The sequence below is a fragment of the Aulonocara sp. 'chitande type north' Nkhata Bay genome, linkage group LG4 (assembly GCF_057382095.1).
Source record: "Aulonocara sp. 'chitande type north' Nkhata Bay isolate Kocher_YH1m ecotype deep benthic linkage group LG4, A_spYH_male_GT1.1, whole genome shotgun sequence".
Lineage (NCBI taxonomy): Eukaryota > Metazoa > Chordata > Actinopteri > Cichliformes > Cichlidae > Aulonocara > Aulonocara sp. 'chitande type north' Nkhata Bay.
The window spans coordinates 29,463,851-29,740,102 of record NC_141347.1 but is presented as its reverse complement, the minus strand read 5'-3'; the positions used below and the strand labels follow the sequence as shown (position 1 = coordinate 29,740,102).

Genomic DNA, 276,252 nt, shown 5'->3' with positions numbered 1-276,252 from the left:
ATAAAGACAAAATAGAGGCCAGAAAGGACCACAGTGGGGAAAAACAAGCAACAGCTGAAGGTGCAGCAAAAATAACCTAGTGAAACACCTCAGGAAACTATTTTTTGTGGCATCCACAAGTTTTAGACTTTTTAATTTACTTATTATTTCTTTCTTTATTTTGCTGTGGACCTGACTGTGTATTTGCCTCTGTAAGTCAAATTTCTTGTTTGGACTTGAGTGCTGACACAGATGGTTGGGGTTATGTTAAAAACACCCAGATGGTATTTGAAAATATATGAGTCATATTTCAGTTGCTGTGGTACAGTATGGAGCTGCGTTTACCATTAATGTGACAGTGAAGGAAGCCTCACAATGTCAAGCAAAACAGGTTTTCAAAAAACACTTTTTTTCCCCCCTAAAACTTTTCTGTCTAGTTTTATCCCTGGAATAAAATATGCTTCGTGTGTTATTTCCCCTAATGTATGAAGACAGTCAAAGAAACTCTTAACTAAGAAAACTATCTCATGGGTCTTAGATTTCTTGGCAATGAAGCAGTCTTTCTAAAAGACACCCTTTTGATTTGCTTCGTATTTAATTGTCCTTGTGTATGTATGTGTGATTATTTGTGTGTGTGTGTGTTGTGTTTGTCCTCATTTGCTTCTGTTTGTCAGAGTCTAAAGCCACATGGGTGCGTTTTTTGGATTGCACCTCCAAACATTTCATTGACACTCACAGCAGCAGTCAGTGCATTGATTTCCCATTGGCTGATGCCAGTTGAGTTTACAGAAGGAGGTGGCTGAGGTAAAATGTCTGCTGTCTTTCTTTTTTTATATGCAGAAGTCACACGGTTTTTAGTTTCTTATTAAGAAGATAGTAATAAAGGATCTTTGCAAGGTAGCACTACAAATGTAGCAATTTTAATTTCAACAGCAATATAAGATCACAGAAATGGTCATAAATAGAATTGATTTGTTCTGTCTTTAAAAAAAAAAGTATTATTGATTTGTTTACTTCTGCTTACTTCCATAGGTATGTAGAGGTTGTGCTGTAAACCTATAAGCTCCTGTGGCATCTCCAGCGCACCCTTTTACTGATGATGTGTACTTCAGCCATCAAGTGCTTTGCTCACTCTTTTCCTATCCTGTCACTTTCTGCTATTTCCCCTGCCACTGTTCATAAAGCTGTTGCCTGAATATATCCTTAGGGTGATATTGGTATCATCACTCCGTACTCCCTGCTGTTCTGAGCTTTGTATTGTCTTGTGGGCAGTGAGAGCCAGAGCCTTGACACCAACTTTAAATGCTGTACATGTTTAATTCCATTTCCAAAACAAATGTGGGGATGCTGTGAGGGATATTTGTCAATCAAATCAAACACAATGCCAAACATTTCTCTGGATAATTTGCAACCCTATATATTTTCATTAAATATTTAACTATTAAATGCCAGAACAAATTCAGAGGCATTTGATTTTAATTGATTGTGCTACACTAGAGAGAACACTGGTTTTCACATTGATTTGACTACAGTCCAAGATTGTTTGGAGAGGCAGAGCAGCTATGTGCTTGCATGTATAACCCCAATTCTGAAAAAAATTGGGATGCTATGTAAAATATAAATAAGAATGGATTTGAGAAAACTCGAAAACTCATATTTTATTCACAGTAGAAAAACTTTTAAATGTTAAATGTTTATAACGGTTTTAAACCATAATATGAAAAATATTAGCTTAGTTTGAAATTGTGGCAACATGTTTACCATAGTATAGTGTGGAGCAGGGAAATTATTTTACTGCTATTGTTAAATAATCATCATTATTACCATTGCATTAATAATATAATCTGCAGTATGATCATTGCTTTGACAATGTAACAGATAGCTTTAAGATGGCCTTAAGATGTTTATGATGATGTTAATTTTGTATTTCAGATGCAGTTATAACTATTGTGTACACAATGCATATCTGTGCTTATTTGAGTTGATGTTCAGGTTCTTTAAAGGTCTTAAGCTTCACTGACGTGACTGTTCAGGTGATACATGCTGAGGGAAAACTAGAACATAGAAGGAATTGCAATACATGCTTACAAAACACTTATATATCAGGTCATTTTATATTAATTTATACCCTTTTATTCTAACAACAAATATGTGGGAAATGAGGAGACCGGCTGCTGGACTTTTAGAAGAGGAATGTTACCCAATTCTTATCTGATATATGATTCTAGCTGCTCAACAGTCCTGGGTCCTGCTTTTCATTTCAAGATCCACCAAATGTTTTTAGTTAATGAAAGGTCTTCATATCAGGCAAGCCAGTTCAGCACCCAGACTCTTTTGCTATAGAGACATCTATTACATGTTGTAACAGAAGCAATATGTGGTTTGGCATTATGCTGCTGAAATAAGCAAGTCCTTCCCTGAAAAAGGCAATATCTGTATGGGAACATCTGTTCTAGAGCTCCTGTATATACCTTACTTTCAATATATGAAAGCTGCCAGTCACTAATGTACCCCCCTTACAATCAGAGAGATGGACTTGCTAGTCTCTCTCCTCTTGGAAAGGGTCCATATTTTCCAAAAAGAATTTCAAGTACGAATTCATCTAACCATAAAGCATTTTTTTCATTTGCACAGTTTGTTTTAAATGAGCTTTGCTATAGATGCTGAGATTTTCAAGGTCTTCACAATTTTACTTTAAAGAACACAATTCTGACATTAGCTGTTGTCGTTTTTGCAGACAGTGAACAGAGATGGGGAGTAACGCGTTAATCCGATTACTATTTTCAAGTAACGAGTAAAGTAAGGGATTACTATTGCAAAAAAGTTTTGGATTACTGTTACTTTCCTGTAAGCGTGCTGCGTTACTAAACCATGATTTTGTTTGTGAGAGTGTCTCTTGACAATGACGTACGAGCGTGCGACGTCCGTGGCAGCACCAGATGTGTGTAGATCAACAATGGATAATGTGGAGGGCGGGAGAGAGTACGACCGTGCAGCGTTTAAAGCTTGGAAGTACTGACATTACTTTGGGTTTGATTCCGTAAAAGGTGACAAAAACATTAGTGTCCGCAGTACACTCGGGATAGGAAGAAAACTTCTTTCTACAGCGAAAAATTTCACTTCAAATCTGAATGTGAAATTCACAGAGAAACTCCTGGATCTCCCCACTGACATTACTCTGCAGTACCGGGCAAACCTCCACTGCCCCCACTCCTGCTAAACAGATTAAAACAGATTTAAGAGCGACAGGATTTAGTGCCGCTGAATCTTTGATTTTATTTATTTTTTGCTTTGTTTTACCTGCATCTATTGGAAACAGTGAGTGTAAACACAAAACATATTTTATATACTGGAATATGCAGAAAATAAGTTTAAACGTTAAACAAAGTCAGAGAATGTTGCGTGTATTAACAATAAAATATTAAAACTAATAAAACAAGTTTTAAAAAGAGACTTTTTCATTTAATTCAACTTTATATGATGGATTATGCAGAAAAAATAGAATTGGGCTGAAAGGTCTATTGTTTTATTATGTATTCAGGTTGTGCATCATTAAAAAGTAACTAAGTAATAAGTAACTAATTACTTTTTAAAATATGTAATCAGTAAACTAATGGGATTACTTTCTTGGAGAAGCAATCAGTAACTAATTACTATTTTTAAGTAACTTAACCAACACTGCTCATGAATCCCAACTTGTCATTACTTTAGAGCAACGGCCTCTTTGAGACCTGTTGCCGATTGTCATATTAATTGGAAAATGTTCCTCCAGCTGTTTCTTTGTAGCTCTACTTACTTTTTCAGCCCTTGTGGGATTCCAGCATCCCAACTTTTGCCAGTATCAGAGTTGTATCTTTAAGCATTGTTTCTTGCTTTGGTAATTACAAAATGTTTTCAGAAAGGTTAGGATGCGGTTTCAACATTCATACCTAAAGTAGAGAGATTTTTATTATGGCCTCTAATGGTCCAAATTTGGGGGCATAGTGGCCAAAAGGCAAAAGTGTGGCCTAGCACTTTTGGGATTTGGTTTCAGTGTTGGTGTTTATACCCTCAGAGCATGGCTAATCCTCAGAGGCCATCATTGTGTACTCAATCATCTTCTCACATGAAGCACCAAGCCTGCTGGACATGCATGCCTAGTTGGTCCCATGACAACATTTTTCTTTGATCTGTGCCTGGTAGTTCGATGAAAAGCAATGAAAGAGAACAGACTTTCTCTTTCCATCTATTTCTTTACCCCAGAGCTTGCTGTTACCACTTGAAGACCTCACACTTGTTTTAAATAGTAAGAAGACGACGAGAGCAAAAAAAAAAAAAAATTTGAGATTTGATAGTTTTTTTTCCTCTTTTTTTGAGATGTTATTTATATCTACATTCCCCCCCCCCCCCCCATGGTAGAATACAGCTGACCGGATCTTTGAGGGTGCATGAAAAAATTTGGTTTTGAAGTTTAAGTGTTTGTGACAAACCTGTCTGATCACACAGCACCTTTCTTTATAACAGTCTCTGATTCCTCCTCATACTGAGCTGGCAAAGCAAGTCTAGCAGATAGCTGCATCTAGGGCTTATGTATATAGACAGGTAGATGGACTGGTAGTGGGAAAGGAGTACTGTAACCACAGAGATGGAATGATGAGGTCAGTCATGGCATCTGGTAACCTAGTACCATACCAGAGGCTGAATATGGCCAGACATGAAGGATCTTTATTGTCAGAGAAGGAGCCACTCTGCTGTCCATGCTCGCTTAGAAGAATTAATCTTTCAGTTCTATGAATACACTCAGTCTTCTTATGTCATTCATCATCAGTCTTTGTCCACCTACCTGTCCTCTTTGACCGCTTCTCATCTTAATCATTAGCAAAATTTGGGCTTCAAACTTGCAGACAGTATACCTCTGACAATTTCTTCAGTATTTCATTGTGTTCTTCTGAAACTCTTAACTGTGAAACCTTTAGCTGACATATAGAACTGGGTTATATCTTAAAAGGCTTAGAGTGAATAGGCAAACTCTTGTGAGGCTACACTAAAGTCCCATGTCTCTTTAAAGAAATAAACATGCTAACATGCTTACAAATAAACTAAAAGTATGTATGTATATTTACTACAGACCTGTTCCTAATTACAAAGTAGTGGAGGCTGATGATTTTCTTTGTTTTAGGTATTACATATTTAGATGAGAATTTCTGAAGTGATGGGATATTATTACTGCAAATAGTCCAAATTTCATGGAGCTCCACCTACAAATAAAATTGCACAGTATCAGAGGGCCATGTATAAACCATGAGTTTACACACTTTTTTGCCACTTTATCTGTGTTGATATCAGTTAAATTTTTTATGTGCTGGTAGTGTTGAAGGAGTAGTCAGACAATCAGATATTTATATTCATATGATAGGAGTGGATTGACTCACCAACAGACTTGCACTGACATCCACAGACCAGTACCAGTTTTGTTACATTTTGAGTTTACTACTTTCTGCTGGCCAATATCATAAGTCTTTCAGTTCATGGAAGATTTGCTGTCAGATCTAAGTGGGGTTTCACAAATAAAGTTTAAAAACTTATTTAGATGGTCAGAATCAGTTGATGAGTTTGAAAAAGTGCAGCTTGTCCCTGTTGTTTGGTTTCTTTTCACACTGAGAAAACTCCAAACAAAATCCAAGCGGAACAAAATGCACCACTGCAAACCACATTGAGGACATTTAGCCTGCTTATTGGATACATGTGTCTGCTGTAGGAGCAACGCTCCGGGTAAATGGATAACATGGAAAATTTACTATCAGCAACGGCTAATTGCTACAGTTTGTGTACTCTGCTGCATCACAGACTGCAAAGGCTACAGGAAGGCATTGAAACCAGACTAAGCCCACATTCTCCAAAGGGTATTGGCATGATTGGTTTGTTCCGCACCTGAGTGCGATTACCGTGTTCACATCTGCACAAACAAGCAGCCTCAAGGGGGAATACGAACCAGAGTTTGATTTAAATGGACTAACCGGCACAGGTGTGAAAATACTCTAAGTAACTGCTGGGCACAGGAAGTGATGAATTTTGAATAACCAGGCCCAGCAGCTGCAATTTTTTTTTCTGTTAAAACACATAGAAGTCATCAGTACAAGAACTCAATAGGTGATATTACCCGCGGTAACCACAGAAACTGAAAAGCCCACGGAAAGCTGCATTACAAAAGGGGGAGAAAAACACATCAGCGAACTAAACACATTTGTTATTTATGTGAAGCTAATCATTGTTAGATCCTTGAGCAATGGCCACTTTGTGTCGGTGATTCAAATGAAAATGTAAAAAAAAAAAAAAAAAGTTGTTACTCTCATGGAATATGGTTTCCACTTTCATTGGGCATGCAGTCGTGCAGTGAGTTTGTCCTATATCCTTGCTCTACAGTCTCAGGGAGGCAGGGAAATAAAAGTGAATTTGATTTCAGACAGGTGTTTCACTCAAGAACCTCCAAGGGGCCTCTCCTGACAGTGGTACTTCAAAACCCTTTGTAAAAAGTGAGGTGGGGCTGTCACCAGCAAGTCCCTACTGATGTGTCACGGAAGTACAGCATTTTAAGAATTCATGTGTTTGTATGCACATTTTGTATTGCCTATTTTCTACTTCCTGGGATATGAGTAACCTTCCTAATCAGCAAGTTCATCTTTGCAGAAGGTAGTGGATTAATTCTCAATCTGTTATTATTTTTCCCTGATGGTTTTATAACTTTAATTCTCAGTAGGAGTTCCCAAGCCTGTGCACAGCTATCGTTGATGTTGGATTTTAAAGATACTCTGGCCCCGGAAATTTATAGAGACACCATCTTTCAGCCTACTCAAATTCTTTCAGAACATTTGGCCCTTTTCTGGTTTTTATGATTGCATTTTGATTTGTTGGTTTGATAGATAGGCTTTTGGTGCCAGCCAGCCTCATTTCAACCTTTTCTGACTGACTCTTTGCAGAAATTAATCACCAACACCGTACTTATGATATTATTAATAAATCAGTAATAGACAGTTAATTCTTACATGGTAGACAGGATATCATGCTGATTTCTTCTGTATTCCAGTGAGTCATTTCTCTGGCTGCAAGGTAGCGACTGTCTTGGTCTTGTTTTAACAGGATTTCTCTCTCTCTCTTTTTTACTCATTCAAAATTACACTTGGTTCTAACAATTACCAAGACAAATAGATCTTCATTCTTTTATCAGTTCCTTTTGAATTGCTCTTACATTTCAACACACAACTTTGACTTCAGTCAACAGATTAGTCCCCAACCCATTTATTCTTCTCTCATTTTATGTTTTTATACATTTTCCTCTCACTCTGTCTTCTCTTCCATTTTCACACATCAAAAGAGCTTGATGCCTTGACAGGACGGGCCCTAGAAACTTGCTGCCTCCCTCCAGACCTTCCAGTCTCTGCTCCCTCATTGAACTGTTATCTGCTCCGTTTCTGGGATTTTCCATGGCAACCAGGCGCCAGCGAGCGTGTGAGTGAAAAGAGTGAGGTCTCCAGTGGAAGAAGTATCTTGTCTCAGACAGCTGTCTGCTAAAAAGACAAAGAAAAGAGGGGAAAAAAACAACAAAAAGAAAAAGGAAAGTTTGGGAAAGTTGTTTTCCTCCCGTTAGCATGAACAACAACCTAAGTGGATGTATTTTACCACACAGTGAGCTACAGTTCAATTAAACCCTTTGACCAATCTCAATCCTTGACCTCGTGTGTCTCTGTCATGCTTTTTTATTAAAAAACAAACAAACTGTATTGCTTACTTACTTTTAGTGCTCTGGTGACAAACACATTACAATAGTGCTCTCTTCTTGATCGGTTCCTAAGCAACCTGTTCACTTGATGCAGGCTGCAACTGCTGACTGACAGTCCTTAAAGTTTCATCCATGGGACCCCCTCAGTGGAAGTAACCCACATTTCTCTCTATTTTAAGATTAATGTCAGATGTAAGGTCTTACCAAAACATATGGGCCTCTCCACTCAACATGTATCAAATGCAGACTGATTTCCCTGGAAAGTCAACATGAACACTTGATTTCTCACACTAGAGCCTCTCTTTACAATCCTTAGCCTCTCCTCTCCAGGTTCTTCACTTGGATGTGGAGCGACAAGACAACTTTAAACTCAGGTTATGTCTGTGTCTTCCATAGGATTACACTAGATTCCCAGTGGTTTTAAACAGTCACACTCTGCCACTCAAAGCCAGACATTTTCGTTTGGAGCGTTTATTAAAGGAGCTTGGGAGTCTGTGGTGACAAGTGAAGCGTTTTGTGGAAACGGAATGAGGGATGGAGAAGAACAGAACTCTGCAACAAGGGTTTTCCTTTTTAAAAGTTTCGGTCTCAAGACTTTCACAGCCTTTGTCACTCTGTTTAGAAATACAGTCACAAACATAGCCCAGGGACATAGTGACCCTGAGGACTTGGAAGCAACAAAGAGTCAGAGGCAATCTGTGAGTGGCGATAGCCACAATTCTGTATGACGGTTTTCCTATTAAGTTTACTGTTTGTGGGGTGAAGTGAGCCTTCACCAACCTTAGTGCATGTAAAACCTGATGAGAGTGCTCTTTGTTTTCTTTTCCTAATAAAAAGGGAGTAGAACATGGATCAGAGTGAAAACATAATCTGGGAGAAAGAGAAGCAATCTGATTTGGTATGTAAGATGTCCTGTCATGGTAAAAAGAAAAGAGACTCTCTGTCAATTCTAAGGTTTCACATTTATGGACATAATAGAATAACTAGTCATTACTAAGTGCATCCCACGATTCAGTAGTTTGTAGAGCCACCTTTCACAGAAGTAGCTTTAAGTACTTGTTTTGTGTCTGTGTGTCTAATGTCTCACATTATTTTGGCCCACTCTTCTTCACGTCATAGCTTCAGTTCAGTGAGGCATGCACACATTCATTTATGCACACTTCTCTTGAGGTGCCATAACAGCATTTCAATCATGTGGAGGTCTGGACTTTGGCTCAGTCATTGTAGCACCATGATTCTTTTCTTTTTCAGCCATTCTGCTGTAGACTTCCTGCTGTGCCTGTGATCTTTGTCCTGTTTCATCACCTGGGTTTTTGCCAAGTTTAAGATAGTTTCAGACACATGACCTCATATTGCTGTGAAATACTTATACAAAGGAGTTCATGGTCAACTCAGCGAGTCCAAGGTGTCCAGATCCAATGGCTGCAGAACAAACCCAAATCATTACCCCTTCACCATCTGCTTGAGAGATTTGGTATGAAGTGTTTGTGCTGATCTTCTTTCTTTGTTTTTTTCCCCCAACCATGGCGCTGTACATTATGGCACGGCATTTCCACTTTCGCCTTATCTCGGGGCAATCGTGGCTCAAGAGTTGGGAGTTCGCCTTGTAATCGGAAGGTTGCCGTTCGAGTCCCGGCTCAGACAGTCTCGGTCGTTGTGTCCTTGGGCAAGACACTTCACCCGTTGCCTACTGGTGGTGGTCAGAGGACCCGGTGGCGCCAGTGTCCGGCAGCCTCGCCTCTGTCAGTGCGCCCCAGGGTGGCTGTGGCTACAATGTAGCTTGCCATCACCAGTGTGTGTGAATGGGTGGATGACAGGTTGTGTGAAGCACTTTGGGGTCCTTAGGGACTAGTAAAGCGCTATACAAATACAGACCATTTACCATTTAATTTCTTCCAGAACTCTTTTTTTTTTTTTCTGATGCAACTTTGCAAATCTATGTCAGGAACCATTCTATACGAGCTATATTTGTTCAGACGTTTTTTCTAAATGCATTGTCATGAACTTTATCATTCAGCATGTTAATGCAGGGCTTGTAGAGTCTGACTTGGAGCTCTGAGGGTTATTTTATTGCAGTTTCTCTGAACATTGGACAGTGTTATTTTGACTGGAAGACTGGCTCTGTTTTCCGCTTGTGAATAATCTTTGCCATTGTAGAATAATGGCCAACAAATGATTTGGAAATGGCCTGATTACCCCTCCCAGCTAAGATAAGATAAGATAAGATAGCCTTTATTAGTCCCAGAGATGGGAAACTCACAATGTTACAGCAGCAAAGGAGACAGGGCAGGAATAAATATATAGATGCCGCATACCCGAGAGTAATAATATTATGAATGTATGTACATATACATATATATGCTAAATATGTGTATATATGATACAACAATGCACTATACTAGTAGCAGCAGAATGAAATATTTAACAGTGGAGCGGTTGGCTGTTAATAGTAATAGATTGATAAGTTCTTGTGAAAGATTATTGCTGATATTGTTCCTTTTTGTTGCCGTGTTAACACACTTGAAAATATTAATTTCAGCTGATTTAAGGACTTGAGAGTTATATAGCAGTTTTCAAAATAGCGACCCTCCCAGTGTAGACATTCCTTAAAATGTCATCAAAGATTTTGTGCACAATAAAAATACAGCATTCAGTATGAAAGTGCAGTAAAAGAAGGTACAATAAAAGCACCACAAGTGTAAAAAAAACACACTATGTAAAATGCATAAACCTATAGTCTGCATTTTTATTGCTACCGTTTGGAATCTCAGAATGACAGTTTAACAATTTGTGCTTCTGACTTCCACTAAAAAGTAAGCAACACCCCTTCTTTTCTCCCTTTACCAGTCGTTACTTCTATATCTAGTCAGTGTTTGTAACAACAAGCTTGCAGTGAAATCCCATGTGAAAAGCAGCATTTATCATCCTGCAAGAATAGAACAAAGACTGGAAGAAGCAGAGCAACATCTTTTTCCACCATCAATGTAATCTACCCTGCGATGCTTGTGAAAACAGAGAAACGCTCTCTTGCAAACTGCCTCCTCTGTCAGTTTTACTGTGTTTATCTACTCCTTCTGTCACTCTCATCTGCAAAATAGTTGGTGAGACTATGGATCCAGTTCATGACAATCCATCATTTAAGACAAGTATACACAGTAATCTATTTTAAACAGCAGGGTATGACACTGATGATGCATGGCAGAAGAGGCTGTACAGAATACACACTTATGCATATTGATAATCAATTTTCTTCATTTTAACCACTGCAGGAAAAAATAAAAGTTTCCGGGTGCCACTCTGTGCCATGTTCTTTGAACTTAGTAAATGCACACTGATTTTCTGTATTGCCATTACTCACTATTTAGAGTACTGGGATTGACCAAAATAAATGAAGCAAATATGCCGAAAGTCTTATTGTGTATTGATCTGTCAAAGCTAGACAGGTGTTTTAGTTACACAGACAAACAGAGCTGCTGCAGAAGAAAAAATAATCTAATTGCACCACAGCAACTTTAATGTGTGGAGCTACACAGCTACAGTATATAACACAGACGAAAGCAGTGTATTCATGTGTTTGTGGCAGAATATAGGGAGATAAAACAAGAGGTGTGATGACAGAGTGACAGTATTTTCTTCCGTGTAGCCTTCCCTAAGCATTTTTATTTATGTTTTTGTTGAGTTGTTAAGCAAGTGGAAAATATTACCATGGCAACATGGAAACTGTCCAATGACATGGCACAGCAGTCCTTGATGTGGCCCATGGCATTTCAAAATTTTAAACATCTGTGTCCTGCAACACTTCATCTGGTGAAAATGGAAAATTTGGTTAGCAACTTTCTTTTAAAAAATTAGTCTAAATAATTAACAAGTCATCAACAGGTAGCTTCTACTTCCTGTGTCCTGCAATTTCTCCATACTCAAATGTGCCTTTTTTCCCCAGCTGGTTCCCACCAGTATCCCATCATCACACTCCCATTCTTATGTTCTCAGTGACTGTAATGAATTCCATGTATGTAATGAAGACCATTCTTTTGAGATATGTGTAGGCTTTCTTCTTGCTTCCAGCTCCCATTGCTACAATTTCAATCTTCCTGCCAGTTTGATGGGGCTGCCAGGTGCTTCTAGCTAAACCATATGTCCTTTGACACTCTGTTTTGGGGATGGGGGAAACGTGGAGAAAGGGGGGTTAAAGAGGAGACTATCTGGAACTACCTCTGAGAAAAACTCTCCCTAAAACTCAGTTGGCTGACATGTGACAAAAACACAGGCCACCAAAACAAAACTCCAGTTCTAATTCCTCTTTGCGCTAGGCCTGAGAGAGCTATAGATAGAGGGATGGCAGGGAGCTCTTCACTGTTTCCCCGTGGGGTCGGAAAAACAGATCCTGTTTCAGTGAGCCAGTTGGCTTGGTGTGGCGCAGTGACCGCATCGCCATCTTCGGCTCAGTCTGTCAGTCAGTCACAGTCTGCTGGTCTGCAGCTCCAGTGGTCAGGCAGGAGTTCATTCTTTTCTGGTGTCTTTGTCTGAATGTTTTTCTGAGGGCCAGACAATCCTTTCAACTCTGAAACCTCAGTCTCTGCCTCGTCTCTGTCTCCGATCCAGGGCTGTGATTCTGCGCTGAACTGGTCACACCATCGTTCAAGCGGCTCCTCCTGCCTACAGGTAAGGCCTGTAAGCCTAGTGATAGTTCTGCTTGCACAAAGGCATAGTTACATGTATACACACACACACAGCAGATTTTTAAAATCACTTACAATGTCTCTGCAACAGAGACATAGCATAAACAACAGCTAAATGCCCCCAGAGAAGAAGCTGCTTTTGGCTGCTCCCTTATCTGTATTCTCTCCAGTGCAAAAACCAGTACGACACAACATACATTTTTATACTGAAACTCCAATGTGAGATTCTGTGTGTATGTGCTGAGCCTTTTGTCATTTTGCCGCACTAGACGGACGTTTTCCCAGAAGTCCATGGAACCCAGCAGTGACCTGAAGTTACCAAGTCTCTGGGATGTATTGTGGCAGACTTTAAATGTGAGGAAGAGAAACTCTCATCACCCATCACCTCTGTGAGATGAAAGGCCCCAAAAGCAGCCAGCCACCCTGCTGGACACAGCTCAGCTGTTATAAGAAGTGTCTGACAGAAGTGGCAGGTACTTGACCTTCTCTCTAGCTTTTTTCTCTCTCACTCTTTCTCTCTTCTTCTCTTTTCTCACACTCTCTTTCTCTGTGTCACTGCTTTGCCACAGGCTGACCACTCACGCCTCCCCGCCTCGTCGGTGTTGTCAGAGAGCTAACAATCCCAGCCTGCTGTGCTACACCTGCATTTATTTGTTTATTCCCACTGACTTCTAATAAGTACTCCTCATGAGTCCTTGTGGTGGCGCTGATCTTGACGCTGTGCAGTCCTACTTTCTCCACCTTATTACTACAGGGGTCTCATGGCTCAGGGAAATTTATTGGTGAGTTAATGTCAATAGTTGGTCCAAGAAATTAGAGGATGGACGCGTTTCTGCTCAATTCACAAGTAAAAGAAAGCACTGGGGATTCGAGTTGTATAAGCATGGTTTGTGTTACTCAAGTGGAGTTAGATGAAGAGTACAATAGCATCCACAGACTAAATCAGGGGAGAATTACAGTGGCAAACATTGCGGGTTACCTACTGTATTCTGAGCCTAGATCTGCATGTCTGGGTGGGGAGGGCAGTTGAATTTTTAACAACCTTGATGCACATTTCCATTTCTCCTGCAGACAGTGTCCCATGTATTCATCTCTCCTAACAATGGCGAAATGTCAGCATACTTTCAGGCTGGTCTAAATTAAACATTCATCCCCTTTGAGTATACAGCTATAGAGCTGTTCTTGCCATCCCCTCCCACACTCTTTCTTTCTATTTTCATATATAAGGGTTCGTCCAAATGTGGAACGAGAACAAGACACTTTCTCTCATTTTAGGCCAGATGGTCAGTATGTAGCGTTTAAATTATTTTAAGTTTGCTAATATGCTAAATAACACTTCTCTGGCTGACTTTCATGGTCACATCCCAAAAGTCCCAAGCCTTTATATGTGCAATGGCCAAGAAAGTTGAAGACAAGACTTAAGATGGGGAGTGGGATATTTTATTAATGGGAACTATTAATATTCCATCGCAGGGGGATGATGGCGTGTTTCTTTTTGCAGAAGCATAATGAATAACTGAGCGCCTCCATGGTACCCGATTCGTAGGCATGAATATTCAGGCTCTGGCGATGTATCATGGGAGTGTTGGGAGCCTCTTCTCTACCCTATAGTGGATCACACCCAAGCTCTTTGTCTCACCTCTCTACTCCTACTTTTATTTCTTTCCATGCACATTCAGCCAATGTCACTAAGGCCAGCAGCATCTTGAGACCGGCGACTATAGATCTAATGCTTGGCTCTCAATAACAACCGTCCACAGAGGCTGGATTGATTGATTACACTACTGTGGCTTTGTGTGGGTTTTTAATTGATTGATTTATAGTGGGCCTATGATTGATTATGAGTAGTCAGCAGTGGGTTGGAGTTGGGCTGTCAGGAGGACACAGGGTGAGAGGTGAGCTCTTGTGGCCCCTGTGATATGTTTGTTCTTTTATCCAAGAATCCCACTTTTGTGTGTAACACTTGGTAGAGCCACATTTTGTCCTTACCTCGGTCACCTCTCTGGAGCTCTTTTCTCCCTAATTTCAGTGAATGCGCGCCTGTGTTCACATGTGGTGTTGCCTGGAGCTCTGTATGTCCTGTTCTTGCCAACAAAATGTTCAGTAATGTCAAGTTTGTGGTATTCAGCAGGTACAACAAAGACCTCCTTATAAACCTCAAAGAACTAACTCTCACAGTGCCTGTGTAGGAAAATAAAAAGAGATCAAGCATAAAAAGGAGAAGGGAAAGGGAAAGATAGAGAATCACATGACAGTGCAGAGGGAAAAAAGAAAGTATTACCCCGCTCTTAACATCCCATTCAGATATAACGCTGAGGAAAGAAAAACTATGAAGGACCAGAAGAAAGAATCAATTTGGTAACATAGATCAGGAAGGGGAGACAGTTAAATGCAATGGCAAACAAACATTTCGACAGTAGACATCCCATTCTCAAATGATACACTGTCCCAGTGGGCCAATAAATAACAAAAATCTATGCTTATTTCCACTCGTAAAATCAGGCCGGCCGAGATTAGGGGCGGTTAGTGTGCTACCACCAAGACACAAAGCCTGAATGTATCAGTCATTTCTTCAAGTTTCATTAAAGTCTGATCAGTGTTGTCTCAGGATGTGTAACAGATAAACAGATGAATGAATTAACAATAAGACAAACAGAGAACAAATGGATGAACAAACAAAGCGCAAACAAATACACCAAGAACAACAAAGAAGCAAAGAAACAATTCAGTGAACAAAAAAATGAAATAAATGGACTAAAGACTCTTGCATGGAAATGGGAAATGCACATGGGTATCAGTCATTGTCTTTTTGTCTTTAAACTCCCAATGCAGAATAAAAAGTATGGGACAAGCATCTTGGCAGCTGAAGGCTTTGTTTAATCACACATTAAATTAGCAATGAAACAATGACATGCATTTATTGTGTCATTGCAATTTTAGAAGTGTACAACAACAACTCTGATTACATTGTGACTAGTTAGTGCATGTTAGTTTGATCATTTCCTCAGTGTCTGTGTGTATTTTAGTATTCTAGAGTGGGGGAAAAATCAATTTTGATATACATTACTGTACAAAATTACTGTCGAAAAGATGTTATTAACTGTGGTGAGCTTGCTATTAATATTACTGGAGAATGGCTTTGTGTGTTCTTATTACACTTGTGGCTGAGACTGCTGTGATTTGAAACTGAGCTAATATCTTTAAGTCAAGCGATCTAACAGCACAAAGATGCTAGGCAGCTATTAGGTAGCTATTAGAGGCAGATATTAAAGGGAATCTGTGCGCAGCATCGGCCTGGACAGTGTAAGATTCTTCACCAAGAAAGAACATTATTCCTGATCCTAGAAACCTATGCCTTTGCAATGCCTCAGAGAAGCTTGCTGATCGTTGCTCACATACATCCAAATATGCAATATCTTTTCTTTTAGTTGAAGGTAATATGCAGTAATCTAACACTGCTACTGCTAATCCTTTTTTTCAGACAAAGGGTTACAGCACAGAAAAGAAACAAGAAGAACCCATCCTCTTGTTATCCTGATGCAATTAGAGCCCATGAGTGGCCCTCAAATGCCAGTTAAAGTCTGGAGGATGTCATCCGAACTTTGTTATGGCTCCCTGTGTCAGGTCAGTGATTATGGCTATCCTGACTTCTATTTGAAGACTGAATACAGTCTGCTTTCAAGAGGAAGAAGGAGAGGTATTACCCATAGAGCTGGAAGTTGTGCGCACTGCGATGCCTTGGCACTCTTCTTTGGTGTGGAAGTAAACTGCAGATGCTTAATTTGGAACATACACCCAAAACTTCTTAAAGTCTTTTTAAAACACTGGCTTCAGGCTCAAAAAGTTGTTTAAGGACCTGGTGGAGGGAGAAGAGCAAAGGACCTTTTGGCTTTAGCCCTGAAGTTAGCACAGGCAGACAATCCTGCTGCTTTACCAAGAAGAAAACATAATTGAAAGATGCTTCCCAGATGGCAATGCTGGTTGCTGGGACTGTCTAGGAGGTAGGAATACATGTGGCTGCATCACTGTAAAGCGTGCCCTTTATTAATTAACACAAATACCAGACAGGTAGTCAAATGGTCCTTTCACCTATTTCATTCTTTTGCACTTTGAAATGTCAGCATAGAATCTTTTCACTTGACCTTGTTTGCACTTTTTCCACATTAAATTAAAGATCTAAAAGTAAACATTTAATGCCTTTACTTCACTGATCTTATTCTTTTTGAGACACTTACCATGTTAACCCTGTTTTGCCATGTAATTTTTTTTCAAATTCTGTTTATTAAAACAAATTTTAAAAATCCATATCAATTTGCATAGATATGTTCAGTTTATTTATATATATGCAAATAAAAGCATATACGGTGGTTAAGGCTAAAAGGCTAAAAACATACGCAGTATGAGTAAATCCATAGGTAACTCTGTTAACCTATGCGTATCGCTTACTGATGCATCACAATAGCTATTATAATGTACTTAAAACTGATATTTGTGAATATGCTGTTAACTGGAGCCACCAGAGGACAAAGACTGATTTCGGAGAAGCTTACATATGATGTGCTTTTGACTGAAAATTGTCTGGCAGAGGTCAAACAAGTTCACAGCCACTCCCTCTCACATTTCCTGATGCTGTCTCCTTCCTGGACAGCCCAGAAAGAGAGATGTGTGACTGAGTCACATATCACAGCCATCTGTCAGCCAAACATTGCCAGATGTGGCTGATGATATTAAAAGTGGCAACACTCAATATATCAAAATTCCTATGCTCAACAGCAGGGCAGGTCAAAGATCATATAAAATAAGGCGCCCTTTCATTAAAACCAAGTTTTTGGGTCTTTTTATAACAGACAGGAATAAGTAAATATGCATTCATTCTATGACAGTAACTTGTACTTTCTAAATATGGGTTCCTGCTGGCCAGGCAGATGACATGACTTACTGCAGAACAGCGTGGCATCATGCCTTGAAGAGTAAACCTGAAGATGGAGGGCACATCGGTATGGTTTCCACTGACTGGATGCTATTAAAATCCCTGCAAATGTGGCTTTAAATATGAGAGTTCGATAGTTTTTTTTTTTTTTTTTGGGATAAAGGCCCTTTTTTTTCTTGCTAAAGCACAACAATAAGTGCAATGCAGTAGGTCTGCCATCGACTGTCTATTCACCCCAAGAACACTTGCTGTCTTAGCTCACAGGTACAACAGGACAAAGTACAAAAGGGCTTACTGAAGTGGAAGATACACTATAATAAAACTTTATTCGAAGCACTTGCTTCAGCCAGTTATTTTGCTGCAGTGGATAGAAACATACAGATCAGGAACTTCAGTCAAACTTAACATCTAATATCTGATTTAGGAAAAATATCACCTGAGTGATCCAATGAGCAAAAAGTAAAAAAAAAAAAAAATCAATAGGAAATAAAACTGTCTGTTTTGCTTAAACAAAACAGACAGACAGAACCACATTTTATCCCACTCCTGTCACAAATTCCCAAAACTAAGTCAAACATTTGTTCTTATTCATCAAAATTAGTTAAAAAATGTAAAACCTGATTTTTTTTTTTTACTTCAATTGCAGCGTCAGAGTTTCAGAAGTTGATGTCAGCAGCACATATGCATAGATCCAACCTGTACACTTCTTGCCCCTTACTACCAGTTCTCTGTTAATATGATGTCATAGCCTATTTGATTTGTTATAGTAATTTTATTGGTAAAACACTTTTAAAATACAGGAAGTGCTTCACAGTTTGGATAAAAACACATTAAAATTAAGTGTAGAGGCTTGTGTAAATACATCAATGCATCATATTAAAAGCTGTCTAAAAAGGAGTTCATGAACATGAGAGTGACACCGAGTGATGCTTCCCAGTGACCAGAACTGATTAGGCTGATGGACTCAGTGGTGGGATTTTTTAATAGGGGAAATTTATTGTGCAGCAAATTTTAAAAAGAATTGTGTGTGTTTTAAGAGCAAATCATATTAAACGTAAAGCAGGGTGTTCCTAAACATTGGTTGATTAATAACAGATTAGAGATGCAATAATTAATAATGTTGTTCATGTAGGTTGGCATTTCTCATACTGAAAGCCTGATTGAACAAAATAAAATAATAAGTTCTCATGACCAGCTGTGTGTGCTTGGCTTTATCAGGTGATAGAAGTTACGGCCTGGCTGATGACAGCCCTGACCAACACTTGGTCCTTCTTGTGTGCAATTTGCACTCTGTCACCAAGATTATTAAGGGAGATATTAAAATTCACATCAACACCGTCAGTATGGAGCCTTGGGTATGTTATCTGATGGATATGTTGCTTAAATTAAAGCAGTATCTATGATCATAGTCTCTTATTAATTTCCTTGGTCAGTGCTCTGACTTCAAATTGTAGTTAAAAAAAATTGTGAACCTATTTCATCTAACTTTAGGTTCTTTCTTCATTTTTAACAACTTGTGCCTTTTCTCTGTTGGCAGTTACAGTAGAAGTAGATATATATTATAATTAAGTATTTGTTGAAGTATACTGTGTAAAAAAGCACAAACAAAACAGACAAAAAAACAACTTCCTGTACTCAAAAGTGTTAAGGTTGCAGAATTGGGATCCAAATGCATTGCTTCCAAAAGCAGACAGACGTAATAAAAAAAGCAATTGTGGATTTAGTTAATGCAAGGCCAAAATACAAGCTAAACAATATCAAACCTGAAGCACATATGAAGATGACACACTCTGGCAAATAATAATAAGAGAACCAAGCAATCAGGGAATGAAAGACAGGAAGCTAAATGTTCAGAGGACACAACAGAAAACTTAACCTTCAAAGTAAAAAAAAGAAAAGAAAACTAATTCAAGAGAATGACGCAGGCCTCAAAAAAGACTGAACAAGTCTGGGACAATAAGAATATGACAAAAACTCCTTTTAACTAATAAAAATATACTTGAACCAAAACAGAGACTCATTACTTGAATACAGAAACACAGGAAACGAAGACTTTATGTTTCAGGAATTAAGACCTTGAAATGTATACACTGAAAAAGAAATTAAACAATGAATCATAAACCCAACCTAGCGTTAACAAAAGAAAAGAAAAAAGACTAAGAGCATAAGGATAACAGTGAAAACAAACTCAAAACCCTTAATAACCAAAACCCCAACACTCCAGATCCCACAGACCATGACACAAAAGTAAGCAAGAGCGCATAGAGTATCAAGTTAGTGCCCAACACTGCTCATAGGTACTTTTGGGCCAAACTTGTCTTAAAAATTTAAGTCAAGTGTGATTGAAGCTTGTGGTGTTTTTAGGTGTTGTTTTGACCTGTAGAGCAGGAGGTGCATCTGGCTTTGGCTTTGGACAGTCTGTAGGTTCCCTGTGGGGCCCAGCAGCAGAAGCAGTAACGGAGTGAATGTTACTAACCCTTTCTACTTTCATTAGAGACAGAAACTAGAGGATTACTGTCAGGGGCAAGGCTAATGACTGTCATGCCCGCAGAAAGCCGATTTACTGAAACCGTGGCAGGAAGGCGTGAAGCCAAAATCTCCCACTAAGTCCCAGTGTGAGGGGCCTTAATAAAGGAGAGACTCTGCTCTATCGCCAGCTTTCTTCAGTGAAAAGTTGTAAAAATCACAAAAAAGTGTATGTAATACATGCATCCCCCCAAGTTTACCACCAGCATTAATCAACTAGTAAAAACAATGGCAAATGAAAGTACACAGAAAATTGCAAATATAGTTACCGAAATGATGACATTCCCTTACAGATCCATAAACCGACCATAAAACTCTCTTTTGCAGGCAAATCTATTTTTGAGGAATTTGTAATTCCTTCTTATTTTCAAACTGGGAGCATGCAGAAATAAATAGTCCCATCGTTGGCACTAACTCATAAGACTGGAATCACTAAAGAGTGTGGTGAAATGATTAAGTGGGACAATACAGACAATGAATCTTCCGTCTCACAATAACAATACAGTGCAATGCATGTGTTTAAATGTTAATGCTCTTTGAGGCTCTGCACAACTGCTTGACGATATTCGTTTTTCCAACGTAAGAGTTTGGTTCTGGAAATAGAAGCATTTTATTTAACTAGAGCATCGTCAGTTAAAACTCTGTTGATGTGATGCTAAAAAGGGGGATTGCACAAGAAAGTGTTTTTGTAACATATTAAAAAGCAATGCAAAGTGGGAAATTCAGCACTCAAAGCAATAAGCGCTGTCCCAATTGCTAAGACACGTTTATATTCAACAACACCGTAGGGAGACTTTTCAGTGATATTTAAGAATATCGAATCTGAGGAACTTCCTAACATACATACTGCTACTTCTCATATTTAAACAGATTCCATTTTCCGTTACCTTTCTCCACCTAAATAGCATGCACATACACACAGGCTCGCAAACACACATGCCTAGGCATTGATTTGGCTGCTTCAGGGGCAAGGGAGAGCACTCATCGAGAAGTTCGGACAATTGATCTCTGGAGGGCATGAGATACAGGGCCCGCTTTCTTCTCTCCTTTCTCAGTCGAGTCTTTCACTATCTCTCACACACACTCTTCATCTCTCGACTACTGGACATGTTTCCTCTGAATGTGCATTCTCTGGATTACAGCGAAGTCGAGGAGTAGCGAGGGAGATCATTGCTTTACTGAGTGTTTGGGTGAGATACTGTGGGTATAGCTTCTCAACTCACAGTTGAAACTCAAAGTTGAGATCGCAAACCCAGAGGTAAAAAACCACAAAAACTAGCAAAGATTTTTATACTGTTTCACTCTGTTGCATCAAAATCAGGCTTTTTATACTATTGCTCAGAGGTGTTGTTCACATGTCAGTAGTGCATCTATATGTTCAAACAGTCACTGTCCATTTAAGCCTGGACCAATTACCTACTGCATGTCCCTCAAAGTTCCACTTCCACTGACTGTGTAATCTCCAAACACTCGCCAATTGGTTGGGGAATACACATTTTTCTATAGTGACTAGAGGTTGCTATGGAAATGTGGATTGCCAGTTAGTATTTTGGCCTGCGTCACTGAACCTACATACAGACTGGAAGCACTGTGGTGACCAAACATCAGGTGAAGGTGAAATAATCGTTGGTAATAGGACGTGGGCAGGAGCCAAGAAACTTTAATTCAGCTTCAAGCCAAGCAATGGGACTACCGATAAGAACACATGATACTGCTGATTTAGATATGATGTGAAATGGACATCAAAGATAACCTGAGAAAAAGGCGATGTAGGATTTTAAAATTAATACCATGGGTGCGTTTACTAAAAATCGTGGACCGCAAGGTTAAGGCCAAGGGTCGCAGTTCCTGAAAATCACCCAGCATTTTTCAAATTTATTCCACAGGTGCATGTACGAGGAGGCTGAGGGGTAGCACTGGTGGACGTCAGCATTTTCAACCCCCAGTACTCTGTCCTTCTCTATACATGTGTTTTCTTTTTTGTTTGCAGCATAGTGTTTAGTGTAGCCAACACTGACTTGCATGACATCACTTGAGAATGTTTATTAGATTTTGCACAGCTTACCCTGGAACCATTAAAAAATTTATACCACTTTCATTGCCTCATTTGAAGTAATATTGAAGGCATAAAAGGAACATAATTAAAATCAGAAATATTTGTCAACATGCATCATACAATAGCTACACAAACCAGCGTACGGAGTTCCTCATGTTCAACACAAATGGCAATTTTAAGCAGTCAGATGAACGTACTCTGTAACATATTATCTCAACCATAATGATGTAATACAGATGCAATACATACTAGTGATTCAGTTTTCTAGTGAAACAAAGGCACTAACCATGTAAGCTAAAGTTAAATATGTTCGAACCATTTTCTTAAACTCCAACATATCACAATTTAGGAAATGAAATACTTTTTTTTTTTCCAGCATCAGGAAGTCCAGCTGTACACTAACAGTTACACTTTATTCGCTTGGTCACCATAAGTAAAATGACTGGCTTTTTTGTTGTGTTTCTTTTTTTTCCCCCCTACTATTTTAAAAACTGTATATCACAAGCTGGAAAGTCTTTGTGACCATCTGATGTCTGACTGCATTTTCTCTGAAATCTCTGTATATTTGCAAAGAAAGTCTGGCGAAGGATTAGGGAAGAACAGCAAACTGCCAAAATCTGCACAGCCTGTCAGAGTTTGGAAAAGAATGAGACAGGAGAGGGAAAAAAATGTCAAGAAGGAGACTGCAAATGAGGCTTGTTTCAATAAGAAGATCGATGGGGATGAAGAAAAGATGTTGTGTGCATCGATGATAAGTGTCCATGGGCAAACACGAGGGGTGCCTATAGAAGTGGGATATATGGGTATGTTGGGAGGGAAGTTGAGCAGTGAAGATGGTGTGAGAGAAATGATGGCGAAAGTGTGGCCCACGAGAGGCTGCAGATAAACAACAGTTTTTGACTACATTTCCAGTGTTTGTGTGACTTGAAAACCATTTTTCTAATAAAGAAAAGACCGTTTCATGATTATAGAAAAGACTACATGAGAAGAGACTCGGTAAGAAAGCGGTAAACAGCATCCAACAACACTTTTTAATTGCCGACTTGGATTTTGCTAAAATTCTGCTTTATCTCTTTGTATTGTATTTTTTGACTTATGTGTAGCCTTGATGATGATCATTCATGGCTTCTGTATTAAGTGGGAAATCTCTATGGGTTTGGTAATTATTTTAGGCTGTTGCCCTTTGTGTTATTCAGTTTCCTGGTCTGGACCTTTTGGGGGGAGATGTGATTGTTGAGGACAGCCCTTCAGCAGTTGTGCATGTCACAGGGTCTTGTGGGGGATACACTTTTCACCACGAGACCCATCATGGCAAACCAGCCCAAACAAACAGAGTTGCTCTGTTTATGATAATCTTCTTGTAGTAGTATGTTATTTATTTGTACATTCTCCTCTACGTTCGGCTTGTACCGCACGCTGCCTAGCTGTGTGCATATATTGAAGTGAATCCTTGTAAAGAAGAAAAACCTAGGTATTTCCCAGCCTTGATGTCAGCTGCGTTACTCAGCTTCTTTTTCTCAGTGTTGGCAGCTCATATGTTGTGAAACCACTGACCCTGAGCTTATGGATGAGCCACCAAAGAGCTTTCCCTCATCTAGTCATGATGCCATTAGTCAGTGGTAGCCTCTGAAAATTGAAAAATGATGTAACAGCGGCTTAGTGTATATCCATGTCACCTGTTTTGGTACCATTTGATTTGGTATTGTAATGACTGCAACTCTTTGAGCCTACGTTGTTCAGGAATGTGCCGCACAGTGTATGTGAGGACGTTGCAAGCTGTGGAACAAAGGCATATTGATTTTTAAAGAAGCAGTGCAGATATGCAGACATTTCTTGATAGGTGTCACTGTATGTTTATCAGATACCACTTCACTGATGTGTTCACAGTGACAGTAGGACAGATCAGTTGCAAGTGTGGAATATTTTTTGTTATTATTTTTGAAAGCTGATGGCAATAGGAGGAGATCTCTCCAGTGTTTCCCACCGCTTGCCATCCTGTGTTAAAAATAGTCATACAAACGGTGACACTGAGCCATCATGGCATGTCATTTTTGTCATCATCTCTGTGCTGAGAAATGGCTGGAACACATGTGACAACCCGTCAATTGAGAGGGGAGAGATAGTCACGATTGTCCACCTGGCTCATGTGTTTGTGTTGGGTTAATTTTCAAAGAATACACATGTAGGCTCTAATCATGCTGAAATAACATTAATTACTTAATGCATTGGCTCTGAGTCATTTTCAGGGTTCATATTTTACTTTTCTTCCCTGGTGCAAAAATAAGGTCTAGGAGTAACCTCTTCTTGTGGCTTTTAATTCCAGTGACAAGACCCTCTTGCCAATGTCAAAAAGTGATGATTTGGAGATGATAACATGTAAACACCTTAAAAGTTTTGTAGTTCTTCACCATTTTTGGAATTGGCCATTCTCCAAAACTAAAACCATTGTAACAAATATAACACAGTGTGAAGAGGTACCAACACCATCCTTTCGGATAGTGTTTACTGAATGAAGATGGAGAAAGCACTAGGCACTAACAAGTCCCTAACCCAAAGGTGCTCTCCTCTCCATCTTGTGCTAGCAGTGGGGCTCTTGAGCATGTTGTTCACACACAGGCACATCCATCTTCTTTTTATCCCAAATTACTTGCCGTCTTTGATTCTCACTCCCCGTGTAAATGAAGTGGGTGTGAGAGGGCGGGAAAGTGGTGGGCTGATGGATCTTATTAAAGGTGTTGCATTGATAATCAGTGGAGAGACAACAAGATATGGGTTGAGCAAGGAGGAGAAAGAGAGAGGCAAGAAAGGGGGGGGGGGGAGATAACAAAAGATATGTCTCTGTTCACAGTGGCAACATGCCCTTGAGAGGACGGAGACAGAAAAGCCAAAGAAAGACAGAGAGAGCATGGGAAAAGAGATGGAGGAGACTGTTGAGCTGTCACAGATGTAGCCGTTATGTCACTTTGGTTTATCTCCATCAGTGCATCTGACTGACCAGGGAGGCAATTTCACATGTTTGAGCTGAGTGAAACTCCATGTTTACGAAGGGATAAACGTTTGTAGGACTCTCTCTCCCTATCCTTCCATCCATTCCGTTTCCTGGCCCTGCTCTAGACCTCCATTTAGAAAGTGAGAAATTACACATCTTTATTTATAAATCATGGAACTCCCATATCTTCCACTTGGTAACAATAACTGCACAATTCATTTGCCTTTTTCTGGAGGCACTCTGTCTGCTACGGTGTGAGTGTTGTTTTTTTCCATATGATAATGTGTTTTTTCTCAGTTTGATTTGTTTATATTGAACTGTGAACATACAGTGCGCAACATTACCGAAACACCAGTCTGATCTTTTCCTAACATTGTTCCTATTCAGTGCAACTGCAGGTCATGCCTTACAGAGTTCTTGCAATGAACAGAATATCACTTTGACAGGAGACCTCAGGGGATGCTATCCTGTCTCTCAGTCGGATTATTTCCACCTGCTACGATGTGTGGCCTGGAGGACATGCTATTATGATATTTTCTTTTTAAAAGAAGGCATATGTTTGACTGTAATACATACAATCAGATCTTGTTCTGTTTATATCCAATGGTGGGCTAGGTTTGGATACAGCTGCAACAGTATTTGTTGCATTTCTGTATTTAAAGGGAAGTGATATATAATTTTTAAAAAACACCTGGATTATACAGGCAAAACTCAGACCTTCAAGCATTTATCTGGCCTGTCTATCGGTTTAGGTTCTCAGTAAAGCCATTGTCAGGAAATGTTGAAATTTTAAGGCTTTAAAAGTAAGTATGATTATGCCACAGAAAGTTACAGAGTCAAGGACCATTTTCATGTTATTTCATGTCAGTTTTATGTCAGGATAATTTCCTGTATGGTTTAGATGTTTTTTATAGATATTTAGAAATTTTCCATTTATATGTCATGTTCAGGCAAGCAATACAGGATATATAAAAGAGTTAGAAATATGTCAACGAGCAAAAGAATTACACATTAGTTTTGAATGTATTTAATTTTCTAAAATGTCCTTATTCTGCCAATAGTTATCATGTTCAGACTTTTGAAACTTGAGATCTCTTCAGCATAAACTAAACGGCTAAATCACTTTTTAACTCACCTACAGCTGGTGGAGGATTTTGTATGCACAAGATTAATGTTTGGGCTTTTTTAAAATTATAATTACAATTACACTTAAGCATTGCAACAAACTGCATATGCCTTGTTCTGGTTATTGATTGGGATTTTATTGCCTTATTCTTTATGACCACCCTTCTTATCTCATTATGTTGTAGGTAAACTAAGTTTGCCAAGCTTGGAAGTCAAAGTCGAGGTGATGTGGGATGAGAAAGGAAAGAGAAGTGTTTGGGGCTTGTACAGAAGGTATTATACACACACTGGTACACTGCATGCTAGAGAAAACACACTGAGCCTGTGAGCTTGACTTTATTAGATTCAAGCTTAAAGTATTGTCAGTTTCGGCTGGAAAGCTGACTTTACGTAATCGCACAGCCTGAGACAGCCAAGCAACCCAAGGATGCACGAAAAGACACACACACACACACGTATATGTGTGTGTGTGTGTGTGTGTGTGTGTGTGTATATATATATATATATATATATATATATATATATATAATATATATTTCTTATACTGTGAGGTGTGAAAACTGAAAGTAGGCTAAATTGAATTGTTTATTATTAGAAGAATTTAACTTTTCTAGCTTCAGTGTAAAAGAAGAACAAACTGCTTACAGAACTTTTAAATGAATTAAATTAAATGAAAAAAAAATAAAATGACAAATCTGTTAGATGTGTTGACAACAAAAACCGTGTCTGTGGAAAACAATTTTTAAACTTTATGAAAATAACTCAAGAGTTATTATTCACTTTTGTTTGTCATTGTTTTTATTTTTTAATTATTGCTTGCTTTAAGCAGCAAATTAACTTGCTTGTGGCCAATGCACTGCTAAGTGACCTGGAGCTGGCAGAGGAGCTGAATATCTTCTTTGCCCGCTTTGAGACCAGGGTACCGGAGGTATTGGAGCCACAGCAGCAACACGCCACCCATAGCAGCACCACCCTCACCCTGGAAGAGCACGAGGTGAGGCGCATGCTGCAGGCTGTTAACCCGAGGAAGGCGGCGGGTCCTGATGGTGTGCCAGGTCGAATATTGAGGGATTGTGCAGGACAGCTGGCTGGGATCTTCACCAGGATTTTCAACAAATCCCTCTCACAGGCGACTGTCCCACTCTGCCTGAAGTCCTCCACCATAGTCCCCTTGCCTAAGAAGCCCCACATCACCGGCCTGAATGACTACAGACCGGTGGCACTCACCCCAGTGGTAATGAAATGCTTTGAGAAGCTGGTCCGCAGACACATCACAGCAGCCCTGCCCCGCAGCCTGGATCCACACCAGTTTGCCTACAGAGCAAACCGATCCACGGAAGACGCTGTAGCCACAGCACTCCATGCTGCATTAACTCACCTGGAAGAGCATGGTAGCTATGTGCGGATGCTCTTCGTGGATTACTGCTCAGCTTTTAACACCATCCTTCCACACAAACTGGTGGCCAAGCTACAAGACCTGGGGCTTCCATACAGCACCTGCATGTGGATCAATAGCTTCCTCTCGGGCCGTAGACAGAGAGTCAGAGTTGGCCATCACACATCCTCAGCCCTGAGTCTCAGCACTGGCTCACCCCAGGGCTGTGTGCTCAGTCCACTGCTCTACTCTCTCTACACACACGACTGCACTCCTCGCCACCACAGCAACATCTTTGTGAAATTTGCAGATGACACCACAGTGGTGGGGCTCATTTCCAAGGGAGACGAGTCTACGTACAGAGACGAGGTGGAGCAGCTGACGTCATGGTGTAAGGCCAATAACCTCCTCCTCAACACTTCAAAAACCAAAGAACTCATAATAGACTTCAGAAGGAAAAAGGCAGAGATCCAACCACTATTCATAAATGGGGACTGTGTAGAAAGGGTGGCAAGCTTCCGCTTCCTGGGAGTCAATATAGAGGAGAACCTTTCCTGGAGTGTGAACACCTCCGAGCTGCTGAAAAAGGCCCAACAGAGACTGTACTTCCTGAGAATTCTCAGGAGGAATAACATCACACAGAGACTGCTGGTGTCCTTCTACAGAGCCACCATTGAGAGTGTTCTAACTTACTGCATATGCATCTGGTACACTAGCTGCACAGGGGCTCAGAGGATAGCACTCCAAGGGATCATTAACACCGCCCAAAAGATCACTGGCTGCCCTCTCCCCACACTGGAAGTTCTACACAACGCCCACTGTTTTAAAAAGGCCCAAAACATCATAAAAGACACCTCACATCCTGGCCACTCCCTGTTCGAACTGTTGCCCTCAGGCAGACGGTACAGGGCAATCAGAGCAAGGACTAATAGACTCAAACACAGCTGTTATCCAACTGCAATAACACATCTGAATACTACAAAAAAATGTCCATCACGCCACTCTTGTGTTAATCTATGCACGGTCTGAAGCATGTGTGTGGGAATGTATGTGAATGTTTTACTGTTATATCTTATTAGTATTTTAAGTATTCTATCTATTTTATTTATTGAATTTTATTGTTTTATTTATATTTTGATATTGCTAGGGATGATGCAATGATCGGGGACCATTCTTAATTTCGTTGTTCTCATGACAATGACAATAAAGTTTCTGATTCTGAAGAGATTACAGTAATTTCACCTATTTCTATGTGACCAAGTTGAGTTGTAAAACGAAACCTTGTAAAACCTCAATATTCACAAGGTCTGAGTACTGAGCAGCTCCCATTAGCAAATCAAAGTCATTTGCTGATGGTAACTGTCAAATTTCAGCTGTTTATTTTTCTCACTACTCTTACTAGCACCAATATCTTTTGCAGCTTTAATGATATAGAGGAATAAAGGCAACACAGATACAGAGAGAAAGCAGAATATCTGTGTCAAACAGCATGAGATACTTCTGAATTCTGTCCTATCCATAGACAGCAGAAAACATTGACATGCCTCCCGTGACGTTTGGAAGAATCCAGTTGAGTGTTTTTGTTGTTGCCACCTTGGTGTTTTGAACTCAATCTGACAAAAAAGGGGTGGATCTGACTGTGAACCCACATGCTCATTGGCTAAGGACATGTCATTTACCAGCACCGAGCCAATGATCATACTGTGCATAATCTTTCTTTTCTGAAACAGCCTAACTTTTTATTCACTATGACACAAAATGAGTGATGGAGACCATGAATGTGGCAAGAAAGTGTTTACAGAGGTCAAGTCAGAGAGCAGTTTTCCTGTAGACTTCTATATTGTTGGAAGGTTTAGGGTTTTTTTTGCCACCACCCCCACAGAGATTGTCCCCTGGTGGCCATTTAAAAGAATGCAGGCTTAAGGTCCTACCATGTATTATACTGTTTATGGTCCTGTCAGAGAGCAGGCTGGTAAAATGAACTAACATTGAATCATTAGAAATGATTTCGTCATTCCATTAATTCGACTTTTAAGTTGGGCTGGCTCAGATTCGTTCAGCATACGCTAGCCCTATCTCTTCTTTTCATCCCAGTTTTGTTAAATGTCACATTTCTCAATTTGTCATTAGTCAGAGTTCAGTGTGGAGTGACACTGACTGACAGCCAAGTCACGCTGTGGCAAACGATCAGTGATGGATTTGACTGAACCAGCTCAAAGGGTTGTTTAAAAAAAAAAAGCATGATTTTATTATTACTTGTTTTCATCCGTTGCTGAAAATAGTGAAATTATCATCGAAATACAGTTTGTTTAAATGTCATCGTCTGCTGGCAGGGACCCTACGATGTAATAAAAAAATTAAAAATTAAAAAAAAAATAAAAAAAAAAGCAGGGTAGCAAAACTAGAACTTTCCTCACCCTGAGAATTGAGAAATGGGGATGCTTTTACTTCCCTTGTTTTATTTATTAGTTAATCACAGTGACTTGGTGATGGTGCTTTATGAAAAGTAAAAAGTATAAGTAATGTGTAATTTTTCCTGGGGTTCATCCTCTGAAATCTATGATATCTCTGCAAAAATGTGTGAGTTACAGTTAGTCAGATTAATGAGAGATTTCAGAGATTTGTTGTTTGTGTATTTTTCTTTTCTTTTTTTTTTAGGGTCACAGACAGAGATATGTCTGGTCTGTTAATTTACCAGAAAACAGTAAAAGTATATTAAAACAAGAGATGTGAGAGAACATAAGGGTCAGTGTGGATGATGCAGTTACGATGCGTAAGTACAACAGAGCCAAGAACTGAGCGAAATGCATAGAGGAGGAAGAGGACAAGGCTTAAAAATTTCCCCCACATCGCGTGCCTTTGGGTTATATCTCAAGTGCACCAATGAAACAATGTTTTCTCACAATAAATTACACATGAAATTGCTGGATCATAATATATTTGCAGACTACATATAAATGTCATTAGGTATTTAACTGTGTGTCTCTTTGAATGTTCCTATCTGCGCCTCTGTTATGCTGCCTCCTTGTCTCTCTCTGTCTTTCAGAGGTTTTTTTTGTTTTAATTCGTTTCTCTGGAGGGGATTAGAATAGCAGCAGTCATGAGGGAGTTGTTACCTGGATTAAACTTGATTGGTTGCTTTCTTGATTGTTGATGATAGTAACATAAAACAGTAATCCACTGGATAATGATGATTCTCTCGAGATGGTAACATGGAATTAGAATCACCAGGAGCCTATGTTTTCTAACTACCAACTAAATTAAAAATCTAATTTTCATAGCTTTGTTTTATTGCTTCTCCCATTTCTAAATCTTTATAGAAAAACAGATACTGCTAAGTATTAGTACTAGACTAAGATAATAAGCTGTCTGCGCTGTATGGGTTTATTTAATGATCTGAGTGAGAGCTATTTTAAGCTTAAATACCGGACATTAGCAAAGTAAATTGCAATGACACTATAGCTGACTGAAAACACAAACTGTCAGCTATAACTTTTGAAGTATTTTTCTTGTCAGTGAAAAGGTGTTGTACTTGTCAAGCAGCATAAATGGATGTTGTGCATTTTCTCTGGTGACACAGGTTTTAGCAAAAGATGCTCTTTTTGGATACAATCTGGCGCGATACAGCAGATACAGTATATATATTTAAGTTGAATACTGAGCCTTGTGAAATTATGTGATGTTGATAGTCATGGATGTCTTTTAGTTCATTTGGGTGGAAATGTGTAGGCCGGTTGAACATGCTTATTGAATGTTATTCCAGCTGCACCTCGGCGTCTCCCCAAGTCGCCCATTAACTGAAATGTGTGAGCAAATGCATTTGACTGTGCTGAGTGTGACTTTGCTGAGTGTGACGGAGTTTTCTTTTCAGAGGAGGAAAACGGCGCCTCTTGAATCATTGGAGCGTGATGCATCTGTATGGCAGCAAGTTGGGCCTCTGCACTCGTGCAAATGCTGTGACACCCTGCTCTGCAAATGTCAGTCCCATCCAATTAAATGGTTGAGTGATGCCATTGCCCACAAGGGGATCCCGCCGATGAAGTTCTTTGTTTGTTATCGGCTTTGTTTCCCGTTTTTCACTTTCACAGACAAGAATGTTGTTCATAGATGCCCCTGCAATACATTCTGAGAGAGGGAAGACCCGTGAGCTGTTACAGTGCCATGTTTCATGCAGAAGTACCCTCATGCTCTGTCTGTGATTCTCTTGGGTCATGTCTGTGCTTGTTATTCATTTGCAAGCAGTTTGGACCACCTACACATTGGCTATATTTACAACAATGTCAGTCTGTAGTCTGCAGTTAACTTCACTTTGATTATTGGTTGCTCTCCTTGTCAAGCACTTACATTATCTGTCTAGGCTCAAGATATTCATGTGAATGTTCAAGAGCAACCAACAGTAAGCAGTGGTCTCTGCTGAGTGATGATAGATTCATAAAAAATCCACACAAAGCTCAGTTATTGTCATTATAATGCTATAATGCTGTTCTGTCTGCGGCAGAAAACAGCACAGTTTTATGTTTCCTTGGAGATTGAGCTAAAAATTAGCTTAACATTTGCCACCACACTGTCTCGTGGTATATGAATACAAGGGGAGTCTCATACTTGTTTTAATTTTAACATGTTTTATATAAAAGAATCCCATAATGATGAGCCAGGCCAATATAGTCATCTAAGAGGACATACTTTACTGTAATGTTCACAGAGAAAAATTCCTTAACATGACTATAAGCCATACTGTTTGTTCTTGGCTGTCTATCAGAGCATGGAAGGGTTATTGGCTGACTTTTGCTCATATAAATCCTGCTTCAGCAGCCACAGTCATTTCCACATATTAATTAAGCCAACTTGCAAACCTACTGCTAGTAGTAGCTGTGCCAATTTGCCACTCTTACAACAAGAAGATAACGCGGAGGAGAAGTGTGCAGGCATTTGCTGTCTTTTAGGAGGGAAGGTCTTAACCGGTGAATTTGGATCTCGAGGCATATTCTCCAGATGCTAGGCCAGTCCCACCCTTTTCTGTTGGATGTGTGTTTCACACTCTTACTAAAGTCATTAGCCAAAGCCTTTTACACTTTGGCACCAAGACATTTTTCAGGAAAGGGATTTAAGAGCTCTGTTGAACTGTTTCCTTAACTGGGCTTGGTTTGCTCACCATGTTTTTTTCCTGTTGAGCTTATGCTAAAAAAAAATGATTCAGATAGTGATTAAAAAAAAAGGACAGACCTTATAGGACTGTAATTCCCTAAAAGGAATTTGATGTTCATTCCACCATGTTAACAGTGACACTCTCCAAAGGCAGCACATGTGAAAGGTTGGACACTACATTACAGGGAAATGTTTTGTGTGAGGGGCTTCTGTATGGGTCAGTGGGTACTGCCAAGAAAATATTCAGAATCTGACATTTGTTCAGGGCTTGTCTTCAATCTGCTGTAAATATTTTCTTTGCCAATGAAGTTAAGTCACATTTGTGACTTATAAGAATTATAATTCTCTCCAAACACATTCGAAATGATTAGTTAACTCTACAAGCATATTGAATTCCTCCTGAAAAACTGATGATTACATACTGAGGGTATTATGAGAGCTATTTTGGGAGAATGTGCGCAGTGAGTTGGCAGTGGTAGACATTAAGTGGTCTAAAACTAGATTTTTCAGCCTGGCTTATTAAATGTTTGCTAATTGACAGTGCAAAGGTCATGATGTTCTTGGCTTGAAAATGCTCAAATACCTCGGGACAATTTAGCTGTCTACTATTTCTATGTTTAAGCTAATTGAGAAATCCAGTACATTCTTTTTCTTTTAGCTTCTGTGCAGTACCAATATATTAGAGAAAAGAAAGTGGACATTTTATAAAGATTAAAGGACATGTAAGTTATTAAATGCAACAGCTGCTTAATATGGAACATTGAATTAGTTTTATATGTCAGACATAAGTTACAAAAGTTAAATAGTAAAAATCTCATCATTATGTACATGTTTAGAGTCCACATTAGCAAAACTCCAAAACACTTTTTAAAAATTCACAGCACTATGTTTACAATATCATAACAAATTAAGACATGTATTATATTTTGTGACTCCTCTAACAACTGCAAGGAAACTACATTAGTTCTGACTTTAAGATTAAAAAGCAATGACTTGTACAACAAGCTCAAGTAGACAAATGCAGCAAGTCCCTGAGGGGTTAAGAAGTGTCCATCAACTGTCTGTCTGCGCCTCAGCCTCAAGCTTTTCCTATCCTCTATCAACTCGCCTCCCTTCAAAGTGTCAAGTCAGTAAAAAGTTTCTTTAGACAGTGGAGACTCTACTGAGTGCAGCTATAGCCTAAGGAAGATTTATTAAATTGTAGTCTTTTTTTCTCAAAATTGAAAGTGACAGAAGGAAAAAAAGAAAACAAATTTAACGATCAAAACGATTTGTTACGAGTTTTGTTTGTCTATGGATGTCTGACAGCTGATAAGGAAACGTTGAAGCATTGACGGGAATAAATAAGTTCCAAATGATGAGGAATAGTTTTTGTATATTCATACTGAACACTTAGAGTTTTGTGTATATATAACATACATACACCGACAAGGAGATTATGGCATTGATGGAATACAACTCTGACAGCAGACACAATGTGGTAGGTTATACCTTTAGGTATATAAATATTTGAACAGAGACAACTTTAAAAAAAAAAAATTTTGGTTCTGTTTGTTACCACAATGAATTTTAAATGAAACAACTCAGATACAGTTGAAGTGCAGACTTTCAACTTTAATTCAGTGGGTTGAACAAAAAAGGCTGCATTAAATGTGGGGAACTGAAACATTTTTAACACAATCCCTTCATTTCAGGGGCTCAAAAGTAATTGGACAAAATAAATAACTGAAAATAGATTGTTCATTTCTAATACTTGGTTTAAACCCTTTGGTGGCAATGAAGGCCCGAGGTCTTGTTCTCATGTACATCACCAGATGCTGGGTTTCCTCTTTAATGTTCAACCAGGCCTTTCAGTTGCTTTATGTTCGTGGGTCTTTCTGTCTGAAGTCTAGTCTTCAACACATGCTCTTCTGGGTATTCCACTTCTTTGCTTTAAAAAACTCCTGGGTTGCTTTGACTATATGTTTTGGGTCATTGTTCATCTATATTATGAAATGTTGGCCAATCATTTTCATTGCATTTAGCTGGATTTGAGCAGACGGTATCTCTCTGAACACCTCACAATTCAATCAGCTGCTTCTGTCCTGTGTCACATCATCAAAAAACACTAGTGTCCCAGTACCACTGCTAGCCTTGCATGCCCAAGCCTTTACACTTCCTCCACTGTGTTTTACAGATGATGTGGTATGCTTTGAATCATGAGCTGATATACGCCTTCTCCATACTTTTTTCTTGCCATCATTATGGTAGCGGTTGATCTTGGTTTAATCTGTCTGTGCTGTCTTTTTTAGATGTTTTATTTTGTTGTTTGTTTTTTAGCAAAGTCCAATCTGTTCTTTCTATTCTTGAGGCTTATTAGTGGCTTGCACCTTGCAGTGGACACTCTGTACTTATTTTCATGCAGTCTTCTCTTCATGGTAGACTTGCATTTCAATACGCCTACTTCCTGGAGAGTGTTGTTCACTTGGTTGACTGTTGTAAAGGGGTTTGTCCTTACCCTGGAAATGATTCTGCGTTCATCCACCTCTGTTGTCTTCCATGGATGTCCAAGTCTTTCTGCATTACTGAGTTCATCAGTGCTTTCTTTCTTCCTCAGGATGTACAAAACTTTAGATTTTGCCACTACTAATATTGTAGCAATTTTTTTAATTTTTTTTTTCTGTTTTCACAGCTTAAGGATGGTTTGTATCACCTGCATGGAGCAAAACTTTCCAAATACAAGCACCACATCTCAAATCAACTCCCGGGATACTGATAGTGGACTTCCGGAGGTGCAGAGAAGTACACACCCCCATCACCATCAACGGCGCTGCTGTGGAGAGAGTGAGCAGCTTCCGCTTCCTTGGTGTACATCTGGCTGAGGATCTTACGTGGTCAGTACACATAAACAAAACAGTAAAGAAGGCACAACAGCGCCTCTTCTTTCTCAGGAGACTGAAAAGATTTGGCATGAGCCCTCGCATCCTCAGGACCTTCTATCGCTGTGCCATTGAGAGCATCCTCACTGGATGCATCATCACCTGGTATGGCAACAGCACCGCCTACAACCGCAAAGCTCTCCAGAGAGTAGTGCGGTGCTCTGGACGGATAATTGGAGGTGAGCTTCCCTCCCTCCAGGACATCTACAGGAAGCGGTGCCTGAGGAAAGCGGGGAGGATCATCAAGGACTCCAATCACCCCAGCCATAAACTGTTCAGACTACTTCCATCAGGAAGGAGGTTCTGCAGCATCCGGTCCCGCACCAGCAGACTGAGAGACAGCTTTTTCCATCAGGCCATCAGACTGCTGAACACTTCATAGACACCTCACCTTCACTACTGGAACTTCAACATTATGCACACAAGAATTTCACTCACATGTACTGTACCAGTGTACCTGCACATGTGATGTGACAATAAAAGTGATTTGATTTGAATAAAAGTGCTTTCAGTCTACCACTGCAGCCTTTTCCTCCTTGTCATCCCCCTCTGTGTCTGGTTGGTTGGAAAATAGCTGCATTTTCATCTGAAACTTGTAGTCCCAGATGTTCCAATCACTTCAATGGTCACAAGTGTCCAGAATCATTCTTCTAAAAGCACTTGTGAAAAAAATGGATTGCTCTCAGGAGCTCGGTGAATTCCAGTGTGGTACTGTGATAGAATGCCACCTGTGCAACGAGTCCAGTTTTGAAATTCCTTGCTACTAAATATTCCACAGTAAACTGTTGGTGGTACTGGTAACAATAGCAACTCGGCCACGACATGGTCGGTCATATAAAATCAGAGAGCGGGTCAGCGGATGCAGAGGTGCAGAAATCACCAGCTTTTTGCAGAGTCAATCACTACAGATCTCTAAACTTCATGTGGCTTTCAGATTAGCTCAAGAACAGCTCATACATGGGTGACATCAAGCTGTATGCCAGAAGTGAGAGAGACATCTACTCACGGATCCATCTCACCAGGATCTACATTAAGGACATTAGGATGTAGTGTGGTCGAATGGTTGCAAATAGAGGTGAAGTGAGCTGAATGAATGGAACTACCAGTCAGAATAGCAGAAATGCAGAAACACGGGACAACTGCAAGTACCTGGTTATTCCACACGCCAGCAGCAACTATGATAAAGATGTGAAAGGTCAGCCATAGCCAAGTACCTCTAAAAGACGGGGGCTGAGAACCTAGTAATAAGATCCAAGCTATAAATATGTGTGGGTGTTTGAGTGTGAGTGTGCATTTACATCCAAGAGCACTCTAACATTTTGCTATCATATTTTAGTTGAAAATATTTTTTTTCTCCATGTTATTTGATAATTATTTGATATAAATGAACATAATTCTTTGCAGTGCCTCTTAAGATTATCAAGGTTTGTATTAGTGAGTTTTGTAAGAGTCCAGATATTTCATTTTCTGAAATTACACAGAGCATAAGAAGGCCCATCTCTTTACCTAAGTTAAAATAAACCTAGAGGCTCAAGGCCCATTATTCTCTATTTTCTTTGGTCTCATCTGAAACATCAATAGATTTAAGCTGACGACATTGGATATTATTAGTTTAGAAATTTCAGTACTTTGTAGTAAGTTGGATTGAGTAAATTGGGATTGGGTGGGATGTGGTATAGCATGGGAAAAAAAATCTAATCTAAGCTGTAAGAGTGAGTAGAATCTTTTTTCGCTTCAATTCATCTTTATCTGCATGGATTTATGCAGCTGTCCCAGCAATTTGCCGGTCTTTATGCTACACCCTGTTATCAGACTTCAAAGACCATGCTGTGTTGCTTATCAAAGTGTTCAGGGTCTATAAAAGCTTATCGTGGTGGGACATCACTTCTGACACCAACAATGTGTGTTTAGGGTGAGATTGGGCTTTTGATTTTAACTAAACCCGTAGCTGATACAGCGCTGATGATGCTTGTTTGTTGTTTTGCAAAACTGATCAAATGTGTCTCAGAATCAAATTGCCATGAGGGAGTATAAGTTATTACTAGTTCTCCTTTGTGATATTTTCTAAGACTGACCAAGAAATATCTCACTTATAGTTTTGTAAATAAATATTAAACTATATCAGTGTGACAGCCTTGCATGTAAGGGTGACGGAATAACTTTACTCTAAGAGCTGTTTGCTACAATAAATATAATATTGGGTGTTGGGACCATTACTGGTATAAGATAAGTAGTAGTAGAAGTATCCCTACTACCTGAAGAAGAAGCCTCAGATATAATGTACAGCCAGTTAGACTATTTCATTGATTTTTGCTGCCCTTTTACTGAAGCAAAGAAAAATATGAAAAGGTCTGAGGTTTACCAGTACTTAGTAACAGCTAAGGTGTGGTTTATGTAGGGAAATGGAAAAGAAGCCTCTCAAAAGAGGCTTAGAAGCACATCAGGACCTCAATGCTGCCCTGTACCACCGCAATTGTGTGATTATTTAAAGACAAAACTACCCAAATGCAAAACCAAATCTTTATTACAGAGGTTTAAGCCGCAAACAGGAGGTCAAAACAAATGAAACAACATGTAGACATGTAGTAGGAAAAAGGAAAAAGAACAATAGGAAAAGACAAAATTGCAAAAACAAAGGAAAGAATTGCCAAGAGGAAGACTGAGGTAAAATTGTTAGTCCTTGCTGAAACAATCAAGAACTAAATCATTTTGTGCGACAAATACATTTTTCTATTTGACTCTTGTGTATAGTTTGTCTTTATGAATCTCAACCTTGAAGCTGTGCCTGTAATTTACACAAGCTCTCATGGAGCTTGAATGAAGGGAAGCTACGCATCAGCTTCTTCAGTTTGCCATTTTTGTTTCTCAGATATGGCCGTTTTAACACGCTGGGCAAAGGGTGATTTCAACTTGGAAGAACAAGACAGTGAGAGAAAAGCTAGAAGACAGAGCAGAGGGAGATTGATTGGGAGACATACCTTGGCTAATGGAAAAGCCTTCGGATGAGACTGTAATCTGGTTAAAATGTCAGACTGCTTTCAGCCGGGGAGCCTGACGTTTTCCCAATTAAGCAGAGGTGCAAAGGCAGCTTTTCCCTAATTGTTTAACATGTAGTCCAGTGGCCGAATGGCACAACTTACACAGGTATTCAGGAGATCGCCATGTGGTGATTGACATAGCCAGCCCTCTGTGATGTCTACTCCATGAACCTCATCAGCCTTCAGGTCAGCACCTGCACAACAAAAGAAGGGCTTGTGGCTCGGCTTAGAATGAAGAGCTTCAGAGGGATAATGAAGCTGTTATCAATAGTGGTGGTTATCAGACATGAGTAGTTTTGAAGGACTTCATTTATCTTCATTATTAGTCTAAATATGTCATTCAGATATTTGCACCTCCCTCTCTGTTGACCATTCAGAATAATTCAAATAAAGAACAAGGGAACTGCTTTCCCTCTTCTTTTTACTGCCTTTTTTCAAGTCCTGCAATATGTCCAGTTTTACTGAGCTACTGCCATAGATCCTGCAGGGCTCTCAGAAGTGAAACATCCAATTTTGGCCAGTCTTGTGTTTGCAGCAGTCCTGCGCTGGAGTGGCTGATCAGTGCTGAGTTTCACTGTGTTTGGCCAGCTTAATGAAACCTTGATTTCCCAAACTCCCTTTCTGTATGTTTCTTCTCTCATCACTCTGCTCAGAGTCTCTGTGCCTCTGACAGTGCCAGGAGCTGCCATTTGGTTTTGTTTGTAGAGTGCTCATAGCCAACTGAATCAACAAGCTGACTGATTAAAATGAAAATGGGCCCTCACTCTTGGCCCTCTATTTCTGTCTTCTGTTTTCTCTCTGCTCAGCTGTGGGGGCCTTGCTATATACATTTTCCTCTCATGAATAACAGTGATAAACCTCAATATCTACCACTGCCACTTGAAATAAAAAGTTAATGAAACATAAGAATTGTTTGGATGTCAGACTGTGGAAGATGGTGTGTTTCTGGAGAGTTCCAGCACTTCAGGCAATATTTAACTACAGAAAATGCTGACTCAAACATGCAGAAATCTCCTCTTTACCGTTGGTAATGCAATAATAGAACTAGTCAGCATTGTTGGATTTTAGGTTATTCATTAAATGTCAAATATGAGAAGCTTGTTTATGAAGTAATCTATCCTGCTATTTTTTTCTATTTAGGAATTTTGTAGTGATTAAAAAGGTGTGTTAAAATTAAAGTTGATTTAACATAGCGGGGCATCTGAGATGTTGTTATCGCTGCCTCTGCAGAAAAATAACTTACTGGAACTTTATATATAGTATGTCGGACTTGTACACGTGCTCAGCTGCACTGAAAATAGGTAAATTGGCCTTACCTATGTGAAAATGCTTATTTATGATGTTAGGAAAGCAGGTTTTTTTTTTTCAATGATTGCACTTTTATGAATTGAAGCTTCCCTTTTGGAAAAATATGACAGTGGCATATCACCAACTGCTGTGATGCTGCTTTTGAAGTGACAATTGGCTAAGTCTGTTGGAATACGTAAAAAGACTGCCACTGGCCAAGCTAGAGCACTCGATGAGGGATGTCAGACTTTTAGACACACCAGAGAAGACACACAAACTGTGGTCAGCACAAGTGCTACAAAGCAAAAGGGAACATTTGCATTTCATGGCAGATTAGATGTATGTACTCCAGTGGTTTTAACTGACTGTCTTTAAATACTCAACTCTGAGAAGCACAGAGCAAGTTGTTAGGAGACTTGAAAAGACGTGATGAAAAACCAAAAGTCAAATCTATATTTTCTATTTTTGCACAGGCGTCTTTCTCTAACAGGGCTCTATAGGATTATAGCCACTCAGGATCACTCATGTTCAGGCAATCAGAATGATCCTCTTCAATCCTTCAGGGTGCTGCCCTTATAAAAGGACAGCAGCCGCCCACATTTCTTCAGTGACAGCCGACGATACCATGGATAGCTTCATCAGACCACTCTGCAGAGTTCTATTGCGCCTGGCACAGTTGACTGCATGGGCTGCTGGCTGCTGTGCAATGATGCTGAGCGCACCCCTGCTAGTGTCACACAACTTTCTCGGTTATTGGCTCTGCCACAAAGTTTTGTTACACCGCAAAATACACGAAATTCCACATTTTAAATTCTCTGCTGTGAATAAACATCATACCATCATATATGCTTTTGTCAAGACACATACAAGTCTATTTAATACACCTTTTTCATGGCTTCTGTACCACTATGATGTGTTAAAATTAGTTTACATTCTGCAGTGAACTATTGTTACATTAGGGAATTCTGTGTTTTATGTATATGTCAGATACAAATACAAATGCAATTAGACTTTAAATATTCTGCATCAGGACTATAGCTTTTTCTTTTTAGCATGGATAGAGCCAGAAAGCTTTTAAAGGGACTTTTTCTTTACTGCTTCTTTCTCCACATTTTTATATTTCTCAACTAGCCTAAGATCCAATTTCTTACAAAGAAAATTAGCAGCATTAGATCCTGCAGGACTTGCAAATATGATTTTGTCTGGAAAGCTACATTGTGACTGTTGGTAGATCACTTTCTGATAAGATATAAGAAGTTTAAATCAACGTATCCTACGTTTTATATTGCCTACTGTTCAGACAGATATAAAAGCAAACAAGTAGCTTGGAGAACTTCCTGAGTGTAAGAAAGGCTGTAAATTAGCCCTTTCCATGACAGAACTTCTCCTCTGTCGCCCAGTTGGATTGAGCACACACTGTGAGTTTCTGCACTCGTCATGATCACAGACCTTTGTGTGATACCACAGGGCACAATGGGTGACATCCTTAGTAATCAGCGCCTGCTGCCTGTGACAACAGAGCTATATATTCACAGATGACATGTCATGTGGTCACATACTGTGTGTTGATGTGTGCGTTTGATAGCAGGGAGAATAAAGGTGTGAGTCTAGACTCAAGAGAGAGGAGATCGCCGTAGGAGACTGTGAGGCAGTGGTTTACATGCAGAGCTGGTGGTTTGTGTGAATAGCTAATGACGAACAAAGTCATCCACAATTCTTATATGGGATAGGAAGTCCTGGGAATTAGCTAGCACCCTTCCAGATGCATCAAAGCGTGAATGTCTTCTGTTGGCAAACTGTTACAGCACCTCCCACAGTTTGCGCAGATTTCTGTGTGTATGTGTGTGACTGAACCTTTCTTATTTAGGCAAACCCTAATTATATTGCCTGCACCGAGAAAGGTTTGTCATGGATTTTAAACAATTAAACTGCATATAGACCATGCATATTAATTCTGATAATATTTCCTCTCTCTTCGATTTGAGAACTTCCATTCTTACAGCATTGTTTCCCATACTCTTTATCTATTTTCTATCCCGTGCACAGGGATTCAGATAAATCCTTCATTATCATTTTCTGCTTACCTCCGGGTTGTCAGATGCAAATTGATCCTCTCTTTTCTACACTTTTTAATCAACATGAGCCTAAGGGAAAACAATGCCTCCCACAAGGTAAAAGTGTTTGTTTTCAATATGTAGAAATCAATCTGTCTTGCATTGCTGCAGTGTCCATTTGTGGTGGAGAAGCTGCACTATCTGATAGCTTCAGAAGGCTTTGACCCTTTGTTACTGTATATCCCTGAGTGGAATGAAGAAGTTAGCTTTGTTTGAGTGCTGAAGGAGTGCACACACATATTTAGACAAAAATCCACTCACAGACGGGCTCTGTCCTTGAGCGTTTAAGAGAGCATCTCATTGATGGGTGGAAAATTTATTTTTCTTATATGTCTATAGTAGTTTTCAAGCATTATTATTATTATTTTTTTTTAAAAAGGGTTGCCTTTTTTTTCTTTTTTTTTGCTGCATATATTTGTTATTTATTTAATTTTTTGTTTTTACAAGGTTGTACACCAAATAAATATCCTGTAAGGTTTGCAATGTAATAGAAGAGCTGAACTCAAGGGTGCTACAGAGATTTAATTATGTGAGCAGAATGATCTTGAAAACCAATATATATACTTTTTAAATACACAAGAGGGGTTATAACTCATTTTGTTCATTTCCTCAATTCAAATTATGACATCATCCCCTTTATTGTAGGATGATTGTTTTATACAGATTCCTTTTTTTGTTTATTAACCATTTTTATTTCAAACATAAACACAGAAAAATTAAAAAGAATAAGTGTTTTGACACAAGCATAAAAGCTATTCTATCAATGAAGGCACAATTAATTAGCAAAGGCTTAATGAATAAATGCATTCATTAGGAATGATAGCATTCATGAAGCATGTATCCTCAGACGCGCTGGAGAGAGAAAAGTGTTGCAGACAAAGGTGGGCACAGATTATCTGCTTGTACAATGAGCTTACATCCTCAGAACACTCTGCAGCCATCCTGAACAGGTGTTGTTGCGGATTTCTACAAAGACAGCTTAATGATGCAGTGAAAGCTTATCCATGCTATCACCTACCTTTTTTCCTCCCCACCCTAGTGAAGTTCACCTGCAGTTCTTTTTGGAAAATGAGCATCCTGTCTGTACTGGATCTCTCCAGCATGAGTTTGACCCAAGCAAACAACAGGGTTTTGTTTGTTCGTACCCTCTTGAAGAACACATAGATGCTTTTTCAAACATAATTTCTCGGTGTCTTTCAAAACTGTTACAAGAGTCTGTGTTGGGAACAAAAATGCCATGTATTCATCCAGTTTCTTCAGCTTAGAATCTCTAATTAACCTAAAATATATGTTTTTGGACTGTAAAGGACCTTAAGTTACAATTTCACAGCCACTAGAGGGCTTTGGCACTTCACCTTATGCATTTGTCATTCAGTGGCTCTTAGTGAAACAGCTAATGTCATTCTCACCTGCTAATATTTTCACTTATATTTCTCTTTTTGTGTCTTTTAACAGTAATACATTCTTGTTCGTGTAACTGTTGCTATATTAACAGAGGATGGTAAGTATTTCTAAACAATGGTACCAGTGCAATTTAAAGTCCAAACCTGAAAGATTGAACCCTGTCTCATTCTCTCCTGTGTGAGCTTTTATGTTCAGCTTTGGTTTGATTTTTTAAGGTCTTTACAGTCCTGCTGTTGTTACGATTAGTCTCATATTTTAGTGCTGTGTTAGCACTGCGGTACATTGAACAGCAGTGCTGCTAATTCAAGTGCATAATTCTCCCACGTCTGGCTATGAAAATGTATAGCGTCTCCGAGCATGAACAGTCATTCTTATGAGATGCAGTCTCAGTTGTTTGACCATTATTGTGATGGGCACGGTTAAGAGATACAGCTGTCAAGAGGCCAAATGGAGAAGCTAAGTTCAATACTAGGTCAGCCTTGAAACAATTCATGGTAAAGTGACAGTGCTGTCATCAGTAGCTGCGTTTCAGTGACACATTGCAGAGAATCATTAGGGAGTCATGGTGAATGTCATATTAGAAATCCTTGTGTGCAAAATTCATTAGTGCTTATTGTTGTTGTTGTCAATGTTTTACCTTCCTCGTGGAGCCATAGTGTCTCCCTGATGACAATAAAATGCCTTGTTCGGACCTGCTAACCTGCTATTAAAAAATAACATTTAGTCAACAATAAGTTCCTTTTCTTTTTGAATCATAGACTGTAGTTCCCAGCAACTCTTCCACATATTGTAGAGTGTTAATGAATACCCTTCTGTCCCCTGCATTTTCAGTTCAAATTATAGGAAAGCAGGCCAACTCTCTTTTCAGTGAAGCTGTACTTAGTTTGTGGTTGTGGAATTAGAAAAGCAAATTTATCATTTTTTTTGCAGCAGTTAGGGAGCACTGGTAATTAGTTTAATTTGCAACACATTCTAATCCTGATCACGTCTCAAATTTGAGACACAGTGGGTACTGTTTTTGCAGAATAGTGTCACCGGGCCTGTCAACTCACACACGCAATGACTTATATTTAGATGTTTCTGTTTTACTCCCAACATATGTTGCCACTAACGGAGACAATGAAACAAGGGGTTTGAAGATAACCAGAAAGCAATCAACGTTTGGCAGCAGTTGTCAGCCACTGAATGATTTATGTCCGATCGCAGTTCTGGTTTACCTCTCTTCCTGCCAGTCAGCGGCCGGTGTGTTGTTGTGAAGCAGAGGTTCTGCTCGCAGTTTGATTGGAGTGGCGTGGAGCTGCAGCACATGAAAAAAGAGCCGGTGTCACCTTGTCACTCCTGGGCACGCCGCCAAACTGCCGGTGGGGGGGTTGGAGCGGGCATGTTGCCGAGGAGGGATGTGTGTTGAGCACGTTGGTGATGAATCATTGTGCTGCTCGACTCTCTCCTCTACCCCTTCTCTCCCCCAGCCTGTCCCATACCCCACCCTCCACCTCTCCCCATCACTAACACTGTAATTATCCGCCTACAGAGGGTGGGACATCTGCAATAACACTAGAGTTTGATCATTTGTGTGTGTGTTGAAGACCATAGTGACTCACTGCAAAAAGGAGCATGCTGAAGAGGGTAATTTAGGATTGAATCTGTCGTTTTCATAAGTCATTCAGTGAGTTTCGGTCTCTGTATGTCAGAAAGTTGGCAGCAGGTGGACTACATGTTGTCAAGTCGGTTTGGTCGGAGGACCTATGTGGTTCATTTCAAGCTTGCACATTAGAGGCCCAGGACTGCACTTAGTCAAGATCCTGCAGCTGATCCATCTGGGGGTTTATGTGTGGTACATCTGATTAGAGACCGAGGGTCGAATGTGAAGTCACTCAAGATCAAGGCTTGTGCTGAAATAGATGCTCTCATGGTAGCAGGGCTGTCACAACAGCTGAAGCTCTGTGGTGGAGAATAAAGGTGGATGGAGGTGACGCTGGGGGACTCTGGGTTGGTAACACACATGCTCAGTCGCAGCAAATGCTTCTGGTGATCGGAAGTGATTTCCTCATATTTGACCATCCCACATCTGTGTAGAATCAAAGTCAGTGGCTCACTGATGAAAAAATAAATATATTTGTTAATATAACAATACAAGTATTTGACTAACTGAAGAGAATATCAAATAAAGTACGCAGTGGATTGTGTATTTGTTGTATTTATTTATAGCTCGACATGTGGAATTATATGTTAAGACATCAACTTGTTGAAGGTTTTCATTAACCTAACACAAATTTCGATGAATTCATAGTGTAGCACATCATATTCTTGTATATTAGCTACCACTAAGCATCCACATAATGAGAGGGCAAACTTGTTATTAATTTTAATAACAAGTGATTCGCTCATTATATTATATTTATAACCAATACTTATAACATTTTTAGAGGGTCTCTCTTTTTGACCTTTATATTAACTTTATATTACAAAAGGTTGTTTAAAAACACAATCTCAACACAAACCTCCCATTGCCTTGCATGCTGTTGAGCTTGAGGTTTCATCATTATGATATAGCGCTTTACTATAATTCCTCCTCTTGGCTTTATTTCTGTGTGTCAAGACAAAAACTGTCTAAACTTTCTGCAACTTTTTTCTTTCTTTTTTTATTTCAAGAGGAAAATTTCAGGCTAAAACTTCCATGGTTCCTACCTCTCCCGGCTGTGGCCCAGCAAGGTCACTGAACTGCACACTAATTATCACCTGAGGGTGCGTAGTCTTCTCAGGGGTCTGGGAACCCCACCCCCAACCCAACCCACTCACCCACACTGTAAACCCCAACAGTCTACCTGACTTATAAAGTTTGTGGATATAACAATTAAAATTCCTCACAAAGTTGAAACAACTTAAAACTTTTCTGTTCGGTTAACGATTCAAACAGTTATAATTGTACATGGCTTAGAAGTTAAGAGTAAATACTGCTTTCTTAATTATGATTTTTGAGTAAATGTTTTTTTCCGAGCTCCGCATGTGGACGTCATGACGTCATGATGTCTTCTCTCTTCTCTCTAACCTGAACGACGTTGACAGAAAATTCTGTTCAATATGGCTGCCCTTCTCGAGCGACTGGAGAACACATTTGGAGAAACTTGTAAGTAAAACGGAACCTTCGTTATGTTTATTTTTTCCGTAAAAAAGCAAGTATATTAATATGTTGCAGCCAATAACTTGTTTTCGAATGCGCTGTTGTGTTAAAAAGCACAGACCCAGGTGGTGAATAGTTGTTCGCGGTTGTTCGCGCTTGTTCGCGCTCTTTTTCAAACATAGATTATGTCGTCAGTTTTACAGTTTTAACCGATTAAAACACAGTTTTACGAAGAATCACACATAAAGAAAGGGTCTTAGTGATATTTTAACGACCCCTTGCCAACGCAAGAAAGTTGGCGTTTTTACAACAGCAGCCTCATTGTTCGGCAGGTTTTTTTTTTTTTTCTTCTCATTAGCATCATTCAAAAGTGACTTAGCTAGCAGTGGCAACTTCTATCTAAAACAATTGAAATATAGCAAGGTGTTGTATATTTAGTGTGCTGATAAGGTTTTCAATATTTTTATTTTTTCTTCCAAGGCTGAAGGCCAAAGACAAAAAGACAGAAGAAAAAAAAATTCAGACTGCAATTAATTTCAGGTGGAGACAGTAAACACAGGTGAGTTGAAAGATCTATTGAAGAAACCATTCATTAAGTCCCTTAAGGTGAAGATTTCATATATTGATAATGATAAAATTAACACAAATTAAAAGTTTCACTGATAAACACACAATTTTTCCTTGCTTTGAATCCCATGTTCTATATAGATCACAGCTCTGATCTGGAGAACACTATTTTAAAATACTGTGTAGGGTTTTTGTCAAATGATTAAGAAACATACTCTCTGTCACAAGAGACAGAAAGGTTGTGTCTTAAAAGAAAAGTCTCCAAAATTTAGTAGTCTGATGTCATGCAGTTTCATAAACATGTATTCTCCCCAAAGAATGACACCTGAAAACTTTGCGTTAAATGAACTTTTCTTTTCCCTTTTTAGGAGGCGCCTGATATCAACGTGAAACGCACTGCAGTACTTCGTGCCCTTCCTGTATACCTGCGGGAGGAGGACCCAGAATTCTTTTAGACATGTAATGTAAGTGTATTTTTGCATTACTTAAATTCTGCCAGTAAGATAAAATGCTATGGATTTTTTAAAATACAATTTAATACCCTAGCAGCTACCAAATTGTACAAACAAAATACCCTCTCTGTAGAAAACCCACACACACACAGGTCAGGAGCAGGGCACAGGCGTATCACAGCACTATGGCTATGCTGCAGGTGGCCCAAAAACCAGGCTGAAGTCAAGATTTAGTTTCTTTTTGAGATAAAGTCATGAAATAAAAAATTACTTTTTTTTTTAGAAAAATAATAAAAATACAAATTATGTAATGCAAGAAGCTAACACGTTAATGTACATTTTTCAAAAAAAGTAGAGTACCCTAACTCGTTACAAAGTAACCCACTACACTGCTGAATGTTTTGCTAGATTACAGGTCATGCTTGTCACATTCTCTCAAACCAACCTTACTTATTTAATTGGGGCGATCGTGGCTCAAGAGTTGGGAGTTCGCCTTGTAATCAGAAGGTTGCCGGTTCGAGCCCTGGCTCCGACATTCTCGGTCGTTGTGTCCTTGGGCAAGACACTTCACCCGTTGCCTACTGGTGGTGGTCAGAGGGCCCGGTGGCGCCAGTGTCCGGCAGCCTCGCCTCTGTCAGTGCGCCCCAGGGTGGCTGTGGCTACAATGTAGCTGCCATCACCAGTGTGTGAATGGGTGTGAATGTCTGGATGACTGAATGTGTAAAGCGCTATACAAATACAGGCCATTTACCATTGATACTGTGTCTATTCCAGGCGGACGCATTGGATGAGTCGACCCTCATTGACACTCCAGTTGCCCTTCTCACAGTGGTTACCGACGGCGCTTCCCAGTCCAGTCCATTTTACTTCCTCAAGCATGGCTGTTTTGGTGAAAGGCGACTAGGTGATGCGTGATATTCCCAGATTTGCAAATGCATTTGCTTTATTGTTTGGCTTGATCTATGCTCTGCATTTAGACTACCCCAGGAAGCTGGTTCACACATTTGCCTTAGTCCAAAATATCTTCATGGGGCTTGATGACGGCAAACCCCTGAAACCCCTGTCTACATGCTCTTAAGGAATATAAGGCAATGTTTGTTAGGACACGCACTCTGTTACTGAGCACTTTGTTTGAAGCACTTTAAGCACTTTAAGTTTACTACAGGCTTTGGGTGGATTTAACTCCATCAGTTTACCTAATTTTCCTATACTTGACTGCCTTATCTGGTTATTTGGAAGCTGATCGTCTTTGTACCCATTTTAAAAAATTGTTTTTCATTTCTATTTTAAAAAAAAAGTGATTAGTATTTGACTTTTTGTTTTGCATTTTTGTGTATTTTGAGAAAGATGCAATTAGGACTGATGTCGTCCTTTGTGAGTTTATAAAAAGATAAAAGATAAATGTTCTACACAGAATTTATAATGCTCACTTTTTGGTGCCGATGTCCATGTTAGTTGTTTTATAAAAACATTTGTGATGTTTTTAAATTTTCATGAAAAAATGTTAAATAAACAAAATGTAAAGTAACTGAATTTCCGTACTTTTTTTTTTTTTTTAGTAGTCTACACTCACAACATAAATATCTTTTAATTAATAATCAGATCATTTGAGTTTAGGTTGTAATATAATTGCATTGTGTTGCATCAAAATAATAAACTACAAGAAACACAAAAATATTGAAATTAAAGTATACAGTCTTTGAGTAAAGCTCAATTAATAAAATATAAAATATAATTTAAAATTTTTAGGTTAACAATAAATACAAATTTTGAGTACCCTATACTTAGAAGATATGAGTTTTTGTACTTAAATCTTTTGAGGTAATCAGTTTCCACAAAAGTTTTAAGTTCAGTCAACTTGTTCGGGTTTACAGTGCAGTTTGAGCATTTAAGGACTTGGAGCAAGTGTTGCATGGGTACACATCTGTGCCTGCTGCATATGTGTTTTTTATGCATAAACTGTAATGTTCACCATTATCGCGCGTGTGAGAGAGACAATGGGTGATCCCTCTCGGATTGTCATGGTAGTGAAGTCTGGTTAAGCACCTCTTAAGACAGCTGCGCTATCTGTCTTGTCTCGGTGGATTTCCTCCCAATTTCTGTGAAATGAGACAATATAAGAGACCAGGCAACATCTCATTTAAAGAGTAATTAGGTTATTCAGAAGGCGGGCGAGGGCGTGCGTTGCATTAATGGTTTAATATGTGCTCTTTGAGATGATGAATATTGAGTCACATTTATATTGCATGGGTGAGTGAAAATACATAATGTTATCTGTTATTTAGATCCTTGTAGAAGCAATCTGCATATCTCAGCTTTTAAATTCTCACAAGATAATTAGAGAGACTGTATGTAACACTGCAGCATGTTTGCTGGCACACAGTTGATTTCTCAAAGTTGGGGGGGGAAAAGACAACTGTGAAATGTGTTTGGACAGCAGAAGCATTAACATCTGTGAAGTCAGGAGTGTGAAAATGTCTGAAAAAAATCCGAGTTTTTATCTGTGACTCTTCTTTTTTACCTCCTCTTATATAGACATGACAAGGTTAAGAAAATGTATAAATTTAGTGCAGCTGTAATGTGATATCTTTTTCCAATTAACACATGAGATGTTAACCGAGCAGCCATCTGAGCGAAGATGACATTTTATGCAATCCCTGCACAGCTTGCCCAAGAAGCAGGACTTGAGGGGGTTTAACTCGTGTCAACATATAGAAAAAGGGAAAGAGAGTATGATATGAAGCAGAGAGAGAGAGAGAGAGAGAGACAATTCCCTTAAGAAGAGAAGAAAGAGCTTTCACATGACCTCCATGCACATCCACTGGTGCTACCTGGAGCACAAACACTGGGATCCAGAGGATATGGAAATTTCCCCTTGTCATCCATTATCGTTTATGGCAGCTCATGGATTTGATATTTCTAGTCAACTGAGATCGTCTTTCATCCATGAACACCCCTTGGAGAAGAAAAGCCTCAAATAGAGATTAAAAAAGGAAAAAGTATGGGAATTAGGAAGGATGAGGGAGAGCTGGACACTTATAACCTCACCTTATAACCTTCTCTGTTAAGCCATCAGTCTTTCTGACCCTTGTAATTAACACACAAAGCACAGGGATGGAAATTGGTCCCTGTGAGACTCTGGTCTCAGCCTACAAATAAGATATTGCCGCATAGGCAGTATTTTACAGAAAGCAGAGAATAGATTTGTCTCCTGGCAGACACAGCAAATATTTCATCCAGGGTATGCCTGCGGCTTAAAGCCTTGTCGGTATTAGCGTGCCTAAAAGTTGTCGGGAGCTTACAGTCCACATGGGAATGCTTTTACAATATCAGTTACTTCAAACACACACAGGCATTCAGAGGGATTTACACACACATTCGTGTCAAGTGGAGGAGAAAAAAAAAGCGAACAGCTGGAAATGACATAACAACTTCCTCTTGTTTTTCTAATTGGCTTAATCTTTAATTCTGTACTGTTACAGTGCAAAATGACGGTGATTTTGCTCCACGCAGCACTCCCATCTTCGTCTGTACCCCCCACTAGCAGCCCCAGGGAGTGGAGGCCAGCCGGATATAGTAATTGAATCACTAACGGCAGATCACTTTTTGGCTGACTCCAGCTTGTGGGGTAGACACGGATGCTTCGACAGTGTTGGCTGGCAGGATGAACAAATAGTGGACGATGTGGATGCATGCTGAAGAAAGCCCGAGCTCAAGAATGAGAATGATTGGACTGCACATGTTAGCTACAGGGCTGATGGTATAAGAGCAAAGGATAAGGCTGTGCCAGTGTAATCTCACAAGGGACCACTTTAACACCATTTCTGAGTTCTTCTTATCATGTAGCTTAATGACTTTAATGACTTGTAGAAAAATTCTGAAAACTGTTAGAAGGCTTTGAAAATCAAAGAAAGGCTTTATGAAGTCAGGGATTTTTTTTCAAGCGCAGCAAAAGCCTGTACAATCCGGTCTGTGTAGAGTCCGCTCAGGACTCTGCAACGCCTCATTTCAACTCTTTGTCTTTGTTCCTGTGAAGAGGACAGGAAGTGTTGCAATGTGGAGGAACTAGTTTACTTATTCATCAGGTTTTCAAGTTCTAGCGGACACAAGGTTTCTCGGGGATGATAAATGGCATTGGAAGGCCCAGGTGGATGGAGAGGGGGAGGAGGTAAATAATGGAACAGCCTGACAAACAAAGGGGGCTCCATGATGCATTGTCTGAATGTGAAGCAAAGCTACAGGTGTGTGTGTGTGTGTCTGTGTGTGTGTGTAGAGGTGTGAATGTGTGAGCAGAACTGATGGTTGTGGAAACTTTATCGTCTCTTTCTGTCTCTCCCTGATCCCTGTAGGTGTGTTTAGGCATTTTTTGAAGTGAGCCTTTCAGCGCCACCTCTGTGAAGTGACTGCGTGGATGAAGACGGCAGGGATAGAAAATAGAATAAATAAATATATAAAAGAGAGAACATCCCCCCCCAGAGTGGAAATGTAACTCTAATGCAGCAGGAGGAGGTGGACAGGAAAGCTATTAAGGCTAAGCGAGGGCCTGGGGTCCACTCAAGTTTTACATTCCTACTCTGGGCTGCACCGTGTGTTTCACTGACACAGTCTCTCTGTCTCACACACACACACACATAGACACACTTAGACACACATCCTCTCAACCTGCTCTTCCAGCTCTGTTCCATCTGAACTCTTTCTCAGCGCTGAGCTGAGCAGACTCAAGGAAACGGTTCATTTAAATGTACATAATTTGCTCTCCGAGGCTTACTCTTGGTCTTACTGTTCCCCTGTGGCGCCATAGAGAAACAGCCCAGGAGAGAGACACAGAGAGAACAGATTTTATCCTGGATGAATCCGGTGGCCTGGACAGAAGCACAGACTGGTAAAAGCCAGGCAGTGTGAGAGCTTCAGGTACACTGGACATTTATCCCCTCGAGGCTTTGATGCCAACACGTGTTTTCATCTTGTCTCGCCACCAGATTCTGTGTGCTGGAGAAGCCCAAACACTATGCTGCACAGTTAGTTATTTACTCAGTAAAGTGCTCAATAGCATAGATTTTCATATATGTCACTATATGTTGAGAAAATTCTGAACAATAAAAAGAATCCTGACAGCGGACTAGCAGGAATTGGCTTAGTTGCAGTGCTCTTATTCTGAAGCAACAGGCCAATGAATAATAAATGTAACGTTCCAAAACCAGATGAAACGAGGAAGGCAGGAAAGAGACGAATTGAAAGAAAGGGAAAAGTGGTCTGGCCTTTGTCAAAGTCAACACTTGACCTTTTGCGGATCAGGAGGTGATTGTTTTGACTGTGCTGCACAAGCTGGTGTGTTGTCAGAGTGTGTAAGATGCACACCAGGGCAGACTTACTGTGAGGCGTCACAATATCGCTCATCAGGCTGTTTGCTTATTTCGGTGTGTGAGAAATTTCTTAACCTCTGGATTTAAACTGGCTCAGTCTTTACACTAAGCGTTGAAGCTCCGAGCACATGTCTGTTCTCCGTGAATAAAGTAAACAAAGCAAGCAAATCCACATAATTGATTCCATTTGGTCTGAGTCAATTCATATCAAATAATGGGTAAACAACAAGAGGGATAAAAGGGATAAAAGACATGTTTTTTTTTTGCAGAGGGACTTCGAGTCACTACAGTAGGAATGAAATAAAATTAAAGATTTAAAATCACAACAAAAAGAGTTTTTGCAAAACAAAAGCTTAATTAGGTGGTTCATTCAACATCACAGGTGCATTTCTTTGACTCAATTTTGACCTGAAAAAATAAATGAATTCAAGAGTTTAAGAGCTGATGGGCGGGTATACTCTTGACTTGGTTGCAATATACAGCTGAAATAAAACTGCTGGCACACTGGTTCCCTTCTGTACTAATCATTAGTGCAGAAGATGCATTATCATCCATTCTAATCAATAATAAAAAAGAAAGCAGTCTAGATTATGAAGAAGACTTCATCCCTTACATGATCAGTGAGTGTAACTGATGATGAGGTAACTTTTGATTGCTACTGCTAAATTGCTCTATATTTGTTCTTTGCAAGGCTTTCAAATGTTTAGATTAAAGGGAAGCAAACGATCGTTTACATGTGTTCGTTCAAAGATGTTCTTTAAAACAGCAGCAGGCAAATAACTGCTCCATTACTTCTTAAGTTCCTCAATCTTGGATTTCAGACTGTTTGCATTTGTTATTGCACATATTTGTTAAAATCATAGCAGCCTCTTTTGAAGCTCTTTAAAATCCACACTTGCTCAGAACTTACCTGTGATTAATTACAGAGCAAATATACTGGAGATCTGAGGTTTAATTATGACTTAACTTCATTTAAGCATTATTTTTATGTGTAAAGCAAAGTCTTCACAATATACTCCTGTGAAAGATGCCAATTATTATAAATTTAATTTCCTCTTAGGACCACAAATGGTGGCTGTTTACCCTCTAAAAGTAATAAAAATAATAATAATGACATAATTTATTCAGTCAAGTCAAATAATCACTAAGAACAAGTTCTATGTAAATTCATTTGATTGCTGTATTAGTGCTTACGTGTATTGTCTCAGTAAATTAAACTAAACAAATAAAAGCAGTCATGAATTCCATTTCCAGACTTCTTATTTTGCATGGCACCATGCACTGGTAGATCTGGTCTTTTATCAGTGTGTCAGTTTACAAAAGACCATAACGCCCACACTCCCACTGGGATAAATCTGCTGCTCAAACACACACAAATGAAAATATTTAAGAAGTATTTCTCAAGAATCCATATGGTGTAGATGTGTAAATGTGTCTCATAGATCACGGGGCTCAGTTGTTATTAAAGCCACAATAAGCAAAGCATTCACATTGAGTGTTGTTAGTTCTTGCTCCTTAATTGGTTGCATTCACAACCGATTACTAGATTACATTTCAAACTAAACAACATCTAACGTTAGCCTGAGATAACGGGAACTTGTAAATTCTTTTGTAGAAGCGGGTTGCTTACAATGCTCATCAGTAATTTAAAAAGCAACTCCAAAAGGCATCAATGTATGGTGCTGTGAAAAAATATGTGCCCTTTCCTGATTTTTTTATTTTTGGCATATAGTGTCACACTTAAAAACAAACATAACCCAAGTGAATACAAAATAGATTTTTTAAATGATCGTCACATTTATTAAGGGACCTATCTGGCCCTATTAGAAAGTGTAACTGTGAATTAACTATAATTACAAACTTCTTTTGAAAACTGAGTTTAATTTCACTGGCCACACACAGGCCTGATTTCTGTCAGGGATGTTGAATGGAATAAATCACTTAAATAGAATCTGTCTGGAAAAGTGACGTAGGTTAAAAGATCTCAAAAACAGCATGTTTTGTAGCATCTAAAGAACTAGATGAGAAACAGCCAACTTTCAGTCTGCAAAGAGATACAGCTGCATTTTTAAGGCTTTGAGACTCCAGCAAACCACAGCGAGAGTCATTATCCACAAATGTGGAAAAGTTGAAACTGTTACGTGAAGGGCTGTATGCAGGCAGGAAAAGGACTGAAAGTGCAGACTCCGGAAACAGACGTGAATTCAAAAAACAGCTTTAATGCTGATTTCAAAGTAAAAAAAAAACCTTCCAAAATAGAAAAACGATAAACGCAGGCAGGCAGCACACACAGCATACAACACCAACAAACTGAAACACAGGGATTAAATACATAGAGGGAGCAATCAGGGAATGGGCAACAGGAGGGAAACACAGCTGGGGCAAATCAGGCCTAACGAAACAGGGGAAGCAAAACCAGATACATTAACATAAGACATGCACCTCCAAAGTAAAACAGGAAACATAACACAGACTGAACTACAGACACAGACTCTGACTGGACACGGGGGAGACAGCAACTATGGAACAGAACAGAAACCAGAAGACACAACTCCGACAAGGAAACCAAAAAACTAGAAATGATAAATAATATAATAAACTCAAAACTCTGGGTCAACGACCCAGGCATCCAAACAGAAACAGTGGTGCACCATTCCAGGAGGTCGCAAAAGAAACCAGGAAAACATCCAAAGAACTACAAGCCTCACTTGTCTCAGCTGAGGTCAGTGTTCCTGATTCAACAATAAGTGTTCCAAAGTGAAAACCATTTCTGATCAAGACTTGTCTTAAATTTTCCAAAGAACATCTTGATGATCCCTTCTGGAATGACTTTTGGAAAACTATTGTGAAGACTGACAAGAGCACAGTTGAACCATTTAGTAAGTTTGAGTCCCGTTGCATGTGGTGTAAAACTAACAAAGCATTTCATAAAAAGAATATCATACCAACAGTTGAGCATGGAGGTGGTAGTATGATGGTCTGCCACTGCTTTCCTGCTTCAGGACCTGGACAACTTTCCAGAAAGTATTGTAAGAGAATGTCTGGCAGTTTATGTGCCCTGAAGCATAAGCTTACTTAATTATGCAATTAATTAATTAATTAAATAATAAATAAACGTGATGTTGTCAAACTCCAGACTCAAATCAGATTAAGATGCTTTAACATGACCTTAAACAGGCTATCAAAAACCCTCCAGTGTTATTGAGTTAAAACAAACTTCTTCCACAGTGATGTCAAAGATCCATTGTCGGTTATCACAAACACTTGATTGCAGTTCTCACTGCCAAGCAATTACTTCTTCACACAGCAGTCAGGTTTGGATGACTTTTTTTCACCTTAATAAATTAAATCTTCATACAAAAACTGCCTTTTATATTTAGTTATGTTATCTTTTGATTTGTTTGATGATCTGAAACATTTAAGTGTGACAAATATGTAAAAAAACAACAACAAAAAGAAATAAGGAAGGAGGAAAATAATTATAGTTTGTCACAGCACGTTATTATAAAATTGTGGAGTATTACTCTCTGCAGTCTGGTCAATGAGCTTTTTTAAATGACTACATACACCCTTTACTTTGAACCAATATTGGATACATGTACATTGCTGGAGCTGACGATACAATAAGGCCTTGTTAGACATATTGCAAAGGAAACTATGACAGTATGATCATTAATTAAGATACGACTTCTTTTAGCTTTCAGTCAAATTCATATATCTTTATCACTTATTTGCAAAGGCACACATTTTTCTGTTCTGTCCTCTTCTCTTCAAACCTCATCTTAATATGTTAATATGTTGTTAATATTTTAAGCTGCTGTAAACTTAGCACAAACCTCTAACCTCTGGCATCCATTAGGTTTTAGTCAAGTATAGTAATTTATCACATTTCCATAATAATTAGTCAACAGTGAGCTCCATAGCCGCCTCCAGGAACACAATCGGCAGCTGCTTCACACAATCGGGGTGCACCAGGAAAACAATGGCTGGCAATTGTCACTTCAAAGTAATACTATTTATCAAGTGAACAATAGCAAAGACTATTGGTTGTATACATAGACACTTTAGAAAATATTATAATTTGCAATTTGTTTTTATTTACAGAAGATATATTTTTATTTAATGCACAAAAATAGAAAACAGTTTTCACTCAGAGGACGGTGTGTTCTAAAATCATGTGCATGTATGCACTTATTAGGAACAAGTTATATGAAACAAGCATTTAATAACAAAAATGACTACATCTAAAAGACGTCATCAAATGCTTGCCTTTTTTGTTTCATGGAGAATTTAGACCTTTGTATTTTGTCAGAAAATAAATGCCTCTGTTATTTCAACTGACACAGTGCCAGTGCTGGTGCCCAGTCAAGAACCAGTTACGCCTATTTCCACCAAAAAAAGATTGGTGCTAAATAGCTGGCAACAGAACAGCACCACAAAATTGCTAGGTCCATAGTTGGAAGCACTGGTGTTAGCAGAATTTCACCACAATGAATTCATCAATGATTGGCAGATGTAGCTATCAAATTGATGATTTTCTTTCCATGGAAATGATCCCAACCTGTTATGGGCTGGTTTGATGGCTCTTTCCAAGGTACTATGTTGGTGGAAAAGAGACACAGGTGTCAGAGTTTATGTGTAATGTTAACAGGCCCGTGTTGGAGTTGATGATTTCTTAAAATATTAGATGTTTGAAGATGAAGTTCATTCATAATCATGGAATTTATCACAGTATTTAATATTACTCCTTGTAAAACTTCAATATGTTCATACTCAGTCTTAGTTTTGAAAGTTTGGATTAACATTATATTGGGTTGCACTGTATTGAAATTAATTGAAGCTTAAAGAATAAAACGAGTACCTATCTGTTTGTGCACCATTCTGCATTTATTCAGCATTTATTATTAATCTTTGGCTCTCTTCTACTGTGTTTCTTTTGTTCTGTTTCCTTCACATAACCCCTAACTTGTTGTGGTAGATGGTTGCCCTTTCCTGAGCCTGGTTCTGCCAAAGGTTTCTAATTTCTTTCTGTTGAAAGGGAGTTTTTCCTTCCCGCTGTCACCAAGTGCTTGCTCAAAGGGGGTTTGTCTAATCGTTGGGGTTCTTTTTTATTATATTTGGGACTTTACAATATAAGTTACCCCGAAACAACTGTTGTTGTGGTTTTGCGCTATTTAAATAAAATAAAATTATATTGAAACTGAATGCTGTATGTCTGGATTCAAAACAGCAACATCACCATTCAAACAGCTAAAATAATGTTAGTTTTTGGGTTATTTTTTAAATCCTTGCTTCTGCGTACTGCAAAGGTTCTGCAATGTATATTGTATAACTGGCACTACTGGAAAACAAGCTTTTCATTTTGTTTGCAGTCTCTCCAGAGGCAGCCTAGTTTTACCTTGGACAATCCAATCTGCAGTTCAAGGTTTTACCTTAAAAACTGATAAACATGAGCTGTTTTCTTAAACACCTTTTACCGAGGTACTCCCCTTCAGTTCTTAGTGAGCACTCTTTCTAAAAAAGCAAGCAAACAAAAAATACAACAACTGTATTTTGATTTCGTAAAAACTTTGGCATCTGAATGATCACTGTCACTGGTAGAGTGTAATTCTGATATGTAGCAGGGTTATTTTCTTTGTTTTATATTTATACAGACAGATTCAGATTTTCCTCCATATTTTTATCACACTTGTATACAGTCGTCCTACAAACCCCAGGCTCAATTAGCTGAAGCAAATAATCTGGCCTTTGGCAGACGCACTCTACTTCTTGCCAAACTTTGCCGGCTGTCATGGCAACAGGTGACACTCTGACATTTTCAGTCGGATGCGTTTATCACCTCACACCCTCCCTGCTATAAACACCTCTGACATTTTGGAAGGGGTGGAGCTGGCACTGGGTACAGCAGCTCCACTGCCTCAGGAGCCTCCGTTGGTGTCTTTATGTGTCCGTTTGCAGAATACAGAATACTACATGCATATATGCTCATGTGTATGCATGTACGTAAATGAATGCCATGATGCCTTTATTTCATTCAAGACCTGATGTCTCACTGAAGAATTTCGGTGCATTTCATGCCCACGGTGGAATAAATAAAAAAAGAAAGAAATCTAAACAAGCTGTGGTGCCATGTAAGTTATCCATTATGAAAACATTATGAATAACACAGCCTTGTTTCAATGATTCATCTCATCCCATATTGCGTACATGAGTGGAAAAGTGTTTTTCTATTAATGTGTGGAAGTGCTCAAAAATGAGTCTACAGACCTCGTGCTTAGGCCTCTAGCCCAATAATTGAAAATTGAATAGAACAGTGAAGTCGCGGGCTTGTGGCTCATGGCCTAATTTGGCAGATGGCTCACTGAATCTCTCGGTGGAACCAATCCCTCAAGTGTGTGTGTGTGCGTGGTGTGTATTTCTGTTTGTGTAACTCCTCAGAGATAACAACTACTCAAAGTGTCCTCTTAACGATTCAAGTTTACATCAGGATCAGCAGTTGGAAGCCATTTAATAGTTTGGGGTATTGGCGTTGGTTTGGCTTTATTCTCTCTCAAACCTCTGTTGCCCCTCTGTCCTCCCCTGCGGTCTCCTTCACCTTGCAGGGGCTCATTACCTCCTCTGTTTGTTTGAAAGCTAATCTAATTCCCAGCCAATCAGAAGTTTAATGTATTCAGTTTACCAGATGTCATTCTGAACATTTGTTGTTGTACTTGTCTTTACTGTCCAGGAATATGTCTGCTAGAATAATGTTAATATTATTCATAGGAATGGCAGTCAAGGCTAATGCTCTAATGTACCGGTGCCTCAGTGTACAGTAACTGTGATGGTAACGATTATTGTTAGGGGGACGAGGGTGCTATCTGAACATATGGCGCTGGGAAAGGATGATTAAATTGTTGCTCCGAACCTCCAATCCTCCTAAAACTGGCACATCTCCAGAGGTCCTTTCATGTTTCTAAATAACACTAAAAACAATTCGTTGCGCTTCCAAAGGCAGGTGTTAAATGCACACATGTGGCTCTATATATGCATAAAGCACATACTAATTTCTCTTGCACTCCACGTGAAATGCATTTTTCACTCAACATATTAATTATATTCTGCTCGTGTAATTTAATCCTTTGCGAGTCTATCGGTGGGCTCATTGTGGCCTCCCAAGAATTTCTCATCCTTTCATCTGTGTCTTTATTTAGTCAAACTTTTGCCGTCAGGAGCAGGTTGTGTGTGAGCGTTTCCCAGCGCGCCTCCCCGCAAATCCTCCACACTGACACGTGTCTGTATGTGTTAATCACAGATGTCTATTTCACCCCCACTCTGGCCTCCTCCAGACCTCCCATGGCTCTTCCCCTGTTTCCCTGCCCGGTGCAAGTGCAGCACAGGTGACACAAGGCAGCATGACTAGTGTGCCACACATCCATCAGTCTGCAAGAAGCAGCAGGAGAGAGCAAACTGAGCTAAATTGGGAAGTTATTACTCACTACAAGCAGCCTGCTCAAAGTTATCCAAGAATCTGGTGGCTTTTATATTTTATTAAAGGTTTGGCAAAATTACCATTTTGTGGTTTCACTGTCTCCCTCAGACATGTTGTTAAGGTTTCATGTATTATTCACAATATCTTAATTTTCCAGCGAATACGTCTCTCACTTGTCAATATTTGTCTTATCTGCATGCTACTGTCTGAAATACAACATGTAATGGCCTATCCTGTTTGAGTGGGAGTAATGTGGGGGGTAATATCTCCTCTTTGACATATGCCCTGTGCAATTCTGAGCTTATCCACCTCGCCGCGGTTTCCTGCCGTAGGCCCTGTAGCTCCGTCTGATGTCCGCTCACGCAAACACGACTGCGCTCCGCGCACATAAGCATCCATACACGCACAAACACACTCACTGCAATTAGAGTCATATGGTGTGAGCTTACTGCCTCCCACGATACTACCCAATAAGGTCATTTTGTAGATGAAGAAAACAAATACTTCCATTTCTGCAAGAAGCCCGTTTCGAATGTGCTCTCCAGCCTTTCTTTTCCTTGAACCAAACAGTAGATTATATGGTTGTATTTACAGTATCCTGGTGTCTTTCCTCCTCCATAGTTATTGTTTCTTCACAATCCTAGTCGTCCGATTCCCATTTGTACAAGAAAAAAATACGAAGCAGCTTAACACGGATATTGTTTTACCTAATAAAATAGAACCACAGCGTCATCCAAATGGTTGAACAATAAGTCAAGGCAGCACTAAAAAGTAACACAGCATTTTATTTTTGCGTGCTTGTAGTCCTCACCCAGCACAAACTTTCACTCATTTGGCTGCTGTTTCTGTACAAAGATGTTTGTTTGTCTTGGCTACATAATTGAATAGCATTAATGTAGCAAGAGCTGCCTCATAGCCAAGAAATTGTTTGATCTTTGTTTAAAGTGTGTCAGCTCTTTAGCCCTATTAGTAGTTTGTTCTTCTTTCGGGTGTGTGCAAAGCGCTAGGGAGGCTGCACTTTAAAAGGTCACTAATGCACTCAGCCTGCTGAAGGGGAAAAAAGGCATGTTGGATGTTTGTTTGTGCTTTTTTATCTCTCTTTACAGTGAGTTCTCTGGAGATGTGGCACTACAACATGTGAGAATACCACAGTAGTTTTACAGTGAGGGAGCAGGAGGAAAAGAAAGCGAGAAATATTTACCGCATTGCATCCTGTCGTTCCTGCCTGCAGCTTGTAATATCATGGTCCCAGGGTCTTGGACCCAAGGCTTTTGCAAGTTTCACAAGTTCATGGTTCCTTTTTATCTTGAGCATGATTCATATTTGAGTTTGTTCCTTGTTATTCTTGAAATTTTGTGTTTTTGTACTCTGAGTTTTGATATTTTGGTCATCTTTTTGGTATTTTCCTTATGTGCTTAGCTATTCACATTGTAACCTTGAACCTTTTAAGTCTTAGCTTTTGAGTCTGCATCTTGTTTCCTTTCCCATAGTTTATTTGCCTGTATATATTTTATTTGTCTGTATTTATCTTTAGTGTCACAGAAAGGTTTGCCTTTTTGTGCTCTTAATAAATGCATTTTGGTTGAGTTTCTTCTTAGATTTTATGCTTATACAGTGTTTTGATTTATATCCTAAGTTATCGTGAACCCCTTAGTTCTTTAATAGTTAAGTTAAATTCTTCTGAATTCTGTCTCATCTCTCCTTTCTTTTGTCTTTTGGTGTTTCTGTCTTCCCTGCATTAAGTTACTTTACTTGCTCTTTTCGTTACTTCTTTTTGTTATTGTCTTGGTCGTATTAAGCTGTGTTTGATTTCCCTGCTATTTTCACTTCCCTTGTTACCGTTTGTGTTTATATATTGGCTCAGCCTTCCTTTATCCTTTCTCCTGTTGTCCATTTAGCTGTTTGTCTCCAGGTGTATATCCCCTGTATTTCCCAAGCTTCTGTTCCAATCGTTTCCGGATATTGGGATTCCCTGGCTTTGCTCTGTGTGTATTCTTGGATTTGGACTTTGTAAATCTTTGGACTTAATCAGCATTAAATGCTTGCTTTGTGTTTGACTTCTGTCCTGCTCTTTGGTCCTTAACCCTGTAAGACCCAACCGATCAAAACATAGCCAGAAAATTCAGATATTTTGGAACTGAGATGTTTATTAACCCTTATAAGAAAATCCAAAAAAAAAATTTCTATATCATGTTGTGTGTGATAGATTTATAATATATATTTATTATATATTTTTTGTATCACATTTGATACATTGGGTGTTTTTTGGCAACTTTTTGTTAACAACAATGTTAATTTTAAGGAAAAAAGGAGTTTTGTCCATAACATTTTGAAATTATGGCAAGTATTGATCATGTTGATGAGATAGCGGTCTCAGAAACTCACGTATCAAATATGATACAAAGGGAATTATAGGGTTAAAGTAACATTCTACACAGCTCATTATGATAACTAACACAGAAATTTAGAAGGAACAAAAATAAAAGACAGACATGATGAGTTTAATGAAACAAATGAGGGTTATCAGTGTCTAAAGTTCTGTGGATCAGTGTGTTGTTGCAGTGTTAAATTAGTGCATATAAAGCAGCAGAGTGGTGAGCTGGGGTCAGAATGTCACAATGAGCGAGGGTGGGTCTGCAATAAGCGCCCGGGCAACTCAGCTCGGCCAGCTCCCACAGTGCAGGGAGTGACTGCAGAGTACACCTGGCCTGGCAGCTTCAGAGCATACAGGGATAACTGAGAAAGGCTTCTTCCTCGGCCGCAACCCAAACTGACAAAGGGAATCATGCACTGTAGTTGAAGCAAATAGAGCAAGGGTGGCAGTGTTAATGTGTGACTGTGCTATCATGCAGAGGTTTTTCCACGTATGCTTATGCATGTGCGTGTATGTGTGCGCATATAGTAGAGGCTCAAGGGTGGCGGGAGGAGCCCCGTCTACTAACAGCTGTCTGCTTTCCTAACCTTTGTGTTTGTCATACCAGGTTAAAAGCAGGGCACAGTAAGGAGAAAAAAAAGTGAGGGAAAAGGTCAAACTGAACCAAAAAATGATGGTGCTAGAGTGCATGCATGTCAGATTTCTAGAATGTATCACTATATGAAAGCAGCGTTTTGCAAGCTTGAACTGGCTGCCAAACCACTTATGAAACCGTGTCGGGAAAGTTGCTAAAAACATTTAAAAAAACCCAAACTGTGAAGCTTACGTCACTCAACATCTTAGCACTGAGAAAAATAACAGACTGTGATTTAGCAGCCTTTTTTCTTACATAAATAGTGTAACTTATTGATCCAGATTCTGTTTCTTGAAGAGAAAATTAATAATTCAAGAAAAAACATGCAGTCCACTAATATACATTCAAAATACTCCATCTAAACATGCATATATATATATATCACCTGATTGCTGGGAAGGGCACACTGCCTATATGCATCTATAAGAGATCATGTCGATATGGATGCATAACTGAAAAGAAAAACAATCAAATAAATAAATACACTCTGGGTATCAGTTTTATATAGGTAATGCTCTATTACGCACAGCAGTAATTTAGGATTTATTGAATATAACACAATGCATTGTGGGATTCAATCGACATTGTTTTTTAGTGAAAGACCCTTTAGTCTTCAGCTGCCAGTCTTATATATAATGCATATTATTCACACTTATGACTCGAACACTCAAATCAAAAAGAAGCCAGTAAATGAATGCGTGTTATTCTGGAAATAGACTTATTCTGTGTTTGCTTGTTTGCAAGGGCGGAGGCTTATGCAGCAGGGCCCCTTTAGCAGCATGAGAAACATCTGGGCTCAGTGTTCTCTCGTGATGATAAGCAGGTGACATTACCAGTGCAGACATTGCTACAGTTGCACCTCAGTAATTAGTAAATAGGCAAACAGTCAACATGTTTAAGGTGCATTCACAGGGCAAAACATCGGCAACACTGCTGACATAATCAGAAGCTTCTGTGAGATCCACAGCACAAAAACAAACAAATAAATAAAAATCGAGAAAGGGTGCTCATACAAAGGTTTCACAAATGTGGGCACTTCACAAACAATAGAAATAAATGAGGCATCTCATTTTTTAGTGCTATATTTTAATTACAAGTAAAATGTCTCACATTATTTTCACAATCCTTCATAAATCATCTTTCAAGTAACCTTTTAGCATACATCATACTATAACATATTCTGATTGTGTTGATGCATGTCATCAAGTTATCACAGCACACACTGTTCATTGTATTTGTTCAGTGTTATGTTGCATTAAAAATGAATGAAACATTTAGTGTTTCTTTAGTAGAAAAACAGGTTGAGTTCCAAAAATATCTCCTCCTTGCACAAATTAATTCATTAATTTAGAATTAATTATTTTGGTTGCTGTTTTCACCATCTAATCACTACTCTCGTTATTTATAGCTAATCTTTCCTGCAAAAAATATATATAATTACATTTTTAGAAGTTTTTTAGTAACATTTTTTTAGTTTCACCTATTTCTCCTGAATATAATGCTACATGACAGTGATAAATATGAAATAAAATTGTCCTTTTGCTACCTTTTTACCTTCTGACTGTGAATTGAGATTTGATGTTGTTTAGTTTATTTGTGCTGAAGTAAATCTCAGCTTTACTTGGCACAGAATTTAATCCTGAAGACCTTTTCTTTTCCCCTGCTGATGGCAATGTCTTTAAAATTAAACCTGGAACAATTACAGCTGTTAAGATGCTCAAGCACTCTCAATATCACTGATGTGTTTGGAATAAACTTGCTATATGCTTGAGGAAATTTCATAAAATGATACAGAGAGGGGTGAATGCCCCCTTAAGAGCAAAGTAGTGCAGGCGAGCATGGCAGCCAGTGTCACATCCCATTCCTGCCAGGTCCGAGGAATGTCCAGTCCTTGACACTTGTCCAATCTAAGCTATCTCAAGCTCTCTCCTCCAGCTTCACGCTGGCTAATCTCTCCTGACACCTCACACAGGCCCGACAGGGAATCACTCTACCCTGAAAACAATCCACCCCTCCTCACTCTTCACCCCAAATCAGTACCACCCCCTTTTATTTCTGTCTTCCTTATATTTCTCTTTACCTTCTCCTTCCCTATCTATCCATTCCCCATTACTTCTCTGTGGCCTGCTCTTTCTCTCATGTTTCCATCGGTCTTTGTCAAACCATATTCTGCTCCGTTTCTATCGTTCTCAATCTTTCCTCCCCCTGTCTTCTCTTCTCCGTCCTCACTTCCTCGCTAGGTATATCATACCCCTGTTGATGTGAATCTGTGAAAAGAAACTGTGATTGCAGATTGAGGAATAGCCTGCATTTCCCTAAGGGCTCATCTGCATTCAAAAAAGGCATTTTACTCCACTGGAGGATGTTGCTAAAGTTGGAGAGTCTTTATCTCCAAGAGCACCTTTCCAGATGGAGAGAAGCACCACAGGATCACTTCAGGATGGGACGTGGCGGGGGGAGCATAAACACAGACATCTCTCCCTGGATGCTCGTCATCCTGGATACACTTTGCATTCTCCAGAGAAAAGAGAGATAAGGGATTTGCTGATAGGATCTTTTTATTGGTTGCACTGAGTGTCCATTATTCGAATTCTCGCTTCAAACAGAACAAGAAACGCACATTTCCAGTCATGTTTTTTGCTGTCGCTGCAGTTAATCTCACAGAGTGAATGAGCTCTTTTACAGATAATTTGCCTTAATTAGTGTATTTGGGATTCAAAAATTCTCCTGAGACAAGTCACTCAAAAAAATCCCATTTATTATTGAAATGTATTCAACAATTCCAAAAGATAAGATAGACAAACAAGTCATAGATTTCAATTACAAGCTGTTTGTTCTTCTCATCATATCTATAGAGGCTCCACCCTACAGAGCACAATCTCATTGGCTGCTGCGTAAAATATATGTCATTGGCTGTAGCACAGGATAACTCTGAAAAATAACAATGTAATTATGGCACGGCACATGCTAAGATGCATACACTCACTGGTATGCACAGAATACACACATACGCGCACAAACGCAAACACGCATACACTCAAACGTGCGGTCATAATAGGCCAAGTCACTCACCCAATCAGTTTCATTCTCAAGCAAGCCATCAGGCAGCCATGTCGAGTAAATATTACCATAATGCCTGTGTGTCATTGAATATGCAGCTAATGAATGGATGACATCCAGTGAAGACACTGAAACATAAAAATTGCCCACTCACTTTCACTGTGCTTGAACGCCTCCTCTACCTCCCCATCTCACTCACTTCTGACTCTTTCTCTGCATTTGTGACTTTCTTTTCCTTGCTCGCTGCTTCTTCTTCTTCTTCATTTTTAATACCTCGCAAGAAACCTTGGAGGTCGGCATAACAGAAAAGAGGAAAGGATTGGCGTTCTTCAATTGGGTTACCTCTGAGTTTGAAAATTTTCTGTATCACATAACTAGTTGTACTGAGTGGAACATCTACATGAAGCTAGAACATTGAAAAGATTATTTATGCCCTCCTTTAATCTGAAGAGCAGCAGGACATTTGTGACAGTGCCAGAAACAGTGTGAGGTGGTTTCTGGAAAGGGTATTGTCTATATTAGATGTTTTCTTCTTCAGATACACTGGAAGTGCAGAATGTATTGTTATTCTCCACATGAATAATAGTTACCTTGTTTTACCTAGAAATGAAGAAAAACACACACTGCTATAAAATAGTGAAACTCTTGATTTAAAGATTTGTTTTCCAGCTGTTAGAGCTCTGAGCTGCATCACAAATAACATCTCTCAGTCAAACAGGATATCTTCACAAGGGACAAATATATTCTCTTTTATTTATTATTTTTTTTTAAATCTTGCTCGTGTTGAATATTATGCATGTCTACAAAATGAAAACACAATCTAAGGAAAATTTCACAGAACAACACTATAAGTTTCAGTCACTTCAGTCCACTGATACTGCAGCTGACTGCTGCCGCTGTGGAGAGAAGAGGTGAGATCATCCACTTAGCAGGGTTTTCATATTTGTTGATATTTCTGTGCAATGGAGCAGGGCTAAAGAGGAGAGACACTGAGAGTGAGGAGCTTTTGACCAGTGGCACTGTGGCAAGGAGTGTGGAAAAACCGGCCCACCTCCACCTAACATCCCACTCCTCCCACACACGCCCAACCGAGCTCCTCTCAGTCCTCAGGAGCTTTGCATCCAGACTTGGCTACAGAACCTGGATGTCTTGACTGATGGATACGAAGCAGAGGTGTCCGTGATGATGGAGAGAATTAGGAAAACTAGAAAGCATTCCAGGCTTTTAACACATACACCCCCTCCCCCCCCGTCATACTACACTTAGTCTGAGTCTCTTCCTGTCTGACTGTCTCTGTGTCTGTGTGTTCTCAGTCTGCGTAGAGGATGAAGCCAGAGAAGGTGCTGTACTTGTTGTTGTTGCCACCGTGGGCTTTGCCTCCATCCAGTTTGATGTACACTTCGTCTCCTGCATCCAGATGGAGGATGACACTGTTGGAGGCGTAGTCATAGTTCTGGTCAGCATCTTGGGCAATGGCACTGGCACGAACCTGCAAGGCCAGGAGCAGATAAACACGTAAAGAAGAGGTAGCCTTCATAGTTGCTAAAGGTATCAGTACATTAGCTTAATGTATTTAGCAAATGCTATGAATCAGGTGTCAGTCTCTCATGCTAAGACATACTGTATTCACTCTTACAAGTCTATATTACTGTAAATCTAAACTAAAAGCACTTAGCGCATGTAAGTACTCATATATCTCCAAGGATGTACAGACATTACATTTGCCATTTTGAGCAGGGAATGTGTTTGGCATTTGAGCATAGAAGCTTGTAAGAAAATACACATAGCAAATACAGTTTTGATTACAATGGTGAATATATTCAGGAAACCCCAAGCTTACAGTTTTAAAATTACATTATTTTTAAAGTCAACTTAGATTAACATTTAAAATAAAGCTAGCATCCTCTTCCTGTCTCAATGGTCTAAAGTTCATAGAATTTTCTTTATTGATATTCTGCTAATTAAGAAGCAGAACTGCATTATTTATGACATGGAATAATGAAAGTGCAAAAAAGAGAAGCTTTTTTTTTATCATAAGAGAGCAATAATGTTTATTCAACAGGAAGGTAATTTATCATTTAGGACATACATTTCGATTTGGTTTCATTTTGAAGTCGATTTTTTTTTTTGACAAATATATCTTTTTAATATTGATATTAAACATATAAAACCGACCCAAAACTTTAGCCTCTGTGTCAGGCAGATTTATGGTTTCAATCAAGCCAGGGGTCTTTTGCAGAGCTATTGTTCGACCTTGAAGCAAAATGCGCTCCAAAAGTCTCAGAAATGCAACAACAGGGCTTACTCTGGGGGGTCACAGTGTGGAGGAAATTAGAAGAAACAAAACATAAAAGATGTTTACTGAGTATAAGCAGAAATATCTGATAACTAAGAGGAGTGATGGGAATCGCTGGAATGAGTTTGCATCAAAAAGAGGAAAAAAGAACTTTGTTGTTGTTGTTTTTGGGTTTGCAGCTTCTGTCTGGCCACATGTGTGTATGTGTGTGTTTGTGTCCCTGTGTGCCTGTGTGTTTTGGCACTCTGTCTGCAGGACATTTGGAGCAGTTTCTAAATAACCTGTCCGGGGTAATTAAGACATCCACTACAAACGTGCTGTGTTTTTAAGTGTAGGTGCAGTCCCACATGAGTCTTGAAACAATAGCTGTGGTTTATCGCATGTGTGTACTTGTGTGTGTGGCAGAGAGCTGTTCTAACAGTGATTATTTAAGTAGGAATGAGTACTGCATAATGCTTTTCAATTCAATCCAATATTTATATAGCTAAATCACAACAAAAGTTGCCTCAAGCTGCTGTATAGTGTAAAGTAAAAACCCTACAACGATGCAGAGAAAACAGAGAAACCCCCAACAACCATATGACCCCGTATGAGCAAGTGCTTGAGCAACAGTGGGAAGGAAAAACTCCCTTTTAACAGGAAAAATCCTCCAACAGAACCAGGCTCAGGAAGTGGCAGCCATCTGCCACATCCTGTTGGGGTGAGGGGAGGGAGACAGGGTATAGACACGCTGTGAAAGGGAGCCATACTAATAATAACTAATGATTACATGCACAGAGATGTATAAACACATAGGGAGTGGAAAACGTGACTGAAGAAGAAATACTCAATGCATCATGGGAATCCCCCAAGAACCTACACCTACTGCACCGTAACTAAAGGAGGATTCAGCGTCACCTCATCCAGCCTTAGCTACATGCTTTTTTTTTTAAAGGGACAGTTTTAAGCCCAATCTTAAAACCAGAGAGGATATCTGTCTCCCAAATCCAAACTGGGAGCTGGTTCCACAGAAGAGGGGCCTGGAAGCTGAAGGCTCTGCCCCCATTTTACTTTTAAATACCCTAGAAACCACAAGTAAGCCTGCCATCTGAGAGCAAAGTGCTCTGTTGGGGTGATCCATAGCTATGAGGTAAGATAAGATGGGGCCCGATGATTCAAGAACTTTCTGAAGCTACATTTTAAAGACTAAAATCTTTAGCCTCCCTGTTTTCCAGCTGAAAGGTAAAGAGTGAAATTAAAGGCAAACCAGCTGAATGAAGATCCTAAGTTGGTCAACAACAGCTTTTATGAAAGCCTTATTCTCAATTCTCACTTCAGTCTGGCAGTAGTGCCATGCATTATTTTGTGTTGTTTTGCTTCTAGCACATTCGATTTTAAATTAAAAGAGTGCTCATCCAATTTATTATTACACTCCTACAGTGTCATTCTCATGATGGTCTTTTTTATGTCTGCAGCAGTAGCAGAGATATTGTTTGGTTTTTTTTGTTTTTTTGTTCACTCAACAGAGTCTGCTTCCTTGACAAAAATCTGGCACCAGTTCAGCTGGAGACAGTGGTGTGTTGCACAAGTAGCAGCTAATATAGCCTCGAGCTGTAAGCTTTAAGCAGAGATGAGGAGTGGGCTCAAAGGCTCTAGTATTCCAACTTCTTTCTAACTTCACACCTCCAAATTATTTTTCAGGTTTAAACTTCATTAGTGACACCAGTTGAAGAAACATAAGGCTTTATACAACCTTTTAAAAACACATTTAGAAATTATTCTCAAGATCTGAAAGTGTAAAATTGGCTTTAAACAATGAATATTAGCTCAGAGGAAGCGTTCGCTTTAATGTGGAGTTAACAGACTCATTGCTCTTCTTCACCCTCTTTTATTTAGGACTAGAGTAATAGGCTGGCAATCCTGATATACAAATGCAGACAACCATGTGGATTTTACAGCTTAATGGTAGAATGATCAGTCACGATGACCCCTAAAGGAAACAGCGAAGAAAAGGAAAAGAAGAAGAAGAGGTAGGATGTTTTTTAGGATGTCTGTAGCTTCAATTATGCCAAATGCTGAAAATCAAACTTAAGGCAAACGGCAGAGAAGGAAGCAAGAAGTGGATGTGGATTCAGTAAATATACATAAACCGGTAATAGTAATTAACAGCAAAGGAACTGGAGCCAAATATTCTTTTTGTTTTACGCTAGAGAAAATAATGACACAAACACAATCAGCATGTCCTTGATATATGACACATGCCTCAAACAAGGAAGAACCACATCACTGGTAATCTGTGTTTGTCTTTAATCGCTTTCTTTTCTAGACTTAATTGTTATGTACATCACAAAAACATCACAAAAGCTGCGATGTGATGGCCTTTCCACCATAGACCTCAGAGCTGGTGTAGATCCCCATGTAACACTCTGACATAGAGGTGTGCCTATAACAAATCATTTTGTCGGTGTTTAAATGTAAAAAGTCTGTGATCTAAATATAAAGACAAAAAAAAACAGCTTTAATTTTCATTACATATTTACCACATATGCATATTGTCGACTTCGTATCAGGTAAATTCTCCACTATGCTCACCAGCTAATTGTGCAAGAACATGTCTACTGTTTTTTAGAAAACAGCTGCTTCTTACCTGAAATGGCAATAAGAAGGCAGTGTGGGTGAACTAAAACAGTAGATCTGAGGCCAGAAAGCTAAACAATGAACTGTAACTAAGTATAACACTCTGTAAAGCAGAAGTCAACTAAGAATTCTCTGCTTTTTCATTGTTAATTACGCTTGTCGTGGTTTTTAAATCGCTATCGTTTATAATCTTTTTCACTCAACCAGTGTTGTGCTTGGTGTAGAGGACAAAAACAAAGACAAAAAGCAAAACACACACAAAAAAAGTGTAACTCTCTACTTAGCGTCTGCATCGTGGCTCAGTGCTATTAAACAGTTACTAACTAGACAAACTACATCATATGTAATTCAAATGGAGCACAATCGAACAGGAAGATCATTAATTCTCTAGAGATGGAAAAAAAGAAAGCACTGTACATCCTTAAAAGTATCTTGTGGTTAAATAAGCCTATTAAGCACTTAGTCTGGTCAGTAAAGTTGAATCCAAATCAATAGTTCGTGTGCATTTGCAGTGTTTCTTGTGGCTCATTATGGGGTCTCCAAAGTCTATTTCAGGCCTATCTTTAACTCAGTGTCCACAAATCTTTAAATCTGGGATTTTTGAGTGGGAGTCGACAAGTAGCTCAACAGACATGCCCAATAATGCCGAGAATGCCCAATAATTAGTTGCCCTGTTTAAAGGGAACACACACAACAGGCATATTGACAAATGTTTGGGCAAGCCAGCTACTGACAGAGCTCTCCTGCACAGAAGGTATCACTGGTGCCAAATCTAATGGGGAACCTAAAACAGATTTTCTTTGCATTTAAATGTATAAAATAATAATAATATATAGATTATTTGTGTAATTTAAGTATATACCATTGACTAATGAAGCATTTTTTAAATTAAAAAATGTTTTTCTATTGTCTTTCCTGCTACAACAGCTAATGCTGTCAGCACTAAACTCTTAGCTCATCTTCTGTTGATTTTTGAAAACCTGCTGTTGGAAACATAAAAGTGTGCAGAGGATGTGCAGAGGCGTACCAGTCTTATTAAAATAGCAAATGTTAAGCTTTCATGAACTCAGCATTCAGTAGTTTGAATAACTGTTTCATGAGCTCGACCTGACAATTACGTGTATTTATAAAATGATTTAATTAAAATTCTGCATTTTTAAACTTTACATGGTCCAAGATTGAAAAGCTTCTGATAGAAACCACAAAATTCTTTCAGGGAAGCTTTTTGGAGCCAGTAAGGGCTTCTCTGCTGCAGCAATACAATGATGAACAGCCCGGCGTACACAAAAGGCTACAGTGGGTCGTGAAATCAAAAACAGAGGTGTTCTTTAACCGCAACTGTAAAAAGCATTTGAGTCTCAAGATGTCCTATTTAGGACACCGTATTTACAACCTGTTTTGTATGCTGTTAATGCTACATCTTACTTTAGGTGCAGCTACATTTCTGCTAATACCTCAAGAAATAATAATAATAATACCCCCACAGTGAGAGAAATGGCTTGGTCAGTATTAACATGTGTGATAACGATTCTGCTATAGAGTCAACATAATGCAAAATCTTATACTTTGTTACTTGCAGATGTGTTTTATGAACTCTTCTTTGCATTACCTTTAGCTCACTGCTTTAAATTCAAGTCAAGACTGACACTTCTTCAGCTTTCCACTTTAAAAAAAAATGTATCGATTAAACAAATGCTTGATAAAAGACTGTGAAATTCATAATTAACAAGTGAGATAGAAAGTTGTGGAGGGCCTGACAAGTTCTCTAACAGCAGTGTGGACAGTGTCACACTAGTACGAAATGTGCAAATAATGTAAAGGCTAATTTTGGATAATGAAATTCCGAGGAGAGGTTTTAAGATCCAGAAGTAATATATGGAATATTGTACATTTTTTTTCTTATTGTTTATCCTCCTGATTAAATCTAGCGCAGCTCATATCGATGTGCAAACAAAACCTCCTGTTCTGATTCTAAGATGCCAGTGTCCGGTGCATAGTAATACGAAATGATATGCAATGAGTGTGCAAAGTCAACACCATCTTATTAGAAGGTTACCGCCTTGGATTGTAGGGGAAGCAGGTGATGATGGCTCTGGAGGATTTGTCAGCTGAGATTTTTAATGAAACTTTACCAAAATATTTGCTTTGCAGGCAGTCGCACAGAAGCGGAAAACCTTTGGCAATGTCACAGATGTGTAATATCGTTAAGTTATTCTCTTTTCTTGCTCTTTAAAGGGCTAAATTTAGGCCATCTTGAAGTAAATGATTTATGGGATTTTTTTTGGGGGGGGGGAGATGAACAATACAAATATAACGGGTTTTTTTGGCAGAGATGGAATGAGCAAAGCCCTGGTGAAAGCAAACTTCCTTGAAATCCTTGTAGTTCATCCACAGTGATATTTTTGTTTTGTTTTGTTTCTTTGCTCTAATGGTTTTTATCCCCTTCTGAGACTAACTGCCGCAGTCTAGACCTCCTTCGCTTGCTTTCAGTGATAAGCATGCATGAATAAAACCTCTCACTATTTTTGAAATAATGATCAGGGAGCTCCTATTGGAGCTGTTTTTCTTTTTCTCTTTTCTCTCCCCCCCCTCCCGCTTTCACTCCTCTGCACAAAACTTGCTTGCGATATGAGCCAGAGGTCTAAATTCAGGGTATGGCAGATGTATAGCCAGAGATGAGCAGGACAAACAGCCAACTGGCAGTGCGTGACCTTGACACGGAATATGTAGAGGAACTTTGACAAGACAAACAAAGCGTGAGGCCGTAAGCGGCGGCTCCAGCAATGGTAAATGAGGTGTCAGGCGATGTTGTCTTCCTCGTGGCTGCTCGTGCATGTTTGAATCCGTCATATCATCAACATGATGGCCTTTATTGAATAATATTTAAGACAAAAAAAATACAGGGCTGTGCTTGGACTTAATAATACATGCCTGTAACAGTGCAGTTTCTCTTAAATGTGAATGTTACAGCTATCAGTAATGATAGCATTAATCTGAAGGATGAATTTGTGGAACATTATTAAAACCGTCACTCACCCTCAGTCACTTGGGATTTCCTTTACAATCAACCTATTATCTAAAAGGCGCTTTGCATTATTTGCATTCAGCTGGCGCAGCTTGCTGAGTTTAATTGTAAACTCAGTTTTTTTTCTTTGTCTGTTGTCTGCCACGAGACAGGCCTGAAACATCTCAATGGGACAGTGATCTTACAAGAGGCTTTGTCACCGTGACAAGGACATGTCTCGTGGCTTCTCTGACAGGGATTTGTTGACTTGATGTTGAGCCTCCATTTTGGATCAACGAGTCTATTGGTCCCCTTTTAAATCAAAGTGTGCTGCCATCTAATTGTGTTTGAACATTCCAGCCGTGAACCGCATGCCTAATGGCAGCTTAGATAGCACGCCATCTCTACCGAGCCCTATTCAACGCATTCCTGCGACACACGTGCAAACGCATACACGCACCATGACAGAGCGACACAAAGAGAGACATGCTACATGGAAATGCATTTTTATGCAGCCGCGTGCGCTAGAGACACAATTTTACTAAAGTAATGAGAACAGGAAAGTACGAGGGGTTGCAAGAGAATTGTACTGTCAGAAAGTGGCATGTGTTTACACGTTCATTTGTTGGAGACCTAAGTGAAAACATGATAAGAGAAGTGAAATGGTAAGAGCAGATTTGCCATCTGTCAGAAGCGAGTAAAAAAAGGTCTCCTGAATTAATTTCACCAGCTGTTCTCTTTGTACCTGCTCAACCTGCTTTGAAACGCAGTGACTTTACAGCACAGACCTCTCACTGTTTATGAAATTGCCATTTGGTATCAGGTGTTAGTTCATTAGTTTATAGCATGTAGCAGCAGTACGTGATACAAATACCGTAAAACCTTTTCCCAGGGCCTGATTATTAGTATTGCAGTTTATCAGTGGCGACAAAGAGGATGAAACTCGGGCAGCTTCTCCTGAAAGAGCCACTGAAAGAAGCCTGTCAGAGGAAACAGTGGTGGGGGAGGAAAAAAGAGGAATGAACTTTGACCCGCAATCCAGCCACTCTTTTCTTTGTTGTGTCTGCTTCATCGCGGTCAGTTAATTACCGAGATACAGCACAGCACAGTCTGCCTCGAGCATCACCACCAAAACCACAATCACTGCTTCTAGCATTGTCTGAAAAGACACTTTCACTGCAAAATTTTCAACCTTTGTTCACACTGAGCCTGTTTTCCACTTTGTTTCATAGTAATCCTCGAGGCACCGAGAGTTTCCTTTATTCTTACCAAGAAAGCTACAAAAAAGGCAAAGTGGGTTTTTGTATATGTGTTGGATGAGAGCGAGAATGTCAGCTTTGTTATGACATGCATTTTTTCGTATAGTAGTCTGTGTCGTTCTTACTGGGCAGTTGTTGATATTTTACCCATACTCATTTTAAGGAGGGCATGAAGTGTTAAACGCGCTGAGTTATGTAGCAGACTGTGAGTCATTTGGAGCCATTGACTTGCTGCTTTCCTGTGAAGAGGGAGAGAATAATTGTGGGTATCAGTGAAGACTGAAATCGGGGGACGTCTAAATGTCAGGGGCGTGAGGAGAGAGAGAGAGAGAGATGTTTGCATAAGAGGGCCAGGGGCACTTGTCTATCTCCCATATGGCCCTCATTATAATGAAGAAGCCTTGTGAGTCAACACCATAGCATCCTTGAGTCAGCCAGTCACAGGAGACAATCCATAGCCTATTTTGGACCGTATGTTTCAGATCTCTCAGTACTTGAGATATTAGACATTATCAGTATTTCATGAGTTACTTAATCTGAGATGCCAGCTCAGATGGTCTGTGCACTGCTGAGCTGTAATAGCTCTCTATTTGAGAAGCTCAGTGTAAAATGTTTTAAAAGTAATTGAATGATTACTGACAAGTGGTGGGCAGCTTTCGAGCAACTTTTGAAACTTCACCAATAAATGATAGATTTTCTCTCAGTGCTTTCAGATGACAGCCCGATGTCATCTTGACATTTCCAATCTGTGTGGTATTTCCTAACAACGTGGGCCAATCTTCATTTAATAGCCCTCGCACCTAATTAGGCCAGCTCTAATGTTCCACTCGGCAGAGTGTCAAATCCAATGTCCAATTACACAGCAGATCAAGGCCAAAGGTCCGCCTTCACTACCTCTCAGGCTGATTATAGAAGAAGTGCCATGATATACATCACATTGAAACAGGTCTGTCAGAAGAAGAAAGAAATGCACATACATGGGCACACACGCTTCCACACACACGCATAAGGGGATCAATACCGCAGGCAAAGAGGGACTGAGGGTAGCTCACTAAAACCCCGCCTGTCTATTTCAGACAGAGTCTCTCTGTTACACCAGGCGAACGCACAGAGGCCTCTCAGTGCTGAAGTCAGACCACGATGAAGAATAGCAGGTCTGAACATTACCAGAATGTTAAAATCAATCAAGTCGAAGTATTGCTGTATTTGTGTGCAGATAATCCACGAGAATGCAACGATTACTCCCTTTTTTACACTTTAAGAATGAAAATGACTGAAAATCTGCCTTATTTTCTGAAATCTTATTTGGTTTAATTAAAACTTAACTTCTTTGTTGCACCTTTTTTTCTTCTTCTAAAACATATGTCAATAATCGAATCAAGCAGAGCAGACCTTCTCCAGATGGCTCAGCTTCCCTTGTTTAATGTTGGGATTGACACCAGATGCTAAACACAATGCGTGGGTTTCACCTGGATACACAGCAACAAGATAAACAGCCTTGTGCTCATGTGTATCAGAGCTGAAGTCCCACCTGGAGGTGTCTTTATGAGAAGGGATGGGCTGAGGCAAATGGTTTGACTGAGAAATGACATGTGACTGAGATGGGTTTTGGTTAAAAAAAAAAAAAATACAAAGATTTTTCCTATGGATGAGTTGAAGGATGGTTCACTTTAACTTATTCTGTTGTAGTGCAATGCATCACTTGAAAGAACCGAAGAATATTGATGGCATTGTGTTTTAGGAAATCGATCCTGTGATACAGCAACCTGGATTGTCTTTTTAAGAAAAAGTTTTTCTTTTTCAGAAGATGAAAACTTTCTGCTCCTTTAAAAAAGTGAGCTTCTGTAGACCAGATGCAGAGGAGAGATGGAGGGCAGTGCACAGTTGGGGTGGGTTGAGGCTGTGGGTTAGAAAGGAGGGGCAATCATGCACGCGTGTGTGTGTGAGCATGTGCGAATGTGTGTGTATGTAAGGAGGAGACTGCTGCGGTAATTGCTAGGGAAGAGCCATGTGCACGAAGGACGTTGAAGCTTATTAAAGGAGGAGACAGAGTGATTATTCACTATGGTCCTCTTGAGAGACTGACGCTGAAGTCATTGCTTTTAATTAACTCTGAAACGGTTTTGCGGATTAATAACAATATTAAGAAGGGAACGGAGAGGAAAAGCGCAAACACATCCTGGATCTGGTTCAAGCTTTTTAATTACAATTAAATAGACTCGATGGCACAATAGCACAATAACTATCTCTTTTCTGTCCTCTTTCTTTCTTCTCCTTTTACTGCGTCTATTAAATTTATCTTCTTATAGCTGCTGCCATGTCTCTCAGGATGTGTCCAAGACAGGTTGTAGCAAAGCATTGATTTATTGGAAAGAGTTTAGGATCGGTTGGGATATTTGGCACAAAAATAAAAAGAACATGCAAAGAAGAAGCCAAAAAAAAAGTGTGAGAAGAGGAAGCTGGAAAGTGAATAAAGTGTGCTGTGCTGAAAATAGATTTTCCTTTTGTTTGTTTACCAAAAACTGCAACTTTTTGCTCTAGGTTGAAAAGTGTCAAAGTTCTGGAGACAGTGTTTGGATTCCACTTGGTGCCCTTTGCCAAGTTAAAACACAAAGTGGAAGAAGCGGAGAAGAAATAAAGTAACCTCTGGATGCTTATGTTCGAAACAGCTTGTAAGAACCCCAGGAGTAGGAGGTGCACATGCTGGAGTAAAACAGTTCTGCAAGGCCTGGAAACCCACCACTTCAATAACGCCAAAAGATGATAAAATACTAGTATTGTCTGCAATTCCCTGGCCTCCCCTATCCCAACTCACAGTGTAGCTTTTTGCTGCCTTAATGAGCTGAGTAAAGCACCAGTGTGACTGTAGGAGTTTCAGTTTGACTCTGAACACTTCAGCAGAGATGTAGCATAAGTTGCCCAACATTTATAACTATTCACAGTCATTTACACAAACTAAGTCTCTAGGGCGTCCTCCATCAGCCAAGCAACCTAATAAACACCATGGAAGGACTGAACATTTATGCATAAGCTGTGCATAGGACACAGGAAGACAGAGAAAGAGAAGCAGTTACCACTTTATAAACATTACGCGGGTCTCTGGTGATGCACACTGTGCGTCTAACTTAAGTACCTCCACACCCTCCTCTTGGGAGCACAATGAAGCGGGAACAGAAGGCGTTTTATAGGAACATATGTTCTTCTTCCCCTATTATATATCAATGCTTTTACGCCCACCCAGAAACATTACTGTTGAGTGAGACATTATACTGTATATAGAAGGCAAATGTTGTAACTCTTTTTTTCTCCCTGGGCTTGAACTTGGTGAGGTTAAAGGATTTAACCTCTATCTCCCTGGGTGACACAGTAGTTTCACACCAAATCTTATTTCATCTCTAAATCTCACATATCATGACCACAGTACTTGTTATTGAGCACCCCATATTAACTATTGCATATTTACATTTTTTAAACAGGTCACTTAACATTATAAAAGGGAAAAATAGCCATTATATGTTTTATAGTATTTAATAAATGTGAAGCAGGTCTTTTAAATTGCATTTGGAGACTGAGTCTCAGAGGATCAATCTCATTGCTGTGTACCAGGCTGTGAATCACTGTGAAATTCTGAATGTGGTCCAAATATAATACATTTCATGTGACTTGAAACAAGTGTTCTCATATGATGTTAATTTAAAGCTGAAATGTCTGTCACATTTCCTAAACGATGAATATTGTGTCTCAGTTTGGGTAAAGTATTCTGACCATGCATGGTGGCAAGGAATTAAGTGCAGCAGAGCTTGTAACGCATCCAGTTTCAGCCCACATTAGTAAAGCATAATAATGTGTGAAGTGCAATGTGAAGGTTATTATTTTTATTATTGTTATTTGCCATGATTTCTTCTCCTATAATAGAGATTTTATTGTTTCGTGTGCAGGTTGCAGGTTGCAGGTTGAAAGGTGAAATCAGGTAAAATAGATCTGTTTTTATAAACACGAATATTAATTTCTTTACTGCAAATAGTGCTTTTTGGTGTCTGTGATTACACTTGCAGCAAACTACAGTGTTTGATATGGGCTCAGCCACAAGCTGGTTAAGCAAAACAAAGAATAACTGTAGCATGGCATCCGATCTGCTTACAGGCAAACCATTTTACTGAGCCGTTTTGAAGATAAGAGATCTGACGGCGGGTGGGAAGCCTGATCTGGTACGCATTGCCAACCTGAGAAGACCCTCCGGGGCGCACAATAATGTTAGCTCCCCATTAAAATGATGCATCAAAGAAAGCGATAATAGATCATGCAGACGTCCTAATGCATTTAATACGACTGTAAAGGCAGATGGATTGGTCCGCGGTGTCCGCTAAGCTTCCACATGTAATGTACAGTTAATATGTTGTAAGCGAAATTTCACATTTCCCCATCTGCTACTTTCACTCACAGCGACTATGAGTATAAAGTTATGTCGCAACAGAATGTTATAATAATAATATTATTAATAATACTTACAATAACCCTCCCTACTGACATTTATATGGAGTATAATTCGTCCTCCGAAACTGATAAAATGAAAGTAAAGCCCTCTGGAAAATTCAGCCTTGTAGGTTAAAAAATACTTTCTACTTCTGCAATTTGATTTAATAAACACTCGAGCGTTTTCACTCTAAAACAATTTAGATACTCAACTCCTTCCTCACGTTGCTTCCACTTCAGGAAAATCGATACGCACGATAGTTTTTTCCTTTTTCTTTCTTTTCTTTTTTTTTTTTTTTTTTTGCTAATTTTACAGTGTACAAGCAAAAAGATCGGTCGCACCCCACGCTCAGTCCACACCGTGACCGTCCTCTAGATCGCGGGACGCGGCAGTGTCAGGACGCATCATGCAAAGAGGGGACGCACTTGCAAACGGTCAACACATCTTTATCTCTAGGCGCGGTGTATGCCACAGCTGCGCGCTCTAGGCTTTAGAGGCGGACGACAGATGCCCAACTTGTCTCGCAATGTCACTTTTTATATGCAGGGTGTGTCATGAAGCTACTTCTTTAAGCAGGAGAGCCACAGAGGAAGCGGGAGAGGACAGGAGAGTGAGCATCAGAGGAGTCAGATAGTCTTACGCTGAGAAAGAAAACTCAGAAAAAGTTTCAAAGCACTAACCTGGCCATTCTTGCAGAGGTCTGCCCACATGCTTGTGCCGTCCCCTCCTCTCATCAGCACATGGTAGATGAAGAAGTATGTACCCGGTATGCTGCAGATGAACTTGCCCGAAATGCCATCATAGTTGTTGCCCAAGTTGGTGACCACATCATCAAACTTGAGGATCTCGTAGCCTTCGTGGGGATTTTTAAGCCCTGCATAGAAGGCCACCCGAGGTACTGTGCTGTAGGTGGCTGTGCTGATAGCTCCGTTACCCCCCAGACCCAAAATCCCAGTCCTTCCTTGATCTCCTCTGTCACCAGGAGGTCCAGCTGGTCCTGGTGGCCCTGGTGGCCCTGGTTCTCCCGGCGGTCCAGGTGGTCCCGGCTTGCCTGGCCTGCCAGGCTTCCCCTGTGGGCCCTGCAGTAAGGTGGAGGGTGGAAGCACATTGCTGTGGTCACTCAACGCCTCTGCCTCAGCCTGAAGACCGGTGGAGCTCGTGCTGCTGGCTGGAGTGCCTTTGTTCATGTAGGGATCACACACCATACGGCAGGTTCCCAGCATCTCATAGTGGCTGGCATCTGTACCCACGGAGCTGACGAGCACGGGGATGAGCACCACCAGCACCAGGACCAGCATAACCCCTACGGCAGCCGCCACCAGGGTCTTCCTCCCGATGCTGAGTCGGGGAAGAGGCTGCGCTGCCAGCGTGGGTCTCCCGGGGGCGGAAATGGTGACTGCTTGGTGTGGGGAGCCTGTCACCGAGGAAAGGGATCCACAGATCCCAAGAAGAGTTGCAAGAGGAGCGGCGAGTGTGTGAGGGTGAGACAAAGACCCACATACACTTGATACACCTCACTGCTCCACTAACTCACTCTAAAGTAACCAAGCAGTCACTCACACACACAAAAAATACTTAAGGAAACCCAAACATCCACACGAAGACATTCAGCACGTACTTACAAACACAATCTGACTTGTGAGAAGAAGCAAGAAGGATGCAGAGCCCAAAGGAATGGAGTGAGAGACAGAGGGAGCGAGACAGAGAGAGTGAGTGAGAGAGAGAGAGAGGATGATGAGAGTGGGTGAGTGTGAGAGAAACAGAGCAGTCACTGGATCTCTGTGACTGTGTGTCTGTGTGTGTGTGTGTGTGTGTGTGTGTGTATGTGTGTACGTATAGTGAGTTAGTGGAGCCGGATTCTCAGGCTTGGCTTTTTATACGGCAGAGCAGCGGAGCCTCCCCCCTTCCCCTCTGCTCCCCTACCGAGTGAGGGGCTGGTGTGGCTACGTCCCCTTCTCTCTCTCTCTCTCTCTCTCTCTCTCTCTCTCTCTCTCTCTCTCTCTCTCTCTCTCTCTGGCTCACTCAGTAGAAGGACTCTCATCACACTGCATTTCTTTCAGCCACGCTCCGAAACCACAGAGGAACCACAACAACCCCCTGACCACCTTGCTCCCCCTCTTTCAACCTTCTCGTTCCTCCTCTCCTTGCTTTCCCTCCTTTCCCCACTTGGGATGTTGTTTCTCACTCCTTTGCTTTCTCCTCTCTCTCATCAGCATCCAGTCTCTAAAAATAAAGATGGAGCTGTGGAAAGCCAATCTTTTTTTTTTTTTTTCCTGGAGGTGGGTTCTAAAGATTCATGCATATATGTGCAGACACAAGACAACATTTAAGTCTTCCATGCCAGGAAATGCTAGCAGCTTCTCAGGAAAAAAAAGGTGCTAATTATAAAAGTTAATGCCAAGAACAGACCAGTGAGCCAACAGAATGACCATACAACCACACATGTAACCTGTTCTTAAAGGTTTGAGTGTGTTTTTTTTTTAATGATCTCAGTGGAACATCACATGTCTACCCCACTCTTCGGGGCAGCCGGCATTGATGCTCCTCTGCTGATATATTTTTTTTCTACTCCCCTTCCCCCTGTGTCAATAAGACTGTTTCTCCACCTGAATGTGCTGACACCATTTCTTATTTGTGTCTTTTTTTAGGTATCGATTTCATGGTTTTTATCAAATTAAGGGTCCTTGTTGGGAGGAAAAAAAATCCATATGCAGCAGTGATGTCATTTGTTTGACATTTTCATCCCTTGGTGTGATGAATGGTAAAGTAAGAAAGCAAATGACAAAGTTGGTAGATGGCAAACGTAGTCATCATGAAATGTGTGTTTGGGTTGCAGCAATTTTGTTTTGCTTGTTTTTGGTCAACTTTAAATCAGAACACAAAAAGAACTAATATGTGATGGATGGAGAAAATCTGGCAAGTCTGTTCATGCAAATGGAAAGCTATGAAAAATAGGATTCATAGGATTTTACAGAAGCAAGCGTAAAAACAGCAGGGGTGGGCTTATCCCTTTATATCTAAATGTATCTTTTATGTATTTAAGCCAATGCAGCTAATAGAGTAACAAAATGCATTTAAAGTTCAGATCCAGATCAAGTTGACTGAATTGAAAACATGTTACTATTATAGGTCTCATTGATAAAATGGCACAGTATGCTTTAAAGTTGCAGTAATCCAGCGTTCCCATTTTTAGATTATTTTTGCCGTGGCATATGCACACATATTTGGTTAAGGTCAAGTTTTTTTTAGTACACCAGGTGTTTTTATAGATAGATTCCACTAATCTGTTTAAACTTGTGTTAATTAGTGAAATCAGCCCATGTGGTCATTGGTTGGAAAATATTTCCAGACTCTTGGCTTTCTCAGCGTTGCCTATTTCTGGCTTTGATAGGACAGTTTGTTCCTGAGCTGGACTGCGCTCTTGTGACGGATTGAGATGGATCAATGAGCAGGATGCCTGACTATTTGTCATCACTACACTTGACATATCACCAGTTATTTTGCTGTATTTCTGACTCTTCATCATCATTAAACTTCAGGCACAAACTTATGGCATCACCAGTTGGTTGTCTAATTTATCACAGAGCAGAAAGCGTGAGACATATCCAAATAACTGGCACACCAGGTGCACCTGCAATGCATATTTGGCTGTTTTGTTCTATTCCTCATAACAGACATGGAGTTTGCCTATATGACGAAGTACACAGGGCCTAAATTGGTTTTGGGGTTTGCTTAAGGGGTCATTGTTTGTTCTTCACACCTGCCGGCTGTAAGTGACAGTCAGATCACTGTGCCCCAAATCTCTAAAGCTCTGCACCACAGAGATCAATGCACACTAGAGAGGACAAACAGAATGCTATAGTGATGAAAGAGAGATGAGAAAGACAGAGAGCCAACCAGTAGCGATGGGAGCAAGAGGTACAACATAGGCGGGCACTACCTGCTGTAACAGCTGAAATATCTGTCAGTGGAGCTGGTTTGTTTTGCATGATTGCATATAAAGAGATCATCTGTAGGTGTAATTAGAGGTGAAATTCAATTGAATGTTGCTGACATCATGCTTTGAGACCTGAATAGCAGTACGACAGAGAGATAAGTCAACTGAATTTCTTCTTTTTTTTTAAATTTCATAGTTATTAGTTGTTTAACCCTGTGATTTCTAAGTCATTATTGGTCGTGACCATAATCCTATGGTGTCAGAATATATAATTTTTGTCTTTTTTACTAATTTGTTCTCCATAGTCTGTAAAGTCTATGAACTGAAATGCATCTAAAATGTCAAATTGTTTTTCCAAAATTGACTTTTCACATCACTTTGAGGTTAGAGTTTAGAGGTAGGATTTGTGTCATCACCACTGACGAGGTTAGTTGTTGTTTACACTTGGATGTTAATCAGTGCTTCACTACCTGGCTAACTTGGAATCCTTGGTTGGGGTCTTTGTGGGGACTACTGGGTGACATTAATGTTCACATGGGCAAAGACAATGAAACCTGGAGGGACTGCCTTCCTGATCTGAACCTGAGTGGTATTTTGTTATGTTTGAGTATAAAGATATTTATAAATGCGCTTGGCAACATGGCCCCCTAGGCTGCAGGGCGATTAAATTTGTATTTGTCCAATAAGGTCTGTGGCTGTATGTCCTGGAAAGTTTGTTGAAGAAAGGAGCTGAGCCGTCAGATGACTTTGATGCCGAAGAAAATGCCAGGCAGGCTTGGTGCACCCAAGTGTGTAATGATGGTGTACTGGGTGAATCTGCAAAGCCTGGAACTGAAGATCTTCAACTCCCACATCTGGCAGGATATCAACAGCAGCAACTCCTGAATCCCAAAAGTGGAAAGAGAGTGGAGCAGGAGGTTAAGAGCTAGATTAGGTTATTTACCAATTAACCAATAAACATCAGAATCAGAATCATCTTTATTTGGCCAAGTGTGTGCACACAAATAAGGAATTTGACTCCAGTCTGCATGCAAAAAAAGAAACATTTTTTTCTATCTTTTTCTAGATATTAAAAATTCAGGGAAAGTGAACCAAAATAGTAATGTTAATGTTGCCTTTGAGTTTTTCAATAACTAGATTTATTAATCTACATTCTCACTTGCTCACAAGATAATCCAAGTATTTTTTTTGACCTGGTTTATTGGAGGGAGTGGTTAGCACTGTCACTGAACAGCAATATAGTGCTGGGTTTGAATCCACCAGCCAGCTGGGGCTTGTCTTTGTGGAGTTTACTTGTTCTCTTGGGTATTTCTGGTTCTTTGCTCAGTCCAAAGACATGCTTGTTAGGTTAGGACTGGATATTCTACACTGGTAGTAGAAGTGTGAAAATGAGTGGTTGTCTATTGGTCTGGGTTAGCCCTGCAGTAGCCTGGCAACCTGTCCATGGTACAAACTCCACCCTTTGCCCCATGATAGCAAGGATAGGCTCCAGTCTTCTTGTGCAACCCTGAATTAGATGAGTTGAAGAAAAATGGATGGTTGCGTTATTGGAGTAAATGTCAGAGCGCAAAATATATCAAAGAATGGTGAAGACATGTTTAAGTATAACAAATATACATGTAATAGAAACAAATGCAATAAATAAAAATGCAGAAAAATATGAATGCATTTTTGTGTAACCCTGCTATGTTACTCTGAAAGACAAAGGGGTTATCCTTTAAATGTACAGCATGCTTTTGGGGGTTTTTTGGGATGGGGTTGCACCGTTAAGTGTTGTTAAAAGGAAGCACAAACAGGTTTTGTACTGTACTACTGATCGAACTGTGATGAGAGCAAAAGCTTTTGAAATTTGAAACGTGAGCAGATGCGAGGACATGGCAAGAACAGGAAACCAGAACCTCAGTAGCACTGCGTCCAGACATCAGCCACATCCAAACACACCTCAAAAGCTTTTAATCACTTTGTTGTTCTCCCTGGTTACAAAGAGATGGGGAGGAAGAACAAATGTGTTTCCAAGAGTTTCAGAAGTGCACAAGGGAAAACCACAAAACATGGAAGAATAAAAAAAAATAAAAAAAAGACTTTCATGGATTTTTTTAAGAGTGACGTTTAACAGGTCAAAGAAACAAAACAACATCACAAACACACAAGCAAACACAGTAGATGTCTCATCTCTAGTTGAGTTTGTGTCTCTGATTGCTTCCCTTGTGTTGCTCCTGGCCGAGGCTTATCAAAGAGCTCCTTTCATAAGTGCCAGGATCAAGCCACTGCTGTGACTGCTTGGCACCCACTGAGGTGGTTTGGAGATGGGGAGGGGGTGTGAGCTTCAAAACATAGGCAAGGCAGAGGAAGTCAAAATTGAAGGCAGTAAGTGAGGGGGAAATGGTGCATTTGTGCATTTGAAGGAAAATGGGAAAGGAAAAAGGCTGATTTTAGGGTGGGGACATAGCTTCTGCAAAATGCCTGGAATAAGTGTGTGTGTGTTTGTGTGTGCATACAGTTTTGTTTATGACAGAGAGAGAGAGACGGGAGAAAGAGGGCAATCTTTCAGTCAGGGAGGAGTTATTTTATATATGTGCTGACAAAATTAATATGTATTTGCTTTAAGCTTTCTCTGCTTCTGTGATTTCTTGCTGACGCACACTAGAATGCACAGAATATCCAGGTGAATGCAGAAACAGTGAAGGACATGACTCCAGAGGAAAAGAGCAACACACACACAAATACCCTCGGGCCATGTGCTCCTCCTCACTACAGCAGCTACAGTCCTCACAAGCCCGATATCTGCCCTGTTTACTAAACCATGTGACAGCATCGCATTTTTACAAGACATAATAACTGACTTTGCAGACTAGAGCTCATCCACTAATTGGCGAGTCAGTCTGGTGTTCCTTCATGTTGGGGGCTCTTGTTTGCACGATAAATCCTGACACAGAAGTGATTATGACATGTTGTAACCACTTTGCATGTTATGTCACACGTATAGTTAAATCAGCCTTTTTGTATGCGCTTTTCAGTGCAGTGGGCTGATTATTGTTGCATGCTCTGAAAGCAAGATTATGAAATATTTACTAGCTGATTACACTGACACACATCACCATCCAAGAGTAGAATACTGTACAATTTAGACATTCAGGCTGAATTTTGTCATCCATAACTGTGGGTTGATTTTTAGCCTGCTTATATATTGTCTATTTTCTCTTTTTTACTTGACTGAACAGCAAAGCTTCAGGCAAGTTTCATTTATATAGCACCAATACAACTAAGGGATGGTTTAGGGTCATTCATTCAGCTCTAACTATAAGCTTTTTTACAAACTTGCTACTTCCTATGATCAAAATCAAAATCTCATAATGAATTTGATTGGTAACTGTGTGTGTGAGAGAGATTCATTTGTGCATCCTCTCAGTCTGCCCTGCATGCTGCAAGCTTGTTGTCTGCCTTGACTCCTCTCCCTCAAGGCTCCCAAATGATGAGGTGACCTTTCCACCTCATCCAGGACTGCAGTGTCACTCACAGCATGAACTGAAAAGTCATCCTCTCGCTAAACACCTCACATCGCTCTCTGCTTTCCTCCTCCACTTGCATCTGATTTGAACTGTGCTTTGCAAGAAAAGGTCAGAATTCTCTTTGGAAAATTACACTTATACTTAAAACTAAGCTAAGTAGAGTGGCAGCAATTAGTTGTTAAATGAATTACTATTGATTCACTAGTGGTAATAATTACTTTTTCCGAGCATTAAAAAAAAAACAATTTCCAGAGTTCATGACCTGGTGACTCAAAACAGTCCATAAACCTCGTGGTGAGCAGCAGTAATGTACAAACTGTTTTCCCTTAGAGAACCGCGCCCTGTATCACTGTGAAGAAAAGAAGCATTCATCTGGGTTAATGCAACTGACAGCATGAAATTATTAATGGTGTCCACTCTAACCGCAGCTGCAATCATCGCTAGCTACATTCTTCTTTTGGTTGAAGGATTTAGACAGTAGAAATTGTGTCCTGAGTGTTGTTTGAGTGCTTTTTAGATTTAACGTAGACATGTGATGATTGTTTTGTGTTACTTTCTCTCTCTGATTGTTTTCCTTCTTCTTGCCCAACCCAGGGGATATCCCGGGGTGGCTTCCTTCATCTACCCATTGAAGACAAGAGTCTGTCAAAATCTCAGCTGGAGTCCAGCAAAGACTCTCTGTGGTCTGGTTTCGCTCCCAGCATGGCAAAGCTTGGGCAGAAACTCACAGAGGAATATTCTGTTGAGAGGGAAGAGTATGAGGCTTTGTGTGAAATAGACAACTTCCCCACAGGTGAGATAACAAGAGAAAAAAAGAGCGTTAGAAGCGTTAAAGTAGCAAATTTCCTGTGTTCTCTGCATTTGTTATCTTGTGATTTAGCAGGTGTATGCAAGAGTGAACAAGTGATATCTTAAGAGGTATTAAATGTTTACAGTTGGTTAATGCAGCACCAAAACTGTTGTTTCTGAAACTATGATTGCAACAGTAAGATTGTTTAAGGTTAAATGAATAGTGTGACATTTTGAGGCATAGATTCTCACGCTTACTTTGCTTCTAATCATTAAGCGAGATGATTATTAGCATTTTAATCTCTGTGCAGTATCTACAAAGCTTTAGCACCACTAACAGTGGGGAAAAGCTTCCCTCATTCTGTCCAAAGGTAACAAAGTCTGCTCTTCTTCAACGCTAAACCTCACTAATTTATTGTTGTCATGTGTTCATTTTACATTACCTGTTGAATTGAATTCAATTTTATTTACATAGCACCCAATCACAACAACAGTTGCCTGACACAAGAGCTAAAGAAAATAATACACAGAAAACATCAACAATCATATGAACCCCTATGAGCAAACGCTTTGGTGACGATGGGAAGGAAAAACTCCCTTTTAACAGGAAGAAATGTCTGGAAGTGTCACAGTTACTTTGCTTTTTTCTTTCTATCCATCAAAGATCATATGTCACGTCTTTGGTATTTACTGTGCAGAAATATATGTAGTATTTGTCGAGTAACAAGCAGTAAGTCCCACAAGACAGGAGAATTTACTGACCATTTACCAGCTTGTAGTTTCCATTTTGCAGTGATTAAACACAGCTCTCAAGAGGAAATTTAGCAGTAACCCTCACACTCGCATGATTGCAAATAGAGACTATATAAAAGATGAATGTTTCCATCAAGATGCTGCCCAGTGGTTTGCTAAGTCCTATTTTTGTAGTCTTTTTGAAACCAGAAATCACAAAGTGACATGTCTGCACTTCTGAATGAGTTTTCCCCTGCGATGTAATGTAAGCCTGCATTTCTGGTACACAGTGCTTGATTTGTTTAATGACTACAAAAACAATATGCAGAGTTTAACAAGAGGCTATCTGCTGGACAACTTCTTGACCAAGGAAGTTGCTGCTCTGGAGAAAAATCATGCAGTTTTGCACATAAAACCCTAGATTAAGCAGAAGGCACAACATCTTAATTAGAGAGGTTTGAGGAGCTGGCAGATGGGTTTTGTATTTGGCATCGGAAGCTATTCCTCACTCCCTCCAGTATTTATGGTAACTTCATAAATGACACAGCTCTATAGAAGCCAGTTTTTGGAGATTTCCATGGAGTGGTGTATTTTCATGTTCACAGTTTTTCTCCCCCCCTCTTTAATGCCTCTGTTCCTAACTAAAGTAAAACAGTGCAAACCCGAAACAACTATAAATTAAACATTATGATAAATGCATCACCTTGTAATATTATTATTAAAACAACGGAATTATAACACAATAACGGCATCCCTCTTTTAGCACAACTACAATAATTCTGCAAAAGTACACTAAAGGTCAAGGCTCTATATGGGAAACAGATGCATAATGAAATCACCCCATATTTCACTGCAAACCCACTGAGCCTGCAGGAGAAAATCGAGAGATGTGTGTAGGCACACTATGTGTGTGCTTTGATGGTAGAAGCAATAAAGCTGCTGGTAGAGCATCTCTTCATCAGCAAAAAAGGGACTAATACTGTACAGGAAAGCATATGATTTATGTAGAAAATAAACTAAAAGTAATATATCTGTGACTTCACATACACAGCGCTTATATTTTGTATAAAACTATATGATTTTCTTACAGTGGGATGTCACATGGAGTCATCCTCACTCCTTATTCCCCTCCCCACTATGTACCTTCTTGCCTCTACCCTTACCCATGAGCCCTTAACCTTGAACCTCTGACTCCAGCTAGCTATTTGAGCCACCCTGAAGCCGCTGTCTCAGGGCATAGACTAGCCACACAGCATTAAGTATTGTGCAACAAATATGCATTTAAGTGTATGAAGTCTAAATGAATTACATGTGTCACGGTGAAAGTTTCTGATGAGCTCTGATGAGGACTCTGTCCTTTAAGCTTTTATGTCAGCCAGCTCAGTTATATATCTTATTGCCATCAGGCAATAAATGGTACTATAAAATGTTATGAATAAGAAAATAATTAAAAAGAATGTCGCAGCAATGCATCTTAAAATAATTAGAAATCCATGATTAGTAATGCTGTAGCTCCACATTTCAACCAAATCTATTATTAATTATTCATAAATTAGTGTGGGAAACACATATACAGGGTATTTACATATACTGCGTTTTGAATGGCGTTTACTCTGGGTAAATTAAAGGAGTACCCACGTCCAGCACCTTCTCAGCAGTAAGTGCTGCCCTTGACCTTGTAGATTTCCTTGTTATGAATCTGCTTACTGGAAGAAAAGAAAATGTTTTCATCGGACTGAGCATCTTTTCCTGTGAAATTTTTCAAAGTCCATGAGTGAACTGACCACCTGAATCCAAAAAGCAGTACAAATTTCCCCCACGAGAAAGAGGGAAACAAGACAGAGTGGGAGAGAAAAGACAGAGAGAGAGAGAGAGATTGAGAGGTGGAGTGCAAAGGGGAGCAACCCAAAAAGCAGTAGTAACCTCGATCCTACCTCTGTACAGCACGGCAGTTAATTTAAATTCTGCAAGGAGACAACTCATAAATCACCTCCATTCTGACTAATGGCTTCTGCACTGAGGGAAAACTTGCCTCTCTACCTGGAGACTTTCTGCACTGCAAAAAAATATAGGCTACATTCATTTTGTGTGTGGTGTGTGTGTGTGTATATATATATATATATATATATATATATATATATATATACTGTATATGAGCGCGTCACTCAGACAGACAGTTTTTGAAAGAGTCAGCAGCACGACTAACCCCACCACGTGAGCAGCTATCACTGGAGGCAGAAATCCCCCTGTGCTGGTCCATAATTAGCCCCCATAACTGCCTGACGTCAGAAGTATGTGACATAAACCTAACCTTGGACTGGATTCCAAAAAATCACCCTGGGTTAGCACACAAGCACAGCTCACCCAGATTTGTGAGTCATGTGAGTCATAAAAGCTTCTATAAATGTGCTTTTTAAGTGCTAGTACTTCAGAGATTTCGAGATGTTTTTTTTCCTGATTACTTAAGAGAAAATGTTTCTTTTGCTGTGTGTTTGTGTGATTTTGCAGTAATACTGTTTTTTTTTTCCCTTTAAGGTCCAACAGAATTACTTTAGATTTAAAAACTGTTTTACCAGTTAGTTAACGGAGCTATGAGCAACAAAATAACCATAAAATTGTAGTTTTTGAAACCCTAATAACAGTTTCTTAGTATGAATATTTGGTTTCACTTTTCTGAAAAGATTTGAGGGATTTGGTAGTCTCAAACTTGCCCCTATTTTCGTGGGGGTGGGTGTAGATGGTCATAATAGGCTTGCATAGTTGTTGTTTAATGCTTGGTGGTGGCATCCTTCGTGTTTAGGGAATTGTCTTTTCGGGCGGTGATCCTGATCGCATTGTGTAAATTTACAAGATAAGCTGACAGAGTTTCAACTTGCAGCTGACTGAAGTCGATACACAACTCTCCAGACACATTTGCGAATGTTTCCGCTACAATAATACTCCCTTGCTCAGCTCCTACAGTCAATGCATCTCAATTTCCAACAGATTCTGTTTTTTTTATTTATTAGTAATTGCTGCTGTTCCCTGTAGCCGTTAGACTCAAGCTAAGATGATGTGAAAGTTATAGTCGTGTCAATGCTTTGTGTTTTTCAAAAGGGGAATAATTTTAGTATCTGAGAAACAAGGACGCGGAAAACAAAAATTCATACTTTTGCACTACTTCAGTTTGGTAGACAATTGTATACTGTATGTGTGTGGGGACACAGTGATGTCACTCACTTATGTTGGGGATATCCTGGCCAGAGTGGAGTAGACAGGGTGGGTTGGGGACAGTACATAACTTCTTGCTTGGGGCACGCGGTCACTTGCTTGTTTTTTTAGTTGGTTCACAATTTCCTGACAGCAACTGCCCTTTGCTCTGGGATGACACACAGTACCTTGGGGCCATGCTTGCTTCTTTGTTGCTCCTTCATGAACTGTCACTACTCATTTGAGAGTTCAGTGGAATGACTAATTCAAAACATGCACCAGTCTTTCTAAATACATTTGTTCTATGATATGTCTAGACATCAAATTAAAAGACTGGAGTTGTTGTTGCAAACAAAAGCCACCTCGCTTCCCTTTATTCTTTAGTTTGGACTGGCACCTACCCAGATCTGGAAATAGCTTTTGTTCAGTGACACAGTATGGTCAAAGCAAGTGGAAAATCATTATGAAAATTCTCTAAACACCATTGATGGACACACACGCGTAGGCCATTTCATCAGGCTTGAATATCCATTGAGAGCCCAGTGGAAGATTAAACAGTGTTTTGTAATTTGTTACACTCTGTAGGCATTTAGTCTATACACTCCACATGAAATTGGGCGATTGCTTGTGCAGTGACCTGGAGTAACCGGCTGCAGCCTGCTTCGACTCTTATTCCATCCCAGTAACATGGGTGACCTCCAGCTGTGATTGGGACCACTGTTTCCCCTCGTGGTTAATAAATGTGCTTTAAAACTCAGAGATACGCTTTCCTTTCCCCACCTTTCCGTTTAGTCTGTTCACCTCCTGCTCCCCATTTTAACCCCCTTTTCTGGACTGTAGCTTAGGCAGGCACAGTTTACAGCTGGATTCTGACAGAGCTTTAGAGGAGGTTTCAAGCTGTCGGTGATGACACATAGCTAGGCTTTCCAGTGCTCTGGACCACAAGGGTACAGCTTTCTTACTTCCATGTCAATCTGTGGAAGAGACATATGACTGTGTCCTTAAGCTCCGCCCAGTTTTACCCACAGTTAAGGACCCTTACTGCCTTAAGATGACCTGGTATACTCTAGCACTCTTCAGTTTAAAACAGCTGGTCTATGTGCGACAGCCTAATGACTGTAGTAGCGGCTCATTGCAAAGAGCCCTTGCACTGCTTACCCATCCCACTGATTAATAATGACTATGATCAATCATATGTGAGACTTCACTGCAAGACTGCTAGATCACATGAGATAAGAGCCAATACATAAATCCCCACTAGCCATGCAGGTGCTGAGTTGTTCTGTCCCACTCAGAAAAACAGCGGGAAAGGCCTGTCAGGCAGCACATGGTTCAAGGTCATGCTTTGCATCTGAGTCCTCGCCCCTAGATTTTTCTTATTGTAAAATCTATTTTCTTTCTTTCTAGCTTTTTAAGTCTTGTAAGTATTCCCTCTGCTCTCTGAAGCCTTGGTCCTGTAATCCAATATCATTAGCCTTACGAATGGAAGGCTCTCTGCGTGAATCCATTAAGAAGGCTTCTCTGTTACTCCTTCTCTGTAATCTCTCTAACCCCGTGGGATTAATCACCCACAGAGAACAGAAATCGATCCATTTAATCACTAAAAGATGTGACAAAAACACTATAACTCGCGTATATGGTGGGAAATTATTGGCCAGTTGAAATCCATTGGGGAGAGAAGAGAGAAAGCCTTATAGAAAACAATACTCTGTTGCACCTTAATCAGGCAATCATTCCACTTATTTGTGCTTTGTATTTATACAAACAAAGGAAGCCTTCTATTGTTTTTTTGGGAAACCAACAGTGACGAAAGTAATACCTAAACAAATTAATGATTAAGAATTTATTTTAAAGCCCAGACTGCGAGTTTGACCATGAAACACCTGTCTTATTGTACAAACGGACAAGGTTTTCATGTAGGAGTAAATCATGTTTAGTGCCACTCACTTTGCTTGTGTATCTGCATGTTCAGCAGATGTATTTTAGAAATTAGGCCAGGGTCTGCTAAGAGGTATTGTAACATTTACAATTTGTTGATGCCTCTATGAGCCTATAATGATAAGGAATGAGGGTCGTGTGGCAGTGTTAACCCACTAATAAAATCTGCCTTCCTTTAAAAGGTGTTAGAAAACCACAATTACCCCCCTGACATTTTTTATTGCATGATTTATGAACTGATTATTGCATTTCTCTCTCTAACCCTTATTCTAGCTGCGGAGTAATAAAGGGAAGTTAAGGGGCAGTATTGATCAGGTAAAAAGTAGTCTTTGATTTGCCATAGATATGCAGCTGGAGAGGAGAGGAGAGGAGAGGAGAGGAGAGGAGAGGAGAAAGCTATTGATGAGTTTTTCCTCTCCCACAGCCCTCTACCATGCAGCCCCTGGCCGTCTGGACACCCACCACGTGTGAACAAGCTTTCAGCTCACATCATCTTCTCGACTTCCACCTATAATTGGCCATATGTGTCACTAGCACCCTGCTGCTGCTGCCACTGCTGCTTCTAGAAGGAAAGAAAAGGAGATCACAGCTTTGACAAGGTGATTGTTGGATGGCTCTTGCTTTGACGTATCAGGTAAGCCTTGTCTTGGCAAACATTTACTTTTGAGCCTTTCTATGACATAAATTATTAGATACATGTTGTGTCACAGCAGTTGGCTTGATTTTAACTGTTGCTTAACTCCTCTGGTTGTAAAGTTATCTCCATATTATAGCATAAAAATAACACACCGAGGGTTTTTAAGTTTAAGTTCTTGTCCTTCACATAGAGGCTGGATATAACGAGACATTTAAACTGTCTCAGGAGGATATTTCTAGAAGCGCTGGACAGAAAATGTACAGTAGATCATCAGTGGGCCAACAACTGAATAAGCTGAATGCATAATACCCAAAAGTGGCCCATGGCATGTGGCATTCAGTGAGCATTCATTAACCTTTACAGCAGCTGCAGGAGTTACCTGAATTAAATAAGGTAATAATAAGGTATAGTGTTAAGATAAATAAGGGTAATTGAATCTATATGGGCCGACTTAAGCTCAAACAACAGATATGCTATTTTTTTTCTGGTGTCTAAAATGCATTCTCGCTTAATTGGCAGCAAACCTATTAGTGATGCCAGAGAGGAAGAGGGGGGGAAAGGTCAGAGTTTGGATAAGTGTCGCTCTGCCGTTGTCTAAAAGGCAAATGTCACACCATAGCAGGGAGGCTGCGGAGAGAGGGTGGTAAGTGAACAAGCTGGTAAAGTGAGTACAGAGAGTATGGTTAGGGTGGGGAGAGGAAAGAGAAGTAAGTGGAGAGGAGAGGTGAGGAAGCATCTCTTCTGAGATGCTACAAGGCACATGTAGATGCTAAGTGGTGAATGGGGATAGGGAACGTGCCGAACAGAATTCCAGAGCAGCCACAGGGCAGCCTGGGGTTTTGCCACAGGGGAGTTGGGAGGCAAATTTCATGTGACAAAAAGGCATTCACAGTAGCTCTAATGCTCTTTTCTTGGGGAAGACCACTGGTGTCATTTTTATCACGTGCAGTCTTCACCATCTAGAGTTGTTCAGGAATTGATGATGTCAAGCGCAGTTTTACTTTGGATTACAAGCGCAAAAAAGAAAGGAAACAGTCCTTGTGACATGTAAACAGTTAGGAAGCCGCTCTACTTGTCTCAGTCTCAGCACTTCATTAATTCATTAGACCTAAATGAACATGTTAGGGCTTGTATGATAAGTCAGACTTGCCTTTAAGTTTTAGCTTTTGAAGCAATTAACAAGCTTGATAAAGAATTGAACTGGTGCCCTCATAACAGGAGAAAGCTCCAAAATTAAAACAAAGCAATTACCCATATAATTTTCACTGTCACTAAAAAATAACAGTTAACTGTAGCTGTTTTTTAATATATAATTTTTTTTATAGCCAACAAGTCCTAAAAATAAGTTGATCCTGTGGATTCTTATTTTTCTGTACCTTTGAGCTCCACTGGTCTGTCATATCTTGTAGCTCCTGCAGTACAGGTTTCAAATCGTCTCATTCACCGGAGCTTCTACACTGCACTGGCATTGCTGAGTGGTGGATACATTGCTCATTGCTCTGCTGAATCTTTCACCCATACAAGTACATTGTGTGAGTATATCCCATCCAACTCTTTCTTCTTGTGAATTACACATACACATAGTGATCATGCATCTCCAAAATCATCAGGACACCAGAGTGTTGGAGTCCTATTGAAAACTGCAGCGCTGATGCATAAACATTGCCTACACTGGAGTCTTCACAAAGAAACCTTATCTGACCCCACATGATAAAAGTCACTCCTGGAGTTGTTTTAGGAAAAAAAAGGTTTTAGAGAGCTGAAGTTCTGTTAGGAAAATATTATGCTTTGGGGTTGTGCGGCTTCTTGTGGCAGACGAAATTACACCAAAATATCAGCAAATTTGGTATCCGAGTGCGATGCAGTTGGTAGAGAAATTGAAACTGAAAGGAATCTGGCTTCAACAGCAGGACAGTGATCCAAAATGCACCTCATAATCAGCAAATTCACTACAGGAAGAAATGCAAGCTGTAGCTTTTCCAGTGGCCCTGAAGCTCCCCTGATTTGAACCTTACTCTGTTTCTGTGGATATATCTCAATTATTTTGCACACAGGAGATAGGCAAATTATTTCAGAATTTGAAATAATCTGCAAGGAGCAGTGGGTGAAAAAAGTGGGTGATCTCACACGCCTGGATGAAAGCCAGCGGAGATTTTTTTTAACGATGTTGTTTACTTCCCCCGTTGTTGTCACATAGATTATATCATAAACCAAGAAGTGTGATAATGCATAATCATTTAGAACAAAAGTAGCAACTAAATAGTCGCACTTCTTTGCTTGTGCAGTGCTTCAGTACAAATATCTGTCTGTAATTTTAAATTGAGATGTTTAATTTTCAAAAAAACAAAGGGGTAGTCGAAACTCCTGTTGGAAAATTGCAGGTTCTGCATGACAAGCTAAAAGGGGAGAACAAATAGTTAAATAGTGATATCAGTAGGATGCTTTGATGGTTTGACACAGTTTATTTGTGCCATCAATGGCCTGTAATCACAGAGCACACAGCAAGTCCTTTGAGCTCCTCAGAGAATGATGAGTTGTTGTTTTTTTCCTTTGGTGCCATAGCAGCAATTTTCCCTGTCTCTGACACATCACAAAAGCATGTGGTATGAGGGATGTTGTGATGTTATGCTTGTTTCTTTCTCTCCCTTTTAATCTAGTGATTATCTAACAGGCTACTGCCTTTAACAATGGTGATGAGACATTTCACTGAAGCATTCTGAGATTTTATCTTCAACTTTTGACACAGGATGTCAACAGCATAGTGTGTGATATGCTGGTGTGCACAGTGTCTAACTGTGGAATGCCAGCATCCTGATGTCTTGTTTAGAGGACATATCACATACCCATGTGACAGCTATAACTGAATTCCCCTCTGGGTGCTTTTATCTTCTGTTATTTTTGTTCATTTTCTGTATATCCACATAAAACAACAGTCATACTGCGGATACTGGGAAAAGACAATCAGGCAGTTTTAGGGGCATCAATTTAGCAATAGAAAGTCTTTGATTGTCAAATCTAAATGGTCACAAGAACTGAAGCAACCATAAACTGCACAAATTCATTTCTGAGCTGTCTGATATAAATAAAACTTGGATTAAAAAATGTTTTGGTCTTTTTTTGTTCAATAAATGTGTTTTTTTTTTGTGGTTTTGGATAGCAATTTATTTACCTAATCATTATGTGCTCTATAATTAGCAAATACGCTATATTTCTAGGTTAAAGAATGAGTGATGATTAGTGTGAATGTTTTGTCTTGCAGATGTAAGTAGTGTTTTTTTCTGAAATTACATGAATGAAGATAAACTAGTGTAAGGTTCACAAGACTCAAAAATGATAGATTATAGCCATTGTGTTTCTTTTTTTCTGATTCTGAGCATGAAGGTTCAAATGTTGAGGAGTTAACCTTGGTAGCAAGGGTGGGGGGTTCAAATCTTTAAAAAAAAACAGGATCTGATGTTTTGCTTTGGATATTTTCAGCCCCTGCAGTTTCTCTGGTGGCAAACAGCACCTGAGAGTTGCCAGCATCACAGAAGTGGAACCAGGCCGAGACATCGGGGAAGCCGAATGAGGTGGCTCCATCCTCTTCTAAAGGAATGGCAGAGGAGGGCACTGGCACAGCGTCTGGCCTCATGACTTAGTGAGGCACATGAGACCACTGGAGTCCGACAACCATCTGGTGTCTGTCATTGAATTAGATTGACACCATGATGAGAAACATGGAGGATTTACAATGTATGTCTGCGTCTCTGTCAGTCTCTGTGCATCAATGGCTTAGGCAAAGATTGGCAACCACCGCCCCCCTCCTTCCTCTCCTAGTCTTCAAATACTCCCACCCACCCCCACTCTCGCTCCTGCTCCTCATCCCTCTCTATATATCTCAGTCTGGTCTGAAGATAGACGAGAATCTGCTGTGGGATTATGTACTGCGAGCTGCTAATAATGTTGAAGAGCCTCCTGGGCTCTCACTCCCGAAGCAACGGAGCAATAAAACCAGAAGCTGGGAAATACATGGCTATTTAATAGAAACCGAAGCTTCTGAGCTATTTACAGGTAGCCTTTCTGCTTTAGTTTTTTTGCATCCTGCGCTTGTCTGCCTTGCCTGCCCACCCGTCAGCCACCTTGGAGGAGACCTGGTACCTGCTGTTCCTTGCTCCCTACAGCCTCCCACGCCACTGCCACAAACACGCTCTGCTTGCAGAGGCAATAATGCAAGAACCGGTGCGAGTGCAGTCATTGTGATTGTTGTTAAAAGTGACACTGGGTTATGAAGCATGGAGCAGGTGACAAAGAAAAAAAATGATGGTGCTATTCACAAAACAAGGAGAAAAGGGGCAGAATAGAATGCTCTCTTCCTCACACTTTGTTGTTTGTTGTGCTTAGTGATGCTGCCCAGTTTCCCAACTATTCAAATCTTGCCATTTAGTTTGTACCATCTGTCTCACACCGAAGTCAGAATGGGTATGGGACACAACAGGGCCAGTGTTTTGTTGTCTTGTTCTATTTATTCCTCGATAATGAAAAATCAGCAGAGGAACTGGCATGGTGCTTGCTGCCACACATATACACCCATGAAAGTCTTCCTGGGCCATATGGCTTGTCTACAGGGGGCTATTTGACTCCTCTGACTCTGTGGCACCAAAACCACAGATCTTGATCTCTTTTCTTCAGAATCATGAATGCACTCTTATCACGCATCCTCACTGAAACTGAATAACCTTTTGTAGTATTTCCAGTGGATACTCATCTCCCTGCAACTGCTTAGCCGTGAGTGACAGGTGGCTTGATTGTCAAACAGCAGCATAAAAAATCAGTCAGAGGATGTCATGAGAAAATTATTGGGACGTGCTGTGGGACTTAAATTGTCATAATTGTCCTGCCTCATTGTGGGACACTCTGTCTATGCAATTCCATCTTTAGCCTCATGTGTGTTCATTGTGTCATTTCTTCAAAAGGGAAAATGGCACCATGTGACTAATTACGCACTCTTGGAATGTTTGAAGTGATACAGATTGAGGATGGCATGCAAGCAATGTTTAATTCACCATCCCCGCATGAAGACTTTTAAATCTAGAGCTTGCTTGACTTTGCAGCAGCAGGCTCTGCCACAAAAAGGACTTACTTGTAATCCCCAGTGTCACAAACAATAATGTGCACTCTCTCCCACAATGGTTTACAATGGTTCAAATGTGGAAAGGCACACTCACTGCAAATCATATGCACATTTAATTAAAGCTTTACAAAAAAATATGTAAATTCTGAGTTTAGTAATTGTGGATAACTTGAGAAGTTGCTACTGTACGAATGTGCAGTGTCCCCGTTTCAAAACATAAGAAGACTTTCGACTTCAGTAGGGTCATGTCACAGAAGCTAAATCCATCTTTATTTACAGTTTGTGCTCTCAGTTTATTGTCTTGCTTAAAGCTGGGACACAAGCTGGTGTGCTCCTGTTAAAAATGAAGCAGACCTTATGATTCAGCATCTGGTAGAACTTTAGCAGTAATAACTTGAAGTAATCTCTTTCTGTATGACTTCATCGTCTGTCACATCATTTTCCATTTCTAAAGAAACTGAAGTAAATTTCTAAAGATTGTGGCCCACTCTTTAGAAATTAGCCTTAGTTCATTGAGGATTGCGGGCATTCTTGCTCGATTCTTTTCTTTTTCAGCCATTCTGTTGTAGCAGACGAGCTTTAACTGTTAAACAGATGGCCTCACATTTGACTCTAGAATACTTTGGTATACAGGAGTTCATGGTTGACTCCGTGACTGTAAGGTACCCAGATTCTGTTGCTGCAAAATGAGCAAATCACCCCTCCACCACCATGCTTGACAGTGAGGTATTTGTGCTGATGTGCTGTGTTTGATTTTTGCCAAATGCGGTCCTGTGCACTATGGTCAAATATCTCTAGTTTGTCCTATGTGTCCAAAAAACATTCTGCCAGAGGTCTTGTGGTTTGTTCAGATGCAACTTAGCAAAGCCAACCCGTATTGCCATGTTGTTTTTAGAGAGAAGAGGCTTTCTACCGGCAGCCCTTCCTCATGGAGGCCAGTAGGGTCTGAGATGTGTTTTATTTGCAATTTCTTTGAGCATTGCATTGCTGACCTTGGAGTAAATTTGCTGGGACATCTATTCCTACAATAATGCAGTGGTGTGTTAACACATACATGAATGGTCCAGTAAACTGTCAGTGCATATTTCAGTGCGTATAGACATGATCATACTTCCTGATGATCAGTTAATGAAGTGCATTTGCTTAACTGATCACTTACTGGCTACTACTAACCCTCTTAATTCCCATGGAAACAGTAAAAGTGTACTTTGTTTTTCACAAGACAGCACAGAGTGTTGTGATGTTGTGTTACTGTCCAGCTATGATTACAGATGCTCCATCTCCATTCACTTTTATTTTGTTTTCACTTGATTAATTCATCAGAAAATACAACATAAAATAAACAACTAAATTTGATTTTTGACTTGAATTTGATTTTTAATTTTTAAGTTTCATTTTTGTTTTTGTTTTCATTTCTGTGATATTGTGCCAAAGTAGATACAAGACAGGGCTTTTTTCACATTAAAGTTACTCATGCTCACTCTCATCGCAATACTCTAATTCAAAAAGCCAAGCCAGTCACAGTTTATTTATAAAGCACTTTAAAAACAGCAACTAGTGATCAAAGTGCTGAACACAGGAAAAAAAAAAATATTAGAATTAAAATAAACTGTTACATCCTGTGAGGCTGTGGGAGTGTGTGGGTGGGGTGTTTGCCCGCTCTGCCCGCCTCCTCCTCTCTTGCCACTCCTACCCCCTCTGTCTCTCTCACTCTCCTCTCTCCCCAGGACACAGCTGCTTTTGATTAGCCTCGTTTGCCACCTGACTCCAGTCAGCAATCACCTCTGAGGCTATTTAAACTGGGGATGAGCTATGAGCAGGGTGTTTTTTTTTTCCCCCCCTCTGTGGCGCTACACGGTTTTGTGTTAGGTTTTGGACAGACAGCCTCCTTCTGACTAGTGAGTAGCTGGGCTTGTGGGCCCTGAGAGTGTCTCCCCGTGGTGAGGGGTAGGGTAGGAAGTGCCTCCCTTTTTTGTTTGGTAGTCTTCTTGTCTTTTGTTGCTGCGAGTGTTTCCTTTGTTTCTTTGGCATTATTGGTAAAACAGCGTTGCCGGCTCTTTAAGTTAATGTCGTTTGTAATAAACCTATTAATATAATATATTAATATAGTTTTATTACAAATGACATATTTGTAATAAAACTATATTAATACAGAACAACTCTGTCTGTTTTCCTTTTCATTCTGTTTCCAGACTCATTTGTTACTGGTCCCCTCACTCACATGCCTAGACCCTTTCAGGGGGGAACATAACATAAACAAATAATACAAAATGAATGGAATTAAAATGACAACAGAAAATAAAGGCATCAGTACAAAACTGGGTTGAAGTTCGGTCATTTTAGAGCTTAAAAACAGAAAAAAGAATTTAGAATTGAGCTCAAAAATGGACAGAGATAACACCGACACACAAAGAGTTACTGGACAGTAATCTATCCAAGTGTGATAAAGTCATGGATTACTGTTCAAAGCCTGGAAACAGGCCGAAAGTTGAATAATGCAGTGGGACAGGTTTTTTAATCAGTGGAGGGACTGTCACAGTCAACACAATAAAGCCTTCAGCTCTTGTCCTCCATCTTCCAATATGTCTGTCTTCATCATAGCCATAAAACATTAAAGAATAATTTTAGGAATATACAATGTTACTGTTTAAGCTTTAACATTTTAAAATAGCACTTCTGTAAATCAAAGTCCGTAGAAGCTCTTGAGTTTGTGCTTTGAGTGTTAATACTATATATAATAAGTTACAAGATGATTATATTATGAAACTTACAATCTTCTGAAATCTTTATAATACTAATAATTACAGTTGCATGCTACACTATGGGTTTCAGAGAAAACCTTCTTGTCAAACAATGTAACTCTTCAGATTCAGAGAGGTCTCAACAGGCTGTGGTGACCGTGAAAGCTTTCACAGACACTTTAAATCTAAGCCAGATTTGAAACTTGAATGGTAGCTGACAGAAAAAAATACGTTTTTTTTCTCCTCAACCTTGAACTAAAAAAGGACAGCAGAAAGGACAAGTACTGAACAATGTGCAAAAGAAAAAGAAAGATGGTGTTCGAAATCATTGGAAAACATAAGGTAAAGAAAAACATACTCCCAGCAAGCCTAACATCTTTTTAGCCACAAAATCTTTATCAATCTCTGCACTAATGCTTTTCCAGTATTGACTTTAATTACATAGTATATGGAACTTATCAATGATCTAATCTTTTGTATAAGTAAAGGTACTGGGCTACAGCTTTTAAATTTGGAATTCAGGTGATTACAGTTCCATTGCTACATGTATATAAAAATCAAGTATATATCCATGCAGTCTGCCATACATATTTTTGTAAAAGAATAGCTCACTCTAAAGAGCTCACTAAAATGGAGCATGATACCGTAATAGCATACTATCCCTGAAACAAGTCAGATCGTCAGTTTTCTTCTCTCCTAGATATTCCACAATCAGCTGTAAGTGGTATTTGATTTGATATACCTTTATTAGTCCCACAAGGGGAAATTTCGGCGCCATCTTACCCTCCGACCATACATACATTACACAAAACATCACATGGGGAAGACAGGTCAGAGAGGTATAACAATGGAAAATGCACCACATGAGGAAAGATGAGGAGAAAAAAATAACTCCCCCCAGACTGAGCTCCAACAGGGAGATCAGTTTGAGAACAGAGAAAAAACACCTCTGCACATAGCACATGAAAAAAAACTCTTAATACACCAAAGAAACACATGACAAGCAACAGGGGTGGGTAAAGGGTGAGAGACCGCCGATTTAGACAGTACATCCGGGCCTGCAGCCTGTGCGCTGGTCTCCTTGATCCACCGTCAGCATCGTTAGGGAATAAGCGTCGAAGGCGTTTGGAAAGGGAGGGGGGATGAGTGTGTGCATATCAGTGTATATGTATGTGTGTGCGTGTCCAGAGTTCAGCTGAGACAGTGTCCTTCGCCCTGCTAGGCTAAGTAAACAGTCTTCCAGCCAACCCAGGTAGCCTTGCATAGAATGGGAAGGAACAGTCAAAACACAGTCGTTATCAGGGTGTTGTTGTTCAGCTCCAGCCTTGTGACCGCAGCTGGCGCCGAGAGGGTATCCGCATGAAGTGATGGTGCTTTTTACTTTAGTGCGAACAGCTCATATGAATTTCAAAGCAGTTCTACAGTCCAACACTGGTCTCTCAATCTCCCATTGGAGAGCTGCGAGCTTCGCCATACTTGCGCTCTGTGATGTTGTCATTTCTTGTGCTCAAGGAGCCGATTCTGAGAACTCACGACAGTGTGCCTCCCCGAGATGTCATACAATTTGCCCGCAGAGATGTTATTCCGAGCTAGCCCTTCCGAGATGTAATCCAGTCTGCAGTCAGAGATCTTATTCTGAGTATTCACAGCAGCCGTAGCCTTTCCAAGATCTTATCCGTGCTGCACTCAATGAGCCCATTTTGAGAAACTCATGCCTCTTCCCATTGTTTCAATCCCAGCGGGCAGCCTTGTGGGGTTTGAACAGCCGGTTCTGCTTTCTTAAATCTTTGATAAGTCAGGGCCAAGCCAGCTCCGATCCGCCAGAACCCTGTTACCATGGTTCCGAATAGGTAGATATCTTCAGCACTCAGGCTCACCCAAGCCCAAACTTCTCGTTGAGAAAGGGGTGTCAATTGCATTTAGGGACCAGTTGATCCAATCCATAATTCCTCTTTTAGGTTTTACAGAACAGACTGTGAGAGAGTGTTCCAGGGAAAAATAATACAAAAAACACGAGACTAGACAAGGATATAAGAGGCTAAGCAGGGAAGCTAAGGAAGAGGAGGAGGAGAGGAGAAAAGTGCAACCGCCTTCGTCAAGAGCAGAGCAAGGTGGAAGCATTTAGGAACCATTTAGCAACTCGGGCAAGAAGTGGCAAACCACATAAAGTTACAGAGCAGGGTTTGCCAAGTGCTGAGGCAAATAATGTGTAAAAGTCAGAATTTCAAACCTCCTCTGGAATAAACATCAGCATGAAAACTGTGCACCGGGAGTTTCGTGGCATGGATTTTAAGAAGTCTATTCAATCCCCCTGGACCTCAATCTCTATAAGATATATTTTCATTTAAATATGACTTTGATTCTGTATGCAAAAGATACAAGATTTTGTATGAGAAGTTTTTTTGGACACCATTTCTATTCAGTAGAGTGCTAGTGGCCGGCCACATTTGAGCAGTCTCTTTTTTGTTTTTACACTATGTAACTAAAAATTCAGTTTGGAAAGCACATTGTTGGCCATTGTCTGGTGGCAATTTAGCATTTTATTAGCTTTCTTTTTCTTTCAGCTGCACTGGCAACCACAAGATATTGGCAGTTTCCCAAACTCAATGAATGATGAATGTAGATGCTAATGTCAAAATGCCCCACATCTTTACTCTGTCTATAATATTTCTTAAAAGAACATAAAAGGATGATTGACTTTATATGAAGTCTATCATCCTGTCCTACCCCTCCACGAATCGCTACTTTATTATGGCTACGGAGTTTGTGTGACTGAGTGTGCCCAAGTGATCCCAGGAGCCATGTTGCTCCAGATTGGGAAGCAGTCAGGGCACGGTCACAGGAGGGACCCTCAACTCCAGGCCATGTTTAAAACATGATGGGAGTCAAACATTTACATTAGGCATATCCGTTTTAGGCATATCCTACTGGGAGAGTGGCTGGGTAGATGGAGATCTGGGCAGATAAGACATGGATGGATGGATTGTCCTCCCCTATTTAGAAACACACTGCATCAGATGTCATCCCAGTGGTCATCATTTCAATTTATTATTACTTAATGGGGTGAAAACGGTGCAGTTTTTAAACTAACTGATAATTCTTTTTGTTTAGTACTCAACTAAAAAGAGAAAAGGAGAGTTGTTTTAGCCTAACAAACATTATTTTCACTCCCTCACATCTGGAAGAGTCCACATCCCAGTAGGGAGCCACCTCAGGCACAGCCATGCTGAGCAGAATTTCCCAGCAGGACCAATACCATCACAAACAAGGAGCGAGGCCCCACAGAGCACACATGTGGAGAGAAGGTCACAGACCGTGCTGAACCAGCTGAACACAAACAGCATCATCCACCCAGTCCAAAACCACAACTTGTAGAGCTGCACCCGGTTCAGACTCTAAAAAGTCCCCTGGTGGCTCCATGCCTGTCGGGGTTTATTATTGTTATCTTACTGCTGTTTGGCCTCATGCTAACCTAATAAAAATGTATGGAGACATTTCAGTCCCATGAAATCTATTATTCCAGTAGTAGTAGCCCATACTTCTAAGTTCTATGTGATATGTTAAACCGTGTTATCTTGCATATATTGTAGCCTACTTGGACATATCACAAGCTGCAGCCACTTCAAGTTTAGCCCAATATCCTGAAAGTATGGAAACCTTACGACCTAGAGTCACATTTAAAATTGAGAATATTCTATTGAACAGAGGTGAACAGAGGTGATCAATAATCAAACAAATCACCACATCTAAGATTTCTTTAAATGTTATCATCAGTGTGACTAAATTGTGCAATTTCATCAAGACTGAACAATTTAGTAAAAAGCACCAATTTCATAAACAAATGGTCAAAATGTAACAACAACACATATAAGTGTTCTAACATCTGACACCACTATCCAAAAGTTGTGATTATTTCTCAGTTTAAAAAAAACCACTGTCACAAACATGATGACGTGATAACTGTAGGTATATGGAATATGCGAAAAACTGCTTTTCAATAGTTTTTGTATCTTGTGAATTTTATTATTTGCTTATTTTATTCAGCGTTTTAGTGTTACTTTTGTACTGATTATTTAATAGGAAGAGTTTCAAGACCACCTAAATCATGGAGACTCTCCATCTGTAAGTCATGTACCAGTGACCATGCTAAAAAACAACCCCCCCAACAATACCATACTGTTTTGTTAACCTATATGTGTGTGTTAGTTTTATACCTTGTTCATATAAAACTTATTCCCATTAGAGTAAGATTGCACAGAGTGAGCATGTTAGCAAGTATGTGTGTTTTCTGCTCAGCACTAAGCATATCTAAGCAGGTGTTAGGTGCAACTCTTACAGTGGTGTTATACTCAACCCACTTGCACTCAATATCTCTAGTGTTATCTTGCAGGCAGCGCTGTCATTTGATGTGGCCTAGTTTGCTTTTTGTTTGTTTTTTGTTTTTTATTAAAAAAGGTTAAAATCTAAGGTCAGCTGTGTCCTTTTTCTTATTAAATGCAAATGTGCAAAAGCTTCTTTCACTCCATGGTGCAGGTAAATAAAATGAGAAGGTCCTGCAGCTTGACAGCAAAGAGATGAAAATCTACTCAAACATAAAGAATGCTGATTTGTGAATGTTTTACATCCAATCAAGCACCCCTCCTTTTTTGTTGAGCCATGTTAGACAGGTGGTGCTGTGTGCCGTTTCCTGGGACTGAGTGGCATTTTAAACTGAACTCGCCATTCTTACCTGCACCTGTATTGTGTCTCCAGAGCAACTGCTTTTCCATTTAGCACCTGACAATATCCAAGCTTTCTATTCATTTCCCGTCTTTCAGGCTGGAGGAAATGAATCACTGGGCTGTCAAGGAGAGGCACAGGAGCAATAACAGAAGTGTGTGAGAAAAGAAACTTTGATATGTAAGGTTTACTCACTCTTTATTCCTCATGGACCCTTGGGGTATGTTATGGGACATCACACTGTTAGACTCTGGCTTCTAAAGCTAACAGACCTGCAGGTGTAATTTCATCTGCCCATCTTTCTATTCCTTGGCTCTGCTTCCCACTTTCACTCTCAGTTTTTGGCATATTCTCTTTCTTTCACACAGGCTGCCTAACTGTCTGCCCTGTGTCACTTCCACTTGCATCACAACCATCATGGTGATGATTCTCAGCAGTAATGTGGAATAAAAAACATTTCAGAAAAAAATTACTCCAATGATTTTTTTTTAAAAAAGAAAAGAAATACAGATTACATAAGTGGTAATGAATAATGATAATCTCTCTCTCTCACACTCACACACACACACACACACACACACACACACACACACACACACACACACACACACACACGCACGCCATATGGCAAGTCTTTCAACCTTCAAACTTGGGTCCTCTTCCAGAGACTTGAGGGTCCAAGTTTGAAGGATATCTTTGCTGTTCCTAGCAAGAAAACAGCTAAGAAAGTATCCCCTCACACCATTGCACAAAGCAGTAATGCCATGCGGGACACAAGACAAGATGGTTCAATTTTTTTGTCTTGTTTGTACCAGTTTTGACCCTACCATCTGAATGTTGCAGCAGAAATCAAGGCCCAGATCAGGCAACATTGTTTTTGTGTTTTTAGCTGACAGACGTGGAGCAAAGTGTGGCCTTTTGCTGATTTAGCACATATGCTTCAAGCAAACTGTTTTGAATTCAGAGATGCGCTTCTGCATTACTTGTAACTAGTGGTTATTTGAGTTACTGTTGCCTTCCTGTCCTATCCTCAAAACTCTCCTCTAACTTCAACAGCATTTTGACTTAAGGAACCAGCACTCACCCTGGACATAGTTGTGCAGGAAAATCCCAGTAGATCAGCAACTTCTTAAATACTCAGAACATCTCGAACAACCAACCATGTCACATTCAGACCACCTTTCTTCTCCATTCTGATACTCTGTTTGAACTTTAGAACTTCAGCAGGGTTCAGATTAAAAAGTCAGCCTGAATTCCAGATGCCCTCTGGTTATGACAGTTTTCCGAACATGTTTATTTTTTTAAACGATTCACCATATTATGTATTAGTACAGACTTACTTGTGGTTCCTGTAGTTTTCAGTAGTTAAGTGGGAGGTAGACTCTAGCTACCAGGCTTCTCTGTGGCATCGGGCCAACATGGAAGTGCCAAAAACTGCACTGTATCTGAAATGGACACTTTACAGCCTGTTCCAAAGACAAATCAATCAGCTGCACAAAACCCTAAAATCAGTGAGTGATGATGGGCACATTCACCTTAAATTCATTGTGTGTGTGTAGAGACAGCTCACATTTTGAGACTAAATGTTGTCTGTCATTACTCTCTCTGCCTTACTGTAGGTTTTTTTTTGGTTTTTTTTATGTATTACTTTAAAAAAAAAATGCTTTGACTCTGAATGTGGCATGGTTAGTGGTGCAGTAAAAGCAGGATCAGGTGACCCTGAACTATGCCTTAGTTATTCTATACAGGCTTGGGCCACTACCAAACCAGTGATGCAATGAGCACTGCTCCCCTACTCTCTCTTCCACTCTCCATGTTTTTATGTGCTTCTTTGGCATATCATTAACATCTATTTCCTGTAGGTTTGCCTTTGTTGTTTCTCTATGCTTTTTTTCTCTTTTTGTTTTCTCTTCACTCCAGTTGGTCACCATAGACAGCCGCTCCCATGAGCCTGGTTCTGCTGGAGGTTTTTCAGTTCTTAAAGAAAATTTCTTCCACCACTGTTGCGAAGTGCTTCCTTGTAAGAGATCATTGAAAATTAGGTATCTATCTATAATGTTGTTGGGTTTATAACTTACAATATAAATTAGTGATGTAGTGATTTGGCACTATATACATAGGCTAGTTTAAGTCCCCATGATAATTCTGTCATGGGTACTTTTACTTTTACTTGATATCATGGCCGTGCAAATAAATAAAACAACAACAACAACAACAACTAAGAAGAAATCAAAACTAACAACAGTAATTTGAGATAATGACAATCAATTTTTGAGGCATTAAAATCAATGACAAGTGAACAGTTTACGTTTTTATTTTTCTTGTCTCACTTATTTTTCAATGTCATGTCAGTCTGTGTTACTACTATAAACTACATATGGGTCTTGTCTTCAGACGTTTCAGTATCAATCTTTACCCAACAAGACTACAAGAACCACCCACTACAGACCAACTTGCTATTACAGCAAGTGACCATTCATGCCTGCCACTCACCTAAAGACAACACTGACCACTGACCACGTCATTACAACGGTTAAGTTAATGAAAAAGTAGTGTGTAAAATGAACCTTATTATGGTCTAATTGCTGATGTCTTAAAAGAAGACATATATGAAGAGGCTTACCCTGTCTCCAGACCCCAATCCTATAGAAAATCTGTAGAAGGAGCTGAATCATTGAGTAACCAAGCAGCAGCCAAGAACCCTAAAGGATTGAGAGTTTCTGTGAAGAGGAGTGGGCCAGAATCCCTCCTGAGATGTGTGCAAACCTGGTGACCAAATACAAAAAATATTTTGCTTGGGGATAAAATATGTATTTTATTCAGTGACATGCAAATTAATAATGTTTATATAAAGCATTTTTAATGGCCTTTTGGTTGATATCTCTCGCTATTAAAATGACAGAACCATAAAAATTATTTGCAAGTTAGCAATCTGTATTTGAGATGATCAGTGCATGTTTTCAGTTTTATGCTGATGACATATAGACTAACGTATACCCTGGTATGTTAAATTCTCGTAATAGCTGCCTTTGCAAAGTTTCAGACTGGTTATCAAATAATTTCCTCCACCTGAATTCAGGCAAAACTGAAAATCTTCTCATTGGGTCGACTCTCACTGCTGAACAGATTCTGCTGTCAGTCCTTTTAAACCTGTACCAAAACAAATCTTGATGCCTGGTTTATTGCCTGGTAAATTTTGAGCAGAATATGTCAAGAGCACCAGGCAGAGTGGACTCAATGGCAGGATTTAGAGAGTTAAAGTTCATTTATTTACAGTAAAAAAAACACCCTGGTGACATATACAGGTCGTGATGGGGGGAATAGGGATCCAGGGAAAGGAGCGTCCAAATAATCCAACTCTTCTCACTCACTCAGCTCAGGCAGTTTCTCCAAATACTCCAATTCAGGGAAGGTCTGTATACGAGAGGAAGAACAATGAGATTATTGACAAGGGAAAAAAGACAAGGAAAACAGACTAAACAAGCGAGCTGAGGCTTTACTAACAACATAATTCAACAATCCAGCAAAGAATCATCCCCAGCCACCACCTTAAATACTGGCCTGCTGATGAGCTCATCTAGAACAGGTGGCTGATTCCCGCAGGTGTGTTAGCCAGAGGCAGGAACCCACAATGAGTCCTTCTCATGAACAATGCAGGCTGTGTATAAATCAGTTATCAGACTTTTAAACAGAGCGAAGCGATATCATTCTCATTTTTGCCATTTTTATACTTCTCATGTTTTAGAATTGATTTTAAGATTTTACTCATTACTTCTACGACCCTTTGTGGCTGCTGCATCTGATCTCATTGTATCATATGCACCAGCACGCACCTTAAGATCCTCTAGCACAGGTCTTTTGTCTGCTCCATGGGTTGACTGAAAACTAAAGGTGACAGGGCGTTTGCACTCAGAGGCCTGAGGCTCTGGAATGATCTGCCCAAGAAAAACAGTTCGGCAGATTCAGCCACTTCAAGTCTTACCTTAAAACATATTTTTTATAAGAAGTTTTGCTTTTTTCTGTTTTGAGTTTTAATCTGATGAACAGATGTCCCTAGAATTTCACTCTAATATTAGTGTTTGTTCAGTGTTTGTTGTTTTCTTTTTGTTTAATCTTTGTTTTATTCTGTTTCTCCTGTGGTGGTTTTGTAACATTTTTATAGAGCACTTGTCAAAACCAAAGTTATTTCAGTTATTGGGTAGAGTTATTACAAGTTGGTAGTGCTTAACATTCTCTCTTCTCTCTCATTATTTTGTTTAGATTTATACCTGCCTGCAATTACATGTGATTACAATTATGCATAATTAACTATAATCACATATAGATGTAGTTTGCTATAGTATTCTGTCTTATTAAAAGGAAGTTGGATGTTAGGTCCCCTGTTTCTTGGATAGCAATAACCCCAGAGATCACACACCTTTTGACAACCAAAAGAAGAGTATGACACTGGAAAGACTCAAGAAAGGAATCATGGAAAAAAAACAACTAAAAGACACAGGTCATGTCACGGTTCTGGGTCATTTTGACTCAACATTTTCTGTTTCTTATACTTTGGTGTTTTTCTAGATTATGATTTATGTTCCAATTCTTGAGATGTGCTGTTTTTTCTTATTATTATTCTAGGTTTCAGTTTGGTTCTGGTCATGAGTTTAGTTTGAAGTTAATTCTTCTTTAAGTCTCTGTCGTCACTGGGTTCCATGTGTTATATTCTTTCAGTCTGCCTCTCAGTGTCAAGTCTGCATCTTTGTGATTTGTTTCGTGTTTCCTGTTTTATTTTGATAGTCCCAGTCTGATGTCAGAGTGTTCAGCTCTACTGCTCTCTTTTCTCGTTAGTCTAATCCAGCTGTGTCTCCCTCCTGTTCCCCTGATTCCCTGAGTGTGTCTTTCTTCATGGTAGGATGAGCACAGAAAGCATGTATAGTCAGGGCCACACTGTAAAAGGAAAGGAAAAAAATCCATAAAAACAGTAATATATTAGCAGCTGGGTTATAAGAAAATGGCATAAAGAAATGGAAATTTATCATCACAACAAGTGCAGACTACCAATGTAGTTTTTATGTTAAATAAAAGGTATTTACATATGTAACACAAATGAAATTACAAATGTTAAAACACAGTTCTAATATAAGTACTCAGGCTTAAAATTGCTTTTAAGTTGTCAAAGGAGCTTGCAAAGAAAAGCGTCTGGACTTCTTTAAGTTACTTGAAGACGTTTCACCTCTCATCCGAGAAGCTTCTTCAGTTCTAAGGTCAAATGGTGGGGAGTCCCAAATTTAAACCTAGTGGGAGTATCCCCCCAAAGAGGGACAAAAGGACCTCCTGATGATCCTCTAATTGCCTGAGCCAAGGTGTGAAAATGGTGTGGGTCCCAATCAGCCAGGGTTTCGGGTGAGCTCATTGTGAAACCTGTCCCCACCTTATCATGCGAACAATTTTAAGTTCTTGTTCTTTTATTCTGTATTTAATGTAAAAAAAAAAAAACCCACAGAAAATCTAAATACAGTATAATGTCATAGTTATTATATTACACTGTTATTTACAGGTCTTATTAAGTACATATTGACTGATTAGATATGATTCCACATAAAACAGTGGCATATTTAATGGACATGAACCCTTAAAGAATTGCACTTAATGAATTATTAGCTTTACTTTGTATAATGTCATAATAGTGCAATTACACATTACTATATTTAATGTAGCTGTATTTGTCCTTAAAAACAATTGCTTTTAACTATATATATATATATATATATATATATATATATATATATATATATATATATATATATATATATAGTAGCTCAGTGTTCCAACATTCGAAAGAAGGGACTGCTCTCACAGCTAGAGATTGACGAGGTACAACACAAATGCTACGGCAAGGAGGAGTCAGGACGCCAGGTCAGGGGGGAGATATCATCACCCCCACCCGAGATTGGGTACATAGCCCCAAGTGCGATAGGAGAGAAAAATAGGATCATGGCCAAGCTTGAAACCTGGATCCCCCGTAGCCGGTTACCAAGATTACGTGAAGTACCCTCAGAAGGTCTGCTAGATGATGTTAATGCAGCACTACGGACAATACCTACAACCACGGTTACCGACATAGTGGTGGTAGACAAACAGAAGAAGGCGGCCGTAGTGATCGATGTAGCGGTTCCGAATGACAGCAATATCAGGAAGAAGGAACACGAGAAGCTGGAGAAATACCAAGGGCTCAGAGAAGAGCTCGAGAGGATGTGGAGGGTGAAGGTAACGGTGGTCCCCGTGGTAATCGGAGCACTAGGTGCGGTGACTCCCAAGCTAGGCGAGTGGCTCCAGCAGATCCCGGGAACAACATCGGAAATCTCTGTCCAGAAGAGCACAGTCCTGGGAACAGCTAAGATACTGCGCAGGACCCTCAAGCTCCCAGGCCTCTGGTAGAGGACCCAAGCTTGAAGGATAAACCGCCCGCAGGGGCGTGCTGGGTGTTTTTTTTTTTATATATATATATATGTATATATGTGTGTGTGTGTGTGTGTGTGTGTGTGTGTGTGTGTGTGTGTGTGTGTGTATATATATGTATGTGTGTGTGTGTGTGTGTATATATATGTATGTGTGTGTGTGTGTGTGTGTGTGTGTGTGTGTGTATATATACATATATCTATATATATATATATATGTATGTGTGTATATATATATTAGGGGTGCAATGATACTCGTATCGATATTGAACCGTTCGATACAGTGCTTTCGGTTCGGTACGCATATGTATCGAACAATATAAAATTTTTAATTTATTTTATCAACTTTCCTTCTGACGATGCTGTCTGTGTTGAGCGCTCAGTGGATCTGCGTTCGACTACTCCGCCTAGGCTCGACAGTGCAGCCTAGGCGGAGTAGTCGAACGCAGATTCACTGAGCGCTCAACACAGACAGCATCGTCAGAAGGAAGAGCGCAGGGCAAGCTAGCGAGACAGAAGTTAAGCTCTCCTTGCAACATGGACCTTCCCCCACCCTCATTCAGATCTGGCGTTTGGAATTATTTTGGTTTTCATGTGACGTATGACCCTGAAGGTAAGCGAGTCATGCACTAAAGTAAAACAGTATGTTGGATGTGCCATGCAATGCTCAATTACATGGGTGGGAACTAGTGTGTTAGCGCAGTTAGCTCGTTAACGTGTTGGCCGTCTAGCCCCATGCACGGGGCGAACGGCGGTAGCTCGTTAACGGAGATTTGCCGTGTTGTGGCGTTAAGGTCATTTCAACGAGATTAACCTGAAAGCACTAGTGGGAACACAACGAATATGACTGCACATTTACGCCGACATCATCCTAGTGCAAAGACAAGTGGAAGCAGAAAAAAAACAAGCAAGCATGCTACTAACTTTAGCCGAGTCATTTAGACAGCTGTTAGCACATGATTCTCCTTATATGTTTAATATGCTGCTGAGAATATAGCCCAGAAGAAGCGGATAGTATAGCTTTTATTTTGGAAAGAGACATTTCTATGGCAAAAAGAAAGTGCAGCTTTATGGTTTCATGGACAAAATAATTTCTGTGGCTGCAATATGACGAGCTAAATAACCAGGGCTGCACATAAGTGGTCCGCAGGTGCGCATTTGCTGTCAAAATAAAAAACACGCACAAGGGTTAGGGTTAAATTTAAAAACTGTACTTTTGAGTTAAAATATATATTTATAATTTTAATAAATGACAAATTAAAAAGGCATGAACATTTTTTTTGTATCGAAAAAATATCGAACCGTGACACCAAAGTATCGAACCGAACCGAACCGTGAATTTTGTGTATCGTTGCACCCCTAATATATATATATGTATGTATATGTATATACACTGTGTGTGTGTGTGTGTGTGTGTGTGTGTGTGTGTGTGTGTGTGTGTATATATATATATATAGTGTGAGAGAGTAAGAGATAAACAGTACAGTTGGAATAATGGAAACTGCACATTTAAAGATTTAAACATCTAAACACTCATTGCACATTGTTCTCGCTTTCCCTAGACAACATGTTGGTGTGAGTTTTATTATGAAGCCTGGTGTTTCACTTTCTCAGGCTCTCACCTCTGTGATGAAACTGATATTTTAAGGTCTGCCATCTGCACAGGTGCCAAAACAGCCTGGGAGTTCTACTGGATGTCTATGGATCAATCTCCTATTCCCGAGGTCCCTTCTGCTAGGAGGATGGCCCGTCATAGACATTCTTTCTCTGTCTCTCTCTCTCTCTCCCTCTCTTTTTCTCTCACACACACAAACACTTAATGATTTTTCTGAAGTGAACAAAACAATTAAGTAAAGCCTCCAGTCCTTCAGTTAAAGCTCAGAAGCCTGTAGGGAGGTTTAGTGGAGACTAAAAACAATCAAAGAAATCAAAAGGTAAGTGAGTAAAAAGGCACTTCATGTTTATTCTCTAGCCTCAAGCACCACTGTAGAGGTTACCTCTGAGGGATCTCATCATGTTCTTTGAACACCTTTGTTCTACAACACAAGCACAAGCTGTGAATAAAGGATAAAGATCTGTGCAACTTCTAGACATATCTATCTTGCACTTAATTTATCTTCCTTGCACCAAAAGTTTTGTAGGCCACATTTGGATTTTGCTGTCCCTTTTTTCTCTTTTTCCAAGATATTAGTTCATAATAAAATCTTAACTTAGTTGTAAGAATTACAATTACAAAAATATTTTTATTAATAAGAGAAATATTTTTTAAAATTATAAACTAATTCTAGTGCTTTGTAAAAACTTATGTTGGCACATTGCAATTTTTTTCTAATCCCAGCGTAACAGTCATATCAATGCTCAGCAACAACATTTGGTTTGAATTTGCTTGTCAATATCTATCACTCACTAATAACTGCAGCAGCCTCTCTCTATTTGGTAAGCAGTATGCTTAGATTTTGTTGCAGCAATACTAAATGAAAGACATCTGATCGTATAGGTAACTGCAGAATCTGAGATAGATATTGGCAGTTAATGAGATGGAACTACAAATAAGAAGTTCCTCATCATCTGGGAGCCCAGCCAGTTTACTTCTGGTCCTAATTCAAATAGCTTGTTTTATGGCTGTTTCTCAGGCACAAGCATTTTCCCGCTATGCAGCTTTTTCACTTCGCTCACCATGATGCAATGGTGTTATCCCGACTATTTCAAGAAGAAATGCACACAAGACAAAATAAACTCAGCCATTGCCTGAGCAGCCTGTTGATGGAAGGTTTAAAATACTACAACAACACACATTTAATTCGACCACATACCAAGCTATTTATGACATTTCAGGACTATAATTTTTGATATCCCAGCCATCTGTCTGCTAGCAAATTTGAGACTGCGGTGTGCCTGGCAATTGCATGTTCTTGGTGGCTAAGATTAAGCACTTGGTTTTTGGTTTTTTCATTTAAATTGGTATTATTTTAAAACTTGTTACAGTAGTTACAATGTGTAAGAGATTTACATTCACCATTTGTGAAACAACAGAAAATGTCTGTTCAAAATCATGGTAGAAGTAATTGTGTAATTTAAAGTAAAAATGAAAATAAATGAATAAATACAGTGGGGCAAAAAAGTATTTAGTCAGCCACCGATGTGCAAGTTCCCCCACTTAAAATGATGACAGAGGTCAGTAATTTGCACCAGAGGTACACTTCAACTGTGAGAGACAGAATGTGAAAAAAAAAAATCCATGAATTCACATGGTAGGATTTGTAAAGAATTTATTCGTAAATCAGGGTGGAAAATAAGTATTTGGTCACCTCAAACAAGGAAAATCTCTGGCTCTCACAGACCTGTAACGTCTTCTGTAAGAAGCTTTTCTGTCCCCCACTCGTTACCTGTATGAATGGCACCTGTTTGAACTCATCATCTGTATAAAAGACACCTGTCCACAGCCTCAAACAGTCAGACTCCAAACGCCACCATGGCCAAGACCAAAGAGCTTTCGAAGGACACCAGGAAAAGTATTGTAGACCTGCACCAGACTGGGAAGAGTGAATCTACAATAGGCAAGCAGCTTGGTGTGAAAAAATCAACTGTGGGAGCAATCATCAGAAAATGGAAGACATACAAGACCACTGATAATCTCCCTCGATCTGGGGCTCCACACAAGATCTCATCCCGTGGGGTCAAAATGATCATGAGAACGGTGAGCAAAGATCCCAGAACCACACGGGGGGGGACCTGGTGAATGACCTGCAGAGAGCTGGGACCAAAGTAACAAAGGTCACCATCAGTAACACACTACAACGGCAGGGAATCAAATCCCGCAGTGCCAGACGTGTTCCGCTGCTGAAGCCAGTGCATGTCCAGGCCCGTCTGAAGTTTGCCAGAGAGCACATGGATGATACAGCAGAGGATTGGGAGAATGTCATGTGGTCAGATGAAACCAAAGTAGAACTTTTTGGTATAAACTCAACTCGTCGTGTTTGGAGGAAGAAGAATACTGAGTTGTATCCCAAGAACACCATACCTACTGTGAAGCATGGGGGTGGAAACATCATGCTATGGGGCTGTTTTTCTGCCAAGGGGACAGGACGACTGATCCGTGTTAAGGACAGAATGAATGGGGCCATGTATCGTGAGATTTTGAGCCAAAACTTCCTTCCATCAGTGAGAACTTTGAAGATGAAACGAGGCTGGGTCTTCCAACATGACAATGATCCAAAACACACCGCCCGGGCAACAAAGGAGTGGCTCCGTAAGAAGCATTTGAAAGTCCTGGAGTGGCCTAGCCAGTCTCCAGACCTCAACCCCATAGAAAATCTGTGGCGGGAGTTGAAAGTCCGCGTTGCTCGGCGACAGCCCCAAAACATCACTGCTCTCGAGAAGATCTGCATGGAGGAATGGGCCAAAATACCAGCTACTGTGTGTGCAAACCTGGTAAAGACCTATAGTAAACGTTTGACCTCTGTTATTGCCAACAAAGGTTATGTTACAAAGTATTGAGTTGTATTTTTGTTATTGACCAAATACTTATTTTCCACCCTGATTTACGAATAAATTCTTTACAAATCCTACCATGTGAATTCATGGATTTTTTTTTCACATTCTGTCTCTCACAGTTGAAGTGTACCTCTGGTGCAAATTACTGACCTCTGTCATCATTTTAGGTGGGGGAACTTGCACAATCGGTGGCTGACTAAATACTTTTTTGCCCCACTGTATTTATACACACACACAAACACACACATAGCAAAGGACAACCAGTGCTAAATTATCACAAAAGAGAACACTGCACAAAAAACATCAGATTTTGTACAGAAAAACAATATTCTCAATAATATTCTCAATTGCAGTAGAAGAAATAGAAAAAACAGCAATACAATAAAGGCAGGTTACAGCTGGCCCACCAAACGTAATAATAAAATATCCAATTTTAGCTCAGATTTGAGGAAAATCTGCTTATAAATTTTTTGGCTTATGCTTTTATATGTGATAATCTTTTCTGGAAATCATACAGAATTCACCAAAGTCTAGTCGTTTCAAAACAAACACAAACACATGGCTAATAAACCTCCAACATGCAATTATTTTTTGTTGTTGCTGTCTTTTCTCATAATGCAAGTCTGGTTTGCTACTTGCCAGGAGTTCTTGGACTGAACTATTATATTTTTAGTCTCTATGAAAAAAAATCTGTTAAAATTCTGTTATTCTCTGACCATATGGAAATGTATTTCTGTTACCATTATAAGCTGGGGCAATATAGTAAAATACAATTGGAGCTAGAGAACCACATGATTATTGCTAACTGGGGACACTGATGAATGAGTTGTTCTGACTCATAACTGGTTTTGATGTATTTAATACCACATGTCATTTATTTCCGTTTTTAAAACAGAAATAAATGACCTTTCCTTCTGCAATGCACCTAAGCATGGCCCTGTGGGTCCATGTCATATTTATACCAAAAGAAATTGTTTTCATCTCTTCTTAATTGCAAATCTAAAAGCTTAATCCTGTCCATCGTTGGATGGGTCACAGGTCAAACTGGAAATAACAACTTTTCCTGTGTGCACAGCACGTGCCTTGGACTCCTGCTGACCCCATTTTAGAGCAAAACAAGACCTGCCGATCTCTGTGTATGCAGCATGTTTGCAGTATTTGTGACATTTTGGGAAGCAAGCCAAAGCAGGAAGAGTTAGACTGAATGCTAAAATTGCTAACTTATAATAAAAAAGGATTGCTTACAGCCAGAACATGCAGATGTGTGGATATACCTGACAACAAAACCCCTCTTCTGACAGTCTGAGCTTCAATGTGGCGGCAGTGTTTTTAAACAGAACTTTGTGCAATTGTACACAGAGATTACAAGTTCTTAAATCTTAATTTGGATTGGCTCTGGTCATCCTTATCCTGATGTGTACACACTCTGTAAGAAGAGTTCAGGGTGTCTATACCAATGACACCCTTTAACTTTATGGTTTATTCCACCAGTTTGTGTCCCTAGCACTAATGTCCAATAATGCGGTGATGCTGATCAGCTCATTTAATGTTAATAAATGACAAACTGATTAATCATCAAAATAATGTTTACTGTACCACTGTGAACACTACACAGGGGGCATTTAGGCAAACCCCAAGCCAGCCAAAAGATACAATCTCTCCAGGATGTCAAGCGTCTGTTCTGTCTGCAGGTCCCAGAAACGACATCTGAGATCTCTGTCCAGAAGACTGCAGTCCTAGGAGTAAATATATAGAGAGAGATCTTATAGTATTAAAATGACACATCTGATTCAAATATTAAAATTTGGCCAAAAACAGTATTAATTTTGTACCTTAAACAATTACAACTATTAAAAAATTCTTCATTTAAATAGGGAGTCAATGCTTCAGTCTCTCAGTGACAAATGACCTTGGCACAGAAACAGTGTAGTAGAGTTAGACCCACTCGCTTTATCAAAGCCACAAAAGGGAAAGGGTTAAGAGAAATAACCATGGAAACACTGAGGAAAAGCCATCCATTGCTTTTTGCCCTTTTAAATTGTCAAGTAATGATTTAGGATAAGGTAGGGTACTGGACACATTCTCTTACAGCTAGGTCCTATCACCTCAGGAAGAGGCAAAATAAGACAGCTGGGAATTGGGAGGAGAATTCAGAGGAGGGGTTGTGGGCAGAGTGTGGGAATACAAGGGGAAAAAAAATAAATCCATATCTGTGCCTGGATGCATCTGTCCAGCCTGTCACTCTGAATTCATCGTCAGTCAAAAGCAAAATGTCACACCTTTCATCTGTTCACCCTGAGCTGCGGACTTTTAATTGCTTGGGTTGAACATAGTGAGATCGAAGTGAGGCAGCAGCGGGGATGAGAGCGAGGTTTACCAGGAGCAGGAGGGCCAGGTGAGGGGCGATGGCAGCCAGCAACAAGACAAGAAAGCAATAAAACTGATAAATGATGCCAAGACACACAGATACTGAGACCCACCACCACCACCCGCTCTTCTCTCACAGCAGCCCTTCTCACAAGCACACCTCTCCAGTACCAGCTGCACCTATAACACCACCTACCCACCCTAACACCCACCATCCCTCCGTCTCCTCTAGAGAACTGGACAGCTCTTATTGAACACTCGTCTGTTTACAGATCAACGCTTCCCATCGGGTTTTGGATCAATAGGATTATATTTCTTATAAAGCAGGATGGAACAGAGGAAGGTGGGGGTGGCAGGAAGGACGGCACAGAGTTGTGGGCATATGAGTGAAAGGGAAAGGCTCAAGCTGTCAGAGATACTGCATGGGCACAGCTTGTAGATGCAGTGGCAGAGCCACAATTTGGGGAAATAGTAGGGTTTAGGGGCGAATGGAGGTGGGTAGGGAGGGGGGTTACTGAAGAAAAGCCAATACCTACAGATGGGATAGAGGATGGGGAGCTTATTGATCTCCTGTCTGTCTTTTCTTCAGAAGATCAGTGGCAAACAGAGGCCCTGGTGTTTATCATTTAGTCAATGCAAGGATGAGGACACTCTGCCTGAGGATATGGAAATGGATGGCAAACTTTACAATATGGCATGCATTTGTGATGCAGATGTTTTTCCAAAATGTCTTTGAAAGATAATATGAGTGCACAGGGTGAAGGTCAAGGTGGTTTACTTCTTTTCAGAAACAGCAACAGCATTTAGTATTCATGTTTGTTAAGTAGAAGGAATGTAGCAGAATGCTCAGTACGGAAAACACATTTGTTTTCACTTTTGTCTTTTGATGTGCTTTTTGTGGGGGGGGGCTTCTCTGAGTGGTTTGTGATTGAAATGAGTATCTGTTTGTGTTGTTCATGGTGTATGTTTCTGTGTGTATGTCTATCAGTATTGAAATCTATTCATGGGTAAGTACATAAAGCATGCTCTCCAGCTAAAACTAAATCAAGCCAAATGTTAAATTTCCAAGAAGACAATTGATACATGGGTCAAATGTAGAGATTTGAATGCCAAAATGAGATGGAAAGAGGTTTTTTGAACAATGAATGATGAATATGGTGAATATATTTACATATTTTGAGTGATCAAATGCTGGAGTTTCAAACGTTTAAGATTAGTCAAGTGCTATTTTGGTAAATGCATTAAATTTGCACGGAGCTTTCGGATGGAAAGTGAGATACAGAGAAACGAAGCTCTTAATTACTGGCAGCTCCCCAGAACCAGTTTAGTTCTTGCCTGGGTTTTAGTCATTTTGATGTATATGGTCTAAACCTGCTTCTGAGCTGTGTTTTCACTTCCTTGTCCCCAAAAGGTGACACAAATGTATTCCTATTCCACACAGTGCTATTGATTTTTCTTAGGTGGGGGAATTAATCCGCGCTGAGCGCAAATCATCTTTGAAGCTGGCATTTATTCCCACTCTCACCTCCTGTGCAACACCCTGGATGTGTTTTATCGCGTGGTAATTTGCGCGGGTTGATGCACTGGCATGCTCTGTCAACTTAAAGCCCTGATCTTCAGTCTTGCCCTCTTGAAAACACACACCAGCCTACATAAACATGCGTACTTACTCTCATGCATGCACAAACGCTAACACACATACAGATTAATGTCAAGGTCTTTCCTATTTAGAATTCTAAAACATTATACATGCAGATTAAAACCACATTTCCTCATGCAACTACTCTGCTGTGGGATGTTCTGTGGGCCTGTCCCTTTTATTTCCTCCCCTCTCTCAAAGTGGCACCAAATGTAATCCTCCTTAATGGATGTGTAATATTTACACTTATACCATAATCACTTAAACATTCATTTACAGGGCCATATTTGGTTGTTCGTGGCCCTGACAGCCTATTCATCAAAAAGTAAATGTGCAGAACCTCGCGCCCCCTGCAGCAATCAATCAATATGCTCTTCTCCCGGCTACCATCAGTGCAGATACGTCTCAGGCCAAAATTAATCACTGTGAAGTTTGCATAATCCCCCTCCAGTTCCCCTCAAGCCATTACCTCACGTTTGAGAACCTTTACCTTTGAAGACCATTTTGATGACTGAAGGGATTAATCAGAATCTCCCATTCTCAAAACGGATGAAATTGTAAGAGTTTATGCAGTGAATGACATGATATATAAAAAGGGGGCATTTATATTCAGCGATTGAATCTGTAGCTTAACTGATTGTCTGAAGTTTCATTTGAGAAAGTGCGCATGTTTTACATCACAAAGGTCTCAGCCTTCCTCTTTTGAATTATGGAAATTGGGAAATGACTGAAAAGTATTCTGATTTTTATAAATGTTTCTTCATCAGATTGCCTGCTGGTACAAAATATTTGCACAGAAAAACAAGGACAAATAATTTGATGTTTCTGTTTCCTTGTTTTGAATGTCATGAGAATCTTACAAAAGATTGCTTTTTTACCTTCTTTTTTTAATTTTAGGCAGCCTCTACAACAAAAATGTTTGATCTCGAAATGAACGTTAAACTATCACCGTGTGTTGTCGACACAATAAATGTATGACCTTACAACATTTAATTCTGCTCCTACATGAAACAAAGCACTAAATATAAATCTTTTGTTGACGACTGTTTAAAAATCTGACTGCTTCAAAATAGTGTACAAGATGAATAACCCGCAGAAAAACGATTTCATGGATTCTGACCCAGTTTAATCACACAGCTTTAGCCTGATTAGCCAGATGACAGCAGACATGATATCAGGTTAACACCAACAACAAAATAATTGTATAGTACCATATGACTTTACTTACAAAATGCCAAAAAAGGAAATCTCCTATAACTCAACCTGTATAGTGCAGGGGTATATATACCAAGGCTGTATCCCTTACCCTGTATGTTAATCTCTCCGATTGATGCTATATAATGTAAGATATAATGCTATATCTTACAAAACATAAAGAAATACGGAGACTTCAGGTTAAACCATCTTTAAATTCCTCTGTATTGTCTGTTTGGCAACTCCAAATGCAAAGACATAGAGATGCTGAGAGAGTCTGTAAATATACATGTGCAAAACAATACAAAAAAGAACAATTACACAGTTATTGATGGTCATATTCTCATATATGCCTAATTTACACAATATTGATGTTTAAATGGATATCAAAAATCCATGGATACCATGACACCTCGAAGCGGATACTAAGCATTTATTAATGAACTTGTCAACAGCAGTAATAGTTATAGAAATTATTATCTTTTATAACCGCTTAAGATGTCTTGATAGCTTCTGGATGAGGGTGGTTACATCCTTCAAATGATAATCCACTCCCTATCAATGATAACAGAGGCACTAAAAGTAAAGTGTATTTTAACTATTACTGATAAATATCCGGATCACACAATATTACAAAATTTAATGGTGACTGAGTATGTTATGTTTGCCTCAGACCTGGAACAACACTATGATTTAATGCAGCATTTCCCCAAAATAAACACTGCGGTGATTTGCCCTTTTCATTTGGTCCCATCTGGTGCTGTATGTTTACATAGATTTGTAGAATCAGAGTTTGAGCTCTCAAAAAATCTTTAATGTCCTCTCCGGTTTGTGTCTTCAAAAAGATAACGTTATGCAAATTCATGAGAAATAATTACATATCAGTAGAAGATATAAGAAGTATATGTATATGTATTTGAACAGTATATTAATTTGCTCTCTTACATTGCAGACAGTGATGTGGTTTCATATTAGTGCACTTAAAGTGATACATAAATATAAGAAATGTGAGGAGCAAAAAAAAGTGACAGCCCGTGGGCTGAAAGTGATTCATTAAAGAGGAAAACACTTTTTTATACATGTGGTAGCTTAGGGTGGACACTGTTTTATAAAGTGAGTGGTCCTTAAAGTGGCAATAAGCACTTCATCAAGCAAACAGTTATCATCAGTTATAACAGCAGACATAAAGAGATTAAGACAGAACCAAATTGTTCCCTGAAGAGGGAGAAATGTCACTAATGTTACACATCATTAGAGCTGCAAAGTATAGGCTGTGCTGAATAAGGGGATGGAATGTGAATATGCTCATAACTCATAAGACATTAGTGTTTAACTGAAGCAAAACTGGTCTTATTTTGTTACTTTTCAATTACTACATAAAACATTTAAATCTTCTATATGATGAATGATAACAATAAATCGTGGACAATGCTTTGTTTCTCAATGATCAAAGAGCAAGAATGTAAGCACCCTTGCATGTTGCAGTTTTACACCGATGCTCAAATCTACAGTCACACAAATCTAAAATCGGTCTGGCACACCTGCCAGTCCCAGCAGCAGAGGAGCAATTTACAATGATTTTTATTTTCACACATCCTAAGTGGCCAATTCTGCATCCCAGAACTCAATAATGTTGATATCACATTTGGAAGTGGAAGAGTGATTCTGGGAAGAGGTCAGGACAAAACCAGACATCAAGCAATTCGTAGCTTTGAGTCTGAAAATGGACATAAAACACACAGTTTTTGGCATTTACTTTACTTTACTTTACTTATTAGACTCTCCTGACACAGGTGACTGAAGAAGTCTGTCCTTCTGCTAATTTTGAGGGTTTCCTCATTGTTCTAATCAGTCATGAAAATTTCTGGCAATTGCACCTGATCAGAAGACTAATATCACATAATACATTAGGAAGCCTGTGGAAGTTTCACATCTGTACTCAGAATATTACATTCACAATGTTTTTTTATTAATGATATATTGATGTTGTCATAGAAACAGTTGTTCAACCACATCCCTGCCCCTGTGCATTCATTTTACTGTATACTAAATTCTCATCTTGTTTTAGACTGGCTAGTCCGCACATACCACCCGGCTGAGTTCCTGTCTCGGTTGGCAGACGTCAGATGTCCATCACCTGGGTGATGTTCATCCCTGAGGATTATGTTACAAAATCCTTGAACCTATGGCAACTGATTTTTTTGTCTATATTGCATCTTGCATATACTGACTGTATTGTTGCTGCTGACTGCTTAACACTTCTGACAAAACTATGATTGAGTCAAAACTTAATTTAACCAAGGACCATTTGCTTGAGCTGAGAAAAAAAAAACTAAACAAACAAACAAAAAAAACATCAATGGGGAAGTGCCAAGAACTTCAGTTACTTAATTGGCCATTTAAGGTTGGCTACAAAAGCAAATGAACCCTATGGAATTAGCTACTGTGACATCAATATGCCAATGTATCACTGTGTTAGGATACTGCATGTTTGTTACCATATATGGATGAAGGGTGATGTGCTAATTTATCACCTAATGCTAGCGAGCGTGGTTAGCAACCTGTATTCATAAAGTCATATCATCATCATTTGCTAAGTAACTGACTAATAAAACACTAGATTTTAATTCATCAAAAGTGGAGTACAAATTTCTTGGTCTATATCACACAGGAAGTTGTAACATTAGTCAGCTAATCCATTAAACATCTCCCAAAAGGCGCCAACAGCACACACGGTGAAGAGCATCAGTGTAATGGCTCAGAGTAGCACAGATGACTACTAGCAGACGCTGATGGACTCCAGCTGCCTGTGTCAGGACACCTGTCAATTAATGAGGTCACACTGCTAACGCACCTCCAAGTTGATGAGTTATAAAATAAAAATTAACATCACACTAAACATAATTATGATCAAGAGGGAAACTATCAAGCATCACTTTTTTTGTAAACCATTTTTCCTACCATGCTGTTAATATGTATTTTAATACTGTAAAATTAGGCATTGTAACATGTGCTTCTTCTGGAATTAACTCCCTTTTGAATCCTCAAGTGGCCATTAGAGGATCTGCACTTCTGCTAGTCCATGGAGCCTTAATTTTTTTAGCCTCAGAGGTTGCCTTTTGCTCAATCCACATAGACTTGTAAATTGAAATTACTAATTAAAAAATAATAATTAAAAAAATTAAAAACTTAACAGTTCTAATGCAAAATAAATCATCTATTTCTGGATGCTGGAGGTATGAGTGTAACTGTTTTGGCTGGCCTATGTGGCAAAGAGCTTTGCTTTCTCTGTGCCCGTCCAAGAGTTTTATGTTGTTGCATCATCAGTCAGCAGATATGTGCGTCTAAACAATGTACCTTTACAGCTTATGAGGCAACTTGCTAACAAGCTGATAAGTTAGAACGCCACCCTCTCATGCAGACACAGCAACATCTTCTTCATCTTCTTTTAAATGTCATATCTGGTAAGTCTTGCAGTCAGAATCAGCATCTGAATGGACTGTTGTGCCAAACAAATTCAATTTTCCAAGATGAGCTATATAGTCTCTCTATAGGCTCCTCTTGTTTGTATTTTTATTTTAATTCAATTTTCTTGTCTTTATTTATTTATCTATATCTTTTATTATTTACAAGTCCACGTGTAATATGGCAATAGTAAACAAAAAGGGAGAGAAAATAAGTGAAAAGATGAAGAAAACAAGCAGCACTTGACATGGTAACTTCCGGCTCAAACAAACTTAACAGGACAGTGGCCAAAATCCCAGCACTGAGCTTCAGAATTAAGAGTAAAACCCAATGTGTGATATCGCAGCAGCTACAGCTTTGTTTTCTAGTTATGATCCAAACATGTTGTACACAGATGCAGAGCATTTTGAGAAAAAACATATAAACATGGAAATTACAGCAAAACTTGTACACCATTTTCAGCTTGAATGTACCCCTGCTGTCAAAAGACACGAGTCAGTCTTTGTTTGATTTAGTCATACGGAGGTCTAAAATGATTACATTTACATTGCAGTTGAAATGTTCTTGTCATCTCTGGCACACAGATTGTTGCACTTTTGACCCAAATAGAGGGCTGGGGAACAGGAAATTGTTGCAGCTTGTTGCCTCCTTTGTGCCATGCACTTCACTCAGTTTGCCTCATAAACACTAAATAAGTACAAAATGGAGCAGTTATGCGACAGGAACTGATGCTTTTGAATAGACTTTGTACTTACCTCAGTTTACTTGACGTTTTCCAAATATTGCATTGTACACTGGTACAAAAAGGAAGCAAAAGTGGTATAATTAGTGCCACAATACTCAAATATCATTATTATAAGGTATTTACCTTACAACATAAACCACCCTGAGGCAACTGTTGTGATTTGGTTTGATTTGGCGCTATATAAAAAAAAGTTAAATTGAGCTGAATTAGAACTCTAACAGTTCACCAACCAAAGTTTTTTAACAATTCATGATGTCATCTGATGCTTTTTTGTGTTGTTATTTTTTAATTGTGTATTTTATTTTATTCTAATGCATTTTCTTTATTCCAGTGTTCAACACTTTCGTCAGTGGTTTTCTGTTGGCTTAGCTTGGCACCCATTAAAATCACATAAAAAACTGAAAGTCACTTTTTGTTATGATCCCCGCTTTATTTGAGTCCATAAATATTGTGATATTGTTTGTGTGGCTGACCTATTCCTATTTTACTCTTCCAGCTTCCCGCTGCAGTTGTTGCTGATTGTAGAGGTGTAGCTACTGTACTACTAAGCTATATAATTTCAACAAGGTGTTGATTGTGGCGCAACCTTTACCGCTGTGCATGATTGTGTTTCATAGCTCAGCTATTTTCAGAGCAGTAAAACTTCACTGGTGACAACATGCTGACATAACATTTCACTTTACATTTTAATCAAGGCTGAATGGTAGAAGAGTAAACAAGCGCAGTGATGGACACATAATGTTCAGGAGGACCTATTAAATGCTGTATTTGTTCAGTGTCTGCTGAGATTTTTGGATAATGATGGCTTCTGCTGCTATCTATCATCCTCCAAAATAAATGATTAATAGCGTCAGTCCACTGACAGTCACTTTTCCAACATAAAACAGAGTGAAGAAGGAACGTAAGGGATGGACAAAAACGTGTGGCGTGAGGCTGAGAGACTGCAGCCGCTATAATCAAATAAGGCTTCGTCTTCAGCGTGCATTTATCTTTGTCATCACAAGACTTTCAAAGGCTCAGCAACTCACGACTACTAATGTTCTGCCTTTTGTCACATCCCCAATTGCCTTTTATTAACCATTCTCCGAAAGATAACTCGGTGTGTTTAAATTTTACAGACCTACTCTGGATGTGATCTACAATAGGTCATAATACAGGATAAAAGATCTCTGCCTTTAGCCTCAAAAGTGTAGCTAAAAAGAGACAGTACTTAGGGCTGTATATTTACTTATAAGTATTTACTTATAACTGGGATTTTCCTGCACAATCATTTCTAGGATTTACAGAGAATGATGCAAAAAAAGAGAGGGTAAATATCCAGTGAGCAGCAATTCTCTGGGTGAAAATGCCTTGTCAGAGGAGAAAGGCCAGTCTGTTTTTTAATCTGATAGGAAGATAATGCCACACAAATAACCACTCTTTACAACCAAGGTAAGCCGAAGTCTATCTCTGAATGCACAACACACCTAATTTTGGGCAGCAGCACTTCTGTCAGCTAAGAACGGGAAACTGAGGGTACAGTTTGCAAGAGTTCATCAAATTTGGAGAGTGGATGATTGGAAAAAAGTTATCTAGGCTGATGAGTTTCAATCGCTGCTGCAGCATTTGGATGGCAGGGGCAGGGTTTTGTGCAAACAACAAGAATAAGAATAAACGCATGAAAGCCATTATCCCTTATAACAGCCATTCAGACTGGTGGTGGCAGTGTGGAGGATATTTTAAGTCCCAAGTGAGCATTATTTAAATGCCGCAGCCTATCTGAAACCAGTATTGTTGCTGACCATGTCCATTATTTTATTACTAAATATGCCTAAAATACAACAAAGTGTAACAAATGAAGAGGCCAATAAATGCATACTCCTAATAAGTGCATACTCCTTCCTAAAACAACACTCAAGATCAAATGTTTCATCTAAAACATTGAGACTGGCCTGAGGGTGGCAGCAGAGGAGAGGTCACAGAAGAGTGTTTCCCATGTATCGTGGTCATTTAATAATAAATCTGCCATGTGACAATATATTACTTTAATTTGGATGAATTTGAGTTTATTTGTTATTCTAGTGTCCAGTGTGGAAACTTCAAACATGTTACTGTGATTGGTTATATAAACTCATTAATATTGTATTCTCTTAGATTTTTAGAATTGTAAGGTATATAATATGACCACTGTTTCTTTCTTATTTTCTTTTCACTGCTGTTGTCATGGGACATTGAAGGATATGCTAAATATATTAATGTTTGTCAGCGATTTTCTGCCACGGTCACTGGCTAATCATCAGAAAGCAAACATTAACTTGAAGAGTGTGTGTAGTGCAAATGTATTTTTGCAAATGCATGTTTGGTGCCATCTGGTGACTTCAAGCACAGGAGCTGAAGCATTTAAATCAAGGGCCGGGCATCTGATAAATGGAACACAACAGCTGCCATATTACTCGAGCTGCTTGGTGGAGTAATGAACACACCGCCAAACAAACTTATTCTGGAAGATCCCCGTGCCTTGTGAACTTATGGAAAAATATAACACTGTACTGTATTGTGTTGTGTTGTTACATAATGCAGTGTTTTTGCTAGTTACTGTACTGGAAAGAAGGAATTAACTCCTCCTCTATTCCACAGTCTGGATGGGAATTTAGTGAAACGAGCTAAAAAAGTGTGTAAAAACTGCTAATGATGTTTGGAGGTTCCCAAAGGAATGTATCACGAGTCATCACTTGTGAAAACAAGCAGCCAGTTGAGTAATCCCCAGTGACTGTAGCATCAGCCTAAGCAAGACAGAACATGAAAAATATTCCACAAGCTTTGAATAGTTTTACTAAATTCATTTTTGGGGATGGAAATGGACTCATAAAAGATGGGGAAGACTAGAAATTCTAAAATACAATTTTTTTCACTAAATCTAGTAAGTATTGACATAGAAAATAACATGTGAGATAAATTTTAAACTGCAGAGGAGTAATTTTGTATGATTTTGCTAAAATATGCTGCATAATAACAACCTTATTGGAAATTTGATGCTAACCATGTAGTAAAAAATTTGCACAGTAATGTTTTTATTCCCCTGAGTAAAAGTAGAGATTACTGCTAAATCTTGTGATCATGTAATATTAGGTGCTTGCTTCTTTGTGAGATATGATTTCTCACAGTGGATGGGGTACTTTTGTTTCACGATGGACACGCCTGTGCTTGTGTTAGCACAAGCACTGTGGAGGTGTAATCACACAAGGGAGACGCTCTCTGCAAGACCTGAGAAAAAGAAGTTGACGCTGCTGTCTGGCACAACGCACATATTTTTCTCTAAAAGGTACCTAATTATGCTTACTTATAATAGGACTCGAACTTATTTCTGTCTTGGTTATCATCTGTAAAAACAACGTTTCTCTTGTTCTCGTATACTTAAGGTATACTCGTTTTCAAACACGCCTACGTCATGTTAAGTTAATTCTTATGAGAATATTATATTTGAGGAGAGATATAAACCAGCTTTTTGGAGGTAATTAATCTTTTCAGCAATTAAATGTGTTGCTGCTAGCTGGTGAACTGTCAGTGGGTATTGTTCTAAGCTTTCAATCCTGCTTCTCTTGCAGTCAAGATGCCAGAAACAGCTGAGGCTGTGTCAGCCACTCTCACCACCAACAGAAACTGCACTATAGAAATAACCAATGTCAGCGGTAGCTACTGCCTCATTAACCCCAAGTAAGTCTGCAAATGTCTTTGTCAGTTTAACACTTGTAAAACTGATTAATTGAGAAAATAAATGGATAGCATTTAGGGCCAGACCTGAATGGCTGAATGTTTACTTCATAAAACATAAATCAATGAATGACATTGCAGGAAAAACATTGTGATGAACAATGGAAACTTCACAACATTATACATTAAGTTCACTAAAATGCTGCTTCTAAGCTCTTAAAAGCAACAACAAGTGACATGTCCTGCAATTCATAATTAGGTTTGGCTGCCTAGTGTTTGTGAATCACTGTTATTAAAAAAAAAAAAAAGCATAACTAAGTTACATATATGTAATTATTATTTTCTTTTGCATAACAGCCATGTATAATTTGGGGGTCACCACAATCTCCACCTTGTGTTCTTTCTAATAATTCATAAACCTAAATTTCACAAGGAGGGCTCAATGGCACTGCAAGCAAAATGCAGTGCACCATCTATTATAACATTAATAAAATATTAATTTTATATAGCCACCTACTGTATTTCTCAACAATGTAATATGGATTTCCCCCCCTCCGACCACAAAAAGGAGAAAAAAATTAATAAAACACAGCAACAAAATAAATATAAACAATTCATGTCTATTGGAATCTGTGCCATCCTTCTACATTTATCTAGCTGTGGGAAGACAGGCCATATTTTGGATGGCTGGTTTTCATGTGTGACATTACTTTGCTGAGAACATCCACCTATCCATCATGCAGTGACACACACTGCCTCATTGCACATCGCATGCAGGTACACTCACTGTTGCTTAGAAGTCCACAGTAGTACTCCCAGTCACACTCCATCCATCAGCATAAGATGTTTCACCCTGGAAAGCCCAACACTCAAAAAGTAAATTGACAATCTCCACAAAAGTTACAAAAGTGTGTTTTTTCATCAAAAGTACGAGAAGTGTGACATAAAAGTTGTTAACTGATTAGTAGTGACGGTAAGGATTTATCTCTTGCTCTAATGTGTAGGGTGTACATGAAAAGTGGCTTCTGTCAACACCCGCCCCAGCCCACGATTCGTACCACCAAGACAGAAGTGTGCTCCTTCACCAAGGATGACAACACTGCCACGGGTGCCGTCGGCATTCTAACCTACGATTTGTTCCATATGCAGAGCCGGGTTTGCTCCGAGCGCATGGCGATCATGTTCTCTGTGCCTTTTGACCACAACCTGTATAAGAACCAGCTGGCCATGGGTGTGTTTGAGCAATCCCGTGCTTGTGACAAACAGCTGTATGACCGGATGTATGATGGGAAGGATCTCAGCAACTTCACCCGCTCTGAGGCAAATGGCTGTGGGCTGGAGTACAAGGCAACATATGTTGACCTGAGGGCCACAATGTCTACTGTTGCAAAAGCCATGGTTAAAGTGGAGCTCTATGATAAAATGGGTCATTAGTGTGCAGTCTACTGGTGTTCTGCTTTTCTGTGTTTTCTTGTTTTTCTAGTCGCAGAAAAATAAACTTCATTTGATTTGACGACTCTTGTCATCCTAAAAAAAAACATTTAGGAGAAGAGGAAGACTGATTTTGCTGTCATCTGTATTTTGTGTCTGCTGAAAGATATCAATATCTGACAGCCACCTCATTGATTCTCCATTAGCTTAGCTCTTGGGCTCATGTACACAGAATACTCTATTTTCGTTTATTATGGTAATAAAGCATTCAGACCCAATGCTTGTGCTACTTTGAGTGGGATATGTTTTCATTCATATGCTTTCATTATTACTGATGAACTGTAATCATTTTTTAATCTCTTATCTGGATCCGTCCAATTCTAATGAGCAACAACAGATGGAAGATGTTTTTTTAATTTCTACAAAAACAATATTGTTCTTCCTTCGCTGTTAGACTCTCCATCTTGCTTGATTGTGTGGTATTTGGAATGCAAGAGTTTCAGCAAGATACTAAGCAAAGTATCGCTCCAGAAATGTCTGTCCCAACTTGTTTGATCTGCTTTTTTTACTGTTTCACAATACAAGAGGAATGACAGTCCCAAAACACATTCATGTCTTGTTATTATAGTCTTGAAGGGCTCACCTCAGTGGTTGGGATCCAATGGGAAATTGTTGGAAACTGTTCAATTTAGCCACAGGCTAGGGTGTGGCTGTTTCATCCCACAGGGGAAAAGAGTAATATTTGTTCTCATAGTCTTCTTTTCGTGTGGGTCGTGTGTTTGGAAAGAGGGTGTGCTATCCTGTATTTAAGCAGGGTTGTACTTCAATTGGGAGGGTTTTCTGAGTGATTAATATATCCTTGGGGGGGGGAAAAGGGGGGGGGGGGGGGGGGGGGGGGGGAGAAAGAGAAGAAAAAGACAAAAAAAGGAAAACCAACCAGCAACTTTTACTGTTTTTGGACTTCAAGTACTAACAACGCTTCTCAGCAGGTAAGTCACTTCATTTAGGGAAAATACATTTAGAACAATGACTCTCCTAGCTCTTATAATTTGTAAGATATATAGAACTTTGATGAGGCTTTTGTTTGATTTCTTTAATGTATCTGTTGATAAAATGAGTGATCATGTTCTTTCATTTTCACTCTAACTTTATCACTGTGTAGTACTAATTATAAAGTACTGTCACTGGAGTGGTACACTCTGTTAAAAGACTGCAGCAATTCTATGTTCTCTTGTAAAATCTCATTAGCCTGTGAAATACACTATTTTTACGCAGTGACAGTCGATGTGTGCTTTTGAAGGTCAGCGTAATGATATTAGAGTACATCATCAGAGACGAGGTCGAACCTGAGTTCTATATTGTTATAAGTTTATTCCTATGATTCTCACTGCAGTTAGGAGGAAATAAACATCCATGTTACAGGTATGAGCTGGTTGACATTTAAATTATTTTTTATTAGATCAACAGAGCTCGCAGCCACTGCAACATGACAGAGACAGCTGAAGCTGTAGCTGCTGACGTGAGCAGCAAGAGAAGTGTGACCATCGAAATATCAAATCTCGCTAACAGCTACTGCCTTATTAACCCCAGGTAAGCCCAGCCCGTGTTGTGACTTTTCGGGCTTATATGAAATACATAGAAGACCAAAAAAAAAAAAAATGTTGAATGCATTTTTCTATTTGTGTACTAATTAGGGTATACCTTGAGAATGGGGATGCATACAACCCACCGCAACCTACAGTGCGCCCTCTAAAGACAGAGGTTTGCACATTCACCAAGTCCAGCAGCAAAGCAACAGGAGCTGTTGGTGTACTGACCTATGACCTTTTCGAGAGGTCACAGAATGACTTCGCTGAGACTGTGGCTCTCATGTTCTCCGTCCCCTGGGACTACAACCTGTACAAGAACTGGTTTGCAGTGGGCATCTATAAAAGGGGCCGTAACTGTGACAAGGATTTGTACAAAGAAATGTACTACGAGAAGAATCAGCATGAACATGGGTTTGTCAGGGAGGAAGCCACTGGGTCAGGAATCAATTACATGGGTAACCGCCTAGATATCAGGGCCACTATGTGTCCTCTAGGCAAAGCTATCATGAAGGTAGAGGTGTGGGATAAGCTTCTTACACCCATGGGCCAGCAGGCATATTAAAGGGCCCCTTGATACCAGTATTTTTGTCATGTTTCCTGACAGCAGAATTCATTCTCTGCCTTCTGCTTCTTCCTGGTAGACTGTTTCTAATACAGCAGGCATTGTTGCTGACATGTGTCTGTATACCTGGATATTACCCTTCAGTAAATCTGCTTAAGATATGAATTTAGTTTGTTTATAAATTCACCCCCCACCCTCCCAGCCCCCGATCACACACACACACACACACGCACACACTGTATAATCACAGCTTCTCTCTGTTGCAATAGCATTCAGTTTTAAAATGGAATCTTTAGAAATGGAAATCAAAGGATGACTCACCGGAGGATGAGGGCATATAGCTTAATGAAATACGCTGAAAGCTTGTCTGTATTTACCTTGACACTGTAGTCTGAGGAATAAAATAAACCTTTTTTTCTGAAGCTATTTGTGTATGACTGTCTGTTGACTGAGTTTAGAAGATGCAAAGGGTTTAAAAAATGAGATTTCCAAAGCATGCGCCATATGCTGTGCATTTATAAAGGCTTCATAAGGATCAATCTGAAGTGGGATTGATATAGACAAAAACAAAGGGTCCTGTTTCTTTTTGGGTGTCCCCTCCCCCCATGGCTGAATTCTACTTCGTCAAAGTCTTGGTATCACTTGAAAAACAATTGTATTATTTATGAAATTGTAATAGCTATTAGCTATGTTACGGCTAAATTACAAAATTTTCTGTAAAATCAAAGCATTCAATATCTCTAAAAACATGCAACGCAAGTCTGCGTTACTGGTTAGCCAAAAGATCATTCAGTATGCATGCCAAGTATCCTTGGGATAGATACTGTATGACTGGGTGAATGAGGCATGTTAAGTGCTTTGAATGGTCAAGTAGAGTAGAAAAGTGCTATTTTAGAACCAGTCCATTTACTGTTAATTTGCAGTAATAACTTGTAATGTAAGCTCATTACTTAATCTTTACGAAGCAGTAAACCTGAGATAACTTACATCTGCTTTCTTGTGATTATCATCTTGTCAAGTTGGATGAGATTTGGGTGAAGACCCTATTTTTGTAACTTGTGATACTTACTAAAAGCTTATAACTATTTAATTGGGTAGAAATTACCATCTTGTTGTGTAATGTCGTCATCAGATTTTATTTTCCAGTAATGGCACAGCCAATTCTTTGAAGAGACAGTCATTAACCTTAGGGAAATTTCCCTGTGAGCTTGTCACAAAGAAGGCACAATATCTCCTCTTAATTCACATCTTGTATGAGGTTATTATAGGTTCTGCTTATTCCGTCTACAATCTCAATACTACCTTCCTGATTCTGTTTTCCCATTAGATTTATGGTGGTTTCACCATATTAACAGTTCAAACCACAAAGAAGCTCAGATCAAAGGTTCTGCACTCTGTCACCTTTGCATTTGCATAAAAGCCAAACATAGAAAAGAGGCATAACCTCAGCATGTTTAAGCACAATCCCTGAAGCACTGTTGAGTGACACTGGAGAAACGAAACAGTCCCTATAAACAGATGGGAACACTAACAAGAAACTTTTAGGTGTTTTTTTTAGGTATTAACTTAAGGACAAATGCCTGCACATTCCTTTCAAATTTTCCTCTTCAATCTCTCCTTAGCATTTACTATACCTGTGCACACAAGTACACATTTATTATTTGCATCATACTGTTTACTGCATGTGTTTGTGTAAGTGTGCTCCAGTATTTGCATCTACATTAGTATGTACAGTATGTGTTTGCACCCTTTTGTGGTGAGCATCTCTTAGTCTGGATACGCACCTGCGCCTGCAGATATTTCATATCAAATGCATTCTTTTGTGCATTCTTTTGTGCATTATGCGATTTGTATTTTGAAGTGAAAAAAATCTTTGGAGAACAGTGCAGGATTAGACCCTTAAGCAAGGAAGAAAAGATATGAGAATTTTTTTTTCTAGGTAGATAAATATAAGAGGCTCAGCATTTGAGGACTGAAACAGATGCTAAACACGAGGGAATCTGACTACTTTTCTGATAAAACCTTCTGTTCCAATCCTTCCCGGATGTTAAGAGGCAAGGGAAGTGAATAAAAGCACGAGAGGAGCAAAGTCAACATGTCTTTTTATGAGACATATATCAGCTGATCACATTTAAACGACTGCAAGGTTCTAGTTACAAACACTACAGGAAGTTGAGAAAAAAATTTTTAAAGCACACAGCAACTCAAATAAAATTGGAAAACATGGGAAAATATAAAAACTGTTATTTATTTGCATTTTTAGGAAGCATTTTTACTTTATAATAGCATTTTCTGCATTATTATATCACAAATAATAATTATTGAATTCATTTCTGGCACTACTAATATAGTGGCTACATTTTTCATCAATTTTCACTTTATTTTTAGAAAAAGAAAAGAAGACACATGAAGCTTTGGAAAGGAGTGGCTTCCTTTCCATAATCCCCACCTGTTATTTCCTGTGTCTATTTAACATATTTTTTGATAATTCATTCTTAATATTAAATTTCAGCTTCCAGTTTATTTTGTTTTACAGTGATTCTAATCGCCAACAGTGTTTAAGAAATATATTTGTCAATCTGGTCGTGCAAAAGAAATTTCCATGATCTAAAGTTTGACCGTGGGCCTATACCTCTGTGTAAAAATCACCCAGGTTATAATCAGCTGCATAAAAGATATTATTGCCCCTTAAAATAAACAGGCTTCTACTTAAAAAGGTTAGTTTTTCAGCATCGTCAACAACAGAATAAGCTCTCAAAGACTGCCATCTAGAGGCCTCCTACATATATTATCTCACACAATTACCTGCTCTAAGCATTTTAGAGACAGCTGGGGGAAAGTATTTGGGTAAAAACCTTTTCTAAACTCTACAGTTTGTATACGACATTCATAATATAATATGTCCCATGAATAGCTATTTCAAATTCTTGGTTTTAAGAGGTAAAGCTGGCTTTGTGTCCTTCAGAAACTGATTACTCCGTGTCTCCTTCTCCTACCACCAGCTACAAACATGTCTTGACATCCAGCAGTGTCTGGTACACTTTGATAGTTTGCTGTGCATCTGACCTGATGTGTGTCAGGCTGGTACCCAACACCTGCAGCCCCAACTCTGGAGCTCAGTTTCAGGCTTCAGTCTCAGTCAGGTTCAGTTTCTGTAAGAGTGGGGAAAAAGGGGGAAGGTTGGCTTACACAGACGTGCTTGTTTGTTTTGTTTTCGAAGATTTATGCGGTTTATATTTCACAAACTCTTAATAATTCCTTTAAGCTGATACATGAAGGTCAAATGTCATGTTATTCCTGGCAGGGAACTGTCATACCATTTTAGTTTGTTATTTTTGAATCTCTCAGCATGTAGAGTGACACAGATGTGTATCATGTAACAATACCGATAGCCTGAAGGAAAACACTTAGGTGTTCTTTATTTTCAGAAGTTTTACATTAACAAAATCATTCTTGATGCTTTGAATCCTCTAAATATTTTTAATCTTGTAAAAAAGGATAGCGATTTGAATTTGAAACGTTCAGCTTTTTTTTTTTATTAACACTAAGCATATTCATTTAAACTTGAATTTATCCTGTCAGTCGACCTACTTTCCTTTTTATACCTTTAAGAAAATAAAATTTCAATGCAATAACCCCTACATAAAATTGCTCCATAAAGTAGCTAGAATTGATATTTTTATGCCAAAAGCATTAAGAAAGGATATTTGTAGTGATGACCTCACAGAAAAAAAATAGTTAAAATAAGTGAAACCAGGCTTCCCTTCACACTGAAGCATTCCCATGATTCCCAGCTCATTATTGGTTATCCTGCTTGAACACTTGGTTTTTTGACCGTTTGTTTTTTTGCTCAGAATTGCTCACAATATCCAGCTGTTTTGAATAAAAAGCACACTTATTGTTTCTGCCCAGGGCAAATTGGCAATTAAAGTAGCAGGTTTAGTGAACAATGTTCAGTATCTGCTGGATACAACAAAGAAGGCGTTTTCTCACAAGTTTGCAGTATCAGCTGAAAAAAAATGTGTGTTTACAGTTCATATATATATATAATTTGCTTTTTCAGGGATAAATGTCTCAGGTTCCTCATCAAACTGTTGATCTGCAGGCTGCTGCAGGCCTTGCTCCTTTTCATCATCACTGGAGAACTGATGTTTCTGGCTCTTTTCATTTTCATTTTCAGCTGGCAGTGAAACAAGGTTATCCATGCTTCATATTTCTTTGAGTTTATTCTGACTGATCTAGCAGCCGTTTTCATGTCAAACCTAGCTGAATGTACAGTCATCTGCTGCCAGCATGGTGTCAGCCAGCTGAAGGGTCAGCTCTGACACAGCAGTACCAGCTGCCTGGCTCTCACACAACAAAGTAATTACTCATGTCACACTGAATGACTCACATCAGTGGGTGCGATCTTTAATTTTCATCAAATCTGGACAAACTCCAGTGTGTATGTGTGGCAATAATCTAGCAAGTGGGGAAAAAAACATGTGTCATGCAGAAAAAGTTTATTAGGCATCAGGACATCTATAAATCAAATTAAATATCACTAATTGATCAAGAACCTGATATAGGCTGACTTAAGATTCTCCCTTTCATCAGTCATACATGAATCCCCAGTCACACTATCAAGGGCACATATGAAAGCCTGCAGCAGTTGATAGATGCCCTAACATGCCCTCATTCCAACCACACTGCCAGATCACTGGGGTATAATAAACAGAGCACTTACCCTGACGCTGTACATATCGTAGCAGGGGACTTCAATCACGCAGACTTAAAAAGAGCAATCCCCAAATTCCACCAGCACGTCAAGTGTGCCACTAGGGGTGACAAGATTCTGGACAAAGTTTATTCCAACATCAAAATGGGCTACAGGGCCAGACCTTTGCCACATCTGGGTCAGTCTGACCACTTGTCACTGTTTCTAATCCCTGCATATGCCCCCCTCAAGAAAACTGCTCTTACCATCACAAAGAATATTACCATATGGCCAGAGGGTGCCTCTCAGCAGCTGCAGGACTGTTTTGACAGGACTAACTGGGATATCTTTGAACATCAGGACTTGGAAATGTTCACAGACGGTGTCCTCTGCTATATAAAACACTGCATAGACACTGTTACAGCAGTCAAACGGATCCGGGCTTATCCCAACCAAAAGCCCTGGATGACCCGGGAGGTCAGGCAGCTGCTGAAGGAGAGGAACATTGCGTTCAGGTCTGGCAACAGGGATTACTACACCACAGCCCGATCCAACCTGAAGAGAGGCATCAGAGAGGCAAAGGGGGACTATAGGAGGAGGATCGAGGACCATTTGAAGAGTAATACCAGCCGGCAGGTGTGGCAAGGCATCCAGCACCTAACCAACTATAAGATCAATCTCGGAGCTGCGGACGGTGACCTGGAGCTGGCAGAGGAGCTGAATATCTTCTTTGCCCGCTTTGAGACCAGGGTACCGGAGGTATTGGAGCCACAGCAGCAACACGCCACCCATAGCAGCACCACCCTCACCCTGGAAGAGCACGAGGTGAGGCGCATGCTGCAGGCTGTTAACCCGAGGAAGGCGGCGGGTCCTGATGGTGTGCCAGGTCGAATATTGAGGGATTGTGCAGGACAGCTGGCTGGGATCTTCACCAGGATTTTCAACAAATCCCTCGCACAGGCGACTGTCCCACTCTGCCTGAAGTCCTCCACCATAGTCCCCTTGCCTAAGAAGCCCCACATCACCGGCCTGAATGACTACAGACCGGTGGCACTCACCCCAGTGGTAATGAAATGCTTTGAGAAGCTGGTCCGCAGACACATCACAGCAGCCCTGCCCCGCAGCCTGGATCCACACCAGTTTGCCTACAGAGCAAACCGATCCACGGAAGACGCTGTAGCCACAGCACTCCATGCTGCATTAACTCACCTGGAAGAGCATGGTAGCTATGTGCGGATGCTCTTCGTGGATTACTGCTCAGCTTTTAACACCATCCTTCCACACAAACTGGTGGCCAAGCTACAAGACCTGGGGCTTCCATACAGCACCTGCATGTGGATCAACAGCTTCCTCTCGGGCCGTAGACAGAGAGTCAGAGTTGGCCATCACACATCCTCAGCCCTGAGTCTCAGCACTGGCTCACCCCAGGGCTGTGTGCTCAGTCCACTGCTCTACTCTCTCTACACACACGACTGCACTCCTCGCCACCACAGCAACATCTTTGTGAAATTTGCAGATGACACCACAGTGGTGGGGCTCATTTCCAAGGGAGACGAGTCTACGTACAGAGACGAGGTGGAGCAGCTGACGTCATGGTGTAAGGCCAATAACCTCCTCCTCAACACTTCAAAAACCAAAGAACTCATAATAGACTTCAGAAGGAAAAAGGCAGAGATCCAACCACTATTCATAAATGGGGACTGTGTAGAAAGGGTGGCAAGCTTCCGCTTCCTGGGAGTCAATATAGAGGAGAACCTTTCCTGGAGTGTGAACACCTCCGAGCTGCTGAAAAAGGCCCAACAGAGACTGTACTTCCTGAGAATTCTCAGGAGGAATAACATCACACAGAGACTGCTGGTGTCCTTCTACAGAGCCACCATTGAGAGTGTTCTAACTTACTGCATATACATCTGGTACACTAGCTGCACAGGGGCTCAGAGGAAAGCACTCCAAGGGATCATTAACACCGCCCAAAAGATCACTGGCTGCCCTCTCCCCACACTGGAAGTTCTACACAACGCCCACTGTTTTAAAAAGGCCCAAAACATCATAAAAGACACCTCACATCCTGGCCACTCCCTGTTCGAACTGTTGCCCTCAGGCAGACGGTACAGGGCAGTCAGAGCAAGGACTAATAGACTCAAACACAGCTGTTATCCAACTGCAATAACACATCTGAATACTACAAAAAAATGTCCATCACGCCACTCTTGTGTTAATCTATGCACGGTCTGAAGCATGTGTGTGGGAATGTATGTGAATGTTTTACTGTTATATCTTATTAGTATTTTAAGTATTCTATCTATTTTATTTATTGAATTTTATTGTTTTATTTATATTTTGATATTGCTAGGGATGATGCAATGATCGGGGACCATTCTTAATTTCGTTGTTCTCATGACAATGACAATAAAGTTTCTGATTCTGATTCTGATATTGCAGTCATGGGTTCCCATAGTGAGATGATCCAGAAGCACCTAACAAAGAGCCAAAACTCAACACCGTCAACCAGGTGCACAGCTGAGGCTCACTGGTCCCTCCTACTGAGAGAGAGGGGGGCAGTGTATCTTTTTTTTGCTCTAAAAAGTTTATTTCAGAAATACATGTTGGTGTGTTCATGGCTTTTCTATGAGAATTGGTTTAACTAGAAACTAATTCCAAAACAAGGTTAGGTTTGATAAAAAGGCTGTTTACATTTTATGCTCTGTAAAATCTAAATGCAATCAGAATGTAATTATTTGAAAATATCTTAAAACAAGAGTTCATTCACAATGGAACACAGAAAACTTGGTTTAAACTGGGAGATTTTACAATTTCATTAAAAAAAATATTAGCTAATTTTTCATTTAAGTACAGGAACATGTTTAGAGAAAGTTGGAACAATGGCAAAAAGTTCTGGGAAAGTAAATGGTACTAAAAAGAATCAGCTGGAGGAACATCTTGCAGCTAATTAGGTGAATTGGAAACATGCGACTAACATGATTGGGTATAAAAAGAGCATTTTAGAGAGGAAGAATTTCTCAGAAGTAAAGATGGGTAGATATGTATAGTAATTTCTGAATGTATAGGGGTGGAATTAGTAGCTTACACATCTGGAAAGACACCTTCAGTGCTGAAAGATATATACAGGTTTTAGATTAACATATGGTCCCATCCCATTTAGGGATTTCAGTGCAATTCAGGTAATTTTATATAGTGCCACATCACATATTTGGTGATTTGGCACTATATAAAAATTTGGTGATTTGGCACTGTATATAGTGCCAAATCACAACACCAGTTGTCTGAAGGCAGTATATGCTGCATTCTGTATCAACTAAAGGCTTTTCAATGAGCCTTTAGAACTCCCTGATAATAATGAATTGCAACAATCCAGCCTAGAAGTAATAAATGCATAAACTAGGTTTTCAGAATCACTCAGGGATAGGATATTTCTATTTTTAGACATTTTGCGCAAAATGCAAGAAGGCAGTCCTTCTACATATTTGTTTAATTTGCATATTTAAGAACATATCCTAGAGCTGAGGTAATGCCATACAGAGCAGGTATCTGGTTGGACACCATGTTTCTATGATTTCTAAGGTCAAGTTTTATTTGAATTTAGAAGCAGAGATTAGTGTCACCCAGGTCTTTTGTCTTTGAAACATTCCTGTAGTTTAACTAGTTGTTGTGTGTTTCCTCTGGCTTCATGGATGGATAAAGCTGGGTATCTTCTGCATAGCAATGAATATGTATGCCGTGTCTTCTAATAGTACTGCCGAGGAAAGTATAATATAAATAGAATTGGTCCCTGCACAGAACCTTGTGGAACTCCGTAATTAATCTTAGTGTGTGAACAACACTCCTCATGCGCATTAACAAATTAGAGTCTATTCGATACATATGATTCAACCCACTACAACTACGATTTCTGCAGTAAACTATTGTGATCGATTGTATCAAACTGCACTGAGGTCTAGCACGACAAGCATAGAGATGACTCCATTATCATAAGAAGAGTATTCATAACCTTACTAATGCTGTCTGAAACTCTTCAAATTAACCGTTTCTCTGCAGATTAGTTAACTGTTTCACAACTACTCTTTAAATAATTTTAGAAACAAAAGGAAAGGTAGAGATGAGCCTATTAGCTAAGTTAGGTCAAGTGTTCCTTTTTAAGTGTAAACTCTTTTTGAAAAGTCAAAATGAGCTAATATGTTTCTTAAAATATTGCAATCAAATCATTGCATTTTTTTTACTTAAATTTTTCAACTCAAAACAGGGTCCCTATGAAAATGCATTTGGATCAGCCGATTTATACTCAGCATATTATCTAATAGTACTGTGGTATATCTAAGAGGTTGGAGAAGAAACTATTGACCTCATACACTTGAAACGATTCCTGTTGAAATGATAGTTCGTGGCGCTACTACAAACCAATCCCAGATCCCTCAGAGAACATGTGTTGTTGATACATATTTAATATGTACATGCCTCTAAAAATAGAAACATTCAGAAGTATGTCACTATTTTTCTTTGTTTTATTGATGTGATGGGAAGCATCTCCCTTACTAAAGTGAGACACCCACAATGTCTTCCAGGAAGTTTTGATTTTGTTATGCTTTTGTTTTGAAGTCCATTAACCACTCTCTTTTTTGAGGTCAGCTTCCTGAAGGCCTGATTCATGGAGTGCACACACGATTACGGCCTAATGATGCTCACCTGAAAGGAGTTCTCCAATTATCCACTGCTAGTGGGTTAAACCATCAGATGAGAGCTGAGGGTGGGATCGGGCTGAATCTTCAATTTGGTTTGATTTAGTTAGTTTGCATATTATTTAGCTGGGGGGTGTTTGTAGTCAGATATATGTGAGCTGTGTTAAAATAACTACAGTATTTGTCTTTTGTAGCTGGACTGTGTCAGGGGAAATCTTTTAAATTTTATTGGTGGTGGTATGACCTGCACCTATTTAAGGAGGGGTTTTCTGAGCAGCTGCATTGGTCATTTTTAGATGTGTCACTGGTGAGCGTGTTAAACCTCTGTATGTGTAAAAGAAATATATTCAGAGCTCTGAGCAATGACTGTTTTTTTCCCATTTGGTCCCCTTCACATTACCTTGCGAGCACTACATATATCTATTTGTTTATATGGTTTGGCTTGTTTGTGGTATTTTTATTACTGTTTTAAGCCATTAAATAGCAGCTTCATTGCCCAATGATATTGATCATTGGGCAGGTGGTGCCTTTAGTGCACTTGTATGTAGTTCCATGCACTTAATTGTGCCCATTTGCCAAAACATGCTGTTCCAGAAACAAAGGATTAAAAACCCAACAATGGGTTAACAGAGCCAAATACTGTCAAGCCTTGCATTGCTGTGATAGTAGAGATGAAGAAAAGATTATTAACAGGCTCCACTGTGTACAGGACTTTTGTGCTTAAGTATTTTCATGAAAAAAATCAGTGTTTTTTTCCTTTCTTTGTTTTTTCTTGTGTTGTTTTGATAGTGGTGTCTGTGTTCAAAATTTACTTGTTTATGTCTGTTTGTCAGTTTTTAATAGAACCACCAGAGGGCAAAATTTCTTTCCTGAAACATTTTAAAGCTCATGTACAACTATTGGCCCTTTGTGTATAGAATGTATGTTAATATTTTGTGATTGATAAAACATGACTGATGTTGATTGCAGAGTCTCATCTTGCGCAATGGCACCAGAAAATGTATTTCCTGGCTCTAACTATAAGACGTAATGCAAAGTTGGATGAGATCAGAAGGGGGTGGGGAGGGTGAGAATGACCCGACATCTAGAGAGGAAGAAGGTCACTAAACACATTTTCCCACCCAGTCCTGCCAAACACACACACATAGACGCACACACAAATGCAGGCCCACCCTGTAGTGTTTTGTGTGCCAGATGAGGGCGTGATACATGACTGTTGTCACTGCTTCCTTCACTACCTCAGCACTTGAAGAGCACAGCAACTGCACTGCAATATACTGATCACTAAAGAGACAGTGAAACACTGACTAGAGCAAAAAGCAAGACCATCTGCCTTACACACAAGGGAAAAGGGTGTTTAATCAAATAGCTGCAAAGGTGAAAGGGTAATTTCACAAGAATGGTACTGTATTTACAAGTCATAGTAAGCATACAACTGTAGATTTATTGGTTTAAAATATAAAAAATAAAAATGCATACAGTTCATGGCATGAGAGCAGGCAGGATGTACTTTCACAGTAAGTCCATGAAGTCCTGACAATAGCAGAAATACATAAGAGTATATAAATACACATTTTTGTTCTAAATCTGAAAGCACTTATAGTGGCTTTATTGTCATTCAGGGCTAAAGATAAGACTTTTATCTTTTTGTCATTGTTCAGTGTTTGTCACAATTCTGTGCAGGCAACTTAAAATGTCTTTTGTCTGGAGGGAGATACGATTTTCTTTTAACCAGCTTCTCATCACATGAGTATGAAGATTACTTACAGTTAATAAAAACAGGCCTCGACCCTTTGAACAATTTGTGTGCTGTGACTTGAATAACTAGATCCATGCATATGGTTAACTTCTTCTCCTCCCTACACATACACACTATTGAGTGTTTAGGACCTTTGTCAAAGATCAGATATGAACATCTTTCTCCTTTTCAGAATTAAAAATCATTTAGTTTCTAAATGCTGTCTTCATAAATATATTTTATATTTTTAGGCTCAAAGTTTAACAGCAAAAAAACTAACAAAACATTGTCTATGAATGCAAAAGCAGCTCAGTAATAAACTTTACCTTGTCTTTCATCAGCCCGAGTGTCTTGCATAAAACAAAGTGTCAATACAAATTTTGTTTCTACTTTTACAAGCTCCGGAGCTTTCGTCAGGCTAATCACAAATATTGGGTTCTCCAGTATAAATGAAATACTGTGAGCAAACAAGAGATGACCAATGCTTCAAGCAACGGCCAACTCTAGTGTCAAGTGGTTTAAAACAAAACATTTTTGTCACAGTAAATGAGATACAGTATAGTACAGAACATAGTTTCTGACAGTGTTTGTCTGTATTAAGAAGTATGTCACCTAAGAGAAACAGCTGTGATGCCACAGAACATTATCTCTGAGATAGTGCCAACTATGTCTATGTGGCTAATTTAAGTTGTGAAGTGCAGAAGATCTAAAGATTCAGTCTCTGCTGAGATGAAAGTGTATGAGCAGTCTGTAAACAAGGTTAGGGGAAAAGAGAGAACATAGCTGAGCAGAGATTTTAGGTTATCAGGAGTTGCCATCCCCATTTTTGGTCTTAAGTACCACCAGGCTAACCATGACAGGGATCAGGCAGATGGGCGTGATGACCAAAGCAAACATGATGGCAGGTGGTGGGTCACTTAGCTCATCTGTGGGACAATCCTTGAAAAAAAGGGAATGAATGTCCAAAAAGGTCTGTTCCACCACACGGTTGGGCCATGGGATGAAGTATAAGTCACATATGTCTTCTGTACACATGCTTAGGTTGCTGTACCAACTGAATAGAAGGAGAACATGAAAAGTAAATTAGAAATTGGCATTTAAACAAAAAACATTCATTTTAAATATAAATGCACCCTACTTACCTGTTTACCTTACTCCAAACGCACCAGTCGGTTTCGTTCAGTGATGCCATTGCAAGCTTAAAACTTTGCACACAGTAAACAGCAAACATGTCGGAGAGGCAGCCCATTCCATCTGACTCATCTTCACAAACTACAGAGCAGAAGAGAAGAATCAACAACAACAAAAAAGGGGGGAAAGGGAAAAAGAAAGTGGCTTTAAAAATGAGTTGTACATAAAACAACTTCTGCAAGACTCCCTTTATCAAATTATATATGAAGATATATGATTATGTATGTTTAGAAGGTTATGCCACTTACCAAACTGTCCAGTGGCATCTGAAAGAGAAGAAAAAACACTTTTTAGCTTAAAAACATGTACATGAAGCAGTAAGTCTCTCCAAATCTGCCATGTAAGCCCTTCCTAATTCAGTTCATTAAAAAACGCATCTGTCCAAGCAAATCGGAGTACCATGGGAATTTTTAGTCTACTTTAGATAATGAATTCTTTCCACATCTCTAGCACAGAGGCAGGCACTTTCATATATAAAAGGGAGACCACACACTCACCGAAGAGAAAGGAGAGGAATAACCCTATGAAACCAAGTGCTCCCTTCATGTCAGAAAAAATGAATAAAGGTGTGTTTTCCCCAGCGTATAACCATGTATAAAAAACCAAAACTTCTTAGACTTCGCACAGCGAGGCATAACAGGAAACCCGACAGGATGGAAGAGAAGCAGTGCAATCTTCGGTTACCAGATGTCCAAACAATGTTACCCGCGGTTACCAGATGTTCTTCGAAGATCTGTCTGATGGCCCTGCGCCGTGGCAGCAGCTCTCCCCCTCTCTAACACATGTTTCTTTAAAAATTTCTTCCGCTTTTAAAGGGGTGGAGGCAACAAAGATTGTCCTCTCCATTCTCCCAAATAAAAGGGAGCACACCCAAGCTGGGGCTGGACTCACATCTGAAAACCCTTTACTCTTTAACTCATGTTCTGCTTTTTAGTCTCAGTTTCTCACAGTCGAAGGCCTGGCCAGCTCACAGCATGTGATTTATTTGCCTTTTGGGCTGCCTCTGCCAAATAGGAAACATAAGTAAACATTTAGGACTTAGCGTTTCGGGGTGGATGTAATCATGACTCTGCAGGGTGTGCTCTGCAGACAGCCATGATTTCATATTTAGGTTAATTTGACCAAACCTGGAAAGAGTTGTTTGTCAGAGTTGACCAGCTGTTTAAAGGGCCAACTATCGTTACGCGTGCATGCTAGTAGGAAAACATTCTGTAATTAACGCTACAAGTACGGGAAATCTTGCTCATGTGTGTGATACATCTGGAAGATAGTTTCTCACTGTCCCTACTCACCACTTAAAAAAAAAAAATTGTGTGCAAGAGAGGTGCTTTCACTGATTGAATTAAAAATGAAATCTATGGTTTAGGGTTTCTCACAACCAGCTTGTTAATTTATGACACTAAATCCATATGTTCGGCCTCTCACAACATCTGTTTGCCAAGCAACCTTTTGATTTAGTAATGACATCAGGAAATGTGTTCTCTTTTTTTTTTCCAGCGGGTGGGGGGCTCAGAGTTGAGAGCACTGGCAGGGGGAGGAGGGGGACAGTCGGGGGATACAGGAAAAAAGGAAAAAAAGGAAGGCACAGGATGAGGAACAGTGAAAGGGGCGCTGCTCCAATGTTCTAGTTGTTTCACAACTCAGAGTTCATGCGTTGATCACAGACGTTGTGTGGGGTGAATGACGAACAAATTTAGGAAGTCGAGCCAGGTGGGGGCTGCTCGTGATGAGGTTTCAGTTAACCTCCAACCCCAAACCATTACGGGCCTCATGTCCACTGACGTTGACCCCTTACTGGTAGAGACCTCCCCGGGAGTTTGTCTTGGATTCTCATGGTAATACACAAGGACAAATCTTGGCAGAAAAAAGGATCCCTGAGTTCTGCTTTTCTGGTTTGTCAGTTCCAGACCAGGCAAATAAGTTTAGAAATGTAATCCAAAGCAATTCCTCAGAGGACACAATTACATAAACCCTATTTGGAACTGTAAAAATACAAAATCTAGGACATATAGACATAGATGTATAGCTGTCAGTCTATAATAAAGTGACAGAGAAAATGTATGCACTTACTAAGAGTCATCATCCTGTCTGTTGAGTTAAACTCTGCAAAGAAATGGTATCAGTTAGTGAGCAGTCATGCATGAATTTTGTTTCTTCCTTGGTTTGTTGCTTATTTCTGTAAATGTACTTACCTACTGTTACTGTCGGACGCACAGTTACCTTTTCTTCACTTTGACATACCACTGCTGTGCTTGCTGTAATAAAAGGAATAAAATAAAGACCTGAACACTGGAATATAACTGTTGATTTAAAACACCACAATATTTTATACGTGCAAATAATCTTCTATATGTAGTTTGCAGGCCTGACTGGGGCAGTAAAGGAAATAACATGCCATGGTGAATGAACAAATGAGTGCATCCTCCCTTTGTCTAGCCCTTTTCTAGGGAAATCTTAATGTGTTCAACTCAAAAGCTCATCCCATGTGATCACGGTCTTATTGCGCGAAATAAATAAGTAATTGACTGAAATATTTTATTTATTAAAGACTCGTGACAACTGCATTTAAAAAAAAAATGCAACAAGATTCATAAAAATATCCTCCTAAAGTAAAAAAAAACTGATCCAAGACAAATCAGTTGTCTTGGGCTGATCACAATTACTCTGTGACCCTTAATCCAAACTGTTTCAGTGTAAAACTCAGTCATGGCATTGACTAAACTCCTTACTAAAATCTACTAATTACTAAAAGTTTTCTTTGAATTCTTACTGAGAGGTGAGTTCTTGGAAAAGTTAAAAGATTAAGTCAGAATAATAAAAATTAGGATAGCATAAAGCCTTTACTTACCCCAGATGAAAAAAGGCATAAAAACTCTGAAATACATAACTAAGAATCTGGTGAGTGTCATTTTGCCTAATGTTCTTCTCCTCTTCTCTGATGGGTAAGAATTACATATCTCAACCTTTTGCAGGAAGGCTGTGTAAAGCAACAGGAAGCCCTCATTTCCTAGTAGGGGCGGACTCACCAAATGGGGCAAAGAGCCTCTGATAAAGTTAGGACTATTGCGGCCCATTGGTGCAGGACTATCAATCTCTCTCTCTCTTCATCTATTTCCTTAGTTTGTCCCACCCTCTGTTTTCAGGGGCCACACTTTGTCCTGTTTTTCTCTTCCCCACTTTCTGCCTCTTTATTTATCATTGTAAGCAGAATTTTATTGCAAACATGGTTTCCAGCTGCAGGAGTTTCTGATCAAATGCAAGCTATGTTAGACTGACAGGATACATGCTGCTGACAAGTCGCTTTTCATGTCTTGCATAAATAAAGATTTAGAGAAGTAAATGTTTTAAGTCAATTATTTTTAGGAGAAACACACAGGGTTGCAAATCACAAAGAAGAGATACTTTTTTAGCTTATTGTTCAGAAATATCAGACAAAGTTTTAATGAATCTACAGTTAATCTACATTTTTTTAGGTTATAGATTCATATTTCATTACTGTGGAGCAACTGACTAACCGTGGGTAAAGAATATCTATCTATCTCAATAAACCTCTGTGGTAAAGAGAGGTGGCTGGAATATCCAGTATGAAATTGATGCGCGTCACTGAGGGATGAGTACTCTTTTTCAGCTGCTAGGCTTGGAAGAAATCCAAGTAGCAGAGGCCAAAATTGCTTCCACATTTCATTTCAGTTAAAAGAGGCCACTGTTTTACATGTAATGGACTGAACTTTAAAAATCCAGCATATAGAAGCTTAAATATTGAACTTGGAGTGTGAACGAAGTGGAGCACGAAGCATATTTGAAATGTAAGTAAGTAAACATTTACCTTGACACGTGTTCTACAAAAATGAATGCTTCTACAGTCACTCGCTATTTCAAATGGCTTTCGAAGTCTCTGTTTTATTAGCTACTTTGTAAATCTTTTCATCTCCAAGGCTTTGTCACAGATCATAAAGCCTGCAGCATATCTGAAGAAATGTATCCCAAATAGAGATGCCAAGATCAACACGCGCAGTTTACAGAATTAAAAACTTCCTGCTGATAACAGTGTCCTAAGCTCATCTTCCTCTGTGTGTTTGCTTGTTTGACAGTTTAGTATCAACATGGCAGTGGCTACTTCAAATATCACTGTGGATATGGCAAACAAACTGTATCTGAGATACTTTATGCTCACTGAATGCATAAATCATAAGCAGGCATGCGTGCCACAAACAGCACAGCCAGGGAACAGAGGGGATCAACGACAACAGCAATCAGACAGAAACACAACGGGTCTGTTAAGGCGATATAAAGTTTCATTTCTCTTAATCCTACTTTGATGTGTACATATGAGTTCATGTGGCGTCCTTCCAATAAAAAAACAGCTAAACAGCACCATCTTGTGTCTTGCAGGTGAATAATTACTGTGTCTGCTTTTGGGGATTTTTTTGTAATATCTTACAAGTAATAAACTATAAAATGAAATAAATGGGAGCTATAAATAAAATACCCTGAGGGTAAATATTTTTAAATATATTTGTATACTTTGTATTTTACTTTTTTCTTTGTGTTATATCCTGAGGGGATGTGTTAAAATTCCTCCCGTGGAGAGCACACACAACATCGACCATATTTATCAAAGCAGTACTTTCAAGGACTTTTATTTATAGCAAACCACTACTCGATTGCCTGCACTTTCAGCTTCTTATTTGGCATTAAGTACACACACTAATTGTTTTATATTTGATTGAACGTAAATATTTGGATCTATTTAAAGTGATTGTAGCAGATTAACTGATTATCTCTGATTTTAATTTTATACACAAATCAGAATCACTGCCTCCATAGTAATGTGACTATTGGTAATTTATCGTAATTACTTATAGTGTTAGGAGTTAGCTTGTGTACATTAAATCAAATCAAGCCAGAAAATCGCATGAGATCAACTGTTACCACGTGAACCCTACGTCCGGTTTATGTGTGATGTGTTAAATTAAACATTTCCCTTCGAAAGGGGTGTGACGTTTGGCTACTTACACATATGCAAAGATTTAAACCAATCTGCTTCATACAGAGGTTAATATACTTCTCTGTAAATTCAAGTCATTATGCTTTCTCATATCGCTGCTCGTCAAATCAAAGTCCATCGAAAACATCATTCGATTGTGTTTTCAGCTTGCTTGCAGCAGCTTGCTGTATAGTGGGTTTTACGTGGGTTAAGTGACAGCATCAGTGGCGTGAATCCCTTCATCCAACCCTCTATCTTTGTGTGTCGGGCTCCCCCTGGAGGAGAAGAGCTGAACAGCAGCTGAATTGGTTTCCATTTGACCCCAGTACATTGGAATGTCCGGAAACTGTGTTCCAGTGTCCAAGTATTTATTATTTTTAATTCGTAGGCTAGACAGTTACTTCAGCTCTGTGGGCAGGCTGAATTAATGCATCCGTTTTCAGGTTCTGTGAGAAGTTTATTTTGCGTTTATTTTTTTTTATTTTATATACATATATATATAATTAAATACCCGATACTCCTATAAAACTACGTGTATTCATAATGTGTATTTAGGCCATTTTATTCTTTTGCTCCTATAGAGTGGAGCTATATTTAAGATTATGTGATTGCACTTGCTCTACTATCAAAACCCACAGAGTGATCTGCCTTCACGCATTTAGATGGCGATCTAGCACTCCGGACAGTTGCATCAGTTCCTGTGTATGCGTGTAAATGGCTGTGCTGCGGCTGCTGCACGCTACTTTTTATTCCCAGGACGCAGAATAGTAATAAATCCTCCTCTGCTTGGAAAGGCTGTGATCATAATATAGACGTCACCCTCCTGCTCGAGTGGATCAACCAAGCCAAGTGCGCAGTTATTTGTAAGGTACAACAACAACAACCTCCAGCACCATGCCCATGGATAGAGATTTCTCGGAGATCCCCTCGCTGCGCGGAGATGATAACTGCGTCAGAGCCATAGCAAACACAGCTTTGAATTGCTCCGGATCTCTCTACTAAAAAAAAAAAAAACGAGAGAGAGAGAGAGAGAAAACAGAAAGGGACTTGGTCGCGTTGCGGGCTGTTGTCGCAACAAATAGGACACGAGACGTGGATTTAAAGGTATTTAATAACTGCGACACTGGATGTGGAGATCTTGACGTGCACACCCGAGCGCTAGTGTAACGTGCCGTCATTGTGCTGTTCGGTCGCACGTCTTTAGAGTGTTCTACATTTAAATGGGTACTGTGTAGCTCTCTTGGCACGGGGCTGCACTTACAGGACGTCGCGGACTTCATAGCTTCATGTGTCTGAAACGTGTGCACGTCTCGTAGCCCCCAAAAATCAAGTGCAGCAGTTTCCCCGAGCTCAGTTTTACCTTCGTATTTATTTTTAATTCCGTTTGAGTTCAGACGGGGAAGTTGATGTTCAGCGTGGCGATTATGAAACACAGAAAAACTGTACTACGCACTTTTCTATTCTGCTTTTCTGAAGTGGCACGCCCACTCCTGTGCAATGTGGATGCCCCGTGCTATTAAATTCATGTGCTGTATTCATAGATGCGCACACTGTCGCGCTGTATGCGCATAATTCAGTCAATTTCCCCCAAGTTTTGCAAAAAGAGCAGAAGCAGTCTACCAGAAAAAGGCCCGTAAAGCACTCGAGGAGGCTTTTTTTTTTTTTTTTGCATTAGACGTCTGTTTTGTTTTGCTAACAGATGGGGGCACTCTTTCAGAGAGACCATCGGCGAGGGTGAATGGGGAAATGGGGGTTGTGAGAAACAGAGGGCGATAGTAAGCCCATTAGTACTATAATAAGGTAACTGAAATGGACTGCAGCCATATTACATCAAAACTACTGCCTATAATAGATTTAATGTAATTAGTGAAAGTAGTTACTGTGGCAGAAAACATGAAAACAAGCCTAAGTTTACAAACGTAACTTATCTGAATATGAAAGTGGAATGTTTTGAAGTTGGGCCTGTTTGTCATATGCTTTCCTTTTATTTTTAAACAGTCATGGAGGAAAGTGCTGCAGCAGCCCCTGGCACCGGTGTTGCCCCATCACTTCCAAGACCTCAGTCTTCCTCCTTTATCCCTTCTCGCAGCATGCTGGAGTGGAGACGGAGGGTCAAGTCTGAGTATATGCGCCTTCGCCAGGTCAAACGCCTTAAAAAAGCAGAAGAGGTCAAAGTGAGTCACATTGACGTCACACAAGTTCAATTCAGATGTTCAGGGGTTTTTTTCAGGGTCTGTGAATGAAGATAAGGTCGTAGCTAAATTTGGCACAAGACATCTTTTCTCTTGTGCAATCAGGGTTTTGTGCAATGGTCTCTAACAAATAAAGAGCAAAGCTTAATTTGCATGTGTGACACTGGTGTGTCTTTTGTATGCAGTTCTCAATGCGTATGTTATGTTAATAGTGTGTATGTCTTGGTCCTTTTTTCTCTTTTTTTTTTTCTAGACCCTTTTCATGTCTAACAGGCAAAAGATTGAGCAACAGACAAATATCCTAAACACAGAATGGTCCAAGCTCCGGATTCAGTCCATCCCTCTGTCAACCGCTAATGGGGGTCTGGCCACGAAAAAGGTGGGTGGGTGGTCTGTCAGAGAGAAATTATGGGGCGCTGATCTAGCTTTAGTAGAGCAGGCATCCCTTATGCTGTAATGCAGTGTCCAGGGTTTGAAACCGCTCATTCCCTTCTGTCACCTTTCTTGTCTTTTCTCCACTGTCCTATCACAATAAAGGCTAAAAGCCCCCCAAAATATGCAAAAAAGAGAGCGATGGAGACTATTAAGACAATGGCTGGACACATGATTTGTACTATTATCTGAACCTTGCGGTACATCTTCTTATACCTGTCCAAGATGCTCTGGCTAAGCTAGAAGTTCAATATATTTTTATAATGTGAATGTGTTGTGAGGAAATCCCTTCTTGAACATCATGTTGAGATCTCCTCATGCCTCCCAATCTTCTATACCGATTCCCAACTGGATGGGAAAGAGACGTGTGGTAGAAGTGGATCGCATGACAGTCTAACAGTCTGCGGCCTTGTGGGAGCTTATAATACATACAGCCTGATGGTGTAACCACATCTTTCTCCTCCCGCATGCTGTCACGGTCGGCTGTATTGTGTTAACTGGTTTTATTCCCCCTGCTCAGAGTTAAGCAGCAAGTGTGTAGTTATAAAACGGCCGAGTGCTGCAGCATATTGTTCTGGGATCTGGTGATTCTCAAGCCACCTCTGGTTATCTTACAGGTGTGTACAGTGGAGTTTGGCTTCCCAGGATTCAAAACTCAAGCCATTGCCATGAGACCACTGTCAACAGTAGCTGGAATCCCCTTTATGTACTCCTGGTCCCCTCTGCAGCACAACTTTATGGTATAAATAAAACACAATTGTCATTGATACAGTTACAGTGTCATATCACCCTTAGAGCACCCTGAATATAATGTGTTACTAATTCATCTGATTCTAGTTATGAGTTAAATGGAAACTGATAATGTTCTGCTCTTTTCTTATTAAATTCTCTTTTCATGGAACTTTTAGGGCAGCTGAATAAACTCAGGAACATATGTTATCGAGCTATAACATAGGAGTTTGTTCCACAGAAGTTACATTTTGAAAAACATATCCAAAAAACGGGGGTATGCTCACAGAACACTTTTACAACAGAACTTTTCATTTATTTTTTTCAGTCAGGCCATGAATAAATTTCTGCTAACAAGTGTGATTGTCTATTGCTTTTACAGTTTTGGTCCCTCTGAAGCATCTGCAGTTAGAGACTTGTTTTAACCAAAGTTTGTATGTTCTAGGTGGAGGATGAAACGTTCCTCCACAACATCCCTTACATGGGCGATGAAGTGCTGGAGCAAGACGAGGCTTTCCTGGAAGAACTGATTGACAACTATGACGGTGTTCATGGTGACAGAGGTTTGTGTTGAATATTATATGTCCCTGCAAACAAGAGACATATTAAAGGAAATGCAGCATCAAGTGTCTTAGTAAGGTAATGGGTCACCTCGTACCGACAGAACAGCTTCAGTGTATATTGTCAGTGATTTTCTTTGAAAATCTTTGAAACTCTGCTGGTGGAATTGGATGTAATTCTTCAAATTCTTCAATTCTTTCCTCTGATTGTTTTTGATTGGGGTGGGGAGTACTGTCTGATATGTTGGTCCAAAAATCTCCAGTAGGTGTTAAGTTGAAATTTGGCGATTTTAAGATTTGCATCCTTTTCGTACTTCACTAATCAAACAGTTCAGTGGATAGGATAAAAGGGATAGCATAGAACAACTGAATTTTGATTTTCAATGATCCTGCACTTTTTAAAACCAAATAGACTTTTTGCCTTCTTAATAAAAAAAGTCAAGAATCACACATTTAATTGGTGATAACTGTCGGTATGACATCTCGATTGTGTTCCAGAGGGAGGGTTCATCAGTGATGAGATATTTAAAGAGTTAGTGGACGCCCTGAGCCAGTATTCTGACCACGAGGAGGATGAAGAAGAGGAGGCCTCAGCAGGAACTGTTGGGGACATGGCAGGGAAGAAAGAAGAAGAGAGGGTGATGAGGAGGAGCTCAGTGGAGGGCTCGGAAGAGAACAAAGCTGGATCTTTGGCATTTGTCAGGAGGAAGAGGAGAAGCACTACTGAGGGTGAGTCTTCAGCTTGGCGCATTTGTGTTTTCAGATGATGAGAACAAGAAAAGTACAGGCTCATGCTGTTCGTGTCATTGCACTGCACACCTGCCACAAGGTCGCCCTGCCACAGCAGCTCTTGAGCTGACGTTGTTTGCCTTAAAGCTGCCTCTGTGTCCCTACTGTGTGTGAGTGAACCCATTTGTCCTTTACACTGATATGGCCCAGCTCTAATTACAGAACTGAATGACCTCATGCACCGAGCTTTATGGAAAACTAGGCTATATACACACTTAGTGACAGTTCATTTGAAGCACACCTGGGCACACTGTCATTTAGAGACTGATTCACAAATACATGTGTAGAAGATGGGAACGTGAATCAAAGATAATGGTAAAAGAGATGTACAGTGTTCTTATTACATCATTTTTTTCTCTTTTATCATGTTTTTTTTTTTTACCAAGTGACCTTGAGAATTGAAGGAACTTTACCATTGCAACAGAACATATTGCATAACCTTTGTTTGTGAGTGTGTATCAAAACCTGATGTCTGGACAAACCTGGGTGATTCACATCACATGTCTCCCACAGTGAAGGACATGTCCAGCAGCAAGAAGATCCCCAATGATAAGATATTTACAGCGATCGCCTCAATGTTCCCCTACAAAGGCACCACAGAGGAGCTGAAGGAAAAGTAAGAAAAGTGTAGTCTATCCGGGGATCTGTACGCACAATGCCGGGCAGTCTGTTGCTTAGTGTTCACCATGGAGACGAAAGCTGTCAGAGAGGAAAGTAATAATAGTCGCTCCCTGTCAGGCTCTCCAACTCAAAGGGGTAGTTACATCAGCATCTGAAAGAGCTGTGCTCAGAAAGAAAAAATCTTCATCTTTGTCCAGCACTGTTTCACTAAGTTAAATGAGCGTCAATAGTGAACCACAAAGAAGTGACACATCCCGCTGAAACTTTTCATATGTCCTCCACAGGTACAAGGACCTCTTGGAGCCGCCAAGTCCAGTGAAGCTACCCCCTCTCTGCACCCCCAACCTAGACGGACCTTTTGCAAAGTCTGTGCAGAGAGAGCAGTCGTTACACTCCTTCCACACACTCTTCTGCAGACGCTGCTTCAAATACGACTGTTTCCTCCACCGTAATAGCTTCTTATATATTCTTTCAAAGTTTGAAATGTATATATTAAGATTATAGTGTTCCTTCTGAGTTTTGAGGGTAATATATTTATTATTTCTGAGTCTTTTGTTTTTTTTTTCCATGAAGCTGCTACTAATAACCACATAATGAAAAACAGGGGTCAAAATTTTTTCTTTCTGTTGATGAAGCTTTTCATGCTACACCCAATGTTTACAAGAGGAAGAATAAGGAGATCCGCATGGAGACTGAGCCATGCGGTGTAGACTGCTTTCTGTTACAGGTATGCCCACAGTTGTTTAACTGATGCATTCATGCATTCTCTACACATTAGAACTCCCTATGTTTTCCTCCTGATCATATTTTAAATGTTCTACGTCTTTTCTCTTGTGAAGAAAGGGGCTAAAGAGTTTGTGGATCAGAATATGTTGCGGTCACAGAAGTCTCGGAGGCGACGGAGGCAGCCCCGTCCAACCAGTTCCAGCTGCCCTGGACCATCTGGCTCTGCTGAAGAACCCAACAGTGACCATGAAACCACCTCCTCCTCAGGTGGGGCACCTTCTCAAAATGTCACTTACTCTTGAATGAATGAATGAATTTAAAAAAATCAGTTCATGTGTTCTTCTTTCTGGTAGCAAAAGGCTTTCTTCATTATGAGTTCATGCAGTATAGATAGTGTATATATTTTAATTCGTTTCTGAGATCCACCCCCGAGAAGGCTGTCCACCCTGTCTAACCCTCTTAAGGAAAGTGAAATTTGGCTAGAGATGACAGCTTTCATGCCACATCCTCTCTCCTTTCCTTCCCTCTTCAATCTCCTCCTAGTATCAGCTCTTTCTTGCCAAGAAAAATAAACTAGCCATTAGTTTTGCATGCTTCAGCCTCAACATAAACACATTGTTCCCTCTCCACCTCACTACTTTTACTGCACTATATTCTTTCACATTTCTACTGATTTCTTCATGCAGAGAGCAAGAGGAAGGAAATAAGCGCACACACCCCTGGCTGTTTTTCTTTCTCTTATTCATTCTCAGGTTGTTGCTGATTTCTATCAGTTCCTTACCAGAAGCCTGTGTTAGTTTTGGAAACTCCTGGTACTCAGGCAGTGACTCAGCAGAGTCTCCCACATGTGTTGGGATAATGTGGAAAAAGCAGATTGTTGAGCAGATTAATAAAGACACTCAGCGCTGGAGCATGTGGCCACAGTAATGCTCCATGCAGTCTGTTGCCTGGCAACATGCGCTGTCTTGAATTGTGGAGGCACGAGCATCATTGTTGGATATCCAAAACCCCAATCAAAACTCACAGTCCCTTTTGTGTCCATTTATATACAAAGACGGCTTCTAGAAACAGCAGCTTTTATGTTTGTGCAAGGTTAGAGCACCTTTTATTGCATGATTGCGGATAAAAGCTGTCACAAACTTTGCCAAGACCAAGTAATTTAAAAAGTGCTTGCTTGTTCAGATACGTGTTGAGTAAAAAAAAATGTGACAAAATGCTTTCCAGCTAAATCCCCAAAATATGTTTGTGTATGTCTGTGTGTAAAAAAGAGGGGAATTCACGGTGCCAGACTCCCACCAAGCTGCGTCCAGGAGATGATGACGGGGAGCAGCAGGCGTGCTGTGTCGTCCAGTGGAGTGGAGCAGAGGAGTCACTTTTCCGGGTGCTACACGGCACATACTTCAACAACTTCTGCTCTATTGCTCGCCTCATCGGTACAAAGAACTGCAAGGAGGTAAAACATACAGGCACATACAGGTGTTCACTTGTTTTGGTTTGAAAGTTAGTGTTAAAACTACTAAATATTAGTCACCACTAATAATTGCACTTTATTTCAGCTTTATCTTCGTTCTGTGTCCAGATAGGATAGCTACATTAACCGCAGTGTACCGGTAATTAGATTTCAAACTATGTAGTTGAGAGTTTATAACATGTTTTGCCTGTAGCAGCAAATGTAGCCTGGAGACATGAAGCCTCAAGCAGAAGTGAGGAGCAGTGCACAGAGATTTCTTGCTAACTCTATGCCTTTGATTTCCTTTTCAAACTTGCCTTTAGAGCAGCTTGACTCAACTGACATCATTTTATACATTTTGCACAGCCCCATCATAACTCACAAATAGCTTTGTTAAACAGTTTCAGTCATATGAACCAATGCACCAGTAAACAGACATTAAAATGTAGCTTGCTTTATAATGACAGTACAGATGCTTTCATAAGAAAATGCAAGGAAGTATAAGTAAAACAGTTCTTAACCTCTTTGTAGACTACAAAACAAAAAAGAAAAAGAGAATCTCAGTTGTGCCTCAGTTGTGCCTGATTACCTCTCACATCTGTTGTTTACTAACTATACTAACTATGAAGTGTGTTTTTTGTAGTCTATGAACTCAACTAAAACTCTCTAAAACTGATTCATAGTTGTTTTTGAAATAAAGTACAAACCATACTTGCGCTGCTGATTTCTGTTGCGTCAGTCCAAGTATAATAACGTGCATCCGGTGCTTGTGGTTTTATGGTGTGGATAATTGGACTTACTACAGAGAGAATTGCATATGGCACCATAAAGAGGAATGCCAACCAGATGTGACGTCTCTCATTTTCCCTCATGATGCAGTTGTTCAGACATTCCCAGCTTCCCTTGGGCTGTGCATGAGAGTGCTCTGTTGGGAACATTTTGCTATTTTAAAAAATTAGATTTCAAAAGTTTTTATAGTTGTGCATTTATTTAAAAAGCGTCACCCTTGATATCCAACCCTTGTATCCCCTCTTGTTCCATGGCCAAACAAATCTGTACTGGGCTGCTAATATTCTGACTGCCCCACCCACCCACTGCTTCTCTGAGGGGAAATGCTGAAACCAGCTGCATTATGTATGTGTACATCCCAGGAAAGAGGCCAAAACTGGGTTTTAGCAACCAGAAGTGGTTGAGCATGTTTTCACACAGATGCATGTGAATGTCTGGTCTCTGCAGTCGGGTTTTAGATAAGCAGCTTGTTTTGAAACTTGGGTGCCTTTGTTACTTTGCACAAAATAATTGCAGAATGTCTTCATAGTTGTTTGCTTGCACGCTGAACTTGCAAGATGATATGTCGTCCACGTCATTGTCATTTCCCAAAGGTCTATGAGTTTGCAGTGAAAGAGGTTCTGATCCATCGTGTTCCTTTGGAAGATGGAGGCATCTCCCCTCAAAAGAAGAAAAGGAAGCATAGGCAAGAACTCAACTGTTATTATCTTTTCTCTGACTTATTGTTTCGTCTTCCGGAATAGGTGTGAAAGAAATTTGAGCTTTTAGCAAAGAGGAATAAAGCTCTCTAATATATTTAATGCATATTACAGGTTGTGGGCAAAGATTCAACTTAAGAAAGGTATGTATAACTAAAAAAAGACATGGTTTTTACTTCATTATGCCTTCTGACATACAACACAGCTTACTGTTCCAGTCTGAGGGCTTTGTCCTCTGTTGTTCCAGATAACTCATCCAATCAAGTGTACAACTATCAGCCATGTGACCACCCCGACCACCCATGTGACAGCTCCTGCCCGTGTGTAATGACCCAAAATTTTTGTGAGAAGTTCTGCCAATGTGAGCATGAGTGTAAGTGTTAACTTTTTTATTCATTTCATCACAATTTGTGGCTTAATTCTACCAAAAACACAATAGCCTGCTTGACCATGCGATGCTCAAAGAAGATTGTTTGTTATAATCACATTTTCCACTGAGAAGCCGTTTGCCAGGCCACAGTAGAGCAGGGCAGCAGAATGTAAAACGATTTTGCAGTAGTCTGGCAGCGGTCAGAGGAGAAATTGTCCTCTGGCAGGGATAGGTGGGTGTCTGCTTCACAGAGAGCTGCATTCACAATGAGCTATTTGCTGCAGCAGCAATGCCCCAGAACTGTGTTTTCTTAAATGGCCACATGGTGGAGAAATGCTTTTTCTGTATGATGCCCTCTGGAGAGTTGATAATAAAGAGAGAGGATAAGATTAAGCAAACATTTTTTTCTGTGGTCTCGGAAGAGGAGTTTTTTCTGCTTGATTTGTTCATCTGTGCTGGTTTAGTCACCTTTTCTCCTCCCATCTCCTGATTACCTCGCCTTTTCCCGTAGCGGCAAAGAGCTGGGGCCAAACAGGAAGCAGGCCCTAGTTCCACATGTGCGTGCATTAAAAACTTGGAGTGAAATCAAAGGGATGTGACAGGCTCTGTGCTTGATATATAACATCGTCTCCTGCGTCAGTATGAGTCAAATAGCTCGAGCTAAACGGCGCTTGATGATACAGAAGTATAAAATCCACTCGTGGTGGGAATGGGAAGCGATAGGCTGCCTTGAGCAGCCTTAGTATGGACAGGTTTTTTCCAAGCATAGGCTATTGGAAAGACATTTCCGTTATTCTTGCTTGAGCCTTCCATTCATCTGCCCTGAGGGTGTTATGTTACACGCCTCAAAATTGTATTTCAGCATGTCTGCCAGCAGAGGTCTCTGATTAATGAACCTCTCAGCATTACTCAACCTCTGAGCTCCTCTTCTGCAACTGTATTTCGAAATTCAGGGTTGTTTTTTTTTATTGAGTTTTTTAATCATAATGATATTTCTTCACATAATGTAGTATATTTCTGGTTTACTGCTAACTTCTTTATAAAACATGTCAGCAATTCCCCTTTCAAAGCAGCTCTGTGTCTAAATGTTGTCTAGGCCAAAACCGCTTCCCAGGCTGCAGGTGTAAGACTCAGTGCAACACTAAACAATGTCCCTGCTACCTGGCTGTAAGAGAATGTGACCCAGATCTTTGCATGACGTGCGGTGCCGCAGACCACTGGGACAGTAAAGTAGTCTCCTGCAAGAACTGTAGCATCCAGAGAGGCCTGAAAAAGGTACACTGGAAGATGTGGCTGTTTAAAATTTTTAAAGAGTGAAATTTAGTGGTATTAAATAACTCAAATATCATATGGTGTTTTTAGCACCTGCTTTTGGCTCCCTCTGATGTTGCTGGGTGGGGCACGTTCATCAAAGAGCCTGTTCAGAAGAATGAATTCATCTCTGAATACTGCGGAGAGGCAAGTCTGTGCAGTTTAGTCGATTTTATTTTCAAATACATCATCCATGCTGCGTGCTTACAGTGTTATTTTTCCTATATGTGTGCATAAGCAGCTGATCTCTCAGGATGAAGCAGACCGACGTGGAAGGATTTACGACAAATACATGTCTAGCTTCCTTTTCAACTTGAACAACGGCACGTATTCCCCACAGCGTAAAATTCTAAGCCAGGCGTACCACTGCAGTGTATTAAAAAACCCATAACATACTCTGTTTCTCTCTTTAGACTTTGTTGTGGATGCCACACGAAAGGGGAACAAAATCCGCTTTGCAAATCATTCAGTTAATCCCAACTGCTATGCTAAAGGTCAGTGAAGGGGGGGGTGGGGGTCACTTTGCTTTACTATATGAATTCAGCAGCTTTATAAGAGTTATTTTGTCTGATGTTATATTCCCTGCCCTTGCAGTGGTGATGGTAAATGGAGACCACCGCATTGGAATATTTGCCAAACGAGCTATCCTTCAAGGAGAGGAGCTCTTCTTTGATTACAGGTAGAGTTGAAGGCCCCTTTGTAATCTCCAGCTTCAAGAGATAATGTATACAAACTCACACTCTTCATACTGTTTCCTCCCACAGATACAGCCAAGCCGATGCCCTCAAATATGTGGGAATAGAGAGGGAGGTAGACTTGTCTTAGCTTCATCGGCTGCCTACCTTCAGAACTGGTCCTTAACTCCTCAGCCACCTACTAATGCTTCTTTCCCCGTCTGCAGCATCACATTTAGCTGACAAATTTCTATCAGCAGTCACCGTCTCTGCCCTCCCTGCTGCACTTCCAAAAATAGAAAGCCCCTCCCCGCTGTTTGCAGGTGCTCATGCGCCACAAACACTGTACCACCTCCTTCAGTGACAGCCATTAGCTCTCCTCCTCATCTGCTCAGACCCATCCGCCTACCTGTAAAACTGTATCAACCAAGCTTAAACTATTTAAAGTGGAAATACTATTAATCCCTATCACTTACTGTACTGAGAGCATCTCAAATTTTTTATTCCATCTCGTCAAAGCAAACAAAGCCGAAATAACCCATAGCACAGTGTGTAACTCTCAGCAGTTTTGTTACTGTACTTATTGACTGGCTTTTCTTTGAGAATTCAGTATGTAATGCAATTTTTTACAGTGTATGTAATGATGGTAAATGAAATGCATGTGACAAACCATCCATTAAACATGTTAGATGCAACATTAGCTTTGGACAGATACTGTTGTTAACGTGCAGTCATGCAGTATTGTAGTATGAGGTTAAGCTGTCGCTGTTTTACAGAGAAACTTGATCAGGTTGCGCAACTCGATGCGCTCCCCCTGTGAATTTTCTCTGCAGCTAGCAACTTCATCCATCTTTATGGTAAAATAAGTTATTGTGCATTTATATCACTGTTCTGCAAAAATAGGCAACCAGACGAGAAACCGACTGACTGAATGTAACCTGTAGATGATGGTGAAGAGATCTCATTCTGCTTTTCATTTTAAACATTATCCTATTATTGGTACTCAGACTGGCATGCATACGTCAAGCATTTATCTTTGTGTTTACAACAGCCCGATACTCTCGCATTTTGCCAGGAAAGTAAGTCACAGAGTAGATGTTTCCTTTGCAAATAAATAAGTGCCAAATGATTCCAGGAAGAAAAGTGCTGAAACAACATGGCTGTGTTGCGTAACAAAGCTGTGTTAAAGGTAACCAATGAAGGTTATGACCATTGAAAAAGCAAATTTGTTAGTGTTTGACCAAATATTAAGGCCCCCCACATGTGAATGTAAATGATCCTTTTTCATTTGTTTTTCTTTATTTTTTTATGTCCACACTTGCCGTTTGGTCTTTTCTTCATTTATAAAACATTAAAAGCCCACTTTGAAATGAGATCTTTCTCAATAGAGATGAACAAAATGGAGTTTAATGCTGTGTACAGTGTATGCCTATAAAAATAAAAGTTTAACTTTATACATTAAAGATGCCACCCTAGTCCTTATCTGTGCTAAATGCTCCCTACATTGAAAGCTCGAACAACACATTGATTTCCTTCAAGCTTCATTTATTGAGATGACAGTTTGGCTTTGCCTTGATTTACACAGTTATGGTCATTTACAGTGAAACTATTACAAAACAACCTCGAGCAGAGAGAACAGAAAAATAATCTACACTTCAAGGTGATCAAAACATAACTGTAATCTTCATTTCTAGAATTTGTTCCAGAAGGATTTAGTTTGATGTTGCAGAGAAATCTAACCTGCCTACTCTTCACATGATTTCAGACATGATATCACTGTTCACAGGGTGTCTGCAGATTTTTAAGGCCTTTATAGACACTAAAATCTCTAAGTGCTAACAGAACACAATACACACAAATCACAATTCCTTTATGAGCCTAATTTAAGCCCCTTTAAATCAGCTTTTTTTAATCCTGTAAATTCTGGCATTAATCTGAGCTTCAACTCATTAAACAATGCTCGGAAAGTTTGACATTTTAAATCGTCAGCACATACCCTGTCTTAGATAACATCCAGCTGGCTGACTCCCTCTACTGGACGTTTAACCTACCCATTTCTTTTCCTCCATTATGAGGCTGCAGGATGGTCCCTTCAGGATAAGGTCATGTGATGCCTGTGCAGATAGGAGCCATACTGAACACTGTCTCACTGTACTACTGTTGGTGCACTACAATAAGTGAGCTGAATAGTTGGCATGAGTGCAGGTTTGTCATTATTTTAAGATCAGGTTGTATCTTGGTGGGATCAAATGTAAATACACAAACATTAAAACATCAGACCACACAAACACACGCTCCAGGGACCACATATGAATTAATTAGTGAGGTGCAATAATGTGACACTGCTAATGGTGAATGCTTACAGTCCATTTACCAATGAATACAGTGAGATATATACATTTATATGATAAAGAAGTCGACTCTTTGCTAAAATGCAACAAAGCACATTTGACCCAAGTTTGTTAATGTGGCGATTGTCCAAATAACAAAAACATAAATCATTCTTCGATCGTCACAAACCATCAGTTTCACTCTGTTTGCTCACTTTTCACTCTCATTCGTGTTAATAAATTACATTCTGAAAAATAGAGCCTGTATTTGCCAGTTTTGGCCAAATCTATACATGTTCATACATTATTAGCAAGTCGTGCCTTTACAGTAATTGCAGTTTTTACATCTACTGTACATTCTTTCACTGTACAATTTCGCACAGTCCTGTCCATCTGTAACGGAAGAAAAACCAACAATGTTGAGTTTTGGAGGTGTATTAGTGCTACAGAGAACAAGTACTGTACTTTCTTTATCCTGAGCATTCTAAAAAGCTACAATGAATAGTTTTACTTTCAGTACTAAGCAGTCTACAATAAAAACAGAATAGGTCTTCAGTGTAGTGTCTGCTCATACATTACACAGTCTGAGGATATACATTCAAACCGTTCCATTTGACTGTAGCTTTTCTTGTACAAACTGAAGGAATTTTAAAAACAAGTCACTTGACACATTATTCATATAGTTACGTATACACTCATTGCATCCTACTTGCTATTGTGCATTGGCAAAATAAACTGAGGCATTAACATTATTGGTGGCTGGAAGAAGCTAATATTATTGCATGTTACTGCAAAGTGCGCTCATGCTCTACATATGCATAGCTGATATGTTGCAAATGTGTTACTTTTTTCATTGTTTCCCACACACACGATAGTGCTTTAGTGTACACAAGGAGCTGCAGTGAGTGATGATAGCCCTAAGCTTTGGTTGCACCACAGATCAAATGATATTTCATCTTGCCAGAGATGAAAATTTCATGTGACTGTAGAATTTTCCACTTTTTCACTGAAAGCAGCTAAACAAGCAGCAGTAGCAGTGATGACTTTGTGGTCAGCTACTGCACTACAATATCATGAAAAATATTTTAGCATTATGAGCTAAAAGAAAAAGATCAGCATTTACATTTTTGTGGTCCTCTGTACATATGTTATTGTGTGTGTGTGTGTGTGTGTGTGTGTGTGTGTGTGTGTGTGTGTGTGTGTGTGTGTGTGTGTGTGTGTGTGTGTGTGCATGTGTGTTTCTATGTATGCTTCCCATATGGCCATAGCAGCTTTTCCCTGAAATTTGTTTTCACTGAAAAAGAAAGGATTGTGGAAGGACTTACTGTATACTCTTTTTGTTCTGACACTCTTGAGACGTTAGAGACTCAAATGTCTGTAGCACCAACCTATTGGCAGATTGATCATAATATGCAACCAGAAGTAAGACAGAAGAAATAAGATCTAGTTCACTCTGTCCCCGGCAAGCTTCATCACTTGAACTTTTTTTGTTTTCATTCTGCAGTACACCAACAGCCTGTTAGCTCCTACAACCAGAGGTACTGTATCTTCAGATCATCACATTCTCATGTCCAAAGCCCCCATGGTTGAGAATGTGTTTTGAATCTGAGCATACTGTAATCGGCAAAGCTGCTTTCTACTGACACTGTATATGTAATGCAATGTTATAGGCTTCAATACAACAAACACAAGCATATGTACCTTGTAGAATCTATACGTATCATCTCAAAGCTCATCATCACAAAGCTCCATGCTTATCAGTGTATTCCTTTTCGGTTGATGCTTCTTTTTTTTATCCATGAACACCAGTTTTGTGTGTTGATTTTCCTTGCACTGTTTTAGTTCCGCACTTCAGATGCTCTTACTGTTTAAAATCGAAATGGATTATGCACTATGGTGTCGATAGTGGTTCCAGAAGAGATTGTCAGCAAAAGGTATATTTTGGATGGCATAAATCTATACAGTAGGTTATTGGTAGTTTTCATCTGTCTTAAAAATGGCTCAGAAAAGAAATCACTCAATTAAAGCCTAAACACTTAAATCTGATGTTCTAATTAAACATCCTTTCCCACAGTGTCTAAACTAATCCCAATCTGAATAAGCTATTATGGGTACTTTAGATCAAGCTTGCTCAGATGAGGCACTTCAGTATTTCATCCTGCAATACAGTGTGAGACTTGTTGGCTACTCATGCAACACGGGGCTTGATTTGAACTTTGAACCCAGCAAAACTAGACTTACCAAAATACATACTATGTAGAGCACCAGGCATCATATCCAAATCAACTGGGCAAAGGAACAGAAACCAAAATGTAAATAAAAAAAATCAGGAAACAAAAAGAATAGAAAACTTAATATAGGTATCTGTGGTTTTGTAGATGCTAATTCCCACACTCCATCCCCCACTCAAAACCCCAACCACTGTCCAAGAGGTTCTCTGATGCTAGTCGCTCCTGAACTCCTCTTCAATTTCTGGGAGGTTCTTTTTTTCTCTCCTCAGAGTCTCGGTGAGGGGTCTGGAGCTACTGGGGGACTCCAGGTTTTTAGGTTCATTGGTATGGTAACTGCCCTTCTGCTGATAGGCATACACATAGATGCTGTACAGGCCTCCAAAGAGCAGCAACAGCGCCAGGATCACAATAACTGAAGGACAAGAATAGGAGTCAGACATTATCCACAAGACCTGGAAGAAAAAGCTGCTCCAAGAAATACTGATGACAAGCAAGTGTTGCTTGACACAAAGATAGGTACAACTTTCTTATCTTAACAAGACAAACTGTTGGAATAAATTAATTTAGGTCTCATGTCGCCTATGATGACATAACACGCTTTCGTTCTGCTGTGCCAGAAGTCTGTGATCTAATTCTGTAACATCTTAAGTGTGATGTTTACATTCTGCGCATGTGTGGTTTTTTGGTCTCTCTGAACAAGAAATCACTGCTCACACTAGTGATTTAATTAGTTAGTGTGATTTACTGTGAAAGGTCATCAAAACATACAGAAAGACAAAAAATATAGGGGGTTATCTGATTGTTGGGTTTTCTCTGTTCTGTTTGTATCATTTGGGGGTTTTTACTTTACAATATAAACTGCCTCGAGGCAACTGTTGTTGTGATTTATAAATACTGAATGCGCTCTCACTGGAATTAGACCTGCCTTTCGAGACATTCTTTGCTGGGTTTGATCTCTTCTTCCTCTTTTTTCGCCTGTTCCTTTTAGGGGACGCAATGGATTTACCTCCATCTTACCCGATCACCAGCATATTCTCCCACTATAACTCTCTGCATTTCTTCCTTTTCTACATTCAAAAATCTTTTTCTGTGGTCTTCTTTTTTTCTTCCTACCTGACAGCTCCATATTTAACATACTTTGTTCAGCATACACACTCTTCTGCACATGTCCAAATGATCTCAGCCTTGCCTTTCTCACTTTTATCTCCAAATTGACCTGTGCTTCCTGTCTTTTTGTTATTGCTGCACTATACATGATAGCAGATTGCACTATCATCTTACAAACCTTCCTTTTCACTCTTGTCACAAATCTCACCTGACTTGCCTCTACCCACTCCATCTGGCCTGCACGCTCTTCTTCGCCTCTCTTGCCTTCCTCTCATTCTCATTCTTCCTCTGTCTTGCCTCTGCTGACTTTCATTTCTCTGCAGTGCATACCTCCATCTCTATAGACTCTTTTAGGCCTGCTCCCTACTCTCAAATACAAATCACAGCATCGTCTACAAACATTCATGGAGGCTCCTACTTGACCTCATCTGTCAGCCTGTCCATCACTATTGTAAACAACAAAGGGCTCAGCGCTGATCCCTGAGCTAATCCCACCCCCAACTTGAACCCATCTGTCACTCCTACCGCACACCTCACCACTGTCCCACTGTCCTCATGCATGTCCTGCAACACCCTCACATACTTCTCTGTCACTCCTGACTTCATCCCCACACACTTCTGTCATCTGAATAACCGCCTTCCACTCTTCTTCCTCTCCATACATGTCCTCACTTCCTCCTCAGTAATCCTCTGTTGGATTTGATACATTTAAAATATGATCTGAAATAGTGCACTCTCTGAAGCAAGGTCTTAGTAAGCCAGAGGAAATTTTCAGATAGCTAGAGGAATTTTCTGAAGATTGGAGTGACCTGATAAGCACTTTGTCCTTAGTTCCCAAGCAGCTGCATTTAGAATTTGCTAAATGAATATGGACTTTGAAGATGGACTTTCTGTAATCCAGCTGTAGCAAAGGCATAAATGAGTTTTTGCATCAGATTGAAATGACATCAACTATAACTTCAAGATGAAAGACCATATTACAAACATGGTTTTTCATCTTAAAAGAGAGTGCTTGTAAGTATTCAGAGACCAGCTGTACATGAGCTTTTAGACCAACCACATTTAATATTTGACAATTCAGTGAGTGCAATCGTGGCATTAAATTGCCTGTAGGTGTGTGGAGGTTTTTTGTCGCTCAGACTGTTTGCTGTGTAATGAAATGGCAAAACATCAACAGTGTTTGCCAGCCTTTCTGCCAATAAAATGTTCTCAGCGCCTTAGGTTCATAAACACAGCAAATGGTTACAGAGAATGGTCTGTGAAGTATAAAAAAAGATAACTTCTGATGTTCTACAGTATTTCTATGTCTCTTGGAAAGATATAGAAGGGTAGAAATGGAAGGAAAATCAACATAAAGTGTCCTAAAATGGTGTTGAATCCTTTCACTAAAACTTCATTGTACGTTTACCTCAATCTAAAATGAGGAAGACCGTCCTTCCACAAGATGTATGTCGTTCTGATTGCAGTGACTATTCCCTCAAAGAGTAAAAGGGGAATCTAAATCAGGCTGACTAAATATCCCCCAGAGCATAACAGAGCCACTGGATCATTCACTGTAGAGCTCGAGCATTCGGGTCTTATTATCTCTGTGAACGCTTTTTCTGCCAGTAGAGATTAGCATTTTATTTCATTGGTAATATTAAAACAGGAGGTGTAATTTCTGAGTCATAACCATTTTATCTATGACAATATATCAGACAGAGAAGATGTTTGATATCTGGGAGGGACCTTTGTCAGCATAGCTGAATGTTGCATTAATCTTTAATGACATACTGATGTCCAGTATTAGCATAATATCTCAGAAGCAAAATGATTTATTAAGCTAAAGCATCTATCAATGATGAACAGTAAGCTGGGGCCATGCAGACTAAATATAGCTAATCCGGTAAAGGTCTCAGACAGGGATGAAGCAGGGAGTCTCTGTGCTGCAGTTTAATCCTGAGACTCCAGCCTCTCCTGCTCATCAGGGGGACCTGCTCTAATTTTTTTTTCATCTGTGATACTATGCTGCAGGCTGCTCATCTGCTCTCAGTGCATGTCCTCCACGTCCATGTTCTCATTATAATATTCATGTTGATTATATAACAAATACCTTCTATAAATGCATATTGAAAGCAAGTCAGCTGGCATTGTTATTGTTATGACAGCTTATATCTCTGTGTTGCAAGTACGGGCCAACACTCATGGCTATTAATTATGTATATATATATATATATATATATATATATATATATATATATATATATATATATATATATATATATATATATATATATATATCAAATAACTCATACATTGCACTAATTTTCTTTATTTAATCAGTATACCTGAATGCACTCAAATATAGACAACACTATCATTTGGTATGAACTGAAATGCTTGAAAAATACTTATTTACTTTACACATGTTTTGTTTTTCCACATATAATGAAATTCTGCCTTCAGAAAGAATAAACCACTGAAATGCTCCTGTCAGACTCTGACAACTCTGCTCTAATTTTGGATTAGAGGATTTTAGGAAAAACTAAGAGAGAATTTGAAACAGCATTTGTGTCATCTGGGGCACGAGGAAAAGAGTAAAACAGAAATGAAGGAGATGAGTGGTGCTTTAGATTAAATGAAATAAACTACTAAATGTCACATTACACGTTTTGTACAACTTCAAGATAAAAATGATTCTTACCTGTTATCCAAAATAGACCTAGGTCATCATGGATATAAATATACTCTGTAAGAGAGAGATGCACAGTTCAGGAAATGAACAGAAACCAATAATGCCTTTATTTCATGAGAGTTACACTTTGAAAAATAAACTTCTACCTATTCCAGTAAACCAGGGGTCGGCCTCCCATGGTACATAACCGAGGACAGGAGGGAAGGCACCACAAATAGACTCAGAGACATAGCCGTGCGTCTGTACTGGAGGATCTGTTTCGTTTGGACGGAACAGGGACTTCAGAGGTGCATAGACATTATATCTGACCCCAGATATGCAGCCTATGAAGCCTGGAGCATTGTGCCTCTGGATTTCGTAGTCAATGTCACCAACCTCTGAAGGAAACGATACAGAAATTAAACATGAGATGAGGATCTGATTAAACAAAAAATAATTTAAAAAAAAATCCTTGCAGCAAGATGTTATTAATAACAGATCGTTAATAAGCCTTATACCCATCACTCTGCCCAGGAACATGGACTTTGGAGAGTCAAACCTGGCATCTTCCACCAAGGTTATCTTTTCCACAATAGGCTCCATGTAGTCCACCTATGGATAGAGAAACATTTGTTTTTACACCTCAAAGGGACATTGCAGAATAAAAAGACACCACTGCATTCCTATAGTACGACCAGCATCAATGATTATAAACAGTTAACCAGCTACAGATAAAGCACTTCCAAATAAAAAGCACTATTTTTAAGACATTCTCTGACGTGACATATGAAAGTAATAAATGTGAGGCTACCAACCTGGCTTTTATCAAAGGTAAAGATTCCAGCCTTTTTACCTGACCCCAAATCTAATCCCCAAATGTAAAACTATTACTTGAACATTTGTGTAGATCACTGTTCTTATAATTTGTAGGAAAATTCTGCTTCTCTTGGGGAAGTTCAGTTAGTTGGGTAATGTTCAGAATTACGAGACATAATAAATGATTTCACAGAAAGTAATCTAAACCACAGATCACATTGTACACAGTGGGAGCAATGACAGCTTGAACCTGGGTTTTGATGGTTCTGTTGTGTCTGGTTATGTTCACATAGTGAGGGAATCCATCTGCCAGGTTTCTGTGAGTCAGCTGGTACTTGTGTGTTATGACTCCCAGCTTATACCTCAGATCTACACTACCTGAGGGGAGAGGCAAGAGAGTAAATCAATAGCATACAGTACTGTTTTGCTGAATAACTCTAACAAGTGAATAAAATCCCTACGCTCTCCTAAAAATGAGGTTATGTGCAAAGTTACGGCTTTCCCATTCTCAACAAATATTGTTTCTTAGTTTTCCATACCATCAGTCTTGAGGACGACAGCGATGTAGTCCTGGACGAAGGAGCTTATGTAGAGCAACACGGCTGGTGTGTGAACAGTGCTAAAACTGAACTCTATGTCATCTGCTGTATCGTTGTAGCCGAGACTGAAATTGTCGTAGTGCGGGTCAATCCAGTTGGCCCACGCTGCTTCATCTGATACTGGCTTCTTTCGTATGTTGTACCTCATCCATGATCCAATCTCAAAATAAGCTCCAATATCTTAGAAAAATAATTATTAGATTTCAGTCTGCATTTCATTACATTTACTTTTGTTGTGCTGAACATAACTTACCTTTATGGCAGTAGAAACCATCAAAGGCTGTATTGTTACAGTCACAAGTATAGGAAGCATATCCCTCGATACACTGCCCGCTGTTTCGACATGGTATGGTAGCATTAAGACACTGTCCAGTACAGTTCCTCCTTATGCCCTGTTCTTCGTTTACTTTCCCCTCTAAATCGAGAGGCACGCCATTCATCCGCAACCCTCGAAGGCAGCCCAAGAAAGGTCTCAAGGTACGATTGGCTGAACCTGTGACAAAGAACACTTGTATCAGTGGCTAGAGGACACATTAAATTGATTTAATTTGTGTCATTTTTATATTTTGAAATTTCCAAGTACACCTCAGGAAACCTACCTACAATGAGAGGATGTGTGAACTTCATGGTGATAAAAGTCTGAGGTGGGAAGCGTTTGACTGCCCATGGCTGATAATCTACCTTAATCCGAGCCAACTTCACGTTAAGCTCGGCCTGAACAAAATGCCACTCGTTGTCATTAAGTGGCACAGGAGAGTGTAGGGTCGCATTAAGGATGCCATCGCCAACCATAAATACAAAAGCAAGATCCTGGGTGGCTGGAGGAAAAGAAAAGATACAATTAGCAAAATACTTTTTACAAAATGTACAGTTCTAATAGGATAAACTTGAGAATTGCCTTCTAACAGATGAACCCACTCACTATTGAGCTCTATTCTTATAAAGTTTCTAAGATGATCATCAGAGTTCTCCAGGAAGACACAATGGTCACGGTAGGTTTTGAAGTGGAAAGAGATGTCAACAGTTGTTTCAGGCCTGAAGGTGGGGAATGTTATGTAAGTGGGCTTTGTGAAGGCTATGGTGTTCCAGATGTTTCCTGTGGAAAACATTGAAATAAATTTGGAGAAAAACAACTCAGAGCCCCTTGATACACTAGAAATGAGCATATGTGTTTGCGAAAGCCATAATATTTAATCTCACTGTCGCCATGGCAGCGGAGTGGCCCAACTGTGAAATGTGCTTCTGAGCCGGTCCTATTGGTGTCCCCGACCACCACCCTCCTCACAGGCAGATGGTCTCTAAAGTCCAAGTAGCCTTTGTCCGAGTACCTGAAAAGCCACAAAGAAAACTATTAATGTCAAAGTCACAAGGTAAACACGTTCAGCGTGTTCTTCTCTCACCATTGTCTATAGTCAGCGTCGCAGTTGCACTGAAACTTGGGGTCGACGCAGGTTTGATTGACAGCACAGCCGCATTTTTGGACTTCTCTGAATGTCCCACCCCAATAATAATGGCTCTGATTGTTGCGACCAATCCAGTAAGTGAAAGGCCTTCCATCTATTTTGAAAGAGAAATTGAATCTGTGTTTGAAACATGAATTCATTTTCAATATTTTCTTGCTTATTGATCATCTGCACCCTATTAAAATCTGTCTCATCCTACTTACTGGGTGTATTGAGGATACGGGACTTATAGCACGAGTAGTCTATCCACTGTTCACAGTACATGGAGGTGTTTGCAAGAGCAGTGACTTCATCCCAGGTGGCATTCCAGTAGTTGACATCTCCTATATATGGCTTGTCGATTGAACTCCCAATCACCTTAGTACCTTCCACTCGATCACTCAATATCACTGTCCAAGCTTTATATGCTGCAAAAAGGTTTGATAGATGTAAGTCAAATCAGAAAAGGATCAAAGAGAATAATGGGGGGAAAGTAAGGAACATGATGAAACACTAAAGAGAAATTTACTATATAATAATATCTTCCTCTATAATAATATGGAGGAAGCAGAGGATGAAAAGTTTTACAAGACAGATGCAAAGACAGCAACAGCTGGATCTCTCTTGATATATAAATCCTTTTTTAAATTTCCCTTGAAACTTCAGTGCACATTTCTCATTACCCTCACATAATAGCATGACTTTTTTTCTCTCCCTCTTTTCGCAATCTACAGATAAAACATCAAACACTGAACACAGTGCTGCTGCAGCCATGCATTATTAGCAACAATGACTACTTACATTTCATTTTGCAGTACACTTCAAATGGTTTCAATGGCCCACTGAGATCGGGATCGATGGTGTAGTTTCCAGACCAATACTTGCCACTGAGTCTGTAGGCCTCACATGATTCTTTATAAACCGCTGTTTGGGGAAATAATGGAGCAATTTATTATAATAAGGAGTATAAATAACACAAGCAAGGTGTTATTTATTTAAGAAAGTGTTGGCGTTTTACAATTATCAGCTAGCACTTACACATGTGACACACTTCTCCTTTATAGCCTGTATTCTCACACAGGCAGATGAAGTCATCCCAAGACTGGATGCATCTACCTTCGTGCTCGCATGGATTTGGAGTACATCTGCAGACAAAAGAGATTATTATACTAAGTTTTTGGTTATTGAAAAAGTGAGCGACTTACATAAATAACCAGTGTTTTTTTTTCACCATCCTATTCTCCTTTTGTGATATTTTTGTCCCGCCAAGTTCCTTTAGACAGAGTTTATGAGGTCAAGTTACTTTTAAAAACCAGACACACCAAACAGTTATGTCTGACAGCAATGTGGGGCCAAGTAGTCCACAAACATTACATATGGGTTATTAATAAATATGATAAATGATTCAGCATGACATACACTAATAGCTCATTATTGCAGTGCCATATTAGTATCTTTTTAATTAAACGGAATCAGTCAGGTTTCCTGAATGACTGATAGTGTGTTTCACCTGTCAGTGATCCCACAGGTGCCCAACAGCAGCTCGGCATATCTTCCCCACTGTCGCATCAGAATAATGTCAATATCGAGCTGTTCGTTGTCTATGAAGATATGCTGCATGCAGCCATGGAAGCGATTCAGCTTGGTTTCACATTTCCTGACTGTGTTATTAGTTTTCGGACAACCTAAACGGAGGAAAGCAAATTTTGTAAGATTTGATGAGCACAGATTTGATCTATTTGATCTTTTTGTTGTTAGCAGTTATCTGAGAAATCGACTCACCTCCAAAAAAGTAGCGGTCGCCTGTCCGAATAGTGAAAGGGTTGGTGATCTTTAGTGGTGAGCCCTCCTCCTCATCAATAGTGAGAGTTAGCAGGTTGTCTCTGGCTGCCAAATCAACTGAATGCCAATAACCATCGTTTAGTCTGTATCCTGTGGAACAAGACGAAGCCCTTTGTGATGCTGTCATATTATGTTATCAGTACAGATATGTACAGTTGTTTTTGTACATATTATCAGTACAAAAATCACATGCATAATGCTAACCATTCTTTCAGTTGTCAGGTAAAGGTTGCCATGAATTGGCCATATAGAGTTTAGGGGCATGTCTCTACTATGGAGCTTTCCTGACCCTCCATGCATTTACATCCATAAGATCTTAGACAATGATACTGTTTTGTGATTTGCCTGTGTATACCACCACTGTGGATTTCAAACAATCAAGATGTGATGCATTAATAATCTTATTTTAACAAAGTCCCAAAAAGTTGATTCTGTTCATCTGGACATAAAGTTTTCAGTGGAAGAAACATTTCGTCACTCATCCAAGTGACTGCTTCAGTCTCAGCTGACTGCAGGTTCCCCCACCCTTATAAAGAGTAAATTTGCATATTGACTGAAACTAGCACCACTGGCGAGCAATGGGCTGTGAGGTCTGTTTCTTGATCATTAATATGTGTCTGAGAAAAGCCTACCAGCAGCAAACTGAATTTTCTTCTTGCCAGGCTGGAATATAGTGACATTGATCTGTCCCTCGCTCAGACCCAGCTCAAGAGCACCCAGATCATCAGCAAAACGTGTGAACATCAGGAGCCCTGTGTAGTCCCATGAGCGGAACTTGAACTTGACAAACATGCGGGGCCTCCTGAAGAACCCTGGCACCTGCAGGTAGTTATTGGGCCCAGCGAAGGTCATTGGTTTCAGCAAAATGTCACGGCAGGTAAAATGCATCTTTTTCTAGATGGAGAGAGAACATTGACCTCATTAGCCACACTGAAATGAATGACAGTGTTTGTGATTAAACTGTGAACATAAAACAGACAAATTTGGGTGAAGCTTCAAATTTTAAAGGCGATTACCCAAAATGATGATGTTGCTATATAATGGATTAGAGTTATCGTAGAGCCCTACCCTTCTTGGTATATGGATGTCGGGATCTTCTCTCTTGGCCTTGTCGATGACATTGATGCCATTGATGAAGACGTTTTCCATACAGCCCGCGAAATTTGGTGTGGAAGGGAGGTGAGGCATGTTTTGCTCTATTACTCCTCCTACATAGATCTAAGCATCGGGTATTAAGACAGTCAGATACCCAGCGCATTGTCCTACATTCACTAATATTTCTGCAGTTAAAGGGGAATATATTCCAGACAGTACCTGTTTATCTAGATCCAGATGAGTAAATTCTCCATTACATATTGCTGTCACTGTCTGACTGTCCACTGTGAGGTTCACCTGTCGACCATAACGTTTGATTGTGACATAGTGCCAGTGGAGATTATCAAGAAGGCTGCCAGCAGTCAGTGTAGTCCGTCCATTAACTTTGTGTACATTACTGCTTCCTGCAAACACAGCATGGAAGGAACTGAATAAAAATGTTCAAACCATGTTAAGATATTTGGCATAACTGAAAGACCTAACTCAACAACCTAACCAGCAATACCAAGATCCCTACCGTGACACTTCGGCTTTGTTTCAGGTTATCTCTGAGATGGATGTTACTCTTACAAAGATTTTAGTTCCTGGTTACAATAAATGCAAAACAATTTTTAATGCTGGTTGTACCAAGACTGATGTGCAGGTAAAGCCGGCCTTTCTTCAGCTCCAGGGTAAAGAGGTCTCCCTGAATCCCTTCACTGTGCAAAAGAAGGCCATCCTGCTCCAGAGTCTTGAAGTTTATGGCAATGTGGTCCTGCAGCGTACGGGACTTTTTTTCAGGATACTTGTAGACCACTGAGTCATCTCCATTGTACTGTAGCACATAGGAATCTGCAACAAAATTTCAACCTGATTCAGTTTAAAAGAGTAATGTGGCAAGTATGCTACATGGCTCCTGTCCTTGAGCTCCTTGAAATTGTTTGGCACTTTAGCTTGCGTAATGCATTCAAACAACTGAAGAGTACTGAGAGTAGTCGCTTATGAAAGAATATGGAACTAGTATAGCACATTTGGCATGTTTTAAAAATATAGTTAACAGCTATGGTTAACTGCTGGATGTCAGTTAGAATCAGGAAATCCATGTTGAGCATCCTTCAGTCATTTTTACCATAAGGGCAGCCAAACAGCTCCAGTCTCACACCAATCTTCCCCCCATTCTCTGTGTTCCATGCCAGAGGCAGCAGACGAATATGTTTAGCGGTAAAGGCGTAATGGAAGACATTCCTCTTCACCTGATAATAATTCCAGTTACCAGGCAGCGTCTGCAAACAGATGAGACAGGAGAAGAGTGGAGAGTTATTGAGCCACTGCTATGGTGTTAAAGCCTTATTAAGAGGCGATGATGAATTGATGATGAGATTAGCTTTGTCAGTGATAATATTCTGTGCTGTCTTTGTTTTTCAGCCTGTGGCAATGAATATAATGGAACACCCACTGAATCCCAAATCTGCCATAGAGATTACATTTGACTAGTTAATCCTCGACTCATCCCTTTTATGGCTTTCATCCCACCACGGCCATTAGGGCCCAGTGACACCTACAGAGTTGCCTCCTTTCATGATGTACGGCGTCCAGGAGTCTGGTCGATCTCCGTAGAGCAGAGTGTATTTGGTGACCCAGTCATATGAGTTGAAGGTCCCCTGAGTGGCAACTGCCACCAGTCGGTACTTCCTGCCCAAGTCTATCTGCAACCATGGCTGTCTGTCCCTTGGGGAAGGGGACCAGCCACTGCTGCCTGAGGGCATGAAAACGAAAGATTTGATCAAATTTGTCAAGAATCAAATAACTGGAAATACAACTGTGACCTTACAGAGCTAACCTTAAATCTTACTGGAATGATTACACAGTATGCAGTGTATGCTACTACTTATCAAACTGTGTTTGAAATACCTGCATCATAGCTGGTAAACACTCTATTTTACCTGCTAGTTGCTAACTTTGTTTAAAAAAATAGCTTCCTTTGCTAAAAGAAGGTTCAATCAAATTAAAAAATAATAAAACATGATTTTATGTTTTAGTCGCAGGATTTTTTAAATAAATTATATCATATTCTCTTCATTTCCATTGAAAGTATTGTCACCTTAAGATAGAGTCCCTTACTTTATGGCTTATAGATAGTGGATCTGAATGGAAGTACTACGGTGAATTTGTGCTGTGAATCAGGTCTCAAATATAACTAGCATAAAGTTAAGGACTGGCTCTACATTACAAGAACTTACCATATAGTTTGGCAAAATTGGCAGAGTACAGAAAGTTATATCTGGAAGAGGCCAGGAAGGAGGACGCATACAGCCCAGAGATGAGTGGATCGGCACATTCTCCTGCAGTGAAAACAGGGACAACACCAACGTCAGAAGGTGTTTTAAAAAGTTGCTTTTTATAACGATGCATCATTCGAAATGAATAACAACAGCAGGCACTCCTGCACAGCTAGATAAGAAAACTCCACTTGGAGATTAATTAGCGGTTACTGCATTCTCTGGGAGACACATTTACTCGGATTAATTCAATTAAATTCAAAGCAAAGCACTAATACCTTTAGTATTGTTTTGTTTGTTTTTTTGCAGATTAAAATAAACACATGTTAACTATAATAATAATAATAATAATAATAATAATAATAATAATAATAATAATAATAATACGTTTATAATATAATGTCAATTTTCATTGTTATGCTGATGACACCCAGCTCTACATTTCCTCCAAACCTAATTCATCCCTTCTGTCTTATGGAGATGAGATCATGATTCTCCTCTAATTTTCTCAAACTTAACAGAAATTAAACAGATCCCTATCTATGCGATCTGCTCCATATTACCACTAACTTCCCGCTCTCTCAAATCTTCATCTGCAATTCATCTTGTTGGTCCTTCTGCTTGTCTTATCACTACGGGGAACAGAGCTTTCGGTCGCTCTGCTCCTCGGCTCTGGAACTCGTTTCCTCCTCTCATAAGAAATATAGATTCCCTTCCCTTATTTAAGTCACAGCTCAATACACATCTTACTTTTTTGTATTTTAATGTATTTTAATCTACTGTTTTATTGATATCTTTCTTTTCTTTGTAAGGTGACCTTGGGTTTCAGAAATGCACCATCAAATAAAATGTATTATTATTATTATTATACAGACATATATATATATATATAATATTTAAAGAGAGAGAGCGCTGTCATGCTGCTTTGCTATTGTACATGTGGTTATAAGGCTAATGGGGCCATCACGCATCTGCTCAGACTTGCTCCCTGCTTGAGGGCTGTTAAAAGTGACCATAATTCTACTTAATCTTGCTTCTGTCGTGGCTGGGGATAAATGGCTGATGCCCTCACCTCCAGCTGTAAAGGAAACAGTTTCTCATTTTACGTGCCAAAATATGCTCCTTGAGACTCTTAAGACATTTAAAATAGATAAACCAAAATCCTGGAGGGATAATATTTGTTCAATGAAAGACAAAGCAGGTGCATCAATAAATAAATAAAATGTTTTAATCTTGCTTATGTATAACTATTATTGAAATGGAAGAAGCTCCTATCTGACCTTCCACCAGTGTCAGTATAATCCTCTCTTAAATGTTTGGAGTTGTTTACTACTAAACAGGAGTTTTAATCATTGTTTTACATTCGTGGAGGTCATACAGAAGAAGGCATGGTAACCAGTAGCTAAGGACAAGGCATGTTAGCAGAGTTAGTATACTGACTGCAAATGGAGCTAGATGAGGACAAGTGGAGCACAGTCTGAAATTTTAAACAACTTTAATGAGTTCCGTCCACATCTCTCCAAGGGCATGCTGCACATTCAGAGGGAGGAAATGTGCTGAACTTTCTGATTCAGCTTCTTCTCTAATGGCTTTCTCTCTCTTTGTGATACAGAAATGCCTGCTATTCTGCAGATAATCAATAACAAATCTCTGCTGCATTACTTTACTGCTGTGCTCTAAAGCCATTTCAAGTGAACCACACCCTCAAATGTCCAGTCCCACAAAAAATACATATACTTTGAAGTTTTGAGATGCAATCACATAAAAAAAAGCTCCTTTTCTATTCGTAGCTTGAGTAATTACTTCTTTAACTTCTTCAGTTACTAGTAAATGAAATGGTGTTTGGCTTTAACAGCTTCATCTTAGACTGGATCAAGGTAACCTAGGTCACACAGCTCCTCCTTTTTATGAAAAGCATGTCACGCACTCCGCACCCAGACCTATTCACTGTCTCACTTCCTTTCCCTCCTTTTGATACCACTCTCTTTATCTCCACCCCAACTCTAAAAACCCTCCAATCTTCCGTGCTTTCACTGTATCCCATTACTCTTGCTCATCATCATCATCATCATCATCACATAATGTTCTCTGCCTTCTCTGCCTGTCTCTTCCCTATTGGGCGTTGTCATGCTGCAGCAGTTAGAGCATACCTGAAGCCTGTGTACCCTGCTACTTGTGATTTTGCACTCCTCCTGTCTGTGCACCACACGGGGTAGTCTATTTCTCCGTTTATCATTAAGAGGCTGTGGAGAACAGCGTAGCTGTGTAGAGCTCTAGCACCACTCATGCTGAAATATCATTCTGCCGCTAGTGTGGGTAGGCCTGTCTGGGCTGACACATCGTTTTTGCCGGTTACATACAGTATGCAGAGGCACCTCCTTTGACTGACGCTGCTCTGTGATGCATGGCTGCTGACGATTCACACAGCAACCCTGTCTGAGTGAAGGCATCCACTGAATGCGGGCATCTCCAAACATACCAAAACATACTGCAACAAAGCAGCACATAAGAATGGCAAGAAAGGTTTTGCTAAATTATTCATATTTGGGCAGACATCACAGTGGGTGGTGCCTGACTACCAAGGACCAAAACTACAAACACTACAGAATATCAGAGTTCTGCTGAGACTTAAAGTTAAATCTAAATGACTATTGCAGCTTCTTTAGATATAAATTCCCCTCTCATGAACCAAACAGTTAGTTCCTTGTTATTCAAACTATAAGCTTTAGATTTATTCACATGTATTCCACCTTCTTATTCCTCACACACACACACACACATACACACACACTCTCACTTCAGAGAGCGAGTTTCAGCCTCACCCCAGGATGATTTAGTGGGGTGAGGCTCTGAGATCTAAGACTCCATTTTATTCTGGCACAGCTCCACTGTGCATGTCTCCACAGCAGACCACAGGGCTGCATTAAACTATCATCAGAACTTTTGTAGATAAAACACAGAGACATCAACTTATTGATTGGAAATCAGCAAACGAATGCACTTGACAAACATATTCAGCTTAACTGGTTTCTCTGTTCATCTTCTGCAGTTAGCGTGGCATCACAGAGAAACTTTCTCTTTTTCTCAAAATAAAAAAAAAATAGTTCCTGTATAGCAAAGTTATAATTTCTCATAAGGGGATATCTCAAAGGCATATATCAATACTACAATGTGGAACCATTTATGTTCTCAATAACCTAACAACAACACATAGATAGATAGATAGATAGATAGATAGATAGATAGATAGATAGATAGATAGATAGATAGATAGATAGATAGATAGATAGATAGATAGATAGATAGATAGATAGATAGATAGATAGATAGATAGATAGACTAGAGGTAAGTCAGTATCTGAATTTCTGAATTTCACATTCCAAAGTGACAGGAAGTCATACCTTAGTCCATCCTCCATCTTTCTTACCTAAACTAATGAGCCAGTATCTGGGAGTGTGCGTTAAAGAAGCAGTGAAGACTCTCTGAGGTCATCTTGACAGTGACATCACACATAACGCTTATCGGTATGCATTCAAGCTCTGGTGAATGGGTCTAGGTGGGTGTTTAGCCTTACCCAATTTTAGCCCCAAACATACCCCCACAAACGTATTCCTTATTCTGTCACCTGCAAGACAACTGAAGCACTTCAGCAGTCTTATAGCAGATGTTGATTTCCCATTAAGCTAAAAGCGAGATGCAGCGCTTTCTGGGCAGCTCATGGACACCTAGGTTTCCCAAAAAAAAAAGTACTGCAGTGGGCTGGTCCCGGTCAGGACGCTGAGCCCTGCTCTCTCAAACGTTGCTATTAAAAATCGCTCAACCGATTCTCGCCAACAAGAAGATACACTGTGTGTGTATATTATTATATTTGAATCAACATAAACAGCACTGCGCTTTTAAAATAAAATAGAGTTGAGCCCGCACGCTGCAGAAACTTGCGTGCAGGCTGGGAGAAAGCACTGCAATGCAGACAGTCCAGTGCAAAGGGGGATCGCCGCGCGCACCTTATGCAGGACCGACGTGGTTTGCTTCAACACTTTTCGTGCTTTGAAATGTTCAGTAGCCAAAAGAAAGCCGTGAAAATGAAATCGTGTCCGTTTAACACAATGCCCGGTTTCGTCGCAGCGTGCGTTGCCCTTCAAACATCCCAACATCTCAGGCTACATTTTGCCCTCCAGTGGTATTTTTCACTCATCAGGTTATCGCGTGTTAGAATGCAACTTTTTCGTCAGCGTATGATCCGACACTAAACAGTCTGCAGATAATGCATGTATATACACCCTGAAATATTTTAATCATATTCTAGCAAGCGACAGTAGATGAATAATTGCTGTTTCACAAGACTTACGTGATGAGCAATGTTGAAACCCCCAAAACAAGAGGCATATGCTCAGTGTTTTGCAAGTCATCCTTCACTTAGGACACGTTTATCCACATATGCTATGTTAATTAGATCGTAGATTGTTCTGCAGCATCCTCTCACCCCCCCTTTAGCCCAACTTTAACTCGCGCTGCTCCAACTCCTCTTCCCGGGATCTCGGGCAGCCTCTACCGGGGCGGGGACGCGCATCGGTTGCTGGTGCTGATGCTGCGCTTCGCCGAGAGCGCGCACTTTTCTTTTATATCCTTTTAATGGTTTTATTTACATGACCGTAATGGAATGCATTAGCTCCTGTATGGTGGCAATCAACATGCTTTTCAGTTTTCTGCATAAGCGGTGCGCTTGCAGGCAGTTCAGACAGGATTCAGATGGGTCCCGTACGCAGGAGCCTGGATTTTCAAATGCAGAAGAAATTTGATAGGCGGAGAAAAAGAAACAAAAAAACTTTTAAAATCCGCAGCTGTCAGGTGTTCTCCACAGCAACTAAGAATACAGTGATTTCAGTCCCCAAATCAATATCGTGAAGCTGGTCAAAGTGATCAGTTTTCAATCAGTTTTCGATTAAATATCAATGTTCTGAATATTCATTCCTCTTTTCTTTTCCTTTATATTTCATATCATCCTTTGGCACTGTTTTCATGGCTTCCACTTGTCCGGTTGTGCCCCGTGTTTTCAAGGGTTTGGTTAAGAACGCTTTCTCTCCGGGAACGCAGACGTGAACTTCTTCCAAAAATAAGATGACGCTCAGTAATATCCTTTACCAGCAGCAGAACCGCAGAGTTGGCTATGACAATCACATCTGACCAGTAGGCTGCACTGTTCTGCTTGATGCTCGTGTGACCCTTGTCCAGGTATTTCGTGCAAGTGCAACCCTCACAACAGAACAGGTCATAGCCTAAGGATGCCAGTTGTGGCTGAACTCAGATTCATCCCTGGAGACTCACATGCACAATGGAGTGGGGGCGGGGTGAGAATGATGCGGAGGAGAGGGATTTATGGCGATGGGTGGCACACTGACCACAAAGGGGGGGGGGGGGAGGCTTTGGGATTAAGAATTGGGTTTATGGGACGGCAGTGCGTCAGTGATGATGTGAGATTGAATGCCTTTATCGTGGGATTTACGTGTTTTCAATCAAATCAGATGGTCTGTTTGTAAGCTGCAACTATTTTCACTCCCGAAATACCGTAAAAGTACAGAATTATATCTGCAGAGAGAAGACAATGGCAAGCAGGAGAAATTGACACGGGAGAGTAAAATAGGACATCAAATCAGCACCAGAAAGTGGCTGCAAATAGTCTCCAGGCTTTGCATATGGATTTGTCTAACTGACAAGAGACAGAAAGCAAAGTTTCTACAGTCAAAGTAGAAATTTCTTGAAACCCCCTACTACCCCAAATATTCAACTGAGGTTTTAAAGTAGTGGATTGTACAATAATCAGTAATATTTTACAGATGTACTTGTTTCCGATAAGATGACCTTAATATTGAGAGGAAAATAAAGAGTTTAACACCCTCACACAGCTTGGATAATTTATAGTTCAGTATACTGTAATTTATGGTAAGGCAGCAAGCAAAGAGGATTACTTAATTTCAACGGGCATTATTTTAGATATAATGTGGTGCATGCAGTAGATGCATGCAGCACATCTGCACCTAGCTTATAGATATGGCTGGCTGGAGGCCATCTCATTCTCTAATTACCTTTTATATTTGACCTTATAGTGACTTTAGAGAGCTGATGATAGCCTAATGCTGGCTGAGGTTAAACAGTTCATCTGGATAAAACAACTCAATGTTAAAAGTGATAAATGATTAATATGACCAGTTCGTGGTGGACTTTCCAGATAATATGTGTGAGGGTTTTTTGGAGGGGGTGTTGTGATTCTCAATGGTTCTCAATGGTCACGATTAAAAAAAACTATTAAAATATTTTAAATATTTTGTTAAAATGCTCTTAATTAATCCATAATAGGGAAAAACTCCACTTCACTTTACATTTAGTTGTTACCCCAAGTAATATACATTACAACTCAGGTAACAGAAAGAGAACTTAGACTTATTTAATTAACGTGTATTTTTTTAATGTGCTCATGTGCAGCATTTTTGCAGGTTAGGTACAGGAGCAGTTACACAAGAGTAACAGCAAAACTGCACAATTCACCACTAGATGTCAGATATGGCTCATACTTGGGTCGCTGCTTCTCACAGTACAGTGGGTCTGCTCACATTACAACACTTGAGCAGCAGTTTTGCTGGTTGCCATCCAACTATCTCACACAATATGTTTGTTTTAACTCTGTTTTGCAGGTCTTTCGAAACATTTCATGTTGTCAAAAATGTTCAAAATTCTAAATTCTAAATGAATAAAAGAGGGAGCTTTCATTTTCTAAAATTAACCTGGCACACCTTAAACCATACACAAACAATTATTTATAATAAAGAAGTAAGAAGGTATTTCCATAATCGTGTATACATCAGTCTCGTGCTTTTTTTTCTCTTTTCAATTCAATTCAATTCAATAAAATTTTATTGATCCTGAAGGTTGACCCCGAAGGAAATTGGGTTTTCCCATTCAACCTGAATCACAAAATATTCTCTGTCTTTAAAAAACACACACATGCAAAAACAAACTGACAATTGGAGAACTATGATGGTCTTGTTTCTCACAAAGCCCTGGATTTTAAAATAACCTTTTGTGCTTTGGGATCGCATTTTACTGTGGTCTGCACCCATTAGCACAATGTGTATTTTCCATAGGGGTGCCACTCCAGAATAAAAAGGACATGTGCTATAAGGGTACGAGGGTACACTGTCGAGCCCATATCAGAGGGCATATAAACACACATTTACGCATAAACAAGGGTCATGCCTAGATGTTTCCAAGAGCTAATTTTGCTGACCTGTTACCATAGAATAACACTGTCATGAGGATGGATGGAAGGATCTGGAAAGGTTTCTATGGTAAGTGCTGTCTTTATTTATGTGTAGCTGATATGTTAACGCAAAACAGATGTAAATAATGCTGATGGTGTCTGGTTTTCAAATGTTTGCCAGAAACCTGATAATTCAGCAAGATAGTCAGACACTGATGAGACAGGTGTTTATTTTTATCCCAAACTATGGGAACCTGGTGTCCCTCCATACTGGTGGGTAAAGGGCTGTAAACAGAGCAATTAAAACAGCTTCCTTTCAGGTGTCCATACACTAGTATGACCTCCTGCTGGTAAGGGCCAATCCCAGCTAAAAGTGAGCCCAGCGGGGGATTTGCAAACTAGTACAGGGGTCCTGGAGGCTCTCCCCCAGTGTTAGCTCAAGACAGCTGCCACAACCTCTTTAACCACTCACACCAAAAGTGGATGCACCAGCTCAATTAACAAAACTAGAAGCAAAAGGAAGCACTCTTTGTCCAAAGTAACAGAGCCCATCATCTAGTCTTTGCAAAGCTCAAAAATTTGATGTTTTTTTTTTTGTTCTTGTTAAATCTGTGCAAGCACCTCAGTTCAAAGAAAAATGTGGTTTTTGAGAGGTTGTGTAGAAGCTATACGTGCGTTCTGGGAGAATATAGTTGACTTGCAACTTGATTTTGCTAAGAAAAAAATCTGTCAAAGGGTCAGCAAAGAAAACTTGTTATTTTTGGCTTTATCTCTTTTCTAAGGATTAGAAAAAGTAAAGTAAAACAGTGATTAGTGAGCTCTGGTGCTGGTGAGTAGATGTGGCTGCTTTTGGACAGAATCTGACTAGTGCGTTCCTCCATGTTTATAGTTTTAATGCTGTGTAAGGAATAATGTGGCCATGGAATCATGAGAGTGGTATAGATTCTGTTGAAATTTCAACAAGCAAAATGTGTTACACAACACTTTTATGTCCTGTGTTTGAAGTATTTGAAGTATTTATTCAGTATTTCAGTATTTATTTTTTCATGCAATCAATCACCAGCAACACTTCAGACACAAGCTGTGCAGTCCTGTCAAAGATTCAATGTCAGGGGTTTCCAGGTCAACCCAGCATGCACCGTGTACTATACTTAGCTAGGCTGATAGGACCCATGTAGAACCCTAAACACTGTAGTTCCACACTTGATCAACATTTACATTACCCCTTTAAAATCCAATTCTCCTATTGTTTTGTTTTTTATATATATTTTCTATTTATAGGTCTTGTAACCTTTCTGTATTACTACAGTATCTGTATTGCTTAGCAAATACCGTATAAAAGACATAGCACTTGAAGATTAGAGTACATGTGGTTTATATTCTGTTTTAATGTACTTTTATTCCTTCACTTTGAAAGAAGAAAAGGACTGATGCCAAGGGACAACATCTGTTGCGCTCCGTCAACCGTTTTTGCACAAATAGTGACCTATATTTGTGAATACACACACCTGCACATGTCTTCAGATTTGATTTAAATACAGACAAGACAGGTTGGTATAAACACAATGACAAGTCCACAAAGACAACAGTACAGGCTCCTGCATTGGGTTTAAATACCATGAGCAGCTGTGGCCTGAGTTACATGGAGTCGAGACACTTTTGTTTCTGATGTTTGCTGCCAACACGGCACACACGCAGAAGTTCACATATAGGCACATGTATAGCCTCAATGAGTGATACACACTCCTTGGCTGTATTTCCCTCACGAAGCAAACAAGCCGCAGTATTTAGTCTGCCTCCCAGTTTGTTTGCCCACTGTCTTTTTTTCCTGTGTTGCACTGCCTCGGGCTTTGTTTAATCTGAAACTGTCTGTAGTAAATGACAGTTGCAGCTGGAAGGATGATGAGTGAGGATGAAAAGGGTTTATGCCAAGTCACAACGTATAAAGGTGGTCAGGTTGGCTAACCAACAATGTTTCTGTGCTTGTTTTTAAAAAGTGGCAACTGAATGCTTCTCTCTTTGGCTAAAAAACACACCGGAAAATACTCCAGTAATTGCAATAGTGCAATTGCTAATTCTCAAGGCCTGTTTTTCTTCAACGTTCTGCCGAACCCTCTCTACAATACACTTTGCTATGCATGCACACACTCTTTAAATATCTGACTAGACATGCAAAGTGTGTCCTTCCCTTCCACAGCTCAGCTCTGTGCTCCAGTAAAGTACCTTTGGCAGTGAGGTTACAGAACAACTTGTCCCCTCAACGCTGGGCCCCACTCCACTCACAGCTTCTAGGTGGGGTGGGGGCTAGGGCATCTGATGGGCAGCCAAAGCAAGGGAGGGCTATTTCTTGCAATGTAGTGTATAAAGTAGCCTATTTAATACTAAAAACTTAATCACTGGGGGGAAAAGACTGAAATATCCTACCTCTTAGGATCATAGACTGCACTGCTTCCTGTTAAGAAACATCATTAGTTATGAGAGATCATTAGTTATGAATATAAATGGATGCTAATGATGAACTTGAGTGAACGAGCCTAGCCAGAGGCCAGGCCCATTGGGACTTTGTGGTATACAGTGTGTGTTTGTGGTAGGGGGAGGTGCAGAAATAAAATACAACCCTGGTCCTCCTCACAGGGTTCACCCTCTCTACCCATGAATGTTGCTCTTGGAGGTCATGGCACCTAGCAACAGCTTGGCTCAAGCCCTCAAGGAAACACGAGACAACACATGGAGGGACGCCCGTGTGTTGTCTCAAGCACACACCGTTTATTTAGTAAGGCACAGTTCCTTAAATGCAAACAGATTAATCAAACTTTGTTACGATACAGTAGTGGGTTCAGGTAAGTGCATTATGTGGTGATGTGTGGGCTAATGCTGCCAGACTAAGGAAAGAAAGAACCAGTAGGCTGTTAATTAGCATCCCAACTAATGCAAACAAGTTGTAAACTCGCGTATTTACCTTAAGGCCAGGTTAAATTTTTGTGTTTTACGCTATTCTTTGTCCCTCTGCTTTAAACTGAAATACAGAAATGTCTCAAATCCCTTACCTTGTTCTTTTTCAGGTGAGCCTATGAATCGCAGACCTCCACTCTTTGTAGCATCATCGTATATTTGATTTCCTCCTAATAAAATTCAATACCCATTTATTGAAACTTTTAGCTTCTGAGAGATCCTGTTTACAGAAGTGTGGAAAATCCCAAAATCACAGGAGTGTGCAATTATTTTCTTCTGCAAAAACATCCAGATTCATACTGACAAACAGGACCAAAGGAATTGAAGTTTACTCAGTTGCTCTGTGAAGGGCCACTGCTCAGACTGAGGGAAAGCAGTGGGCACTTTTTCCATATTCAGTAATTATACTGCTTGTACTTGTAAGAGCTGCTCTCGAGGCTGATCTCTAAACACAGGAAGCAAGAGCAAGCCCTTGCACAGATGCACAGGACTGGACTCTTTTACAAACAGCAGATTGTTTCCAGTGATTCTGCAAATCCCGATGACACGTCTATGGTGACTACCAACCAACCCATTCTTAAAATGCAGAGTAATTTTTTGCATTATTTCCATCAAATAAGTGTTAGAATATGCATACATGTGCCTCTGTGCCAAGGCACGTCTTTTTCGCAAATGTATATGCTTAAGAACAGAAATTCAAGTTTGCACAGACACCACTAATGCAACGCAGGTTCAGATTTTGGCAATGTGTCATCTATTCTGCATTCAGCATACTTTCACACAGTCGGCATCCAAAAATAGCTGAAGGACTCTGGTTCTCTGCCCAGCCTTCCTAACTGTCAATATGTTATCTTCTCCCTCACTCTAACACTCACAGTGTTTAACCTACTGTATCATTGACTTCCAGACACCAAAAGTTTATAATAAATTATTTCAATTTGGATATTCCCGAGTACGGGATGATAAAAGTTTTAGAAAAACTATGGAAAAAAATAGAGGACTGAGGGAGAGCGTGATTGTCCTGTACGATTAAATTGTAAACAGCAAGTAAGAAGATATGTTCAGCACAACTATTTGAGGAGTCTTATTGTTTTTTTTGGTTTTTTTACCTCTTCTTTGATGTAAAAATACCAGATACTATGAGGGCATATCTCTGCTTGTTTGTATTGTCAGATGTTGTGTCTATTCTTCAGTTGCCCTGGCTGTTTATCTACTCCAGTTGACTATTGATTTTTATCAGTCTCCCATCTTTCTCTATGCCTCTTTGATTCCAGTACATCCCCTCCTCATTTGTTTTTTGATGACAGTTAGTGATAACCACATTTCTGCTATCATGTCTGCTCCTATTTACATTTTCACCAAAGCGGAGGAATGCGTGCTTTTCAAATATAATTACTAAGTACAGTAAAGTCTGAAGAATTTAAACAGTGAATCAGCAATGCTACAGTTAAAAGCATTCATTTATCTGCTGGAATGAATAATGGTATCAATATATCTAAATACCTAGATTGAAATCTTTCTAACATCTAGTTGACAGAAGCTGCTGTATAAAATCGCTTTAATAGACTGTGATGTTTCTTGCACATTTTCCGTACTTGGTACTTGCGACACATGCTTCGGGTATAGAATATCACCCTGTCTCTTAAAACATGAGAATCATTGTTGCGAAACTATATCTATCCATTGCACACGTTTTGCTGTCAGTTAATGCATTGACAGGTTGAACCGGTGCACAGTAATCTTGAGTGCTGAGGGTCACTGTAACGAAGCCAGGAAAGAAAGGGAAACGGGGAGGGGTTAACTGGGGCGAGAGGGTCAGAAGTTGAAGCCAGGAATGTTTTCTCTAGCCTTGCCTGTCACTGATACGATCGTGTACACCATGCAGTCCCCAGGAACAGATGTACCCACAGCCAGGGTTAGAAACACTTCCTTACCTGTGGCATTCATAACACTGTTAAACACTATCTCTGAAGTACTGTAGAACAGGAAAGGGTAAGAAGATACTTGACATGGCATGGGTGTGAGCCCAGGTGTGCACCTAAGAATCCCACTGTCTCTCTTGTTTAATGTTTGATGCATAATTTGGTTAACAAATCTTTTAACAAGGCCCCCTGTGACTGGATGTTCTGCAGTTAAAACCAGATCCTCAGGTATGCCAGGTATTCTAGTGACTTTATTATTCATTTTTGAGTTCTCGTCCATCTATATTTTCACTCATTTTTTGTACATAAACAACTTTTCTGTCACAAGTAATCTCATGCACTGCTGGATATTTCACAGTTTGAAGTTGAGGTCAACCGGCCCAGGGGTTTACAGAAGCCTATCCTATTACATGGGCTAACAGCCATCAAACAGCAGTCCTCTGTCCTCTAACCTGCAGCCTAAACTTTTGGTCACCCTAAGCACACAGGACTGGTGTCAAAGGGGTTGGTGCCACAGCAGGATGAGGGTTAAGTTCAATGCTGAATACAGCAGGGAGGAAATCCTGTCTGAGTCACGAGTCAGGGCCACAGAGGGTCCGTTCCAATCCTAAATCCTTACATGGGGGCTGTCAGATAAACTTTGACCTTGGACCTGACTTTTGAACAGAAGGTGCAATTTACCAGATGCGGAGTAGCTTTCAAATACAGATATAGAGCTTCTTACTGTTTGCTCTGTGTGTCTAGAGACCCCTTTGAATGTTCAAATTAAACCTCAAAAGCAGAAAGCTCTTGAAACATATCAAAAGATTTTATCAATCATCACTCAGAGAAGAAAAAAACAACAAAAAAACCCATAACAAACACCCAAATGTGAATCATGCAGGGAGCTTTTTGGCAGGCCAGACTTCACATCTTTTTCTGTTGACAATCAATTTGTTTCACCAACATATGAGTCTGGCTGTGATGCGGGCAGCAGTGAAACAGGATCCTGCAGGCAGACACTCAAAGGGGAAAGAGTGAGAGACAGAGAGAAGGAAAGAAAAGAGGGAGAGGCAGAAAGAGAAGGGAACAGCACTCTGCTCTGCTCTGTCTCTTGATGTGTGTGATTTGTGTCTACTCTACGTCTCAGTTGGAAACCCCATATGCCAATTTCAACAAATGGTGTTGTGAGAAGTTGGAGGCAGGAAGTGTGTGTGTGTGTGTGTGTCTTGGGGATGGGGGTAGTGATTATGGGGGTGGGGTTGAAGGGTGGAGGACTGAAAAGAAAAGAATGAGGAGAAGTAAAAGAGAAATGTCCCTTCATGTTACCTGCAAGAAATCCAAATTCACACAGTGCTTTAAAAGCAACATCACATTTTACTCGTTGTTACAGAGACACAAGGAAATACTGCAGCTCCACTACATCTAGCAGCTGCATTCCATCACATTTTCAGATTTCAATGACTACCCTGTTACTCCAGGTTCACACTTTCCTCTCCTCTGCCATCTTGAGGCCAGCCAGCTTGGCTTCCGTTCAAACTGGGAGCCCTACCAAATCATCTGCCCTACTCCTGATCTGGTTCCTCAACCTGACACACTGTATCAGGTTATCTTGTTTCTATCCAAGTATGCGTGCGTGAGTGTGTGAGTGCATATATGCATACGTGCTAATAGAGAATCGTGTGTCGTCTCTTGGAAGGGGGAAAAGAGAGGAGGAGGAGGTGGATGGAGACAGTGAAAGATACTGAAAGACTGGGATAAAGTTTGTATGACACAGAATAGAAATTTTCAGATTGCTGCTTTTGTACCAAATAAAAAAAACTAATTGCAGATCATATTTGGGTTAAGTTTTTTACTGATATTTGAAAAAAATTATGGTGTAGTACTTTAATCTTTCTTTTCTACTTCAGCTCTTTCAGAAACCATACACGGAGGGAGGGTTTTTCTCTTTTTTTCACTTTACTAGCGTGGGCTGAGAGAGAGGGCTCTAAAAATAAAACATATGTTCCTCCAGGTCTGTGGGAGCAGAGGCCCCCAAGCGTATTGTTTTGGGATATGGGGGAGGACAGGGAGGATCTGGCCTTGAGAGCGATACTAAGAGAAAAGCTATGGCTTTCAGGCAAAGAAACATTCTCTTCTGTGTACTAATATATGCCATCTTTTTTTTGCCGTTTGTCAAAACAAAATATACTTAAAATGAAACCAGTTTGCTTCCTTTCCTCTTTCCTTTTTGACAGTGGGAGATTGGGTAAAGAGGTGGCAACGCTTACGGTCCATAATGCTAAGGTGAAAATGTGACCCCCATAAGCCTTCTTATTGATTTTTAAAAGCCCCAAGGGAGAATGCAGAGTGCAGAGGTTAAAAGTATCTGAAGTAGTGATGTTCCTTTGTGCTCACAGTGCAAAAATGACCCTTAGTTCGTATGTACTGCATTTGAGAACTGAATTAAAGAAGTATACCTATTGAGCCGATGTGGGTGAACCAGCTGCTGGGAGCTCTACTTGGTGAGGAATGAGTTAAAGCCAAAAGTGTGTGGGGGAAGTCTACACTGAGCAGCAAAGGGGAAATGAAGGCATATTAACGGAGAAATAGCCATGAGTGCTGAGGGGGCTGGATCTGTCACGTGTCTAGTTTTAGCACCAGTGCTCCTGCCTCCTACTGCTGCAGTTTTGTGGATTTTAGTAAAGTATAGTATAGAGAGCAAAGTAAAGAGAGTGTGAAAGATTCCTAATTATACAAACATGATACTGACATAATGTAGCGTAACACTAACAAGTCTGTGAAGAATTTTGTCATGATTTTAGCATATTACTATTTTGTAAAATGTCATCTTAAAATACACTTAACGGTCATTTAGAAGTGTATTATTAAGATACTTATGATTTTGTGTTCTTATTCAATATATTCACAGACTAAACTGGCTGCTGAGACATAATGAGTGTCTGTATAAATACTACAAATACTACATCAGAGAGATTTATGAGCGGTTAAAGACACTATCCCTACAAGTGAGCACTAGAGTCAGTCAATATTAGAATATTATAATACATCATGTTGATTCTGGATGATTTGATTACTGTCATCTACCACAGGACATGTGACGCTGTGGATGATGTTTGCTTTGAGAGGCGTGCACCGTGGGCGTGGTATCCCGGGGAGTGTCTGTGTCCAGCCAATAGCGCAGTAGAGCTAAAGTCGATGGGCGTGGTCTATTTTCCCACACGGTCCTGTCCAAGCAGCAGCACGCTTTTGTTCAAACTCGGGACTCAGACATCGCTGAGGTACATTTCCAGGTTACTCGCTAAATGTGAGCAAACAATGCTGATCTCAATAGCGGTGCTCTTCACTTAAAGTACCAGGTTGGGATACTAACTTTGAGTTTTGTTGCGCCTCGGTTTTGTGAAGTCTAAAGCAGGGTATTGCGAATGAAGCAGCTGGAGCTCTGAAAGCGGTGGAGGATTTTCCTTTAACCACATCTTCGTGTTGGAGAACGATTGCTGTCATGTACACTTACTAGACATTTAATGTTCCTTTACATAAAGGAAGAAAATAAGCTTATGCTTTCCATCACCCTCCTCGCTGGACATCTATGGAGAGGATTTTCTGTATGCGCTCACGCAGCTTTTGGAGTTACTTACGGTCGAGACGACACCGTGAATGTTAAATTTACCGAGCTGGATAGAAGAAGACGACACACTTAACCTGATTTGAATGCCTTTGCAAGGAGTTTGCTGGTTTCTGTGCTGCAGGCAGGGCTTCAGTTTGCTCGGACGGGACTATGGGGAGAAAGAGGAGGAAGAATCTTTTGAATTGCGCAACAAGGAGGACTTGACTCCCAATGGACGGGTAAAAACTTACCACCTGCACTAGAACAGCTTCAGAGCACCAATAAATTAATAGCATGTTTTTAATGAATGCCCACACTACATTTAAAACATCAGTATTGGTTTTAAAAACTGCTCAGTTTTTAAAACCAATACTACACGGGAAATTCAACGAAAAGAATGTTAGTTCAGTGTTTGAAAATGATTTCACTTGGAAAACTACTGTCCTGTGCACAAGTCTTGAGTCACCCTTTACTTTAGCGTAGGTGCAACGGTTCATTTGTACAAACATACATGCAGTATACAAGGCAGAGACAGACTGCTTAAATATAACAAGCTTAAAAGTCAATATTTGGTATGATCAATTTCCTTCTTTAAAGCAGTCTGAACACTCTCAGCCAAGCTTTCTTGTAATTTCTTGAAGTAGTTCTCAGGAATAGTTCTCTTCTTCTTAGAGATCTTTGGCTTTGTTCTCTGTCAAGATGATCCCACACCACTAATGTTGAGGTCTGGGCTCTGGGGAGGCCAATCCAAGGCAGACTGTGTTCCGTATATGCTTTACCTGCATCGGTAGTGTGTTTGAGATAATTCTCATGCTGAGAAATGAGGTCAGTTGCCAAGTAAACACTTTCCTGATGGTATTACATGGTGGAACAAAAAATGTTTGTACTTCTCTGTAGTTGTGAGTCCATCAGTTTTGATAAGAGCCACAAACCATGACAGAGCCTCCACCATGTTTTGCTTTAGGCATTCACTGTACCTCTCTCCTGGCCTTTTCCATATGTGTTGATGAACCCAACATTTCAAATTTAGATTAGTTTTTGTCATTTGGCCTTTTGTCCTGCTTTCCTTTTGCTAAAATGGCTTCATGGCAGCTGCCCTTCCTCTGAAATCATTTCCGAAGTTTGGTGAACAGTAGATCAATCAACCAAGGGTCCTGATGCTTTTCTCTGGTCCTGTCAGATCTTTGTTGTTTTTTTAGGGTTTCTTTAGGCTTTTGGCCTCTACTTGTCAAGTTTTTCTTGCTTGCTGTACAGGACATACAGAATGCCATTCCCATTTCGGCTAACAGCTCTTTGGGAATCACCTTGTTGGTGCAAAAATACTTTTTTATGCCTGTCAAATGGGCATCTTTGGCTGAAAATGAGCACATACAAGGACTGGACTGAAAATGACTGAAAAAGCTGCCAATGTCCAAATAAAAGTTTGAAAGACATTGAGACCTGTTACTAAAGACCACTTAAAAATTACCAAGAGGGTCTGGCTTCTTGTGAGCAAAATATTAATAAATTAGACTTTTACACAGTACTGTACATATAGGTTGGAAATTCAGGGTATGATAAAGAATTTATCATGCTCCCGTTTATGGCATTATGTCCAGTGAAGTGGTGAGCTACAGTGTTCACGTGCAAGTTTAGATACATGTTCACTGTTAACCTTGTTGTCTGTTCAGTACAAGCCTCTAAAACTGATGCATGACACAGAATCTACTGATCCTTAGTTTAACGTTTAGGTTTGTGTGGTCTTTGAGGCCTGGGCAACATTGAGCAATCCCACATGCACACACTCTCTGATGTAACTTGTCGAACTCTGTGTTGAACTGATCCTGTGTATTTGGCCTCCCATTTGCTCAGTGGCAAATAAGACTGTGGCCTTGTATTCTCTGTAATGTTAGTCATCTGATCAGCCACAGAGAGTTCAGCATTGTCCACCCACTTGTAAGGGGGCATTGTTGCCTTGCATTAAGGTAGGCTCTTTCTGTACAACCCCACATGCAGCTCTTAATGTAAAGTGTCCCAGGAAAAAAAAAATGCTCTCAAATATTTGTTAGGATTTTGTGCCTTTCCAAACACCAGCTCTTTTTTTTTTTTTTTTTTGATCATATTTTTAGACTTTGACTTCAGTGCACACTAAATAACATTATGTGCCGGTTGAAATTATAGGCACAGCTATTTTGTGCTTCTGAGATAAACTTTACACCAACACTAAGCCTTTGCAGATGAAAGTAATACCACCTGGAGCCATTACTTGCAAATCCTGCTTATCTGTTTATTGCCCCCTTTGTGTTTTTGCAGCCAGCCAGTTATACACTACAGCAATTTGCATGTAAACGATGGAAACAGATAAGTTTTACACAGTTATTGGCTCAACAGAAATCTAACAGTTCCAAAAACCACCAGATAAGAGCAACATCTGTTACTCAGCATTATCCGAAGAGGTGTTGGTGTGTAGCACACACTATCTTGGTCATAATCTACCATCTGTTCTACCATTGGTGGTCAGAGGAACCCAACGGTGCTTCATATTTGCAATCAATACAAGATCACAGTTACATGTCCCAGTGGAGATGGCTGATGGCCTTCTAAAGTGAGACACCGAGATCCTTTTTCCTCTAACTTTCCCGGATTCCCTCATTAAAATGCAACCTATGATGCATGTGCATAATTGTGCTCCTCTGGGGGCTTTGGTTTAATGTTTATTGAATTATAGCTTTTTCAGAGAAGCTTGATTGAGACTTGAATCCTGGCCTTTTAAAAACATATAAAGATAACCAGAGTGCCATTATTGACTGAACAAAAAGGAACCAAGTGAAGTCGTTGAATCTAGTTTTTACTATAAGAATCCAATATGACTTATATGAGCTGATACATAACTGATAGTAACAGGGAACAGCAAAATTATGATTACAACTAAGTTGTTGCATTTTTGTTTTTCGTTTTTGAGAGTTGAACCAAGCCTACTGAACTCCTATAGTAATCAGAGAAGATAAAGGGCTTATTTAATGGCATATAGACTAACAGTCTTGTTCAAATGATGAGCTGAATACAAGACTATCCCAATAATGAAATGATACAGCGACATTTTAAAAGGTCAGCTCAAATTTGTAATCTATGCAAGAATAATTGTTTAAAAACAGCTTTTGTTATTTCTGGCAGTTTAAAACTCACCACTCTTAAGCTCATAATGCTGCTTTGTTTTTAGAGCTACTGTATCCCCAACATTGATGTTACATCACCGATTAGAGTCTTGGCTCTATTGATTTCTGCTCGTAAATATTTATGAATATGAAAGGCGTGACCTGAGTCATAAAGTATTTGCCTGTCTGTATTAATCTGAGTGATGTATTTTCTTTTGAGGGACATTTTGTCTTAATCTATCATGTGGTTAGACATGTTCAGTTTATCACATTACTTGTAAATGGAAGGAATCAAATAGTTGACTGTTGTAATTCACAGTAACAATTGGCAGTAAAGCATTATTTTGGTCTTAGAGATCCTTTGCCTAATAATAAATCCCCCTCATGCGATGGAGTTATTTATTGACGCTTCCAGGCGCTTGACGCATTTCAGCAAATCATGTTACCTCTTATTTTGTGCCACTCTGATTGTGACAGTTGTAATTCTGTTATCAATATCTTAAGCTGAGCCAATAATTAGGAACACAGCTGAAACTACTCCAATCTGACATCAGCTGGTCAATCTTAACTGTGTTACAGTCCCCAGAGTAGATCCAGTTGATACTGTTTGGTTTTCCATAATTTCTACCAAGGGGGTGAGGTCAGTTGAAGGGTTGGTCTATAATGATTTCTAGGAAAGCCATCTGGGCTGTGTTCGATTATTAACCATCATTAACCATCCTCAAGACATTCAAAATCACGAGCTCCTGCATTGTTTTACAACATGCTGCCAGAAGACACCATTATGTGTAGAAACTGAAGTACCAAAGCCATAGATGACACACTCTTCCTTGCCAGGACTTTTCTTACTGACGTTGGGATCATGAGTCAGTGCCGATGCTTATGTAGGCTTGGCCCTTGAGAGCACAGGGCTATGCCAAAACCTTTTCTCTTCATGTTTACAGTCGCCATTCAAAGAAACTACTCTTTAACAGCTGCCCAAACAGTCACACCAGGCTGAATGCCTCCAGTGTAGGAATACTTGGGCACTAATTTTAGGGCAGGATATCCGTCATTCTCTTTTCTTTCCATGTTTCCACTAAAACCATTATTCAGTATTTATGTAATATGTATGCAGTTTTACCAATAAACTACCACCACAGAGGTTTAGGCCCAGGCAGTTGTAAGTGTGGACTGGAGTACCGCAGTGCATCCTGTTGCTCGGAACAAACAGACACAGTCCTGCTTTGCTGAGAGCAGGTCCTATTAGCCATCCCTGCTGCCCTCTGCTTTCAGAGGTGTCACGGTACGCTGGTTTATATTTGGTTTCCGCTGCGTCTCTGCCTCACCACCTCGAGGCCACACATCTGGTCTTCAGGCCGACACTGGCTGAGCCCAAGCATTTTCTCATGGTTACTCAGCCTCCCAGGAGAGCTGAAGGGAGAGAGAAAGAGAAGGAGAGAATAAACTGGGAAAAGCGAGAGCGGAAGTCAGCCACGGAATGAACACATCACGGCATCTTTCCCTATTTCTCTTCAAGCTCTGCTCTAGTCTGGAATGATTCATACCCTGCCGTCCACAAAGAGAGATCTTTTGCCAGGGCTCTACATCGCACGCTATCCTTGTTCCTCACCCCACAGCCCATTAACTCTATTGGAAAGCATTTTTCTCAGTAAATTGTAAAGACTTGTGGGCAATGACTCAGACTATTTTGACTGTGCCTACCTGTCTTATTAGTTTACTGATTGTTTGATTAGTTGATATTATTAAATTATTGCTTTTATGTCACTGATTTTTATTAAGGGTTTCCTGTCATTGATGTGATGTCTGTCTAGATTTTTTTTTATTAGGCCTGTTGGCTTGGCTAAATGATTTACCATACACACACTGTCTGTTCATTTGTTCGCATCAGTATGGTTTGACATTTACAGTACTTCCCTCTGAGTTAAACATTAATGAGATCTCATTATCCAAACTGTAATCTTTTCCTTATTTGCATATGGGTCCGTCTGCCTTAAAAATATAACATAGATTCCAAGCTAGCCTATAAATTTGCAGTTCATGTTTTCTTTGTTATTTTTGAACCATCTAAAAAGAAGCCTAGACTGTTTTGTGGGGCAATGGTTAAACTTAGGATAGTTTGCCCTGTAGTAAAGTGTGGTGTGTGAACTGTGAGGAGCCCAGAACTGACCTGGATAGTGTTTCAGGTAGGCCAACACCCCTGAGTTGGGTCAGGGCAGCCACAGGAGCTGGCTCAAGGCTGTGGTTCACAGAGACAACAAGTCAGGCCACAGGGACACACAGTGCTGCTCTGCACACCAGGGAATCTGTCCAAATTGCACACAGGCAAGCTGTCTGATGGGGTTTTCCAAGGTCAGGTTGGGAATCTAGGGGCCGGAGCACTGTGAAAGGAAACATCCTCTTCCATCTTCTGCTTCACAGGGGAGTCCTCGAATGAAAAGTTCATTGTTTCACCCATGAAATCTGATTTTACATGTCTGCCAGTGGTAGGCTCATTTTAGTCAGTAGAGGAACTAATTCCAATTTCCACACAAAACTAACGTCCAAGAAGGTGTTTATGTGATTTTTAAATGAATAGCTGGCTTGCAGTTTAATATCCATCCTTCTATCTATTCTCTTCTGTTTTTCCTTATCGAGGCTATCAGCCTATCCCAGCTTCAGTTTAATATTTAAGTAAATAATTAATCTGTTCATCAGATGATTATTAGGGCACAATAAATTTTACTAGGTAAAGTGCAGTTAATCAGGAAAACCTTGGGTCTTTAAGGCTTCTCATCTCTATCATAATCACTGCTATTGTTTGATTTTGTTTTCTGTCAATAGCATAACCGTAAAGACTTTATCTTTACACTTATGTGTTTATCTTTAGTGTAAAGATTCTGAAAGGCACTTTCTCAATGCAAGCTGTTATAATTAAGGCTAAAGGGTCTCTTTGTCTTTCTTGCTGTTTTTTTTTCCTCAAACTCTCACAACTTATAGCAATCAACTCACAGATAGAAACGATAAATACAATTGTTCTGGCTGTCCATGAATTCTCAAAAACTGATGTTATTTTTAGGTTAATCTTCTTAGAGAAACGAATGGAGAGAAAAAATCACTTTGGGTTGCGAATGTTGGGGTGCACTCAGCTTAAGCATGAAAAATTCCTCTGTTCCCATCACTTATATTAAATTAGCCTGTTTTGCATGCCATATTTCTCCCATCAAGTTTACTCCTTGCAAGTAAAAGCCAAGCATTACAGGAATAGTGCAGCTATGTGCTGAGGCTTGCCAGGAACAACTGCATGCCCTATTGTAACATGGCTCCTGAAGGCAAAGCATTGAAGGATCACTTCAAACTGTGGCCTATTTCTGAAGCTAAAGCAATGTCTGTAGTGCATGATTGTCGATTTACCCTTTTCTCTCTTTTCTGTTGACAGACTCCAGCTGAGGTGATTGTTTCTCAGCCATCTTGCACAGCCAATGGAACAAATGGGTAAGGAGCTACAGAAGCCAATTTCACACTTGAACGTTGGTCAATTTTGGGAGATTTGGATCTGGACATTGTCCAGCATTGTCTGATTTTTGTCCTTTTTCACATGTAGCCAATAGCAAGAGATTGTACATGTCAGCTGCATTATCTGTAGTGGAAATGGTCCATTTCCAATAGAGCGTATATAGCTTCTGGGAAGAGCATGCCGGAGACGGGGCATGTGACACCCAATCTCTCACTATGAATTCTCCAGGAAATTATATGCTCTATTATCACATGGGTTTGACTGGGCATTACATAGAACTGGCAGGGTAAAGTCCATTTTATGTCCAATTCGATTTGTTCCCCCATTCAGCTCGACTTGGTTGCAGGCTACAGTGCAAACGACAAGGGAAGTAGTAGTTCCGTCTTTTACTTGTATACTTCCTCTGAGCGCCGGGGATTTCTGTATATATCCGCAGGCGCATGTGTTAATACTTGATTTCTTTCAGTTCCTCTTCAGTATCTCATGGTGTTGTCATGTGTGCATGCAAGTGGTACAGAGTCATATACATACTGACAGATGATCTGTTATGTGGTGATATTTGATTTCTTTTAGGTGAAATTAGTTTTCAGTCTTTCAAACTGGTTGAGCTTTACCATTAAGAAGTTAACCTGGCTGTTATTTGGGGCTGTTATGGCTGTTATGTGTTATTTGCCAATAATTTTCCATGTGAAAGAGGTCTGATGGAGGTTTTTGACATGTTTAAATTTCCAAACAATTGATTTTCATAGATAAATCGGGTGCATTCAAATAATGGGAACATTAAGGAAAACCATACATTTATTACACCCCCAACCTCCTGAGGCATTAATAGATGGAATTTGTCTTATTTAAATTTCGGATATCTAGGTCATTTGCTATTGTAGTGTGCCCTGTCATTCGGCTAAGATATAAAGGCCCTCAGAGGGGAAAAAAAGAGATTATGGCTGCCTATGAACCCAGCATTATTCGTTGTATCATAAGAGAAAAATGGGCTGAATTTTAAACAACTTGCAATTAGTCAAGAACAGACTTCACCAGATAATTAGCTGAAGAATAGACTATTTGTTGCAAGCACATATACTATTGATGTCAAAGTAAATGTTTTTATAATTAGACAAATATAGAACATATTGGACCTCTGTTCAAGACGTGTCTTTTCTGAATAGGCAAAACCTACAGTTTGTTAATGATTATATTCTGAAGACCAGGCCTTTTGCACAGACAAATCAAAGACTGGGTTGCTTGGCCACAGTGATGCTGGTTGATGCGCTATGTTTGGACCTGGGGAGCCTGCATTCAGTAATTATGAATTATGACTCCTGCATCATATCAAAGGGTACTTGAAGATAATGTGTAGCCAGCAGTCTTAAACAGATAAAACTTTAACTGGACCTTTCAACAGGTTTTCATCCTCCCTGCAAATCCACTGAAGAATGGCTCAATAAGCCCATTCAAATTCCTGATTGGAATCCCCTTCAGATCTTGTGTGGGGTTTTGAGTAGAAAAAAAACAGTGCTAAGGATCGTACCACTGAATGAAGCGCAATCAAGATTTTTAGCAAGCCTACACCAGAGTGAGTCATTATGAAAAATGCATACAAGAAGCTAATTATTTCTGCTAAAGGGAGCAATACTAGTTTCTGTGGCTTCCTGTATTTACTTTTTCCACAAAAGACAAGTAATTATTTTTCAATTGGATTGGATTGAACTTATTTAAAGATATTGCTTCAAAAGGGATGAGATGTTTGCTTATCTGCATATGTGAATGGCAGAGGATTTCCTTGGGATGTACTTACTTTTATTACATGGTTAATGTAATCTTCATCTTAGATGACTTTAACCAATCACCCTTTCAATATCAGGGCATCTTACTGTAAATGACATTCAAATGGCCATGTGGATTACATGTTAATGCAAATGAGAGTCAAAAGTGATTCATGGAGGGCTTGATCCAGACTATTAGTGCATGGCTGTGATCTCAGACAGTGATGTAGCCAGGCTGTGCTTCTCTCTATCTCTGGCATCGTGCCCTTATCACCACCCCGTTCTCCCTTCCACAATCGTAACTGTACATCTGCCGACTCACAGGCAATGAATCACAAAGCTTGACTTGTAGGCCTATCGCCCATCACAAATGAACAGACGAGGATCTGCAGAAACTCTCAACAAGAATAGAGCTGTCCCAGGAAGTGGTTATGTGAGATGAAATATTTTGCTGTAGTCATACGTGACATGGTGTCTTTTGAGGCTTGAGGGGGGAAAATAGGACGGAAAGAAGTAAGGACTGGGTGACTCAGTCCTGCCTCAACAGCACTCCTAAAAGAGGTGTGGCTCGGGTTCATGTGCGTGTGTGTGTGCATGTATGTCATTTCTGCACTGTTGTGGTCCGCATGGCATGATTAACTACTAGTTTGAAGAGTCTGTGTGTTTGCCTGGCTGTAATCATCACAGTAAGTGCAAAGATTAGAGAGCATAGCGCTTGCTCATTACCTGGCCAATGAATGGACACACCCAGAAGTTCAGCTGTACGGAAGGAATGCCAAGTTAGGCTCTGATAAGCCAGAACTTTGCTATTTTAACAAATTGAGTCATATCAATTCATCTTAACTGTTGCATAAGAGGAGACGCAAGCTCTGATTTACATCGGACTTTGACCAAACTATTGGATTGCATTGTGCACAAGGAAATGTTAATCTAAACAATTAGATGGAATAAAGGTGTGACTGTGATTAATTAGGGTTTTTTTTTTTGTTAACATGGCTATACTCTGCTAATTAGCCGTGCTACAAGCCTGATGCATTAGCTGATTTCAGGGGGTCTCACAGAATCCATGCCTGCAACTTCCTAACATATTTCCTCAAAATTAATTGGACAAACTAACACAATTTGAAATGAAGTAACTGAAGACTATAAGCCTGTTTATAACTGTTTATGTGTTGTCCTTCCTTCTTTTAAGATGATCTGCTAGGCCTTCACTGCAGCCACCTTTGGTTGCTGCTTGTTTATAGGGCTCTGCGTTCAATCAGATGATGAGATCAGATGATGTTGACTGCATCATGAAAGAATATCCTTCTTTTTGCCTTTAGAAACTCTTTGGTTGCTTTTGCCGTATGCTTCGGGTCTTTATCCACCTACACTGTGAAGTGCTGTCTGATGAGTCTTGCAGCATATGTGTGAATTTGAGCAGAGTATACCCATGTGGACTTCAGAAATCATCCTGCTACTTGTATCAGCACCAATCGAATATTTAAAGATGGCCTCCTTCAATTGTATTTATATATCTTAATCAATCTCAATCATCAAGAAATCCCAGAAAGATGATTGCGTTCATCTGGACGTAGCGTTTCCAGTGAGAGAAACGTTTTTGCATGCATCCAAGCAACTTCTTTAGTCTCAGTTTCCCCAACTTTATAAAAAGTCCATTTGCACAATGACCAAAACCAGCATGATTGCCTAACAATGGACCATGTGCTCAGTTTCAGCATCAGTAATATGCAAATTGTCCTGACCGCTGAAGAAAATGTGTCCAAGCTGAGGATCGGGGTCCCCAACGCAAACAGGAGGATTACTGTGAATTATACATCAGTGAAACCAAACAACCTTAGCTACCTTGTCAGGCCAAGACTCCACAGTCTATTTACACTTACAGACCAGTGGCCACTCTTGAAATGATGAGGATGTACACATCCTGGACAGGGAGGAATGATGGTTTGAGCAGGGAGTCAAGGAGGGCATTTATGTGAAAAGGGAACGGCCATCTCTGGACAGAGGAGGGGGCCTAAGGGTAAATCCTTTACCATATTACAATACTATGATTGCAGCCATTTCTCATTTGTTTGTAGTCATGACAATTTGCATATTAACAATTGTGAAACTGACCTCACAACACATTGGTAAGGCCCCAGTTGTTACTTTGCGTGCTGCCAGTAACTTCTTCAAAAGCAACTTCTGTTTTTGCTCATTGTTAAACCTGCAGTTAGTTGAGACTGCAGAGGTCGCCTGGATGGGTAACAAAGTTCCTCTTGAGGTCTCGTGAATGGCTCCCAAGTAAAAGTCGAGTACTTGGAATCAACTCTAGATCTTTCATCTGCTTCATTTGTCATTGAATTACAAGGAAACGGATCGAACCTGGTCATGAAACTACTTATCACTCAACTGTCCAGTTGCTTTTGAAACTTTAAAAATGGGAGACTGTATAAAAAAAGGGCTGTAATTCCTAACCAGTTAATGCAATACTTTTGTTAATCTCCTAAAGTTAAAGTTGAAAATTTCCCAAAACCTACTTGGGTGGTGTGGAGACACAAAATTACATAAAAATGTTTAATTGTCCAAACATGGGTCTTCAGGCAGATGACACGAGGCGTTGGTGTTTCGGTCAGTAGGAAGTGCCACCCAGCTGCCACCTCCCTCCTTGCTGTTCTCATGCTGAAATCCATTTTACATTGTCACTATTTATTTATTTATTTTATTAATCTTCCCTTTCCTCACTCTCAAGTTCCTTCTCATAGCTGAGGCAGGGGAGAGTACAAACTGTTCTAAAAAGAAAGTAGACACTTGAAGACTTTTCTCTGTTCTATCTGTTCTGGAATTAGCTTCTCCTCTTCTTCGTTGACAGCTCTCTGAAGTAGTCAGAAGCTTGAAGTTTTTGCCACTAGATAACTAAAAGAGAACAGTATTAAGGAATGTATTTCATGTGTGTAAATTTATGTACATGCAGGACAGAGGGTGTGTATGCATAACACAAGTGAGTGTTTGCGTGAAGAGCTTAGGAGTGGGCCCCCAGTAATTGCCTGTCTGGATGTCTGTCGTCCTGTCTGTCAACCATCCAACCATCACAATCTGGACTTGTTTACAACATCAACAAATATGGAAAGTTTTAATCCGCGTTACTAAGTTTCACAAGTAGAATGGCTTTATTCAAACTAAAGAGTCACTTACTCTCTATCATAAAATGCCTTGCTGACAACACTTCTTCAGTCACAAACTCAGACTTCCTGTCCCTCCTACTCAGGTCTCATAACATGACTTTGTTTTCCCTCTCCCCTCTGCCTAGTCCAGAGCTTCTTGGCAGTGGTCTTGAGAAAACAGTGTATTTTTAGCTGGGAGGTCATATAGGCCCAGTCTTAATCACCACATTCCCATTTTCCCACCAGCCCAGTTTCAGCCAGAGGCCCATGCAGTCAGCCTATGCACTCTATGGAGAAGGGAAGAGAAATAGATGGATTTCTACAGGAAGAATGATTATTAAGCCTCTGATATGAGCATGATTTTAATAAACTTTGGTTTATTTTACTTGGTGCTTTTTCTAAATGCCTTTCTGGGCACATCCTGAGCTATTTATCCATCAGACAACTCTCCCAAGTATTCCTGTGACTAATCAATGCAATGGTCATTTTTGCAACCGTGCATGTTCTTTTGGGTTACAAGGAATGTTTCATTTCACTGCGGTCATGCAAGCCCGAGAGCAAGGACAGTGGCTCTTTAGCTTTAATTAATGTCTCAGCAGTGTGATTAGATCCTGGACTGAAATCAATTACTCATTGCCACAGAAACTAAAACCAGGCAGACAGACACAAACTAATTAATTCACTGTGCTGCTCACACTGCTGGATGTGTGTCATGGTCATTGTACAGATTTCCTAAACGTTGGCTGCTTTAAAAAAAAACAGTGAAAAAATCATGCACAATATTGGGAATCCTTTTCAAAAATTTCTCTTTAGAGAAAAGTTAGAGAAGTGACATTTGGTTAATTTGTTTAATCTTTAGACTTTTATAATATTACGCTGTTTAATTTTTTTAAATGATGGTTACCTTTTTATCTCCATCTCTGCTCTCTATCTCAGTTAGAGATCAGAAAGGTAATCTTGGTTTAAATAATTCCACAAATGTCCATCTCCATATCTGTACACACTGAATATTCACATAGTCAGCAGCATGTTTTTAAGAGTATTTTGTTTTTTAAGGCATTCTTACTTCCTTTAAAATGCATCTACTTCTATAAGATGGATCATCTTGCATGCATGCTGCTTTCAGGTCTATCTGGAGATTTTGTGGCATTTAGGGCCAATGGCAAAAGCTTGAACTTGTGTCTCTTCAGGTAGTTTATTGTTTAGTTTGAAATATGTTTAGGATCATTTTTATCACCAGCTTTTAAAAAAAAAATTGCTGGACATCCTTTCTTCCGGAATTTGCTGGCATTTAAATGAATCTAATATTCGCTCCAGCAGTAAAATATTCCCTAAGCTCAGTGTTGTGCAAGGTCACCCTTTGCAAGAGCTAGCTCAAAGTTCAGTTCACACAGATTAAATTGAAGTAGTTCACATTTCTCATACCAGCAAGCTGTATTGTTGTTCACAGAGCATCATGTGCAGTTCACGCACTCAACTGCACTCCTTGGCTTTAAGGAACACTCACATCATGTACATCATTTTCTTCAGTTGAAAGAACCATTTATTTGGGCCAGGGATCACTGAAAATATTTGTGTTCAAAGACGTACTCTTTTTAGTAGGTATGCAAACTTTATGGTCACAGTACCGATACATTATATGAATAAAACCTACACAAGGTCAAGGCTTGCATGCAGTAGGCATGCCTAAAGAAGCAGCTCGGCCACGGAACTTTGTAATAGGAAGCTCCCGACACACAGTTTTTGTGCTGTTGTTAAGAGCTGCGCAGTTATTGAGTCACCAGAGCATTGGCAACTTTGACACACTATGCACCTCAGTACTCCGCAACCTCACTCTGTAACTTTACATGATCTGCCACTTAGTGCCCGAGTCGCTGCGGTTCCTAAAACACTTCGGCTTTGCAAATACTACTTAAAGATGATTGTGTAATATGTTGGAGGAAATACATTTCATGAACTAACATTCTATTAAAGTACTGTGCTTGGATTCTTTGAGCTTTGTAGAATGGTCCATTCTTTCACAAATGTTTATAAAGGCAGACTCAATTTTTTTTTTTTTTTATAACTGGAAATAGGACTGAAAAAAATGAATCAAAGATTAAGAGGTGGGGCCCACTTTTGTCCATAGTATACCTTTGCTTTGGATATCTGCTGATACAAGTACAACTCTGATAGCACTGCTTCATTTATAGACTGTTAGAGACCAGCAATCTCCCTCTATGTGTCTTTAATTTCCCAACTTTGTAAAAGAAAATAGAAGAAATAAAAATATATAAATGTACTAAATTGCTTTTGGGACAAAGATGAGCAGCAATCTATAAAATAAAAAAAGGGTATTATTGTCTAGTTTATTTGCAGTTGCTCGGCTTAGTGCGGGACTCCTTGTGAGTCTTTTCTGTGGTTTGCTGTCATTAATGGTCTTTCTAGTTTTTCTCTGCCTCCTCTCAGTTTCACTGGGTGTGTGTCTGGCACACACTCCACTGAAGTTCAATAAACATTCAATCATTGTCAGCTTACTTCATCACTGTTTGCTGTTAAGTCACAAACTGTTGCAAACACACAAAGAAAATCTCTTGGGATATCAAATTACTGACCCTTTGCTGTTAGCTACGTCCCCGGTTAGCTGTACGACTAGCATTAAAGTGCAAAGACATGCGGTATGGCTTGATGTGATGTCGTAAACACGGAACAAAATAGAATAGAATGGAGCTGAATAGATCATATACCATCACAGATACGTGACCTATCTCTTTAAATGAGTACTGGACCAAAATCGAATTTAAAAATATTCGACTGATGGCTTGTTAGCACATTCATGCAGCCGTGCATGTTTCTTTTCAGGAAATAATTCACTTTTTTGTTGTTAGGAACCAAAACTGTATTTCTACTGATGACTTATGCATGAGGATAATTTTTGTGTTGGTGCCACTGCACTTCAGAACAGTGGCACCGCTTCTCCAGACTGTTAAATATTCCTCACGTCCTTTGGCAGTCAAACCGGGGTTTTCCTTTCTTTCTAGCAATGAGCAGTTTTTTCAAAAGGTTATTTGGTCTTCCAGACTTCCTCTTGACTATTCCTAGCATTGCTATTCCTATATTACATTTACTTTACTTTACTTTAATTCGAAGTGAGGTTGTGGTTAGGACAACTTTTGATATTTTATAAACCTCTGAAATTTGCCTCAAGTGACCTAGTTATACTATGATTGTGGAAAACTAAAATCAAAACCCAAATTAGGGTACGAGATCTTACAAAGCAGAGCACATAATCATATATGGACAAGATTAGCAGGTAATGAAGTTGCTGGGAGGAAGCTAAATTCTCATATGGCACTGACTTTACCTGCTTTGGCTTATTAGATATCTTCCTATTGCCTTTGTGGGTGTGTACACACCCGTGGCTGTTTGACATGTTCTTGCCTCTCCTTTTAGTCTTGTTGCACCTGTAAGGGTGAGACATTTGAGACAACATTCAAGTTTGTCTTTCTATTTAGTGCATGGAATTTGGTGACCTCATTACTAATTACTACTCAATCTCCACCCAGCTAAAGAAGGTAGACAAATTCAACTGTATACACCTACATGAGTGTTCAAGACCTTTTATTATCATGGGTATGACATAAATGGTATTGGCATAAGTCATCTTGCTAAACCTTTATAATTTATTGACGTTTATTTACCCCCTGAGATTTTCAGGCCCTCCAAATAATCATTTGTAAGGCAAAAGAAGTTACAGTGTTGGTATTACTGGTACGATGTGGCAATTTTCACCCTATTAGACTCTAAAGCATGGTGTCCTTGATCCTACCAATAAAAAAATGTAAAATGGAAACACATTTCCAAATTGAGGTGAAATGAGTTCTGCATTAGTTCAAGCTATATTGTACTCTTAATCTTTTTCTTCCTCTTTTCTTTGGTATGTTCTTCTCTATTATTTTGTTCCCATTTGTCAAATACATCACAAATAATTTGCTGCTTGTAACCACATCGACTCCTGAACTGTGTATTGACGTTGCCATTGTGGGGATTAGGCATAAAAGAGATGGCAAAACAAAATTTGTTACATTGGAAGATTTGGGATACGGCAAACGCAAATTGTTACATAGCCCAGTATTTAAGGCCTCATTGGCTTTACATCACGCAGGCAATATCTTCTGTACAGAGGACAGAAGATATTGCCTGCATGCAACTACACAGGTTGTTAAAACGTGCTTTGTATTCGCTGTGGAGTCAGATATCTGTGGTTGTGTGATAATAGGGAAATATGTCCCTTCCTCTCACAAATCAGGTCTCTTTTTTTCTGAGCCTTATTTTCATAACTTCTCCCTCTTCCACTTCACAGGATAGCCAACAGTTTTTATTTTCTAGTTGAAACTGACCTGTGTGATGTGAATCCTTTTTTTTTTTGCTTTCTTTACTTTTCACTTTAACGTTACATGCGCTGCCATATTGGTTTTAAAAGCAATACTGCCGTACAATGTGTTTCTCTGAGATTGCAAATGATTATAAAAAAAACTGAAAAAAAAGTCCTCTCCTTGCCTTCTAGGAGAGGACAAATGAGAGAGAGGTGTGGTCTATAGAGGTGTGGTCTGTAGATCTGCGTTAGCTCTATTCGTCGTGGTGTCTAATCCCCATGTTAAATTGCTTCCTGCACTCAGGAAGTTGCCTACCGCCCCACCGTCACGGCCTGCTGCTGCAACCTCTGGGAATGTGGGGGGTGGTAGTATGGGGGCGAGGGGGTTGGACTGGGGTTGTACTGTAGGGATGCTGGACAGCTGTGGAGATCCAAAACTCCCACATCAACTTTACTTAGACAATTGCCCCATTTGTTACACCATAGATTGCCATGAAGAAATAGTACTTTTTACCCAGTTTATGTATACATAGACAAAATGGAATGTCCACATGTGTCTGTACCTACACTTGCAAAATACCAGAGTAATAAATCTGTTGAAGCAATTTTTTTTATACCTCCAACATGTGGTCAGAGGACAATGATGGTTATTCTCTGATATAGCCTACAGTGTTGTTTTTTTCATATCTTATAATGTAATTCTTCTTGAGTTAGAAAAAATGTTAGCCACAAAAACAGCTTGTTATATAGAAATAACAGTAGTAATAATACTATACCACTGTGGTCTCCAGCCACAGTCAATGATGTATAGATTTCGATGTTAGAGTGGGTTTTGGGACAATAGTGGCCCTGCTTATAAATCATTTATTTTGAAAGTCGGGCTTTCGGTGACGCTAAAGTTCAAAACGTTGGACAGAAACCTGGCCTCCTACCTGAGTTTCTGTCCTCTTTTAATGTTCCCTCTTTCTGTACATGACCTTGTAGCAGTGACTTTTGGCTTGTCTGGTATTTCAGGTTCATTGTGGGGGATAACACCATTAGGGGTCAGAGATAATATATATGAATGTGCTTGAAGTGTAGCAAAAAAAATGCACACAAGAGCCACGTTTTCTAAGATGGATAACCATTAGACATGACCTGAATGTCACTTGTACTCAATTCTCTGAAACACCCCTCTCAAATCCTGCTTTTCTTTAGAGAAGCTATTTAGAATTTCAGACTTAATATTCATGTAGACTAAACTGATATTTATAAACAGAAACAATAGTACAGCTACGCACTCCTCTCATAGTTATTCTATAGATCCTTTTCCCATCCTGTTTGGGCTGCTTTGTCTGCGTGCATGTCTCTGTTATGTAGAGGGAGTTAACAACCTCAAAAAAAGAGATGTCACATTTCTGTGTTTATTTTAATACATTTAAATGGGGTCTGTAGATGGACGGGGTGATAGAGATCCCCATAGGCTGCTGCTGTGGCAGGCGAGCAGGCTTAGTTTTATAGCATGGCTGAGTATAATGTGACAGTCTCTCTCTCTTTCGTTCTCTCTCTTCTGCCTTCTGATTATGCGTCCTACCAATTTATACACACATATGGAAAAAATGGCCTGCTAGAGTTTCACGGTGTCTGGACATTAGCTTAAATTAGAGATGCCAGTTAGTTAGAATCAGCCACTGCAAATAAACATCATAAAGATAACATATGCATAAGAGACAGCATTTCAGAAATCCTTTGACCTTATCTCGACTCTCCCCTGTGATCAGTGATCAGGTCAAAGGACAGAAACTGGCAGCTGCTGTAATCTGAGCCAGTGCAGATAAAGGTATATTCTGACCCACTGATTATTGCTGCCTTCAATGAGGAGGAACCTTCCTGAATTATCTGATCAATAATGACATAAATCAGCTAGCAAATGCATAGGTAAATAGATGAGAGATAACCCGGGGAGGGAAGGAGGGAGGGCTTGATTTCATTTCCTGAGTGGTAATCCCAGGAGGAAGAAGAGGTGGAGAGGACAGGAAGGAAGGAGCGCTTCGTCACTTGTACCTAACATGCTAGTTAGATCCAGGAAATAGAGAAAACAAACGAGTAATTAGGTAAATAAATGACAAGAGATAAAACGTCTAAACAATGTAATAGAATTGAAATGGGCCTTGGCCAGAGATAACAAGTCTGAAGTTGTCCACAGCATTGCTGACCAGATGCAGAACAGTCGGTGTGCGTGGAAACGGCTGTAGACTTGATTGTGGGGCATTAAAGGGCGAACAAGAAAACATCCATTCAGCAGATTTAATTATGTTTTTGATGTTTATGCTTTAAACTATCTAAGGCGGTGACCTCTTGAACCTTCTGCTTTCCTGTGACCAGCATGAGCTGGCTGGCTGGGAGTCGGGGCCGGCGTCGCTCTGTCACATTTATTTTCAGTCGCCCCTTTGGCTCGCCGGCCAAAGTGATAAAAGAGAGACGAGCTGTCCACAGTGGCGTGGTATGTATGAGTGTGTGTTTGTGGGCTTGCGTGCTCCTAGGGAGGGAAAGTGGGAAAACGCTAGAGGACAGATATTCGTGGCACCTCTTTCAGTGTGATCCCCCTCCCCACCTAAGAGTATCAGAGAGGCTCAACGCTGGCAAAGAGTCACATAGGGGCGGGGGGTCACAGCCAACTGTGTGTCTTTGAGCCAATTAACTGTCTAATGGGAGGGAGTAGTCAGGGGAAGACTTGAGTTGAGAGGGAAGCAGGGTTATTTACATTCTCTTTCTCCTCTTCCACTTAGCCACACTGTCTCGGAGTCTTCTGAAGAGATGAAAAGCCTGATCATTGACAAGAATAAGATGGGACAGGAGGAAGAACCTGAACTCTTGGTAAAAGGTGAGCCTGACACACACAACTAACATAGCACCACCGTTTATCTTATCCTCCTTAAATAAATGCATCTACCTGCTATTATCAGATATTCATTATGCTGACATCATTACTAATTAAGTAGGCTTCAGACAGGAAAATTATTTTTTAAAATGCCAGTCGTCAGTTTAACAGAAATACTTAACTTTTTAGCATTTTTCTAGCAATGCAAATTGTATCTGGATAGTTGTTTGGCCAAATTGGGGGGGGGGGGGGTGGAATGAGCTATTTTAAGACTTCCCTTTGGTATATTAAAATTTTTCATGTAATATTTACTATTATTTATTTTTTAAGGCTAAACAGTTGATTGAAAAATCCAAAACCTAACATGAAGAACAATCACTAACAAAGTGAAAAATCTCTTGTTGTAGTTTTGTTTTCCAGTTTATTCACCAACTCCCTGCAGGGCTTAGTCAGTGCTGTTCATGTCTTTTTGTATGGTGTATATTTCATCAGGCTAATTGCCTCCTGTCGCAGCTCCATACTGGGCTGTTGCCCTGTAGCCAACCCCTCTCTTACCACATGTGGCGCACAGCTGCCCCCACCCTCCCCTCTGTATGTATTAATGCAAAGACAGCTACTGGCATCAGGAGCTCTATCCTGCATGTCTGATGCTTTTGAGGAATGATCTCATAGGATATTTCTGTGCTATTTATTTTTTCCTTTTTTTTCCGTTCGGCCTGCTGCTGACAGGGAGCAGTAAAATGCCAGTGCTTAGATATGTTACGTCCTGCTGGGAATGGCGACAGTCAGATTGCCTAATTCTGACAGCAGTTACCATGCACCCTTGGCTATGGCCTCCTCCCTTACTGCTGTCCCCACTGTTTCACTGTTAGAAGAGTTTCCCTGTGAAACTGAGGATGGCTACAGTCTGTGGGCAAATTTCATTTAACATTTCAGCTCTTGCACCACATAGCAATCCTTCACTACACTTCACTAGGCACCACTATTACAGCCAACAGCAGGCAACCTCAGGGTGTTAGATAATTCACTCTGCATACTGCACAAGAATATGTTTTGAAGGATGCCTCCATTAGGACTCTCTCTCTTTTTTTTCTCCCTTTTTTGTAGGGCATCCCGAGGCTACATGGGCCGAATGTTGCCCCAGTATCTAAAGTAGGCCAACAACATTACAGATATAGACTGACGAGTGCTGACAGACAGAGATGTTGACATTGGTTTATTGATATTCCTTTGTTGATTTAAAGTTAAAGTTGTTCCTCATGTGATGCAGTTTCTCATGCTGCAGTCGTCTACAGCTGAATCTGTCTGCTGCTTTATGATTCAAAGCAGGGGAAAGGTTTAGCTTTACATTTTTTTTAAACTGTTCCACACAAAAGTAGTTCAATGCCAGTTTGTAACGTATTATTTTCCTGAAATGCTGCTCTGCTTCCGGAGATGGTTTTTATGAAATGACGGCAAGCACAACACTGCGACCCATTTTCTCAGACGTATGTATTTTTATCATGGAGTTCAATGTTCAGTATATTGAACAAACTTTCAGCGGTGAGAGCAGCAGGAGGCTTGCAGTAAAAAAAGATGGAAATACACAGAGAGAGTGTTTTCTCAATCTGTGTTTGAGGGGGCAGGGCACTGAAGGGTCAAGGGTCACAAATGAAACAAATTAAGGGCGAGCTGTGGCCCTCGGGGGAGGCATTAGCTGGCTACAGAGATGAGATCCAGATGGAAGATCATCAGTGGGCTATACATGGGGTCTCCAGCTTTATCTCTGTCCTTTTCACATCAATTCTTATTGCATTGTTTAAAGTTGCAATATTAAGTGCAGCCTATGTGGTGTATATCCCATGCCTGCGACAGAGCTGCGGGGCGTGCAGGCATGCCTGTGTCTTGTTTTTGATCCAGCAGGCTTGTCTGCCTCCTGTCCTGCGTGTCGTCCCAGCTTTCTTTGTGATTTTTATTTATCCATTTCACATTGGGTTTTGATGCTGACCCTCTCTGATGTGGTGTTAAGTACCTCCTGGGTTTTCACTTTGGGCTATATTTGAGGGTTGGTTATGGTAGGTTCAAAATCCCCTCTTATATCATATTGAGGCCTGAACCTTCACCCCGTCCTTTCTTTCTTTCTTTTTTTCTTTTTTTTTGTTTATTTGAAGCAGGAGCAAAGCAACAGTTTCTCTGTACTTCCTGGGTAAACCACATTTAAGCAAGGTTAAAAAGAGGGAGAGAAGAGAAATTTGGGGCAGATGAAAGTAAATGAGAAGAGAATGAGAGCAAGAGGAAGAAAGATGCAAGCAAAATTATCTCTGGGTAACAGGTGACACACAGCTCGCTGACCAGAGAGGAAGTTGTGATGCTGGGGAAGCGTTATTACAGTTTCACAGGGTTAGAGGCTGAAGATGTATTGCCTAATTCTTTCTTCTAAAACCAATCTCAAGAATGCATATGCAAGCCATATGTATTGTCATGCACAGGCACCCCATGTACGGCTGACTGCCACTGCATCTCAATGCCCTAGCCCTGCATATAGTCCTACACAACCCAGTATCAGTCAAGGTGGCCAGCCAAAAGTAATTTAGTTTATTTATCTGCTCAGACATGAAATGCTTATGCACTTATGTAATTGTTCCTTATTAAGAACAATTTGTACACAACTGGGGATGCAGAAGAGATTTGGGATCAGTAGATCTGGGCTGTTGCAGTTTTCCCAGTCCTCAGAACTTTAGGAACACAAGAGTCTTTTATTACAGAGAGAGAGACCTGACAAAATTAGCAGACATGCCTAAAAACTAGCTGCCTCATTCTCTTTGTGTCTCTCTCTGTCTCCTTATCTGATTCTGTCAGCCTCAAAAGTGGCAGTTATGGTGGCTTTGTGCTGCCTTTAATGCCTATGCTATTATCTGGCCTTATTTTTAGCACCTAGTATTTATTCCAGCAAAACTTTTACTCATAGATTTCTGCGAACTTTAGGGACAGTTAGAGCCCTTGGAGATTATTCTTTGTGAAGACAGGGTGTAGCAGCATTTATAGACTTACAACCTGCCCCCAAAAATCTTTCAAGGGAAATGCTTGCCTTAGTGTGAAAGTCCCATACTTATGAAAGAAAGTTGCAGAGCATTGTTCCTTTCTGAGAATGTACAACTTGCTTGGTGGTAGCAAAGATTTCTTATAGGGGACACAATCTAATGGGTTTTTTCTTTTTGTTTTTAAAGTCATGTGAAACTACTGCCAGAGATTGCTCTAATAAAAAGGAGGTATTTATTCTTTACTGAAAAAAATAAAATAAACAGGACAAGAAGCTGCAGGCTCGCTTGCTTGAAAATTTGAAAACATCACATTTCAAGATTAATTTTCTTTTGCTGGACTAATCAGTTTAAAAAATCCTTTACTGCAGCTGAACTGGCGTGTGATCTTTCATTTCAGGGTTAAGTTGTAACATAATCCCTTGTGTATATCCTTTTTCAAGCCACAGCAGACAACTTCAAGCCCCCTTTCCTTGTATCTCTTTTGCAAAGATTGAATTGTTTCTTATTATTCTTGTGTAAATGCAATAATAAGGACTGAGTTTGCACAGTTACTCAGGTTTTCCACCCTGTCAGCTAGCTGTGAAAAGTCACCAGTAGCTACCAGTGAAAACAAAAGCACTATTATCGTTCGGCCTTGATTATAGGCGGCCAATCTTTGGACCCATGATGTCATCATTCTGTAGCCACTAAAATGCACTATATACTTACTATATTTTACTATATATTTACTTCATATTGATAAGTAAAAGCCAAAAATATGCATTCTGCTTGTTTAAAGGTTGGTTGTTACGGGAGGTGCGTGGCAACTGGATTAAGCAACGTCGATACTGGTTTGTACTGACCCAAGACTCTCTTGACTACTACACCGGACCGGAGAAAGGTGCCCGGAGACTAGGCACATTGGTCCTCACAAACCTCTGCTCTGTCATCTGGCCAGACAAGCAGACATACAAGGAGACAGGTGAGCAAGACACACTTATATTCCTAACCATATGCAGACGGGATGAGACATAGCTGACTCACACTCATGCAGGCTTTCCTGTAATCTCTGTAGAGTCCAGTTAGTTCTTTGTGTTAATTCCCTTTGTGGTATAGTGATCATAGGCATTATTTTAAAACTTCCCAGTAAATTGTTGGGTCTTTCAATATGAAAGTGGTGACTTGTGGCTAGCTTTCCCCTTCCCATGAGTACTGTAATTCTTAGTAAGTTTGGGAAGCCCCGGCTTTGTTTGGTCAGAAATGCGGGTCAAGGTTGGCCTACAAGTGTCTCATTCGCGTAACCAGCAAGGCAATCTCTTGGATGCAGGAAACAAATGACAAAGATTTATAAAAAGAGTTGCTTTTGAAAAGACACAGGGATGACTTGTGTTTTTTCAAATCTGTATTCCTCAGATACCCTTTATCTATGTTTGTCTGCCTCTCTGTGAATGGAGATTATGCCCTGCTAACTTTACCAAACCGCTTAAAATGCCAAAACCATAGTGCAAACCCAAACATAGTTCTAACTCAATAGGCCAGGGGACTTTTCTGGACAGAGGAGGACTTTCAACAGCGACTTTGTCACAGACTCCCGGCTGTTTCACTACTGAGTAGATCTGTGTTCCTCTTAAGCAGGGAAATTTGTCACAAAAGAGTTGCAAGAAATCTTTACTTCCTCTGTATTTTCTGGTTGTTGCCATAAAATAGGAGTTCACTTTAAGGGCTCCGTTTTTGGTCTCATAGACCCTTGAAAGCAGTGGTTAATATTATATGTGAACATATTCAAATTGGTCAGTGGCAATAGTGCAGTGTAATGATTTGAGTAGTAAAACTTTTTCATTTTGGGGTTATACTTGACTAAGAACTTTAAACAAAGAAGGATGTGGTGCCAAGTCACGTAGCAGGAAAGCCTGATAACCGCCACGGGGCTACAGATCAAGCTAGGCTGCCTGGGGTATGTCTAATACTTCCTCTGTAGAAGGAGAAATGTTCCTCTTTTTTAGCTTTTATTATGTTACCCGAAATGAAACTCACTAAGGGCTTTCGGACTCGTGTCTTAAGACATCTGCAGAATATCTACTCTTGTTTGGTTTTGGTGTGGTCTGAGGTTTTTTTTTTTCTGAAGTTGACCTTTGATCATCAGTGAATCTGAGTGAGTAAAGGAGAGAGAGTCTGTATGGAAGATGTGCAGGAATCAGTTTATTGTCTCACATTGTAGGAAACTGGATCAGGCCTAAATCCATGCTGTTTACTTTTAAAAAAAACAAAACAAAAAAAATCAAAACAAAACCATCCCACACATGTCTGGAAAAGTGTCAGGTCAGATAAGGTCCAGTTTAAATTACTAACTATGAATTATTACCATTACATGTCATAAGATTTGCAATGGTTTTTAAATGTGTTGCTTTATTATTATTATTATTATTATTATTATTATTGGGTTTTTTTCAGGTTACTGGAGCATTACAGTTTATGGTCGGAAACATTGCTATAGGCTGTACACCAAGCACTTCAATGAGGCTGTGCACTGGGCTTGTGCCATCCAGAAAATCATTGATAGTAAATCACCCGTGGAAACGCCAACACAGCTCCTGATTCGAGACATTGAGGTGGGCCACGCAACGCAGACACACAAACATACACAGGGTTGCTGCCAAACTACCTATGATTACAGCCACCAAACACAAACGGCCATCAGGCTACATAATGCTCCACAACCCCTGCCCCGTTACCATGGAAACCACACGACCACATTGCACCAGGGAGTCCAAAGTTTATTCTGCTTGCCTTTCTCTTTTGAATGACCTCATTTCATTCTGTCACACAGGGACAGGAAATAATACCAGACCTGCAGTTGAAAGGTCATTCCAAGATAAAGGCATTTCCAGCTATTTGAATATTTAGAAAAACAGGATTTGTGGCTTTTGAAAGATACCTTAGTTTGTGCAGGGAGTGTGTTTACAAGGGATCGTCATATTTTAATGCACGGTGTGCTAGAGAACACATTGTGCTGGAATGTCATTGAGCAGAGAGACGACTCATCTTGCATCAGTCTGCCTCTTGGGTGTAGAGAAGGGCAGTTCTGGCAGAGGAGATGGAGGAGGGCTCTGCATGAAGCAGCAGGACGAGATAAGCAGTCCTTTGCCTGGCCTCCTCTCTCAGTAATCTCCCAACGAGAGTCTCTAATCTCAAAGAAAGTGGTTAGTCTGCTCCCTCTACCCTCATCTGGTTTGCAAAAAGGGGTCAAGCTTTTGTAGGAATAAAGGGGTCTGCTTTTCATTTATTGCTTTGACAGTCACTCATCCTTCCACCTAAAACCTTTTTCTCAGTCTCTTGCTTTCTCTCTCCCTCTCCCTCACCTTTATACATAGGCACTTTTCCTCAACTGGACAAAGTATTCTCTCTCTAAAGTGTGAGGCCATGACTGGAACTGTAAAAATCCAGAGAGACTAAACAGAGGCGGCGTTGTGTGAACAGGACTGCTTGCTTATCTTTAAAGTATAGAATCAGGTTACAGACACAGAGGGGCGAAAGCCTGGCAGTTTTAGCAATGGATCTATAGCCAGAAGTCATATTTGAAAGAGATTAGGTGTGTGAAATGTTTTATTTAAACTGTGACTTTATCAGTGCTTAGATCATAAACACATTCATGCTCTTAACCATTGTCATCCAGTTCAGGGTCACAGGTGGCTAGAGCCTAGCCCAACTGTCACAGGGTGAGAGGCAAGGTATATCCTGGCCATGTCACCAGCCTGTCACCAACCTACCATGTAGAGACAGGAAGCCAATTTAGAATCACCAGTCAACCTAACATGCATGTCTTTGTGACTGTGGGAAGCTAGAGTATCTAGAGTCCACACAGAAAAGTCTAAGGCTGCAGGGGCATTTGAGCTTCTTATTAGCTAAACTGATAATTGAAAAAGCATCTTGACACAACCGTTGTTGTGATTTGGTGCTATATAAACAAAATTGAATTTATTTGAATGAGGCATAAAACACAAGCAGCCCAATAATATGTTAGACAGACCTTTTAGAACCTTACCTTGATAACTGTCCATGGAAAAAAAAGTGGGAAACCCTGTTTATTTTGTCTTTTCTTTTACCACACTCTTTAGTCGTGCTTGGTATATGAACACTCCAAAGTAGTGTAGCGTGCTTGGTGTATTCTGGAATATCAAACCTTTTCCCAACCTGGCAATGAGGCTGACAGAGACCAGAAGAAAAAAAACAATCGTGCTTTAGAGCTTGTTATTGCAAAGCATTTCTTTGTAATATAAATAAGATGAACAGATTTTGTTGCCGTTGTACAGGCTAGCTGTTTGCCCCTGTTTCCAGTCCTTCATAATTACCATTCTTGCTTTTGGCAAGACGGCTAATAAGCGTATTTCCCAAAATGTCAAACTATTGCATGTGGCAGTGGATGACCAAATGGAACAAAAACAATCTCTGGCCCTGGATCAGTGGATGAATGTCATCTGGGATGTTGAGTTGCTGCATCCCACTGCACGTGGTCCATAGAGCAACATGTCATTCCCATAGTTCAAACAGACAAGCTTGTCACCAGTGTGCACCAAGCATTTCAGTGGAATGTGTCAACTTTGCCCCACTAAGGAGGGAGAAAGCTGACTTGTCTCATAGCCAGAGAGAAAGATCGGGGAAGTTGCAGAGTCAGGAGAGAGCCAGAGCAGTGGCAACGTTACTAATGAGCAACAGGTGCTAGGGCAGTAGCATGGAAGCCATCTGTACTGCTTCAAGGTATCTATCCACATACCCAGTAAAAGGCACAAACACACGCACACCAAACTCATTGACACCAGTGTATAAAATATAACGTGTCAGTCATGCTAGTGTGGTTTGCTGGGTCATCACTTGACCTTCCTGCTGTTTAAAAGATGCCAGAGCTGGATTGTGACCCCGGTCAAATCGACCTCAGTTACCCTTCATAGACAAACACACAGACACGCACTCACAGAGTGTTCTCAGGCTGGCTTCGTGCTTGTTGACTGCACATGAACGTTTATTTTCAAATGTGTTTGTTTATTATAGATTGGTTTTGTTTTACTTGTGTGTTTTAGGAGAATAAGTTCAACCCTGAGGTAGTGGAACACATCTACCAGCACAACCCCATCCTGAAGTACACCCAGGGACCCTTATATGCTCCTCTGCTGCCTTTCCCCTATGGCAGTCTGGAGCACACATGTAAGTGCTTAAGATTTTTACACTGCCATATCTATATGTATGTGAAAGTACCGGTTAAAAACAATAGCATGATTAGCATTTTTTTTAGCACTGTTTGAGTAAGTGTCAACTGGCCGAATTTACCTTGAAGCTCTTACGAAAGAGATAACCAGTGCACATGGCCACTCGGTGTGTGTGCAAAGCTGGCAGCTGTTTTCTATAATTGCAGTGTGGCTAAGTGGAAAGAAACTGTTTTAAAAACTGTGATTGCTCTGCAGTTTGATTTGTTTAGCGGAAGAATAAAGCTCAATGCAACGCAGATTGCTTTTCATTTTGCTTACGTATGCTTCCTTGCGTGCACTCTCCTCCTGTGACCCTGAAATCGCTCTTTCTTCCACCCTAATGGACAATCTTCCAATCACTTAAATGCACTGGGAGGAATCTACCGTGGGAGCTTAGTGTGAAAATACATGCCTGCAGCTCTCTCTCTTTCTTTCTCTCTCACGCACATCCTCTCTGAGAGTTCAGGGAACACACTTTGTTTTATTAAGCTAAAAAATCATGATACGATGATAAAACTGATGAGATGCTAATGTAATAGGTTGCTATATTACAATACTTTACATGATTAAATGTTATACCATTCCTTTAAGATATCTGCAAGGTTCAAATGTCTAGAAAAGGGGTGGGGGAGGAAGAATATGTCCTGACAAAAACTTTTGACACACTGTTCTTTGTTTATCTCTCCAGACCACAGTGGGAAAGGCTACGGCTCGGTGCGTGAGGAGGCCGTGAAGCTGTTCAACTGCCTGCAGCAGCTGGAATCAGCAAGGGAGCCGGTTCCAATCATCCAGGGTGTGCTACAGACCTGCCTGGACCTGCGGCCTCTCCGCGATGAGGTCTACTGCCAGCTAGTGAAGCAGACCAGCTACACGCCTTCCCCAAACACTGCTGCGCATCTCCGTTACTGGCAGCTTCTCACCTGTATGAGCTGCACTTTCCTTCCTGGGCCAATTGTGCTCAAATACCTGCGATTCCACCTCAAAAGGTGAGATGCTATGATTGAGCCAAGACTAAAATCTAATGCTGCTTGCTGGGAAGTCAGGTGCAGCGCTTTGTATTTACCTTGCAGTATTTCATTACAGTACTATTGTAATGAAATACTATTTAGCTCAAGTAAAGCAGTTCTCACAAGTGACCGCTTCAAGATTGTTGTTTTGCTTTTGCAACAGCATTCAGACAGGATTTTTTTCACATTCAATTAAGCACACACAAATGCTCCGAACTTGAGAAAGCTGCTCACCTCGTCATCTCTTACTTAGAAGTGGAAAACTTTCTTGCTTTTTCTGGCTCTGATTTCTCCGACTGGGAAACGTGGCTTGTGGAAGTAAGGTGGAAAACACTACAGCGTATCCACCCATGTTGACAGTTTGAGGTAACAGACTGCAGTTGTCAGTTAATAGAAAAGTTGCATTAAGTCGTTTATATAGTCATGCAAATTGTTTTACATGAGTGTTTCAGCAGTACGATGCCCTCAATCCCATATGAGACATCAGACCTGGAGTACACTGTAGATGATAGACAAGGGTATAAGAGAGGAATGGCTTGACCTGGGAGATAAAGGTGAACCAGTGTTGCGTGGTAGCAGCGAAACATGGGGTCTAGACATCGGACAAAAAGCAGGCGCCAGCATCCCTAAACACTTGTTTAGATATAGTAGCATGATATGCCTTCACATTGTTAGCATGCTTCCCTAGACAGATCCAGTTTTCAAGGGCTGGATTTACAGGTCTGAATTAGCCCTTCTGTCAAGAATGCTAATCTAAGTTATTAGAAGCACTAATCTCCTGCCCTTGATTTTCTGTCTAATGCCATGCCATGAAACCACTACAATTTTCTATCTATATTTCTGTACTGGGAATCGCGCTCTGGCTAATGGAACAGTTGCATGCAACGGCAATTCATAACAACTCTGTGGAACTCGCTGGCTGTGTGTTTTGATACGTCTTGCTGTCACTCTCACGCACTCTCTCACTGTTTGGACCACTGCTGAGGCTGCAGCTGGGCAGAGCTAAGACTGGAGCTGGGCATTAGGCCCAGAAACCATCCTCCACTCCCCCAGTGCCCTGAGAAACCCCCAGGGAATGTCTGCTGTCAGACAGATTAGGCCAAAAGAAAGAAAGCAAGGGAGAAGGAGAGGGAGAGAAAGCAGGAAATGGTACAAAGACACAAACAAAGGAGAGTATAGGAAATCTCACACAGATCAGTGGGACATTCGTAGTTATGTTTCAGCCACCCTTATGAGACAGCAAGATGTTAAAGTGAATAAGCTCGTTTTCCTCTTTCTGCCCTTGTTTTTGCGTATTTTGGGACGAGTACTGGAGTGTAATTGTTTCCTTCCTGTTTGTCCCCCCCCCTGTGTTTACAAAGGGCTTAGCTAATCACTCAATCAGGTTGTATTTCACACCTTTCACACTCGCAAACCTCAGCCTCCCGCTAGATTGGTTTGCTGCTTTTTTTTGTCCCCTCCTTTAAAACAACAGCACACAGACATACACTCACCTTCCACTCCTGGACACTCCGTTGGGAGGAAGGAGGGGGTCACTCTGGTTCACAGGAGCGGAAACGCCTTTTCCTGTTTCGTGCACTACCCAATGTTTTCTTTGCCATTTTCCTTTTCTTTGAAGAATTAAGGGATGTTGAGTCTTTTAAGTTCCTAACAGCTAAAGTGAGAACATTTGTCATTCTTCGCCTCATTGACTTTCTAGCACTGCCAGCCCAAACAAAATAAAAACTTAGTTGAATCAATGGAGTGACGCAAAGTCCATAATCACACCGTAACACCTAACAGATTTTGAGTCGCAGGCATGAGTAAATTCTCTCTTTTATGTGCTTAATATTTTCATCTTTATGACAAATTGCTTTCACAAGTGCATGCACGCACACACACAGACACGCACTCACAGCAGTATCACTTTCTCACACATTTAATCTGTCTTGCAGAATCCAGAGCCAAAGTCCTGAGTCTGAAATGGATAACTATGCGTCATTCATCAGTGAGGCTCTGGAGAAGACAAAGTGTCGGGAGTGCGTGCCATCTTGGGAGGAGATCCAGATGCTGATGAACCGACAGGAGATGCTGTGCACCGTGCACTATCCAGGCCCTGGATCCTGCCAGCTCTACATCAGCTCACACACTACTGCCAATGAGGTTTGGAAGCATTTCCCTGTATTCTACTTGGCAGCACAACTTTTCTGAGCTGGCTTCGGAGTCTTTCAGCTACTCACTAGTTCCAATTCAAAATTTCACAGTGCAATCAAGAGCCTAGTAAAACGCTCCCTCTTCTGCCTTCACCCTTGAAGCCCAATAACTTATGAGTCCATCTGTCTTTTCAATCCGCTTCTCCTTCCTCTTCACCAGGTGGTTCGAAGGATGCAAGAGAAGCTCGGCCTACAAGAGAGCAAAAATACATTTGCACTATACGAGCAGAATGCACTGTGGGAGCAGCCAGTCACAGGAAGCGCTCTGGTTGCAGACATCCTAACCAGGTTTGAAAAAGTGACTTGTCAGTCTTTACCCTGGAAGATAGAACAAACAAAAAAGTCAGTCATAATAAAACCAAGCAGACGTGCTATCAAAACATTGTGGCAAAAAGCCTATTTGTCACTCTATAGATGAGTATGGACAGAGCAGCACACTGTTTATTTATCTCCCCCCTAGTCCAAGTGCTATGCTGAATGTTAACCAGTGTCCTTGATATCTGGTGACCTTGTCTGTTCTTGTTGGTCAAACATGACACTATGCTGGGAAACTAGATTTGTCTCTATGTCTGTCAGCAGTGCCAGCCAGGTGCTAGTCAAGGTAAAGATGATGTCATTTAATTGTACAAGGCAATAGTCTCAAAACGAAAACAATGAGCCAATTGGAAAAAAGGGCGCTATGCTTTATTTTTTTTTCTTTTTAAACAGGCATGGGTGTGTCTGTCCTCTCAATGTTGAGTGACAGGGTAAACATGAAACTGTCGGGTTACTACACAACGGCATTACACAGCAGGGAAGCAATAGCTTGTAACATATTAACAGAAGGCTTAAGATTCTTTGTTTGTCATATGTGTCTTTAGTGTATCTTTTTTTCTTGACCCAGATTTAACTTTCTGTCCCTCTCTTATGCAGCTTCTCTACTAAAGAGTCAGAGTCTAAATCCCAGTGGAAACTGTGTTTCAAGCTCTACTGCCTGTTGGATGCAGACAGCATATCAGTGGACAGCATAGAGTATTTATTCCTCTTTGAGCAGGTAATGGAGTGGAACATGAGCCTTCTCTTTTCACTATTTCTTTGTTGTGAGTGACCAGTGATGGTGTTGATGATGGCATCTGATTTATTGTCATTCAGTGATTCATCACTTGTGTTGTTGTTGAATCGTGTATGCTTTTACTAAACAATCTGCAATCACAGTCTGTAATTTCCCACTGGCTGTGAGTGTTATAAAATGGACTGCATAAAAAACATGACTAAGAGCACTGGCTGGAGTGCAGAGGGGGCAAAAGGCAGCCAGCATTGGCTTCATTATAATTTTTTCCTGGGGAATTCTATAAAAGAGTTACGGGATGAAATAAAACAAGGTGGGGTAGAAAGGATGGATGAGGGGACTTGAAGTTATTACTGACGACCTTTACCTTCTTTGTGTTTGGTTCTCTTTCTCTCTGTCCTGGTTTTGACCTTTGTGCTGCAGTGCCATGAGATGGTCGTGCGTGGTCAGCTACCAGCCTGTGAAGAGGACCTGCAGGCATTAGCTGCCCTGAGGCTTCAGAGCCTAATGGGTGACTTCAGCACACATGCCCCCTGCCCGCCTCTGGATGAGCTTTTTCCAGGTCATATGCTTGAAACTCGGGTTCTCATGTCAATTTCTGCACCGCAAGATGTGCCTCCTTGTCAGGTAGCTGCTCAGGGCTGTCCCACGACGCAGCGCTTCCACACAGGACTCCTCGCAGGGACTCTGTGGAGCCACACAGCTACAGCAGTACACAAGCAAAAAGTTGAGCAGGACATGCGTCTGCGGACCCGCCTGAAGGAGGAGGCAGCGGCTGTCATGACGTCCATCTTGGAGCGTTGGAAAGGTTTGGCCGGCTACAGCCGCAGGGACAGTATGGCCGCCTACCTCACAATTGCACGCCAGTGGTCCGGCTTTGGATGCACTCTTTATGAAGTGGACTTTTATATTGTGAGTATTGTGTGCTTATGCTTTAGTTTTAGTATCACTCTTAAACGTTTTTTTTCCTCAAAGCTCAAGAGCCACTTGGATCCTGCAGTCTCTTGACATTTGCACGCCTCTTTCTGCCTGCAGAGTTCAACGGGGAGTTTTTCCCAGAAGTTATGGCTGGGTGTAGCTGCTACATCTGTATCCTTGTATAAGCAGGGAGAATCAGAGGCCCTGGAGTCCTTTCCTTATGGCCAGATCTGTTCTTATGGTGTATCTGACAGCAACACCTTCAAGATTACAGCTGGGGACCGGGATCTGCTCTTTGAAACCACCAAGGTATAAACAGAGTGCAGAATTGTTTAGTTTAAGGGGGGAAATGTCATTCTTAGTTTAAAATTTGTCATTTTTGTGATTTATTTAGATAGTAAAAGGTTTTATTTTAGCTTTTCTGGATCTTGGTCTGTGAAGAAAGAGTTATGAAGTATGAAATTAGAGCCACACCTTTGGATGACTTATTGAAACATGAGCTGTGTAGCAGCAAATAAACTTTCAAAGTAAAATATTAAAAAGCATTACAATGTCCTAAACTGAGCTAGTTCTGACTTTGCCCTGTAAAACCAACTGTTAGTCCACAGGGTTAGCATCTCTGAGAGTATGTGTCACCCTAGTATAATGGCTCACCTCCCAGGATGACACATACAGGGTGAGGCTGAAGGTGACTGGAAGGAAAATATTAATTGAAGCTGGTTCTGCTCTGACCTTAAACATAATGTGTGTCAGCTGTAGGCCGGATTCAGTTTATGTATAGTGCAGAGCCAAGGGGCCTTATCACTGTGCAGTTTTCTGCAGAGTAAGAGAAAGACACACAGTGTCTGCCCATGATACCCCCTTCCCTCCGCCTCTTTGACCCACTTTAAAAACCTTCATTAATTTGGTCTAAATAGAGAGCACACAACCTGCCCATATTCCCCAACAGATGGTAACCACCAAAAGTCTCACTTCCTGGCATTTAATAGCATGGGGGTAAGTTTTATTGCAGTGGTTAGATTAAAATATTAGGCAAAACATTTCTCAGAAACATAGATGTGCCTTTTTCTTCTCCCCCCCAAATCAAGAACAAATCATGCCTTTCATTGGGCCGCTTTGCTTGCATCTTCCCACACACAACACAAAAGCTCTCTGTGATCTCTCTTGAGGCACAAAAGTGACTTTATTTATTTATTTATTTATTGGACACACAGGCAAATTGAAGTAAGGTTCAGAAAGACTTCTACTTTATGAACTTAAAGCCGTCGTATCCTTTTGACATAAAAGTGGAAGGTTTTCAGCCGATGGGCAGAGGGGAAAAAAGGAAAGACCAGATTTGCAGGGGGTGATTATGATTAGGCCTGGAGTTGAGTGTAAGATTAGCAGCTGATTCCAGGGTTATAGTTGAAGTTGAAAAGCAGGTTGAAACTCAGGGACTTGTCTTATGCACAGACTATGTTTAGCCAAGAATCAGTAGGACTAGAGTAAGGGTAATTGTTGCTTCTGGTGGTTTGGTGGTTATGTCCTCTGAGGTCTGTGTAATGGAGAGACACATGAAGAAATGAACTCCTCCATAGTACCCTCCCTTAATTTTTCTGCAACAGCTGCTGAACAGTGTGGTGTATGTCAAAGTGAAGAACTACCCAGACACAGTTAAGAGATGTGTATGTCCCCTTAAATCTGCCAAACATCACGCTTTACTTCTGGAGGATCTAGTTTTTCTGGCAGCTGAATGACATCATCTTTACCCGCCCTCCTGTGACAGTGCCAGACAGACACTGAGACTGCCACCAATTTGACCTCTCTCTCTCTCCCTCTCTCCATCACAGCTGACTGAGATCATGCAGCTGATGAATGCTTATTTCAGTGCCATCCATCGCCAACGAGGAAAAGGGGAAGATGCAGACATCACCATAGCAGACAGCACAGAGGTGGGCTTCCGTCACCTCCGATCAGCGCCGACACCCACACTCCTAGAGCTGCCCTCGCACCCTGTTTGAGAGGGACCCATACCCGGACACTCACTCCCCAACCCCTCAGCCAACTCCTCCGTGTGGTCCCCTGTGAGGCCCAGTCCCAGGCCCAGTCCTCAAGACACCTCAATGCCTCCTCCGCTGGGAATGGCGCAGCAGCCAAAACAAAGAGAGAGCTGTTTTCATTCCCCATCTTTGAAAATAAACCCTCGCTGAGCTTTCCAGCTGAAGGAGCTGGCCAATGTAGGAGAGAGGGGGGTTGGGGAGAGGATGAGAAGGCAAGGGATTCTGTTTTGCAAGTGAAGCCAGAAACCCACAGAAACCAATACGGCTGCTGATGAGGTGTCAAACACCCTCCCCCCACCCAGTCCTGTCACGCAATCTACTAGGTTACCCTAAATGGCAGTATCTCCCACTCCTCCTTCACACCAGCCTTCAAGACAATGTGAGTAGTTGGGGAAACACAGCAGCTGAGAGCTGAGACTTACGGCAACAATAAGCTGTGGTACCCACCTCATAAAGGTATGGCTTAGAATAAAGACACTAGTTTGTCCTCTTTCTTTCATGAAGAGTGCCATATGTGCGCTGCCTTTTGTAGAAGGCAGCGATCCCTCACGCACTGCTGGCATAGTGCTGAGAATATTCAGTGACACAGACATCTCCCCTGTCTTTGCTGCTCTCCGTCTCTGCCACACACATAGAAACCCGCTCACTCTCACATCCCTTTATGCTGAAATGTTCATCAGAGACGTTCAGTTTTCACAAGGTCCCGGCTGAGCTTGCATTACCTAGAACTGTTGATGCAGTGAGCCATGTGAACTTGGAACTGGAAACAGATGTTGAACTCTATAGTTGAGTCATGTCGGCCGCCACTGCTACAAAACCCCTTACCTATGTGCGCTATTTGATCGAGAAATCAGAAAAGCCGTGTCATTTTCTTCATGACGCATTCAGGATCCGGATTAACTGTTTCTTCTTTCACAGAAACCAAAGGATTTTGGAGTCCTTTCTTCAGTGTCTCTACCAAATGCTCTGATTCGTCCTTCGTTGTGCTGCTTGTCTTGACTTTAATCCTTGAACTGAAATTTGGTTAACACTTGACTGATTAGGTAATTTTGCTTATGTTGACAAATATCCTAATGCAGCTGTAGTCTGCTGAAAAAAAAGGTGCTTTTATGTTATACATATATAAATATAAAAATCTCAGCCCCAGTCGGCAATGTGGATCATCGAACAGTGCCCCTACTTTAAAGAAACACTTTTCTAATCAGGCCACAGATGCTGTCTTAGTATTATTTTGTTTCAACGCTCCTTTTATGTCTTAATTTCAGACCCATACATATATTCATTTGAAGTTTGCTTTAACTGATCAGAGCTGTAGATGCTCCCTAAAGCAGCTCTTATGTGTAAATCTTATGTAGCTCCTCCTTTGTGTTCACTGGTTATTCTGAAGCCAAAGTTTCACCAAGTCGTGGGTTTGAGCACGGACCAAAGATGTGCGTATTTTAATAAGCTTTTACAAGAAGAAATTAACCAAATGCGGACAGATTCCCTAATTTATATGCAACTCTTTCCACTTGTATTAACATTTTCCTGCTGTACACGTCTTCTTAGTGTAGTATTTACAATGTAGGAATTTAAGACAGTAGATGCTTTGTAAAGATAATAGTCCAGTACTGTCTGCTACACTGCCCCATGCAATATAACCAGCCTAATTTTCATTTTTTTTTTCTCACCATGGAAGGCCTTGACAAGTCATTGCAGTCTGCCCTGTATCCTGCTCAGAAGCAGGTCTTTGCTTTTTCTACTGCAGCTGCAGGCAGCTCCAAGCTGTATGAAAAGGAAAGAAGAAAAATCAAACTACACGTTTTTTCTTTGTATTACGCTTGTTTGTATGTTGCATGGTACCTTTCTATTTGTGTATAGTTAATTGCACTATTGTTTGTTTTGAAACTAACTTGAGAGTGCAATAAAAAAAACTATAAATACTGTATGTAATTAATAAAATTTTTACCATATTGTCTTTGGTGCTGTTTTTCAGCCTCATCTATCCTTTTTTATTTTGAGAAATGTACGTATGTGGTGCCCAGACTTGTGAAGCATTAGGACTATTGTCTTCCTGTAGTTTTGAGGTAACTCAGTTGTGCTGTTAGTGCCAACGCTTTTTACTGGTTTATAAGAATAGCTGGTTGAACAAGTAATGCCAACTGTCTTTGTTGCCCTGTGGTTATGCGCCGTTTAATTAGTCGAATGAACAAACATCAGGAGCACAGCTCTATTCCATTCTCATACAACCGACCAGGTGTGTCTTCAGATAACATCTGAGACATTTCAGGTAAGAATTAAAATAATAGAAAATGTTTTTATTCAGTTTAAAACAGGTCCAACAGGCAAGCGAAATGTAGCAGTATATTCACTTTTAGACAACACAGGGGAAACCAGTGAATCAAGAATATTTACAGGCATAGAGATGAAGTGTTTAAATTAGATATATCCTTGTACTGTGTTCAGCTGCACAAACTCATTTTCTTTAGAGGACAAATGCTGTTAAAATGTCAATGCTGTTTTTATGGCAGGTATTTCAACACCATTTATGGCTCCAATCCAACTTCAACTTGACATTCTTGTTGGTCATGTACTGTGATAACAAATGAGCAATGTGTATCAGCAGCATACAGATGGTACAGCGCACCACATTAACCAGCATGCTACTGCTTTCTGTCAGTTCCATCTATATGCAAGGACACCTCTCTGCCTACCAAGTGCACAAAAACTAAAGTACAGTACTTTGTATAAAAATAGACCAAAACAAGGCAAAATGTTGATTTAGACTGAGGATAACTGTAAATAACATTGCTGCAAGAGATTAACAATAAAAATACAGAAACGGGTATATTTACAGATGTTTTGGAGACAACAGCTGTTGATGCTTTGTACAGGATTTTCTATAATTAGTGCTCTTTTATTTCACAGAGCTGTTAAGGTTGAGAACACTTCATATAAACTGGGGGTTCAGAATCTGCAGGATGTGATGCATTTACTTTTTCTGGTTAATAGTCATGAAAGTCTCTAATTTGGAGACACAAACACTATGTTATTACATGTTAAAGCAAGCCAATAAATATCGTTTTTATCCAGAAAAGCAGTTATAGCCAAATAACTATTCTGTGATATCTGTGTGAAAGAAAACTATTTTTGTCCAGAAGCGAGAATTAAGTATAAAAGACAAAGTCTGTTCACTGTTCTTGCGTGCCCCAGGAAATATAGTCAGGCCTTGTTGCTGCGCTGTACTCGTCTACCAGCTGTTGGACAACTTCCCTCGAGTTGTCCAGCTCATCAAAGTTGTCCTTGAATATGTCCTCTTTGCGGAACTGCTCCAGGAAGGCCTCGCGCTTACGCAGTTTGTCGTACTGCCTGCATGTCCGCTCAAACAACTGCGGGACAGCAAAAAAGAAAAAGTGACATCAACGCTAACATCCCAAAGTGAGAAAAGAACCAAAAGGTTCTTTTTCAGATTTTTTTTTTAGAACAATCACACTTTCTGTTTTGTTTCTTTGCCTTGGTGTTACGGGAAAGAAATGAAGTCTATTGCATGACTGAAACTTCTGTGTAACACTAATTTCCCCTTGCTTTAATTTTGGAACCTACATTCATGAGAAAACAAAGCACAGCAATATAACCACCAGTAAAGGCTTTCTAAATCACCTTAGATTGAGTAATATAATGAAATGACATGGCTATAGCTTCTTTTAGTTTTACAACTCGTTTTAAACCAGTAAAAAGATTACTTAGTTTTGAGGAAATGTCTTGTTTGGCAGCATGATAATCCAAAACCTAATTTTTCCTGGAATCCCCCATGAAATGCTGCTTGGGCAGCTCACTGCATATCCTCAACTATGAACAAGGACAGATTAAGGTCTCCACTACATAGCTACACACTGGAACTGAACATAACTTTCCAATATGCACTTACAGAGGAGATACTTGTGTGGTTGGCCATCATCAGGCCGCTGACTCGGTGAGCTGAGGGCAGGTACGGGGACTTTCTGGACAGAGCCACCTGGATGCTGGCGGGACCCCAGGGAATAAAGCTGGCAAGTTTACGTTCCCGGATCCTTTGGAGGCTTTTATGTACCTAGAGTCAGTTCACATATGTTTAAATATAGTCCTAACATAATTATGTTGGATCAGTTCAACACCTCAGACAACAGATGTACAATTGTACCTGTGTTGGGTCAACCTCCCCCTGGATGATGTTGAGGATGGCGATGTAGCAGTGGCTAGGCTGCCTCTCTCTTCCTGTGGACACCATCACATTCTTGGGTTGTAGGAGTCTCCTCATCACGTCCAGCACTGTGGTTTTCCTCACACTAGCAACCTGAGACACAGCAGGGTGATTGATTTCAAACGCAACACCATCGGGATTATTTTCTAATTTCACACGCATCACAAGGGACGCAACTCACCGACTGGTCAGTAGTGAGAGGTGTGTATCCAGTCATAAGGAAGTGGAGACGGGGTGTGGGGATGAGAGATGCGATCAGGCCAATAAGGTCATTGTTCATATAGCCTGGGTAGCGCAGAGTGGTTGTGCTTGCAGACATAATGGTGGAAACCTGCATGTATGAATGTTAAAGCAGACATTGACAAATTAAGCTCCTTTGAAATGTTATTTGTGCACTATATGCTCAATAGCTGTGTTTAAAAGACAGATACTTTATTGATAGAACAACTAAAATTATTGATCAGCTCTAGTGAAAACACAAATTTTTCATCTTCCCACAAAATAATAAAAATATATTATAAAAAAACAAACAACAACCACGCACCCAAATGTAAATCAAACCCTAAGCTTTTCTTTTTTTTTGCCACTTGGCCCTAAAAAAAGTGTAGCTCAAGTCAAGCACTTTTAAACTGTTTGGAAAGTGAAGCCAAGTGTGGTTCTTTTCAAGAAATCTGAAATCCATTTTAAAGTTCAACTAACTTGTCAAACTAGTTTGTGCATCTTGTAATTTCTGCATTGGGCGCCACGTCTCGCGCAGTCTGTCTCAACATTTGTCTTTGTTCAAATACATCAAGGAAGACTGCAAACTACACCTATAACTAAGACCTGCTGACTGACAACCAAAAAGAGAGGCAGAGGCTCTAACACAGTGTTATATCACTCACTCACCAGCTGATTGATCTGGGAGAATGAGGGGTTCTGGATATGCAGCCTGTCGGTGGCAATCCGATTTAGAGCGGTGTTATCCAAAACCACCTGACGCACAAGCACGGTTCACATACAAAGGGCAATGATTAGACAAATGAAGAGGAAAAACAAGGGAGAGGGAAAAACTCTCCAGCAAAACAGTATAGTGAAAGCCAATACACTACTACAATGTTAAAGAAAGGGTGAGAGGATATCGCAGTAATGATGCAGTAAAGGAACCTCTTAAGAAGCAATACAGTGTGCTGTTGTTAGAGGAGTTGAATATAAAAGACACACTGTACAGTCTCAACAGGGGGACCAATTCTTGGGCAGATTCTATTAGCTCTGCGGCTAATTTAATCAACATGGGGGCCTTATGCAAGACCCTGGAGGAAGTAGGTATTAAAGGGGAAACACCATTAGACTGTCAGAGCATCTCAGACTAATACAATCACCAATTCAGGACTTAGATTTAATAAGTTCGATATTAGATAGGATTTGCTAGGGCTCAAGGCTGGCACTCCAATTTGCTTCTTTATTAGCCTGCTAGACAAGTAGTGAAGCAGCCTCAAGAGTAGATCTTCAACAAAGGAAAAGATAAGAGTTAGACAGTCTCTATCTGTCAGTAGCATCATAAAACAAGATTGTGCAATTCAAAATATAAACAAAATGCCATAAAAAGCATCCATCAAAGGCACCGTCAGCAATTAAGCTGTAGTGCTTAAAGCCAAGTGTCACATAATTTCACTTTAAAAGACAAATTACAACAGAGTAGTCAAATTGGGGGGAAAATATTTAACAGTTTTTGTATCTGTGTTATAATGTCACACTGAAAAGTTAAAATTAACATAAAACAGACCTTAAAGAAACCTTTTCAGTGAAGTATGGGTTCCTTATAAAAGGAGATAGCTACAGTAGTATACAGACTTTAAGTACTCACTGGCCACTTTATTAGGTATACCGTGTTAGACTCCCTCTGGCCTTCAGAACCACCTTAGTTCTTCATAACACAGATTCAACAAGGTGCTGGACACACTCCTCAGAGATTTTGGTCCATATTGACATGATAGTGTCTCATAACTGCCGCAGGTTTGGCCTAGCCCTTCTTCCTCTAACTGCTGACAAGGCATTTTTGGAGAACTGACACTCCCTGGATAGTTTCCTTTTCTTTTTGGGGGGGCCCCATTCTCTGTAAACCCTAGACATCGTTGTGTGGGAAAAAACCCAGTAGGTCAGCAGTTTCTGAAATACTCAGATCAGCCCATTTGGAACCAACAACCATGCCGCATTCAAAATCACCTTTCTTCCCCCATTCTAACTCAGTCATGTTAACCAAGTCTAGATGCACAACATGCATTGGGTTGTTGCCATGTGATTGGATTTTTAGATGTCTGCATAAACAGGAAACTAAACAGCTGTACCCAATAAAGTGGCCAGTAAGCACATGTTAAGACATCTCATCTCAACATGTTAAATTTTATTGGGTGGAATAGCTGAACAATTTGGTTTGTTTTAACTTTATTTTGCATGGCATGGTTATAGGGTTTCCAAAAATGCTGATTGCTATATCCCTATGCCATCTTGTGAGATTATTTATGTCATTGGTGTGTAATGATGCCAAGAAAGCAATGGGATTAATTAGTATCCTTTCTTTTTTTCCTTTTTATAATGCTGCTGCTCACCACGCAGTCTGCATTCTGAGTGAGTCTCTTCAACGTCAGCAGTGAGTTGTATGGCTGAACAACCACATCACTCATCTCATCCTGGTTTGGGAAGACTGAGTAAGTCTGAACCAGCTTCTTTGGGTACCTGTGGGACAGAAATTATATATTATTTGCTCGTACTATACTGCAAGAAAAAGAAATACAAGGGATCAAGTCGAGTATGTGCATGCGGACCTGTCATTGAGCCTCTCCAGGAGATAGGATCCAAGCCCCGAGCCTGTCCCCCCAGCAATCGAGTGACACAGGACAAATCCCTGCAAAGACAAAGGATCACTCAATACCTTCAATTTCAAGCTACAGAGTGCGCCACACATGTGTGAACCTTACTGTGAACTCTTCTGAAGCAGAACGTTAAATGTGCCTGTGGGTGTGCAAATGCCTCTTTTCCTCTGCAGTTATATAAATGGGAACGCAGCCCCACCTCACAAATAGGCTCCCTCACCCCCCCAAGACAGCCCAGTAATACCTGCCTTCTTCACTCGCCCGGCTATTATCACCAGACATACCGCACGCCACACCCTGCCAACATACACATGCCCACAGCAGCTCGGCCCACCTTCCTATCCAATGCACACACGAGTGCACACACTAAATAATAATGTGGGGTCATAATGTGAATGAGTTACAGAAATTGCAGACCTTCGAAAGGAAATGCGACTGTTATTTTATGGGAGGTTGGCAGCTGAAGAAAGTTCACCCCAAAAAAAAAAAAAAAAAAAAAAGGACGCTAAGAATAATAGTGAGGCATGGCTAGGGCTGTGCTGGTTTTAAGATGACAGGCTCTGGCACCATTTTAGCATGCCGTTTCTATCAAGTCATTCATTTCTACATGCATTTTACCACAACAAAAACAAAACGCAAGCCTTAAAGACTGAGAGAAATCATGCCTGAGTAAAATCCACCACTCCATAACAGTATTCAGACAACGAATGGGTTTACTCAGTCTAGACTGAGCTTCACCTCCAAAAAGTCACTGAAAAGAAACACAAATCAACCCCAGAGACACCAAAACTGCCCACGTGACCACAAAGAAAGACAAAATGATCGCAAAATGACAACAAAGAGACACTGAGACACCAACTGCTCCACTACAAAGAGACACAAAATGACCACAGAGCGACACAAAATGATGACAGACATTACCAGTTAACCAGATCACAAAGAGACAAATGGAACTGCAGCATGACCACAAAACTACAAAGAAACACAAAACAAGCTACAAGGTGTAAGTATATCCATATCAGACAGAAAATCCCTGTAATTTCAACAGGTTCAAAAGTAATCCCCTCACATTAACAACAAATACCTGACACTTTAATGCATGAATAAGGTTTAGGCTACAGTTTCAAGCTGCTCTTAAAAATGTAATATTTCTACACACATCCATATCAATTTACTCTTAAATCAATTTTTAAAATTCCACACTGCCACAGCCTCAATCGTCCCAGCCCTCTGGGATAGTCAGTATGTGACAAAAGATAAACTTGCCTCCAAGCTGTCGCTGCCATCTGCCTCTCTGTCAATAATGTCGAAGATGTCTTCTTGAATTTTTTTTCCCTAGAGGTAGAGAATCCAGAGCAGATTTTAGATGTGTTATTAAATTTTTTATTGAGATTAATGGGGTAAGGGTAAAAAAAACAAAAAGAAAAAAGTAGGTTATATCAGGTGATCACCTGTGCATAGCCACTAGCCCAGTTGTTCCCAGCACCTCCACCATGCTCAGACAGGTAGATGTTCTCTGGGTTGTACAGGTTTGCATATGGGGAGTTAAGGATGGAGTGGATCACGCGGGGCTCTAAGTCGAGGAGAACTGCACGAGGGATGTAGTGCTCATCGTCAGCCTTTGGGGTTTTAATCAAAAACAAGCGGTTAGATGAAAACACTGCAGTGTTGAGCTTGTCGTCTCCCTGCAGGAGCTTGGTTCTTACAGTTTACGATACAAGCATGCCACCTAGTCGCAAATAATATGATTGCACTTCAGCTGCATAGAAGCAGAAAATGTAGGCTGATTGTAACACATAGCAAGAGACTATGTGCTACGAAGCAGAATACTTCTGCTCCACTTACCTGATAGAAGAATACATCCTTTCTGTCGGTCCCTTCTGTAGCAAACTCCTCAACAATCCCCTCTGGACTTATGCCATGCTCAGCACACAGCTGCTTCCAAAACTCAAATCCGACTGAGTAACAGGGAAGGGGCACAAGTAAACAAAACATGTTCATTTTGACTACTCAAACTGGTACAACTTTACTCTAAATGCACGGATGCCCGTTACCATAAAATGCATATCATAAAGGCACCTGATGGTAACCACACAATATGCACAAGTTAACATTATGTTTATAGACACTATTAGTCAATTGGTAAGCTAGGATACAAGGTCGTTGTTTCTGTTACATTTAAAGTTAGCTCGACTTATTATTAGCAGTTAGCTACTGTCGTTACACAGCAGAATACATGGCAATCTGATGACATCTCGCACAGCTAACAATAAAAAAAGCTGTAGCGGTTTCAACGCTATCAACGTCTTTGCACGTACTTTGGTTTCCGCACTGTCCGAGCTGAAGCGTTATGATTTCCCGCGGCATGTTCCGTCTTCAGTCGCCCCTTATTTAGCTAGCTCTTGTAGTCTGCCTGCTAGCTAAATAATAGAAGAAAATAGCCACTGCTTTCACACCGCTTCACCTCTGCCCGCTCCTTCCCGCTTGGTCCTGCGGTGACGCTTCAAGCAGACTTCTTCTACTGTTGGTTAGCGAGTCGCAAGGCGACTCTAAACGTGTGCTGCCACCGGTCGTGTCGGAGTGTGTAGTGCTGTAAGGAACCGTAAAATATGCCTTACATCATCTGTCAACCTGTCCATCACCAATGCAAGCAAGAAGGGGCTCAGAGACACTCTTACTGCACACCCCAGCTTGCTTTGTTGCCTGGTCTACACAATGCAACTCTTTCTGACCGTCTATATGCTTTTCAATCAAGACTCTGAAAGCAAACATCGCATCTGTATTGTTCTTTCTCATTTTTAAGCCAGACTGCAGCTTCCTGATCATCACCTTTATTCAATTTCTCTTTCCCATAGCTTCATTTTATGGCTTATCAGCTTTTCGCCCAAGTAGAGCTTTGAATATTATCCCTTGTTCTTGAAAATGTATACCAACACACTTCTCCATTCCTCAGATTCTCCATTCTCCAAGATTGTGATAAACAATATGGTTAAAAAATTCCACTCTCATAGACATCTCCATACCTCCACACTTATGTAATCTTGGCCAACTGCCTCTCCACTCTTCATCCCCTTCATTCTCTTCATAGCTACTTCCTCCTTACTAATCCTCTGCCCTTCCTGATTCACTAACTGTCCTCCATCTCTCCCCTCTGTTATTTTCGTTATTCATTAGCTCTTCAATGTACTCAGCACACTCTTTAGTACAGCTTCCATCTGTAATCAGTCTAACCTGCTGCACATCCTTTCATTATAAACATTATATAATAATAATAATAATAATAATAATAATAATAATAATAATAATAATGTTCCCCTTGTTTGTATTCATCAATGTCATTATAGAATGTGACCACAAGGGGACAGTGTAGACACATTTTAAAATGCTCAACTGTAAGCCCACTGTCTATGAGATAAATTACAGTAGCTAAATAAACAGGTATACAGTTAAATTTAGATAATTTAGACAGGGAAGTAAAGTTCTTTTCATAACAAGCCGTTTTCATTAATAGGTCGTAAGTAATGAATTGTACGAGATGATATTTTTAATAGGCTTAAAATCATGATGAATAAAGAGGGAAGAAGTGGGTGGTTGTGGACAGCTTAATCGAAAATGGGTTAGGTTTTTGGTGTGGAAAATTACAGTCGCAATAGCGCTTTCATTTTCAACTTTGCCGACGAAGTGCTTCAAAATAAGCAAAGATGTTCCTACTGCACCTGAATGCCTCATGACGCAGGGCCAAAGTGTATTGTGATTGGGCCGCTGACGGCTCAGAAAAACAGGTGACGCCATATTGTAAGTTCTCCGAATCGAGCGCCGCATTTCTGCAAAAAAAATGACAAAATAGTAAGTGTTAGCTGCTTTTGAAACGTTTATCCATTTGCTTTGATAAAATATTTTATTTTAATATAGTCAAATGTGTGTTGTTAGACCATAATAAAGTGGTTTGGCTGGCGTCATTTGCTTTTAGCTTAAAAATCCGTTAGCATAAATGTTAGTGGAGCGGCGCTGTGGCGCTCCTTATGAAGCTGTTTACATGGTTCCACTTAGCTTAAATCTTTATTTTACAGGCTTACTTTGTCAGGAGTAGGACGCTGAGATGACTCACACTGGAACAATGCAAGGGGCAGACGTGGGGGATTGCTCTGCTAATCAGAGCGCTGATATCTGCCTTCGAAGTCGTTCATGCTCTAGCGAAAGAGATGGCCAAGTACGAGCTGTCAAAGCTGCTCTCCAGTCCAGGCTGGGGCCCTATGAGCCTGTCCTGACCTACCTGCAGTCTGTCCTGGTCTGGGAAAAACCCTTTCATTGTGTCCTTCTCTACATTGTGATCAACGTTGTGTTCTGGTAAGTTTTAGCTTGTGTTAGTTTGTGAGTTATGTTTCCTCAGTGTCTCTGTGTTACAGTTGCCGACATCCAGACAACACCAAGAGGCAAGACAGCGTGACTGGAAGCAGATGGTTCTTATACACAATGCAAATATTTTGCCTGTCAGTTCAAGATAAAGCAGCTGGCTGAGTGGCGGTACTATTTTTATGCACACTCTGCAGGGACTTTTCACTCAACTTTAATGCTCCAAACTGTTGCTTTTAATCTTGAAATCTGTGTAATGCTGTGGATTATCTCTACCAATTTTACCAGTGAGCCTGTAAAGGTCAAATCTACAGTTAGTGTCATGGGGATAAGAGGGGAAGTTGTTTCACTATATGAATATGTAAGTATGTTTGAGTGTTTCACTGGGCCAAATTTTGGCTTACTTAGTTGACCTGGGTATTGCTAGATGTACAGGAAGGATCATTGACCTGACACATGGAAAGAAAGCCTGACTGGTGGGCATGTTTGCAGAGTTCTGGCGTTCAGCCTGAATTTGATTAGACCACCAAGCGTTTCAGAACGTTTACACTGCATCTGCTTTATCTTTGCTTCTGCACACACATAATGGTGCAGGCCATTTTCAGCCCAGAGTGATGCAGCCGTAACCCCAAAGTGACTGAAAGTTAGACATTAACAAGGGCAGCCGCTCTCACAGTAGGACAGGGTTGTCCTGATTTTCAACATACAGGTGGCGGATGACAAACTCGTGAAACCACGAGCTGCATTTTCAGTGCTGAGCACTTGTTGTGTTCTCATTTTTCAGTGACCCAACTTTCCATAAACATTTTCACATTGCTTTTGTTACTGTCACTTCTAATTACAGCATTAACCCAAATACTGACACCCCTTGTTCTGCCAGCAAATTCTTTGTTAGGTTAATCTCTAACCGGTGATTGGCAGAATCCTGCAGCATTGTTGTTCCCATTACATTTTGGAGTCTTGTGATCTGAAAATGGAGCAGCAGTTGGGATTTAGTTAGGGTTGTGTGCAAGACAGAAAGATGGAAAAAACCCTGAAACCTTATGTATAGTTAGACCACATTTTTTACAATATGAACATCTGTTAGTCTGTTGGATTAATATCATCTAAATGTTTATTGATATAATTGATATTACAGTAGTGTGTGGAGTTAAAAGAAATGGTCAAATACTCTACTTACTGCCAACCTTCTTGTTTAAAATACATTTGTGTAAGACACCAGAGGGTGGGCTTTCTTTCTTATTCTGACTTTGACAATAATAAATGGAATTTGCTCAGACTGTCTTGCGGTTTAATTAATTTTGCATTAACTTTTTAATTACATTGCTCTGTGATTGTTTATGCCTATGAAAGCAAGAAATAGATGCACTGTGTTCATGTGTTTTCTGTGGTTTATCCCCTGCCAGGTTCTTCGCTCTGACCTCACTGCGCCTGATATTCCTGTCGGCATCTGGCATGGTTGTACTCGTCTGTCTAGATACCTGGAGAAATAAGATCTGGCCAGAGATTAGAGGTGCTAAATTTTGTCTCAATGTATATTTGTATATTTAAGAGAATACATCATATTCTGCATTTTCCTTTTTTTCCGCTTCTGGAATGTCATAGATTGTGCAAAATGCAGCCAATTCAATCCCTAATGTACTGTGGCTGTAGCAAATGTACTTTTGTTCCTAGAATAAATGTGACATCAGTCAGCAGCCTTGTACTCTGGACTTTGAAAGTGATCTGTATTAGTCATGAAACGGTTCATCTTTGGCAGTGGTTTTTAAAATCCCGAAGACACTGTAGATGAAAGCCAAGCAAATGTCTAAATAATGTATACATAATGTTACACAGTGATATTTAATGTTTCTTAAAGTGATGAATGTTCTCTCCCTTTACAGTCAGAAAGCTGGATGAATCAGAAAATGAGAGGTTTGTAGCCACTGTTGTTTTTTTTTTGTTGTTTTTTTTATTCTCATATTGCAGCATTAGTTGAATGATAAGGAGTTGATTAAGCAGTAAGGAGTTAAATGATTGTGTCCCTGTCTAGCTGGGGTCTGGTGCATCCTGGCACCCTCAGTGTGCCTGAATTGTGCCACCATATTGCTGAGGCCTGGGTCAGTGGAGTGGTTGTGAAATCCAGTATTGTGCAGTACAAGCGTCAAAATCCTGGCACAGTGAGAGCTACACACAATAACACAATGACTTCATTCTGTATCACAACACCTATTGTATGATTTTTAAGTTATCCCTGTTTGATTTACCTATTATCCTTTTCTAATTTTTTTTCCTTCACTGGTTTATTAACTCGGTCACACTAGAGGAAAAATAGGCGGTTGACCAATGATTGCGCAGAATTTTTTTCACATTGGGCGAGCAACTTGTGGTTGAGCATGCAACCTTTGAACATTCAACCATCAACCTTTGGGAGACCATTTTGTAATCACAAGGCGACCTGTTGGGAGGCAACACCCAGTCACAGTCCAAGTTGGACTTATTGGAGTCGCTCAGACAGTTTGGCAGAGGCTTGAAGAAAATTGTTGTCTAATTTGTAAACACAAACAGTTGGAGTCGGTCTGTAACGATGGACACAACTTACATGTGACGATTATCTTTGCAATAGATCATTCTAGTCAGCTGCTTGTTTTCTTGTTATATTCCTGTATAATATCAGTTACTGAGCAGCTATCTTTGTCCAGTTAAATCACAGTTATTGCTGTTTTATCATTGTCACTTTAAAGACTGCAACTGACTGTGATTTGTCATTGTCCTGCTCGCCATCTTTAAAGTTACCATTTCGAAGAGATTCCACATGTTGGGGTTGGAATACTTTTGGTCGTGATACGGTCTCCTGTTTTCCCTAGTGTGACTGTAGCTGTGGATAAGTGCACCATGGGCAACACGATATGGTGTTGTTGACTATTTTCTGTGTGTGTGTGTGTTTTTTGTTTGTTTGCTTGTTTTTTGTTTGTTTTTGTTTTTCCGGCTCTTCTGTGACAGTTTTGCATCGTGACCTGTGGAGTGTTCAGCTGTTTGGCTATCATTGGACGCTACATTCCTGGATTAGTGCTCTCCTACTCTGCTTGTGAGTCCGAGCAGTTTATCCAGTTCTAATTAAAAACCCACGCCTCTTCACAGAACTATGTTGGCAAAGAAACTCTGCCTGACTAGTCTAATTAAAAGTGCATGGGTGGGGAAACCAGATCTGTGGGGGCTCAGTACCGGGGCCTGATCTGTGAGGTGATTAAAATGTGGATGAGGCAGACCAGGCAGGAGTGAAAGAGCCAGGCAGAAAGCTAAGGAGGTCAGACAGAGACCAAGCTAATCTCCTAACCTTCAACCAGTAGGCTGCAAAGCTGGGCAAGGAGGACATCTGACGTCTGAAACAATCCAAACATCAGCTTGTACTCTACATATTAAACCTCTATTCCCTGTCCCTCAGTTTTTCTTTATCACAAAAAAAAGTCAACAGGCTATCTTTCTGTAGTGAAATACTGCACTTTAATAGAAATGTCCCTCTTCTCTATCTTAACTAGTATTCTCTCTGCCCCTCCTCTAGTGTTAGCTACTCTCCTGACTCCTCTGGCAGCCTATCACAAGCTTTTCCAGCATCTTGGCATCAAGCTGGAGCCAGTCCTGCAGCGGCTGGACTTCAGCGTTCGTGGATACATGATGTTAAAGCCCATTGACAATCAGTGTAAGTTGTAAACCAAATTGTATCGTGTATATTTTTACTAGAATTGGAAGCTAACTGGATTTTATGTAAATTTATTCGTTTGAGATGAAACTGTTGTTAAGACAATTTCCACTCCAGTAAATGAGACCAAAGTGCAAATATCAGAGTAGAGATAGTGATGTAAAGTGGGTTTTTTTTCTTTGTTTGTTGATTAATCTGTTAATCAGTTCTAATTTTACAAACCATTTCTAAAACTGGTTGTCCTGCACACTGTGTATTTAACTACTACAGTTAAAATAAGCTGGACTCAGTAATTATTTGTTGTCTTGGTCACTCCACTCTGCAGTCCTACGAAGACCTCTACATGGTGCAGCCTCGGGTGAAGCCAGTGACAGTGAGGAGGAGTTGGCCGCTTTTTGCCCAACAGTAAGGCTGTTGCACTTCTAAAGCTCTTAATATTTTAATCAAACTGTTACTCACTATGCCTGCCTTTCTATTGTTTAAAGTCGGGGACATCATTCCTGAAATTTGTCTTCAAATATAGTTTTTGTTTTTGTTCATATTGTGATCTAGTAATTATGTCAACATACACAAAATGCTTCCTAAAGCAGAAGTAAACTTTTATATTTAAAGTGTTCATAATGAGTAATGTGAATTTGTGAAAAAAATCTTAGTCTTTACAATTCTATAAATTAAAATTTAAAGTCTGTCCAGGTTTTTTTTTTTTCTCTTTTAGTGAACATGAGTTGTTGTTAGTCAACAGTGTTGGTTACAAGGTTATAAAATGAAACGAAAGATGAAACATTCACTGCACCTATTGCTTTTTCAGCACACTGTTAGCTACAGCAGCACGTCAGCACCATTTCCTGTTGTGGTTAGGAACGTCACAAAATGTACCTGTTTATTTTTGTGTTAATGTGTGTTTGTGGCAAAGCCTGCAGACGGTAAAAGGATGAGAAACAAGCAGAGAGTCAAACTAAGAATGTTTCTCTGTTTATGTCAGAGTCGGAGTTACCAGCTTGACTGCCATCTTAAAAAAAATGCACCACAGCACAGCCTAAACCATTTCATTTTGTCTCCTAGTTTGATGATGCTGTTGTTGCGAAGGAGCTTGCACTGACCGACTCCGAGCATTCTGATGCTGAGGTTTCTTATACTGACAATGGAACATTTAACCTGTCACGTGGCCAGACCCCACTGACTGAAGGCTCTGAGGGTATGTATGCCAAAAAGACAGACTTCTTACCTCGATTTCCTGGTTAGTTCATGCTTCTGATCTTCTCCCTGTCTGTATTCCGGCCAGATTTTGACAGGCATAGTGATGCTGAAGAATCCTTTGCCCAGGACCTCCCAGACTTCCCCTCCATAAACCCTGATGCCACTCTGATGGATGATGATGATGACACGAGCATTGGACTGCCTAGCCTGGGTCTGTCTGGGCTAGCTAGTCACCGGGCTTCAGTGCTGGATGTGGAATCTCATCTTGACTCAGACCAAGAGGATCTAGATGCTGAACTTTCTCTTAGCAGCCTGCCACCTGCCTCTAATATCACTGGAGACTTGGCTGGAGTCATTGCCAGCAACATGATCCAGGCAGCAATAGCCGGGGCACTGCAACCACGGCCTCCTGCTGCCCAACGCAGAGAAGGTCCCCCCAGGGCCGGGGCCCACCGAAGCTATCGCAAGCAGTCCAGCTCTGAGCTAGACACAGACTTGGATGGAGAAGACTTTGAGATGCTGGATCAGTCTGAACTAAACCAGCTGGATCCCTTCAGTGAAGGTGCAGGTTCTAGACGGGGAGAGAGCCAGGGGTCTAACTTTTTGTCTAGCCTGCTTGGTAAACCACAGTAAGGTGTGTGTGTCTGTGTGTGCACAGCTTGAATGTGTGTTGATAAAGTATGAGAATGTGTGTGGGAGATGGTTTTAGGTTCCAGCACCCCTGCTCCTGATTAGCATCAGTTTATCACTGTGAAGTATTTCATATTTTCTATCTTTTCAGACTCTCTTTGCTGTAGTTTGAAAATGTGATCATCCAGAAAACTTTTACTTCGTAGGCTGAGCAATAGGTAACACAATAACATACATAAAACACATTCAAACATTAAATATACCAGCATTATTGAGCCTTTTTGCAGTCTTGTAACTTTACACACCACTCAGTTACAAGGTACAAGTACTTGTTGACTTCAAATGAAAGCCAGAGGCCATCAGATCTTTTCTACACCGAGGTCTAGACATACAGGGCTATTAACACAGGACCAAATGTGACATTCCTCTTGGTTGAGCTGAGCCATGTTTTAGTACTGATATTGTGCAACAGCCTTTTATATAAAAGCTTATTTAGGCATTGCAGTATTTGGATGTATCAGCCCTTCAATAAGTAGTAGCTCATGTTCATGTTGATACTCGGCTGTCTTTAACACGATCTGATGGAAGAGGATTAATTTGATGGTGCACCATCGAATTCATTTAGAGAATCATTTAGACAATTTAAACACTTGACAGCAGTTGCATATTTAGTCAGTGATTATGTTCTTCAATGAAGGTGAATGATATCTGGATAAAGTTCAACATTTTCTATTTTCCTTTTCTCTTGACTAACAGGAACGCATTCAAAGTTTATTTTGTCACAATAGTCTTATGTGGCCCAAAGTAGCTCTGTTACATTTGTGTTAATGAATTTGTTCCTCACATCAGAACATGCTTCTTTTTCGCGTGTGAGTAATTTCTGATTTTATTTTTTTTTCCATTTTCCTGCCCTTTAAAATGGCTCAATTACCTTGTGTGCATGTTAAATACCTGGAATGAGCCCTCGGGTTTGTTTGCGATTCAGTTTTTTGTTTGTTTTTGTTTTGTTTTTTAAAGAAAAAATTTAAAATAGTCTCTTTATGTCTTACCACTCTTGTATTCTATCTGGTTGACCTTCAAACTGACCTTCTTTTTTTTTTTTTTTTTTTTTTTTTTTTAAAAGAGAAAATTATATTCTCAAGGCTCTTTTACAATCTTAATAGGCGACCTTGTTTACATCAAGTTTGGATAGGAAGTTAACCTCATATCTTTTTTTTAAGTGTTATTTTATAGTGGCTTTTGCTGGTCGGCCTGATTTCCTATACATGGACAAACCATGTCTGTATAGTGTTTTAGAGTGGAAATGGCACTTGAAATTTCCATGAGCCACAAGTGAGATTTACTGAAATGCACATATGAAAAGTTAAAATGCTGGTTGTTTAATAGAGGGAAAAAACATCACTGTTTTCAATTGTGTTATTTTGAGAAGAAAATCGTAGCTGCAATTTTAGCACAGTATAGAAAAAAATCTGCTGGATTCAGAATTTAAATAGAACAATGTAAACTGATGGGAAATTGCAGAAAATAAATGTTACTAAATTAGTTGGACTTGGTTTGACCATATCAGTTAACAAGAATGTTTCTGTAGGCTGTTCTATGAGAAGTCCTCATCATGAGGGATTTGTAGGCTGTTTGTAATGTAATGTGCATAGTAGTGCATTTCCTTCTGTGTAACTGGTTTTGATATGTTTTGATGTGCAAATCATATTAAATAAAATGTTTGCAATTAACTGTCTCTCTGTTTATCAAAGGTGCTCTTAAGGCAATTCAGATGTACTTCATTTAATACCGAAAAGCTCTGGAACAACTAGAAAACCAGTCACGGCCTAATTTGACATTTGTGTTTTATTCCGTTTTAGATGGATCATCATAGCTGTGGACTTCAAAGAGCTGCAAGGGAATTTGATTTCTCTAAAGCAGTCTTTGGATAATAAAAACATTTTGTGTCACATTTGGTCACATGTCAAAGGTGTCCTGTTGGCCATTTAAAGTACAGTTGACTCATTGCCATTGTGGTCATAAGGTGATAGACATAGTCACTAACAATACACAGGTTGGCTGTGGCATTTAAACAATGCTCAGCAGGGGAAGTCTCAAATGTCCCAGGAAAGGGTGGACCAAAGACCAGCTTTTCAGTGTCATTATGTTTTTGTTTAGGAATTTTTTTCTTCTTCAATTCCTAATTTTTCTGTTTTGGAGCATTATTTTAGGGTCCCCCCGTGACACGTTTGTTTTCATTTTGTTAGACATGGCACAGTTGAAAATAAAAGACTAGTTTGTCATGTTGTGATATTTTGATATATTTTGATGACATACTTTTTGTTGATCTTATTATATAATGGGTAAATATCACCTGGCAGTAGTGATTGTGTTACTATTTATTGCGATAGTGTTCTAGGGTTAAGCAGCCCAAACTGTGCCTAGAAAATATGCCACACATGATATCACCACCAGCACCAACATTTGTTTTAATGTTTAGATCAAATTCTGATCCTACCATCTGAATGTTACAGCACAAATTGAGACCCACCAGACCAGGCAACGTTTTTCTAACCTTTTAATTTGATGAGATACCCAGTAAGATTTTCTTCTGTAGCCCATCTTTCTTCAAAGTTCAACATTTAGAGATGCTCTTCTGTATATCTTGTTTATTGCACCCTGGTCATTCTCCTCTGACATTGAGACATTTTCACCCAGAGAATTGCAGCAACTCTTTTCTGATCATTCTCAGTAAACCCGAAAATATGGTTGTGAGGGAAAATTCCAGTAGGTCAGCAGTGTCTAAGATTCTCAGACCAACAACCATGCCACGTTCAAAGTCATCCAAATCTCCTTTTTTCCCTCATTGTGATGCTTTGTTTGAACGTCAGCAGGTCATCTCGACCATGTCCACATGTCTTCATGTATGAGTTGGTACCATGTGATTAGCTGAATAAATATTTGCGTCCGGGAACAGGTTAGGTTTTGGACTGAATTGACTGCTTCTGAGAACAGCCAAATAAAAAGAGGTGTCACTCTACTTTTTTTCGGGATATCGCTAACGACATGGAATGAAGAAGGAGATAAAGTTCTACTAAACATAAAATAATTTAAGTAAAAGAACCATTGAGATACTTTAAACCTGTCATACTTAATAACTTTTGGGGCAGAATTAACAGAGGGGCGCTCAAACGCGAAGGCAGAAGACGGATTTTGTTCTGGTGTGTTGCATCTTTTAGCATGAACGATCTTTTCCGTGACGTACGTTTTGCGCGAAACTCGGATCTGGAAAGCTAAAGTGGAGTAGTTGGAAATGAGTAAAAAAGATAACGGTAGGTAAAAAGTTTATATTCTAGGCTATAACAAGTTAGATGGCTTGTCAGTCGCTTGCACTGAGCGAACGACGATTGTTAAAAGTCACAGATAAAAGGAAACGTTTAGCCAAACGGCTACAAGCTAGCGTTAGCTGAGACGAGCTCCGTGTTTTTATTCTTCTTCCACTTTTCCAAACGATATACTTGTTTTAAGGAGGGGAATCATATTTATATTAAAATAGATTAGGATGATGATTGTGGCCAGCGATATTACACTATTAGATATTAACATAATCATGAAAATCTACTTCTAGTATAAGTTAAGTGTAATGTTATGGTAAGTTTAGATAAACGTTAAACTTGTCCTGCTGTCATTCACAGGGGCGGGCGTCATCCTTGCCTACCTAAATGAGAAGAACCGGCCCTATAGCGCTCAGGATGTCTTCTCTAATTTACAAAAGCAACATGGTCTGGGCAAAACGGCGAGTTTAACACTTCAATGAGACAATTAGATGCCTAAAATTAACCTGTTTTTCATAGCCTACAACTAAGTGGTTTTTACACATTTCTTCCAACAGGCAGTGGTCAAAGCCATGGAGCTGCTGGCCCTGGAAGGCAAGATAAAGGAGAAAATATATGGCAAGCAAAAGATTTATTTTGCTGACCAGGTTAGTCTGTTTGTCTGGAATATTATGCACATATAATTTATAAGTAACCGGAATAACTCAATCTGTCCCACAGGCTCAGTTCAAAGATGTGAACGATGCAGACCTGAAGGCAATAGACCATCAGATCTCAGAGCTCAGTGAAGAGGTGCAATCCCTTACCCAGAGCTGCAGGCAGCTGGATGCAGGTGACATTTTCTGCTAATCACTGACACTATCTTCTCAGATTTTGCGCACTGTTAAGCCACAAGATGTGGCTGTTTGATACAGTAAACGGTTTACGATGAGGCTTGTCCCCACTTCTCTTTTCTCTACACGTGTTGTTTTTGTTCTACTGCATATGTTTGAAAGGGGATGTTCTGTAAATTTGTGTGAAATCTGTGATGACAGAACTGAAGGAGCTAAACAGCTCCCTTACAACAGAGGAAATGGTGTCAGAGATCCAGGAGCTAAAAGCAGAGTGTTCTGGGTACAGAGCCCGACTGGAGAAGATAAAGTCGGCCTCAAATCACATCACGCCAGAGGAGAAGGACAAGGTGAGGAATCCACCAGGGATCTGTCCCATGGCCTCTCTTATTTATAAATGCTGTGAAAAAGTATTTCCCCCTGACCGACTTTTTTTTTTTTTTCCATATTTGTCATATTCACACGTTTCAGTAAAATTTTAATTATGGAACTAGGCTATGTCATCGCACCCATTTGCCAATGAATCCCCATCTCGCTGTCCCTTCTCCCTGTTTGAGTACCATGGTCTACAGCCTTCAGTTGTCCTCTGTCTTCCACAGTGTCATAAAAATCTTAATGATTCATGAGTCAACTGTGCATATACTGTTGTTGACCTTGGATGGGGCTGGGGTTTTTTTCCTACAGAGTAGGGTACTGCTCCCATGTGGCTGTTTAACATCTCATTTCACTGTAGATCAGCTTGTTAGTCTCGGTAATGGTGGCGGCATAGTGCTGCATTCACATCATCTAGTAAAGCCTCTCGGGGTACTTCACGTAGTCTTGGTAACGGAGGATCCAGCTTGCCATGATCTCTTGCACTCAACAATCCTTCTTCTGGCGCACTTGGGGCTTGGTACCCAATCTCTGGTGGGGGTGATAATGATATCTCCCCCCCAACCTGTTGTACTGGCTCCCCCTTGCCATAGCATTTTTTTGTACCTCATCAATCTCTAACTGTGAGAGCAGTCCCTTCTTCCGAACGTTGGACCTGCAACGTGGATGTTGGGTATCGAACTTGCCACTCCTGCTCCAAAGGTGTGTAACCTTACCACTACGCTATCCAGCTGCTTATATATATTATTATTTTTAATTTGCAGGTTTATAAAGAACGAGATCTCTACGTTAAAGAGTGGAAAAAGAGGAAGAGACTGGTAATCTTTTTCACTCAAGTTCCTTTTTGTATTCGTAGCTCATGTTTCGTATTGCATGCCATGTATTTAAAAAATGCCGTACAATCCCTTTCATCAGTGTGAGTGAAACTGCATATGGATATGTTATTAAAGTGTTTGGCACCTTGTTTGTGTTAGGCTTCAGACATGACAAATGCAATCCTCGAGGGTTATCCAAAGAGCAAAAAGGAGTTCCTGGTGAGTTTAAGACACTTAAAAAAAAAAACTTTTTTAAGAATAAAATAAAGTTCTTGCTATTACCTGCAATATTCTGCTTCCTCACAGGAAGAAGTTGGAGTGGAGACTGATGAGGACTGTAAAGTAGTTCCTCCAAATACTTGAACAAGAAAGTTCTTTTACAGTCACCTTGCCACTAATCTAAGCAAATGGATTACACAGGAAAGCAATCTGAAGCCCAGAGAATACTTTATTTATGGCCTTTTTTTTTTTTTTGAATAGATAGTTCAACTTTAATAAATGCTTTAATTGAAAAAAAGTTCATAACTGAAAGTATGTTTTTATAAAAAACTGCTTTGTTGCTTGTGAAACTCTCAAGACTTTCACATCAATTGACAACACAGTCATGCTCTTCACCTCAAAGGCAACGCTGGTTTAAATTTTCCCTTTTAAACAGATTTAACCAATCCTGAGCTTTCCAGTGAAAATGTCAAGGCTTTATTTAAATGTTTAAAATCTGTTCTTGTTCAACTCCATCTTGCTTTTATTTTCTGAAAGCATAAATTAAAATGTATAATGTATATATCTATGTTTTTGAATTACAGTTGCACTGTTTTCTGCTTATTAAATGGTCAAGACCATAAATTCTGATGCTGAAGCGCCACAATTGTTTTAGTTTAATTCTTGTGAAGCATAAATAAAATAAGTTGCATTAGCTGCATAGTTGGGAACCACTGCCTAGCTTTATGATTTTTCCTGTTATTGTTATGCACAGATGCTCCATTTCCACATAATTTGGATGACAAAAAAACCCCTCAGTGGCCACTTTATTAGGCAAACCTATGAAATTAAATACAATCAAATACACAGTGTTCTCTCAGAGGTACAGATTTAAAACCTATTTTAAATATTCAACCTCCTTGGATTGTCAATTAAAAACGTCAACATTCAACACCACAGCAAACTACAACACTAACAGAGCTGTACATTAATGCATAGATGACACCCATCTGCTGGTGTACATTTAAAGAAAGAAAAAAATGTTATAAAGCAGAATTTAAGGCTCAGATTTCAGACTGGATTTTACAGGGGGGGGGGTAACTAAAAGTGGCCACTGAGTTCATGGCTTGTATAATAGAATTATTAATACACTTGAAACAACTTAAGCCAGTTACAAAAACAAAAACATTTCCATGAATACAGCTAACACAGGAAAGGATGTTTATAGAAACAACAAAAAAACCTTCATTAAAATGAGCTGTCACCTACTTGAAATTCACTCATAATTCAGCACACAGCAGCTGTAAATCTCAACACACAGCATGAACTTGGCTGCTGCAGTTCAAAGGGACAGTTTTTGGTGAGAAAAAAAAAAAAAGCAGGTTCTGGCTGATACACAACATGGCATGAACTGCATCTTAGCCACTGAGAACCACTGATAACAAAAGTAAACAATATTCATTCTGCTGGATTTGGACCAACTGAAGCTGAAATTTTAAGCTTTTTGATTAAAGGAAAATCTGAAAGTTGCAGAAAGATCACCACACACATTGCTTCATAGTGTGATGTAGCTCAATTATGAGAGAGAATACTCATTACATTTCCTGCCATTGAAGCCAAATTGAATTGAAATACGACAACTATAAAATTTTAAATGGCACACTGTAAAGACATTTAAATTTATACATACAATAATTTGACATTTCAGCACTTTATCAGCTTGTCACAGCTCCATTTATGTACATCTCAAAATGTGTCGGATTACAAGCCAAATCTCAGTGATAAATTGTTGAGACCTCATATAGCATTTTCCTGATAACACGCTTAGCAATGATTGTTACTCTGCAGTAGTTTTCATTATCTGCTACAGCTGAGGAGTGGCTCAGTGTTCGTCCACTGAAGCTGAAACAGCTCCTTTGGTTCAGCATTAAGCTACAAAGTCATGCTTGATGTGACAGAGGGGAACGTGTTGGCTCATGAGTTCCCTTCCCCTCTTTTCTCTCTGTTGATTATTTTAAAACGCACCATAAACTTTACCATCAGTTCACTCAATCTGTAAGAAGAGTTCTCGCTATTAAGATCTAATCTCCCCTCATGTTTTTTATCTCAGTGTGGGCAACTATGGCTACTGCAGATGGTGATTACCATTAGTTAAACACAATATTTTGCCTGCCTGACACATTGAAAACTGCACTTTCAGTGACTTCTGTACTGCTGGGTTCCCAAATCAAATAACAATCAGAATATCCTGAAATACACTCAGTTAAACATGTATGTACATTTCAAAGCTTAAAGTGATTTGCATTAAACTTATATCTGCTCATTCCAATGCCACCTTTCACCTCTGCCACGTGTGATGAGGTAATCAAATTGCAGCCAGGGAGTCACTGATGAGTCAAAGTGAGTAAATACTGTGGCATAGCTTGAGGCTGATCAACATTTTTTTACTCTTAGAGGCCAGAGTAAGCTCAAAAAGTCCATTTTTGGGAGTTAACTAGAGGCCAGGTGCAGTCAGTAAAGCTGACCGTTGAGCTGCCGCAGCACTCCAACAACAAACTCCCGCAGTGTCTAGGAAAGAACATAAGCAGAAAACAAACTATAAATACCTCAACATACACAAAATAATAAAGTTCTCATGGGTTTTTTAAACATACTCCTTACCTGTGGCTTGCAGTGTTCCTCAATCCAACTGAAAACACAGGCCGAAAGTTCTTGGAAGCTGCTCACTGAAACAGAGTTGCTGAAAGATTGAAACAGGGAGTCCATGATGCTCTGAAAGATGTTGAACTTGACCTGGTCCGACACCTGATCCTCTCCCTGCTGTGGGTTGTTCTGGTGAGCCTTCACTATGTGCTCATAGTTCCTATTAAAACATTAAAAAAAAAAAAAAAAAAAAAAAGGGGGGGGGGGGGGGGTTAATATAATTTCATAAACAATGAATTTGAGTCATTCTTTTGAGAACATGGATAAAAGCACACATCAATGCATTCCCTACTCCAAAGTTTTCTTTCTTTGCCCCCAGACCAGCATTCTTTTTACAATCTGTCTTTTCATCGGTCTGGATGGAGAAAAGATGCGACTTGCACACAGTGCAGGTATGTTGAGAGGATTTAGGGAAGTCTCAGATCGCCAAAAAAAAGAAGACCTGTGAAGTACACAATGTGGAAAAAGCAGTTTGGCTTATGAATTTTAAACCACTCACGTTTTCATAATCTTAAGCGCCATCACTTCTTTTCTTAGGACAGAAACTTCCTCCTCTTGCTTCTTCTTTTCTTTGTGAAGGAAATGGATGTAGTCAATTGCTAAAAAAAAAACCAAAAAAACAACACAACAACAACCAAGAAATCGTCAGTTGGGGATTTTTGCCTTATACACAAGTTTTAGGTACACTGTTGAAAGTTAACCTTTATACTGAGGGTGTTGGTACTGTTACTTCCCCTTTTGTTGGGTAAAGGAGCCCCTGCAAGACAGGAAATATCTGTTCTTCCTTGAACTTAGTCTATCGTCTCTTTTTATTGTTAAATGTGGCCAAGTGAGATGTAACTAAATGAAAGCTAGCACCATACAAAACAAGTTCAGTACTATTGTTTTGTGCTCTTTTCTTATCAAGATGTCAGATGTATTAATTAATATATAGATTATCTCAAACTAAATCTGAAGTCAAGGTTACTCAGCAGAGGCAGTCCAAGTTTGTTCAAATGTTAACAAAGGTTATGTTTGACCACATCTTACTTTTTTGCAGAATAGTAGCCTTGCTGATCTTCTGTGCTCCCACCGCAAATTCAGACTGCTGCTGGCAGGTTGGAACGATTGACTGGAGGTCATCATATCCTTTCTAATGTTAAAAGAGAGCAACTAGTAACTACTGAAAAAAGTTAAAGCAAATCTCCAACTTTCAAGATGTGTGTCCTTACTTTAATAGCATCTCTACGCTTCTGCTCAGCTTGTGTGTGTGCTTGTCTCCGACGATCTTTATACGAGTCCTTATATGTTTCATGCCTGTAGTCGCTGTCTTCATCATCTATGTGGGAATAGATTAATACTCATTAATGAAAAAATAAAAATCTGAACCATGACATTAGCAGTGTTTTTGTTAGCCAACTTACAAAATGCTGAGGTAGCTATTTTTAAAAAGTTGATCAAATCAATTCATAACTGTACAAGATTATTAACCCTGGAGTCATTCCTGTGTTGGCACTCATTTCACACATATAGGCAACCTCATTGTTTTTCATCAGTATGAATTACTGTGATGCACTTAATTTACAAAGTAAATTATTATTTAACATCTCATAAAACCCTCAAAGAATTTAAGAAAATATTGTAAAATACGAAACACATGTTTCCATAATTAAACATGGAATGATATAGGAAATATTTTCTACCTCACACAGCAATCCCTGTGTTTGGGAAGTAAGAAAATTGTATGTATAAAGCAGTCACAAAACATTGTACAGCAAAATAGAGTAAAATAAATGTGAAAATTAACTGCTGGAATAGCAATACAAAATTTTTTTAGATCTTTATTTATATTTATTCAAACTGTGTTTTTGTTTTTTAAGACATATTTCAGGGCCATGTTTACTGTTTTGTTAATGTAACATATACATTTTCTAACTTCTGGAATAAATAAAAATAAAAGCTTTAGAGCTAAGCTTAATATATATTTTTTATTAATCACAAGCAAGAGAGATTTTTCCTTTTGTACAAATCATGGAGAAATATAAGCAAAGCTGTCTCTATGGCTACGTTCACACTGCAGGCGAAAGCGCATCAAATCCGATTTTTTTGACCCTATGCGACCCATATCCGATCATGGTGTGACAGTGTGAACGGCACAAATCCGATATTTTCAAATCCGATCTGGGTCACTTTCGTATGTGGTACTGAATCCGATCCATATCCGATGTTTCAGAAAGCGACTGCTGTGTGAACGGTCAAGTCGCATTAAATCCGTCTTTTACGTCACTGACATAAGACAGACGCCAATTATCAGCGCCAGAGAAGCGCCCGAGAAGACATCGCGAACGCTTCCTGGCCATCCGGTGAGACTGCTGGGAAGACAACGTTGGAGAAACGTGAACATTTTATTTGTACTGCATAACCTGCAGATTCTGACAGAAATCTGCAACTATCCTTTGAAGCACCGCTCCTCTAAAACAGCAATAAGGATCATTATTAGGTTATTTACATTATTATGTAAATAACAAAATAACTTAAAGCAAAAATTGGGAAACATGAAGTCCGAAGTCTTTATATTAAGGGCCATCAGTCAAACAATATAGTTTGCTCTGGGTCTAAACAGAGCGCGTTGTGTGTGACGTCTTCTTTTGCGCATTCGGGCCGCTTTGAGCGTTCACACTAGAGCGTGTTTGCGGTCACACTTTATTTGTAGTGTGAACGAGCAGACAAAAAAAATCGGATTTGATCAAAAAATCGGAATTGAGCATTAAGACCTGCAGTGTGAACGTAGCCTAAGTCTCATTGTATTTCGCTTTTACACTAAATAAACAAAAATGAAACTTTTTTTTTATAAATATCTGACTGGCTCAGGCTACAACAACTAAACAAGTAAACAATTAACCTACACTACAATTACATTACTAGTATCAAACTATCACATAAATATACAACATTCAAACCCAGTACCTGTATTTGGCACTGAAGAGGCACTTGTTGAGCCGATACTGTTGGCCCGGGACACTACAGTACCCTTTCTGATTGCTTCAGAGATATAACCTAGACAACAAGACAGCAGTGATCAAACATAACTCACAACAAAATCAAAACATATTTTGATGTACATCTATAATCAGTATCATGTGAGAGATCAGATTACACTGGTGATGAAGTACAACACAAGAACTGACTGAATACTCACTGTTGTCAAAGCCACCATCGCTGAAAGCACCATCGGATGTCTGCCGAGCCATCACGAGAGAGCAGAAGACAGAAAAAGGCAAAAAAAAAATAAGAGGCTGTGCAGCTAATGACAAGGGAAAACGCTGTGCTGCCCTACATTTGTTTGACAAAAGAGCAATAGCCAGCCAGTTAAGCCCCCACTGAGCATTGCCCTGATTTGTCCAATTCAGGAAAACAGGTGGGTAAAAAGCTGTAGAAAATAAGAGCCTTCATCACAGAACTATTGTTTGATGTAGGGCACAGCTGTCTAATTTGTGGTTTCCAAAGTCTCAAAAGCTCAGGAGGGGGAAAAATGAATATATGTTAAGTTTAAACAATAGATCCTACTACATGTTTACTTACGTACTGTAAAATTACTATACCCAATTTATTTCAGAGACATATTTTTTTAAAATGGGGGCCCTGAACACATGTTAATTATTTTTAATTATTTATTTTATTTATTTTATTTCCACAGACTCCATATTAAGGAATCGGTGGAACGAAGACAATTTCAATTTCTGTGGTCTGGTAATTAATTATATACAGTATATAGTAGCCTATCAGACAAGGTAATGTGAGCTTCACAAACACTGATGCTGCACTGTAGATTTGCAAGAAACAAGCAGCTACTCAGACCTTTTTTCTTTTATTTAACTTTGCGTGTGTAGGTGAAGACATGTTGTATACACCATAGGGGGAACAATGGCTGATTTGTTTACATAAGTAGGCAATTGGTTAGCTAACCAATACAGCTTTCTAAGGTTATCAAAACCTCGGATGCTAACGTTAGTTAGCCACGGAGCTAACAAACCGTGTACTCCCTGCACTTTACTAAAGCTTCAACTTTAAGACAGCACAGCTTTTGCCATTTGCCAGTGCTGCCATACGCCTAACACATGAGTCATTTCAAACCAAAAAAGAGGTTTCTGATAGCAGTTACTCACTTTCCACTGGTCCTCTGGAGATGTTGTCGGGTCCGTCATTTTGGAATGCGACGAATTTCTTCTTCTGTGCACCATGGTAGTGAATTGTAACTGTTCTTGAAAACGCCACCCCATGGTTTGAAAGTAATACTGCAGTGACTGACCGCATAAAATGTAGGTTTATGTCACAGAAAGACTGTATTGAAAAGAAAAACCAAACAAACAGAAGGCGTATATAGTAAGAGAGGAAAACTAAAATAATATTTTTTATCAGTTCTTTGTCTCTTAAACACTTAAATAAATCTGCTTTCTTTCAACTGCTCTCTAATCTTGTTCATCATGGCCAGTGAAAATCTTAGCATCTTCAACTCTGCCACCTCCAGGTCTGCTTATCTCTTTTTTTAGCGATAACATTTCCTATCTCATTTTTGCAGCTATCTTCCTGTCACAAATCACCCCTGAAACTTGCGTCAATCCTCTTCTTCGGGTATCTTGTGTACCTACTGTTGCTTTACATGAAAAACACCAAGTATTTAAACTCACTTTACTTCAATACCTGTGCTCCACCGTTACACCTGTAAGTAAATGATTAGCTTTATCCTTTTGATGATTTTTCCCCAGCATTTCCCAGATGTCTAAACACCTCTCCAATCTTCTCTTTTGATCTTTTCTTTTCACTCAGCTGATAACACGCCTTCCCGTGAGTCTCAGAAAGCTTTGAAAATGAATATCCTGTTGCATCAGAGCTAATAATTTTCACTTTCTCGAAGAAATGCATCTGTGATAAACTTATTATTCTTTTCCTCAATAGAAATCACAAAAACGTCTTAAATTACTGAGCCAACGAAAGGCTCAGTAATTTAAGTAATTCCCACTGGATAGATCTCACTAGATGCAGTAGTCATCTTCACCCACAGAGGGGTGTTGTTTGACAATTCTTGTCCTGCTGAAACCACCGTTACCTGTCTGGATTAAACCACCGTTACCTGTCTGGATTAAACCACCACATGAAGGGAAAATACCAAAACAAATGTAACCTTTGACTCATGTCAAGCTGACATCAGTAAAATGACTAAATCTAGTACAAAAAGGTGGTTTCTTTGTGAAATGTTGCAAAGTTTCCTTTAATTGTGTAGTTGATTTACATCTAAATCGACATCTGTTAATCTTACAAATCTGGACAGAGTCTGCTCTCCTTCATTCCTGTAGTATCTTTTCTTTATCATCACCCACCTACTGCATGGTTACGTGTTTATCTTCCACCATGTCCTCCGCCCCAGGTTCTATAGCTGTCGTGCACAGGAAGTTACTCTTCTGCTTTTGTGCTTCTGTGGTTTCTGACTGTGTCACACTCCTCGCCCGCCTTCCTCTCACGCGCAGGCTTCGATACTAAACTATTTAAGGGAGTTCTCGGTCAACTAATGTAGACAACAGTGCACGAGCCATAGGTGGACTTTTCTTTCTAACAGGCTTTAACAGGACTTATCACCTCATTTTCAAAAGGAATTTGAAGACAACTTAAGGAGAAGGGGGCCATGAGGATAAACTTTCTTTTTCATTGCCCACCCTGTCCTCGGGTGTGAGGCGGATTTTGTAAAGCTGAGAATTAATGTAGACTGCCCTAGAGGCCCTAGACTTGGTTTGATTAGGCCTTTTTGCTATTGTAATTCAAAGTGACCATCTTTTGTCACTTTGCTTGTGGATACGGTGATTTCTTGGAGGAAACAGTTTGCGTAAATCAGTCCCCCTGGATTACTTGTGGAGATTAGTGATGGGGAATGCGGCTGGTGGGGGATTGGAGCATGAACCGGCCGAAGGTCGAGAGGCCAGAAACTCAGTCAGTGCAGCTTCAGCAATGAATGACTCTGCACCAACCTTGCAAAAAAAGCAGCCTCCTCAACCCAAACTTCCCATGCCACCAGAGAAGGAGCTGGAGGAGCGCTTCAACACGGTTCTGGTGAGTGAGAGCATGACACGCCATACACCCTTACTGGATATGAAATCAGGCAGATTTTGCACAAAGTTTTGGTTTGTATATGTAAGGGCGATTGCGCAAGTAAGTAAGTGATTAAGAGGATCACAAAAAACACGTATCAAATCAGCTTTCATTTTACATTGTTACATTGTTAAAGTAATAACCCAAGTTTGAAAGTGACTGGTCTTTCACTCTTTGGAAATTTACTTTGCTCTAATATAGACTCCAATATGTACTTTACTTCATTTCTTATACTCTCTAGGTATATCTATAATATATATAAAGCTATTTGTCAAGTGAGAAGAAAGAGCTGAACGTTAGAAAGACCGTTAGACCCTCAGTCAGAGTCTAATGGTCTGTCATTTTGTCTAGTCAAATTTGCACAAATACCATCAGTTACTTAAAATTTTACTTTAGTGATAAAAACAATGACAATCCTGTCAACAAGTTGCCAAATTCTTCATGGTTTGATTAGAAAAATTCAAGCCAGAAACTGCTTGATAAATGCATGCACAACAGCAGGCTGAAATGGGAAGTTGAGCAATTTACATGACGGAGGCCACAGGACCGGAAAGGAACTGTTTCACCATTCTTTCAACAGTCTCACAACAAGTTAGTAAAGATAAAACTTCAAGTATTATGATCTTTTAGATTATATGTTGCGCAAAATATCAAACCATGATGCTTAGACTATCTTAATCCTGGCTTATTCTTTACCTTTTTTTTAAATGAAAAAATAGAGTTAGCTATAAGATTTTTGATTTGTTTTTTCTTCAGTAATGCTAAGAAAAAAAATACAGATCTACAAAAGTGAAACAAAGACACTATATTGTAAACAGTCATGTTAATCTGACATATCTTAGCCAGTAACATATATGAGTTAAGAGTTTTACTTATTCAAGGCTCAAGTTCTCCAGATTTTTACATCTAAATAGTTCAGTTTCTCATTTTTAATTTTCTATAATGTCTGGCATTGTGGTTTATGTGCTAGATGATTTACAGCATTAAGTGTCTAGATATACATTTTAACCACACTCATTAAAACCACTAGTCTGGAAGTGGGCAAATCTACTTAAAGCCACTGAAGATTCTTTGACCTGTCAACCCCTGAGGTTGTCCTGCCGCTGAACATCTGGATGTTGGTATCAAATCCTTTGAGACCCATGAGTTGTAGGGTGTGGCTTCCATGAGTCTGGCTTATACCACAGAGGAAAGCACCTGCCTGCTATTATCAATAATATTGACACAAAGTTTAGGATGGTACTTTAACATAGGCTTTCCCAACAAAACATTAAATTACAAACGCAGGATCAGTGTTAATCAGTGCCGTTTTACATGGGTTTTAACCTTTCAAGCAAATATTTAGCATACATACAAATTTAGTGTATATAAAAATAATGATTTTGTGTTTTTATAGAAGGTGGGGAGCAATTAGAGAGTTATTTTTTATATAGTAAAAAACAAACACTTTACACAGCAAATATAAATCCATGCAACTATTCCAACTAAAACTATTCGCCTTTTCTCAAAAATGACATTGATTGGAACAGCATACCATGATTATTCTAAAAACAAGTCAAAATTCACACCATGTCTGCTTCATATGACAAACCTTGAATGGAAACATCATTATAATTTCATGCAAGATAATACCGTTTAGAGCCAGGGTTAACAGTTCATCAATATCTACACAAAATGTGCTCTCCGGAAAATGACAACACCCTCTCGAGTGTCTTCCTTCTTCAGTAAAATACTTGTCACTTGTCAAACCTCAGACTAGAGATTATATGGTGACCTCACCAGCAAGGAAACGAGAAGTGAACCTTCTTTCTTTTTTTTTTTGCATTACTGAAAAATGTGAGTACTTTTTATTTTTGAGCAACTAAATCAGAAGCTATAAACTTCATAATGCGAGGCACTCACATTACCATTTTTTTAAGCACCACAAAACCACAGCAAGACCTCTCCCTTACATCAGCCAAGGAAGGAGCCTCATCTCCTCGAGCACCAATGCATCAGATCATTTCCGTTTTCACTCCTCCCTTTTCAAAGAAAAAAAAGTGCACAGAAGATGTCAAACCACTGCTCGAATGTACACAAAACTAGATTCAAAAGCCACACCCAACATCAACTGAAATTATTGAAACTTGCTGTAAATGATCACATTGATTCAAGCTTTTGATCAGCTACATGAAAAATAGTACCAGTGCAGAACCAGCTGCAATAATGTGAGAGAAGACTGTGAAAAAATATCTTTAAGCGAGACATAAATAATTACAGGGAATTAGTGATCAAAGCAAGTAAGTTCATTTTGTGAGTGAAGCCTTTTCCCTTGATGCAGGGGCATAATTCTTAATTATGTTATGACCCCCCCCCCCCCCCCCATAATCAGACCCAACCAATATAAATAGGCTGTTAATTTTCTTTACTCATTTCAGTTATTACCAGCAAAATAGTTGCATGTTTAATCATCTAGAAATTTACCCTGATTTATTTAGACAGAGATCTTGACCCCCCCAATGTTCAGCACAAAGTTACACCAATGCCTTGACGTATCTTCTTCCTTTTAATTAGACCTTCTTTAAAAAAAAACAAACAAAAAAAAAAAACATCAACAACAGCCTCCTCTCATTCAGTTACTGTGAATGGGGAAATAACCTTAGCACATGACATGTCCCTGTAGGTTTGATAACTCAGTGTGAAACTGCCCTTTTGGACAGTTGTATGCCAACTCAAAAGTCAACCTACACTGGAATCATGGATACTTGGTCTGTATAAAGGTCTTTATGAATTTCAGAAAATAACAGAAATATTACGTGCAGTTTATGACCGAAAAAGATATTTTTACTAAAGCCGAAACAGACTGCACAGATAATGTCTAAACATGGGTCATATTGTTTAAAAAGTCAATAAAAGTGTTGCTGAAGCTTGAGTAGACACTGAAAGCGTGTAACACATCGGTACCTATTGGCAACGATCAATGCATACACGTAAACACTGAGTCATCTGCTACCAGTAGGAGTTACCGCCTTTCAGTTTTATGCTGAAAGTGCATCTGAGGTATTGTTGTTTTGCATATTGTTACATGAGCAGGAAACACAAAGAAATTATAACATATAGTATAATATCTCTCTGCTAAATATCAGTGGAGATGGAGTTGATTTTTTTTGTACTCCAAATACATTTTCATGTAAATTCTAAAACCCATTTTATATCTTTACATCTTTCTTCTTTCAGAGTTCCATGAACTTGCCTCCAGATAAACTCCAGCTGTTGAGTCAATACGACAATGAAAAGAAATGGGAATTAGTCTGTGATCAGGTGAGAGCTTTTATTTGTTTTTTATGAGTGACATATGCCATCAAAATGGACACGATTCTTGCAGCGTTGGCTCCACTGGGGGCAGAGTTGATATAAAGTGCGCAAATACACAAAGGGGAGAGTCTTTGCAAACCTTGCAACATAGTTTCTGTGGTGGCAACTGATAGAGGCGTCGGCATGGAAACAGAGAGCAGTTTGTGCTCGTTGTGTTTACTAGAATAACTTCAAATGCAGCTTGCTGGTAAAATATGGTTCTGGATCAGTCATTATTTGGGGTCGCTGCTTAAATTAATTCTACTTCAGCATGTGCTGACTCTATCCTCTGTAAAATATTCTCCCACAGGAGCGTTTCCAGGTGAAGAGCCCCCCATCCACTTACCTGACCAAGATCAAAAGCCTCTACCAGGATCAAGGAGGGGTGTCTCGTAGGGTCAGTAGAAAGCATTTTTGTTCTTTCAAATGTATCACCTCCATATGCGTGCATCATGTACCTGCATCAGTGACTTTAACCTCTTCTGCTTTTTTAGTTGAAGAAAAGGATCCAAGATGCCACCCAGGTCCTTAAAAATTTGGAGATATCCCTTCGGACCAATCACATTGGGTGAGCCTGTTTGTTTCATGAGCTTCTGTTTGGTTTATGAGTGTTTAAGGTTTAATGTATTTTATTTTGGTTTTTAGTGCGCCACAAGTATGTTTTCCAGATTTTTATAGCAGTTTCATGCAATCCAACCTGAAAATCTTTATCAATCATTAACGCTAAAAGATGATTTAAGGTGAACTTTAGTGAAACTGCAAACTGTCTGTGCACTTTACCTACATAAACCATTTAGCTGTTTTAGTTTCACTTGATATTTTTCAGCTGCTGATCAACAACTTTGCTGAAGTGGTTCTTCACCGCATCAACAGTTATATATAGTTTATATACAACCTTTTACAGAAACAGTACTTAAAGCTTCCATGTATTGTTACATTTGTACATAAAGTGGAAAAGTTGATAAAGCCAGTGCAGAAATAGTCTGGGGTTTGTTTGTTTTTAGCCCTTTGACTTTGTTGCATTTTTTTTTCCTTCATAGTGCAACTTGTCAAAAAAAAATGTAAGATTGCAAAAGAAAATCACCTGACTGTGCTGGATTCCATATTTAGAGTAGGACTGTGTTCTGTTTTCTTTCTAAAGTTACAATCTTTGGCTATAAATCCAGTCTGGGCACAGAATCTATTACATATGGTCACTCCTCACGATTTACTTTTCTTTTTGAAGATGGGCCCAGGAGTTTCTCAATGAACAGAATAAAGGTTTGGATGTTCTGGTGGAGTACCTGTCCTATGCACAAAGTGACAGCTCGTGAGTACTAAGCAGACATGAATGCTATTTTAGAATCTGACTGTGTTTCGAAACGTAATTATTCTATTATAGATTATGTTAAAAAGATGTCTATCTTTACACGTTTAAGGTTTGAGGTTGAGGCTATAGAAAATGGAGGCAGCCTGTCAGACAGAGGAAAATCAGCAGAAAGGTCAATGGAAGACTTGACCAAGAGCTCCAGCAGCCATCAGTCACATGGCATGACCAGAGCAGCTCGTGCACTGACTGTAAGGTAAGAAACTCGAGACTTGAAAGGTTACTGAGGTAACCTTCAGCGATGGTTTCAGAGATGTTGCACCGTTCAAATCCCTTTGAATGAAGAATGAACTTTAAACATAAGCAGCTCTACACACTGTCAAAAATAGACTCATGCAAAGCAGAAGTGGTGTGAAAACTCCACGAACTTCTGCGGTACTGATAAGTACCACAGTGGTTTCCACTGCTGTGAGAACTGTGCCATGCTACACCTCTCTTTCTTTTAAGAAGTTGTTGATGTATAAATATTTAGGATTGAATTTGAGGAAATCTGTGAGCCCAGAAATAGAAATACTGTCAAATAAAGTGACAGCTCTAACTGATATATAAGTTAGAGCTTATAAGATTATAACTCTACAATATGAAACATAGGTTTAGGTTTAGTAACTTAACCGAAACAGTGCTACAGCACAGCCTCCTCTTAAAAAAGATAACCCTTGACATTCTCATGCTCTCATTCATTCAGATCCCCTCACGTGGTCATCTAACTGTTTGTTAGTTCGTCTTTGATCCTTTATCTTCATTCCATGTTGTGCTACATAGCATCTGTCAAACACAGTTACTGTCCCAAACCCTAGAAGTCAAAGCTACAAGTATCTCACTGCATATCTTACCATATCCTGGCATCGACTTCAAATCATTTGCACATGCAGGAGATTCTCTTCCCTCAAACATGTATTCCAACATGTATTACTGCTTCACAGAATAAGCACCACTCTGGTAAACAAGATGCATAAGAAGTCCCACATAAACAACCAGAGAGATGATGTACATGTGTGCATAATGTGCCTGCGAGCCATCATGAACTATCAGGTAAAGCTTTAGCACACAGTCTAATAAAGTCACTTAATTCCTATGCTGTCTTTAAAATGGATTATCACAGTATATGACATGTTTTCTGGGTTGCTAAAAGAAACAGTTCTTGTTTCTTGCACATTTGATCACATTTACTCTGGAGTGAACAGCTGTTTATATATCTTCCGTCTGCTTTTAGTCTGGTTTTAATTTGGTGATGACTCACCCACGCTGCGTGAATGAGATCACCCTCAGTCTCAACAGCAGGAATCCCAGGTGAGCGCATTTGTCTGTGAGATAAAGTGTGTTAACTGTCTGCATCCACATCTCACCCATCCTCCTCTGTCGTGGCAGGACCAAAGCTCTTGTTTTGGAGCTGCTGGCTGCCGTGTGTCTCGTCCGAGGAGGACACGACATCATTCTCTCTGCCTTTGACAATTTTAAAGAGGTGAAATAAAAAATAATAATTTCTGGCAATTTCCTCATATTGCAAGAGCCCTATTTGACTTTGACTGTTCAGTCATCTAATTATTTCAGACTTCTCCTCTTTCATTGCTCATCTTCTGACTAACAGTCTACTGCTCACATGCACTATGGTCGTAATTTTAGCACATGTCTAGAAGTCATGCATGTTTATGTTTAAGACTGAACTCATGTACCGTACTTAGGTGCAGAATATACTCTCAGTATTAATGTTCTCTGAGGTGGGCTAACACATTATTTTTAATCCTCCCATATTCACAATAATAAAAATACATATTTAGCAAGCTTTTATTTGTTTTGTTTTTTTAGGTGAGCAAAGAAAAGAACCGCTTTGAGAAGCTCATGGAGTACTTCGTCAATGATGACAACAACATTGACTTCATGGTAGGTACCACGGCCACTGGATGCAGCTTCACCAAGAGATCGTGTGCATGAACGACATTTAACTCTCATCGTTTCTACCCAAAGGTTGCCTGCATGCAGTTCATAAACATTGTGGTCCATTCAGTGGAGAACATGAACTTCCGTGTCCATCTACAATATGAGTTCACTCACCTTGGATTAGACAAGTATCTAGAGGTGTGTATATATTTTGTTTAAAGTCCCTCATAAGACCAGGAAAGCTACAGCTAATAGAAATGTATCTTTTGACACTGTATCTAAAATGGGCTGTGTTATTTCCAGATAAACAGATTCAGCTTCATGAGATTTTCTTAACTGGTGATTCTACATTGGTTTTAGGATTGATAGAGAGAATAGTTGTCTCTCCGTGTTAGTCTGCAGTACAATAAGTGTTAAATGGAAGCACAGATGCTGACCTAGTTAAAAGTTTGGTAGATAACTATTAAGTGATAATGATATACAGCAATTGTATTATATTTTTAGATTCACAAGAGGTCAGTCGCTTAACATCTTGTTAAGTTATTAACAAAGCCAAACAACTTTCATGACAGATACCATGTACTCTCTCTTTACAAGCTAACACCGCATGGAAAATATTAGCATTAACTGCTTTAATTTTACCAGACTAGAAGAAGCAGTGCCAGTTCAGTAGTCGAAGTGATCATTTATTCCTTTGCACTCCAACAGCTGTCCCAGCGGTAGAAAGCTTGTCAGATGTTTTTTCTTGTTTTGCCGATTTTATCATTTATAAACCAGACATAGTTTCTTTTCGGAACTTCATGCTGGTGATGATAAGGGTGCATGAATCATTGTTTGCCATCCAGTTCACTAGACACCTGTCCTTTTACAATCTGCTTCTTTGTTGGCGTTTCCACACCCCCTGGTGTTAACTGGAGGTGACAAAGACTTGCTACACCATCTTGTGGTACAAAAGGGGTATTAGTGCATGCACCAGGCCTATGGAAGTTTAACTTATGTGCACTGTGTTGGAGAAAGAATTCATAGGGGGTTTCTTTGCTTTTAATTTATAATGTCTCTTTCTGACAACTTCAAGCCTATAGTGAGAAAGAAAAATACTTTAATATAGCACTTAAATATTCAGTTTTCTGATAAATTAACAACTTCAAGTATCCAGATGTTCAATTCTAATGCCCACTTTCTTCCTCTTTTACTCAGCTGTCGCCTCTTCATCCTGAATGACTCTATTTATACTTTTACTCTACTTTTTTGTCACACACTCACTTCCTCACTTCACAGTTAAGGGAAATGTATTCCTTTCTTTGATTAAAAAAAACAAACAAAGTTTAATTAGTGCTAATATTAAGATAAATGGCATAGTGACATTTTGTTTTCTGCCATTAAGATATTAAATTTAGCCTTAAAACCTCATGTTTCATTCTCATAAATTACGTTTTTTTTATTAAAACAGAATCATGTTCTGTGATATTTTGTAAGTGATAATTTATTCCTATGATGTACCAATAGTGTGTATCTTTGTGTATTAGACTCTGAAGCTAACAGAGAGCGAGAAGCTGCAGGTCCAGATCCAGGCCTACTTGGACAATGTGTTAGATGTGGGAGCTCTGCTGGAGGATGCTGAGAACAGAGGAGGGGTGCTGGAGCATGTGGACGAATTACAGGAGCACAACGTTCAGGTTGGCATAGAAGAATCTGAGTGAATACACGGAGGCAATGTTGTTGCACATTACGTGAAATCGTGCTGAAGCAGTGTTGCTTGTGTGGTGTTGCAGCTGAGTGCACGGCTTCAGGAGATTGAGAACCATACAGCAGACAGAATAACTGAGCTGGAGACTCAGCTCATGCAAGCCACAAAGGAGGCTGAGCTGCTCAAAGTAAGTGCTGCCTTCGAGTTAGCCAAGGAACATATGTAATCTTTACACAGAGTTGTTTAAATAAGGTTAAAAGCATGTAAAAAAAAAAAAAAAGGACTTGAATAAATGTCCAAATTACTTTTTTTTTTGCCATGGTATGAGCATAACCCTGAGCATGGTAACACCAGGTGGTCTCCCCCCTTTATTTCAAACTACAATATCAACTTAATAACAGCTACAGGAGAAGATGACAAAATGTATCAAATGGTGATCATTTTTTATTTAACAGCAGTATATGGCTGATACTTTATTTTGCCCAGTAGTTATGTCTGGAAAAACCCCATCATTGAATTTGGATTTAGAATAAGTCAAAAGAAAATATGATGGCATAAAACCATATAGCAAACTGTCTTTTGTTTATGTTTTTGTCACCACTTTTTAAGGTTTAATCCAAAAGTATTCAATTAAACTTGACCATGCTACAACTCTGCGCACTTGTCCCTTGTAGGAAAGCCTGCGAGAGTCATGCTCCCAGGTTAGCACTTTGCAGCAGAGGGAAAGAGAGCGTGAGCTGGACAGGGAGAGGGAGAAGGACAGGGAGCGGCTGGGTATCACTGGCCCTCAGGGACCTTCAGAGCTAGAGCAGAAGATCCAGGAGCTGCAGGACAAAGGGCTAATCCGAGTGGGACGCACAGCCTCAGGAGGTCTGGACGTCCAAGTCATGCCTGTCACAGTCGTTGAATACATTCAAAGCCCAGCCCCAGCCAACCAAGCCAGCACTCCAGCCCCCCCGTCATCTAGCATCCCTTCGCCACCGCCACCGCCTCCTCTTCCAGGTGGCTCAGAGCAGACTGTCTCTCCACCTCCACCACCTCCATCTCTACCAGGAGGTCCTGCACCACCACCACCACCCCCTCCTCCTCCACCTCTTTCTGGCTCTGCAGCTGCCCCCCCACCTCCACCTCCTCTCCCTGGCACTGGCCCCCCAACTCCTCCTCCACCCCCTGGAGCTGGCCCCCCACCCCCACCTCCCCCACCTGGTGGTGGACCACCACCGCCTCCTGGAGCACCATCTGCAGACTCTGGTGAGGAGAATCCTGAATACCCCCCCCCCCAAAAAAAAGAAACATGATGAAAGAAAAGTGTTAACCATTCCTCTTGTTTTTCTATTTTCTCAGGGGCTAAGAGCAGGAAGCCTATTCAGACCAAATTCAGGATGCCTCTGTTAAACTGGCAGGCATTAAAACCAAACCAAGTGACAGGCACAGTCTTCAACGAGCTAGATGATGAGCAAGTCTTGGGGGTAAGAATATGCTTTCTGCATCTTTTACATACAGCAGAAATTATATCCTGAAAGAAAATGAAATTCTAATGTGAGCACACTCCCTGGCTCTTTTTTTGTCTACCTCAGGAGTTGAATATGGAAATGTTTGAGGAACATTTCAAAACTAGGGCCCAGGGTAACCCAGCTGACCTGTCCAAGGTTAAGAAGAAGACGACCTCGAAAGCCCCCACCAAGACATCTTTGATTGATGGCAATAAAGCCAAAAATCTGGCCATCACTCTACGCAAGGGGGGAATGAGCCCGGCCGATATCTGCACGGCCATAGAAATGTACGTGCTTACTTTTGCATTATTGACCTTCAGCAGATGTTTTTGCCATAATGGCATATTCTGTTCCTTCCTTCACCCTGCCTCTTACACTGTTTATTGCCTACACTAACTCTAACCCTCGTTTGTACAGGTATGACCAGCAATCTTTGTCCATAGACTTCCTGGAACTGCTCGAACCATTCATACCATCAGATTTTGAGATGAAGCTTCTTGCTAACTATGAGAAAGATGGCCGTCCACTGGATGAGCTGACCAACGAAGACCAATTTATTTTACGCTTTGGGAAGATTCCTCGCCTCAACCAGCGAATAAACACTCTGACTTTCATGGGCAACTTTCCAGACAGCGTCAAACGGCTGCAGCCGGTTAGTCTGTTAAATGCTTTGTAACTTTGGCTGAAAGGGATTATAAACACATACTTACTCACATACATACTTCTTTTTTTTTTTAAAACTCCGTCCACAGCAACTGAACTCCATCATTTCTGCATCCATGTCTCTCAAGTCTTCAACCAAACTAAAAAAGATCCTAGAGGTAAGTAAAACAGTATGAATGCTAATGAGGCATCTAACTGTAACATTTGGTTCTCTTAACCCATTTATTTCCTTTCAGATTGTTCTTGCATTCGGTAACTACATGAACAGCAGTAAAAGAGGTGCAGCTTGTGGTTTCAGACTGCAGAGTCTGGATCTCGTAAGTAGTGTTTTGTTTTTGTTTTTATTTTATTTTGTTTGCTTTTCAATTTATGGAAGCTCAATGACATTTTTCACCATCTTCATATTTCAGCTGTTGGACACCAAATCCACTGACCGCTCACAGACGTTACTTCATTTCATCACCAATATTATCCAGGAAAAATACCCAGACCTGGTCAACTTCCACACCGAGCTACACTTTGTAGACAAGGCAGGCCTTGGTACATGCACACACTCAGGCTGACCAATCAACCTTCTTTTTAATTTGCTTAAAAGTTTAAACTCACTTGTGTTTCTTTGCCAGTCTCTCTTGACAGCATTCTTCAAGATATCCGCTCTCTAGAGCGAGGAATGGAGATGACCAAAAAGGAGTTCCTGGTGCAGGATGACAGCCCCGTGTTGAAGGAATTCATTAAAACAAATAGTGAACAGTTGGACACTTTAATCAAAGATAGCAAGACAGCACAGGTTTGTCTGAAGTTCTTATCAAGCTCTCAACTCTAAATAATGTCTCATCATATTCTGAAACATATTCATCTACTGTTCTGCGTGCAGGAGGCTTACGGCTCTGTGGTGGAGTACTTCGGAGAGAATCCTAAAACCACGCAGCCCTCAATGTTTTTCCCCATGTTTGGGCGCTTCATAAAGGCCTATAAAGTGAGTTTCTGTGGTAGCGTTCTGATATTTGTCCTTTATAACTCGTGAGCTATATTTTAATCCTCTGTCCCTTGTCTGAATGCAGACGGCACAGCAAGAGATTGAACAGAAGAAGAAAATGGAGAGCGAGAGCCGTGAGGTTAAAGAGTCACCATCTCCAAACAAGGCTGGACCACAAAAGGTAAGAAACTATACATACTGCTAGTGTGCAGTCATCTATAGGTTTTTTTTTAAAGCCTATATTAAATAAAATAGTGTAAAATATGAGTCATTCAGAAATGTACTTCAAAATATTCTTTAACTTTGTGATTTCTAAAGGGCCCAATGATGCCTAAGATGCCCCAGATGGACCTGATTGCAGAGCTGAAGAAGAGGCAGGTGAAACCACCAGTACGCGAGGGGAAGGACGGTGCACTGGAGGACATCATCACAGGTACAGTAACATGCTTCTTGCTTGAGAATCATTTTTAGTTTGTCTGCTGCAGTCTTGATGTTTAAATGAAGGGGAAATTCCACCATCACGTTTATGCACGTCTGTCTTTGTTTTTCATTAGATCTGAGGAACTCGCCATACAGGCGGGCAGACGGTCGTCGGCCAGCCCAGCGCCAGGACACTTAAGCCAGTTTTTTCTTTTCTTTACAAATTTCCTTTTGTTAAACAATTGTAACTGGAATTACTCATTAAAATTCAAGCAGAAGACACGTTTTAAACATTCTGTATATACAACTGTGTTACAATTAGCCATATGGCAGTGTGTATTAACGACATATTAGTGTCGTTTTGCTCTGTAAATATAAAGTTGGAAATATTTTAATAATAAACAGTCCATAAACTTTAATTGAAATGTTACAAAACATAACCATTTAAGTATTTCTAATGGATTTGTATTAAACTTGTATTACTGGTATACTGTTACCCATTCAGTAATAAAAAATACTTTGTTTTTAAAAGAAACCATTTTTTAACCATTGTGACCATAGTCTCAGAGGTCTGTGATTACTGGATCTGTCATATAATACAATATTTGATATTAGGTTGAGCAGGCAAGCCATATGCCACAGGACCATTGCAGAGGCTTTGGTCTGAACCCACTCAGGGGCATTTGTTGCCTGTCTTCCCTTTCTCCCAGCTTTCCTGTCATAATAAAGGCTAAAAAGCTTCACTTGCTGACAAGTCAGTTTAAAGCAAGATCAGACACTACGACTGTACAAGAGAGCTGCACTTTATTTGACACACAATCACAGCAACTTATGTACAAAAGAAGGCAGGTTCAACTGCCTGCTGTCTTCTCACAGGAAAAACACACACATTTCTCACAGAATATCATGGCATCCACACTGATAAATTAGTATCTCCAGTATCAGTAGGCTTTTAAATTTATGTATCATTATATCATAGATCTATTTTCTGTATTATTTTTGTTCTTATATCACACTACTCTACAAATGGGAGAGTTACTCTGTGGAAAGAGGACACCATCACTGGTGACTTCTCTGGTTGGGGTGCGTTCAAGCATTCCTGACTCCTTTTCGCACTCTCAGCCACTATCATCATTGTCACATAACGTCACAGTAAGACTGAACATGCCCGTGTCACACATACCAAAATAATGTCTCATCCTTCATGTTTGTAAACCTATAACATAGAATCCTTCTCTGCTTTATTCTCACATTTCTGAGAAAACATGTAGACAACATATTTTTTTTAAAATCACCGTGCGATTGCTTGAGACTATACATGCATTGTTTTGTATATACCTTTGTACCCATCGTCATAGTTTATTATTTAAACATCTTCTTTTGGACATAACAATTTGTTGAACTCGCTAGGAATGACTTGGCCTATTTACAAGTCAATTTTGTTTTTCTACTTTTGATGCCAAGAGTTTGGAACATCCACACATTCATGTAAAAATCTCATATACATACTATAGAATGTAGATTCATTATATTTAAAAAAAAAAGATACAATGGCAAAAGAAAAGATAAAAGGTTAAATTCATAAAACTCCACATAATTTCCTTATTAATCCAACTTTCTGTTTTTTTTACATTTATGGTTTAGCATAACTGCTATGTAAAGCCACTCAGAGGAACAGGTGGAGCAATATAAGCAACAAAAATGAACTTCCACCTGCCTGAATCTGTCTGCGCTGAGGATCCACATTCCTGCCATCCCTGTTCACAGCCAAGCATGACACAGAGATAAATTAAAGCCAAGTAATATTCCTTTTTTTTCCAAAGCAGCAAGGCCTTGTATGACGCTTTCAGGCCCACAAACTCACAGTTACTACATCTGTTTCCGACCATCTCCAGTATCATTAATACCAGGTCAATCATCACGACACAGAATGGGGAGAAACGAAAAAACAAAATTAAAAATAAAACAGAAACTGATCGCAGTTACAGAAAAAAGTACCCTTCCCAAAATAAAACAACAGTAGCAAAATAAGCCCAACACACAGGCACCGGTCCAGCCTCTTATATCTTAAAGTGACCTTTCACATAAAGAGGCAAAGGTGTACACGAGCTGGACGAGTATTTTCAGGGAAAAGCTTTTTTTTTGTGTGTGTGTGTGTGTGTGTGTTTTCTTTACAAATTAAAATTACATAAAATCTAACTTGGTGTTCGTAAAGAAAAATTTAGAATTTAAAAATGAACTAACTTCAGAGTATATTACAGAGGCTAACTCTTATCTATACAGAGATTTTAAACAAATATAAAAATGTTCTGCATATGAATAAATAATCTCAGTGTGAAATGCAATATCTCTCAATGAATTAAAAAAAGAAAAATCTGTACAAAATGATCACTAATATATAAAACAGAAGATATGATGACATTTTACAGTATATAATTTAATCTAGGCCTATATATATATATTTATATATATATATATATATATCACATTTTCTTCACAATTATATTATCATACACAAACATCTCACTTAGATATATTTATATATGTATATTTCTTGTATGTTTCATTTCAAGTTTGAGTTTTTCTGATTGCCAGAGGCATCCACTGTGAGTTTTTTTTCGACATGCCCTCTAAACCTCCAGCCATGTTGAAATCACAGCCCGCTAACACTTGTCTTGAAGAAAAAAAAAAAAAGTCCAGAGAGCACTGTCACGCAATTCTGGGAGGGTTTCATTTCAGACTTTACTTAGGGGAAAGCAGCCAAGCGTGCATGCTTCCTCCCCATTGCTCACCAGACGCAAATGCAGCAAATTTAACTTGGAGAGTTATGGATTTGAGTGTGGAACAGCATGAGTAAGTGAATTTCTTTCATTTGACTTCACTCAATATGAAACCCGGGGCTTGAACCTGCCTGGCAGAGCTACAGAGCACCCAGGGGTGAGACTTAATTCGCTGTGCTGCAAGCTTGCAGTTGTGCACACTGTTAGAGCTGGGGATTGTTTAGTCAAATGCCACTGCTGCAACCTGACACACTGCATTTCAAGTGCCGTTTTCTTTTATCTGCGAAAAATGGGAACAAACCAGCTCTCGCAGCTTCTTCTTTGGGTAAAAGGGTTATTCTGTCATTGCTGCTGATCTACTACTGTAATACAAGATCATTTGGGGGGTTCTGGCAGGAGCAACGTCTTAGAGGCACTGGGAAAAACATGGTTACAGGTCCTTGTAGATAAGCAGGCAGGAGTATGTCAAAGGCAAAGAGCACTGCCTTGGTAAAATCGCAAGAGCGCTAATTAT

The 276,252-nt window shown here is 39.9% G+C and overlaps 12 protein-coding genes and 1 long non-coding RNA gene across 15 annotated transcripts; 8 read left to right on the top strand and 5 right to left on the bottom strand.

Moving 5' to 3' along the window:
• Window positions 1-46,369: 46,369 nt before the first annotated feature.
• LOC147332927 (uncharacterized) lies at window positions 46,370-48,976 on the top strand. Its single transcript, XR_015128944.1, has 4 exons — window positions 46,370-46,448; window positions 46,923-47,001; window positions 47,378-47,473; window positions 48,236-48,976. It is a non-coding gene; the product is annotated as an uncharacterized LOC147332927 (long non-coding RNA).
• A 16,962-nt stretch (window positions 48,977-65,938) lies between these two features.
• On the bottom strand, window positions 65,939-81,895 carry c1ql1l2 (complement component 1, q subcomponent-like 1-like 2). The gene is made up of 2 exons (XM_086289743.1): window positions 80,693-81,895; window positions 65,939-67,852 (listed from the first exon to the last, which is right to left on the bottom strand). Exons 1-2 carry the CDS (start codon window positions 81,308-81,310, stop codon window positions 67,673-67,675), a joined length of 798 nt encoding a protein of 265 aa, XP_086145869.1. The 5' UTR covers window positions 81,311-81,895; the 3' UTR covers window positions 65,939-67,672.
• Window positions 81,896-130,429: 48,534 nt separating this feature from the next.
• LOC147332925 (uncharacterized) lies at window positions 130,430-133,658 on the top strand. Its single transcript, XM_086289742.1, has 4 exons — window positions 130,430-130,559; window positions 130,769-130,961; window positions 131,245-131,353; window positions 132,355-133,658. Exons 3-4 carry the CDS (start codon window positions 131,250-131,252, stop codon window positions 132,782-132,784), a joined length of 534 nt encoding a protein of 177 aa, XP_086145868.1. The 5' UTR covers window positions 130,430-130,559; window positions 130,769-130,961; window positions 131,245-131,249; the 3' UTR covers window positions 132,785-133,658.
• A 15-nt stretch (window positions 133,659-133,673) lies between these two features.
• apnl (actinoporin-like protein) lies at window positions 133,674-135,348 on the top strand. The gene is made up of 3 exons (XM_086289741.1): window positions 133,674-133,770; window positions 134,241-134,371; window positions 134,476-135,348. Exons 2-3 carry the CDS (start codon window positions 134,268-134,270, stop codon window positions 134,930-134,932), a joined length of 561 nt encoding a protein of 186 aa, XP_086145867.1. The 5' UTR covers window positions 133,674-133,770; window positions 134,241-134,267; the 3' UTR covers window positions 134,933-135,348.
• Window positions 135,349-145,743: 10,395 nt separating this feature from the next.
• ramp2 (receptor (G protein-coupled) activity modifying protein 2) lies at window positions 145,744-150,340 on the bottom strand. The gene is made up of 6 exons (XM_086289740.1): window positions 150,100-150,340; window positions 149,444-149,506; window positions 149,322-149,354; window positions 147,500-147,517; window positions 147,203-147,332; window positions 145,744-147,114 (listed from the first exon to the last, which is right to left on the bottom strand). Exons 1-6 carry the CDS (start codon window positions 150,323-150,325, stop codon window positions 146,865-146,867), a joined length of 720 nt encoding a protein of 239 aa, XP_086145866.1. The 5' UTR covers window positions 150,326-150,340; the 3' UTR covers window positions 145,744-146,864.
• A 2,554-nt stretch (window positions 150,341-152,894) lies between these two features.
• ezh1 (enhancer of zeste 1 polycomb repressive complex 2 subunit) lies at window positions 152,895-165,052 on the top strand. 2 transcript variants are annotated; one of them, XM_086289739.1, is made up of 20 exons: window positions 152,895-153,106; window positions 154,237-154,412; window positions 154,684-154,809; window positions 155,480-155,602; window positions 156,037-156,154; window positions 156,650-156,880; window positions 157,454-157,556; window positions 157,846-158,009; window positions 158,197-158,288; window positions 158,401-158,554; window positions 159,556-159,740; window positions 161,120-161,211; window positions 161,339-161,367; window positions 161,472-161,597; window positions 162,691-162,869; window positions 162,957-163,052; window positions 163,147-163,228; window positions 163,319-163,399; window positions 163,500-163,584; window positions 163,670-165,052. In XM_086289739.1, exons 2-20 carry the CDS (start codon window positions 154,239-154,241, stop codon window positions 163,728-163,730), a joined length of 2,301 nt encoding a protein of 766 aa, XP_086145865.1. In that variant the 5' UTR covers window positions 152,895-153,106; window positions 154,237-154,238; the 3' UTR covers window positions 163,731-165,052. The 2 variants fall into 2 exon arrangements, with proteins under 2 accessions (XP_086145865.1, XP_086145864.1); XM_086289738.1 differs by lacking the exon at window positions 152,895-153,106 and adding an exon at window positions 153,198-153,342.
• A 40-nt stretch (window positions 165,053-165,092) lies between these two features.
• Window positions 165,093-185,264, bottom strand: cntnap1 (contactin associated protein 1). 2 transcript variants are annotated; one of them, XM_086289737.1, is made up of 24 exons: window positions 184,301-185,261; window positions 179,914-180,015; window positions 179,236-179,429; window positions 178,803-178,956; window positions 178,322-178,525; window positions 177,914-178,098; window positions 177,668-177,817; window positions 177,232-177,493; window positions 176,540-176,689; window positions 176,268-176,442; window positions 175,796-175,902; window positions 175,559-175,681; window positions 174,982-175,185; window positions 174,716-174,872; window positions 174,516-174,643; window positions 174,238-174,411; window positions 173,915-174,133; window positions 173,569-173,808; window positions 173,256-173,495; window positions 172,967-173,094; window positions 172,419-172,512; window positions 172,068-172,298; window positions 171,931-171,975; window positions 165,094-168,552 (listed from the first exon to the last, which is right to left on the bottom strand). In XM_086289737.1, the coding sequence occupies exons 1-24, from the start codon at window positions 184,359-184,361 to the stop codon at window positions 168,353-168,355; spliced, it is 3,927 nt and encodes a 1,308-aa protein (XP_086145863.1). In that variant the 5' UTR covers window positions 184,362-185,261; the 3' UTR covers window positions 165,094-168,352. The 2 variants fall into 2 exon arrangements, with proteins under 2 accessions (XP_086145861.1, XP_086145863.1); XM_086289735.1 differs by having other exon boundaries at window positions 165,093-168,552; window positions 172,068-172,512; window positions 184,301-185,264.
• Window positions 185,265-195,309: 10,045 nt separating this feature from the next.
• plekhh3 (pleckstrin homology, MyTH4 and FERM domain containing H3) lies at window positions 195,310-231,811 on the top strand. The gene is made up of 13 exons (XM_086289732.1): window positions 195,310-195,906; window positions 202,220-202,275; window positions 214,326-214,420; window positions 218,216-218,398; window positions 219,868-220,025; window positions 222,492-222,615; window positions 223,345-223,642; window positions 225,598-225,805; window positions 226,016-226,143; window positions 226,768-226,888; window positions 227,327-227,815; window positions 227,939-228,130; window positions 229,651-231,811. The coding sequence occupies exons 1-13, from the start codon at window positions 195,772-195,774 to the stop codon at window positions 229,819-229,821; spliced, it is 2,358 nt and encodes a 785-aa protein (XP_086145858.1). The 5' UTR covers window positions 195,310-195,771; the 3' UTR covers window positions 229,822-231,811.
• A 330-nt stretch (window positions 231,812-232,141) lies between these two features.
• Window positions 232,142-239,562, bottom strand: tubg1 (tubulin, gamma 1). Its single transcript, XM_086289734.1, has 11 exons — window positions 239,250-239,562; window positions 238,777-238,889; window positions 238,383-238,550; window positions 238,198-238,266; window positions 236,884-236,963; window positions 236,668-236,794; window positions 234,968-235,054; window positions 234,261-234,410; window positions 234,020-234,172; window positions 233,768-233,929; window positions 232,142-233,228 (listed from the first exon to the last, which is right to left on the bottom strand). The coding sequence occupies exons 1-11, from the start codon at window positions 239,296-239,298 to the stop codon at window positions 233,031-233,033; spliced, it is 1,356 nt and encodes a 451-aa protein (XP_086145860.1). The 5' UTR covers window positions 239,299-239,562; the 3' UTR covers window positions 232,142-233,030.
• A 1,093-nt stretch (window positions 239,563-240,655) lies between these two features.
• Window positions 240,656-248,520, top strand: retreg3 (reticulophagy regulator family member 3). The gene is made up of 10 exons (XM_086289733.1): window positions 240,656-240,777; window positions 241,002-241,278; window positions 242,691-242,797; window positions 243,168-243,198; window positions 243,317-243,443; window positions 244,267-244,351; window positions 244,826-244,963; window positions 245,289-245,368; window positions 246,026-246,158; window positions 246,246-248,520. Exons 2-10 carry the CDS (start codon window positions 241,031-241,033, stop codon window positions 246,791-246,793), a joined length of 1,497 nt encoding a protein of 498 aa, XP_086145859.1. The 5' UTR covers window positions 240,656-240,777; window positions 241,002-241,030; the 3' UTR covers window positions 246,794-248,520.
• A 1,210-nt stretch (window positions 248,521-249,730) lies between these two features.
• psmc3ip (PSMC3 interacting protein) lies at window positions 249,731-253,054 on the top strand. Its single transcript, XM_086289731.1, has 8 exons — window positions 249,731-250,101; window positions 250,465-250,565; window positions 250,662-250,751; window positions 250,825-250,936; window positions 251,139-251,284; window positions 252,071-252,124; window positions 252,281-252,340; window positions 252,428-253,054. Exons 1-8 carry the CDS (start codon window positions 250,083-250,085, stop codon window positions 252,482-252,484), a joined length of 639 nt encoding a protein of 212 aa, XP_086145857.1. The 5' UTR covers window positions 249,731-250,082; the 3' UTR covers window positions 252,485-253,054.
• Window positions 253,055-254,747: 1,693 nt separating this feature from the next.
• On the bottom strand, window positions 254,748-259,296 carry mlx (MAX dimerization protein MLX). The gene is made up of 8 exons (XM_086289730.1): window positions 259,168-259,296; window positions 258,201-258,240; window positions 257,969-258,058; window positions 256,234-256,340; window positions 256,052-256,154; window positions 255,522-255,621; window positions 254,981-255,182; window positions 254,748-254,887 (listed from the first exon to the last, which is right to left on the bottom strand). Exons 1-8 carry the CDS (start codon window positions 259,279-259,281, stop codon window positions 254,831-254,833), a joined length of 813 nt encoding a protein of 270 aa, XP_086145856.1. The 5' UTR covers window positions 259,282-259,296; the 3' UTR covers window positions 254,748-254,830.
• A 1,087-nt stretch (window positions 259,297-260,383) lies between these two features.
• On the top strand, window positions 260,384-273,664 carry fmnl1a (formin-like 1a). The gene is made up of 25 exons (XM_086289728.1): window positions 260,384-261,103; window positions 264,359-264,442; window positions 264,786-264,872; window positions 264,970-265,043; window positions 265,701-265,784; window positions 265,894-266,037; window positions 266,765-266,873; window positions 267,055-267,131; window positions 267,210-267,303; window positions 267,648-267,722; window positions 267,807-267,917; window positions 269,246-269,395; window positions 269,492-269,593; window positions 270,081-270,657; window positions 270,751-270,875; window positions 270,984-271,186; window positions 271,317-271,551; window positions 271,652-271,720; window positions 271,799-271,879; window positions 271,973-272,102; window positions 272,186-272,349; window positions 272,437-272,538; window positions 272,624-272,719; window positions 272,857-272,971; window positions 273,093-273,664. The coding sequence occupies exons 1-25, from the start codon at window positions 260,918-260,920 to the stop codon at window positions 273,155-273,157; spliced, it is 3,339 nt and encodes a 1,112-aa protein (XP_086145854.1). The 5' UTR covers window positions 260,384-260,917; the 3' UTR covers window positions 273,158-273,664.
• Window positions 273,665-276,252: the final 2,588 nt, after the last annotated feature.

Coding starts and splice junctions, on each gene's coding strand:
- mlx (XM_086289730.1), bottom strand. CDS start 259,281: ATGGGGTGGCGTTTTCAAGAACAGTTACAATTCACTACCATGGTGCAC. Junction 258,241..259,167: donor CTCCAGAGGACCAGTGGAAA/GTGAGTAACTGC, acceptor ATGGCTCGGCAG/ACATCCGATGGTGCTTTCAG. Junction 256,155..256,233: donor AGCGTAGAGATGCTATTAAA/GTAAGGACACAC, acceptor TTTTAACATTAG/AAAGGATATGATGACCTCCA.
- cntnap1 (XM_086289735.1), bottom strand. CDS start 184,361: ATGACTTGCAAAACACTGAGCATATGCCTCTTGTTTTGGGGGTTTCAA. Junction 174,134..174,237: donor TATAAGAATAGAGCTCAATA/GTGAGTGGGTTC, acceptor CTTTTCCTCCAG/CCACCCAGGATCTTGCTTTT. Junction 173,095..173,255: donor TGTCGTCCTCAAGACTGATG/GTATGGAAAACT, acceptor CTCTCCCCTCAG/GTAGTGTAGATCTGAGGTAT.
- tubg1 (XM_086289734.1), bottom strand. CDS start 239,298: ATGCCGCGGGAAATCATAACGCTTCAGCTCGGACAGTGCGGAAACCAA. Junction 238,551..238,776: donor AGGATGTATTCTTCTATCAG/GTAAGTGGAGCA, acceptor AAAACCCCAAAG/GCTGACGATGAGCACTACAT. Junction 233,229..233,767: donor ACCACACAAGTATCTCCTCT/GTAAGTGCATAT, acceptor GCTGTCCCGCAG/TTGTTTGAGCGGACATGCAG.
- ramp2 (XM_086289740.1), bottom strand. CDS start 150,325: ATGGGCCGCAATAGTCCTAACTTTATCAGAGGCTCTTTGCCCCATTTG. Junction 149,507..150,099: donor TATGCCTTTTTTCATCTGGG/GTAAGTAAAGGC, acceptor CTTTTATTACAG/CAAGCACAGCAGTGGTATGT. Junction 147,115..147,202: donor GTTTGGAGTAAGGTAAACAG/GTAAGTAGGGTG, acceptor CCTTCTATTCAG/TTGGTACAGCAACCTAAGCA.
- plekhh3 (XM_086289732.1), top strand. CDS start 195,772: ATGCCTTTGCAAGGAGTTTGCTGGTTTCTGTGCTGCAGGCAGGGCTTC. Junction 218,399..219,867: donor GCAGACATACAAGGAGACAG/GTGAGCAAGACA, acceptor GGTTTTTTTCAG/GTTACTGGAGCATTACAGTT. Junction 220,026..222,491: donor TCCTGATTCGAGACATTGAG/GTGGGCCACGCA, acceptor TGTGTGTTTTAG/GAGAATAAGTTCAACCCTGA.
- retreg3 (XM_086289733.1), top strand. CDS start 241,031: ATGACTCACACTGGAACAATGCAAGGGGCAGACGTGGGGGATTGCTCT. Junction 241,279..242,690: donor GTGATCAACGTTGTGTTCTG/GTAAGTTTTAGC, acceptor ATCCCCTGCCAG/GTTCTTCGCTCTGACCTCAC. Junction 244,964..245,288: donor AAAGCCCATTGACAATCAGT/GTAAGTTGTAAA, acceptor TCCACTCTGCAG/TCCTACGAAGACCTCTACAT.
- fmnl1a (XM_086289728.1), top strand. CDS start 260,918: ATGGGGAATGCGGCTGGTGGGGGATTGGAGCATGAACCGGCCGAAGGT. Junction 269,594..270,080: donor AGGAGGCTGAGCTGCTCAAA/GTAAGTGCTGCC, acceptor TGTCCCTTGTAG/GAAAGCCTGCGAGAGTCATG. Junction 272,720..272,856: donor ACAAGGCTGGACCACAAAAG/GTAAGAAACTAT, acceptor TGATTTCTAAAG/GGCCCAATGATGCCTAAGAT.
- apnl (XM_086289741.1), top strand. CDS start 134,268: ATGACAGAGACAGCTGAAGCTGTAGCTGCTGACGTGAGCAGCAAGAGA. Junction 134,372..134,475: donor TACTGCCTTATTAACCCCAG/GTAAGCCCAGCC, acceptor TGTACTAATTAG/GGTATACCTTGAGAATGGGG.
- psmc3ip (XM_086289731.1), top strand. Junction 250,752..250,824: donor AGATTTATTTTGCTGACCAG/GTTAGTCTGTTT, acceptor TCTGTCCCACAG/GCTCAGTTCAAAGATGTGAA. Junction 251,285..252,070: donor CGCCAGAGGAGAAGGACAAG/GTGAGGAATCCA, acceptor TTTAATTTGCAG/GTTTATAAAGAACGAGATCT.
- LOC147332925 (XM_086289742.1), top strand. CDS start 131,250: ATGCCAGAAACAGCTGAGGCTGTGTCAGCCACTCTCACCACCAACAGA. Junction 131,354..132,354: donor TACTGCCTCATTAACCCCAA/GTAAGTCTGCAA, acceptor TCTAATGTGTAG/GGTGTACATGAAAAGTGGCT.
- c1ql1l2 (XM_086289743.1), bottom strand. CDS start 81,310: ATGCTGGTCCTGGTGCTGGTGGTGCTCATCCCCGTGCTCGTCAGCTCC. Junction 67,853..80,692: donor ACCTCTGCAAGAATGGCCAG/GTTAGTGCTTTG, acceptor CTGGCCTTGCAG/GTTCGTGCCAGTGCCATTGC.
- ezh1 (XM_086289739.1), top strand. CDS start 154,239: ATGGAGGAAAGTGCTGCAGCAGCCCCTGGCACCGGTGTTGCCCCATCA. Junction 156,155..156,649: donor CGGTGTTCATGGTGACAGAG/GTTTGTGTTGAA, acceptor ATTGTGTTCCAG/AGGGAGGGTTCATCAGTGAT. Junction 156,881..157,453: donor GAGGAGAAGCACTACTGAGG/GTGAGTCTTCAG, acceptor TGTCTCCCACAG/TGAAGGACATGTCCAGCAGC.